The sequence below is a fragment of the Mytilus edulis genome, chromosome 10 (genome assembly GCF_963676685.1).
Source record: "Mytilus edulis chromosome 10, xbMytEdul2.2, whole genome shotgun sequence".
Taxonomy (NCBI): Eukaryota; Metazoa; Mollusca; class Bivalvia; order Mytilida; family Mytilidae; genus Mytilus; species Mytilus edulis.
Genome location: NC_092353.1, coordinates 55474118 through 55762475, shown reverse-complemented (window position 1 = coordinate 55762475; position 288358 = coordinate 55474118). Strand labels below are relative to the sequence as shown.

General features: G+C 32.0%; 5 protein-coding genes across 13 annotated transcripts; 2 read left to right on the top strand and 3 right to left on the bottom strand.

Moving 5' to 3' along the window:
- Positions 1–39043: 39043 nt before the first annotated feature.
- On the bottom strand, positions 39044–39571 carry LOC139492841 (ribonuclease H1-like). The gene has a single exon (XM_071280993.1). The coding sequence runs from the start codon at positions 39569–39571 to the stop codon at positions 39044–39046; it is 528 nt and encodes a 175-aa protein (XP_071137094.1).
- Positions 39572–139173: 99602 nt separating this feature from the next.
- On the bottom strand, positions 139174–140603 carry LOC139491511 (G-protein coupled receptor 22-like). Its single transcript, XM_071279241.1, has one exon. The coding sequence runs from the start codon at positions 140456–140458 to the stop codon at positions 139304–139306; it is 1155 nt and encodes a 384-aa protein (XP_071135342.1). The 5' UTR covers positions 140459–140603; the 3' UTR covers positions 139174–139303.
- A 26694-nt stretch (positions 140604–167297) lies between these two features.
- On the top strand, positions 167298–167918 carry LOC139492840 (zinc finger protein 57-like). The gene has a single exon (XM_071280992.1). It carries the CDS (start codon positions 167298–167300, stop codon positions 167916–167918), a length of 621 nt encoding a protein of 206 aa, XP_071137093.1.
- Positions 167919–169405: 1487 nt separating this feature from the next.
- On the bottom strand, positions 169406–242733 carry LOC139492839 (uncharacterized). Its single transcript, XM_071280991.1, has 4 exons — positions 242707–242733; positions 171367–175805; positions 170612–170734; positions 169406–169598 (listed from the first exon to the last, which is right to left on the bottom strand). The coding sequence occupies exons 1-4, from the start codon at positions 242731–242733 to the stop codon at positions 169406–169408; spliced, it is 4782 nt and encodes a 1593-aa protein (XP_071137092.1).
- Positions 242734–249986: 7253 nt separating this feature from the next.
- Positions 249987–281431, top strand: LOC139492179 (protein Son-like). 9 transcript variants are annotated; one of them, XM_071280347.1, is made up of 15 exons: positions 249987–250130; positions 259934–261061; positions 261647–261920; positions 262949–263161; positions 265034–265249; positions 266588–266685; positions 267840–268006; positions 268660–268977; positions 270581–270694; positions 272427–272549; positions 277108–277209; positions 278691–278838; positions 279695–279769; positions 280069–280184; positions 281168–281431. In XM_071280347.1, exons 2-15 carry the CDS (start codon positions 259969–259971, stop codon positions 281285–281287), a joined length of 3177 nt encoding a protein of 1058 aa, XP_071136448.1. In that variant the 5' UTR covers positions 249987–250130; positions 259934–259968; the 3' UTR covers positions 281288–281431. The 9 variants fall into 9 exon arrangements, 8 of the variants coding, with proteins under 8 accessions (XP_071136448.1, XP_071136451.1, XP_071136452.1 ...); XM_071280350.1 differs by having other exon boundaries at positions 279695–279775; positions 280075–280184; XM_071280348.1 differs by having other exon boundaries at positions 250041–250122.
- Positions 281432–288358: the final 6927 nt, after the last annotated feature.

Below are 288358 nucleotides of genomic sequence, written 5' to 3'. Positions count from 1 at the left end.
AACGTTTGTTGATTCGTTAATGTAACGCAAATTGCAGGGTGGTTTGTAAAATAGTTCAGAGGAAAACATGTCGAAGACGAGGCCAATAATTACATGATGTCTTTTATCCTGACTTCAACTTTGTACTTGTTTGGCTATTTAACTATTTCGACCTGAGCGTTACTGATGAGTCTTATGTAGACGAAACGCGTGTCTGACGTATTAAATTATAATCCTGGAACCTTTGATAACTATTCAAACGCGCGATTCTACGTCAGAGTTATGTAAACTAACCATTCGGTTCTAGTACTTGAAATCTTTTAATCCTTTAGGTGGACTTAGCATACATAGGTAATAAAAAAATAAAAAAACAATGAATTAGGTTTTTGAATTTGATATATGCCTTTTAGTGCTTCGTTGTTAAATATTTGTTGGTTTTTATTGTGATACAGATTATAACACAATGTTTACTGCTGTACCCCTATTTTTGACATTTTTACCTATTATGTCTGTTTGTTTTGTTCACGAATCAATGTCAATATAATGGAATTTGATGCAGCTGACATACAATTGAGAGGTTTAGCTACAAATGTAGCTTATAAAGCCAGGTTAAATCCACCATTTTCTACATTGATTAGGGACCTTTGAATTTTTAAAAGTAAGAGACCTAATTGTCGACTTTTTTTTTTATTGTAGACTATAAAAATTAAGAAATTAATAGCCATTATTCATAAATATTATATATTAACATGCATCAGGATAAAAATATAGATTTGAAAAAATAAAGATTTAAAAAATTTGTTCCTGCAAAAAATAGAAAGCATGATATAAATACTTCATTATTTAATATCTCTTATAGGATTACAATTTATTAAACGGTATTTCACGATCAACTTTAAATTGTATTACATTTATTTACAACATTGCTCATTGTCGTGTTTGCATGCACAAATCATGACATTGCTTTTTTTTTTGGAAAGTTCTCGAAAGTGTTGCCAGAGAGATTATAGTGTAAGGATTTTTGTTTTCCATATAACCGCTTTGGACATACAAAAACATTTGCAATAAATAACACCGGGTCGATACAAGTTTTTGTAAGTTCCAGAGGTTGTCATCAGCTTAGTAGTCTGTACTATGGTTCTGATATGTTTTGTTTTCAATACTTCGTTTTAATTTATGAAGAAACTAATAACGCATTGGAACAACTGTTATGCACAATATTGAAACAACAATGTCTCTTTAGTGATGCTTGAGAAATTATATGAAAATCCAAACTTTAAGGCAAAGTGAATCTTTAATTTTTTTCGATTATTCTGTTATGTCCGATTTTGGTCATAAACTCCTAACTTTTATAAATTTATACACTATAAACCCATACATAGCTTTCAAATATGTTAATTTATTCACTTTGTGAGAAGGTTAATCCAGAAAATCGCATCCTTTATACGAAATATTAAGTGTTATTCTCATTTAGATGTATCAAAATGCTTTAAATAATTCTGAGTAATAATCAAAAACAGCATTTTCTTGGGATTTTTTCTTTTATCAAATAATTGTTCGCGGTTTAAGGAGGAAAGCAGGCCCTTGATGTTATGACTGACTGAAGTCTTTTATATTTAAGTAAGGTTCTTGTGGTTTCTTACACTGTAATGAGTTGGCGTTTATGTCGTATCTTTGGAAGATTATATTTTAATCATTCATAACGTTTATAGACTCCAAACCAATTAAGAACCTGACATATGGTAGACATGTACACATATGTCTATTGAAAAACAGAGAATGTTCAGTCTTAGACCCTTGATATTTTATAAGTTGTCATTGGCTGTTTACTAACTTAAAACCTAAACTTTAAAAGTGTCATTTCGGGACCTTAAATTGAGTACTATACGGTATGGATCTTGCTTATAGTTGAAGGACGTCCGCTGACCTATATGTGTTAAACTATAAGGCATTTGGTCTCTGGTTGAGAGTTGCCTCATTTTCGTTCATATCATATATTCTTATCTGTATACTGCAAATTCAAATGACTTCTTAAATCATTGTGCTAATGATTGGTTATATCATTCTCGTACAACAACATTATAATTTCGATGTTTTTGTGTCAAAGATATAATTCCACTAGATGTTATTCACTTGTTTTCTTTAACCTTATTTGTCATTAATCGTGTTCTTAGTCTATCTTATAATATGCATTTTTTTTACTAACGTTTTGCTTATGGTTTTTATCATCAATTTTGATGCAGGTTGATAAACTCTTCTTATCTCCGTTTCAGACACAAAAGAGAAGTCTTGTAGGTTGCACTTTGTAAATACAGCTGTTTCTCAAAACACGCCTCTTTTGGGGAGTACTTGAATATTTATAGAAAATCAATTTTGTTTACATACTGGTTCCCAGTTATGCTCTCTGTGTTCCATCTCACAGTGACATAACTTGGGAATGTTACCAGTAAATTTACATGTGCCTATTGTTTACATTGAAATCTGTGGTAGCCTTTCATTCGAGGTAGGGGTAGTTAAGAAAATTAGTGTTAGTATAAACTCTGAGATATGCCGCACAGACCTATATTTTGACCTTTGAAAAAACTTGTGGTACATATGAACTTTCAATTCTAGGCTAAGATTTTTTTCAAAACTTCATAGTAAAAGTGGTACAGTTTTAGCCGTAAAAGGAGTTCCTATGGGAAATTGCATTGTCAATATTTACATAATTGCAACCTATAGACAATTATAACTTAAAGTCAAGTTCAAAAAGTATAAACAACTTCAATCAATTAATTTAAAATTTCTAATCAAACAACACACTAATTAACGAAAGCAATATTAAAGCACATAATTACCTTATATAAATTTTCAATCCTAAGTTGTAATAACGATGGTTATATTTTGAAGTTGAATATAGAACATAGAACAATGCAAAGTAAAATGGAGACGCGATCTTTTGCACTGCTTATAGTTAGTATGTCAAAAATTACAATACGAAAAAAAAAAAAGAATCAAGAAGAGCGAAAGATAAAAAAAATAATAATCAGATTTAAAAAAAAATGTTAAACTGACAATACTATGGCAAAATTAGAAAAACGACCAATAGACTTACACAAGATAAGGAACCTATGAAAATCAGTAGAGATGTCAGGTGCTCATTAAATTTATACCTATTTACTTTTCAAGAAGGATTTTTTTAAGATAGCATTACCATTATAAATAGATTGTGTTAAATGTATGTTTCCCTGTCCCTCCAATATCGTTATTACTTTAATCGAAGGGATATATTGTTTTAAAAAAAATATTTATGCAGAACTATGTTACCAATCATTGAAGATGTCGACGAGGAAAGTGTAACGAAAAAACTATATAATATATGATATATAAAAATTTACCAGTGTGGTCTTAGACTGCAACAGTAGGATACCGCTGTTCAAAAATCATTAATCGATTGAGAGAAAAAAAATCAGGTTACAAACTAAAACTGAGGGATACACATCAACTATTAGAGGAAAACAACGAAACAACAGATTACTGAAAAGCAACATAAAACAAACGACAATGCAACTTACATATAAATGAATATAAGTCTTTTTATAGCCTAGTTGAACAAATGCAGACTGATTTATTAAAATGTCATAGAAAAATATACTTTCATATCTTGCTGAATAAATTATTGACAACAAAATTTAATCGGAACTTTTTATTCTTATATTGTTTAGTTAAATATATATATATATATAAAACGTGTACATGTAAACCCATCTTTCAACAATTTCAATACTGATCGATACTAAGTGAACAGTCTTTCGTAGAATATGTATCTGTTATGCAACTTTGTTTTTGGTAAACAACTTAATACCGTACGTTAAAATTAGTGTCAAATATTACCAACTCTTCACTTAGCGAACGTCAGTCTTGGAAAGTTCCAAGGTAAATGAAAGAGATGGATAAAATAGTAAAGTGGAAGTTCGTTGTGGTGTTTTTTATTTATAATGTTTGTATATGTACAGTCCTTGGATGGTGTAAACTTCCCACTAACACCATACACTATTACACCATACACCATACACCATTACACCATACACCTTGTACCATTACACTATACACGTTACACCTTTTCACCATACACCTTACACTTTACACCATACACCATTCCCTATTCTATCTACACGATCCGAAATTACCCATAATGCAATTAAATTTTAAATATTACGATTTTTATTATGTTTATGCTTACAATCCGAAAAAATGAAGTAAAAAAAAATTCATTTGAAACCAATGAAAGGTCGTATGTATTGTCATTCACACCATTCCCGATCGCACGTTACACAATCACACCATTCCTCATACACCATTACACCATTCGCCTTACACCATACACCATAGCACCATACACCTTACACCATTGCACCATATACCATACATCATTACACCATGCACGTTGTTTTGGGAAGTTTACACCATCCAAGGGCTGTACATATTTAATTTTTTTGATTGATTATCATAAGACAAAAAGTGAATATTTAAAGATTTTGAAAAGTCCCAAATTAAATAAAATCCATAGATAAAATAGTAAAAGGAAAAGTCGTTACAGTGCTTTTTATTCATAATATTTGTATATAAACATATGTTATATTTTGTTTCATAATGATAAAAAAAAAGTGGACAGTTCTAGATTTTCTTATTATTCCAATGATGTCAGAGGTATGAATGAAATATACCATCTTACTATAATATTTTTAACTCGAAAGACAAGGCTGACACTTTAAAATAGTAAGTATAAAAATAATTATGTTTGCATTTTATAATGAGTGGCTTTGTAGCCTTCCAAAATTCTCATAAAGAACTAAACAGGAATAGTGTTATCAAACTTCAGTTATAAACAAGCAGAACATACTAAAAAATGGCAATTTTACATTTTGATTTAGTGAAGAAAAATCACGAAAACACAAAACCGTTAAACAAATTATCACATATAAATAATAATTCATTTTTTCTAAATTTTAAAATGAGAAGATCAAAAGGCTGTGTAATTTTCCATCTAAAACTGGATCTTTTCATCTAACTTTTTTCCTTTGTTCTTATCATTGTGATAGTAATAATTATTTTCTCAAACTTTTTAAACCTTGACATGAACAAAACATTGTCATGATTTAAGATTTATAAAACTCGCCTGGACCAAATTGTAGGGTTAAATCAAAGCATGTGTGTTTGATCAGATTATGATGGACAGTTATACATGTTATATGATATGATATGTCGGGACATTGCATCTGCTTTTCAATGCATAGAAGAGAACGCCTATGTAACAAAATTATTTTCTTTTACCGTGTATATTATTCTATTTGGCAGCAAGGTCCTTCTGAAACTATTAAACATCTCACATCAGTATAATACTGTTGTCTTTATTTATTCACCCCTTATTGTAACTGATTTTATATTTACATTGTGTAATAGATTAAATGTATTCGTTCAGTGTATGTTCAAAAGTGTTAATATGTCTTTTAATCGAGCTAAGCTATACCAATTTATAGTTTATATTGTGTGTTAATATAACACTAATGTCTCATGTTAGGGGGAAGGTTAGTGCTTGTTAATACGTGTAAACCTGCTTCATTTTAGTACCTATCCTAAGTTGTGTGTTGGTGTGGTTTATATGTGTTTCTCGTTTCTCGTTTAACCCACCATTTTTTTCCCCTAAAATGTCCTTTCCAAAGTCAGGATTATGGCAGTTGTTTACTAATAGTTCGTGTCTATGTATGTTGCATTGTTGTTTGTTTTTGTTGCACTTCAGTTTTTCTGTTGACTTTTTTTCTCATATATTTAATGTTTTCCTCTCGATCGATTTATGACGATCGTATACAACTGTTGCCTTTATTGGTATATATCACACAAAATGTAAAAACTGAAAATTTAGGTAAATCAAAAGATATGTCAATAAACTCGTCATAGATACCAAGACTACATTTTGTATTAACGCCAGACGCGCGTTTCTTCTAAATAAGACTCACATTGACGCTCGAATCCAAAATAGTTAAAAAGTCCAAATAAAGTACGAAGTTGAAGAGCATTGAGGACGAAAATTCCCAAAAGGTTTGCTAAATACTGCTAGGGTAATCTATTCCTGAGGAAGAAAATGGTTTGTATTTTCAAAAATTCAAAAGTTTGGTAACAGTTAATTTATAATAAATATGACCATATCAATGATAACTTATGTCAGCACAAAAATGCTGAGTTCTTGGTTGTTGATACCCTCGGGAATTATATCTCGTTTACTACTTTTGAGAAATCAAAAATAGAATTTTGTTTAAAATATTTTTATTTGAAAAAATCAGCTAAAAAGTCTTTAGTTTTCTATCTGTGACTTGTGTACTATCATGTGTCTCTTTGTCTTTTTCTTTTTTAGGCCTGGCATTTTCAGTTTATTCTCGATCTACGAGTTTGAATATACCTCTGGTATCTCTTTTCTAAAGAATAACAGATAAACAGTTAGTTTGATTCATTTTCACAATTACATGATTTGCAATCTACAATTTTTGTTCTGTTTGAAGTTAAAAAAAAAAAATTCTACAACTATCATTTTAAATCGAAATTTGGCGAATATGTTAAATCATACGATTTAGACAAAACAAAATTAATGATTTATTAAAACAAGATCGTGTGCAATTTTTAGATGTTTTTGTTTAATACATACATTGTAAAATATTATTTACTAAAAAAATGTTAGAAATATTATTTGAATAATCTAGATAATCCTTGCAAAGGGATAGTATTTGATCTGTTTCGTGCACTTCTGCATTTAATAAATAAAAAGTTAAATTTGAAACGTCGTCCGATAATTCAATCAATACTATTGCGATCAACAAGATCTATTTCTGTTCCAAATTTGTCGTATATCACAGATCCTTTTCAGAAATGTTATATTCATTATTGTTAAATATATAAACCAGCTTGATTGTCCCTTGTCTCCGTGGTGGTATAAACATATTTAATGATTTGTTGATAATGTTCTATTAATATTAAATATGCCGTGCTGGATTATTTTTCAGTACCATTAAGAGGTGACATGTAGAATGACCCTTTTATGACATTGTACCAAAGTGTCCCAATGCAATATAAATCATAAATGAATTAAGTGCATTGACTATAACAATATACTCAATGACAGAGATATATCCTTGCGAGTTTAATAGCGCTTCATAGTGTTTTGAGTTCTAAAGAACAAATAAGTTGTACATATTGTAAGGCTTCAAATGCGTAAAAAAACGCTATATAGTGAATTGAATATTACAATATAATGAAAGTCCGGGATAAATTATTGTAAATATGAAAGCTATTAATAGTACTTTTATTTCTACAGAATCATTGGGTTATAATTATTTCATATATAGCTCTAAAGGCGTAAAATGATATCAATTGATGCTGTTCAATAACTAAGTATTTTTGAAGTTTGTAAATAAAGTTTAATATGTTCTATAGTGTGTATCAATGCTTTTTTTTTAAATAGTCCATACTATAAATAATTGTCCAAGTTATAAGCAATATTCAGTCGATTTTTTAACAAATTGTAATTTGTACAGGAACTTTTTGTACAAATCATAATTTGTACAAAATGATAACTTGTATACAACATGTACAAACTAGAATGAAGTAAGAAATCAAGAATAAAGCAGGCTACTATGACTCAGACAAAGAATTGATAAAAAATGAATTAATATCATAAAGGTCCGGAGATTTTGTAAGAGCGTCTCTCTTGAGTCTTTTGTAAAAGATACGTGTGACTGGCTTACAAGATTTCAACCCTAGTATGTATGATAAGTTTATGTATAATAGATATGATGATACCAAATATTATCAAAGTCATGCCGCATAACGAATGGAATATACTTTTCTTTTCGAAACAACTCGTATCTCTTCTGATATATAAGTATTGATATCTCATTGATTTATCCTGACTTGTGATACAGACACTTTTATTTAAATTAGTTATCTTAATGAAGCCATACATACCTTGTATGACAAACGGATAAGTAAATTAAACAGGAAATCTTTGAAATTAGAAATCAGTATCGATATGATTTATCTATATATGGGCCTAAAGTTATAACTTGTTAGTTGCATTAAAGCATCGCTATATCGATCGATTAACGTGATAAAAATGTTTAACATGCAATAATTACATAAAAATGTTTCCACTGATGTTAAGGGAATCAATTTGTTTATACTTCTTTAATAATGAAGTAAAACGAAAACGTTTAATTAAGGATACATCTCAATCGATGCTGCCTTTTATTGAGGACAAACTGTGTCTGAAGAGAAGTCACGTAAGAAAATTATACAATCATCGGTGTTATCATGGTTATATCAGCAAATATAATGTCGTTACATTCTTGGATTATGACACTGCTGTTGTTGGGTCATGTGTTGCTAAGCTTTTAGTTTGTTATGTTTTGTTCCGTTTATCTTTCTGTCGCTTTTCGTTATTTTGCCATGGTATTGTCAGTTTGTAAGACTGTTTTCGACTTATGAGTTTGAATCCCTTTGGTATCTTCTTTCCCTTTCTTTGTCAAGTTAAATATCTAAATCACTGCTTTCAAATGTTTGATAATGTATTCTGACTAGTATTGTTTAGTGTTAACTATGTCTCTGTCAGATGAACAAAAGTAACAGTCGAATGAATACTAGCCAGAGAAAAAAAAGCAGCTGAAGAAAAACTAGCCAGCCTCAAATTCATGATACTTTATCCACCATTTTCTCGTAAGGAAAAGCCTGTACCAATTGCAAGTCAGATATGACAGTTGTTTTCCTTTTGTTTGATGTTTTTGCGTTTTTGATTTTTTGAAAGGGAATTTCTCTGTTGAATTTTCCTCGGAGCTCGATTTTTAAATATTCTTTGTCGAATAGCCTATTTTTTATGCATCTGTAATAACATAAACGGTACCTTTTTTCTGCACCAAATGCGCATTTGTAAGATATTAGTTACAGTCTTCGAACTAAACAGAATTGGTATGAAAAGATGTCAATTAAAAAACATAAACGTCATAATAATACATAAAGTTGGTCCTAATTATGTGGTTTATATATAAAAAAAAAAAAGGAAGATGCGGTACATGTATTATTGCCAATGAGACAACTCTCCACAAGAGACCAAAACGACACAGAAGTTCTAAGTCCAAACTGTTAACATTTAGACAAACATTGTGTCATAATAATAACTTTTCTTCATCAGAATGCTTTTGGTTTTTTCATCTGGCAATATTTTCAGGAAGCAATAAACCGGATACATATGGCATATATCAGCCAACGACAACTTCTGATCCAAAGATTACTTACATCGGACAAGTTCAAACGCAAGGTGGCGGGATTAAACACATGTTTCATTTACCTCAGCCTTCTTCTTATCGAGGACGGTAGTTTAATTACACATCATATGAATGAACTGCTGAAGTCAGATGGAAAAGGATTGCCTCGTCACTTTGTCACACAGCACATTATACTCAAACTCAAAGTATTGATTATAAATTACTCAGTCATTAAAAACTGGTCAGTGAGAAAGGTTGGTAGTTTAAGATTTGGTTGTAGGTCTTGCTGTCCTTAATTGTATTATTTGTATTACGTGAATGTCTTTTATTCAGAAAAGGTCAAATACTGATCATTATTTTAGATGGTGTCTTAAAAGTGCAATATAATCATGTTGTTTATATTTTCTCGGCATCTGCATAGATATACGCAATTCATTTAAATAGGTGGTAATTGTAATATATTTTCGTTAATTTCACTGTCTATATCGTTAACTTGGATATGTATTAAAACTTGACTCGAAGCTGATACATATTTCCAAAATATGGTTGTGTGACACTTTAATAATTTTGAAACTCAAATTGTGTTTCTATTTGAGCATGCTACATAGAACTGACTCCTGTGATGATCAATAGACTATTCTGTTTGATATTATATGTTTCATATGTTAAAGGTTAGTACATTATATCTGAATGCTACATACCTCGAAAAGTACAACGATAAAAGTCAATTTAGGTCAAATTCCGCTTAGATCAAATCAAAAAAGGAATTTTAGGTAAGCTATACTTGTAGCCAACTTCTACACAGTGTTATGCTATATTAAAGATGAAGATTGAATGTTGAAGTCTGCTATTTCTAGGGAGGAATAAACCTGTAAATAAAACGACCATGAAAGATGCTGTTAGCGGATATTCATGGAAACTTAAAGTCTTAATAAGAACTTTATATCGTTGATAAGTGTTTTATTTCATTTTAAAAAACTTTTAACGCACGTTGCCTTAACCCATTTTTGCTATCACACACTATTATGTTGTTTCAATAAGCGATAGGTGTCCTTCGATATGTACGCTGAATTATGTGCGTGTCAGCATATCTCGTAAACATTCAACGCACAATGAGATTGCAGTTAGAAATAATGTTTTTCAAAATTACACACAATTAAAGATGATACCAATTAACAATCCGCTTAAATGGAATCCATTATCAATTGATGCTGCAAAGATCTATAAACAACGTCCGATTGCGTTACAGTTTAACGCATAAAAGACATTTGCTTAATAGAGAATTCTCGATATCTGACTTTACTAACGTCATACATTAAGACTATATTTGAGATTGAATTGTCTCCCTTTTTCCAAAAAAAAAAAACATATCAAAATGCATTCAGCTATAATTTCGCCATTATCTTCATATTTTTCTTATTAAATTTAATTAGGACATTTGAATTAAGACAACATTGTTGTACATAGGGAAAACGTTTATTTTCAGTTAGGGAATTATGAATACATTGGACAATTAAAACAATCTTGATACTGTACGTGCAAGTCTTTTTGTTTATAAGAAACAAACCGATCAAAAACCAGATACAGCCTAATGCCATTAATGGACTGTTTTATGCTTTATGGTCTAGTGGTCTTTTTTGGAATGTTTTCGTCTTTCATTTTTTCCATACTTCGTCATCCCGGGCTTTAATATCTCAGATCGTTAATCTATGTCCTAGCTTAGACTATTTCTTACAAGTTATTTAGTGTGAATTGTTGCAACTGTCTTTTTAAATTCATTTTTACCGACTGCTGTTGCATCACTTTCTAAACTTAGGAGAGCATTTTGAGTCGGTAAACATGTTTGCCCACCGCCATAATTTATGCTCGGGCATATGCTTCTCAGTGCTTGACTTTGTTGCTCTTTATAATATTTGTGTTTGGTTCGCACATGTTTGCTTTCTCGTTTTAATTCCCTTGCATTTCCCTTTCCAAAATAGAGATTTTGTCAGTGCATGATTAATCAATCTTTAAGCGTGCATGCACGTCTTCAACTTGAAAAAGCAGTTTTGATTTTTTAGTATTTATAGTGATTCTGGTAACTTAAAATTATTGACCATTAAACCTTTAGAAAAATAATCGTAATTAATGGAAGCAAAGGAAGGTATAAAGAGCTGATATCCAGTTTAGGATTCAATAACTGGAGACACTGCTATACATCTGTTATACTTTGTTTAAAATGCCAAGGGTTAATTATTAAGTCAACGCATATTATCATTAAACTATTATAATTGAAATAAAAAATCTCAAAATACAAATATCATCTCACTTTGTTGACCGTCAATCCACGATTTTCAAACCAAAATAGGTTGTATCTCTAATTTAAAGTTGTGTTTGACGTATAGTTATCATAAATAGTATTTTGAAGGGTTTTTTTCCTCCGGAAAAAACTTCAGATATACCTTATAGTCAAGTCAGAATCAACCTATGTGTGAAATTATAAAAAATCAAAAGATAAATGTTTATGGTTGATACAAAACTTCACGCCAACATATAAATGTGTCGCATATCTTGTATCAAGATAGTTCTTGTTTGTTTATTGTCGTCAGTACATAATTAAGGCAATATGAAATTGAGCCCTGGGTCTGGACTAAAGCTAAAAAATGAAGGCCATACGGTTACCAATAGTTGCTTAAAATCAACATTATTTCTCCTGATAGTTAGCTATCTGATTGTTAATACTGTTAGATATCGACGATTCATCTTTTTTGGTTGAACAAAGGTTTTTTTTTTAAGTTTTTTTTTTTTTTTGGATTCATATATACATACTTCATCAAATTGTCTGTACGAAATAAAATGCACCTCCGCACCAAATATTTAAACACATAAAAAGATGGTTCGTTCCTTCTATGATGTTAACATTAGAAAGACAAATAACGGAACATCTGAGTTGCTATCTCCTTGCCATATTCTACCAAACATCTCTTTAAACGAGTATCCACAGTAAGGTTGAACATATAAATAACGAAATTATTTTTGGGAAGAATTTCTTGCAAATACGTTTACGAAATATCGAATAAACCAAGTGTGGACACATACTAGCGTGGTCAGTATCCAGCATAAAAGAGAATTACTCGGTCAAACTCATAAGACCCAAACATATTCGAACTTGATCTGGATTTTATCATGGACATTTGCCAGCCAGACGATACCACCAGATAGACCACCAGAGAGACAGATAAACAGACAGATCATACCACCAGAAAGACAGATATACAGACAGATAAGACCACCAGACCGACCAGATCACCAGACAAGACAACCAGACAGCCAGACAGCCAGACCAGACCACCAGATAGACAGAAAAGACCACCAGACAGACAAAAAAGACCACCATACAGACAGACAGACAGACAGACAAGACCACCAGACAGACAGACATATCAGATAAACAGACAGACAGACAAGAACACCAGATAAACAGACAGACAGACATACAAGACAACCAGACTAGACCACCAAGCAGACAGACAAACAAGACCACCAGACAGATATACAGAGAAGACCACCAGACAGACAGACAAAAATACTACAAGGCAGACAGACAAACAAATATAATAAAGTCTCCTACAGCTCGACTTCACAGGTCAGGGACTTATATATCTAGTTAACACTAGATGATCAACGATCTATATCAATCAACAAAATGTTTTATAGCTAATTAGGCACAGGTACCACACAAATCAATTTAATTTAATTACCAATTAAACTTAACCAAACTTAAACTAAATCAGCATATCTTTGCGTCTTGGGTTTAAAAGCCATATATAAATATGTAACGTAACGTTGCTATGAAATAAAGAGAAGAGCAAATATATTTGCGGGTTTCTACAATGTACATGAAATACTATTGAGACCGAATATATACAGATAAGCCTTTTTCAAATGATTTGTACAGTTCGTTCTTATGTTGCACTATAACACCACTGTTCCAGGTTAGGGAAGTATTGGGACTCCGCTAACATGTTTAACTCCGCCACATTACGTACATATATGCCTGTCCCAAGTCTAGAGCCTGTAATTCAGTGGTTGTCGTTTGGTGCCGTGTTACATATTTGTTTCTCGTTCAATTTTTTTGTACATTAATTAGGACGTTAGTTTTTTCGTTCGAATTGTAAAACGTTTTACATTTGTTATTTCGGGGCCTTCTATAGCTGACTATACGGTATGGGCTTTGCTCATTGATGAAGGCTCTACTGTGACCATTTTTATTAATTTCTGTGTCATTTTGGTCTCCTGTGAAGAGTTGTCTCATTGGCAATCCCACCTCATCTTTTTTTTTTATTATTTTAAACGAGAAACATTTATAAAACATACCAACAAACGACAAGCACTGTTCCTGACTTAAATTCCTGACTTAGGACAGGTGCATATAATATATGCTGCGGGTTTGAACGATTTAACAGGCACCAACCTTCACCCTAAAACTGATACAGCAGTATAACATTACAATTGAAAAGACGCACTATAAAACATTAATTGAAAATGGCTTTACTCTTAGACTATAAAAAAAATGAATGTAACATGAAATCGTGTACCAGTGTTTGACTGAAAGTTCTGCAAATTTACTTTGCATATGTTGTAATAGCTCTTGCTCTTTCTACATGAAAGAGAATAAACTTTCAGAAAGCAAAAAAAAAACTTATAATTTTGCAACCATCAGCTACATTTTTTTTTTATCTGTTTTGACTCCTTATAATTATAAAATCTTGATTTATTTCCTTGCAAAAACTTCTAAGCTTGTTCGATTGCATGTTGTATGTGCTGCAACGCATTTAAAAAGATTGGAATTGATGACAGGGGACTTTACAAAGATCCTTTAGTAACCTAAATAAATGTTCATCAGTTGACAAATGACATTGCACATTAACGACAGAAAAAAAAAGCAGCTGAAGAAAAACTAGCCAGCCTCAAATTCATGATACTTTATCCACCATTTTCTCGTAAGGAAAAGCCTGTACCAATTGCAAGTCAGATATGACAGTTGTTTTCCTTTTGTTTGATGTTTTTGCGTTTTTGATTTTTTGAAAGGGAATTTCTCTGTTGAATTTTCCTCGGAGCTCGATTTTTAAATATTCTTTGTCGAATAGCCTATTTTTTATGCATCTGTAATAACATAAACGGTACCTTTTTTCTGCACCAAATGCGCATTTGTAAGATATTAGTTACAGTCTTCGAACTAAACAGAATTGGTATGAAAAGATGTCAATTAAAAAACATAAACGTCATAATAATACATAAAGTTGGTCCTAATTATGTGGTTTATATATAAAAAAAAAAAGGAAGATGCGGTACATGTATTATTGCCAATGAGACAACTCTCCACAAGAGACCAAAACGACACAGAAGTTCTAAGTCCAAACTGTTAACATTTAGACAAACATTGTGTCATAATAATAACTTTTCTTCATCAGAATGCTTTTGGTTTTTTCATCTGGCAATATTTTCAGGAAGCAATAAACCGGATACATATGGCATATATCAGCCAACGACAACTTCTGATCCAAAGATTACTTACATCGGACAAGTTCAAACGCAAGGTGGCGGGATTAAACACATGTTTCATTTACCTCAGCCTTCTTCTTATCGAGGACAGTAGTTTAATTACACATCATATGAATGAACTGCTGAAGTCAGATGGAAAAGGATTGCCTCGTCACTTTGTCACACAGCACATTATACTCAAACTCAAAGTATTGATTATAAATTACTCAGTCATTAAAAACTGGTCAGTGAGAAAGGTTGGTAGTTTAAGATTTGGTTGTAGGTCTTGCTGTCCTTAATTGTATTATTTGTATTACGTGAATGTCTTTTATTCAGAAAAGGTCAAATACTGATCATTATTTTAGATGGTGTCTTAAAAGTGCAATATAATCATGTTGTTTATATTTTCTCGGCATCTGCATAGATATACGCAATTCATTTAAATAGGTGGTAATTGTAATATATTTTCGTTAATTTCACTGTCTATATCGTTAACTTGGATATGTATTAAAGCTTGACTCGAAGCTGATACATATTTCCAAAATATGGTTGTGTGACACTTTAATAATTTTGAAACTCAAATTGTGTTTCTATTTGAGCATGCTACATAGAACTGACTCCTGTGATGATCAATAAACTATTCTGTTTGATATTATATGTTTCATATGTTAAAGGTTAGTACATTATATCTGAATGCTACATACCTCGAAAAGTACAACGATAAAAGTCAATTTCGGTCAAATTCCGCTTAGATCAAATCAAAAAAGGAATTTTAGGTAAGCTATACTTGTAGCCAACTTCTACACAGTGTTATGCTATATTAAAGATGAAGATTGAATGTTGAAGTCTGCTATTTCTAGGGAGGAATAAACCTGTAAATAAAACGACCATGAAAGATGCTGTTAGCGGATATTCATGGAAACTTAAAGTCTTAATAAGAACTTTATATCGTTGATAAGTGTTTTATTTCATTTTAAAAAACTTTTAACGCACGTTGCCTTAACCCATTTTTGCTATCACACACTATTATGTTGTTTCAATAAGCGATAGGTGTCCTTCGATATGTACGCTGAATTATGTGCGTGTCAGCATATCTCGTAAACATTCAACGCACAATGAGATTGCAGTTAGAAATAATGTTTTTCAAAATTACACACAATTAAAGATGATACCAATTAACAATCCGCTTAAATGGAATCCATTATCAATTGATGCTGCAAAGATCTATAAACAACGTCCGATTGCGTTACAGTTTAACGCATAAAAGACATTTGCTTAATAGAGAATTCTCGATATCTGACTTTACTAACGTCATACATTAAGACTATATTTGAGATTGAATTGTCTCCCTTTTTCCAAAAAAAAAAAACATATCAAAATGCATTCAGCTATAATTTCGCCATTATCTTCATATTTTTCTTATTAAATTTAATTAGGACATTTGAATTAAGACAACATTGTTGTACATAGGGAAAACGTTTATTTTCAGTTAGGGAACTATGAATACATTGGACAATTAAAACAATCTTGATACTGTACGTGCAAGTCTTTTTGTTTATAAGAAACAAACCGATCAAAAACCAGATACAGCCTAATGCCATTAATGGACTGTTTTATGCTTTATGGTCTAGTGGTCTTTTTTGGAATGTTTTCGTCTTTCATTTTTTCCATACTTCGTCATCCCGGGCTTTAATATCTCAGATCGTTAATCTATGTCCTAGCTTAGACTATTTCTTACAAGTTATTTAGTGTGAATTGTTGCAACTGTCTTTTTAAATTCATTTTTACCGACTGCTGTTGCATCACTTTCTAAACTTAGGAGAGCATTTTGAGTCGGTAAACATGTTTGCCCACCGCCATAATTTATGCTCGGGCATATGCTTCTCAGTGCTTGACTTTGTTGCTCTTTATAATATTTGTGTTTGGTTCGCACATGTTTGCTTTCTCGTTTTAATTCCCTTGCATTTCCCTTTCCAAAATAGAGATTTTGTCAGTGCATGATTAATCAATCTTTAAGCGTGCATGCACGTCTTCAACTTGAAAAAGCAGTTTTGATTTTTTAGTATTTATAGTGATTCTGGTAACTTAAAATTATTGACCATTAAACCTTTAGAAAAATAATCGTAATTAATGGAAGCAAAGGAAGGTATAAAGAGCTGATATCCAGTTTAGGATTCAATAACTGGAGACACTGCTATACATCTGTTATACTTTGTTTAAAATGCCAAGGGTTAATTATTAAGTCAACGCATATTATCATTAAACTATTATAATTGAAATAAAAAATCTCAAAATACAAATATCATCTCACTTTGTTGACCGTCAATCCACGATTTTCAAACCAAAATAGGTTGTATCTCTAATTTAAAGTTGTGTTTGACGTATAGTTATCATAAATAGTATTTTGAAGGGTTTTTTCCTCCGGAAAAAACTTCAGATATACCTTATAGTCAAGTCAGAATCAACCTATGTGTGAAATTATAAAAAATCAAAAGATAAATGTTTATGGTTGATACAAAACTTCACGCCAACATATAAATGTGTCGCATATCTTGTATCAAGATAGTTCTTGTTTGTTTATTGTCGTCAGTACATAATTAAGGCAATATGAAATTGAGCCCTGGGTCTGGACTAAAGCTAAAAAATGAAGGCCATACGGTTACCAATAGTTGCTTAAAATCAACATTATTTCTCCTGATAGTTAGCTATCTGATTGTTAATACTGTTAGATATCGACGATTCATCTTTTTTGGTTGAACAAAGGTTTTTTTTTTATGTTTTTTTTTTTTTTTTGATTCATATATACATACTTCATCAAATTGTCTGTACGAAATAAAATGCACCTCCGCACCAAATATTTAAACACATAAAAAGATGGTTCGTTCCTTCTATGATGTTAACATTAGAAAGACAAATAACGGAACATCTGAGTTGCTATCTCCTTGCCATATTCTACCAAACATCTCTTTAAACGAGTATCCACAGTAAGGTTGAACATATAAATAACGAAATTATTTTTGGGAAGAATTTCTTGCAAATACGTTTACGAAATATCGAATAAACCAAGTGTGGACACATACTAGCGTGGTCAGTATCCAGCATAAAAGAGAATTACTCGGTCAAACTCATAAGACCCAAACATATTCGAACTTGATCTGGATTTTATCATGGACATTTGCCAGCCAGACGATACCACCAGATAGACCACCAGAGAGACAGATAAACAGACAGATCAGACCACCAGAAAGACAGATATACAGACAGATAAGACCACCAGACCGACCAGATCACCAGACAAGACAACCAGACAGCCAGACAGCCAGACCAGACCACCAGATAGACAGAAAAGACCACCAGACAGACAAAAAAGACCACCATACAGACAGACAGACAGACAAGACCACCAGACAGACAGACATATCAGATAAACAGACAGACAGACAAGAACACCAGATAAACAGACAGACAGACATACAAGACAACCAGACTAGACCACCAAGCAGACAGACAAACAAGACCACCAGACAGATATACAGAGAAGACCACCAGACAGACAGACAAAAATACTACAAGGCAGACAGACAAACAAATATAATAAAGTCTCCTACAGCTCGACTTCACAGGTCAGGGACTTATATATCTAGTTAACACTAGATGATCAACGATCTATATCAATCAACAAAATGTTTTATAGCTAATTAGGCACAGGTACCACACAAATCAATTTAATTTAATTACCAATTAAACTTAACCAAACTTAAACTAAATCAGCATATCTTTGCGTCTTGGGTTTAAAAGCCATATATAAATATGTAACGTAACGTTGCTATGAAATAAAGAGAAGAGCAAATATATTTGCGGGTTTCTACAATGTACATGAAATACTATTGAGACCGAATATATACAGATAAGCCTTTTTCAAATGATTTGTACAGTTCGTTCTTATGTTGCACTATAACACCACTGTTCCAGGTTAGGGAAGTATTGGGACTCCGCTAACATGTTTAACTCCGCCACATTACGTACATATATGCCTGTCCCAAGTCTAGAGCCTGTAATTCAGTGGTTGTCGTTTGGTGCCGTGTTACATATTTGTTTCTCGTTCAATTTTTTTGTACATTAATTAGGACGTTAGTTTTTTCGTTCGAATTGTAAAACGTTTTACATTTGTTATTTCGGGGCCTTCTATAGCTGACTATACGGTATGGGCTTTGCTCATTGATGAAGGCTCTACTGTGACCATTTTTATTAATTTCTGTGTCATTTTGGTCTCCTGTGAAGAGTTGTCTCATTGGCAATCCCACCTCATCGTTTTTTTTTTATTATTTTAAACGAGAAACATTTATAAAACATACCAACAAACGACAAGCACTGTTCCTGACTTAAATTCCTGACTTAGGACAGGTGCATATAATATATGCTGCGGGTTTGAACGATTTAACAGGCACCAACCTTCACCCTAAAACTGATACAGCAGTATAACATTACAATTGAAAAGACGCACTATAAAACATTAATTGAAAATGGCTTTACTCTTAGACTATAAAAAAAAATGAATGTAACATGAAATCGTGTACCAGTGTTTGACTGAAAGTTCTGCAAATTTACTTTGCATATGTTGTAATAGCTCTTGCTCTTTCTACATGAAAGAGAATAAACTTTCAGAAAGCAAAAAAAAACTTATAATTTTGCAACCATCAGCTACATTTTTTTTTATCTGTTTTGACTCCTTATAATTATAAAATCTTGATTTATTTCCTTGCAAAAACTTCTAAGCTTGTTCGATTGCATGTTGTATGTGCTGCAACGCATTTAAAAAGATTGGAATTGATGACAGGGGACTTTACAAAGATCCTTTAGTAACCTAAATAAATGTTCATCAGTTGACAAATGACATTGCACATTAACGTAACAACTGTAAAAATACAAATTTCGTCTTCACCGAAAACTTAAATAACCAATTTGGAAAAAAATGTATAAAATATGTCAACTTAAATTAAAAGATACTGATAAATTTCATTTTATCTATAAAAATCGTATTTTTTAATCTTACTGTCAAATATATATATATATATCTGTAAAAACAATCACCGACTTACCATCTTACGTATGCACAGTCAGTGATTCAGTTCGTAATTCATAAGTTTTCACCTTTTTAACGGTCTAAAAATGATTTTGGGAAAAGAAAGACAATCCAAATTAATAATTTTCACTTTCATACGTACAATGTATGTTACAATGACGCTTGAACGGTATAAATAGCATGAAGTTGACGCTTCATACGTACAAATACCATTGTTAAGTTTCATTTAATGTATAAAGTAGATACTTATGTCGCTTGTGTTGTTTTCTCTAATAGGGACATTTAATCAAAGTTTTCAGTTTATTATATTATTATATAGAATTTGAATATCATGTTGAAATCCTAGGATAAACTGTCAAATCATAATACCTTATCAAATGGATAGTAATCAGTAACCTTACGTCACGACTGAGACTTTGGATTAATACTAGAACAATATTTACTTGCTCCAATACATAAATAGAGAGTAGAAAGATACCAAAGGGATTTCTAACTCACTAGGCAAAAAACGAAAACGTTCGTTTGAAAAACAACAGTTCACAAAACTTAACATAGAAAACTGAAGACTACGCAACACGACCCCACAGAAAACCGGAAATGATTTTAACACCTTGTTACATTTTAACGTTGTGTTTCTTTTGTGTCGTTTGTTTCCTCTTATATTTGAGTGTAAATTCACATTATTATAAGACGTGTCACGGTACATTTCTATCCCAAATTCATGTATTTAGTTTTGATGTTATATTTGTTATTCTTGCCGGATTGTGTCTTATGCTTAGTTCGTTTCTGTGTGTGTAACATTTTAATGTTGTGTCGATATTCTCCTCTTATATTTAATGCGTTTTATCTCGGTTTTGGTTTGTGACCTTGATTTGTTTTTTCTATCGATTTATGAGTTTTGAACATCGTTATACTACTGTTGCCTTTATTTAATTGCTCTAGAAGGATGGCAAATTCTGCTCCACTTTTGTTACTCGTCGTAGCAATAACATTCGATATGTACGCTATATCATAAAAAACTAAACCTATACCAAATTCTTACTTTAAGGGTTTTTTATTTATAATTTGGCTTTTCGTCTTTTAGGTGCGAACGGACATCTGAACACTTATTTCTTTATTATCATTGCTTTTTTATTCTTATCTCGAAAGCACTAATATCCTTTAAAGATAAAAAGACTGTCACTGGAGAAATAGATTACAAATATAGACGAGTAATGCACAATGAAAAGAAAGATTATCAAAATAAAAATAATATATTAGAGATTGAATGATATCAAGCAAATGACTTTGTACATCTTTACCAATAACAAGATTAAAACTTATACCATTTAAATATAATGTAAGTTTTCTTTCAGGTATTTGTTCATGTCAAACAAGATAGTGGCTTTTTCATAATCTTGAAGATTATACTGTAACAATTTTCATCGTAATGTAACTGTTTTACAGGATTATATTATTGTATGAAAGGTTATTTAAATTGCGTAGGTGCTGTTTCATCTTCATATCAACAAGTCATATGGAGTAGACTATCGTGCTTCTTTTAAAATAGAATATAATAATACTATCGCCTTTTATTATTCCGTATTCTTGTATTGAATGGATCAAATTCGACACCATAACATTTTAAATTAGTACAGTATTTACTCAAACGTATTCATAATATGCAGAAAATAATGTGGGTAATAAATTTCAATGCAAAATATATGCAATGACACTAGTAACATCTAACACTCCTTTTGTATTTTGATTTCATAACTTTTGATAACAAGCCTTTTTAATGAAAGATATTCTCAAAACACGTGTGACATCCTAGATTCATGTTGATGAAATTAACACTTTCATCCATTTCATCCATTTTCCTTTTGATCAAGAAATACAAATCAGAAAACTGTTGAATCAATTGTCATATTGGGTCTTAGATAGATTAGAATTTTAAATCTACATTAAACATTTTCTTTATAAACAAAATTAAAATAGTTTCCAAAACAAATTGCCTGCTCTCGTCACAAAAAAAAGGATTATAAATTAATAATAATAAAAATATCATACAAATAGGATACAATTTTAAAACTCAACTTTATTGTCGAAAAAAATGACACACTAATGAGGCATTAGTTGGTCAGTAGACTATTGTTCTTGTAGATAGTTGGCTCTTTGAAGAATTTGTTGGAAATCGCAATCACTGACTATTACATGTATTCATAATTTGTCTAGATTATGGAATTATGAACTACTTTGACTTCTTGTGTATTGTATTAGTAAGTTCCTATAGTTAAATCCGTTGATTGCCATGTTATGTCTTTCAGGATTTTGTTGTGACCTGAATTGATATCGCATGAGAATATATCATATACTTTTTTTATTCAAAAGACATAGATTATATTACTTAATGTATGGTATCTCGAATGAAATGACATTAAAAATTTTAATCATATCGGAAATTTGTGACAAACTGTAGATTTGAAAATGGAATAAAAAGTAGACAGAAGATTTTACTATATCCTTCTATATTTACCCATAATTGTCACTCAACATATAAAAGAGAATATCGTGTCCAAAAAATAGTTTTCGTCCATGTTCATAGCTGGTTCATCCATGTTTAAATCATTCTTCAAGTATTTAGAGTTTCGACAGAACATTCTAAAAGGATGCATGCTTTAAGATATTCATACTTTTTAACAAACAGTAGGTATCCCAAGGCGAACCATTTTCGCAGACTTTTTTTGTTCTGATATGAAGCAGAGTTCTTGCAAAGCCATATGAAAGACAAAAGAAGAACACATCCTGCAAGGTTAATTAATTTCACTTTCATATGTTTGTCGCATATACTAATTTTTCAATGATCAACCTCCAATTTCCAAGCCGTGACATTAACCTCTGCCCCGTTGCATATAATATATATTTCAAAGTATACTTAACTCCCGTGCATTTTGACACAATACGCACACCACTATCATTGGTAAATTAATAACTCGAAAAGAGTAATGATGAGGAAGAGCAAAGGAACTCTACATGACATTAGTTCTATGATCATCCTCGACAATTTATCTTTGCTTAACTCAGTTGCAACATGCTTTTGCGGTCTAATTTCAATAGATACCAAAATAGCTTAATCTATTAACTTACGGACTATATTTTATTCCGGATTACTTTTGACTTAGTTTAGATTTGCATGGCAAGTGATGTGTGTATAGAAGCAGAGACTTGACCTCTTTTATCACTAGTCTCGTTGCTTTTGGAGACATGGAAATAGCATCAGCTTTTATTTATTACGTTGATTTGTTTCTCCACGTCGATTTGTAGTATTCAAACATTATAAATTACTGTTGTCTTAACTGATAAAGATATTTTTCTACCACAGGCGGAATATGGAACACATATTCGGAAAATTCTGTTTTCAATTCTTTTCGGTTACTTTTTTTTTTTGAAATTTCGATTTTGATTCAAGAAAAACTACAGTTATAAGACGAAACATGCGTTTGACGTATCGGAAACATAGCCTTGTATTCTTTGATGAGCTTCATATATTTAATTTGTTCATTTCACTTGTTTTGTAATTTCAAAGGTTGATTGTATTTGTGTAAAGAGTCATTTGAGTTACTTCTTTTTAATTGGGTTATCTTACGTATATTTTGAAGGATTACAAGAATTTTACACAGTAACTTCCTTTTATATTTAAAGCTAAATGACGTGGATTTGACAAAAATGTTATGTATGTAAATGTATGCCTTATACACGTTATACTGATAATATATCCAGAAAATTGTAAGTTCTACATATTCGCTCTCCTAATTTGTCTTTATGTACTATGTATGTATGCTGCAATATAGTTTGCCATTCGTGTTAAAAAATATTTACTTTTAGTTACAGCTTTATTATTCCGTATACATATCCATAAAGATTATCGTGATGACTTTATTACAGCGCATCTCCGAGTACTTGAACCGTGATTTTACATAATAATGCACTTTGTTAAAATCTTGGAACATTTGGAAATCAATCTAAACAGGAAACTGGCTTGAAACGTACTTGACATTGTATGACAAAAATGCAAATATATTCCAGATCTATTAGGCAAATGTATTCAACATCGATGACAACAGGTTTTCATGGATGCTTGATAATTATATTTACTGTACAGTTATTGCATACTCTTTATCAATCTATCTATCGTATAAGGTTTTAAATCATCTGAACTCTACAATAAATGGTTTTAAACGGAAAATTCTGTTTACCTATTATAAATATCTGTGTTTAAACTTTAACGGTTAAGTGGCTGGAGAAGAAAACAATATACAAATGTGTGTATAGCGTGTTTGTGGTATAAATACTTCACAGTATTTTTTCCTTTAAAGAACTGCTATCAAGAATCAAAGCTTCTCATAGAAAACAGTTATCCGTCACGGAAGGTCTAAAAGACATAACATAAATTACACATCTCTATTAAAGTTCAGTATTCGTTAATAGAACAGGTTGCAGAATGAGGGTTGAATGACGCAGAAATACATTACTGTTTTGTAATGAATAATGTCTGGAAGGGTGTAGTTTGACCGTTAGCAGCCAAATTGAGACATATTGGCTCACTTAATTGAAAACTATAAATGGTGGTGGTAACTGGAGTGTGTTGTTGTGAGGAATCTATCTCTCCATCTTATTGTTAAGCAATTATTTGAAATGGATGGTATCTGGTGCAGAGATCATATCTGTTCCGTTCTAAACTATGCTACAATACGCTCAATTTGACCCGGTTCATATAAAGTGTAAAACATGTATTGCAGAGCACGTTCGGAACGGATATGAACTCTGCGCCGGAGATAAGATAATTAATAATAGAACAGTGTGATGTGTTATATGATGTGTTTTTAATTCGTTTCAATACAGTTATACATATTTTTTATACTTCAATATTAATAAAGAATTCGATGTTATTCGTCCGTAATTTTACACTTTATTTGCGTCATGAGAGATATTTTTCCTATGCCACTGAATCCTTTTATATTCTGCATCTATGAAAAACGGTACCTTGCTTGCAATATAAGAAGTTTACAAATGTAGTGATGATACTTTGAAATAGATAATTACTTATGCATATTAACTGATTTGTGTAGTTCGTTCTATTACACCACTGTTCCAGGTAAGGGGAGGGTTGGGATCCCGCTTATATGTTTAAAATCGACACAGTCTGTATGTATGTGCCTGTCTTAATTCAGGAGCCTGTAATTCATTGGTGTATTCCATATTGGATTTTCGTTCTTTTTTTAGTACATAAATTGGGCCGTTAGTTTTCTTGTTTGAATTTTTTTACATTTTCTTTTCGGAGTTTTTTTTATAGCTGACTATGCTTTCTGGGGTTTGTTCATTGTTGAAGGCCGTACGTTGACCTATGGTTCTTAATTTCTGTGTCATTTAGTCTGAAATTTTTTAACAAATACAGCTGATCATCTTGTTTATTCAAGATCTATGTTGCTATTTCTATAATATTCTGCAGTTTAACTTGATGTCATCAGAGCTTATTCTTTTTCTTTACACAAAACTTCGATTATTTTGATATAAATGAATAATTTTCCTAATAGTTTCGTATCAAATGTCATTGAGTGCAGTCTATTATGTTAATAATTTCTATCTGTCTCTGTGGTATTTAAACAAATTTACTTACGTAATGACAAGTATTGAAATCTAATTTTACACCGTGTATTAAACAAAACTTTCCCCCGATAGGTGATACATTTCTAAGATCGGCTGCAAAAATAGACACAAAGATGAAATACAAATATCATGGCATACAAAACATACAAATACATCCATTTAAAGGTAAATACAACTTAAATAGTAGAAGCGGAACCCAAAGATTAAAAGAAAGCTGAACTAAATGATTCCCTCGACAATAACTTCAGAAGGAAAACTTTAAATAGGGAGATACAATATTATCATCTTCAAAAATCTGGTGTAAAACACAACATACATGTACATGTTAATTGAAGGCTTCAACAACTTAGTTTATGATTAATATTACCGTATAGAGCTAATTGTGACATGCCACGTACAAGTTCTGAAGGTAGAACGTTACTCTGCAAATACAGCACTTTGTTGTTAAATATATATATGAACACAGTTCAACTTGACGTGTGTTGTCTTAATTAAGATTTAATGTTGATGAATTAAAGCTCAAAAAGACAGAAACGGAACATCTTTTTTAGAAGCTTTGACATTTCGGAAATAGCCACGAACATGGATACCTAAGTGTTTTATCAATCTGTTGTCGTTGCTTTCTGCATTAATATTGCTACAAAAGATTAACTATTGATTGATTAGAAAACAAGTTAACATTGGTTTTCATAAAGGACAAGCTTTTGATTTTGATTTTTTACTTATATTGCAAATTAAGTCGTTCTGTCTGATTCATTTAAAATCCTTATTAACCGGATTTTTGTGACAAAAATGTCGGTTATTGATTTGGGGATGTACGGCAGGCGGGCGGGCGTCTGGGCGGCAATCAAATGTTGTCCGTACATTAACTAATGAACCGTTCAACCAAAGCTTTTAAATTTTAATATGTTGTTACTGACAACTAAATGAAGGTCAAGTTCAATAATGGCAATAATGGTTTTTGAAAGATTGAAAAATGGAGTTTCCAGTCGTGTCCGTGCATTTTCTCATGAACTGTTCTACCTAAGCTTCCCAAATTTTAATATGTTATTACTGATGACAAAATGGAGGTCAAGTTCAATAATGGCGATTTTGACTTTTACCGTTCAGGAGTTATGGTTCTTGAAAGATTGAAAAATGGAGTTTCCAGTCGTGTCTGTGCATTTACGCATGAACAGTTCTACCTAAGCTTCCCAAATTTTAATATGTTATTACTGATGACAAAATGGAGGTCAAGTTCAATAATGACGATTTTGACTTTTACCGTTCAGGAGATATGGTTCTTGAAAGATTGAAAAATGGTGTTTCCAGTCGTGTCCGTGCATTTACGCATGAACTGTTTTACCAAAGCTTCCCAAATTTTAATATGTTGTTTCTGATGACAAAATAGAGGTCAAGTTCAATAATGACGATTTTGACTTATACCGTTCAGGAGTTATGGTTCTTGAAAGATTGAAAAATGGTCTTTCCAGTCGTGTCCGTGCATTTTCTCATGAACCATTCAACCAAAGCTTTTGGAATTTTTATATGTTGTTACTGATGGCAAATTAGAGGTCAAGTTCAATAATGACGATTTTGACTTTTACCGTTCAGGAGTTATGGTTCTTGAAAGATTGTGAAATGGCGTTTCCATTCACGTTGTTGCATTTACTCATGAACCATTCAATCTAAGCTTCTCAAATTTTAAGATGTTGATACTGATGACAAAATGGAGGTCAAATTTGATATTGACGGTTTTCACTTTCACCATTCATCAGTAATGGTTCTTGTGATATTGCCAGGACACAAATAAATATTAATAAATCCGGTTTGCTGTCGTTGTGACAGCCTCTTGTTTAGTTATAATGTTATCAGGTTATGCTGTCAACACCAACGATGAAAGTCAATGTATAGTTCAAAATTGTTCATCAAGCATTGCAAAATATATTTTCGTTTTTTCTTTATTATGAATGTTTTAGCTTTATTCTGATATTAAGTGTTGCTTGCCAAGGGTATATCGAAATGTACACACATGGTAACAACTGCCACATTCCTGACTTGATACAGAACATTTAAAAAAAAATGTGTTGAACCTGGTGTAAAAGCTAGCCAAACCATCCGCTGTTATGGCAACTATATATAATGTTGACCCGCAAATGACCGTTGTGATAATTGGACAGTTTATGAACATGTAAGTTCAGTTATAGAGTATTCTATGATGGTCATTTGGTTTCCAATGTTAAATACTACTATCAAATGTAATGTTATCGGCAGACAAGGACATATTGCTGTAAAGGGATTGTAGAAAAATCCGTATAAATAAAAACGAGTTCAAGCAAATTTCACATCAAACATCTCGTCATAATTATCATTAGCATGACAAATTCCCGATTAAATAAAACACAATTATATACATTGAAGGAATAAATTATTCAAAAGTCAAATTCATATGAACTCTTCTTGTCTAAGATGGAAATAATGATTAAATCAAGATATTAACAATCAATATAACATGACCATTATTTTCAAACAGTGGATTACATATATACTTATTCAAAAGGGGGTTATTGTAGGTTAATAACAAACACAATATTAAAGTATTAATACAGATTTGTTTGTAAATACTATTCTAATTTAAAAATATAATTGAGATATATAACTGATCGACTAAATACGAAATTGAAAATCTTGGATTGAAATTTAATCACTGAAACCTGATTCTGTCATTTTAATACATGTATTTGTTTCCATATGTTTGATAGCAGTTTATGATACAATTAAATTTTATCTATTTCAACACCAAAACCGTTAATGTAAATTAAACGTATATCATGTTGCCCTCAAAAACGTTACATTGAACGAAAGACGGACAAAATCTTGACTTAAAGAAAAGCGGAACAAACAAACATCACTTCAGTGTACATATTATTAAAAACAATCTACGGAAATGTCAACCCACACGTGTACGTGATAAGGTATGCATGTCGTTTTCGTCAGCATTATTTCAAAATAAAATTTCATACTGTATATAATTTTGTATGTGATATGGGTTACTTCATTTGTTCTAGATTTTAAACTGTTTTGCAAGGTAATTTTTTCGGGATATTTAATGCTATTACAAAGTATATCGTTTCTAACATTTACTACAAGTATCATCTCATGATATTTATGGACGTAATTGAAATCACGAGTTTGATGCCGGTTATGAAATTAATGGTAGTGATCTCTTGTTGTGTTTCGAATTTTTTATCGTCTATTTTTGCGTACACACATGCTGTATGTTTTGTTTGCATTGATTTGCAAGTGTCATATCCTGATATTTAAAGCTTGCTATGCGCTTTAGGTTTATCTCATTGTCCGTATGTCCTAGCGTTGCTGTGGTTTTTTTTTTGTCATTTAGTCACATAAGTTGTCTTACTGACAATCATACTACATATTCTTATATTTAATTTTAATTTTTAAGATTGAATACCCTAAGGTATCTTTCGTCTTTCTATTATTTATATTTTTTAACTGTGTTCCTTTTGTGAAACTTTAATTGTTTACTGTTTTGCATTTAGATAATCAATATGTACTTTCTACAAATAAACATTCACATATTTTTAGATTCTTTGCTGTTTTTCCGATAAAGCAGAACTGGTTTAAACATATTGATCAATGATGCATTCATTCTTGTTTTCAAGATTTGATTATGGACTGTATGTAAATTGTTTTGCTTTCTTGATAAAATCACATAATATAAGATGTACTTTTAGTTCAATTCGAGAAAAATCTTACGAATTGTAGAACAGACTATTTAAAAAATTATGACAAATTCTAATATTGCTTTTTTTCAGCGTCTCGTTAATACGGTTATATAGTTATATTTAACCAAAAACTTAATGAGATGGACAAGAAAACGAAAACGAAAGCCCAAATGATGGAGAGGAATTAAAAATAGGATAAAATTAAAATATTAGTAAAAAGGCAATTAACCACGAGGAAAATTCAAAACGAAAGTCCATAAGCATTGTAATGGGCTGCTAAAACATAATTAATGAAGAGCAATTTGCAAAAGTCAAAAAAGGATATAATATAACTTGCATTACAAATTACAGCATACAGAGTTGAAGAATCCCCATCGAGGCCCTCGTTAAATTTACATTGTATTTTAGGATGATACCCATAAAAAAAAAATATTTTCAAGATTGATTAAATTAACGACCTTTAATCACATACCATATCCGACTACGCGACAGTTATATACAGAAGTGATCAGAAGTTATATGTTCATTAACGTATATTTTATAATAGTAACATTTAATCAAAGCAGATTATAGAGTATTAATGTTAATACCCAGAACATAAGAGTAATATATTGTCATGGTTTTTACCAACTACTCGGTTAATTATGTAGATCAAAGTTGTATACGGGTTTTCTATAATACAACTAATCACGATCTTAATAGGAATATGGTGATACATTTATTTATATCAATACACCGCGCGTGGGTCAAGTTATTAACTTAAGTGGGGCTCCATTAAAATTTAACTAAAATTTTGAACTGGTTCTTCTGCTGTGTGAATTTTGTCTATTTTGGTTTGAAGTCTGACGAAATGTTGGCTGTCCATGTTCTTAGTTGACCTCAACGGTTTTTTCTTTTTCTCTTTTTGTCAGATGGTAAGTTTGCTTGACCATGTAGACTGTTGTAGAACCTGATTTCAGAGTATTTAAGTCATTTCGCAGGTAATAAGAATAATACAATGTAATGGTGTTTGAAGTTACTGGACTAATTATTCAGATCTGGCAATGAGTCCAGAGTAAAAAGATTGTCTTACGAATACGATTATTAATTTAGTTGTGTATGATCCTGCAATATTCTTTTCTTTGTACTCTCATTTGTGCATATTGTGTAAAAATAATCAGTATAAATACTCGACAAATCAGTCATATTCAGCTGGAATAGGTGACGTTTGGTTCTTGGAAGACCAGACAACTTAGTTGGTAGACCACAATCTTAGACGTAGCAAAAATGCCGTTTGTTAGTTTAGACACAGACACTTCGTATAGACTAACCAATTCGTGATGGTGGCCATTAAATTTACAGGCTGTCATTTTTAATCTTGCATTCTCGATCATAACTCTGTAGCAGTTTTCTTCGTAAGGAGAACACTCCTGTATAATATATCTTATACGATTTGGCAGAGGTTATGTAACTGCTGAGAAATTGATAATTTTAAAAGTAGAAATCGTCCCGTTTATCATAGATTTTAGTGTGAAGTCGTCCAGCTGTAACAATATTGAGGACAAGTATGAAGAAGTCCTTCTAGTATCAGAAGTTTCTTTAATTTCAAGTTCACTGGGATAAATGAGATTTAAGTACTGAATGAAATATGGGTTATTTAGCGATAGTGCATCATAATATATATAAAAGTAAATTTAAAGAATTTCGCAAGGTGCTTTTTCTTTTTTTGTCTTACAGAAGGTTCTGAATGAATTCTGCGTCATAAGAGTTCAAAAACAAATCATCGGCGAGAAGGGTTGCACAATTAGTACCCACAATAATACGACTGTCTGATGAAATATAAATCCTACAAACACATTAAATTTATTGTCGAAGAAAAGGCGTAGATAGATCAAATATTATAAGTTTGTATGTCTTTCCGCTGGTATCTTTCGCCTCTCTTTAGCTGTTGCTGCAAAATTGTACAAAGATTGTGATCTGGGATACTACAAGATGATACATGGCAGGATGTATGGATCGTCAACTTTACATTGAAGTTGTTTAAGCTGTCTGAATATTATGAGGAAATGATTGGATCAGATATCCGAAAGACCGGAGATCTTTAATAACAACATATTGACTTTAATAACTTTCTCAGCCTTTGTCACGAACATGTTATATAATCGAAGCAAACATCACAACATCTACTGGTTGGATCAAATGAAATTCGAATAATTCAAGGATGTTCCCTGCTGCGATTCAAGTAAGGAAACATTCTTTGATGCTGTCTTTTACAATACACATCTTTTTGAAGATCAACTTAAAATAAAAAATGGTGTGACAACAACTTCTAATATTTTTTCCATTCTAACCGAGAAATCCAGTTGTTAATGACCCTTGTATAATGAATATGATAGGAAAAACCAAGAAGGTTCAAAATATTAATTAACAGTTTAAAATTTGAACAATTAACATCCATTAAGTAAATCATTAAAATTGGGAATGTGTCAAAGAGACAACAACCCGACCAAAGAGCAGAAAACACCCGAAGGCCACTAATGGGTATTTAATGCAGATAGAAAATCCAATACCCGGGGGCGTGCTTCAGCTGGCCCCTAAACAAACATGTATATTATTTACAAAAGTTTTATATAAGCCATTATATTGTAAAATATAAATGTCATTGTCATAGAAAATGATTACCGGAAACAATTTACTGTCGACAATGATAACGATTAAAATAAAACACTTAAACACTTAAAAACTGGTTTCTTTTAATATATCAGTTCGATCAGAATTATGTATCTCGACTGTTTCTTGCGGCATGATACAAGGTTATTACATATGGCTGCAACTATCATTTAAAAACTTGTTATTTGTACATGTTGTAAGATCAAACTCTATTCTAATTCTTGGTTATATGTAGTATCCCTAACTCTAATAAAGGTTTCTTTAAACTCCTTGACACACTCCCCATTTCCATTCTCAATTCTATTATTTAGCAATTTAGTTTTTTGAGGTATTTGAATTAGGAAGAAGAACAGACTTAGTTATGAAGGTCACCTCCAGACATTCACCAAATAGACACTCAATACATGTATCATGTAATTAGCTATAAAACATGTAAAATGTATGCGAATGACAACAGGCGAATCAGATAAAAAAAAATAATATGTTGTACGATTGCAAAATTACTTTCAAAATTGAACGTTTTATTTTTAATTTAAAAATCTATTTAATTCTAGATGATATCTTTGATAGTCTACATCAATAGTGTTGTGATTTTCATTTAATGTCATACACAAATATCTGTTCAAAAAACAAAATCGTTAAAACCTTTTTGTTGTAACACAATGAAATTACTTGTTATCCGACATATTTTAACCATGATAATAGCGAATTTATCCAGATAATAATTACATTTATTTCAATAGGAAGTTCGTATATCAAATATGATGAATAGATGAATCATTTATCAATTGTATATCTTACTAATAAATCTACCGTAGCGGCACCTGAAAAGAGGAATCATTAACCAATTGTAACGTTTTGTCTTACTTATGAATCGGTCGTAGTTGCACGTAAGGACGAGAAAAGATCAGGATCTGCTTCTTACAAAAAATAGCAAAAGACTTTCAAAGGTTAGGGAAATGTGCATATTATATGACATCTTTTTGTATTACATTTTCATACTTTAATGACTATCATTGCATATAGATTAATTAAGTATGATTGACATTAAATAACAAAACTAATACAGAGTATAGATGTTGTACAAATGAAAACAAATTTAATCTTGTTTGTCCTTATTAAAACAGGTACGGTAATAAGGGAACCTTATTAGAAATAGGGAACAAAAATTGCCTTGTTAATTGTGGTATAGATTTACGGTGGTGAAAAATATGACCATTGTTGCTTATTTTAGATTTATTCAAAGAAAGCTCGTTTGATTTTTGGTTTTGTTTATGTTTGTTTATGCAATGCCCTTTATTTTGATGGACTAACTTTAAGTATTTCTAATTATTTGAATAGAAACGTTGATCGGCGCGCTAAAATATGAACATGTCACTTATATTTCGGTTCTTTTACATCTTTGGCTGTCAAATATTTGGCATTGAGCTTTTCGGATAAAGGTATTTCCGGAAAGCGCTACGGATGCAGGACATTTGTTTCTGATATTATATAGGTGCTAAACATGATAAACAATTGATTCATATTTCTTCTAATTTTACCCGTATAGATTACAAAGAAATTCTGCAATTGTTGATCAGATGAATAAGTTAGCATCAATTTAAAGTGAATCAAATAATCTTTTAGACTTTTTTTCCTTATCATTGAATATAACAAAACTGTTATTGTCTAGTGGTCATCAGATATAACGAATATTCTTTGATAATTCCGTTTTAACGCGATACGACATAATCATGCAGACATGACATAATATAATAGTGCACTGCTCATTGATATTGTAGTAATACTGTCAATTTGAAGCGGAAAATTTTTATTTATGACGAAAAATTTACATTGCAAACTAATGTGGAATCAATTTATATGCTTTGATAACTAAAAGTCTTTTTGAAGTTGATTATAGAAGAAGAGAGTTTTATTTGTAAAGGCAATGGACTTGTATATTTATGAGATAAGATGCAGATCAAGTCAAACTAACCCAGTCGCTGCGATAATTGTAGCAACAAGATAAGAACGAACTATAAAAAGTCACGGCTTTTTTTAGTAGTGTTTTACTGTTTTCGGATTAATATAATATGGTTTGATTGCAAATGACCTATAGTTGTTAATGTCTGTGTCATTTTGGTCTCTTGTGGACAGTTGTCTCATTGACAATCATACCACATCTTCTTTTTTATATCTACATCAAAAATCAGTTCATGTAGATGTAAGTAGCTTTTGGCCGCCATACGTCTTTCAGCAATGACCACAACCTTCCATTAGAAATCCTATAAAACATGAAAAAGTGTACAACAATAAAGAAAATCAGGAACCTTATTACAGGCCGTACATTTGTCATGTTTATGTGATTATATTTGATGAAAACCCAAATATATATTCAGATCTGGTTCAAAATGAACTTATTCGATTATTTGTTCTACATTGCATCTTGAATACATCCACTTATAAACAATAGCAAAACAAAAAATGAAATAAAAAGAAAAAAGCTATCATTGAAATAAAACAAAAATAAAATAGAATAAATTGAAATCAGGTTTAGCAAAAATAGTGTTGGCTTTTTGAGTCGTTATTGTTTTAAATATCGCATTGTCTAGCAGGACGTTTATGTTTTACTATTCAATATACACTTCTGAACGTTAAATTTACATCTGAATTTGGTTCATTCCATTCATCCTGTTTAAACTCATCAAGAATCATGTAATAGTCTTGCTAAATGTTAAATAACAAAAACTAAAATGATATCTTATGTCACTTCAATACGAAAAGTCCCTTATCGAATGGTAAAATGAAAAACTCAAACAGTAACTCATTTGGATTACACCAATTTTCAATAAGGCTCTCTTAATACAATAATAATTACATTACAAATAAACAATGCATCAATAATAATGGTAAATAAAGATTATGTACAATTTCAAATACAATAAACAATTATGATATGGCATTACATTAAAAATATGATGGTAATGTTAAAAGTACATAGATTTGTATTTATGTTTAAATTCGGATACTGTATATGATTTTTTTTTATTGAATTAGGAAGAGCATTCCACACTTTTGGTCCATTGTACGAGAAACTAGACTTATACAACTCTGTATTTGGTTTTGGAATAATAAAATTATCTGAGGATGAAAATCTCGTATTATATTTTTGGTTTGCAGAAGCTGATACAATAAGACTGGACATATATTCTGGAGCTAAGCCATGTTTTGCCTTATACATTAGTAATGATTTGTGATAAAGTATTCTTTGTGTGATTGGCACAATGTTACATTCGTGAAATAATTCTCTTGAAGGTTTGGTGTAATCATGTTCGTCTAAAATTATTCTTGCTGCCCTTTTTTGCAGTTTTAGTAAACTATCTAATAGAAAGTTATTACAGTTTCCCCATATTGAACAACAATAATCTAAGTGAGGTAAAACGTAAGCGTTATAGTACATTTGTCTAGCTTTATGATTTAGATATTTCTTTATCCTTTTTAGTAAAGCCAAAGAAGAGTTAACTTTTTTGATTATATAATCGATCTGAGAAGACCAAGATAGAGATGCATCAATAAAAACACCTAGAACTTTTTCACATGTACTTTCTATAATTTGTTGTCCATTTAAAGCAAGATTAATGTTTTCATTTGATGTAACGGGAAGCTTTTGTTTAGATCCAATGCATATAGCTTTCGTTTTAGATACATTTACAGCCATTTTATTGTCATCACACCAGCGAAAAATATCTTGTAAAACCGTATTAAGTTTTTGACTGATGCAACTTTTGTTTTGTCCAATGACTGATATGGTGCTATCATCAGCAAATAAATCGGTGTTATGATTAGGATTAGACAAAGGAAGATCATTAATAAAAATTAAAAACAACACCGGTCCTAATACGGATCCTTGAGGTACACCCGTTTTTTGTTTTTGTACGTCTGAAAATGTATTTGAAATAGATACTTTCTGATATCTGTCAGCCAAATATGATGTAAACCAACGTAATGAAGTATAAGCTAATTTGTATTTGTTTAATTTTTGAATAAGCAGTTCATGATTGAGAAGATCAAAGGCTTTTGCTAGATCTAGAAATACTGCTCCAACAAGATCGCCATCATCAATGGCTTTAAGCCATTTATCTATTAAAGCTGTTAAAGCAGTTTGACAAGAATGATTTGCACGAAAGCCTGACTGCATTCTATACAATAACTTGTATTTATTAAGATATTTTACTAAGTGTGTTTTCACATGTTTTTCAAGGATTTTAGAAATGAGTGGTAAAATTGCAATTGGTCTATAATTAAAAACATCCTGTTTTGGGCCTTTGTTCTTATAAACTGGTATGACTTTTGCCAGTTTAAATGAGGATGGAAAAATACATTTTTTGATACTCAAATTAAAAATATGACAAAATGGTAGTGAAATAGCATGAGAAGACATCTTTAAAAATTTTGCACTTATGGTATCAAGGCCTGTTGCTTTTGATTCATCTAGTGCTTTTAGTTGTAAACACACAAAATCATAACTCATAAGTGGTATAGAAAAATACACGTCATCTGGTACATGACCCGATATAAAATCACCAAGTTTGTTAAAACAACTACTAGAATTGTAGATATGGAAGTATGTAGGTGCTTCCATAATTTACTGCTGTTGTTCTTTTTTTGTTCTATGATATTGGTATAATAATTTTGTTTAGAGTTTTCGATGAGATATTTGACTTTATTTCTCCAAAGTCTATAACTATACATATCTTTTTTCTTATGATAAAAATCACGTTTTCTCATGCTATCTAGAATTTCATCATTCATCCACTCATTTTGATACAAACGTTTTACTCTCTTTTTAATGAGTGGAGCATGATGATTTAATACTTTAGTAAAAATATTCAAAAAAGACAACAGTGCTTCTTCGGGGTCATCAATTTCTAATACACAATTAAATGAACACTGTGATATGTCATTGACAAAATCATTTTCATTAAAATGTTTAGTAGATCTGAACGTAATATATTCATGAATTTTCTTTTTCGATTTTAACCCTCTTTTGTGAGAAATGCATACTGGATAATGGTCACTGATAGAATACTTCGGAACAGATATAAAATGAATATTATGTGGTTCATTGCTATAAATATGGTCTACCAAAGAGGAAGATGTTTGTGTGACTCGAGAAGGAACTGAGACTATTTGAGACAAGTTAAAAATGTTTTTTAAATGTGACCATTTAGCTGGAATCTTTCTCGACGACAAATTAATATTAAAGTCACCCAAAATAATCATTTCCTTATCTTCAATATCGACATTTGTTAACATTAATTCAAATTTTGTAACCCACTCTGCATTACTTTTTGGTGGTCTATAAATGTTACCAATTAATATAGGTTTTTGATGAACAAAAATAATTTCGATCCACATTGATTCTATATCATCATTTTCCAAATCATGTCGTCTTATTGTGGTTAACATGTTAGAAATATAAATTAAAAACCCACCGCCAGATTTTCCAATTCTGTCTTTTCTGTTTGTATCATAACCCTTAATATCTATTTCTTTGTTTTGGACAGAATCTGACAAAAATGTTTCACTTAAACACAGCACATCTGTGTTAGATTTTGATAGCAAATATTTAATTTCAGAAAACTTTGGCAATATATGATTGATGTTTAAGTGACATATATTAAGTGACTTGTGTGGAAATATAAAAGGGTTTGTAAATGGAGATGATTTGGAATTAGATGATAGAATATGTGTTGCAGTACATAAATACAAAATAACAATACTGACAATATTTCCTAAAATAGAATTACATGTTCTGGTAGTGGAAAAGTTATTGGTTAAATTTACCTCCAGTACGTTTGACTGGACACACTTTGTTCTTGAGTTGTTGTGTTGTTGAATGGTATAAATCTCCTCCCTGTTGACCTCACCAATTGAAAATTTGATTCAGTTTCTGATGTACAATTTGAGAATTGAAACAGATTGTTGACACAGGAGATAATGTTGTGGCTTAAAACTTTGGCACCAGCAACATTTGTGTGAACATGGTCTGCAAATAAAGTAAGATTGGGCTGGTCTCCATATAGAAAGTCTAAAGTATTGTCCAAAATTTCCACATGTTGTTCCTCTAAAGAGAACAGATGATTATTGACATTGTAAATTGTACGATTAGCTTGAGAATTGGTTGGCCTTGGTAGAATTGAGGAAATTACCAGCTTAGTTCTTGGTAAGCTTTGCCTGACTGTACAAATCAAATTTTTGAAGTCGTCCATAATAGCATGAACAGAGTCTCCATCTGATACATTGTTAGTGCCCACATGAATAACAATAACATCAACACAATCAAGTCTGCCTTCTGATATGTACTGAATTAGGCAATCTTCGGATAGTCTTTACTTTGGTATTGATTTGTTGAGTTGAAATTTTCCTAGGAGACATCTTTTTAAGAGTTGAACTCCCAATAAGAAATAAGTTTTTCTTGTCAAAAGACCGATGAAAATGTGGATAAGTAGAGTTGACTTCACGGTCCGTGTATTTTGTATTTATTGGTGACCTTTGTTTTTCCACATAAGTAGGACTTTGAGCATTATGCTTGTTACCTAGATTTGTTCTATTTAAAGAAACTGGCTTATTAGAGCTGCTTGGTAAACCACTTCTTACAGCGTTGCTGTATGTTCCAGGTGTTGGTTTATTTGAAGCTGAAATTCTTTCCTCTCTTTTGCGATTTGGTGTTTCTGTCACAGTTTTTGTTAAATCGTTGACGTGAGATGATTTTAAATTTACAGATTTAATCTCATTTGAAACGGCATTTAATTTGTCCCACAAACTGTTGGATTTATTTATAAATGCCTTATTGTTTACATCGATATCCGATTTAATGAGCTGTGTTTGTGTAAAAACTTCTTGGACGGAGGTTAAAGCTGAATTTGTTTGAACTTTAACCGTATTTGTTAGTGATGCAAACTTGTCTTTCATATCTTGAAATTGATTGTTTGACGAGTCAATATGACAGTTAAGGGCATCATTTAAATTTAAAACTTCCTCAGAAGTTGACAATAAAAGACTTTCAATTCTCCTGAGTGTTGACATGGTACAGAAAGTCGGAGAGTTTGCCTTATTATTTTTTTTGCGAAATTTATTGGTGGAGATACTTCGACGCGGGGTTGTAACCTTCATCGGTATAGTTTCCTTTCATCGTCGGTCCATTCAATGTTGTTACACACATTCACGATACTATTATTATTTGCTTGAACGGTGTTTCCAGACGTTTTTATATTTAAAGCAAGTTTTGCGAGTATATCGGCTTCAATCTGACCGATTTCAGAATCACGAGCAACGTGCGCCCACGTTACTTTTATATTTGATAACAAATTATCTATCTCTGACCAGAGTTCTTTGTTTTTCACATCATTTCCGGAAGATTTAAGTTTCCAGTTGTTGCTTTTCCAATAAACAATGTCATTTGTTATACCTCTAACTAAATATTCACTGTCGGTTTTAATGATAAATTGGTTTTCGTGTATTTGTTGAAGGCCTTTTACGGCAGCATACAGTTCCCCCGTGTTGTTTGTTTGCTTGTAAGATTCAGGAACTGGACCATTTATATTTTTGATGTTATTTGGTTCCCAAAATATACCATAACTGGCCTTTGCCAATGGCTTGCCGTTATTCTTGCATGCTCCATCAATGTATACTTCCATTATTTAAAAATGTCCTAACAGTTCAGGAAAACGTTAACGTTGTTTTCGCGGGCTTTCTGATATGACGCGATGAACATGGTTTTGATTTATCAATTTTGCTTCATATGTCTTTTGTTACAATAAAAATGTTAATATTGATAACAAATAGTAAAATTTACCATACCGTTATACATTTTGAAGTCTATCAAACAGTAAAATCCATCGTAAATCACGAATCGAGTTTTCCAAAAAAACAACATCCACAACGGACCACTGCAACTCGTCTCAAATGTAGAATACACTATAGGAGTGTCCAGTAATAACAAATAACTTCGAACAATGTTAAACGATGCTTTAGAAAATAATTTCAACACTTTAAAAGTCCTGTGATCAACGGAAATAGACAATAATCCTGCATTGAATGATCGTGAATTTTTTAGGCAGCCATTAGACCTTCGTGACGTCACAATCATCCACACACCTCTCTCTCTCTCTCTATCACACACACACCTCTCTCTCTCTGTCTCTCTCTATCACCTCTCTCTCTCTCTTATACTTTTGGAATTGGAAGAATACTAAAGAGAAAGAACGAACTAGTAGAAAGAAAGATAAAGATCCGTTCCAAAGTAAATTATTTAGGGCAATTGGTAACCCAAAAGAAAATACACCTATTAAAGATGCACGGCTAAAGCAGTAATGGGTTCTTCTCCGTCGGCGCTGTACACGATGACAGTCCATAGGCAAAAACATCACTGCCTACCAGAACTTTGGTAAGGTTGGCGAACTTACCTTCAGTTACCTTCATTAGGTAAGAACGCACCCAATAAAATTAGATGAATCATTATATAAAAATCAAAACAATGCTAGTTGCGGTATTTTTTATTTCTTATTCTTGCAGTTACCCGTTTACAAGAAAGCAACTCTTGATGTGTTACTTTCATTTGTATATACAAATTGTACCACTCTATTGAAATTATAAGTTTAATAGAATAAAAGTGTTTTATTTTTCAAATATTTCAAACTGATTGAAATGAACATTTAAACAGGAGATAACTTCAGTTGTATACTATACATACTACGAATAAAATATAACACGTGTTTTCCAGTCTTTTCAATCAATAAATCATAATTAACAACAAAAACACCAATTGCTCTCACTTCTACTTATCTATAAACAAAAAACTAGAAGATGTGATATGATTGCCATTTAGACAACTATCCGCGAAAGTGCAAATGAAGTGTATGTCTATAGTTAACTATATGTTATGTCAAAGTGATTTGTTATATTTATTTGCTTAGTCGGTTTGTGTTTTGGACTGTTATGAGTTTTTTTCATTTACGCCAAAGCGTTGTCAGTTTGTATTCGACGTATGACTTTCAATTCCCTTTGAGTTTTAAGTAAAAACGGCTAATACACCACATAAAATGCCACGAACGTGTTCGTGTTTACAGTAATAAAAACTTGATATAGGATGCCATTATTTACATTATTTGGGTTGCAAATATACATTATGGTTTACTTTTACAAATCGCATTATATACATAAAATATTAAGTGTTAGATGTATCAAAATGTTTTAAGTAATTCTGAGTATTAATTAAAAACAGCCTTTTCTTAGGATTTTTTTCTTTTATCAAATAAAATATTCGCAATTTAAGAAGGAATACAGGCCCTTGATGTTATGGCTGACTTAAGTCTTTTACGTTGTTTAGTAATGTTCTTGTGGTTTCTTACAATGTAATGAATTGGCGTTTATGTCGTATCTTTGGAAGACTTTTTTCAATCATTCATAACTTGTATAGACTCCAAACCGATTAAAAACCTGACATATGGTAAACTTGTACACATATGTCTATTGTAAAACAAAGAATGTTCAGTCTTAGACCCTTGATATTTTATAAGTTGTCATTAGATATAGGAAGATGTGGTGTGAGTGCCAATGAGACAACTCTCCATACAAATAACAATTTAAAAAGCAAACCATTATAGGTTAAAGTACGGCCTTCAACACGGAGCCTTAGCTCACACCGAACAACAAGCTATAAAGGGCCCCAAAATTACTAGTGTAAAACCATTCAAACGGGAAAACCAACGGTCTAATCTATATAAACAAAACGAGAAACGAGAAACACGTATATATTACATAAACAAACGACAACTACTGTACATCAGATTCCTGACTTAGGACAGGTGCAAACATTTGCAGCGGGATTAAACGTTTTAATGGATCCAAACCTTCTCCCTTTTTCTGAAACAATAGCATAACATCACAACAAAGAAAAACATACGATAAAATATCAATTGGCAGACTTAACTCAATCAAAAAACGTATGATTAAACAATGAACGAATAAATTTGATCTGCGATATCTGAATACAAATGCACAGTTAATTAAATATTAGAGACAAACATTCATGACCAAAAAGCTAACAAACAAATTCAAAAACAGGACATGACTGAGAAATATTTAACCAATCAATGTTCACTTTAGAAAAAAACCGGTTTTTTATAATCTTGAAGTTTATACAAATGTTGTAAGAATAAGTGAAGATATTACAAATAATCAAAGCTGGTGTACAGACAAGATCCGTATAAATAAAAAATGACAAAAAAGCATTATAAACAGTATCAACAGGTCGAATTAACAAGAAAATACGATTTGAGAGTACTCGCAGTTACTGACAGCTAGTTAAAAGCCAAAACCAATTAATAATAAAAAATCATGCATCAGAGACTAAAATCGACTAAAACACATCACAGGGATTTAGTATTTTAACGTCATTAATAGTCAAAGAAGACATGACTTGTGCAATGCCAAAAATAAATGTATCGACAGGTAGTAGTATAGTGAAGAGCGACTTCTATAGAAATAAAAGTTAACGTGTCTGTGTCTCTATACATCTCGCCTCAAAAGATAATGAAATTTAGTTATGTTTTAATTTGCTAATGACAATATCAATATTAGTGCCAATGTGAACTATATTCAGAGATCTTATTACAATATCGGTACGATAACCCTTACTTATAAGTTTGTTTAAAGGTTCGATGAGTTTACAAGGATCACATAGTGATTTCCTCGCTTTAAGTACAATATTACCATAAAATTTAGGATGTGAAATACCATTTTTAATAAGCTTTCTACAGGTATAGCCAAATTTATTAATCAAATCTTTGTATCTATGAAAGAATTTAGTAAAAGTTTTAAGTAATTTATGGTATCGAAATCCCTGACACAACAATTTACCAGTGATGCATTGATTACGTTCGTTAAAATCTATGACATCAGAACACACACGGGCAAACCGAACGAGTTGCGATATATAAACACCGTATGATGGAGCCAAAGGCACATCGCCGTCTAAAAAAGGAAAATTAACAATAGGAAATGAAAAATCGTCTCTTTTGTCGTAAATTTTAGTGTGAAGTTTCCCGTTTGAAATTGAAATGTCTAAATCTAGAAAAGGACAACTGCTGCTGTTTATGTTAGATTTAGTTAAAGTAAGTTCGTTTGGGTAAATTTCTGAAGTATATTTAGAGAACTCTGGATTATTCAACGAAAAAATATCATCCAGATAACGGTAGGTATTTTTGAATGTATCAACCAAATGTAACAATGATGGGTCTTTACTGAGTTTGGTCATAAACTGAGATTCATAGCAATATAGAAATAAATCTGCTATTAAAGGGGCACAGTTGGTGCCCATAGGAATACCTACTACCTGACGATACACTTTATCGCCGAAACGTACATAAATGTTATCAAGCAGAAAGTTTAAAGCTTCAATCATATCCTCACATTTCCAGTAAGTGTATCTAGCATACTTTCCCTTTTCGTTACAGATAAAGGCCTTAAACGAGTTACAGCAAATAAAATTACAATGAGATTTTTCGAAAGACCATTTTATCAAATACAAAAACTTTTTCTTTATAAGATTGTGTGGAAGTGTAGTGTACAGAGTAGAAAAATCATAACTGTCAACAGAATTGTAAGGACCATTGAAAGCATGTATTTTATCTAAAACCTCTAAAGAATTTTTAACACTCCAAAAATAATTAATACCATTATTTTCATAAGCTTTATTACAAAAGTTAATAACCAGTTCTTTGATAGTAGTAAGGGAGGTGGTTAGAAGCACTGATAGATTAGTAGTAGAACACTTACTGGAAGCGGAGATGAAACGGAATTTAAATGTTTTTTTGTGTAATTTCGGTAACCAGTACATGGTAGGGACTTTCAAATGTTCGGAAGATGCTTTAAGCTGGGCAGTGGCAGTGGTGTGCTTGTTAACGATTTGACTCTCTGTGGTGCGCACTGACCTGAATGTAGAGGAATTGATAATTTCGTTTTGAAGAACTTTCGTGTAGTATATGCGTCACACCACCACTACATTATTTGCTGCCTTGTCTGCCGGTACGAACACAAACCGCTCTGCGAGTACCTTGAGTTTGTTTTTTATTCTAGAAATGGGTATATCATGGTTCCTATTATTAATTTCAGAATTGTTTTCTAAATGAGATATTCGAATATCAACCGTATTCATAATTTTATTCAAATAACTGTCTAAAGATTTTTTGTCGGATTTTTCACGTTTGCACCAATTTTTACAATAGGCGGACAGAGCGTCTTTAATGACCTGACGACACTGTTTCCAATCTATTGTAGATGGAGGACGGTATTTCGGTCCTTTCTTTAGAAAAGTTATGACTTCACGGTCATCGACGATGTTGAGGTCTCCTGTGATAACATGACCATAGGGAACATATTTAAAACTAGATGTTTCGCAATCTCAAGTGGAAGGAACATTATTTTCTATATTGACGTCTGTTGTAATTGACGTATAATTGAAAATCAAATTTCTGCTTGGTTTTTTATAAGAATACGAAATAATTGGTTGTTCTATATTATCAAAATATGGAGGTATTAAGCTATAGACAGAAGAGTCATTGAATATGCTAGACAAATTAATAAAATCAATACCTCTATTTATATATTTTAATTTGAGAAAATGTCGTTTATGATTTTCAGGTTTATCAATAATAGGAAAAAGCCTGTGATGACAAAAGGCTGTAATAATACGGGTGTATTCATAAAATGGGCTAAAAAAAGAAATTTTATCACACTCCAGAAAAATAGCATATAATTTACTTATAGGTATCTGACCCAGTTTGCATAATACTTGATGTCTGCCATTATTCTTTATTATAGATAACAGATCAGCAAGTGTATAATTTATACGATGTTTAATACGTTGATTACGGTTCTTGCGTTTACCATGAGACCTATTATTTCTAAGTCGTTTATCAACAATATTAATGACATCGATATGAGTTTTAGATATGTTCCCCTGCCCTAATATTTTATCATTTAGACCGAGAGGATAAGCTGTTTGAAGTCTTTTTATCCAAAACAATTCGCGAACTTCGCGTGATTTTTCAAATTGCTTGTGTGATTCTCCTGGTTGTTTTTGAACGGTTTCGAGCGGTTGGAATTTTATATATTTCAGATTATGATTATGCTTATCTAAATGCTGATATACTAAACTTTTGAATTTTTTGGGTCTACGAAAGCGGTAGAGATGTTCTTGATTTCTTCTGAAATACTCTCGTCCCGTCTGTCCCACATATTGAATACCACACTTAGGTTGGGTTCAAGTTACCACATATATTAGGTTTTGAGTTTTTCAGGTAATATCACAGGAAAAGGAGAGCGAAAAGGTTCTCCCGTTCACTGTTGACCTTATGGTATTTTGAGAAGTTAATCTAAAACAGGTTAGTCATTTTTTGGCATTGCACGGGAAAATTTGTGGATATCCACGTGCATTTTTGTTAAATAATCTGGCTGTAGTGGCATTACCAATACGTTTATTTATGCACGTAGATAACCTAGAAGTTGTGTTGTTGATAATATTTTTTCCATTCCGTAAAATCATGATTATTTAAGAGGGGTATAGGATCAATACAAAAGACCGGAGGTTGTAACATTGAATGAGGATCACAGTTACGGAATAGGGAGTAATTAGGAGTGCAGTAAAGAACTCTTACAAAAACTGTTATAAAAGGCCCGACGTATGGACTTAAATATAACAAAACTGACATGTATAACAAACACAGGGCAAAAACAGTGGTTGTAAGAAATCGAATAAAAACCATAGCAGGGGGCAATAATAAAAAATAGCAGGCGTGGATGAGTATCAATACATCCCAACATCGTAAACAATAAAGATATAAACATGTGAAAGCTCTCTCACAGACAAACAACCAATAACTGAAATATATAAGGGCATACACTACAAGCACGGGGACACATTCTACTGCATCCACACAGCACGAGTAACAAACCCTGCAGTAAATAGATATAGGAAGATGTGGTGTGAGTGCCAATGAGACAACTCTCCATACAAATAACAATTTAAAAAGCAAACCATTATAGGTTAAAGTACGGCCTTCAACACGGAGCCTTAGCTCACACCGAACAACAAGCTATAAAGGGCCCCAAAATTACTAGTGTAAAACCATTCAAACGGGAAAACCAACGGTCTAATCTATATAAACAAAACGAGAAACGAGAAACACGTATATATTACATAAACAAACGACAACTACTGTACATCAGATTCCTGACTTAGGACAGGTGCAAACATTTGCAGCGGGATTAAACGTTTTAATGGATCCAAACCTTCTCCCTTTTTCTGAAACAATAGCATAACATCACAACAAAGAAAAACATACGATAAAATATCAATTGGCAGACTTAACTCAATCAAAAAACGTATGATTAAACAATGAACGAATAAATTTGATCTGCGATATCTGAATACAAATGCACAGTTAATTAAATATTAGAGACAAACATTCATGACCAAAAAGCTAACAAACAAATTCAAAAACAGGACATGACTGAGAAATATTTAACCAATCAATGTTCACTTTAGAAAAAAACCGGTTTTTTATAATCTTGAAGTTTATACAAATGTTGTAAGAATAAGTGAAGATATTACAAATAATCAAAGCTGGTGTACAGACAAGATCCGTATAAATAAAAAATGACAAAAAAGCATTATAAACAGTATCAACAGGTCGAATTAACAAGAAAATACGATTTGAGAGTACTCGCAGTTACTGACAGCTAGTTAAAAGCCAAAACCAATTAATAATAAAAAATCTGTTTACTAACTTAAAACTTAAACTCTTTAAAAGTGTCATTTTGGAACCTTTCTAGCGTACTATGCGGTATGGATCTTGCTTACAGTTGAATGACGTCCGCTGACCTATAGGTATTAACCTATAAGGCCTTTGGTCTCTGGTTGAGAGTTATCTTATTGGCATTCATATCATATATTCTTATCTTTATACTGCAAATTAAATGACTTCTTAAATCATTGTGCTAATGAGTGGACATATCATTCTCGTACAACAACATTATCCTTTCGTTGGTTTTGTGTCAAATATATAAGGCTACTTTGTTTGAAAAACAAAGAGATCGCACATGAAATAACATAATAATGTATAAAACCGCTTTGAATTTATTAATAGAGCTGCATAAAACACAACAAAGTGGTATCTTGTTGGATTTTTTTCACTTGTTTTATGTGAACCATATTTTAGATCTCAAAAAACATGTTTAACCCCGCTGAATTTTTGCGCCTTTTCAAAGTCAGGAGCCTCTGGCCTTTGCTATTCTTGAATGATTTTTGTTTTAGTTTCTTATATAAAAATGAAGATATGGTATGATTGCCAATGAGACAACTGTCCACAAGAAACCAAAATAACACAGACATAATAACTATAGGTCACCGTACGGCTTTCAACAATGAGCAAAGCCCATACCGCATAGTCAGCTATAAAAGGCCCCGACATGACAATGTAAAACAATTCAAACGAGAAAACTAGCGGCCTTATTTGTATAAAAAAAAAATTTAAAATATGTAACACAAAAACAAACGACAACCACTGAATTACAGGCTCCTGACTTTGGACAGGCACTTACGTAAATAATGTGTCGGGGTTAAACATGTTAGCGGGATCCCAACCCTCCCCCTAACCTTGGACAGTGGTATAACAGTACAACATAAGAACGAACTATAAAAATCAGTTGAAAAAGGCTTAACTCATCAGATGGACAAAAAAACAAGTGGACGTGGCCGGGTACTTATACATCCCGACAACAAAAAGACACTAGGAACAGATCTGAGAGTACTTGCAGTTATCTGACAGCTAGTTCAAAGCCACTAACAACTAATAAAAAAATCATGCATCTAAGACTATATGTATATTTCGGAGTTTATCACTGAGTATACATTTTTATTTAGGGGCCATCTGAAGCGCGCATCAGGGTGCGGGAGTTTCTCGATGCATTGAAGACCCATTGGTGACCTTCGGCTGTTTTATGCTCTTTGGTGGGGTGTTATCTCTTTGACACATTCCCCCTTTCCTTTCACAATTTTATTGTCATTAATCGTGTTTTTATAATATGCATTTTTGTACAAACGTTTTGCTTATGGTTTTTACCATCAATCTTTATGCAGGTTGATAAACTCTTCTTTTCTCCGTTTCAGACACAAAAGAGAAGTCTTGAAGATAATTATAACGTTAAGTCAAGTTCAATAAGTTTAAACAAGTTCAATCATTAATTCAAAGTTTAGTATCAAACAACAAAGCAATTATCGAAGGCAACTTTAAATCATTCAATTCGCGATCGCTTATAAAAAATCATGAAATCCTTAATTGTAATATCTACGGTTGTATTTTGAAGTTTATATCGTAGGACATCATTAACTATTGGGAGACGTAATATCTTGCACTGTTCATAGTAGATCTGTCAAAAATTACAGTACAGGAAAAAAACTTAGAATCAAGAGGAGCGATAGAATAATCAAATTGAAACAAAACAGTCAATTCTTAAGCAAACATTTAAAATTACCAAAAGACAAAAGGCAGTATACAAAACATGAGATAAAAAACTAATGAGTGAGCAGGTGCTTTAAAAAAGAATAAACAGAACCTGATCTGCATGCGACACCCGTCGAGTTGTTGGAAAAAAAGTATTATTTGACTGTATGTTCAAAACCTGTCATCAAGTGCAATAAGGACACAAAAGGAAATAAAATATATACAATGTCGAAGACATTACAAACCAGAAAAGCTTTTGTAGAACAGTCAAAAATGTATAATGTCAATTTTTTTATGACATCAAACAACGAAAAATGTCAATAAACCTATCTATACTATTAAACGAGAAGACCTAATGTTGTGTGTCGCTTCTCTTCCTTCCGCAATAAATTGATCATCATGCCTCTGTGTCCTATAGGTACCATGCATAGTCGCATTTGTCATCCATTCTTAAGACTTTTCAGTTTGAGTTATTATGGGAGAAAAACGGGGAAAAAAGGCGTCCGGATAATGTTTCCGTTATCAGACTGACTTTTAGTCATACCAAAGACTTCCAATTTGAAACTTTTAAACATAATTTTCATAATTACTCGGGAACCTGCAAATTATTTTTGCGTTATTCTCCATGTATACTATGATTATAATGCTATAGAGACTCTTTATATAATATAGCAGTCATCGCCGTGGAGAAGAAACTTGGAATTAATAGTTAATAGCAAATACACTTTATTTATAATATGCGTATGTTCATAGTATATACAGAAACGCGAAAACTCATCGAAATTAAAAAGGCAAAAAAACGACAACGGACTTTGGAAAAAAAGGAGAGGGCTTTAAATAATTGTCCTGTCTCCGAGTACCTATTACTTTTGATATCTTTTCTGAAATTCTCCAGACATGGAATCTTTTACAAAGTTTCATCCTGCAACAGTTTACATACTATCAACCAAACTCTAAATGCCCGCGATTTCGCGGGTGGGTTGTAGTACCTATTTATTTTTCAATAAAGATTTGATTTAGATAGTATATAAAAAAAGAAGATGTGGTATGATTGTCAATGAGACAATTGTCCACAAGAGACCAAAATGACACAGACATTAACAACTATAGGTCACCGTACGGCCTTCAACAATGAGCAAAGCCCATACCACATAGTCAGCTATAAAATGCCCCAATTAGACAATGTAAAACAATTCAATAACCATTATATGGACACATGATGAATAGATGAAAAGATGATGTTTAAAAATGTATGTTTCCCTGTCCCTCCAATAATGTTATAATTAAGGGATATATCGTTTTATTTTTATTTTTTTATAGAAATTTGTTTCCAATCATTAAACTAGTTTACCGCGTGGTCTTGGACTGCAACATTGTCTTTAAGAGAGGGACGAAAGATACCGGAGGGACATTGAAACTCGTAGATTGAAAATATAAAATGACAACGCCATGGCTAAAAAATGAAAAACAAACAGATAAATAAGATATAACATAGAAAACTAAAGACTAAGCAACACAAACCCCACTAATAACTGGGGGTTAGCTCAGGTGTTCCGGAAGGGTAAACAGATCCTGCTCAATATGTAAAGCAAGAGATTCATACGGGCTATATCTTGAATTATCATCCTTTCCGGCTGACACAAACAGCCTTTTTTGCAAGGATATTCATCTACATGCACATTATTTAAGTCTTAATCTAGCCTTGTTAGCCAGGTTGTCCAACGCACCAAACAAATGCAGACTGGAGTATATTACAGTTCAAATTAGGGTCAAATATTACCAACTATTCACTTAGCAAACGTCAGTCTTGAAAAGTCCTAAGGTTAGTGAAAGCGATGGATAAAACAGTAAAAAGAAAGTTTGTCATGGTGTTTTTAATTTTTCACTTTTCATATGAAGAAGTAGATAGTTCAATAAAGGCAACATTTTTTCTTATTATTCCCATAATGTTAGAGGTATGAATAAAATACACCATCTTACCTTAATATTTATAACTCGAAAGACAAAATTGAGAAAGGAAATGGTGAATATGTCAAAGCGACAACCACCCGACCATAGAGCAAACAACAGCCGAAGGCAACCAATGGGTCTTCAATGTAGCGAGAATTCCCGCACCCGTAGGTGTCCTGCAGCTGGCCCCTAAAATATGCATAATAGTACAGTGATAATGGAAGACAAGGCTATCACTTTGAAATAGTAAGTAAAAAATATCAATACGTTTGCATTTTATAATGAGTGTTGTCTATGTAGACTTCAAAATTCTCATTAGGAAAGAATCAGGAAACATGTTACAAAATTTCAATAGTTAACAAGCAGAACATACTAAAAAATGACAATTCTACATTCTGATTTAGTGTAGAACAATCACGAAAACACAAAACCGTTAAACAAATAATCACATATAAATAATAAATCATTTTTCTAAATATAAAAGAGAGAAGATCAAAAGTCTGTGAAATTTTCCATCAAAATCTGGATCTTTTTATTTGACTCTTAAATATAGTTTTATTCCTTTGTTCTTATCATTATGGTGGTACTTCTTATTTTCTCACGCTTTTTTTATTCGACATGAACAAAACATTTTCATGATTTAAGATTTATGAGACTCGTTTGGACCAAATTGGAGATCAAAATCAAAGTATGGAGCTTAAATCAGAATTTGATGGACAGTTATCTGATATAATATGTCAGGGCATTGCATCTGGCCCGAGAACACAGTTATTTCGTAGTGCATTTCATTTAGACAATAAATGGGAATTCAGCAATCCCACCTGCGCTTTCTTGATAAGATATTTAAAGCGTTGTGTACTAGTTTTAGGACAAATTATATCAACATTATAGAAAACTTCATCAGCTCTATCTCAAAATATGGACAATTTTATGAAAAGGGGGTCTTGAATTCTTTTGACAGCTACCGAAATGCAAATTTTAAACCTTTTTCAGCTGGACCAAATTACTACTTAACTCTAATATTCATGAACAAAATTGTTTGACAGTGTATTTCCATCCCTCTTCTTGCTATTTGAGGCATACAACATGCAAAATTAAATTTGGAAAGGGTATAAAAAAATGGCAAGTACCATACTGTCCACACTAGGGACTATATTCGTAGACATCAAAAATCGAAGGGACAATGATTGTGTTCCCGAACCATCTGCATTTATGTGTATAATAGAGAACGCTAGTGTTACTGATTATACAGTACCACACATTTGGATAACATTATGAATAAATCTTTATTACTAATCTGTGATATATTAAAAATCACCTTTGATTTGTGTATATATATTCATTTTTCGTATTAACGTCACATCTTTCATTTGACAACTGCAATTTATAATTTATGTCGTTCCCTGGGAAGAATTCACACCAAAGATTTTAGTACGTCAATTACAGATTAAAAACAAAAGGTATGTGTCCTTAGTTAAGAGCGTTGGTTTTCCTGTTTTCATTGTTTTACACTAGTCATTTGGTGCTCTTTTATAGATTACTGCTTGATGTTAGTCAAGGCTCTGTGTTGAAGGTACTTTGATTTAGAATTATTATTTTCAATAAATTAATGCTTGGATGGAGAGTTGTCTCATTGTCACCCATGCACCATCTTCTTATCTAAATTCAATAGTAACCTATCAAATCGATTTTTCAAATTTTGACAGCAAAAATACGTCAATGTTTTATGAACATAAATAACGTAGGTCAAGAAAACCAACAATTTCAATCTATTTCAGAAAACGTCAAAACATATAACTATGATGAGCAATATGAAGTAACAGAATAAAAATGAACACATGCAATAAAAAAATATGCCAATGAGCAGAGAAACGTCACCAGTTAATTAAAACAAAAACCACCAAAAGATCTGCATCTCTACAATAAAAAAGACACTTAGTACTTTTATAGCATACTGAAATAATAACTGACATATAGTTCAAAGCCAGAACAAAAACTAAAAAAATCAAGCATCTAAGACTTAACTTTTCATTTATTACTCCCAAGTATCAATATACCAGCATCACCTACATAGGGGTTATACGTTTTATAACTCATTTGATATCAAATAGCTTGCAGCTGCTACTCAGGCTATATAAAACGTCACCAGCGTCTGAGCAGGAAGTTGATGAACCAGGGTTTTGTCAAAGAACGTCTCGGTCTTTTTCAAAACATAAAGTCGATCTGAAGATACAAAGACCTTATCGATGAATATTTTGTATCAACTTCACAAATAATACCTGATGATGCTATGTATTGTGGGGCTTCCCTTGGTTTTGATCTGAAGTCTTTCTCGCTTTAGATAAGGTGAATCTCTAGATTGCTATAATCAAGGTTAGATAATTGATCAGTGGTCCTTAAGTTATTCCATAAAGAAATAGAAGAAAAATTCTTTATTTTCAGAAGAAACTAAAACATCCAAACCTTAAAACAACCTTAATATAACTAAAGATATTCCAGATACTTATAAGTAACAAAAATTTGGTTCTATTTCATAAGAAAATGCCTGTACATTTTGTACCAAGACAGTAATATGACAGTTTTTATCTATTCGTTTGATGTGTTTGAACTTTCCTTTTTGAATTTTCCCCGGAGTTCTAAGATTTATCGTATGTATACTGATTCATGACTTAAGACCAATCGTAGTCGTAAGGTTTTTTTGTGAAATCGACTTCAGAATTTTGGTGAATTGGCTTTTTCATTTTTCAAAAAAAATACAACACACAACTGATAAACTTTGTCGAAATAAACCAAGAATTTGTTTTCACATGTTTTTGCCATTTCAAAATATTAACCCGCTTTTTATGAATAATTGGATAAACAGTGATATAATTTATGTAAATTATATCATTGACGACAATGGGAAAAAAAGATCAAATAAAAATATTTAAAACACTACTAAAAATCAATAATGGAGTATATCTGAAATAAACTCATCGTAAAACTTTTCTACGGAAGAATGAACTAAAAATCAAATGTTAATGTTTACCTATCTTTTATTCATATATATATACTAGTATATCGCGGAAAATTTGAAAACTGAAAATTTTAGCAAGCTAAAGATTTGTCAATACCTCGTTTATTTTTGGAAATGAAAAATAGAATTTTGTTTTAAATAAAATTTGAATTGAAAAAGTAAGCCAGAAAGAAATTGTAATAGGCTAAAGAATAACAGATAATCAGTAAAGTTCATACAATATGAATCTCACAATTATAGGATTTGCAATCTACAATTGTTGTTCTGTATCAAGCCAAAGAAATAAATATACGCTTATCATTTTTAAATGGGAATTTGATCAATATGTAAAATAAAACGATTAAGACAAAACAAACGTAATGGTTTATTAAAACAAGATCGTGTGCATTTCTTAGTATTTCCTGTGTTTAATACACATATTACAAAATATTATTAACTCGTAAAATGTCAGAAATATTATTTGAATAATACAGATAACCCTTGTCAAGGGAAAATAATTGATCTGTTTCGTGCACTTCTGTATTTAATAAATAAAAAAGTTAGATTTGAAACGTCGTCCGATCGGCATTTAATTTAATCAATAAAATTTTGATCAGCAAGAACTATTTCTGTTTCAAAATTGTCAGATATCACGCATCCTTTTTAGAAATGTTACATTACATTTCTCATTATTAAATTTAATAAACCAGCTTGTATGTCCCTTGTCTCCTAGGCGGCATAAACATATCAAATAAAATGTTAATAATGTTCTATTAATATTAAATATGTCGTGCTAGATCATTTTTCAGTACCATGTTAAAAGATGACGTGTCGAATGACCAAACTCCGAAACAGTGATGACATTGCTTCGCTTAACTATTACTTAAAAGTCAACGTAGCGAAGAAAAGAGGAAGTAACCACTGTTTTTGGAGTTCGCCTTTTATGGCATAGTAACAACGTCTCCGGGTGCTATATATATCATGAATGAATTTAGCGCATTGCATATTTAAAATATACTCAATGACAGAGGTATATCCTTGCTAAATTGTCATATATCATGCATCCTTTTCTGAAATGTTAGACCAGATTGTTTGTTCCTTGTCTCTGTGGTGTCATTAACATATTAAATGATTTGTATATAATGTTCTATTAATATTAAATATGCCGTGCTGGATCATTTTTCAGTACCATTAAAGAATGACGTGAAGAAGAATGACCCTTTTATGACATTGTACCAAAGTCTCACAGTGATTTATAAATCATAAATTAATTGAGTGCATTGAATATAACCACATACTCTATGATAGAAATATATCCTTGATAATATGATAGCGCTGAATGGTATTTTTTTCTATAGAAAATAGGGTTATAAATATGTCATAGCTTTAAATGCGTGAAATGATATTTTCAAAAATATCAATGAAAGCTATGGATTTTCGTGACTTACTGACAATAACAATAGATAGTTAAAATAGATAAAACCGTAAATAAACTTGTCATTTTTTCATATATAGAAACTATTTTAAACTCAGAAATCAAGAAAATAACAGGCTACTATGAAGCAGGCAAAAAAATTAAACATTAGTATATAAAAAAGGTTTATTGATAAATAACTCTGATGTAAATTTTTCAAACGAAGATTTTGTACGAGCTCTGTCTCTTGTGAATCAATCGTAGATGATACGCGTGACTGGCGTACAAAATTTCAATCCTAGTACATATGAAGAGTTTATTCACAGTAGATATGATGATAACCAAATATAATCAAAGTCATGTCGCATAACGAACAGGCTATGCTTTTCTTTTCAGAATAAATCGTATCACTTCTGATATATTAGTACTATTTGTATCTAGAAGTTGTATCACGACTTGTGATATAGAACGTTTTGTTCAAATGAGTTGTCTTAATGAAACCATCCATACTTTATATGACAAAACGGATAATTAAATAAAACAGGAAATCTTTGAAATTTAAAATCAGTAACGATTGGTTTAATCTACATATGGGCCTAAAGTTATAACTTATTAGTTGCATTAAAGTATCGCTATATCGATCGATTAACACGATAACAAGGTTTAACAGGCAATAATTACATAATAAAAATTCCACTGATGTTACGGAATCAATTTGATATAATTCTTTGATAATGAAGCAACTGAATGAACTTTAAATTAATGATACAACTTTATAAATACTGTCCTTTATTAAAGACAAACTGTGTCTGAAGAGAAGTCACGTATGTTCTGTGATGAGCTTCATACATTTGATATTTCCTTTTCGCTTGTTTTGTAATTTCTAAGGAGTATTGTATTTGTGTGAACAATCATTTTAGTTACATACGTTTAATTAGATTATGTTATGTATATTTTGAAAAGGATTACAGAGTAGCTTCCTGCTTCATGTAGAGATAACGGATGTGGATGTGATGATTTTTTTCTATATGTTAAAATATACCTTATACATGATATACTGATAAAATAACAAGACAACCGTGAGTCCTACATATTCATTTTCCTAAATTGTCTTTGTGTACTATGTATTTATTCTGCAATATAGTTATTTAATGTTAATGAATATTTACTTTAATGCTTTACTTTTCAGTATAAATATTTATAGAGATTATCATTAGGACTACATCACAGCGCATCTCTAAGTACTTGAACCGTGATATTACATAATAATGCACTCTGTTTAAATCTTGGAAATCAATTTAAACAGGAACTGCCTTGTAACGTTTCTGACATTTTATATCAAAAATGCAAATGTATTTAAGATCAATGACAACAGGTTTTCATGGATGCTTTTTAATTTTATTAACATTAATTGAATACTCTTTATCAATCTATCTATAAAGGTTTGTTAGTCTTCTGAACTCTACAACGCTAAATTTTCCTTTTATGAATATCTGTGCTAAAACTTTAGCGGTTAAGTGACTGGATAAGAAAACAGCATATAAATGCGTGTATAGCGGGTATGTGGTGTAAATACTTCACAGTAATGTTTCTTTTAGAGAACTGCTATCAAAAATCAGAGCAAGAAAACAATCATCCGTCACGGAAGGCACTTGGTCTAAAAAAAAAACATAACATAAATCACACATCTCTACTAAAGTTCATTATACGTTGTAGACGAAACGCGCGTCTGGCGTACTAAATTATAATCCTGGTACCTTTGATAACTATTCAGCGGATAAAGTTAAATGTCTAGTTACGAAAGCTTGTAAAATATTTTCGATAACAGGAAAGAATATACAAACAAATCTTTCTACTTTGAAATATATAAATTATTTTTAACATTAGTATTAAATATTTCAGGTATATTTTAAAAGCAGGTTCAATCCACCGTTTATGCATTTTCCTTAAAATGTCCTGTTCCGAGTTAGTAACATGACAGTTATTATCAAATAATCCGTTAAATGCGTGTTGGCGTTTGTTTTTTGTAGCAGTTCAGGGTTTCTGTTGTTCCGTTTTTTTCGTCTTATATTTGATGTGTTTCGCACGGTTTTGTTTTGTGACCCGGATTTGTTTCAGTAAAATATATCTATGAACAATGGAATACTACTGTTGCCTTTATCTAATACTCATTCTTAATTGAAGTTTAAGCATTTTCTTATTAGTTGAAATGCATAGAGAAAATAGTTTTCAATAGTAGAAATTTACATGAAAATAACTAATACGTCGTTATGAACACAGAGCCAGCCGGTATGCGTCCTATCGACGTCTAATACTACTTTAGTTTTCAATATGATGACAAATGTAAAAATAAAAATCAAAGGAAAAATAGAAAAGCCTAATTTATGAACAAAAATGAACGAACAACACATATGTAACACAATCGACAACCACTGAATTACAGGCTCTTAATTTGAGACAGGCACATACATACATAATGTGGCGGGGTTAAACATGTTAGCATAAGAACGAACTATACAAATCAGTTGAAAAAGGCTTAACTCATCAGATGGATAGAAATACTACAAAGAGTGGATGTGGTCGGTTACTTGTATATTTCAACAACAAAAAGGCACTAAGTACAGATCCTAGAGTACTCACAGTTACCAACACCTAGTTTTAAGCCATTAACATTAATAAAAAATCATGCAACTAAGACTTAATTATCAATCAGTTCACATCAAACTTCCAGTGGATTAAGTTTAAAGATGTCATAAACAGTAAGAGAAAACATGACATTGTGCAAAGTACGGTCTTCAACATTGAGCATTGGCTCTTTCTGAACAGAAAGCTATAAAAAGCCCCAAAATGACATTGTACAACCATTCAAACAGGAATCTTTAGGATGAGTCATCGTAGAAGAGATTGCAAAAATGACGGTTTTCTGAAATAGAAATAAAGTACGATTATGTGAACACATGTTTTCTTGAATGAATAACGTCTTGGTGTATAGTTTGCTGCTCGGAACCAAATTGAGAACTATCGGCTCACTAACTTTTAAGTATGAATGATGGTTGTTACAAGAGTGAATTGTTGTGAGGAATTTCTCTCTCTTTTCGTCCAGGAAGTATTAGAAAGTGATGGTTATCAACAATTTCTGGCGCATAGATCACAATGGTTTTGTTGCAATTTACGTAACAATACCCTCAATATGACTCAGCGGAGCACGCGAGGAACAGATATGACCTCTGCGCCGGAGATTGGATAATTTTCAAAGAACAATAAGAGGTGTTATGTGACATATACATTGGATGTTAATTCGTTTTATTCAATTTTACAAATTGTTTTAACTAGAATATTTAGTGCGAAGAATTCATAGTTTAATGTTATTTGCCCGTAATTTTACACTTCATTTGAGCCATGAGAGGCATTTCACCTATGTCATTTAATCCTTTAATATTCTGGATCTATTTAAAACGGGAAGGTGCTTGTAATATAAATAGATAACAAATGTATTTATGATCAGTTCAAAAAAAATAATGAGTTATGCATATTAATTTTTATTGAAGCTGAAATATTGTTTATCTATCGTTGGATCATCAATACATTTCTACAGGGATGGAATTTATCTGTTATTCAAGACTAAAAGTGTTAAACAAATGATTGATGTACTAACAGCAGTATTTGTGAATCTGTAACATTCCAAAGTCAAGTTACCAAGGATATAAAAAAAACGTATCGCCTGTGAATATTATCAAATCTGAACGTCTGAATAAAAGTTCAGAAATATATAAATGAAGCTCAACTCTATCTTAAATCTCATATATTAACTAACGTATACTCGTATTTGACATTAAGGACAGTCACAATATTTTCTTGAAAGATGCAGTGGGACTTAATTAGTTATATTTCCCCTGATAAAAACTGAAATTTAATATTTGTTCATGTTAGTGGCCTCGAAAAAGTCATTGACGTGTATGGTAAATGTCACGTACAGCTCTCTCTTTGGTTGAACATATTTGATTCCATAGGGACACAACTGTGCTCCTCTTTTTGGTTTCTTTTATATAGATGATGTCCTTTGACTAAATAATTCATAATCTTGGGAATATTTTGAAAGCATTTACCCTATCAAACTTGCAATAAAGGAGACAACAGATACAGTTAAGTATGACTTATATCTTGGCTTACGTCTTTTAAAAATATTGCAATAATAAAATCAAAAGCTCAAACACATCAATCAAATGGATAACAACTGTTGTATTCCTGACTTTAAAAAGGCGTTATCTATGTAAAACAAATCGTGGATTGAACCTGGTTTAAAATATATTACCACTATTTTTGCATGTGCCAAATATAACACACAGAGCAGCATTTTGTTGTTCATGCGAACATATTATCTCTGTTTCGAATATTTTAAAGACATAAGTAAGTTTATACAAAATTGAAATGGGCCTCATAAATGTTTGCTTTATCTATAGTTTAATCCCGAAATGACGCTAGACCAATTTATTAACGTGTTTTTCGTTTAAAATCAGAATCGTCAATGTCGATTGAAATAGAATAGATAAAAAGGCTATAAATGGTATGAAGTAATAGTTATGAAGACCCAGAATTCCTAAACGTTTTGTAGAATACAGCTTATCGTCTTATTTTTGTAGGTTATATGTTGCTATTTCTATAATTTTGTGTTTTAACTTGATGTCATCAGAGCTTTTTCATTTCCTTTAAACTAAATTTAGATTATTTTGATATAAATAAATAATCTTTCCTAATAGTTTCATATCAAATGTCATTGACTGCAGTCTATGCCGATAATAATGTCTATCTGTCTCTGTGGTAGTAAAACAAATTTACTAACGTAATGACAAGTATTGAAATCTAATTTTACACCGTGTATTCAACAAAACTTTCTCTCGATATTTCTAATGATCAGCTGCCAAAATAAACACAAAGATGAAATACAAATATCATGGCATACGAAACATATAATAACATCCATTTAAAGGTAAATACAACTCAAATATTAGACGCAGAATCCAAAGATTAAAAAAAAGCTGAACTAAATGATTCTCCAGACGATTTCAGAAGAAAGGGTTGGCTTGTATGATAGGAAAATCGATGCTACCAGGCTTATAATTTGATACGTCAGACGCGCGTTTCGTTTCCATTAGACTTATCAGTCACGCTCAGATAAAAAAAAAGTTAGAAAGCCAAACAAGTATAAAGTTGAGATCATTGAGGACCCATAATTCATAAAAAGTGTTAAACTTGGCTACGGTAATCTATGTCTGGGATAAGAAAATTCTTATATTTCGAATGATACATTCGACAGTAAATTTAAAAAACAAAAATGACAATATAGTCACTCGTTAAGAAACGCTTCAAATTTTTAAATAGGGGGATAGATTATCATCATCTCAAAATTTCTACATCTGGCGCAAAACACAAATTACAAGAACATGTTAGCTGTGCTTCTGTGTTAAGGTATTTACAAAGAAGTGCTATCAGTTATCAGCAATAAATTAAAATTTTGCAAAAATTAGACTAAAAAATGGCAAAATTGTACAGCGATTCATATATATTGCAATACAAAAGTAGTGATAAGGTATGAGCTTGATGACTAAAAAATAGACGCAATTAAAATTTCTTTTGAAATCAATTAATATATAACATATATATAACATGTATAACTGACAGTGTTGCTGATTCTGATTAAGTTACATAAATGCCACTCTTCGTGTTTTATATAAACGTAATGCACTGTCTAGAACTGATAAAATATTTATCAATAACGTATAAGTCAATTAACGGTAATGGGATGACCACCTCAGATATGAAAGGATTACATCAAATATAAAATTTTAAAAAATAATTTGTTTTAGAACATCCATACATTTATAGCCAAACTGGTTAATTGTAGTGTAAAATGAGAGCGTAGTGATACGCCCAAAGTTCTTAAACATAGATGAAAAATCATATCTTGATGGCTGTTATGTTATATTACATGTAAAACTATAAAATAAAATGTAGGAAGATACGATGTTGGACACTGTCAAGAACAATTTTTATAAAATGTCAATGCGAAAATAAAAGATATATTTAGTCACCCTAATAACTTCAATTTAACGAAGCGAAGTCCATCCAAAAAAATTACCAAACATGATGATTGAACCACAATAAAAGTGTAACCTTTATCAAAACATTAATTATGCGGCAATATAAAACCTTTAACATATAATTCATCAACAACTTAGTTTATGATTAATATAACCATAAAGAGCTAGTTGTGACCTGACACGTAGAAGTTCTGAAGGCAGAACGTTACTCTAGCAATACATCACTGTGTTTAAAAGAAAAATCTGAACTGTTTTAAGTTGTCGTGTAATGTCGTTATTAAGATTCAATGTTGATGTATTAAGGCTCAAAAAGACAAAAAACGGAACAACTTTATATTAAGAAGCTTTGACATTTCGGAAATAGCCGCGACCAGGCATACCTAAGTGTTTTATCAAGCTGTTGTCGTTGATGTATCAATTAATATTGCTACAAACTATCTATTGATTAGAAAACAAGTTAACATTGGTTTTCATAAAGGACAAGCTTCAGATTTTGCTTTAACTTATATTGCAAATTAAGTCGTTCCGCAGATTCATTTTAACTCTAAGTTAGTTATTATGTTAAGCTGTCAACACCCACGATGCAGATCAATGTATAGTTCAAAATGTTCACCTAACGTTGCAAAATATTCTGAATTTGCATGTTTTAACTTCGTTCTTATACATTATCAATTGTTGATTGGCAATGATATTTCTGGATCTAGACACATTATAATGTACAAGGAACTATGTAGACCCACACACTGTCCTTTTGATTCATGTCGTTTAGTAAATCTGTCTATTTCTTCCTATTTTAGGCCCATTTTGCAAGAAGAAAAACACCACAAATAGTAGCTACCTTCGTTAACTGCTTTCGTTGATCTATAATGATCTAGTAGCTACAACACTGGTATATTTTCTCCATGCAATGAATGTGCTATATTTTTATACATTAAATATACAATATAAAAATGATGATTAATTTCGTTTTCGTTGTCCCCAACAAATTTACGCCAAAACCAAGGATCGTCTTGGTGTTTGTTTTCCCTTCCATGTTTGCTTTTGCTTTTTGTTGATTCGGTTACCAAAAGTTTTGAATATTTTTGAAATCTGTACATGCATGTATAGTACAAATGTGTATACATATGTGTTAACAATAAATATTAATCATTTACACACATTTACATATTAAATGTTAAAAACGAAAATCGCGATATTATAACAAATTTTTATTTGTGTTTAAGACTAGAATAATTCAGTCGTTGCACTTTTACTCATTCACGTATCGTTGTAAATATTATGAAGTTTGATGCGACTGTTAAACAAGGGAGATGTTTAGCGCTATAAAATCAGGTTCAATCCACAGTTTTATACATTTGAAAATGCCTGCACCAATTCAGGAATATAACAGTTTTTGTCATTTCGTTTTCTTTGTCCCTAACAAATTTACGCAAATACCAAGTATCGTATGCGTGTTTGTGTTCCCTTTCATCTTTGCTTTTGTTTTTATGTTTATTCGGTTACCCAAAGTGTTGAATATATTTGAAAATCTGTAAATGTATAGTTCAAATGTGTATACATATGTATTGACAATAAATATTAATCATTCACACATATTTACACATAATATGTTTTAAAGAACACACGCGATATTATATCAAATTTAACTTGTGTTTAAGACGACTAGAATAATTCAGTCTTTTGCACTTTTACTCATTCACGTATCGTTGTAAATATAATGAAGTTTGATGCAACTGTCATACAAGTGAAAGTTTTAGCGCTATAAAACCAGGTTCAATCCACCATTTTCTACATTTGAAAATGCCTGTAACAAGTCAGGAATATAACAGTTGTTGTCCATTTGTTTGATGTGTTTTAACATTTGATTTTGCCATTTCATTAAGGACTTTCTGTTTTGAATTTTCCTCGGAGTTGAGTATTTTTGTGATTTTACTTTTTTTGCAATTTTACTCATAAACGTAGACGTGAAATCAAACAGATATTTGCAGTAAAAATAGATCTAGGCTACTTTTTTTACTAGACAACATCCCATTTTATACATGATGGGACCTTTTCAGTTTTCCGATATTAAACATTATTCAAGGTGTTGACCTTTATTTAATTAGTTGCCAGCATCGACATGATTTGAAATCTGGTGAATAATTCTATCATTTGTAATTATACCACACCTTTTTTTAAAATACATGACAAGTATATCTTTGAAAGTGACAAAACCAGAATAATGGCCGATTGATTATAATTAAGACAAAGAAAGTGTTTGAATGACCTAACTTAAGTAAGACATACTGGAAGTTTCTTTTTCCGCCATTTTAGAGGTCTACATACACAAAAATTATTTATTGAATCCTAATTTGATCAGTAGTATAATGAATATGTCAGTTTGCCTTCGCACTTTGCGACAAAGGGACATAATTCCAACTTAAAGACGTAAAGGTAAACAATCGATTGCATCTGCACGTATGATCGAGTTAAAAAAAAACCTCATGCAACGTACCTATTAACTAGTTCTTAAGCTAATGTCACCCTTGCTGTTCATAATTAGATTAAAGGAAACAGCAGTTAACCGATTTGCACATTTCATTATTCCTTGAGAGGATTTATTGTCTTAAAAGATTATTTAAAATGTATGCTTTTGCACAAATTATGATAAAGAGAAACTTTTAAAGGCAAACATGTTTTGCAACTAGAAAAGGATACAAAGGGATCAAAATATTGATGTTAAAAATACAAATATAATCGTTTAAAGAAGACAAGAATAAAGTTGAAGTTTAAAGCAATTGGACAATTTTGTTTTTAACTGTAGTATTTAATGTGACATGTGCACTTTGGTGGATCCTTTGTTAAGCCGCCATTCGGAGACATGTATATATATGACGATGACCCGCAAATGACCGTTGTAATGATATGACCTTAGATTTAAGTTTATTTACAGACTTAATATTTGAAAATTGTCCATGTTATACCATAATTTCGTCGTTGTCAATTGTGAAATGCCTGTAAGCCGATAATGCTAGGATGGTCATTTGGTTTCCATTGTTAAGTACATCTATCTAAGATAATGTCATCGGCAGACAAGGACATATTGCTGTAAAGGGATTGTAGAAAAATGAAAACGAGTTCAAGCAAATTTCATATATCAAATCTCTCGTTTTAATGATTGTTAGCATGACAAATTCCCGATTAAATACTAGTAAATCAAAATTCCCTACATCGAAGGAATTAATTATTCAAAAGTCAAAATATTGTCTGAAATGAAAAAAATAATTGAATCAAGATATTAACAAGCTATAACAGGACCATTACTTTCAAACAGTGGATTACATATATACATATTCACAAGGTGGTTTGTGTTAGTTAATTACAACCAATTATCAGAGTATTAATGCAGATTTGTTGGTAAATAATATTCTAATTAAAAAGTATAATAGAAATATATTACTTTTCGACTAAATACAAATTCATAATCTTTGATTACAATTTAATCACTGAGATCTGGTAGTGTTATTTTCATAAATGTATTAGTTTCCGTACGTTTTTAGCAGATTATAATCTATTCTATGAAAGTAAAGAAGAATAATTGTGGTCTGAGGCCAGAAACACCAAAATAATTCAGAGATGCCTCCGGTTGAGAAGGATTGGTCTACCCTCTGGAGCTAATGATATATTACTTCTTGTTTTGTTTAAACGTGGTGCATAGTTGCTTTTCTTTTGCTTTCTAATTATTGCTCTTTGGTTTTTTATTTTTTATTTTGCAATATTTGTCTCTTCTTTTCTCGTAAAAAAATCTAATTATTTCAAAATATAACGGTGATATTATGTTTTTCAGTTTTTCAGTTTTTAGTTTTATAGATTTAGAGATTCTTTTATTAATTTTCTATCTTTCTATTTATGTAATCAGATTGTCTTCGACTTATAACTTCAACACCACATTCTGTATGAGTCAGACCGAAGTCATGATCTTTTAAATCAATGGTTGTGATTCCTTGCTGTATATCATATTTGGTTATCGTTTATTGTTGCGTTCAGTCAGGCTGTTTGTTTTCATCTTTGCATTGATTTGCATTTGTTATAACCTTTTTTTATAGCTTGCTATGCATTTTGGGTTTCACTTATTGTTGAAGGCCGTGAGATTACCTAGTTTTGTTGATTTCTTTGTCATTTAGTCACTAACTTTGTCTTACTGACAATCATCCTACATATTCTTATATTTAATTTTACTTTGAGATTGAATACCCTAAGGTACAAATGTAACTCTAGGCTCTCTTTTATTTATATTTTTTTAACTGTGTTCCTTTTCTGACACTTGAATTGTTTCCTGTTTTGCGTTTAGATTATCAATATGTACTTTCTACAAATAAACTTTCACATATAATTTTTATTTAGATTTATACTGTTTTTCCTGATAAAACAGAATTGGTCTAAACACATTGATCAATGATGCGCTCATTCGTGTTTTCAAGATATTTCTGATGAGTTGCTTATAAATTGTTTGCTTTATTGATAAAATCACATACTTTTATTAAAAGATGTACTTTTGGTTAAATTTGAGAAAACAAATACGTACTTTAGAATAGACTATTTAAAAAATCATGACAAATTTTAATATTGCTTATTTTTTCAGCATTTGGATAATGCAGTTATACAGTTATCAATAAAAAAAACTTTATGAGATGGACAAGAAAACGAAAACAAAAGACCAAATGATGGAGAGGAATTAAAAATAGGATAAGATTAAAATATTAGTAAAAAGGCAATTAACAAAAATACCGAACCACGAGAAAAATTCAAAATGAAAGTCCAAAATCAATGTAATGGGCTGCTAAAATATAGTTAATGAAGAGCAATAAGTCAAATAATATAACTTGCATTACAAATTACAGCATACAGAGTTGAAGAATCCCAATCGATGCCCTCATTCAATTTACATTTTATTTTAGGATGATACCCATAAAAAAAAATATTTCTAAGATTAAATAAATTAACGACCTTTAATCATATCCGACTAAGCGACATTTATATGCAGAAGTGATCAGAAGTTATATGTTCATTAACGTATATTTGTGGATAGTAACATTTGATCAAAGCTGATTTCAGAGTATTAATGTTAATACACAATCATAAGAGTTATATATTGAAATGGTTTTTACCAACTACTCGGTTATTTATGTAAATCTTGTAGGGAGAGTGTTTAAGAATTTAAAAGTAGTTTACAGATTCTCTACAAAAGTAACAACGTATCAACCCTGATTTCAGAGTATTTAAGTTATACTCGGTTAGTTATTTAGATTTGGTAGGGAAAGTGTTTAAAAATTTCAAAGTTGTATACAGATTCTCTATAATAGTAACATCTAATCAAGCCTGTAGTTTTCAATATAATAAAGAATATGTGGTATGATCATGATGATTGCAAATGAGACAACTCTCCATAAAAGACCACGAAGAACAAATATGTAACACATCAACAAACGACAACCCCCGAATTACAGGATCCTACAGTAATGTGTCTTTCACCATTTAAGAATAATAGCATATAATGGTGTTTGCGGTTACTGGATTAATTATGTATCTCTAGTAATGAGTCAAAAGTATAGTAATCACGGTGGGTATGGCTGTCCTGCGAGAGAACGTTCTGTGCTGGTGATTCGGTCCTGACTGGTGCTGGTGGGTCCTGATTCTGTGCTGGTGGGATTGTTTACATTGTATCAGAATGGCAATAAAACAACCGTTCTGTTGCTTAATTTTTCTCTGATACGTCATAAGTACCATAAAAAGCATATTACAACAATATTTTATTGCAAAAGTCGTGCAAGTTCGCTAAACGAAATTGTCCTGACTCTGTGCTGGTGATTTAAAAAACGGTCCTGGTTCTGTGCTCTTATGTCCTGGTTCTGTGCCTTTATATTTAAGTCAAAAGCGGCAAATATTCCAGATCATTGATGCTAAACTGTAATTGACTATATCTAGCTGTCATCTGTTTTCTTAAAATAGACATTATTGTGACTATGTTTCCTGTTATTATGAAAAAAATAACCCATAAATTTTATAATTTATTGTTTTCTGTTTTCTCATTTAAAATGATTAAAAAAGCTGTTATCGGTTATCAATATTTCAATGAACTGAAATTTAAATAAAAACATGTACAAGACTTACAAAGCCAAAAGTCCTGACTTGGGCCGGGCGCTAAAATGCTTGAGGATTTAACATGTTTCGTATACGAATCAGACACAATCAAAGTTGATCAAGGCAAACAATCGGATTCAGGTGAGCCTGAACACCTCTTAGATGAGTTTAAATAATAAATTCAGTGTAATCTAAGCATCCTGAATAATGTTTCTCTGACAAATTTGTACGATACTGTAGATACTTTTCTTTTTATTCAACCAAATGAATCTCAGCCTTGTTTCTGTTCGTTTGAATCATGTGTCTTCAGCAGCTTAAATCAGATTTCTTTGTAAGCAATTTAGCGCTGATTAAAAGGATGACTATAGTTTTGCGTTTTTTTTTACCTTTTCTATTGGGGTGGGGGTGATGGGGTAGGAAGAGGGAGGGAACAGTGGCTTTGGGTAGTTTTGAAATTCTAAAATTTTTTCTAAACAGTTATTTTCGAAAGTTCGATAGAACACTTAAAAAAAATATAGGACTATTCTATGGAAGGCCAGACTAGAATTTGTCGGAGAATGAAGATGAGATAACCTAAATTACACATACAGAAATAAAGTTTTGCATTTTATAATTCCAAAAGAAAGTTTGTTGTCAAAGATTTTTGATAAAGAATTAAGAGGGGAGTGAATGATATTTATATATTTAAATATTTTTCTTGAATGAAAATAAAAATATGCCATAATTTTAATTGAAAATGAGTGAAAAATGAGTGAACGGAAAAAATACCAGACTCAGAAATACACCTTTAATATTGGTAATATCACGAGGCTTTTTGTGTGCCAAACACACCTTTGCTGTAGTAATGACTCGTTACTGAGGTATTTCACTTCACGCATTTATTTCATTTTTTGATACAGTGAATTCTTTGTATTATTACATTAACATGTAGCCTTTGTATATATATATATTTGTAAAAAATCGAATCTAAAGCTAGATATATCAAACATTTTTTTTCCCATTTCATACGTGTTTTCAGGACTCAAAAAACTAAAAAAACCGCCTTGGAAGTAAAATGCGATAAAATGATTGCCCCCCCCCCCCCCATTCAACACTTAGCTGCTATCTCTATAGAACATGAATATAATTATGAAGGACAGCAGAGTCACCAGGGTGTGAAGTCCTTATCATCTGAAGTTAATACTAAGCAAAGCTCTAGAAATAGACAGACAATCATGACATTTAAAAAAAAGTCTCTCGAAGTTTTTCTAGTTTTGTTTTACCTAAACAAACGGACACAATAGATTAAGTATTGTTGAATTTTTATAACTTATGTTCAATATATACATTGGTAACACCGGTTACTAGGGTAATTATATCCTGTCACGTATGAATTGGGTAAACTAATTCAGAAAAAAAGATGGTAATATGACAACTTACATGTACATGCGCTGGGTGCAACAACATACCGACGATTAACATGGCTCACCAGGGTTGAAACTAAAAAGTAGATCAAACTCCATGAAAAATTGATTAAAATATAAAAAAAGAAGATGTGCTTATGATTGCATATGATACAGCTTTCCGCAAGAGACCAACATAACGAAGAAATTAAGATTTACATGTCACCTTTGTTCTGTTCGTTCCAACAAAGTTATTGAGATTTTGTTGAACATTTAAACATTTACCGTTACGACAAGAAGAAAACTGTTTAGAATTTAATGCAAAGAAGTTTGAAAGTCCTTCGCGCCAAAACAAACTATCAATTTCTTCTTATCCTATGTAAAATTCCATGCAATGTCCATCCTCTCATGATCATTAACTGTAAAAGACTTCTTGGTATCTTCCAAATGCCTTTATAATGTCTGATTTATACATAGTTGTGGAACATGTGGTGAACACAAGATTCACTGCACACTTTTAAAGTTCTAAATTATCAAACATTAAAATATGAACTTTATGATCGGTGCGATTGAGATTTTTATCTGAGAGAATTTGGTTTATCTACCGGTATTAGTTGAAAATGCGTCTTTGAACTAGCTTTCAGTAGCTGCGAGTATGCGTTGTTCAATAATTTGTGTCTTTATGTTATTAATTCATGTGATAAATTGTTGTGTTGTTACACCACTGTACCAATGAAGGAGGAGAGAATGAGGGGTTGGTTGGATGAGGTGTGTGAAACGCATATTTAACTGAAATAAACCAGTCAAACCTTAATGTCAATATAAGACCCCCTCTTATAAATGTCGCTTTATTTTAAGCACCTTTTAAAACTGTTTAAGGGCATTTAATATCTTAAATAAAACTATTCTAATTAGATATATTTTCATCTGATATTGGACGGAAGATGTTGCCCATTTATGTAATATAATTACGATTTATCATATAAAACAGCCAAATGGATGCACAAAAGTAAAAATAGGAGTCACAGATCCGATTGAATACAATTATCAGCTAAATTTTATTGATTTTGAAACATTTGTTTCAAATATGACAAACTTTTACCCAAAATCACCAGCACCGTATCAGGACCCACCAGCACAATGACAGGACCCACCAGCACAGTATCAGGACACGATTAAACTGAGAAAATGCAAAATTTTACTAAATTGCACTGTTTTTTCACAAAATAATTTTGTCATTTGGATTTGGATATAGAAAGCGGACTCCATGAGCATTTTTGTTTTAGTTTTTCAGTTCTAGATTTTCTGAAAATTAGCACTTTTGTGTTACGCTTACTGAAACAGTTTAGAGGATCAACTTTTTAATGGTTTGCCTATGAACCCATAAGAAACAAAATTAAAAAATTTCAACTGTTTCCTTCCATTTTTATGAGAGAAAACGTCAAAAATCATCATTTTCGTCTTTGTTTACATTTTTTCCTTGATCACCAGCACCCGTCAGGACCGAATCACCAGCACAGCACGTTCTCTCCCAGGACAACCATACCCACTGTGAGTAATTGTCTTTCGAATACGATTATTGATTTAGCGGTGTCTGAACCTGCAAGCATTTTTAAAAAAAATCGTATTTATGCATAATGAGAAAAAATTGTATAAATAAAAAAATGTTAAAATTTTAGCAGCCAATTGTATAAGAATGTTAAAATTTTGTAAAGCATAGCGCAAACGGTATGACAAACACTAAACTTGGCCAATTTTAACAAAATGTTCATTCTATGTTCATCTGTCTTATTTAGTATATATAAATATACTTCCCGTAGCATCATCACAGTAAACAAATGTTTAACAAATCTTCAAATATGTCATGCATATATATATTTATGATTCTTTCATCTCATTGAAGCATTAATGATTATTTTAAGAAACAGTCGTATCAAATTTTGAACTTTTTAGATTTTTTTTACCGAGGATGTACTTTTTAAAACATAATAATAACATATCTTCATGGTCTTTTCGAATATATATTCGTAATTTTATTAATGATAGTAATGCGTTAATGTTAATATTGATTCTTTGAAACAGTTACTACGTTCTGCATTACATGTTTAATTGTAAGAGTCTTCGCAATGTGCGTGTTTTAGATAACATCTATATCAAGTAAAAAATGGGCGACAGATACCAGAGGGACATTCAAATTCATAGATTGAAAATAAGCTAACAACGTCATGTAAAAATAGAAAAAATACAAACGGGCAAATAATAGTACAGTAAATGATATACATTGTTACCTTTTGATGGCTATTATTCGTTTGTTTCTCTGTCCTGTATTATCTCCCATGTATCTGTGTATTTATTGTAACCCTGTCGTGTAATGTTGTCATTTTAATGTTTGTTATAATTAACACTGACATTAAAGCGGGAGGTTTGGCATGCCACAAAACCAGGTCCAACCCCCCATTTTTCTATAAATGCCCTGTACCAAGTTAGGAAAATGGCCATTGTTACATAATAGTTCGTTTCTGTGTGTGTTACATTTCGGTGCTGTGTCGTAGTTCTCTTATATTTGATACGTTTCCCTCAGTTTTAGTTTGAAATCCGGATTTGTTTTTTCTCTATCGATTTATGAATTTTGAACAGAGGTATACTACTGTTGCCTTTATTTATATTCATCTCTAACAATAAAGTTATATTAAATATTATAAATGCATTCTTACGAACAACCATAGAAATAATTTAACCAATGATTCATAACGCAATAAAGAAAATAAAACTCTACAAATACGTTATACATGTCCAAATCAAAACAGTTGGATAAACGGATGAATTGCGAAGTATACAAGATAAAAACAAAACTAAATATAAGTCTACAGTTTGTGTAACTCATGCAATTGAATAAAATGCTCGTAGAAAAGATATAATTATAAACAAATATATAATTTGAAATAATGGATAATGTTCATGCTTGTGGTTGTTTTACATTAACTTACTTACCTAACAATCAATCGACAAAAGCCAAAAGTTGCCAAAAAAATATTAGTTTAGACATTGCAATGCATGTGTCTATTCCCAATAGTGAACAGTACTGAAATTAATCTGTCTGTTGCCCATGTGCAATTATATTCTGAAAAACAAGATATAGACTCTATGAATATATGAGATGTAAGTGTTGAATGAAAGATGGGTTATTCAGTGATTGGACATAATAAATTATATAAATGTAAATTTCAAGAACCTCGTCAGGTGCTTTTTCATTTTGTCTTTCGGAAGGTTCTGGATGAATTCTGCGTCAGAGGAGTTCAAATCAACTCATCGGCAATTAGTCAACAATAAGTTCCCACTGTAGTACGACTGTCTGGTGAAATATAAGTCCTACGAACTCAACAAATATATTGTCTAGGAAAAAGCATAGTTATGTTATAAATTTGCAAGTCTTTCAGCGGGTATCATTCGCCTCTCTTTTAATGTTGCTGGAAAACTGCACATAGATTGTGATCTGGGATAATACAAAATGATACATGGCAGGATGTATGGATTGTCAACTTTACATGGCAGCGTTTTTAGCTGTATGAATATTTCGAGTAAATGATGGGACCAGATATCCTAAAGACGGGAGTTATTTTATAACAATATTGACTTTAATAACTTTATCTGCCTTTGTCATGTACATGTTATATAATCAACGCACAAATCACAACATCTACTGGTTGGATCAAATGAAATTCGAATAATTCAACGATGTTCCTTGCTGCCATTCAAATAATGAAATAATCTTTGATGCTGTCTTTTACAATACATACTTTTTTAAAGATCAACTTAAAATGAAAAATGGTGTGATTACAACTTATAATATTTTGTCAGAGGTGTTATGGAATTTTTTATTTTTTTTTCTAACCGAGAAATCTAGTTTTGCTTGACATTTTTTTTTTTTAAATTGCAAAGGAAAACCCAAGAAGGTTCAAAATATTAATTATCAGTTTATATTAAACAACGAACATACATTGAGTAAATCATTAAAATTGAGAATGAAAATGGGGAATGCCTCAAAGAGACAACAACTCGACCAAAGACCAGAAAACAGCCGAAGTCCACTAATGAGTATTCAATGTAGCGAGAAAATCCCGTACCCGGAAGCATGCTTCAGCTGGCCCCTAAACAAAAATCTATACTATTTACAAAGGTTTCATACAAGCCATTCCATTGTAAAATATAAATGTCATTGTCATATAAAATAATTACCAGAATGTATTTACAGTCGTCAATGATAACGATTAAACTAAAACACTAACACACTAGTATACCTGTTTTCTTTTAATAACTCATTTCAGATTAATGTCTTTCGACTGTTTCTTGTGGCATGATACAAGGTTTTCACATATGGCTGCAAATATCATTTTAAAACTTGTTATTTGATCAAACTCTATTTCAAATCGCGGTCATACGTAGTACCCTAACTCAAAAAACGGTTTTCTTTAAATTTTTTGACATATTCTCAATTTCCATTCTCAGTTTTATCATTAAGCAATTACGTTTTTTTAGGTTTTTTAAATAATGATGAAGAACAGATGTATTTATTAAAGTCACCTTAAGACCTTCACTAATAAGAAAATCAATATCATAAAGTAACCTATAAAATGTAAGATAGTGACAACAGGCGAATCAGATAAAAACACGGATATGATGTATAATTGCAAAATTATTTTAAAACTGAAACATTAATTCTTGATAATATCTTTATTAGTCTAAATCAATGGTGTTGTGATTTTCATACAGTGTCATAAAAATATTTGTAAGAAAAACAAAAAAACGTTAAAAACTTTTTGTTGTAACATAATGTAATTACTTGTTATCCTACAGATTATAATATCTAATGTAAGCAAATAATAATTATATATGACAACGCTTATCATCTCAGGTTATTTCAAAAGGAAGTTTGTATATCTAATATCTTGTATAGATGAATCATTTATCATTTGTAACGTAATATCTAACTTGTAGATATGTCGTGGTGGCACGTAAAGGCGAGAAGAGTACAGATACTCGACTTCCTATATACAAAAGAATTTCCAAGGTTTCATTAAAGTGCATAATTTAGACATCTTTTCTTTTATTTTATTTTCAATAATTTAATTTCTATTATTTATACGTTGATATATATATTATATTTATAAGTATGATTGAAATTAAAAAATAAAGAATATAGATTTTTTTCAATTTTATTAGATATTATGAATTTTTATTACAATAGATTAATATGCTACAACTATAGACAACACATTAAAGGAAAATATTGTGGACAACCACTGGTCACTATTTGATCTTCAACCATGAGCAAAATAATTTCGTATAGTAATTATAAGCTGTAAAATGCCGCTAAGGGACAACAGACGAATCAGATGGAATACGGATTTGTTGCACATTTGCTTTCAGAAAACTATCCATAAAAACCAATTGACAAATAATGTGACAAGTTACCAGTCACTGTAGGACCAGCAACAATGACAAAAACATGTATAGTGCAATGCAAAAATTAGACACCTTCACAGAAAAAGCAGCATAAGTGTTAAACTTGAGAGATCGGTATTGATGACAACTGTTACTAATTTAAATTAATTTAAAGAAAGTTCGTTTCTGTATTGTTGTTTGTTGGATTTTTAATGTGATGCCCTGTATTTTGATGGACTATCTTTATGTATTTTTAATTATTCCAAGAAGACACGTTCATCGGCGTGCACACAATAGAACACGTCACTTATATTTCGGTACTTATACCTCTTTGGGTTTCAAATATTTAGCATTGAGCGTTCCTGATTAAATTAAATCTAGAAAAACGCTTCGTATGCAGGACATTTATAGAGTGTTGTTTTCATTTCTTTTTTATGTTATTAAGGTAGATAGGGTGTCTTCCTCCATCTTGGATTTGAAAATACCAGAAAACAAGTTCTAAATCTTTAATAGAATGTGCAAATTTTTAGAGTAGTAGGTAATTCATGTGTAAGAACTTCCACTTCGATATAGAAGATGACATGTTTTATCATATTTATGGTTGTATTTTACAACAAAACAGAAAAAAATTGTTTAATCATTGTTTTCCAACTTGGCAACATAAGGGGAGACAACTCAAATACGTATGCAGGACATTTATAGAGTGTTGTTTTCATATCTTTTTGATGGTATAAAGGTACTAAACATGATTAATAATTTGATTCGTTTTTCTTTTCATTGTACCCATATAGATTTTAAGAAATTTTGCCATTGTTTAATCAGATGAATTAGTAAGCATCACTTTATTGTCAGTCAAATAATCTATTAGACTTTTCCCCTTATCATTGAATATAACAAAAGCGTTATTGTCTACGTGTCATCAGATATAACGAAATATCCATTGATAATTTTGTTTTAACGCGATAGGACATAATCATGCAGATATAACATTATATAATAGTGCAATGTTTATTGATGTTGAAGTAATAGTGTCCACTTGAAGCGGAAAATTGTTCGTAATGACGGAAAATTTACACTGCAAATTTATTTGGAATCAATTTATATGCTTTGATAACTGAAAATTTGTCTTTTTGAAGTTTATCATAAAATTATAAAATAAGATAGTTTTATTTTTTTAAGGCAATAAGCTTTTATTTTTATGAGATACTATGCAGATTAAGTCAAACTAACCCAGTTGCAGCGAAAATTGCAGTAAAAAGATAAGAACGAACTTTAAAAAGTCACGACTTTTTTTTGTAGTATTTTACAGTTTTGGATTAATATAATATGGTTTGATTGCAAATGAAACAACTCTACATCAAAAATCAGTTCAGGTAGATGTTAGTAAATTTTGACCCCTATACGTCAACCAATTTCACCAATGAGCACAACTTTCCATTAGGAAACCTATAAACCATGACTAAAATGTACAACAATAAAGAAAGCCAGGATCCTAATTACAGGCCGTACATTTATGTGAATATATTTGATGAAAAACATAATATATTCAGGTCTGGTTGATAACGTACTAATTTGGTTAATTGTAATACATTGCATCTAAAAATGTTCATTTCTAACCAATAGTTAAACAAATGAAATGAAAAACAAAACTGTCATCAAACTCAAATAAAAATTTAATCAAATAAATTGAAATGAGATACGCTTCGATTTAAACTTGTCCTGTAGTTTAACAGAAATAATGTTGCCTATTTGGGTTTTTATTGTTTTTTACGTCACATTGTCTAGTTTGAAGTTATGTTGTACAATAGGAGTAGGGGCATTTAGGCCTGGTTTTGGCCAAAGAAAATAAAATGTTCGATACTTATTTCAAATTGGCATTTAATGTTTAGAAATGCATAGGGTCAGGAAATATGAATGAAAAACATCAAGGTTTTTATCTGATGACGTCACAATTACGTCATAATATGAAATGTTTTCAGAAAGACAATAAAAAAAATACAGAATTTATGCAGTTTCTATTTATATTTCCTTTTTGGAAACATCGTGCGCAGCCAAGATACAACAACATAATTTAACAGAAGCTTTATTATAACTATTGGCATAATCGCACCAAATATGAAGTTAATTTTTGGGTGCGCACATATATTTTCAATTTAAAATGTACTTAAAATTTGATGAAAAACAAGGAAAATCATGAAGTACTACAAAATATGCAAATTAAGTCATGATTTGTTGACATTTTAACTTGTTCAATGTCAAATTTGTTTTGTTTTTCTGGATACCTTATACCGTAGTCAAGTTTTCAGTAATTTAATAATATGTATGATAACTTTTAAATTTGCAATAATGTTTGGGCCAAATAAAGGCCTTATTGCCCCAACTACTTTATATCTGAATCTTGTTCTTTTCATTCACCCTGTTTCAACTCTACAAGAGCCATGTAATTGTCGTGTTAAAGGTAAAATAACAAAAATACCGATCTATTATGTCAATTCAAAACAGAAAGTCCCTTAGCAAATGGTTTAATAAAAATCTCAAACACAACTTACTAATTGAAAACAACTGTCATATTCCTGACTAGGTACAGTAATTTCCGTATATTTTGAAAATGGTAGATTAAACCTGATTGTTAAGATAGTTTAACCCCTCACGTGTTTAATAGTCGCATATGATTCCATTAAATTGGCAACGATGTGTGTGCAAAACAATAGTTAATATGTCAAAAATTGGTGTACTGCAGTCAACGATGTGTGAGCAAAACAATAGTTAATATGTCAAAAATTGGTGTACTGCAGTCAACGATGTGTGAGCAAAACAATAGTTAATATGTCAAAAATTGGTGTACTGCAGTCAACGATGTGTGAGCAAAACAATAGTTAATATGTCAAAAATTGGTGTACTGCAGTCAACGATGTGTGAGCAAAACAATAGTTAATATGTCAAAAATTGGTGTACTGCAGTCAACGATGTGTGAGCAAAACAATAGTTAATATGTCAAAAATTGGGGTACCGCAGTCAACACTCTGATACAAACTTAATCTATATAAAACGAACAGCTATAAATCAAAAATCTAAAATCAAGGAAATCAAAATTGCATATAGATAGACACTATATAGATAATTCACGTAAGCAAAAATGAAACACAAGAATACAAAAAAATAGCTTATTGTTCAGCAGTTCTGGGGGATATATTAATGAAACCCAATCAGAACAATTCTGGCTATTTTGATCTTCTTGTTTCTGACATAGAGGGGCCTGGAAAAAACTCGGACTCGGAAATAAGAAAAGGTCGGTAAGGAAAGGTGTACAGATCGTTCCTATAATAGTTATCAAAGGTACCAGGATTATAATTTAGTACGCAAGACGCGCGTTTCGTCTACATAAGACTCATCAGTGACGCTCATATCAAAATATTTGTAAAGCCAAACAAGTACAAAGTTGAAGAACATTGAGTATCCAAAATGCCAAAAAGTTGTGCCAAATACGGCTACGGTAATCTATGCCTGGGGTAAGAAAATCCTAAGTTTTACGAAAAATTCAAAGTTTTGAAAACAGGAAATTTATAAAAATTACCACATTATTGATATTCATGTCAACACCGAAGTGTTGACTACTGGGAATGCCGATAATTTGTTGAAAAAATCCACAAATCAAGCAAACACTTTTAAAAAGAAAAAAAACGTTGCCCGCCAAAACGCTTTGTTATATCAAAGATCTTTTGTAATGAGCAATCCTTTGTTTATCAGTATGAAATTATGTTGTATCATATCTACATGTTTTCAGTATTTCTACCTTGCCAAAAATGCAAATAATTTTTTTTCAGATTTTGAATTTGAATATAAATAAAAACTTTAAACACCAAACGTTAACAGAAATTGTCTTGTCAGGCGAAACACTACAATTCTACTGGAACATCAATAATATACAATGAAGATGAAGATGAAATTTGCATATATTGAATATTTCCATCTGAAAATACAAAGCTTTTAAAGGGTTTCCCCTCCTTCTTTTGTTGGATACGGGTTCATCATTCTTGATATTTCTCTGTCGTGTTTGTAGACTGTTTTCATTCTTTTTAGTGGACTTATGATTTTTGATTATCTCTTTGTTATATTTTTTGTTTTTTTTTGTTTAATGGTTATTCCAAAGCATCCAAGAAGTGATGGCACGAGGACATCTGTAATCCATGATAATGATACAAAAAAATATTACATTTTTAATACTTTAAATGTAATGTATGTATACCTTCGGAACATCATATATATTTTTTTCCTAGACAATATCATATGTATTCTCTTTATTTTGTCAGTTGAATATTCTTTGGTATTAAATTTGATGACGTAGGTGTGTGTACAGTTTTGCAGAAATCCATGAGACAAACATAAAAGAAAAGACACAGGAAATATACAAACTGATGATGGATGCTAAGTAGTAGGTGTTAACTCTGTAGCAGTTTCAGAGATAAATACAGCTGTTTAGTGGACTGCTATTGTAAAATTAATAGTTTTATGTGAAATTCTATCTTTCTGATGATTTAGCTATCTCTATTTTTCCTCAAGTTACCATGGTATTTTTAGTCTTTCTTCGGATATAATTATATCACCATAGTTAAATCTATTAGCAGATGTTTTCAAAGAAGACTAAATTAAATCAGTGCATATAGTACCTGGTAAATTTGTGTACTTGTTCTTACGCGCTGTTCTTTTAAGAAAGATTGAAGAAACAGCAAATATTAATTGAAAATCTTTCTGGTCATTTCCTTCTTTCTGAAATGAAAATCCGGATTTATGTCATAAAAAGCAATAAAGGTACTCACTTAATTGTAGTTTCAATATAAGAGAAACAAAATTACAGGAATTTAAAAGAAGAAAAGCATACCAATCTACCCAAAATAATTTTGTTGTATTTTACACGCCGTCTTACCCAAAATAATTTTTTTTGTATTTTATACGCGGTCTCACCTTTTCTTTCACTATGTGGCCCTCTTTAACTCTGTCTCGCCCTCTTTCCCTCTGTCTTGCCCTCTTTCCCTCTATCTTGTCTTCTATCACCCTCTCACAACCTCATCTCTCTCACCCCGTCTCTCCCTAATCCTGTCTTCCTCCTCTCTCTCATCCTGTCTTTTACCTATCTCTCACCCTCTTTCTCGGTTTCATTCATCCCAACTCCCATACTTTCACAATCGTCACAGTCTCTCACATTCTTTCATTTTCTCACACTCTCTCTCACACACACTCTCCTTCACACCTCTCACACACACTCTCTCTCACACACACTCTCTCTCACACACACTCTCTCTCACTCTCTCTCTCAAACACTCTCTCTCTCAAACACTCTCTCTCAAACACTCTCTCTCTCCCTCACATCTCTCTCTCAAACACTCTCTTTCTCTCTCTCTCTCTCTCTCTCTCTCTCTCTCTCTCTCTCTCTCTCTCTCTCATCTCTCTCTCTCACACTCTCTCTCACACACACTCTCTCTCACACACACTCTCTCTCTCTCACATCTCTCTCTCTCACACTCTCTCTCACACACACTCTCTCACACACTCTCTCTCAAACACTCTCTCTCTCACATCTATCTCTCTCTCTCTCACTCTCTCACACACACTCTCTCTCTCTCACACACGGTCTCTCTCTCTCAAACACACTCTCTCTCTCTCAAACACTCTCTCTCTCTCTCTCACATCTCTCTCTCTCAATCACTCTCTCTCACACACTCTCTCTCTCTCAAACACACTCTCTCTCTCTCTCTCATCTCTCTCTCTCACACTCTCTCTCACACACTCTCTCTCACACACTCTCTCTCACACACACTCTCTCTCACACACACTCTCTCTCTCTCACTCTCTCTCACACACACTCTCTCACACACACTCTCTCTCTCTCAAACACTCTCTCTCTCTCACATCTCTCTCTCACACTCTCTCTTACACACACACACTCTCTCTCTAACAACACTCTCTCTCTCTCACTCTCTCTCTCACACATCTCTCTCTCTCACACATCTCTCTCTCTCTCACATCTCTCTCTCTCACACTCTCTCTCACACACACTCTCTCTCACACCTCTCACATACACTCTCACACACACTCTCTCTCACACCTTTCATACACACTCTCTCTCACACACACTCTCTCTCTCTCTCTCTCTCTCTCTCTCTCTCTCTCTCTCTCTCTCTCTCTCTCTCTCTCTCTCTCTCTCTCTCTCTCTCTCTCAAACACACTCTGTGTCTCTCTCACATCTCTCTCTCTCTTTCTCACACACTCTCTCTTTCTCTCTCTTTCTCTCACATTCTCTCTTTCTCACACTCTCACACACTCTCTCTCTCTCTCTTTCACACTGTCACACACACTCTCTCTTCCTCACACTGTCACACACTTCCTCTCTCACACTCTCACACACTCTCTCTCTCTCTCTTTCACACTGTCACACACACTCTCTCTTCCTCACACTGTCACACACTTCCTCTCTCACACTGTCACACACACTCTCTCTCACATTATCACACGGTTTCTTTCAAGCAGTCTCCTCACACACTCTCCTCACTGTCTAACTCGTACTCTCACTCTCTAACTCGTACTCTCTCTCTCACACACTTTCATACAGCAGTAATGGCATCTCCTCCGTCGGCGCTGTACATTATGACAGTCCATAGGCGAGAACACCACTGCCTACCAGAACTTTGGAAAGGTTGGCGCACTTACCTTCAGCTACCTTCATTAGGTAAGAGCGCACCCAATAAATTGAAATGAATCATTTTATTAAAATCAAAATAAAGCTAGTGCGGTATTTTTATTTCTAATTCTTGCAGTTTAATTTTTGAAAGAGAGCAAAAATCTTGATATGTTACGTTCATTAGTACATACAAATTGTATCACTCTTTTGAATTTACAAGTTTAATAAAGTAAAAATGTTTTTTTTTCTTCAAATATTTCAAAATAATTGAAATGAACATTTTCACGGGAGGTAACTTCAGTTGTTTACTATACATGCTACGAATAAAACATAACACGTGTTTTTCGGTCTTTTCACGTGAAGTAATTGCATAATTAACAACAACAAAAAACACAAATTAATCTCACTTTCACGTATCTATAAACAAAACGTCAGAAGATGTGATATGATTGCCAATTATATGTCTTTTCATTTTACGCCAAAGCGTTGTCAGTTTGTTTTCGACCAATGAGTTTAAATTCCTTTTGAGTTTTTTTTTTAAAGTAACAACGGCAAATATAACATATAAAATGCCACGAAAATGTTCGTGTTTACAGTAATAAAAACTTAATACAAGATGCCATTGTTTACATTATTTGGATTGCAAATGTACATTATGGTTTACTTTTACAAACTGTGACTTGGATTGAGAGTTGTATCATTGGCACTCATACCATATCTCTTATATCTTTTGATAAGAAAAGTTGTCAAAACAATTTATTTCAACGGATATCGTGTTTGTTAACTTTGAATGTTTGAAACTTCTACATGTTCTACTAAATATCATAAATGGTTCGAAGAAAACATTTGTTGGATCGTTAATGTAACGCAAATTTGCCAGGTCATGTGTTAAATAGTTCAGAGGTAAACATGTCGAAAATGAGATCAATAATTACATGATGTCTTCTGTCTTGACTTCAAACGCGCGTTTCTATGTCAGAGTTATGTTAATCTAAACATTCGGTTCTAGTTCTTAAAGTTTTTCAATCCTTTATGGGTGGATTTATGATGTTATGACTGACTTAAGTCTTTAACATGTTTAACGTTGTTTGTTAATTTTCTTGTGGTTTCTTACACTGTAATGATTTGGCGATTATATCGTATCTTTGGAAGACTATATGTAATCATTCATAACGTTTATAGACTCCAAACCGATTAAGAACCTGACATATGGTAAACATGTACACATATGTCTGTTGTAAAACAGAGATGTTCAGTCTTAGACCCTTGATATTTTATAAGTTGTCATTGGCCGTTTACTAACTTAAAACTTAAACTTTAAAAGTGTCATTTCGGAACCTTTTATAGCGTACTACGCGGTATGGATCTTGCTTATAGTTGAAGAACGTCCGATGACCTATAGGTTTTAACCTATAAGGCATTTGGTCTCTGGTTGAGATTTGTCTCATTGACATTCATATCGTATATTCTAATCTTTTTACTGCAAATTCGATTGACTTCTCAAATCATTGTGTTAATGAGCGATTATATCATTCTCGTACAACAACATTATCTTTTCGTTGGATTTGTGTCAAAGATATAAGGCTTCTTTGTTTTGAAAACAAAGGGATATCACATGAAATAACATTTTAACATAAAAACAACGTTTTGAATTTATTTCTAAAAAGTCATAACGTTGTGTTATCACACAAGAAAATGCAAGCTGCATAAAACAAATAAAGTGGTATCTTGTTGAATTTTATTCACTTGTTTTCTGTGAACCATGTTTTAGATCTCAAAAAACATACTTAACCCCTCCGAATGTTTTCGCCTGTCAGGAGCCTCTGGCCGTCGTTAGTCTTGAATGATTTTTAGTTTAATTTCTTACGTATATTTCTGAGTTGAATATGATGGCCATAATCACCAAACTAGGATACATTTTTATTGAGGGGCCACCTGAAGCACGCCTCCTAGTGCGGGAGTTTCTCGCTGCAATGATGACAAATTGGTGACCTTCGGCTGTTTTCTGCTCTTTGATCGGGTTATTGTCTATTTGACACATTCCCTCTTTCCATTCTCAATTTTATTGTCATTACTCGTGTTCGTAGTCTTTCTTATGATATGTATTTTTGTACAAACGTTTTGCTCAGGGTTTTTATCATCAATCTTGATGCAGGTTAATAAAATCCACTCTTTTCTCAGTTTCAGACATTAAAGAGTAGTCTTGTAGATAATCATAACGTAAAGTCAAGTTAAAAATGTTTAAACAAGTTCAATTATTATTTCAAAATTACGTATCAAACAACAGAGCAATTATCGAATGCAACATTAAAGCACTCAACTCGCTTATATAAAATCTTGAAATCCTTAATTGTAAAATCTACAGTTGTAGTTTGAAGTTGATATCGTAGAACAACGTTAATTTTTGGGAGACGTGATCTCTTGCACTGTTCATAGTGAATCTGCCAAACATTACAGTACGTCGTGGTGTTGGAAAAAAGTATTATTTGACTGTATGTACAAAACGTGTTTCTGCAAAACATGTCATCAAGTGCAATAAGGACACAAAAGGAAATAAAATATATACAATGTTGAAGAAATTACAAACCAAAAAAGCCTTTGTAGAACAGTCAAAAAAGTAAAATGTCAATTTTTTTAACGAAAAATGTACATGTTCTGAATACATGACGAATGATTTACTAGTTTGATAATAACTCTCCTCAATAAACTTATATCTACTTATTTTTCAATAAGGATTTGATTTAGATAGTATTACCATTATATGAATGAACGAAATCTATAATAACAAGTTTATCGTGTTGTCTTGGACTGCAACGTTAACAATGCCTATAAAAGAGGGGCGAACATTCAAACTCATAGATTGAAAATATAAAATGACACCGCCATGGCTACAAAATTAAAGACAAACCGATAAATAAGATATAACATAAAATAATAAAGACTAAGCAACACGAACCCCACTTACACTGGGGGTGACCTCATGTGCTCCAGAAGGGTAATCAGATCCTGCTCCATATGTACAGGTAGAGATTCATGAGGGCTACAATGTATATCTTGAATTATCATCCTTCCCGGCTGACACAAACAGCCTTTTTTGCAAGGATATTCATCTACATGCACATTATATCATGAACACTGTTATTTGAGTCTTAATCTAGCCTTGTTGACCAGGTTGTCCAAGGCACCAAGCAAATGCAGACTGGAGTATATTGCAGTTCAAATTAGGGTCAAATATTACCAACTATTCACTTAGCAAACGTCAGTCTTGAAAAGTTCCAAAATAATGAAAACGATGAATAAAATAGTAAAAGAAAGTTTGCTAAGGTATTTTTCATTTATAATGTTATATTTATATGTATATCATTTTGGAATTGATTGTAATAAGACAAAACATGGATAGTTCAAGGTTTTCTTCCTATTCCCGTGATTTCAGAGGTATGAATAAAATACACCATTTTACTATAATATATATAACTCGAAAGACAAGGCTAACAATTTGAAATAGTAAGTAAAAAATATAATTATGTTTGAATTATATAATAAGTGTCTCTGGAGCCTACACAATTCTCATTAAGAAGGAAACAGGAAAATTGTTACAAAAATACAATTAATAACAAGCAAAATAAACTAAGAAATGACAATTTTAAAGGTTGATTTCGTGACGAAAAAGCACAACACAAAACCGTTAAACAAATAATCACATATAAGTAATAAATCATTTTTTTAAATCTTAAAAGAGAACATCAAATGGCTGTGAAATTTTTCATCATAAAATTGAATCTTTTTATCTAACTCTTAATATAGTATTATTCCTTTGTTCTCATCATTGTGATTGTAATCATTCTCATACTTTTTTAATTCTTTTTTACTTTGAAATGCACAAAACATTGTCATGATTAAGATTTATAAGACTCGCTCATACCAAATTGGAGGGCAAAATGAAAGCATCGGTCTTTAATCAGATTATGAACACAGTTTATCTGATATGATATTTCAGGGCATTACTTCTTTCCCGAGAACACAGTTATTTCGTAGTGCATTTCTTTAAGACAATAAGTGAACGTTAAAAAAATCCCACCCGGGCTTTCTTAATAATAATATTACAGTGTGGTGTACTACTTTTAGGACAAATTATATCAACATTATAGAAAATTCATCGGCTCTAACTCAAAATATGGCCAAATTTTTGTTAAGAGGGTCTTGAATTCTTTTGACAGCTTCAGAATACTAATTTTTAACCTTTTTCAGCTGGATCAAATCCCTACTTTACTTTATGATTCATGAACCAAATAGTTTTACAGTGTAGTTTTATACCTCTTCTTTGGGGTATAACACATGAAGAATTAAATTTGGAAAGGGTATAAAAAAATGGCAAGTACCACACTGTCCACCCTAGGGACTATATTCGTAGACAACAAAAATCAAGGGACGATAATTGTGTTCCCGGACCATCTGCGTTTCAATGTATTGTAGAGAACGCCAATGTAACTGATAAGACAGTTCCATAAATTTTGATGAAATTATGAATAAATCTTATTGCTAATCTGTGATATGTTAATAAATATAAAAAAAAAATGTGGTATGATTGCCAATGAGACAACTCTCAACAAGAGACCAAAATGACACAGAAAGTAACAACTAGAGGTCACCGTACGGCCTTCGCCATTGAGCAAAGCCCATACCGAATAGTCAGCTGTAAAAGACCTCGAAATGACAATGTAAAACAATTTAAACGAGAAAACTAAACACCTTTGATAAGTATATATATATATACTCTTTTTTTTCGTATTAATGTCACAGCTTTCATTTGACAACTGCAATTTTAAATGTATGTCGTTCCCTGGGAAGGATTCATACAAAGATTTTGGTACGTAAATTACAGAGTAAAAACAAAAGTAATGTGTCCCTAAGTAGAGGCCTGTTGTTCAGTAGTTGTTGTTTGTTGGTGTGGTTCATATTAGTTTATCGTTTTTTATGTAGATTAGACCGTTGGTTTTCCTGTTTTCATTGTTTTACACTAGTCATTTGGTGCTCTTTTATAGCTTGCTGCTTGGTGTGAGCCAAGGCTCTGTGTTGATGGTACTTTGATTAAGACTTATTGAATTTTTATACATTGATCCTTGGAAGGAGTGTTGTCTCATTGGCACCCTTGCAACATCTTCTTATCTAATTTCAATAATAACCTATCAAATCGATTTTTCAAATTTTGTTTTGACTGCAAAAATACGTTTTGTGTAAAAGCCCGCACGTTTTTTATTTTAGCTCGATAGTTAATGGGGTTTTTTTTCAGTCCATACCTTAAACTGAGGATTTTGTTGCCAATATAATGAATGTTTAATGAACAAAAATAACGCTGGTCAAGAAAGCCAACAATTTCAATCTCTTTCAGAAAACAAACGTATAACCGTGATGAACACTATGAACGAACAGAAGAGAAAACGAACACACGCAATCACAAAATATGCCAATGAGCAGAGAAACGTCATCCGTTTAACCAAAAAAAAAACCACCAACAGATCTGCAAAAAAGAAGGAAAGGAAGAAAAAAGAAAACGACAACTATAAACAACAGACATAAAAAATTGGGTTAAACTAATGTGTGGGCCCTTATCCATCCCCCTTTAGCTTACTTGGGATAGTGGTGTAAAAGAACATTATAAGATCAAATGTTTATTTTAGTTGAGTCGAGCTTACAGTACTTGTAACCTTAGGCGTTACTGTTTGACGTGAACTTGACTGATCAGTGAATAATCGGTGACGGATGTTTGACTGATCGATGAGAGATCGGTGATCGGTGACCCATAGGATCCGTCAGATAAGTCAAATAACCATGTAAGAGTTACCCTGACAACTGTCACCGATCGATCAGTAAATTAAATTTATGCACGGATCGGACGGATACGTATATATTTAAAATTCTTATGTAAACCGAACTCGACAGTATTTACAATCGATGAACGCGGACCTCTACGAAGACACCTTAATTTACACGTTAATTTGTAATAAAATAAGTTACAATAAAAAGTGAAAATAGTATAACAGAATAAGATGCTTAGAGCGTTAAATAGTTTGTGTTGATAAATAGTTTTGTATTAAAGATTGTAAACATCAGAGACATATAATACGTAATTATATTATATGACTTTGTTAACATAAACTTCTTCCTACGAAAATCGTTATTATTGCCGCCATTGGATTTTTGAACTTTTTATAGTTTCGAATAGGTTGTTTTTTTAATGAAATTAAAAGAATGTCAAAGGAATAATATTAAAATTTTGTTCACATTGTTTAGAATTACCAAAATTAATCTTCTTTTTATAAAAAAAATGAGACTATTTTATTTGAAATCAGTTATTTTTACCATCTTGAGACAAGTCTGCTAATTAAAATTGAGACATAATGAGATTTAAAATACTTACTTTTTTGTGGAATAAAAATGCAGTTATTGATTTATTTTGATACAAATTATTAACCGTCAGTTGATTTCAGTACTTTTTGTACATCAGGATTGGCTGTTCTTCATAAAATATGCTTACTTAAAGGAAAAAGATATTAGTTTTTTGTACGTGTTGCCTAAAATGCAAATATTTCTTCATTTTACTGAATTTTTTTTACCACCATTGGATTTTTGTACTTTTTATAGTTTAGAATAGCTTTTCAATTGCAATCAGTTGTTATAAATGATTTCCATAATTATGTTGTTTTTTTTTTGTAGAAAATGTGAATTATTCAAGAATTAATTTCCTAAAAATTATTTCTTTCTTTTTAAGGAATATATTTATGTTTACCACTATTGGCTTTTTGTACTTTTTATTGTTTAGGAGTAGTAATTTTTTATTGAGGTAGAAAAAGAGTATCAGAAAAATATAATGTAATGTTGTTTGCATTGTTTAAAATTATTCATATTTCTTGCTAAAAAAACAGCTTTCATTTTTGTTATTTCTTATTTTTTAGGCTTCGATTGTGACAGGAATGTAGAAAGTCCGTGATTATGATAAGTTTTTGTTAAAGAATTTAATGATGATAAGGTTACAAAAATTTAAAATATTGAAAAAAATAGACTACATCTTTCAATAACTGATCCTTTCATTTTATTTTTATCGAGTAAGTTTGGAAAATAATAAAATCAAAATCGCGATGTAGACACCGTTTTAGAACTCGCCGAGTTTGAAAATATATAACCTAAATAAAACAACGTTCTTTAATTATGATTTTTTAATTTAGGTTTTATCTGTACATTTCTATTCATTTCAATTCATAAAACTTTGCTAAATAATTAATAAACGAAATGTATCATTGAACGTTCGATTTTCACAAGTCGCCATTTTAATTAAATTAAACGAAACTAAAATTCCGTAATTTGTATTAGTTTATCATGTGACGTATTACAGTTCAATCCATCATCAAGGTCGATCGGTACTATCCGTCCGATCAGTCCGATCAGTCAATTACTTTTACTATAAGTCTGACGGATTGCTGACGTGAGTTTGACGCAAACTTGACTGATCGGTGACTGATCGATGACCGATGATTGATCGCTGAAATAGTAACGCCTAAGGTTGCAAATACTGTAACTCATCAGGTTGAAATAAAGCAGAAAAAAACTCTTACAAATAGACTGCAGGTTGCAGGTTATTTATACATATTTCTACAACAAAAAAGACACTAAGTACTTTTTTAGCATACTGAAAGAGTAAATGACATATAGTTCAAAGCCAGACCAATTACTAAATAAACAAGCATCTAAGACTCAACCATTCATTTACTACTCCCCAGTATCAATATACCAGCATCACCTACATAGGGGTTATACCATTCACAACTCACTCAGATTATATAAAACGTCACCAGCGTCTGAGCAGAAAGTTGATGTACCTGGATTTTGTCAAAGAACGTCTCGGCCCTTTTCTAAACATAAAGTCGATCTGAAGATACTAAGACCTTATCGATTACTCTGTTGTATCAACTTCACAAAAAATACCTGATGATACTATATATTTTGGCGTTTGCTTTTGTTGCAGCTCTGTTGGTTTTTTTTATTGTATAGTTCTTGTGCTTCCCTTGGTTTTGATCTGCAGTCTTTCTCGCTTTAGATAAGGTGAATCTCTAGATTACTATAAGCAAGGTTAGATAATTGGTCAGTGGTACTTTAGTTATTCCATAAAAAATTAGAAGAAAAATTCTTTATTTTCAGAAGAAACTAAAACATCCAAACCTTAAAACAACCTTAATATAACTAAATATATTCATGATTCTTGTAAGTAACAAAAATTTGATTCTATTTCATCAGAAGATATCTGTACATTTTGTATCAAGTCAGTAATATGACAGTTATTATCTACTGTTTGATGTGTTTGAGCTTTCCTTTTTGAATTTTCCTCGGAATTCAGAATTTTTGTGAATTTGCTTTTTCATTTTTCATGACAAAAACACATAATTGATAAACTTTGTCGAAATAAAGCAAGAATTTGTTTTCACATGTTTTTACCAAGTCAAATTAATAAGCCGCATACTATGCATAATTGGATACCCAGTGATATAATTTATATGAATGATATCATTGACGACAATGGGAAAAAAAGGCTAAATTAAAAATATTTAGAACACTGTTAAATTCAATAAAAGGAATATATCTGAAATAAACTCATCGTTAAAACTTTGCTACGAAAGAATGCACTAAAAATCTAATGTTAATTTTTACCTATCTTTTATTCATATATATGTATATATATCGCGGAAAATTTGAAAACTGAAAATTTGAGCAATCTAAAGATTTGTCAATACCTCGTTCTACACATTTAGGAAATCAAAAATAGAATTTTGTTTTGAATTAAATTTGATTTGAAAAGTCAGCCAAAAAGACATTGTAATAGGCTAAAAAATAACAGATAAACAGTAAAGTTTGATTCAATATGATTCTCACAATTATAGGATTTGCAATCTACAATTTTTGTTCTGTGTCAAGCCAAAGAAATAGATATGCACCTATCATTTTAAATGGGAATTTTGTCAATATGTAAAATCAAACGATTTAGACATAAATAAAAAAAAAAAAGTTTTATTAAAACAAGGTCGTGTGCCATTGTTTTGTTTTGCTGTGTTATACACACATTAAAAAACAATTATTAACTCGAAAAATGTTAGAAGTATTATTTGAGAAATCCAAATAACCCTTGACACGGGAAAATACTTGATCTGTTTCACGCACTTCAGCATTAAAAAAATAAGTAAAAATTTATTTATAATTAAAAAGTTGCCTAATCAAGGTTTAATTTCAACAATAAAAGTTTAATCAACAAGATCTATTTCTGTTCCAAAAATGTCAAATATCACGCATCCTTTTCTGAAATGTTACAATTTTTATTATTAAATATATAAACCAGCTTGTTTGTCCCTAGTCTCTGTGGTGGCTTATATAAACCAGCGTGTTTGTCCCTTGTCTTCTAGGTGGCATAAACATATCAAATAAATTGTTAATAATGTTCTATTAATATTAAATATTCCGTGCTAGATCATTTTTCAGTACCATGTTAAAGGATGACGTTTAGAATGACCAAACTCCGAAACAGTGATGACATTGCTTCTCTAAAGTCAGCGTAGCGTAACAAAGAGGACGTAACCGCTGTTTCGGAGTTCGCCTTTTATGACATGGTAACGACGTCTCCAAGTGCTATATATATCATGAATGGATTTATTGCATTGCATATTACAATATACTCAATGACAGAGGTATATTCTTGATAAATTGTCATATATCATGCATCTTTTTCAGAAATGTTATATTTTTTATTATTAAATATATAGACCAGATTGTTTGTCCCTTGTCTCTGTGGTGTCATTAACATATTAAACTATTTGTTAATAATGTTCTATTAATATTAAATATGCCGTGCTGGATCATTTTTCAGTACGTGACGTGAAGAATGACGTACAGAATGACCCTTTTATGACATTGTACCAAAGTCTCCCAGTTATTTAGTGCATTGTATATAACATATACTCTATGACAGAAATATATCCTTGATAATATGATAGCGCTGAATGGTATTTTTTTCTACAGAAAATAGGGTTATAAATATTTCATAGCTTGAAATGCGTAAAATGATAATATTTTCAAAAATATCAATGAAAGCTATGGGTTCTCGTGACTAAATGACAATAACAATAGATAGTTAAAATAGATAAAACCGTAGATAAACATGTCATTTTGTCATATATAGAAACTATTATAAATTCAGAAATCAGGAAATAACAGGCTACTATGAAGCAGGCAAAGAATTAAACATTAATATATATGTAGGATTCTAAAGTGCAATGGGGACGCTAAAGTACGATGGTTACGCTAAAGTGCGATGGTATACGCTAAAGTGCGATTCTTACATACGCTAAAGTCCGATGGTCTGGGAAAGTATAGATGTAAGAAACGTAGTTGGATTATGACGTTAACAGACGTTTATACAAACTAAAAATGAACACGCCGGAAGACAAATTACACTATTTGGTCAAAAACCTTTCAACCAAATGTCAATGACTTAATTAATTTTAACCTTACCGTGCTTTGTCGGCTAAAGCAAAGGAGAAGAAGTATTCGCAAAGTATCTTCTATTCTGCTTTTATTGGAATCGAGAGGATACATTTAAATCATTGTTTATGTTGCAGTTAATTTTGCGGTCCCCGTTAAAATGTTGTCGCTTTTATTGAAAAGTAACGTCGGCAAAATAAAGGTTCTTGTATTCATGCGTAAATTATAAATTGTCGGTTAAACATTAGTTTGTACATTGCGGGAAAATATAACATGGATGTGTATATAGTCGCTACAAAAAAAGGAAAAATAAGGCTCGGCGAACATCGCCTTTCTCTCTCATTTAAATTAAAACAAAGAAATGTTACATATTCCGACAATAATCGAAGTTTGTATTTGTAATTTACAAGGATGGTTGTAAGTGATAGACTACAACGTGTGAACGGCAAGCTACACCATTAATCATCATATCAAATACGACCAAATTATTAAAAAATCCGTTACAAGAAATATAGTATTTTGTGACACCTAAATTACCTTTAAAGCAATCATTACGTGGTCGGTCTTTTAGAATCAATATCTTAAGACTTCTGTTAAATTATAATGCCTCTCACATTTGGTATACTTAAAACATTGATTCTGCAAACGGACTATTTTACATTGAATGTTTTTTAAAGCCCTCGAACTTTACTCTATTGGTCCATCGCACTTTAGCGTGACATACCATCGTACTTTAGCAAACAAACAACCATCGCACTTTAGCGTGAGACACCATCGTACTTAGCGTAGACCATCCCACTTTAGCGTGACCATCACACTTTACAGTATCATCGCACTTTAGAGGCCTACATATAAAATAAAGGTTTATTGATAAAAAGCTCTATAGTAAAATTTTAAAACAGAGATTTTGTACGAGCTCTGTCTCTGCTGAGTCAATCGTAGAAGATACATGTGACTGGCGCACAAAATTTCAATCCTTGTTCATATGAAGAATTTATTCACAGATGATAACCTAATATTATCAAAGTCATGCCGCATAACGAACAGAATATGCTTTTCTTTTCGGAACACATCGTATCACTTCTGATATATAAGTATGTGTATCTAGTAGTTGTATCACGACTTGTGATATAGAAAGTTTTATTCAAATGAGTTGTCTTAATGAAGCCATCCATACTTTATATGACAAACGGATAATTAAATAAACCAGGAAATCTTTGAAATTTAAAATCAGAAACGATCGGTTCTATCTACATATGGGTTATAACTTATAAGTTGCATTAAAGCATCACTATATCGATCGATTAACACGATAAAAAGGTTTCACAGGCAATAATTACATAAAAATGTTTCCACTGATCAATTTGTTTATACTTCTTTAATAATGAAGCAAAACGAAAACGTTTAATTAAGGATACATCTCAATCGGTGCTGTCTTTTATTGAGAACAAACTGTGTCTAAAGAGAAGTCACGCAAGAAAATTATGCAATCATCCGGGTTATCATGGTTATATCAGCAAATATAATGTCGTTACATTCTTGGATTATGACACTGCTGCTGTTGGGTCATGTGTTGCTAAGCTTTTTGTTTGATATGTTTTGTTTCGTTTACACTTGTTTATCTTTCTGTCGCTTTTCGTTTTTTTGCCATGTCATTGTCAATTTGTCAGTTTGTTTTTCGACTTAGGAGTTTGAATCCCTTTGATATCTTCTTACTCTTTCTTGGTCAAGTGAAATATCGAAATCACTGCTTTCAAATGTTTGATAATGTATTTTGACTAATAGTGTGTAGTGTTAACGATGTTCTTGTCAGGTGAATAAAGTTAGCCGTTGAAGAAGTACTAGCCAGAGAAGTTTGCAAACAGAAGGAATAAATGGCAAACACATAGACCATATTTCAGCTAACGACAATTTCTGACCCTAAAGTTACTGAAATCAGACAAGCACATACACAAGGTGGCGGGATTAAACACACGTTTGTGTAACGTCAGCCCTTTCCTTACCCAGCACAGTGGTTAAACATATCATATGAACAAACTGCTGAAATCAGTTGGAAAAGGATTGACTCGTCAAAGTGTCACACAGCACATTATAAAACAGCAATCAAAAAAGGTATAAATCATAAATTACTCAAAGTCATTTAAAACTGTTTGCTAGTGAGAAAGGATGGAAGTAATATATTTAGTTGCAAGCCTTGCTATCCTCTGTTGTATCATTTTCTTTAAGTGAATGTCTTTAATTGAGATAAGGTCAAATATTGATCATTATTTATTTTAGATAGTGTTCTAAAATGCAATATTATCATGTTGTGTATGTTTTCTCGGTATCTGCGTAGATATACCCAATCCATTTGAATAGGTGGTAATTGTAATATATTTTCGTTAATTTCATTGTCTATATCGTTAACTTGGATATGTTTGAAATTTGACTCGAAGCTGATTGATAGTTACAAAATACGGTTTTGTGACTCTCTAATTAATTTGAAACTGACATGATGTTTCTATTTGAGCGTGCTGCTTAGAACTGACCTATGTGTTTATGATACCATCGGGAACTAACAGACTATCTGAAGCAGTTTCTACCAAATGCTATAAAAACTATGCGTCTACAGTTCTTCTTTTTATTGAACCTTAATCAGGAAACCTCAAAGCCACATATATTAAAGCCAAGGATTTATAAAGTACCAAAACACGTGCAGTGGTATCGGACCAAAAGAGACCTGAAAATAACCAAATCAAACAAGAATGTTTTTATTTACAAATTCCAATTACAGAAACGTTTACGATATTTGATATTTGAATTTTGTTATAGATTAATTGGTGTTTTGTAGAACATAGCTTTTCTGCAGTATATGATTTTTTTTTGTAGCACAACTTTCTAAATCATAAACACTTTTATTAGATATGTTTGTGTTGAGTGTATCGAAGACTAATATGCAATAGCAAATTATTTATTTGCTGGTAAACTATCTGTAGGACGAGCCACGTGTAGAGCTGATACCACTCCCGTTAGGACTAGAAACGTGTGGAGCTGATACCACTCCCGGTTTTGGTTAGGTTCTTGTTGCTCAGTTTTTGATTTTCTATAGTATGTTCTGTGTCCGATTGTTTGTTTTACGCCTTACTCTATAATCTTCCGATATAGTCACAGACAAAAAAAAGTCAATGGCTGTTTTTGTTTTAAGTTATCTCTGTTGAATTAATTCACAACTTTCCATTCCGAGCTAGGCAACAAATAAATAAAAACAAAGCAAAAGCTCTTGGTAAAACGAATTGTTAGCAATGTCCAGTTTGATATTATCTAGCACAATGATAAAATTCAATGTAGGTCAAATTTTGCTAAGATCAAACCAAAAAATATAAGCAATAATTGTAACCAACTAATACACTATGTTATACTATATCAAAGATGAAGTTAAACATTGAAGTCTGCTATTTCTAGGGAAGACAGAAATTGTAAAAAAAAAAAAGACATTGAAAGATGCTGTTATTGGATATTCCAGGAAACCATTCATAAGATCACCAAAACGTTGTTCGGCTATTCATCTTATTTTAAAAACATTTAACACACGTTGCTTTAACACATTTTTGCTATCACACACCATTTTGTTGTTTCAATAAGTGATAAGCGTCCTTCTGGAAATTCGCTGTATTATGTGCGTGTCAGCCCATCTCATAAACATTCAACCCACAATTAGATTGCAGTCAGAAATAATGTTTAGCACACATACACACAATTTAAGAAAATACCAATAAACAATCCGTTTAAATGGAGTCCGATATTAATGGAGGCTTCAAAGATCTACAAACAACGTCCGATTACGTGACAGTTTAACGCATAACAGCCATTGATTTATTGACTCTTAGTAGCAACGTTTAGTGAAAAGCTGGTTTTTCAGCCTAGTACCTGAATATATAGAATTTGAATATCATATTCAAATCATGTGAAGGACTGTCAATTCATAATACTTATCAAATACAAGGCCGTAACTACCCTTGAGGCAAGTGAGGCAATTGCCTCACTAAAATTTCGACACTGATTTTTTTTATACATGTATATAAATATAATAGTCATTTGTTGTTCTGTCTCAACCTTTATTTCTATAACTTGTCATCATTCCTTTTAAACTATTCTTCCTGGATATAACTCAGCATCTCAACGGGTGATGTTTCTCGATTACATTAACCTAGTAACGATAATCATCATGGATCTTTAGTTAAAAACAGGCTCTTGCAGAAAAAGGAAAAGCGACACTGAAGGTAAAGAAGGAATAATTCTAGTAAAGTAGTTTTTTTTTTTGTGAACAGAGTCTGAGTATTGCATATAACTTCATTAGGATAAGTAGACTGACAAATCAGGTACTGGTCTTCGGAAGGGGGCAGTCCTGTATGCGTATTCATTTCACGAACTTTTACAGATAAATAAAATATAAATAATATGAAACATGAATGCATGCATGGATTAGCTTTTATCCATGTTTCTTTAACCTTAAAATTGAGAGAATATTCCATATCCCAGTTTGATATTATTGAGGAATGGTAGAACCTTTAACACAGGATTTTGTCTTTACTTATTCGGGACTACGGAATTTCGTTTCTTTATATTCGGGGTTTCGAATACGGACACCCCTAACCCCTAAATTTATAGATTCTGGAACTCAAATACCACCAACTATTTCCAGAAATAATTTGAAATTACGGAACTACATGTAAACGTCAAAAACTCCAATCCAATTCCCCTGTACCCATATCATATATACTTACTCTATAGATATAATCATAAACATGTATCTTATCTCATTCTATCCCTAGTTTGTCTACTCTTTGTCAGCATAAAAGCGAGTTTAATATTTTTTAACTGCGACTGTATGATGGTGCTCACAGGAAAGCTTAATTCCCTTTTGCAAACAAAACTGTTACTACCGATCCTGCTACCGAATTGCTGATGGAGAAGGAATTGGAAGAAGACATTGATCATTGTGTTGATGATAATGTGCTACCTTTAGAAACACAGACTGCCCTGAAACGACTGAAAACTTGGAAAGGAGCATGCATGAGTGGCGAGAGATTGTGCGGTCTTGCCATGCTCCATGTTCATCGCGATAAGGATATCAGCAGACCAAATTATGATTCTGAAACGATTTGACTAAACCGGCCATAGAAAAATTTGGCAAACTCTACTGAATCGATATTTGATCTATGTTCTGGCAGCAGACTCAAATCAGTGATATTTGGATGATTATCTTACATAAGATAAGATAAGATAAGATAACTTTATTAGCACTAACACATTGACAATAAATGGTTATGGCAACAAATTAAAGACTAACTACAATAACATATATATACAATGAAGGAGTGACAGTGGATAATTATGAGAGAAATATATAAAAAATAAATGAGAAGCATATACATTATTACAAAAATCAAGTACCTTTTAATAATGAGTTTCTCACCAACAAGCATTCATTCAAATAGTTGACAACAATTTTTAATATTGTTTGGGAATTACTATTTAGAATTGATATAAGTAAGTTATATGATAAGGAAGAAAATTTGTTGTTCAATAGAACATTATTTAATTTTTTAATAAGGTTATCTCTCACATATTTATAGGAGGAACATTTTAAAAGAAAGTGAAGTTCATCTTCAATGTCTCCATTGTTACAGCAAAGACATACCCTATTCTGCTTTGGTATTTTTAGATATCGCCCTCTTTCAATAGATAAAGTATGAGCACTTAACCTCAATTTACATAATATTGATCTATCACTTTTGGATTTGCATTGATCAACATACGAGGGTCTTTTATTTGGTTTATAAAGTATATTAAAAAAGTTCATTTTATTATTTTGATTGATGTCAGTCTCTTGCTTTTGGAAGGCTATATCATTGATTCTCTCTTGAATGTGTTTTAAATACATCTTAATATCAATAGGATTTAGATTAATAAAATGAAAACCAAGTCTTGAAATGAGATTTTTCATATTTATTATCCAAGAGTTATTTTTTTCAGTTGCTTTATATATTTTTAGGGCAAGTGAATTATTTGATTCAAGTATATGAAGCCAATATTTTATTGCTGAAAATTCTATTCTGGTATATAAAGGCAATCTATTTAGCTCGGCTAAACATGCAGCATTTGATGCTTTACAATGTATTCCTAGAATTTCTTTAATAAATTTATACTGCAAGTGTTCAAAGGGATCTGAATCCCTGTGTTGTTTGCCTATTCCCCATACTTCACTACCGTATAGAGCAATAGGCACAACTAGGGAGTCAAATAATTTTTCTAATAGCTTGCATTGGTTATTTAGTCCAATTGTTTTTTTTTATTTTAAAAAGTGCTTTTCTACCCTTTTCAACAAGCAATGAGCTGCACAGATTTAAATTTCCTGTGTGCTGCAGTGTCATGCCAAGGTAGCAGTATGATTTGACAGTTTCCAGGAATTCGTTATTATATTTAAAAAAATTATTATGGGTTTTTCCATTTGAGTTAAATATAATGACTTTTGATTTGTTTATGTTGACTTCTAGTTTCCAGCATTTACAAAAATCACTAAGAACATTTAAAGCTGTTTGTAGTCCCTTTTCAGAATTTGATAATAAAACTATATCATCTGCAAATAAAAGGGAATTTATTGTTGTATCTCCAATTACAATGGGATCTGTATTAGCATCTTGGAGACTTTTTACTAAATTATTTATGTAAAGATTAAATAATAAAGGACTGAGAACATCTCCCTGTTTAACGCCACGGTTGGAGATAAATTCTTCACTGAGACCATTTTGGAATTTAATTCTACATGTAGTATCGTCATACATAGAATGAATTATATTAAAAAGTTTACAGGGTAATTTAAGTTCTAAAAGGATATAAAATAATCCATTTCTCCAAACTGTGTCAAAGGCCTTTCTGAGATCAACAGAGGCAGCAAACACCTTCTGTTTCTTATTTTTCTTTTGTTCTATAATAGATTTCAAGGTGAATATGTGATCTGAGGTACGGGATTTTTTTTAAATCCAATTTGGTTTTCACTAATAATGTTGTGTTCATTCATGAATTTTGTAATTCTCATATATATAATTTTATTGAATAATTTTCCAAGATTGGAGGTTATAGAAATACCTCTGTAATTTGAAGGGTCTAGCTTATTGCCCTTTTTGTGTATTAATGAAATGAAACTTTCATTCCATACCTTAGGAAATGTTCCTTTTTTGAAAATTAGGTTAAATAATTTAGTTAAAGGGTCAACTAGTACAGGTATACCATATTTAATCATTTCATTTGAAATCAAGTCCTTCGCACTGGATTTGCCATTTTTTAAGGTTTTAGAGGCTTTGATTATTTCATCTGATGTTATTGGCTGGTTATATGACATATTTATATTATTGTTTTTTAGTGCATTTATTAGCTCATCTAATTTTTTAAGGATAGTTTTGTGAAATTTATTGTCCTTTGGTTGAGCCTCACAAGAATTTAAATTTTTGAAGAAGTTATAGAATGTTTGCTCGTCCAGTTTTTCAGTAGTATTATTTTCTGATGCTCGTTTCAATTTATTAAGTAAGTCCCAGAAGGATTTTGGGTCACTTTTGATATTATTGGACAGATCAGAACATATTTTATTCTTGTATAATTTTTCTTCTTGTTTACATTTTCGCCTCAATTTTGAGCGATACGAGTAGTATTCTTTTCTGTAAGCTCCATTAAATGGAAATTTATTTATAAGAAAGGCATAGTGCTTAACAGTTTTATATAAGTCATCACATGAACCTGAAAACCAGGGTTTTCTTTTTGGTTTATTTGTTTGCTTTTTAAGGCGCCCTTTGATAAATTTGGCCGAAGCCAAAGCTGTTTCTTGAAGAATTGTGTTTAAGTCATTAACAGCCTCATTACAATTTAAGTATTTTGTACTGAGAAATTTCCTGATTTTGGTACTTGTATTTTTATCCTGTATTAGTGTAGAGTAACGATTTATAGCTTCTGAATCCCATAAAAATTTACCTGGGAGTGGTTTTAAATATGCTTGTTGGGTTTTAGTATTGTCATAAAAAGATGTTAACAAGCTACAGCTTATTGCACAATGATCTGATAATGTTGTAAAGTCATGCACAGTAAAACTATTTATGGCATAAACATGTAATAAGTTTGCAGATGCAACTGCATAGTCAACAACACTAGAACCATTATATTTTATACAAGTATATTTACCAAGTAGATCGCCAATTGTTCTACCATTCAAAATTCGTAGCCCAGCTTCTTTACAAAGCTCGATATAAATTTAAATAAAGTTGTTAAAAATTTGGAGTAAGTAATTAAGTCTTAAAATATGAAAAATTTATATAAAAAGTGTCCAAATTCAAATCATTATCAAACTCTCTAAAAATGCCTAGAATGCAGGATTTTGCACCATTCATTTCATACCCTCCCAAAAAAAATTTCGCCTCGCTTTGCTCGGCTCAATTATTTTGCCTCACTAAAATAAGATGCCTAGTTACGGCCTTGAAATAAATAGATATCAGTAACCTTACGACTTACTGAGACTTGGTATCAAAACTAGAATTATAATTATCTGCTGCAAAACATTTACTAGAACGGAGAAAGAGATATTTTAACTCAATAGTTGAAAACATACCGACAATGCCATAGCAAAAAATGAAAAACTTTCGAAAGACAAGCAACAATACACAAAAACACAAGATAGAAAAACTGAAAACTACATAACTCGAATCCCACGAAAAACGGGGAATGATTATAATTGCTACAAAAGGGCACCAAATCCTGCTCCGCATGTGGTACTCGTCGCTTCTTCACTAGCCCAATTAGAATGGCGAACAAGCATTTATCATTAGTTGAGTAAACATCTTGTCTTTATAATTGTATAAATATTATTAACCCAAGTTGGGTTTTTTTGGTTAAATTCGTGTTGCTGTTTTCGTTATCTTCGGAATTGTATTTTTTTTTTTTTTTATGATTTGTGGTATTTGATCGTCGTTGTGGTATCTACTCCGTTTTTTAACTGGATATATTGTTCCTTTTTCATTTCATTTTTGTGTTGTTTCTGTTTGTTATGGTCTAATATATAACTTTGTTTTGTAAATATGACATTGTTTAATTCTAACTTATACCTGCAGTGATGTATAAGGACAAGGTATAATGACATTTACAGATTTTAAATAAATAAAGGTTATGTCATACCAATTGTTATCTGAAGTGCGGCACATGTCGGACAGAAAGAAAAACTGGAAAACCACTATTCATTTCGTAAGACTTCAGTTCCCCCATTGTCTTAGTTTTGGCAACTTTACCCTTTTTTTTTTTTTTATTGTCCACATGGTTTTTTGTTCTAATTTCAAATGAATTTCAACTATGTTTGGAATATGTAATTAAACTTTATTAATTATTATCATGCATGACTTGTCAACTATGGAAACAATACTTTATAAATTTTATGTGTTGAATAATTATAGTGATCAAAAACATCTCTTCCATGCAGATCTGTTCAATGATTGTCATGTTCGCCGCAGGGACGCTAGTGAATACATATATTCTTTACGGAAATATATACAATTGATAACAGTGATAATAATTCCAGGTCATATGATAACATAGGATGAAACTTTTTAATCGACTACAGTAGCAGTATGTTTCAAACCAAAAAAAATAAAAAGACAAATAGACAAACAATGCATCTAGGTAAGAAAATGATAAACAAACACACAGCAATAATGTATTTTTTATCATATTATAAGGTAGCTGCCTCATTTGAAAACAAATCTTTCAGTAGAAAACGGTATCACAAATTTCAAATGTCAATGCGTAAAGGAAAATACTAGTACCTAAATTACTTCAAATAACAAATAAAGCAAAAACAAAATATTGCTGCTTGTTTCCAGATACATTGTACATAAGTGCAGGACTAATCAGGTATTTTATTTGCCAAGTCAGGAATATGGTCATTGTTATATTATAGTTCGTTTCTGTGTGTATTACATTATAACGTTGTGTCGTTAGTTTTCTCTTATTTTTGAGTGTAAATTCACATTGCGATAAGACGTGTCACGGTACTTGTCTATCCCAAATTCATGTATTTGGTTTTGATGTTATATATATTATTCTCGTGGGATTTTGTCTATGTGTGTTACATTTTAGTGTTATGTCGTTGTTCTCCTCTTATATTTAATGCGTTTCCATCGGTTTTAGTTTGTTATCCCGATTTTGTTTTTTGTCCATAGATTTATGAGTTTTGAACAGCGGTATACTACTGTTGCCTTATTTATTTCAATATTTGTGGGTTTTTTTTATTGAGGACACAAGAATATTCATGATGAGAAATTAATAATAATAACAATATGATACAAATAACAGTTGGATACAACATTGAAACTCAACTTTATTGTCGAATAAAATGACATATGAAAGAGGATTTTGTCAGAAGACTATTGTTCTTGTAGACATGTTTGTTGCTCTCTGAAAAATTTGTTGGAAATTTTTTTCAACTGACTATTAGTATTCAAATTACATGTATTCACAATTTGTCTAGATTCTGGACTACTTTGACTTCGGTGTATTGTAAAGATAATTTTCTATGGTTAAACTCGTTGATTATCATTATACATGTATGTTTTTTAGGGTTTTTTGGTGGTCTTAGATGATATCTCATGACAATATATCATATCTTTTTTTACTCAAAAACAATAGAATATATTACCCACTGTGAAGTTATTCGAATGAAAATGAAAGTTTTAATCCTATCAGAAACGTGAGATTGGAAAATGGAAAAAATGTAGGCAAATGATGTTAAATTTTCTAATGTAGTAAATGGTGGATTAAACCTGGTTTTATAGTATGCTAAACCTAACTGCATGTTACAATTAATGAGAAATGACGTGGATTTGATAAAAAAAAAATGTATATATCACTTGGTAAATAATTCCTTTTACATGCAATATCGACAATCTACCCAGACAACTGTAAGTTCTACATTTTCTATTGACTAATTTGTCTTTGTGTACTATGTATTTATACTGCAATGTAATGTTAATGAATATTTAACGCTTAATTTATCCTTTTACATTTTTATAGAGATTATCATAATGACTACATCACAGCGCATCTCCAAGAACTTGATCCGTAATATTACATAATAATGCACTCTGTTTAAATCTTGGAAATGTTTGAAAATCAATATAAACAGGAAACTGGCTTGTAACGCTTTTCATATTGTCTATCAAAAATGCAAATGTATTCAAGCTTAATGACAACAGGTTTTTATGGATGCTTGGCAATTTTCTTTACAGTGATTGCATACTCTTCATCAATATGTCTATCGTAAAGGCTTGTTAGACATCTGAAGCCTACAAGGCTAAATGGTTTTAAATGGAAATTTCTGATTGCCATTTATGAATATCTGTGTTAAAACTTTAACGGTCAAGTGACTGGAGAAGAAAACAATATATAAATGCGTGTATAGCATGTTTGTGGTGTAAATACTTCACAGTAATGGTTCTTTTAAAAAAAACTGCTACAAAAAATCAAAGCTTCGTTTAGAAAACTGTTATCTGTCACGGAAAGCATTAGGTCTTAAAGGACACAGCACACACATCACTATTAAAATTCATTATACGTTTCAGCGGGTAAAATACTACGTTTAGTTACTAAAAGTCCGTAAAACATTTTTGATAACAGAAATAATATAAATATAAACTTTACTACTTTAAATTATTTGAATTATTTATTATCATATTTGAAAGGTAATGTTATTTAAATAATATACTTATTATAAAAATTGAAGCATTGACATTTTCTTATTAGCTGAAATGCATAGAGAAAGAAATAACTATTAAAATCCCGTTTGAAGATTAAAAAAAAATAATAATTGATAGAGCAATAATATGGCTTTTCTCACCAAAAAAGCAGGAATTGCTATCCAGAGCACATTTCACTGGGGTTTTTTTTTCGTTGTGTTTTTCTTTCTGATTATGCATTAGATATTTGGAAAGAAATGGATGTTTAGCATTTAATAGTCAATCAATCATATGATTTGTCTGTTTCCGTCTTTTTAGCCATATATTGACTACCTTTTTATCAATATTCATTTTAATCATGGCATGTCTGTATTAATGTATGCTCGTATATTACAAATTCTGAATTAATTTCTTTTTAGAAAAGTATGGAAATCAAACTTTAACACACTGCTACCCACTTTTTGAAGATGTTCTCTTCATGATGTATCCTCTTTGGGTAGAATTGCTTGCAGAATGAATGTTTATGAATGCAGAAATAAATTACGGTTATGTTAAAAATGTGTTCTTACAAACATGAAAAACCCCTGGAGGGGTGTAGTTTGACCGTTCAGAGCCAAATTGAGAACAATTGACTCACTAACATGAAAATGATCAATGGTGGTGGTTACTGGAGTGTGTTGTTGTGATGAATCTCCACCTCTTATTGTCCAGCCATTATTTCCAAGGGATGGTAGTTCTCAATCTTTGATCAGAGATCATATATGTTCCAAACTACGTATCATCACTACTCCCAATAAGACCCACGTCATATAGAGTGTAGTGTTGCGGAGTACGTAGAACAGATATGGACTCTGCACCAAAGATCGGATAGTTTTCAATTTAATAATGTGAGTTTTCATTTAACATTAACTGACTATGCGGACTGGGCTTTGATAATCGTTGAAGGTCGTACGGTGACCAAAGGTTCTTTCTTTCTGCTTCATTAAGTCTGAAACGTTTTTTTGTTAATTTACTAATTTACTAATTATATTGCTATATCTATATTTCTGCTTTTCAACTTGATGTTATAAGAGCCTTTGTTTTTTTTACACTAACATGACTAAACTTCGATTATTTAGATATAAATAAATAATCTTTCATAATAGTTGCGTATCAAATGTCATTGACAACAGTCTATTATAAGAATTTCTATCTGTCTCTGTGGTATTTAAACAAATTTACCCACGTCATGACAAGTATTGAAATCTAATTTGACACCATGTATTAAATAAAACTTTCTCCCGATAGGTTATAAAATTCTAATGATCGGCTGCAAAAATATACATAAAGATGAAATACAAATACCATGGCATACAAAACATATAATCCCATCCAATACAAGTACAAAAATGTTAATTCAACTTAAATATTATAAATGGAACCCAAAGATTAAAAGAAAGCTGAACTTAATGATTCTCCCGACAATAATTTCAAAAGGAAAACTCTACATAGGGAGACAGATTATTATCTTCAAAAATCTGGTGTAAAATACAAAATACATGAACATGTTAATTGTGCTTCGTTTAAAAGGTAATTACAAAGAAGTATTATCATTTATCAGCAAAAAAAAATACATTTTTTGGAATTTAATCAGAAAAAGACAAAATAGTACAGCGATTCACTCTGCAATACAGAAGCAGTGATGAGGTATTAGTTTGATGACCAAATAAAAAAAGACGCAATAAAAATATCTATTTATAACTTTTATGAAAATCAGATGAAAACCTTTCATTTTTCGGGGCTTAACCTCTTCATATATGAGAGGCTAACATATCAAAGAAAACTTTAAAATAAACATCCGTTTGCAACATCGATTCGTTTACTTCAAAACAGGTGATCTTAAACTTAAATATAAAATCATGCTTTCATTCCCTTTTATGTCGATGGCTGTTATTCTCATTGCAAGGTATTCAGAAAAAAAAAGATACAATGTTATGCATTATATCCAGAACTAAACCTTACAGAATTCCAATAAAGAAAAAGACACATTTAATTTTTCTTATAACCATTGTTATTTAACAAATTTATTTTCACCCAAAAAAGAAATACCAAACATATTGATTGAACGACAATATAAATGTAACCTTTTTCAAACCTTCAATTAAGCGACAATACTAAACCTTGAATATAATTCATCAACAACTTAGTTTATGATTAATATGACTGTGACGAGCTAATTGCCACGTAGAAGTTTTGAAGGTAAAACGTTACTCTAGCAATAAATCACTTTGTTAAAAAGAAATATCTGAACACTTTTAACTTGTCGTGTGTTGTCGTAATTAAGATTCAATGTCGATGAATTAGGGCTAAAAAAGACAAAAACGGAACAACTTTATATTTAGAAGCTTTGACAATTCGGAAATAGCCGCGACTATCAATCTGTGATTATCGTTGCTTTCTCCGTCAATATTGCTACAAAAGACGATCTATCCATTGATTAAAAAACCAGTTAACATTGGTTTTCATAAAGGACAAGCTCCCGATTTTGCTTTTAATTGCTGTCGGCACCCACGATGAAGGTCAATGGAAAGTTCTTAGATGCATGATTTGTTTATTAGTTGTCAGTGGTTTTGAACTTGTTTTGATCAGTAGCTGTAAGTACTCTCAGATCAGTACTTAGTGTTTTTTTGTTGTTGGGATATACGATTGCAAGTACCCGACCACGTCCTCTCTATGTAGTATTTCTTTTTGTATCCATCTAATGATTTAAGACTTTTTCTACTGATTTATAGTTTGTTCTTATGTTGTACTGTTGCACCATTGGCCCAGGTCAGGGTAGGGTTTGGATCTCGCTTACATGTTTAACCTCTCCACATTGTGAATGTATGTATTATGTGCCTGTCTCAAGTCAGGACCCTGCAATTCAGTGATTGTCGTTTGTTGATGTGTTACATATTTGTTTTTGTTCATGTTTTGTACATAATTTATGCCTTGTTTTACATTTGTTATTTCGGTGCCTTTTATATCTAACTATACGATATGGACCTTGCTCATTGTTGAAGGCCGTACGGTGACCTATAGTTGATAATGTCTGTTTCAATTGGGCTTTTGTAGAGAGGTGTCTCATTGGCAATCATACCACATCTTTTTTTTATATTTGTATACTGTTGAAATAAAGTAAGTGTTTGATGGAGATAATATAACGAATAAACTCATCATAAATACCAGGACTAAATTTTGTACAAAAGACTCATCAGTGACGCTCGAATCCAAAAAAGTTTAAAAGGCCAAAATAAAGTACGAAGTTGAAGAGCATTGAGGACCAAAATTCCTAAAAGTTTTGTTACATACAGCTAAGGTAATCTATGCCTGAGGTAGAAAAGCCTTAGTATTTCAAAAATTCAAAATTTTGTAAACAGATAATTTATAAATATAACCATATCAATGATAATTCATGTCAGCACAAAAGTGCTGACTACTGGGCTGGTGATACCCTCGGGGACATAAATTTCCACCAGCAGTGGCATCGGAAGATATACTGTATATCAATGGCACCATGCAGAAGATATTCCTTATATCAATGGCACCAGAAGATATACTTTATATCAATATTAGAGGTGAACATACACACATTATTTGTTATATCAACAAAACTCAACTTTTAATCCCATATTCTGAATTGTTCAGTCACATTAGACAATAAGTCAGTTTGCCTTCGAACATGAACACCAAGGGACATAACTCAAATTCAAAGACGTCAAAGGAAAACTATCGGTTGCATCTACACGTATGATTGAGTTAAAAAAAAAAAAAAAGAACTCATGCAACGTGCCTATCATCTAATTTTTAAGTCATTATCCTTCTTGCTGTGAAAAAGAAGAAGAAAGAGCATTTAACCGATGTGCACATTTCATTGTTTAATTAAAGGATTTATTGCTTTGAAGATAATTTCTAATATTTGTTTTTGCAGGAATTATGATGAAGATAAACTTTATAGGTCAAAATGTTTTGCAATAATAAGATACAATGAAAATATTGAGGTTCAAGAATATCAATCGTTTAAAGGAGACAAGGATAAAGTTGAAGTTTATGTGATGATTTTGTTTAATCATCAGCTATAGTATAAAATGTGACAAATCCACTTTGGTGAATTCTTTGTTCTACCGCTATTCAGGGACAACTATATATATATATATATATATATATATATATATATATATATATGATGACCCGCTAATGACCGTTGTGATAATAGGACCTTTTATGTAAAGTACGTTACAGAGTTAATATTTAAAAATTGTCGATGTAATACAATAATTTCGTCTCTGTCAATTGTGACATATCAGTAAGCTCATAATGCTACAATGGTCATTTGATTTCCATTGTTAAATACTTCTATTACAAGTAATGTCATCGACAGACAAGGACATTTTGATGAAAAAAGGATTGTAAAAAAGTCCGTATGTATGAAAACGAGTTCAAGCAAATTTCACATATCAAATATCTCGTCTTAATTATTGTTAGGAAGACAATTTTCCGATTAAATAAAACAAAATTACATACATTGAAGGAATAAAATATTCAAATTTCAAATTCATATGATCCCTTTTGTATAAGATGAAAATTAAAATAAAAGATGGAATCAAGATATTAACAAGCAACATAACATGACCATTATTTTCCAACAGTCGATTACATATATACATATTCACAAGAGGGGTATTGTAAGTTAATTACATATACAATATCAAAGTATTAATGCAGATTTGTTGGTAAATAATACTCTAAATAAACATTATAATTGAAATCTATTACTGTTGGACTTAAAACAAAAAACTAAATTCAAAATTTTGGTTTACAATTTATTCACTGAAATCTGATTGTGTCATGTTAATAAATTTATTTGTTTCGATAAGTTTAATAGCAGATTATAAAATATATATCTATTTCAAAACCAAATACCGTTAATATAACTTAAACGTATATACAAATGTATTGATGCCCTCAAAAATTTACATTGAACGCACAATTGATAAAAGTTTTACTTAAAGAAAAACAGAATAGACAAACAGCACTTCAAAATAAATATTAGGCAAATTCAAAGAAATAACAACCCACAAGTGTACTTGATAAGGTATACATGATGTTTTCGTCAGTGTTATTTCAAAATAATAGTTCGTGCAAATGTATTCAATATAGTAAGTTATTTGGGTTAGTTCTAAGCAATACATGTGGTTTTAAATTTGATAGATGCTCTTCGTGCTTTAATTTTGATATTTGTTTGTTTTATGATTGTGACATAGTGATGACTGCTGTACCCATATTTTGACTATTTACCTATTATATCTGTTTTGTTCACGCATCGTTGTAAATAAAATGGAATTTGATGCGACTGTCATACAAGTGAGAGGTTTAGCTTTATAAAACCAGGTTCAATCCACCATTTTCTACATAAGAAAATGCATGTACCAAGTTAGGAACATGCCAGTTGTTACCACTCGTTTGATGTGTTTGAGCTTTTGAATTTGCCACATAATCTGGACTTATATCTAGAAGTTGACTATGAGGTTTGGTTGAAAGAAAAAAACAACTTTACGACAAAATAGATGATTTCAGATTGTGAACTTTTCATTTTTAAATTAAGAGGTGAAGTTGATATCATCACTTCGTACATTTTATGGACGCCATCACGAGTTGGTTGACCGTTATGGAATATCCGTTAAACATATGATATCGGATATGTCCTTTGTGTCGTAACTACAATCCCGTTCCCTTTTAACGTACGTGACCTACCGAATTATACTATTTACCGACTTTATAATAACATAAGCAACACGACAGATCCTACATGTGGAGCAGGATCTGATTACCCTTCCGGACCACCGGAAATCACCTCAAGTTCTCGATTCGGTTCGTGTTGTTGATGTACCCCTATTAATGACATTTTGTTCACGCATCATTGTCAAGATTATTGAATGTTATGCGTTTTACGTACGAGTGAGAGATTTAGCGCTATAAAATCAGGTACAAATCACCATTTTCTATATTTGAAAATGCCTGCACCAAGTCAGGAATATGACAGTTGTTGTCCATTCGTCTGATGTGTTTTATCATTTGATTTTAAACTACAATACCGTCCTTTTTTCTCCATATATGACATCACTAAATCAGACTGATGTCAAAATGTGTTCTTACATGAGAAACTCGATGGGTGCCCCTTGTTAAGTAGGATTTGTCTATCCTCCTGAGCTAATATTATTACTTCTAGTTTTGTTTAAAGGGAGTTGCTTTTGCTTATTTTAAATTCTAGTTCTTTGTTTTTTGTTTCTTTGTTTATTTTGCAATTTGTGTGTTGTCCTTCCCGTTGAAATCTTTCTCATGAAAAATTGTAATAAAATAATTTCAAAATGTTACAATCAGTCTGTATGGTTAATAACATATGGATGGTTTACGTATTTGATGATGACTTAGGGTAAGAAAATGACTAATGTGTGCTGCCGAATCACTTGCTATTGTGTATCAAGTAATATTACAAGAGTTACAAGACGGGCGTAAGATGTGCTTCTGGATTTACTTGCCCTTCAAAAGCAAATGAGATATTAACAGGATTATGGTAAAATTATGTTGTTCAATTTTAAGTTTTATAGATTAATTTATTTTTTTTTTTATTATTTTTTTCATCTTTCTGATGACGTTAACAGTTTGTCTTTCACTATATTCTCAACACCACATTCTGTATCTGCCAATCCGAAGTCATGATCCTTCAAATTAAAGGTTGTGGTTTCTTGCTGTTTATCATATGTGTTTATCGTTAATTTTTGCATACAAGCAGACTGTAGGAAACTCGTTGCCCGAGTGGTCTAGGTACTCCAATGGTAATTGACTAGGGCTGTAAGCTTTCCTATGAAGGTAGGTGGTTTTCTCCGGGCACCCCCTCTTCCTCCAACAATACAAACTGGCCGCGACAAAACAGTCCAATAGCGATGCTTCAAAGTGGCGTTAAAACAAAAAAATCAAGTCAAATCAAATGAAACAGACCGTTTGATTCTTCTTTGCATTGATTTGCATTTGTCATATATTGATTTTTAGAGCTTGTTTTGTGCTTTGGGTTTTGCTCATTGTCGAAAGCCTTGCAATGATCTAGCGTTGCTGATATCTGTGATGGTCACTAAGGTTGTCTCACTGACAATCTTTTTGAAGTGGGACTTTACTAAAAGAAGCGATATGTATGGAATATGGAACGCCAAAACTGTCTTGTTATGACAATTTTTCATTATACGATGTGCATTTACATTTATCTGATGTGCACTTGTCATTATATGATGTGCACTTACCTATATATGATGTGCACTTGTCATTATATGATGTGCAAACAACTTTATATGACGTGCAAATATGCTTATATTATATGTAAGTATCTTTATATGATGTCCAAACATCTTTATATGATGTGCAACTACACTTGTATGATGTGCATACATACTTATATGATATGCATACATACTTATATGATGTGCATACATACTTATATGGTGTGCAAATGTACTTATATGATGTGCAACTGTACTTATATGATGTGCAAATGTACTTATATGATGTGCAAATGTCCTTATATGATGTGCAAATTTTCTTATATGCTGTGCAAGCATCCTTATATGATGTGCATTTTCCTTTATATTATGGGCAAACATCTTTATATGATGTGGTTGTGTCATTATATTATGTGCTTGTAATTTTATATCAGGTGGTTCGGTTAACTTCATTATATGATGTCGAAACGTTATTCTATGATGTGCTTTCATCGTCGTTATGGTCAATGGAAATGATTACGATTAGAATGATTACTGTCTACGTCATAACTGATTCCGATCTGCTTCTGCAGAATTTAGTCTGTAGCTATCGTTTGGAAAATGGTTGAGATGCAAAAAGAAAAAAACCTTGACATGTTTGTTCCTCGATTTAAGATGAAAAAATCACACCAGATATTATTGGAAAATTGTGAATTGCAAAGTTTAGTCAATGGGTCCACATTAATGAACATACCAGGTCTGCAATAATGGGCATACAGTTAAAGTTATTAAATTAAAGAAATGATTCTTTTATGCCATGCTCTATGTTCATTGTACTAGGCTTATATTTGGCAATATCGTTATATCTTGCGTTAGCGGTTTTTTTTTAAAGAAATAAGTACATGAATTTCCAGTATGTTCATTGTTTTGTAAAGTTTGCTTTGCTAATGATTTTAGCTGTGGAAGTCTGTCTTTATATATCACTTTTCTGAAGGAAGACGCAAAACTCGGTAATGACCAATATAATGGACAGATCATTTGCAAACCCCAGAAAGAGGGGATAGGAAGAAATTAAGGGGGCCTTTAATTTTTATTTTATTTTTAATAAAATGGTGGTATTCAATTGTTTATATTTATAGATTTGACGCAATATAATGTTTTTGCGATGTGTTCGTTGTCCGCAAATACTTTGTTGCCAGACAAAAACTTTTTAGAAATGAGAGGCCAAAACGGCACTTCTTAGGATTCTTTGATATGTTGAATCTAGCAATATATATATTTAGATTTCGGGTATTGGACAATATAATAGGTAATGTGTAACAAACCTATGATGTGTCAGATATTGAATAATGAATTAATTCAAATTCAGACCTGTATAAAGCTGGAATGGTTATGTCCATACATGCCTTAACTGTGTAGGGTTCGACCCTCATCGTACCCCCCCCCCCCCCCCCCCCCCCAGTAAGAATTAATAGTTTTGACTCGAAAGACGTCAATTTTACACCTAGCTCCGCTAGTCTCATCTGTTAAAATCTAAATCCTTATTTTTTCAACAAATAATTTTCAGCTAGCAGAGTATGTTTAATATGAAGCTTGTAATATTGAATGAAGGTGTGATAAATATCAATGAGACCATAACCGGCATATCCAAATGAAATTCGAAGTCGCAAACAAATTCCACACTTGAAGTTCTAGATCCACTATTGACGTGCTATTTTAAACTTATATAATGCAAAAGGAATTTAATACTGTAAATTCAGAAATTATTGCGAGGTTTTTATTATTGCGAATAATGCGACTGAGTTGTAAACGCAATAATTAAAACTCGCATTTTGTAATATTTGAACTGACTTAAGCATGACTTTTCTCAAAATCGTAAAAATTAAAATCGCATTCAAGTGTAAAATGACAAAATCGCAATAATAAATGCACGCAATAATTTCTGAATTTACATTACGTTTTTTTTTTTTTTGTTATTACGAACAAATGTATTGAGAAAAGTGTGTGTAATTGTTCTCTGGTGGGTTTTAGGGGTGTTTGTAAAGTTTATGTCTTTGGAATGATTGTGGTTTTTTTTCCCTATTTCACGGTAAAAAAATAGAGGAATTCCCATCTTTTCTACCCCGTCCCCACCACCAATGATGAAAATTGAAAATGACAATAATTATAATTTCCTTATTTTTAAATCTATTCTTATAATATAAAAAAGAAGAAGATGTGATATGATTGCCAATGAGACAACTCTCCACAAGACACCAAAATGACATAGAAATAAACAACTATAGGTAACCGTGAGTCCTTCAACAATGAGCAAAGTCCATACCGCATAGTCAGTATAAAGGCCCCATGATGACAATGTAAACAATTCAAACGAGAAAACTATTTTGCTAAGACAAGGTTTCTCTATAAATAAGTATCAAGATAATAGGCAATTAAACAACAAAACTCATAATAGCCAAAATTGCCCAAAAAGGGACCTTAACATTTACCATAGAATATATTCAGACACATTGCATTATTATTTTTTTTCAATCTATTGTAGTTTTAAAGATAAACGCAAAATATTAAAAAGTCACCGCCGTAAATCTTTACCTAGAAAAATAGAAAACACAACTCTCTATCTGTCAGAGACCACCAGGCCTCAGTAAACAAAAAATAAATACAGTGTTTTTATGTTCATTCTGACACAAATCTAATTAAATTACAGATATTGTGTGTCCAAGGTATGCTTACGCGGATCTGAAAACGCTCCATTCGATTTTCTGTTTAAAGACCATTGGGATTCTCGGTTTTGTCGGATTTATATACACCTTCAAAAATGTGAAGGCTGAATTTCATTAACTGATGTAATATTTACTAGAACAAACAGTATCAAAGGACTGAAGTACTGAAGTACTGAACATCGGATAAACGGAAGTTCTCGTGGATTGTCACACGCACTTGTCTAAAAGAAAATCACATCTCAATACCTGAAAGTGAGGTTAACTTACAGAGATATATTTTTTTCTAGACAAGTTCGTGCTTGGATGATGAATAAATGACAGGGAATTCAACCTCACGGTAATCACAATTATATTGTAGTGATACAAATCAGTACACTCTGGTTTGTTGTTATATATTAAATTGATATTTGTATATAACAGCTACATGTATACATAATCTTGATCCAAATGCTATAGCATTCTATTCTACTTTTCTAATAATAGTGCAGTGCAAGTGCATGGTGAAAACTCTTCTGTAATAATTCGGATTTTCTAATAGTTGGATTTATGTAGGCATTCATTTTCCCCGCATAAACGTTCTTGAGATATTATTTCCGCATGCGATAACACAATTGTTCTGTAGGTGTGCATATATATTACTTACAAATGTATAGATATATTTCTAACGACGCAACATTTTCATATTATTAATTTAATATGTTCTAAAAATAATTTTTAATAAGTATTACTTGAAGCGACAAATAATGTTATTTTGCACTCGATTATGTCTGCGTTTTTATACGATCGGTTACATGTACCAGTCAAAATCGAAAGTCAAATCTCTGTTGCGACAATACATCGGAATGCCCTCACGGTCATCGTGATGTAAAGATGAAGTGTGGGCATGAGGATGTGTTCCTTGTTCCAGGACAAACATATTTTTCGACTTTAATGAATAAACTCTTTTTTTTTAAATAAAATAGTTTTTTTTTTTATTCCATTATTGTTTTATTTTTTCTCTCATTTTCAATGGAAACAATTATTTTTCTCCCCTTCTGAAAAAGATAAAATATCTTTCAAGAAACTTGGAATCAAACATTTACAAAAAAAACATGCCCCCATTTCTCCCGCAATCACCCCCCAAAAAAAACAATGGTCAGTATGTTAGCCCTGTTTACGCAGTTGTATATCGTAACAGCTTTCCTTTTATATTACGGGTAACTGTCTAGTGGCGGTGCTTTCATGGTAGGATGTTCGTAGGTTCACATTCCGGCCAGTTCAATTCCAAAGAATTTAAGATTGGTATTTGCTGCTTCCCTGCTAAATCAAGGAGTAAAATCAAAGACTTGTTCGGCTCGGAATCAGAATAATCTGTCCGGGTAACATCGTAAGGTGAAATGGATTTCTGCGAAGTAGCATGTTAAAAATCCGACTCAGGGTTTCGGTATATTACAAAACATTAATATTCATTTCACATTAATATGTTCCCGTACGAATATGCACCTGTTCCAAGTCAGGAGCCTATAATTCAGTGGTGGTTGTCTGTTGGTGTGTTACATACCGGTATTTGTTTTTCGTTCATTTTTTGTACATAAATTATGCCGTTAGTTTTTTTCTCGTTTGAATTGTTTAACATTTGTCATTTCGGGGCCTTTTATAGCTTATTATGCGGTATGGGCTTTGCTCATTGTTGAAGGTCATACGGTGACCTATAGTTGTTAATTTCTGTGTCATTTTGGTGTCTTGTGGAGAGTTGTCTCATTGGCAATCATACCACATGGTCTTTTATACATAAATTTTCCGCTGGACGTCAAGCATAAATTCATAATCATGTATGATTGCAATAAATGCATGAAAACATAATAAAAAGATGCAAGCAAATGTCATGCACCGAGTTGAAGGTCATCTTATTTCTCCTTTCATTCCTTTTTTTGGGGGGGGGGGGGGGGGGGCTCGTTGGCCGAGTGGTCCAAGTATCTAGCCTGTCAACACGTACATGTAGGTTGTGAGTTCGAATCCCACACGTGGCAGGTAAGCTCGACTCCAATCTTAATTGAATAGAATTATTAGTTTTTCGTACCGAAAGTCGGTGTTTCTTTCCGGGAACTTCGGCTTCGTCCATCAATATAAACTCACCACCACGAATTAGCAATCAAAAAATTAATCAACCAATCATCCATACCGGTATACATTATACATGCAAGAGAGGATAATTTTGTAGCTATCGTTATAAAATATTTCATATATTTCATACAATTATATGTCTACGTCATAACTGATTCCGATCTGCTTTTGTAAGCTATAAACCCGGCTAAAATATGTGTCTATCGCTAGCGAGAGTGCAATTACTAGGAAAAATGAGACAAAATAAATGCAATTTAACAAGAGCTAATTGGAGAAATTTGCGGCTGTGGCGAAAATATAATAAAACAAATTGTGAGGCTCTTTATAGGTTGCTAATTGGGTTAAGCAAAGACTTCGTGTTGAAGGTCGTACTTTGACCTATGAGTGTTTACTCTTACAAATTATGACTTGGATGGAGAGTTTTCTCATTGTCTCTCATACCACATCTTCTTATTTCTATTCATTGCAAAATACATCATTGAACTGTACGATGAAAGCACATCATATAATGACGTTTCGACATCATATAATGAAGTAAACCAAACTACATAATATAAGATCACAAGCACATAATATAATGACACAACCACATCATATAAAGATATTTGCACATAATATAATGGTAAGTGCACATCATATAATGATACGTACACATCATATAAGTATATTTGCACATAATATAAGTATATTTGCACATGATATAAGGATATTTGCACATAATAAAAATACATTTGCACATCATATAAGAATGTTTGTACATCATACAAGAATGTTTGCACATCATATAAGTACATTCGCACATCATATAAGTACATATACACATCGTATAAGTATATTTGCACTTCATATAAGTATATAAGCACAATCATATAAGTACATATACACATCGTATAAGTATATTTGCACTTCATATAAGTATATAAGCACAATCATATAAGTATATATGCACATCATATAAGAATGTTTGCACATCATATAAGTATGTTTGCACATCATATAATGATGTTTGCACATCATATAAGGATATTTGCACATCATATAAAGGTGTTTGCACATCATATAATGGCAATTGCACATCATATAAAGGTAAATGCACATCATATAATGAAAATGGTCATAACAAGACAGTGTTGGCGTTCCATATGTCATGTTGGTCTCTTGTGGGCATTGTCTCATTGGCAAGAATTCTACATCTTCTTTTATATATTCACTACAACTTCTTATATTGAATTTTTACCTTATGTATCTTTCGTCTCTTTACTAGTAACCCTACATATTCTTTTACATCATTTACCCAGGACGAAATTTTACAAAATCATAAATCTGTCCTTCTTTCTATCAACACCAAAAAAACGAAGAAAACTTACTTTCATTATCCTGGATACCTTTATTTCACAAAACTTCATATAAAGAACGATACATAGCTGGGTCTTCAAAATGTTCTACTAAACATCTTTTTAAAGTACTGACTACTATTCTTTCTACAGTTAAAGATGGGCTTCAAAAATATTGTTATGAGATATATTCTACCAGTGGTGTTAACCAGATGTGGATTCTCAAAAATTCGAAAGATCTACTGCTTAATCTTCGATCACAATCTTTGCAATTTTGCAGAAACATAAAAACTTTTGATTTTTCTACGCTATATACTACTATTCCCCATGCTCAGTTGAAAGATCGACTTCACCATCTCATAAAACAGAGCTTTTTCTATATAAATGGCAATCTTAGATACAATTTTTTTGTTTTGGGTTACAATAATTCATATTTTATGAAGAATCACACTGATTCTTCCAGAAAATATACTGAAGATGATATAATCAAAATGCTGGACTTTTTTATCGACAATATATTTTTTGAGTTTGAAGGATTTATATTTCAACAGACAGTCTGTATTCCAATGGGTACTAATTGTGCAACCCTGCTGGCCGATTTCTTTTTGTACTCGTATGAAGCAGAACTCATTCAGAACCTTCTACAAGACAGGAAGAAAAGGAACCTTGCGAAATTCTTTAATTTTACTTTCCGATATATTGATGATGTTCTATCATTGAATAACCCATATTTCAGCCAATACTTGCATCTCATATATCCGAGTGAACTTGAAATTAAGGATACTATTGATACTAGAAGGGCTGCTTCATACCTTGATCTTTTCCTCAATATTGACGCAGATGGACGACTTCACACGAAAATCGATGATAAACGGGACGATTTCAACTTCCCAATTATCAATTTCCCATTTCTCAGCAGTAACATACCCTCTGCTCCTTCCGGTGTTTACATATCACAATTGAGGCGTTATTCTCGTGTTTGTTCACACTATACGGACTTCATATACAGGAGTGTACTCCTTACGCAGAAACTGCTCCAACAAAGTTATTAGGCGGACGGATTAAAATTGACACTCTGTAAATTTTATTGACACCATCACGAATTGGTGGATCCATACGGTGTGTCTTTGACAAAACTAGCTTAGGACATTTTTACCACAAGGTAGATTGTGGTTTGTCATTATGTCGTCTAATGTTTTAATTATCAAAGGTGACATATTCCCGATTGTGACTGTTTTGCTGAGTGAATTCGCATTACTATAAGACGTGTTACGGTACTTATCTATCCCAAATCCATGTATTTAGTTTAAATGTTTACTGTTATATTTGTAATTCTCTTCGGATTTTGTCAAATGTGTTGACGTCTTTTCTATTATAGTCATGTGTTATGGTTAAGAAAATTAATCACCGCCTTCATTTATTAGATTTCATTTTGTTCAACGTAATCTGTACGATGTTTTACGTTTGAAGTGTTAGATTCAAAACAAAGCGGACATAGCTATATAATATAGTTAATTGCTACCTTAGTTTTCTATTAATAAGTATTGAAGTGTGCATTCTTCTTAAATGTTATTTCAGTATATTTAGTTCAAATATAATCTTTTGTATAGTCAGTTTATAAAATTTACTGTTTGCAAACGTATAAATTATTCTAAATAATTGGGATTTTCTGGTACATAACAGAAAATCCTGGCCGTTTTTTGGCACAACTTTTTTGAACTTTTGGTCCTCGATGCGTTCAACTTTGTACTTGTTTTGCCTTTCAAACTTTTGTATCTAGGCTTCACTAGTAAGTCTTGTGTGGACACAATGCACTTCTGGTGTATTAAAATTTTAAACTTGTTGCCTTTTGTTAGCTATTATTCGTGTGTTTCTTTGTCAATTGTGTTCTCCTTTTTATTCATATTGTAGTCCTTGTAATGTTGTGTTGTCATTTTAATATTATATTTCACATGGCCATAAAAGAGGGAGGTTTAGCATGCCACAACACCAGGTTCAACCCACCATTTGTTCCTTTAAAAAATGGCCTGTACCAAGTCAGGAACATAGCCATTGTTATATTATAGTTCGTTTCTCTGTGCGTTACATTTTAACGTTGTGTTTCCGTTGTGTCGTTTGTTTACTCTTATTTTTAAGTGTGAATTCACATTACTATAAGACGTGTCACGGTACTTATCTATCCCTAATTCATGTATTTGGTTTTGATGTTATATTTGTTATTCTGATAGAATTTTGTCTAATGCTTAGTCCGTTTCTGTGTGTGTTACATTTTAATGTTGTGTCGTTGTTCTCTTATATTTAATGCGTTTCTCTCAGTTTTAGTTTGTAATTTTTGAAATTTTGGGTCCTTAATGCTCTTCAACTTTGTATTTGTTTAGCTTTTTAACTATTTTGATCTGAGCGTCACTGATGAGTCTTATGTAGACGAAACGCGTGTCTGGCGTATAAAATTATAATCCTGGTACTGTTGATAATTATTTACAGCACTGGGTCGATGCCACTTTTGGTGGACGTGTTGTCCCCGAGTGTATCACCATCCCAATAGTCAGCACTTCGGTGTTGACATGAATATCAAATATGGTAATTTTTTTATAAATTTTCTGTTTACAAAACTTTTTTCGAAAAACTAAGGATTTTCTTACCCCAGGAGTAGATTACCTTTTTTAACTTTTTGGAACTTTGAGTCCTCAATGCTCTTCAACTTTGTATTTGTTTGGCTTTTAAACTATTTTGATCTGAGCGTCACTGGTGAGTCTTATGTAGACGAAACTCGCGTCTGGCGTATAAAATCATAATCCTGGTACTATATACTCCGATTTTGTTTTTGGTCCAAGGATTTATGAGTTTTGAATAGCGGTATACTACTGTTGCCTTTATTTGATTTTGTATTACTTTGTTTCTTTTGTGACACTTGAATTGTTTCCTGATTTGCATTTAGATAATCAATATGTATTTTCTAGGAATAAGCGTTCACATATTATTTTTAGTTTCTTTACTGTTTTTCCTGATAAAGCAGAATTAGTCTTGACATATTGATCAATGATGCACTCATTCGTGTGTTTAGGATATTTCTTAAAGGGCTGGTTGTAAATTGTTTTGATTTATAGATAAAATCACACAATAAAAGATGTACTTTTAGTTCAATTTGAAGAAAAAAAATCTTACATACTTTTGAATGGACTATTTAAAGAAATCGAAACAATTTCTAATAATGATAATGGTTTAGCCTCAAGACAATGCAATTATGCTGTTTGTTTTTCAACGAGTAAGTGACTAACAAAATGATATGATTCTTTTTTACAGTACAAGTAGTTAATTAAAAATTTATTTTCGATATAATGAAAGTTTTGACAGAAGGAATTTGCAAATTGATAAAAAAATAAATAAGAAAAAAACACATACTTATATACTAGTCAACAAAAGAAACGATACAAGACTTTTTTCAAATTAAAGATAAAGTTTTCCGTTCATTGGACCAATATTGAAGGAAGTAATACTTAATCATGATGGAAATATAAATCCGTTTTAAAAATAAGTATATTTTTTTCTTTTGTGACGTTTTTCGCGATTTTTTTTTTTTTTACAAAATTTACATAAAACGACAATTTTAAAAACAGAAATTCCAACTAATGATGCCAACCTCTCATTTAAAAGTAAAGACTGTGTTTGCCATAAAAAAAAAAAATCATACAGTTTCTTCGTTTATTAGTTAAGCAAAGTTCGGCCCCACGAGAAATCGTTAAAATGCATACATTATCAACTGATTTGCCATAGACAGTATGTGTAAAGTGATATTCAAAAAGCGGTAACAATCTTAAAACTAATCCGAAAGGTTCCAATTTTACTGTGTATTGTTTTCATATCTAAATCCTTGATTTGAGACGAAAATAAAAAAAAAATTCTTCTACCTCAGAAATAGATTACTTAAGCTGTATTCGGCAAAACTTTTATGAATTTTCGGTCCTCAATTCTCTTCAACTTCGTACTTTATGTGGCTTTTTTAACATTTTTTTATTCGAGCGTCACTGATGAGTCTTTTGTAGACGAAACACGCGTCTGGCGTAAATATAAAATTTCAATCCTGGTATCTATAATGAGTTTATTAAATTTCCATACTCAATGTAGTCGGCTGTTATGTTATATTTAATGAAGAGCAATAAGTCAAAAAAGGAATTGATATACATGTAACTTGCAATATTACAAATTACAGCATATAAAAATCCAATAATCTCCTTTTCCAGACCCTCATTCAATTTACATTTTATTTTAGGATGATACCCATAAAAAATTATGCCCAAGATTCAATAAATTAATCACCTTTGATAACATATCATACCGACTACGCGACAGTTATGTACAGAAGTTATATGTTCATTAACGTAGATTTGATAATAGTAACATTTGATAACGTAAAAGTAAAATCACAAAAATACTGAACTTAGAGGAAAATCTAATCGGAAAGTCCATAATCACATGGCAAAATAAAATTAAAAAAAGCACATCAAAACGAATGGACAAGAATATACAAGCAATTTCAAAATTTCACATAGGTAATGTTAGCATACAGGGTTAAACAATCAAAAGTATGTAAGAATTAATTTAAGAAATAGACCTAGATTTAAAATAGTCAAAAAGTTATATAGAATCCACACATAGTTCATTCCACTACGTGATTGAATAATTTTGACGTTTGTGGTTCAACGTATTTTGTAATTCATAATAGAAAAATATCATAAAGACATAACATAGAACAATATCATACTGTCGGGATCTTTTAAAGTACAGAGTCGCGTTATAAGAACCAAAGAAATATAAAAAGACGCATATACAAAACATACAAGCAAAAAATGAAAGACAATACAAACACATTGACGGGATGTTAAGTACTGAGCCACGTCAAATAGATATCACATTAAACAATCCAACAGTAAAAGTATTATTAATAGTAGGACAAAGACAAATGAAACAATAAAACACGTTGTTAAGATGATAAACAACATCAGTAAGCAAAATCTATACATCAAGACCATCATGTATTATTTGTGAAGTTGGTACGAAATATCTATCAACCAGGTCTCGGTACCTTCCGATGATTTTTTTTTTAAAAAGTCTCTAACCAAATGGCAAAATTAAAAGCTCAAGCACATCACACTGATAAATCTTGATTTCTGTATTCAGGTTCTACGCAGATGAAAATGATAATCAAATGTAATGTGTTGGGGGTGGGGTGGGGTGGGGGGTGGCAATTATTTGGTTAAGTAGATCTGCTTATGAGTATGCAGACAGTATTTTGAATACAAATATTGGTGTACCGGTATCTGATCCAGCATGCAGTTTTCCTAAGCACTCTTTTTTATATAGAATAAACAAATAACCCATTCGCATCTCTTCAGATTGAAAAATACAATCTGTTTGAATTCTAACAGTATATTGTATAAGAATTTTCTAAATAAAAATCTCTCAGAGCGTAGCACGAATGGTTTGACAAAAACTACAATTAGCCAATTATAACAAATTGTTCTCTCAATGTCCAACTATTTTATTTAGTATATATAGATGAACATCCCGTGTCATTATGAAAGTAAATGAGTGTTTAACCAATCTTCAAATATTGCATGCCTGTATACGTATCTTTTATCTTATTGAATCACTTATTATAATATAATAACGCAGTCACATTTGGCCACGATCGCAATACGATACCTGAAAAAAGCAAATTTGACGATAGGAGTGCGATCGTGTAGATCGCAGTAAGGTCGTGATACGGTCGTTGATTACCAGATATATTTACAGTCGACTATGATATATCATATGATAACAATTTATCTAACAGACTAACACACTCATAAAACTGGTTTCTTTTAATATATGTGTTCATAACTATGTCTTACTACTGTTCATAAGTAGCATGTTACAAGGTTAATGCATTAAGAGTTAAAAAAAAATCATGCATAAGGTAATACGTAGTATCCCTAAATTTAAAAAAATGTTTTTTTTAAACTCTTTGACGCATTCCTCATCTCCAATCTCCATTTCATCCATTGCCAATTACATTTTTGCGGTTTTTGAATTAAGGATGAAGAACAAACCTAGTTGTGAAAGTCAGCACCCGACCTTCAACAATGAGAAAACCAATATCGTATAGTAAGCTATAGAATATCTGTGAATGACAACAGGCGAATCAAATCAACATATTGATATGATGTACGATTTCAAAACTAATTTCAAAATTGAAACGTTTTATTGTTAATTTTAAAATATATTTAATTCTTGATAACATCTTCAATAGTCTACATCAACAAGTTTGGATTTTCATTAAGCGTCATAAACAGTATCTGTTCGACAAACAAAGTACGTTAAAACCTTTTTGTTGTAACACAATGAAATTGCTTGTGATCCTTTATTTTATAATAGCGAAGTTAAACAGATAACTATTATATATGACAAGTCTTTTTATTTCAGTTTATTTCAATAGGAAGTCCGTATATCAAATATAAACTTTCTAAGGTTAGGTAAATGTGCAAAATGTTATCATCTATTTGTTTACCTTTTCATACTTTAATTACTATCATTGGACATAAATAAATTAATTGTTTTAGCTATTAAAACTAATACAGAGTATAAATGTTGTACAAATGGAATCAAAATTAACCTTGTTTGCAGTTATTTAAAAGGTACGAAGGTAGTAAAAGAAAATAGGAAAAAGGGAATAAAAATCGTCCTTGTTGTTCATTGTTGTATAGGTTTACGCGTGTTTTTTTTTTTTATTTGAAGCCGTTTATTTTGATGGAAAATGTATTTTAATTATTTGTCATATAAACGTTGATCGTCGCGCTCAAAACTAAACACGTCATTGATATTTTGGTTCCTATACCTCTTTGGCTTTCGAATATTTAGCATTGAGCGTTCCTGATCAAGTTAAATCTAGAAAAGCGGTACGTATGCAGGACATTTAGTGTGTTGTTTTCATTTCTTTCTAATAGAGTAAAGGTACTTAACATGATTAATAATTGATTGATATTTTCTGTTAACATCAATTTAGTGTCAATCAAATAATCTATTAGACTTTTTTCCTTATCTTTAAATATAACAAAACTATTATTGTCTAGTTGTCATCAGATATAACGAAATTTCCTTTCATAGCTCTGTTTTAACACGATAAGAAAAATAATCATGCAGATAAGCATTATATAATAGTGCACAGTTCATCGATATTCAAGTAATAATGTCAACTTGAAGCGGAAAATTGTTAGTAATGACGGAAAATTTACATTGCATATTTATGTGGCATCAATTTACATGCTTTGATAACTGAAAATTTGTCTTTTTGAAATTGATTATAAAATAAGATAGCTTTATTTTTTCAAAGGCAATGAACTTTTATATTTATGAGATAAGATGCAGCTTAAGAAAAAACTAACTCAGCCGATGCGATAATTGATCTCGGTTGCATAAAAAGATAGAATTAGCGATGAAAAGCCACGACTTTTCTTAGTAGTTTGAATGAGATGTGATTTGATTGCAAATGAAACAACTCTCTACCAAAAAAAAAACAGATGACACAGATGTTAGCAATGATGAGTCGTTCTATGTCCTTCAACAATGGGTAAAACATATCATATAGATACTCGCATAACTCATGCAAACAACATACAATAAAGTAGCAAATTTACATCTGAGAAATCTTAATCTAAAATAACCTTCCATTTCTCTTACAGATGGCATTATATCCACAGACGTATATATGCTAAGTCTACTGATAATTAACATGCCTGTCCTCTAAATTGTCATCCTGCTTCTTTTACTAAGAATATATCGTACTGTCAGGCGCTCAGGGTCAAGCGAATATGTTCCAACACAGAACCAACTAATAACAACTGAGTCAGCTCAAACCCGCTTGACGGTAAGGACTATCAACATAGAACTATTCAAAATGAATTTCATAATGCAAACACTATTACAAGGCGTGAGCAGTTAGAATACTAAGATAAATAAGAGAAGAAGGGCACCGTCTCTGAAAAAACTCTGTCATTCGTGAGTATTTGAAAACAATTGAAAATAAATCTTAACTATCCAAGAATTTTTCTCTCGATGCCCCATGATAGCTTTTAGGAAACCCAAAATTCTGCAGAACATGCTGGTGTGAGCTTAATTGTTTGATCAGAAGAGTATTTCTACAGAATGTCGTTCGGGTGATGAAAAATGCTGCAAATGCTACCTACAGTTGCTTATTCATCCAATTTTCACAGTAAGGTAATCAAAAATAACTATATGATATTTTTTCAATATAACCAATAAAAGTATGAATGTTTTTTACATTCTAGAATGTGCGGCTTGTTGGCTCCAATATGTTGGTGCTGTCAAATCAGCCTTTCCACAAACGCGTCAATGGCTATTAGAGTGAGATCTTTACATTAGAAAAACGTAAAATCACAAAAATACCGAGGAAAAGTCTAAACGGATAGTCCTGAATGAAATGTCCAAATTAAAAGCTCAAACACATCAAACGGATATGTAACAACTGTCATATTCCTGACATTATACAGCATTTTGTAGAAAAGGGTGGATAAAGGAACTCAAGAAACATCAGCCAAACATCAAAGAACTTTCATATACATAATCTTTTGTGTATCAGTATTCAGACCGTGTATGAAATGCAACTTTGTTTTGTGATAGTTGAATTTGTAAAAAAGATTTAAACAAGACACAAAACATCATGAAAATTTGTCTTGTCAGGCGAAAGTAGTATTTTTCACCTTGAAAATCAATAATACATCCTGAAACTGAAACTTGCACATATTGAAAATTTCCATCTAAAAATACTTAGAACGTAAAGTGTATCCTCTTCTGCTTTGGTTAGAAACGTGTTGATCATTCTTGATTTTTCTCTATAGTGTTTTGTAGACTGATTTCATTCTTATTTGTTGACAAATGATTTGTATGTCCTATTGATGGGCATAATGTTTTATGGTCTGTCTGTATGTTCGTTAGTCCGTCCGTTCGTCCGTGTGTACCGCTTCAGGTTAAAGTTATTGGTTAAAGTTTTTGGTCAAGGTATCAACTTGAAACTTAGTATACATGTTCCTTATGATATGATCTTTTTGATTTTAATGCCAAATTAGTGTTTTGACCACAATTTCAAGGTCCACTGAACAAAAAAAGTGAAAGTGTAATTTGGGCATACGTGTACTATGGACATATTCTTGTTTATCATCCCTCTGTAATCTTTTTTTTATACATATAGGACAGCTTTAATGAATAATTCTGATACAAAATTATATTACATATCTAAATATTTTTAATTTTAAATATGCATATTTTGTTTTTCAATGTTGACAGTTGCTTTGAATATTCTTTGAGCTTAATTTTCTTGGTGTAGGTCTTGGTGAATTAATCTTTGCGAGACTGCTGTTTTGCAGAAATCGATTAGACAAACATAATAGAAAATACACAGGATATATGACAACTGATGATGGATGTTGAGTAGCAGGTGTTAACTCTGCAGCAGTTCCAGAGACAAATACAGCTGTTGAGTTGACTGCTATAGTAAAATTAATAGTTTTATGTGAAATTTTATCTTTCTTATGGTTAAGCCATCTCTATTTTTCTTCATGTGACCATGGTATTTTTAGTCTTTCTTTGGATGTAATTATATCACCATAGTTACATTTTAATATTTTACTATTAGCATTTGTTTTCAAAGAAGACTAAATTAAAGTAGTGCATAGTACCTGGTTAATTTACACCAACACTTTATTGACAAGTAAATTTGTGTACTTGTGTACTTGTTCTTACGCGTTGTTTTTCTGGAAAGATTGACGAAACAGCAAATATAAATTGAAAATCTGTCTGGTCATTTCCTTCTTTCTGAAATGAAAATCCGGATTTATGTCATAAAAAGCAATAGAAAGTATTTTCTTAATTGTAGTTTCAATATAAAAGAAACAAAACTAATTATATAATTTAAAAGAACAAAAGCATACCAATCTACACAAAAATAATTTTGCTATATTTTACACACGGTCTCACATTTTCGTCCTCTCTCACTGTCCTGCACTCTCTCAATGTCCTGCCCTCTTTTACCTTCTCACACCCCTCATCTCTCACACCCCGTTTCACCCACATCTGTCTTTCACCCTTTCTCTCATCCTGTATTTTACCCTCTCTCTCACCTTTTCTCTCAGTCTCTTTCTCGGTTTCATTTCACCCCACTCTCATGCTCTCACACTTTCTCTCACATTGTCTCTCTCTCTCAAAAAGTCTCTCACATAGTCTCTCTCTCTCTCTCTCACTAACTCTACCACTCACTCACTCTCCTCACACTCTCTCTCTCTTGCTCACTCTCTCCCACTAATTCTCTCACTAATTCTCTCTCTCTCTCACTCACTCACTCATTCATCACTCACTCACCCTCTCTTACTCACTATCTCTCTCTCACCCTGTCTCTCTCTCTCATCCCGTCTCTCTCTCTCTCTCATCCCATCTCTCTCTCACTCACCCCGTCTCTCTCTCACACACTCACCCTTTCTCTCTCTCTCACTCACTCATTCTTTCTCTCTCTCACTTACTCTTTCTCTCTCTCTCTCTCTCTCACTTACTCTCTCTCTCTCTCTCACTTACTCTTTCTCTCTCTCTCTCACTCACTCACTCACTGTTTCTCTCTCACTCACTCACTGTTTCTCTCTCACTCACTCACTGTTTCTCTCTCAATCAATGCCTGTTTCTCTCTTATTCACTCACTCACTTACTCACTCTTTCTTTCACAGTCTCAAAAAAATAGAGAGAGAGAGAGATAGTGATAGAAAATGATAAAGATTAAAAGGAAGATTGAAGAATAATAAAGAGAGAGAGAGAGAGAGAGAGAGAGATACAGTGATACAAAATGATAGAGATTGAAAGGAAGATTGGAAGAATAATAAAAAGAAAGAACGAAAAAGTAGAAAGATAGATAAAGATCCGTTCCAAAGTAAATTCTTTAAGGCCATTGCTAACCCATAAGAAAATACACCTTGTAAAGGTGCACGGCTAAAGCAGTAATGGGTTCTCCTCCGTCGGCGCTGTACACGATGACAGTCCATAGGCGAGAACACCACTGCCTACCAGAACTTTGGTAAGGTTGGCGCACTCACCTTCAGTTACCTTCATTAGGTAAGAGCGCACCCAATAAAATGAAATAAATCATTTTATAAAAATCAAACTAATGCTAGTTGCGGTATTTTTTATTTCTTATTCTTGCAGTTAAAAGTATACAAGAAAGAAACTCTTGATGTGTTACTTTCATTTGTATATACAAATTGTATCACTCTATTGAAATTATAAGTTTAATAGAGTAAAAATGTTTAATTTTCCAAATATTTTAAATTAATTGAAATGAACATTTTAACGGGAGATAACTTCAGTTGTTTACTATACATACTACGAATAAAACATAACACGTGTTTTTCAGTCTTTACACGTGAAGTAAGTGCATATATAATTAACAACAAAAAACACAAATTACTCTCACTTTTACGTATCTATAAACAAAAAATAAAAGATGTGATATGATTTCCAATTAGACAACTATCCGCGAAAGTGCAAATGAAGTAGATGTATATAGTTAACTATATTGAATGTCAAAGAGAAAAGTTATTTTTATTTGCTTAGTTGTTTTTTGTTTTTGACTGTTATGAGTCTTTTCATTTATGCTAAAGCGTTGTCAGTTTGTGTTCGACTTATGACTTTAAATTCCCTTTGAGTTTTAAGTAACAACGGTATACCACATAAAATGCAACGAACGTGTTCGTGTTTACAGTAATAAAAACTTGATACAGGATGCCATTATTTACATTATTTGGGTTGCAAATGTACATTATGGTTTACTTTTCCAAATTGTGATTTGGATTGAGAAGTTTCTCATTGACACTCATACCACATCTTCTTATATCTTTTTTAAGAAAAAATTGTCAAAACAAATGATTTTAACGGATATTGTATTTGTTAACTTTAAATGATTGAAACTTCTGCCAAACATCATAAATGGTTAGAACAAAACATTTGTTGATTCGATAATGTAACGCAAACTTCCGACGTATTAGGTGTAACAAAATCTATATAAACTAGTTTACCGCGTTGTCTAAACTGCAACAATGTCTATATAAGAGGGGCGAAATATACCAAAGGGACATTCAAACTCATAGATTGAAAATATAAAATGACAACACCATGGCTAAAAAATGAAAGACAAACAGATAAATACGATGTACCATAGAAAACTAAAGACTAAGCACACATACCCCACTAAAAACTAGGGGTGATCTCAGGTGATCCCGAAGGATAAGCAGATCCTGCTCCATATGTAAAGTAAAATATAGGTTATATCTTGTACTATCATCATTTCCGGCTGACGCAAACAGCCTTTCTGCAAGGATATTCATCTACATGCACATTATATCATGAACACTGTTAATTAAGATTTGTTGACCAGGTAGTCCACGGCACCGAACAAATGCAGACTAGAGTATTACAATGTCGCAAAAAAATTTTCATATCTCGCTAATAGATGACAACAAAATTTCACTGGAAACTTGTTATTCTTATATTGTTAGATAGGCTAAATATATATAAAAACGTGTACAGGTCAAACCATCTTGCCAACAATGTCAATACTGACCGATACTAAGTGAAAGTCGTTAAAGAAACATGTTTCTGTTACATAACTTTGTGTTTGGACAGCAACTATATTACAGTAAAAATAAGTGACAAATATTACCAACTCTTCACTTAGCGAACATCAGTCTGCTAAAGTCCCAAGGTAATGAAAACGATGGATAAAATAGAAGGAAAATTTGTTATGTTGTTTTCATTAATAATGTTATATTTATACATATTTCATTTTTGAATTGATTATAATAAGACAAAAATTGGATAGTTCAAGATGTCCTTCCTATTCCCATGATTTCAGAGGTATGAATGAAAAACACCGTCTTACTTTAATATGTATAACTCGCAAGACAATGTTATCACTTGGCAATAGTAAGTAAAAAATATAATGATGTTTGATTATTATAATGAGTGTCTATAGAGCCTTCAAAATTCTCATCGAGAGGAAACAGGAAAAGTGGTACAAAACTTCAATTATAAACTAGCAGAACATAATAAAAATTAAAACTCTACATTTTGATTTAGTGAAGAAAACGCACGAAAACACAAAATCCTTCAACAAATAATCACATATAAATAATAATTCTTTTTTTTTCAAATTAAAAATAGTAGATCAAAAGGCTGTGAAATTTTCCATCAAAAACTTGATCATTTTATCTGACTCTTAAATATAGTTTTATTCCTTTGTTCTTATCATTATGGTGGTACTCATTATTTTTTCACGCTCTTTATTCGACATGAACAAAACATTGTCAAGATTTATAAGACTCGTTTGGACCAAATGGGAGGGCAAAATCAAAGTATGGAGCTTTAATAAGAATATGATGGACAGTTATCTGATATGATGTGTCAGGGCATTGCATCTGGCCCAATGGCACAGTTATTTCGTAGTACTTTCTTAATAACAATAAAAGAAAATTTTTAAATTACCACCTGCGGTTTCTCAATAATTGTTTAACAGTGTTGTGTACTACTTTTAGGACAATTTATATCAAAATTATAGAAAACTTCATCAGCTCTAACTCATAATATGTACAGCTTTATCATGTTTATAAATGTTAAGGGGATCATGAATTCTTTGGACAGCTTTCGATATGCCAAATTTTAACCTTTTTCAGCTGGACCAAATTACTACTTTACAATTAATTCTTTTTCAGTGTAGTTTAACATACTGTATACACTTGGGACTATATTTGTTAAATCAAGGTCAGATAACTGTGTTCTCGGATTATCTGCATGTCAATGTATATAATTTATTACTACCCTAAGATATATTAATATACTCCATTGATTACTAGTAGTATGAATATTATTTTCGTATTAACTTTCACAATTGAAATTTTAAAACGACAAAACGTATAATCGAGATGAACAATGTAAACTAACAGAAGAAAAACAAACATAAACAAACACAACATATGCCAATAAACAGGGAAATGTCACCAGCTTAAATCCAAAAGAGCTGTCAAAAAAAGATGAAAAGAAAAGGGAAAACGACAACTTAAAGGAGAAACATCAAAACTTGAAGAAACGAAAATAGGTACTTCGTCTATACAATCAGATATTATTTTTTTTTAATCCTGAAAATAAAACAAATGCAGATAAGGAAAAACCACCATCTACTTCAAAACGATAAGATGAGAACAAGTTGTGAACAAAAGTACTGAATAACTAATTGTACTATTCATAGTACATCTAAAAATTAAGAAGTTTTATGAAAAAACAAAATATCAAATAAAAATAAAAACAGAAACTGAAAAACAAATTTGTTTACAACATCAACCGAAAACCATTGAATTACAAGTTCATGACTCGGGCCAGGCACATACTTAATTTATTGAACTAGTTTGTTGGCCCTGAACCCTTACTTGGAATTGTGGTGTAACAGTACAACATCAGAACAAACTGTTTATTAAAGTTGAAAGGGGCTTAACTCATCAGATAAAAATGAACGAGATTTTTATTCTATCTTACTTTTGAGATATAGTTTTTTATATGTGACGTACTTTTTCTGCTGTTTCAGAAATTTCATATGTTCAAATTTTTAATGCCTTTTCACCATCGTATGTGACGTAATTTTTAATGCCTTTTCACCGTCGTATGTGACGTCATTTTCATAATTTACTGCGTTGAGGCCTGGACTGAGTCGGGTGTGTCTATTCTGTGTTGGTCATTCATTATGTATTCGTGTTTGTTTTATGTAATGAGTTAATACTTCAGTTTCATTATGTATATCTGTTATATTCATTTGATAAAATTTACTGTTTGCAATAGCATTAATTGTTCTAAATAATTAGGATGTTCTTATCCCAAGCATACAAACTTAGCCGTATTTGACACAACCTTTTTCAACTTTTGATCTTCAGTGCTGTACAACTTTGTACTTTTTTTAGCTTTCGATCTTTTATATCTGGGCGTCACTGGTGAGTCTTGTGTGGACGAGGAGCGTTTTTGGCGTATTAGATTTTAAACCTAATGCTTTTTGTTATTCATTAATCATGTGTTTCTTTGTCTAATACGTTTTCCTATTTATTTGTATTGTAGTCCTGTAATATTATGTTGTCATTTATATGTTATATTTAACATTGCCATTAAAGTGCGAGGTTTGGCATGCCACAAAACCAGGTTCAACCCACCATTTTTTCCTTTAAAAATGTCCTGTACCAAGTCAGGAATATGGCCATTGTTATATTATAGTTCGTTTCTGTGTGTGTTACAATTTAACGTTGCGTCGTTTGTTTTCTCTTATTTTTGAGTGTAAATTGACATTGCGATAAGACGTGTCACGGTACTTGTCTATCCCAAATTCATGTATTTGGTTTTGATGTTATATTTGTTATTCTCGTGGGATTTTGTCTGATGCTTGGTCCGTTTCTGTGTGTGTTAGTTACATTGTAGTGTTGTGTCGTTGTTCTCCTCTTATATTTATGCGTTTCCGTCAGTTTTAGTTCGTTACCCCGATTTTGTTTTTTGTCCATGGATTTATGAGTTTGAACAGCGGTATACTACTGTTGCCTTTATTTATTGATATACATCACGGAAAAATTGAAAACTGGAAATTTAAGCAATCAAAATATGTCAATACATTGTTCAAAACTTTTGGGAAATCAAAAATACAATTTTTTTAAGGAAATTTTGATTTAAAAAATTAGCTAAAAAGAAATGGTCATAGTCTAAATAATAGTAGACAAACAGTAAGTTTGTTCAATATGATTCTCACAATTATAGTTTTTGCAATCTACAATGATCTATATCAAGTCAAATTAATCAATCTGCATAAATCATTTGAAATCACAGTTCGGTGAATATGTAAAATCATACGATTTAGACCAAAAAAAAAGTTTTATTAAAGCAAAGTCTTGTGCCATTTCTTAGTATTTTCTGTGTTTAATACACACATTAGAACATATTAACTCCAAAAATGTTAGAAATATTATTTGAATAATACAGGTAATCCTTGTCAAGGGGAAATAATTGATCTGTTTCGTGCACTTCTGCAGAATTAAAATATTAAAAGTTCTATGTTAAAATTGAAATGTTGTCTGACCAGCGATTATTTAAAAAAAACAAGATCTATTTCAGTTGCAAAATTGTCATACATCCTTTTCAGAAATGTTATATATATTTTAATATAAATTATAAAAACCAGCTTGTCCCTTGTCTCCGTGGTGGTATAACGATTTAACGATTTGTTAGTAATGTTCTATTAATATTAAATATGCCGTGCTAGATCATTTTTCAGTACCATTAAAAGATGACGTGTAGAATGACCCTTGTATGACATGGTACCAAAGTCTCCTAGTGCAATATAAATCATAAATGAATTGAGTGCATTGAATATAACAATTTACTCTATGACAGAGATATATCCTTGCGAATTTTATAGCGCTTAATAGGGTTTTTATTTCTATAGAACAAAAAGATTGTACATATTTTATGGCTTCAAATGCGTAAAATAACGTTTTTAGTGAGTTGAATATTACAAGATAATGAACTTCAGAGATAAATCCTTGTAAATATGATAGCCGTTAATAGTATTTTTATTTTCAAAAATATCAATTGATGCTATGGGTTTTCGTTCACAAACTGACAATAGCAATATCTAAATAAAATTGATAAAACTGAAGATTAATTTGTCACTTTGTCATATAAAGAAACAACAACGTAATCAGAAATCAAGAAAATGGCAGGCCACTGTAGCAAATATTATAAAAAGTCATGTCACATAACGAACAGAGTTTGCTTTTCTATTAGGAACAACTCTTTTAACTTCTGATATATTAATATTCGTATCTCATAGTTGTATCATGATTTGTGATGTAGAAAGTTATATTCAAAGAAGTTGTCTTGATGAAACCATCTATACTTTATGTGACAAACGGAGAATGAAATAAAACAGGAAATATTTAAATTTAAAATCAGTAACGATCGGTTTTATCTACATATTAGCCTAAAGTTATAACTTAATAGTTGCATTAAAACATCACTATATCGATCGATAAACACGATGAAAAGGTTTAACAGGCAATAATTACATAAACATGTGTACAATGATGTTAAGCGAATCAATTTGTTTATACTTCTTTGATTATGAAGCAAAACGGTAACGTTCAATTAAGTCTATAACCCAATAAATACTGTCTTTCATTGAAGACAAACTGTGTCTGAAGAGCTGTCATGTATGAAAATCATTTATTAATCCATGTTATATCAGCAAATATAATGTCGTCACAATCTTGGATAATAACACTGCTGTTGTTGGGTTTCGTGTTGCTTAGCTTTTTATTTGTTTTTTTTTAGTTCCGTTTACTATCTTTCTGTCGTTTTATTTTTTTTTACCCTTGCATTGTCGGTTTGTCCGTTCGTTTTTGACTTAGGAGTTTGAATCCCTTTGATTAATTTCGCCTCTTTCTTTGTCAAGTTAAATATCTAAATAACTGATTTCAAATGTTTGATAATGTATTCTGACTTGTATTTTGTAGTGTTAATGATTTTCTTGTCAGGTGAATAAAGTGCACCGTTGAAGAAGTACTAGCCAGAGAAGAATAAAAATACCAGCTGAAAAACAAGCCGACCTAAAATTCATGATATTTTATCCAACATGTTGGTCATAAGGAAAGGCATGTACCAAGTCGGGAATATCACAGTTGTTTTCCATTCGTTTGATGGGTTTGAGTTTTTTATTTGTTAAGAAAACTATTTGGTTAAACAATGTGTCAAAAATATATATTTTCCCTTGATTTGAGCTTTTGCAACTGGCAAGTTTTGCAAACAGAAGCAATAAATGGCAAACACATATATCATTTTGCAGCCAACGACAATGTCTGATCCGAAAGGTACTGAAATCAGACAAGCACATACACAAGGTGGCGGGATTAAACACAAGTTTGTGTAACGTCAGCCCTTTCCTTACCCAGCACAGTGGTTAAACATATCATATGAACAAACTGCTGAAATCAGTTGGAAAAGGATTGATTCGTCAAACTGTCACACAGCACATTATAAAACAGCAATCAAAAAGGTATTGATCATAAATTAATCAAAGTCATTAAAAAAACTGTTTGCCAGTGAGAAACGTTGGAAGTAAAGATTTAGTTGCAGGCCTTGCTGTCCTCTGTTGTATCATTTTCTTTTAGTGAATGTCTCTAATTCAGATGAGGTCAAATACTGATCATTATTTACTTTAGATGGGTCCTAAACGTGCGATATAAGCATGTTGTGTATGTTTTCTCGGTATCTGCGTAGATATACGCAATTCATTTAAATAGGTGGTAATTGTAATATATTTTCGTTATTTTCACTGTCTATATTAAAAACTTGGATATGTTTTAAAGCTCGACTCGAAGCTGCTTTATAGTTACAAAATACGGTTTTGTGACTCTCTAATTAATTTGAAACTGACATGATGTTTCTATTTGAGCGTGCTGCTTATAACTAACCTATGTGTTGATGATACCATCGGGAACTAACAGACTATCTGCAGCGGTTTCCATCTAATGCTATAAAAACTATGCGTCTACAGTTCATCTTTTTATTGAACCTTAGTCAGGAAACCTCAAAGCCAAATATATAAAAGCCAAGGATTTGTGGATTTGTAAGTACCGAAACACGTGCAGTGGTATCGGACCAAAAAAGACCTAAAAATAACCCAATCAATCTAAGGTTAACTTTGCCTGAAACCTTTTTTTTTTGTAAGAATGTTTTTATTTACAAATTCCAATCACAGAAACGTTTACGATATTTGCTATTTGAATTTCGTTATAGGTTGATTGGTGTTTTGTAGAATATAGCTTTTCTGCAGTATATGATTTTTTTTGTTGCACTACTTTCTAAATCATAAACACTTTTATTAGATATGTTTGTGTTGAGTGTATCGAAGACTAATATGCAATAGCAAATTATTCATTTGCTGGTCAACTATCTGTAGGACGAGCCACGTGTGGAGCTGATATCACTTCCGGTTTTGGTTAGGTTCTTGTTGGTCAGTTTTTGATTTTCTATATTATGTTCTGTGTCCGATTGGTTGTTTTACGCCCTAGTCTATAACCTTACGATATGGTCAAAGACCAAAATAAACGTCAATGGCTATTTCAAACCAAAAAAGGTAACTAATCATTGTAGCCAACTTATACACTGTGTTATGCTATATTAAAGATGAATTTTAATGATGAAGTCTGCTATTTCGAGTGGAGAATGAAATTTAAAAAAAAAAACACTGAGAGATGCTGTTATTCGATCCTTCATAAGATCACCGAAACGTTGTTAGGCTATTTGTCTAATTTTGAAAACATTTAACGCACGTTGACTTAACCCAATTTTGATATCACACACCATTATATTGTTTCAATAAGCGATATTTTTCCTTCGGTATATACGCTGAATTATGTGCGTGTCAGCCTATCTCGTAAACATTCAACGCACAATTAAATTACAGTTAGAAATAATGTTTTACAAAATTACACACAATTAAAGATGATACCAATAAACAATCCGTTTAAATGGAATCCAATTATAATGGAAGCTTCAAAGATCTATAAGCAACGTCCGTTTACGTGACAGTTTAACGCATAAAAGCCATTGATTTGTTGGATCTTAATAGCAATAATTAGTCAAAGCTGATACAGATTTTTCAGCCTAATACCTTAGTATATAGAATTTTAATATCATATTTAAATCCTGTGATATACTGTCAATTCATAATACGTATCACATGCATAGATATCAGTAATCTTACGACTTACTGAGACTTGAGATCAAAACTTGAATTATAATTACCTGATGCAATACATTTACTAGAGCGGAGAAAGATATCAAAGAGATATTTTTACTCAATAGTTGAAAACATACCAACAATGTCATAGCAAAAAACGAAAAACAATCGAAAGACAAGCAACAATACACAAAACACAAGATAGAAAACTAAAGACTACATAACTCGAATCCCACGAAAAACCGGGAATGATTTCAATTGCTCTAAAATGGCACCAAAACCTGCTCCGCGTGTGGTATCCGTCGCTACTTCACCATTCCAATTACCATGGTGAACAAGCGTTTACCATTAGTTTAGTAAACGTCTTGTCTTTAGATTTGTATAAATATTATTAACCCCAGTTTTTTTGTTTGAATTCGTGTTGGAATTTTGGTTGTATTCGGTCTTCTTTTGTTTTTTTGTGGTATTATCAGTATTTAATTGATTTGTGGTTTTTGGTCGTCGTTTCGGTATCTTCTCCGTTTTTTAACTGGATATATTGTTCCTTTTTCGTTTCTTTTTTGTGTTGTTTCTGTTTGTTACAGTCTAAAATATAACTTTGTTTTGTAAATATGATATTATTTAATTCTAACTTATACCTGCAGTGAGGTATTAGGGCAAGATATTTTGACATTTACTGAGTTTAAATAAACAAGGTTTAGTTAGTTTTAGTTTAAACAATATTTTATTCAAATAAATTGAATTGGATGGGGCAACAGGCATAGCCTATGTAAGCCCTCTCCACAATAAACAAGGTTATGACATACCAATAGTTATCCGAGGTGCGGCACATGTCAGGCAAGAAGAAAAACTGGAAAACAACAATTAATTTCGAAAGACTTCAGTTCCCCCATGGTCTTAATTTTGGCAAATATAAGTTATGTAAATTGTTTGAAGACTGTTGTTTTACATTTACTATTTTTTCTTTATCAAGGTGTGTTCCGACTGTATACATTTATTTTACTGTCCCCAATGGGGTTTTTTTTCTAATTTCAAATGACTTTTAACAATGTATGACATATGTAATTAAACTTTATTTGTTATTAACATGCATGTCTGTTTATCTTTTTGAGTTAATTTGTGTTTTCCATACCTCTTCAAAACACATCAAGTGCAAGTTATACTTTCATCTTATGACAATTATAATCAATTAATCAAGGAGTGAACGCTTTGGTATTCTTAACCACGTTCTGCATTATCATAGCAATATGTAAGCATCAGGAGGTTCTCAAAATGAAAGCAATACTTTATAAATGTCATGTGTTCGAAGCTGTTAAGACTATTCAAAACATAACATCAGTTGAATAATTATAGTAATCAAAAACATCTCTTCCATGCAGATGTCTTCAATGATTGCCATGTTCACCTCAGGACGCTAGTTAATACATGTATTCTTTATGGTAAAATATACAATTGAAAACAGTGATAATAATTCCAGGTCATAACTTAATGTGAAACTTATTGATCGACAACATTAAACTTACGTAAATTCATAGGCCGAAAACACCTAAAAACAGACCATTTTCATATTAACGACCATTGACTCCAGTTTTCTATAATTTTTCAACAGGTTACCCACTCTGTGATAGGACATACTCGTATCCGGTCAATTACTACCAAAATCTAAATATATGATCGGTGCAACTTGGGAGTAAAGTTTACTGTTTTCCGATGTATTTTTCATATATAATACGCATTTAACAGTAAACTTTCTCTCACAATTGATTAAAATCTTAAATTTACTTATTTAAGTTGCTTTTGCTTGACCAAGTACCAAGATGTTCTACGACAGAGAAGGTAACCTGTCGAAAAAAATTATCAATTCCGGAGTCAAGTCGGTTATTTGAAAATTAACTAGTGACTTAAGACGAAAGTCCATGTATATGTCTTATATTCGTGCCGATATAGATTATGACTTGATAAAAAAAATAGAGTCAAATGTATTAAGGATAACAATTTTGTATATATATTTTCTAAACAAACATTATTTTTATTCATTCTTATATACAAGAAAGTCGAAGGATACAAAGGTGACATTCAAACTTATAAATAGAAAATAAACTGACAACGCCATGACAAAAAAGAAAAAGACAAACAGACAAACAACAGTACACAAAACAAAATAGCAAACCTAATGAGAAGTGGAAACTGGGACTGTGCCTTAAGGGGGTAGACCTTGGTTCAGGGAGATAACTCTGTAAATCAGTTAAGCGTTTGTTAAAGACAAGTTCATCAATTTTAAGCATTTACCTGAAACAGATTGAAAATAATCTATGTAACCTAGAAGCTTAGAATATATTTTTAAAAATTGTTGACACAAACGTACTGATGATTTTAAGAGTTATTTCCCTTAACCTAGGTCTACCTCCTTAAGAGACCAAGGAGATGAAAACAGCTCATGGCTACCAATGAGTCTTCAACACAGCGAGAAAATCCCGCACCCGATAACTGACGTAGGCTGGTCATGAGACTAACAAAGGTCAAAGGCTCTTGACTTTTGACAGGCGCAAATATGCTGCGGGATTGGATATGTTTTGTGAAACCTCAACCTCTCCCTATACATCTATAAGAATCTACAAGAAGTATAAACAAACACACAGATATAATGTATTTTTCATTTTATTTTAAGGTAGCTTCCCCATTGAGGACTACCTCACGTCTCATTTTAATCATATTTGACTTTGATATCGATTCAATTCGAATATATTTTATTCAGTAGAAAACAGTACCACAAATTTCAATTTGCAATATGTAAAACGAAAGTACTAGTGCATTAATATTAAATAAATCAAAAACAAAACTTTCTAATTATTTCTAAATACATAAGTGCAAATATAATTAAGTGTTTCATTTCAATATCTGTATTTATTCTTTTTAGTGAGGAAACAGGAAGTCGTATTGAACTTATATTTTCTTTAATATTATTCCTGATTCAAAGTTTTTACTCAGTGATTGGGAAATTGAGTATGTTGATTTTTTTCCCTTCTTATCGGTGTTTTATTTGAAAGAGTAAAAATTTGATAAATCTCTTAGTTAAAATGTATTATTTCACTTTGAATAATTCAACCAACACCAATTTTAAAACAAAACAACGCATCAGCGGGTTAATTCGGAGATAAAGTAAAAATCATTTACCAAAGACGATCATAAAGCTGTAGAATGTTATAAAGAATATTACATTGAACTAATCACAGTTAAAACTATGCTGAGCTGATAAATATTGTGTCTTTTTCACCAATATTGGTTATTTGTGACCGCAATGACGGAATGTGTTCTGTTGGTACTTGCAAATTGTTTTCAAATGTTGTTCGTGGCTTATCTGTGTGATAAGTTGTCGTCGGATTACTTATCATAGAATCAGGTTCTATAGATTCAACCAAAGTCTTCTGTGTTGTAGTAGTTGGACCCACAGCATTGCTTTTAGTAAATGATAGTGAATTTTCTGTAGTATCTCCCCTCCTTTTAAAAATTCGTTTGATATCTCCATGAATAAACCTATAAAGTATAGGATGAATCACGGTGGATAAAAACACGACTGTGAGTGAGACGAGGTGCGCACCATTCACTGCTGTACTGGGCGGGACAAGCATCTCTACCAAACTAACTGTTACAAATAACGACCAACAGAACAAAAAACATCCAACGATGGATACGGTAACTTTGAACGCCCTCTTTTCTTGGTTCTGTTTCGAAACTGATTGCAGCTTTGAAGTGCCTCCATTGTCTCCCTTTAATTTTAAACGCTTTTTAGCAATTCTATAAATGCCAACATAACAAAACACGATACCTGTAAAAGATACACCGAATATTCCAAGTGCATAAATTTCGTAAATGTTATATTCATTATATGATGTTATTAAGTGTTCACAGTCAATGAGACTTTTGTTTTCTTCCGCTTTTATAACAGCTTTGATATCGGAAGTTTTAAAACCAAGATTGATCCACGGTAGAACAAATCCAACAGTGGCCACAATCCAAATAATCGTGACAAATGCTTTCGGATTTTTTCCTGGTTGAAACACTAATGTTGCTACCGAGCCATATCGTTCTAAACTAATAAATAGTACATTCACACACAATCCACTAGCAGAGAAAGCAATAAGTGATTCATGGAAAAAACACAATATTTCATTGACGTGAGGCGAATGCATTAATACGGCAAACGTTATCGGCATTAAAAATACACAAATTGACAAATCAAAAATATGGAGATTTCTGATCAAGTTGTTGCCGGTTGTCATGTTTTTCGACCATTTTGGAGCCGGCAGAAGAAGAACAGCTATGTTAAAAAAGACTCCTGTGAGAAACTCAATCACAAGAACCAGTCCTACGATTATTTTGAATTCCATTAACATTTTTTTGCTAACAAATTATTCCAATGAAGATTAAATTTAAAATTAGTATACATTGACTATGTTGAAGTTTTTAAACGGTGACGTGATTTGTTCTTTTGAAAAGTTCTGTAAATTATCCACTGCTTTGAATTTCCTCCGAAATGTGTATCCTAGCAAATTCGATGTTTAACAGTGAAATATCTGAAAAAAAATGCAATACCACTTTAAATATATTTAACGTGAATGATTATCTATATCAATTACTAATGGTATACTACTATAATGGGGTTAAACAAATAATTTTCCATCCTTCCGTTATTTTGCTTGTACTACGTTATAAGTAAAATCACATGCATTAATTTTCGAAATTATATGGAAGTTGTACTTTTATTATGAAAAGACTTTAATAATTCATGTTTGACAGCTTGGTTATTGTAATAAAAATACAAATTCAACTGCACTAAATGCGTTTTCTGACAATTCAAGACATGTTCAGTGATTCTCAGTGCTAAATTGTTTGACATAAGTTATGAACGAATAGCGATGCAGCTTATTCAGATATTCTATAGTACAAAATATAGAACATACGTCTAATTGAACAAGACTTTATGTAGTCTCTTCTCTTGTTTTACATCGCATTATAAAAAAAATACTATAGCGACTACCTTTTTCTGTAGTCTTTTCAAACAAAACCAGTCAATGTTATTTGTTAATCGATCACCATCTAATAGCAAGTATTTTATATTGCGTGTATGTTCAGAACTGTACTCCTGATATTCCGACATTGTGGGTCCTCAATGTTTAACAACTTCAATATGGCATAATGAAATTTTGTGCGACCGTAACAAGTGATATTTTCTGCATAAGAAATTGCCCGTACCAAGTCAGGAATATCGCAGTTGTTATCCATTCATTTGATGTGTAAGAGCTATTGTTTTTGCCATTTAGTTACGGACTTTCCGTCTTGAATTTTCCTCGGAGTTCAGTTATTTTTTTTATTTTACTGTTTTCATATTTTTTTTGGTTAATTTGACTTGTGAATCGAGTTCCACTAATTAGTCTTTTGTAGACGCACCCGCACGCCAGGCGTACAAAATTTTAATCTTCGTATCTTTGATTGCATTTTATTTTCATGTGCTTAGCAAAACCTATCAGTATCGTCGTTATAAAAATTGAAAACAACACGTTTAATAATTTCTTGCGTCCGACGCGCTTTTCTGGATTTACCTTCATCAGGAACTCTCAAAGCCAAACATTTGAAATCCGAAGATGTATAAGTACCAAAACCGTTGAAGAGCTATATTTCAAAAATACCTTAAAAGATAGCCAAATTCATCTAAAGCCAACTTTGCCTCAGAGAGTTGAAACCTTAGTTTCTTAATAATTTTTAAATTTATAAACGGACAATTTTAGTAACGTTTGTTAAATCATGTCAGTACCGAAATACTGACTACTGAGCTGATGATACCCTCGGGGACTGATAGTCCACCAGCAATAATTTGTAGGTAATTCATTGTATGTATTATTTATATAAAATCTAATATTTTTGAACAATTAATAATCTTGTACGGTAATTGGTTATAAACACTTCCGGTACAGATTAATGATATGTAAACGTGATGTGAATCACTTACTAACGAATAAGGAATGCAAACTTCTATATATTTTGCAATGAATAATATTTGGAACCCAAACGAATTGATCTGTATCTTAAAAACATGGGCTGATCTCGGGTACTTCGGTGAGGTAAGCATATCCTGTTCCACTTGAGGCAAATATATGAACATGTTTACTACCGGCAGAATTTTAGATGCATAAAATAGTAAAACCTTACAAATTTTAGGGAAACAAAAAGCTACATTGTTATTGCCTTTTTCAGATTGAAAATATTTTCAAAATGATCCTTACCTGAAAGTGCATACATAAAACTATGATTTGAATTGTATCTCTTAGAAAGCTACACAATATAAAAATCAATTTTTATGAGTAGAACTTTAAATTTTAAAAAACACTACTATAATCTTGTCAGACCTTTTTCTTAAAATAATGCTACCATTGTGGTAAAATTATATCAGTGTTTGAATATGTTTAAAGTAAAGCTGACCAGGAGATTGCGATAACAAATTAAACAAATTTCCTTTAAAACCTCAGATCCTGAAAAAAAAATTATTTTAAACTTTTTATCATATTTTTTTCGGTTATTCTTTTATAAATAAAACACGCCGTGTGTTCACTTGTTTTGCTTGTTTTACATTTTTGATTCCGCGAGCATTCATAATCTGCCGTGCGGTTTGTGTTTTGCTCAATGTTTGAAAGCCATACAGCGACCTACATTTGCTAACCTTTTACGTCATTTGGTTTCCAAAGGAGGATAATCTAATGGGTAATCATATCACATCATCATGGTTTCATATCTATACAAATACATTTGCCTCTAACAAGTCTTTGAAACTTAATAGAGAAACAATGTATAAAGAAGATGTATTTGTGAACATATTAAATTCATATATAGTTATCAAAAGTGCAAGGATTATAATTTAATACGCTAGACGCGCGTTTCGTCTACATAAGACTCATCAGTGACGCTCATATCAAAATAGTTAAAAAGCCAAACAAATATAGTTATATGATGTTGATCATGAATCAAAAGTTGATAATAAGACAAGAAAACTAAGATTGAATATGATACAGTCTTTCAAAATTGTTTAACGTATAAAAGGGCAATGACTTTTTAGTATACAAACACCTTTGTATTAACTATACGATCAAATAATCAGGTAGTTTATGCTTTTATTGGTAAATATCACTTAAATCCGTCAAACGAAAGATTTTTCTTCATGAGATATGTGCATCCGTTGTGGATAAAACTGACAAAATAATGAATATTAATACGTTAACAGTAAAATAAGTACAATACGGAAACGAGAGATATAACCATCATTGTCAAGGCAAATGCTACAATCTAAAAGCAGAAGAAATCAATTAACTCGTAAATTGCATTTTTGCACTAAGATGTCTATATTGTTGATATTTGTAGTTATCTTATTGTAATGTATAGTATTCAGAACGTCAACAAAATATATCATATACAATGTATTAATATAGTATATTGCACTACTTCAAACAAACTGATCTTCAATAACAAAAATAACAAGCTCAGAGGACACTTAAAAACGTAAAGTCCATATCAAATGACAAACTCTGAGGTCAAATAAAATCAAAACCTCTCACTAGTATGACAATCGCAACAAATGCCATTACATGACAACAATGTGTGAACGAAACAAACAGACATAAAAGGTAGCAATGTCAAAAATAGGGGCACTGTGATATAATCTTAACCACTATAAAACAAACAAATATGTCAATAAAGTAAAACAACAAGGCATCTAGACAAAACACATCAGCAAAAACAAAAGACAAAAATAAAAAAAAATAGTGAAGTCATCAATTTGAAAAATATGTTTTGCAAACAGTTGTTCACACCTTGCTGTACCATAATGCGATAATTGCATGAATGCTGATGAATGTTGTCTCTTGTAGGATATATATTTCTATTTGAAGCTCGTTTTACTTTCACCAATATTCATTCAAATGACCCATGCCAAAAGCAACGAATGTGTGTGCTAATTTTGTTGTATAGAAAAAATAATAAGTACGTTGAAAAAAAACTTACATCTGATTCTAATGTTCAGTATCCTCCAGTAAAAATACCTCAGAAAAATACACAAACACACGTGTAGCAAAATATATGTTAGAGGCAGAAATTTATAAAAATTTACATCTACTCCTTATGTTTAGTATCCTCCAGCAAAATTTGACATGAACACGTGTAGCAAAATATGTAAGAGGCAGAATTCTATAAAAAAAGAATTACATCAATTCCTTATGTTCAGTATCCTGCAGTAAAAACCCACATTCACAAGTTTTAAAAGACAAATACACCATAATTCACCATATCAAATGTTCATTTTGTTTGTTTTAGCTCTGTACTGATGTAATGGTGTATCGAGATTTGCAACCTTTACGAACGGAACTATACACCATACATCATCTTTTAGGAAAAAACACTTTTTGTTGTCCTATAAATTATAATCTTGTAAAATCATACCTTTTCAATAAATCTCGTCACCGACTTATGACACCTACAGTCTATAAGCATCATCGTGGTGTAACATCACACACATATTCGTACAAATAGAGTAAGGCTATAATAATTTTTAAAAAAACCGGCCATTTGAGGAATTTTCACCTCTCTCTCTCTCAATTTTTATTAACTACGTATGAAATTTATATATCTCAACTAATACTTTATAAGATAGATGAGGAGTCTTATGAAGGCTACAAGCGCAAAATTATAAGTCCAGTGTTTTACATTCCTTTGTTTAAAAGATATAGAATCCGACAAATCTTGGAAAATAATGAGCATGATAGGTGTTGAAAATTATGCATGTCTACTTTGCCTGTACCAAGTCAGGAATATGACAGTTCTTGTCCATTCGTTTTTTACGTGTTTTGTCATTTGAATTTGCCATGTGATTAGGGACTTTCCGATTTGATTTTCCTCTGAGTTCAGTATTTTTGTGATTTTACTTTTCATTACCAAAATTTATAGTAAAAAATATTTATATCGGGATCCTAGTCCAAACTACACACGAAATGTTGAAACTTTTAAATGATACAATGCATTGTTTATTTTATAATATTGTTTTCAGTAAAAGGTTGACGTTTAGTTTTAAGTCATTAAAATTCAGATCTAAGATATGGAGTCAATTTGGTGTTTATGAGTTTGTAGCTTATGCCCCTATAATGGGGTTTCATTTTCGTTGATTTAAAACCGCAAAAAAAAACCCAGAAAAACGTTAAGGAGAAATAAGTCTGATGTTTTCTTCCAAAGTTTTGTTTTACTTGCTAGATCAAACTTTTTACCAATAGGTGTTTTAAATACCTTGACTGGCTGTAAAGCCCTCGCGCGGTAATTTACTGCGATCGTTCATATTAATTACTAAGACGGGGTTTCAGAATCTATTCAGTATTCAATATTGACAAATAATTATCGTGGCTGATATAAGAGTTGCTCAAATATTTTTTTCCTATAACTACATAAGTTAAGTTGAAAAACGTATCATTATTAGATAACGGTGTTATGAACTAGCTTTATCTGAATTAACAGTAGTGAAGAGACGAGATCAGGCGTGTTGTCGTTTGACTACTCGTATTTTTCTTATGAAATGAACATGTTTATTTCAAATCAGTTTTAGAGCTGCTGATCATTTGCAAGTACCTTCTCATTGACTTAGGACATACAATGACAGATACATTTATAATTTGTGGTCACGTGTTGATTTGAGAATTTTTATTAGAATATTTTATATTTTAGCTTCTGTCTTATAATTAAAAACATTAAATGTTCATATTTTTTGTTATGGTCTCTTAATTCTCATCTCATATTCTGTAATATTCACTACCTAAGAACATTAATTGTTAGAAATTTAATATTTATGAGATTTTTAAGAATGAAGCTACATTTTGTTAATATTTCAAATCAGCAAAATGTTGAGTCAGAAGTCCTAACGTAAGATTAAGTATGACCATTGTTAAACTTAATTTATTTCTTAAAAACGTTTTACAAAATTCATCATGACCGGTTGACCGTCATGAAAGGAGTCCGTCTTTTATTCTCCTTTATAGAATCAACGAATGCCACTTATCAGAGCATATTTACTTGTAATGACCAACGTATTGTTTACCAATAGTTGATGAGGAAATGCTGAACTCACTTTCATGGACAACTCAAATGACACGTATGGAAACGTGCATTTGAATAAAAGTCTATCGTAAATTCGTTTTGTTTATATTCCTTAAACCTTCAACTATACAAAAACGTCTTCTGCTAATTTTCAACTTAATGCGAGATAAAACTGTTGTTACCAGATATAATTATAAAGGAACGGTTTTTATTTATAATTTCATAATTAACATCAAACACACAAAATACTGTTTATCACCCTATTGACCCTCATTAAAGATACACTGAAACAAAATAATAATCGTTTATGCAGAGGGCATTGATATTAGTGCAATGTAACGGCTTCCGATATCGTGACTTTATGGTATTTAATTATCAACTTGTAATTTTATTCACGAGTGTACCTGATGCATGTTTTTCTTAAAACACATGTGAACAAATATATTATATCAAATGTTTAAACTACTTTGGTGGTCTCGCAGAAATTATACTTATAGTTCACAGAAAAATAAACGTCCGCCCAATATCGAGTGTTTCAACTTTAGCCTTGTATCAATTTTTGCCGCAAAATGATTAAACTATTTCATTTCCCGTAGGTGTCCGGACCCGAAAGTCGTTGACACTGATCATGATATCAATCTTTATGTTGATAAAATGTATATTTTTATCGAAACTCATTCATGAATCTAGTTTATTATCTTTCCGTACATTGCCAAGAAAATAAATAGTAGAGTTAGACAAACATAATATGCAGATTTTTTTTTATAGTTTGGCATGCGTTTATTTTTAATAACTACCTGTCTATATAAATGAATTCCTTAAAGCTTACATTTAAGTGCTCTGTATTTGTAATCGTCATCAATTAACCTTTTCGGAATCTAAATGCATTGTAAAATATTTTTTAAAGCGTTAACAAAATCGTTTTGATTGGCCAAAAGCGTCTCGGGGATAGGAAATTTAACTAATGACGTTTTTCTAGTTAGAGTTTGGCGTATGAACAATTGAATAACCATATATATAGCAAATACAGTGCAACTGTCATTGCAAAAACTTATAAAACATTACATGATTACATATTGTTATAAGTTATTCCAAATTCATATATCTGTAAATACGGATCTTGATGCTTTTCGGTCACGACATTATCCTTCTGGACAATCTGTATTATAAATTCCTAGTTTTTATATAGGAAATGAAAACTATAACGTAAATCCAACAAGAAAAAAATATATTACATAAATAGATGTTGTAAAATTTGTTTTTATGGAAAATTTATTGTTTCAAATCAGATTAAATGTGAAGTTTACTACTTTAATGTCAATTGCCTTGTTGATAATGTGTCTCAATTGTCATTAAAGAAATGCATAAACACAAATTTTAAGATATTATCGACATTTTTGTTCTGCTTGTGATAACAGTCTCCCATGCGATGTAATACCTGTAATAGTCCGGTTAATATAACTTAGAGGTTTAAATCAATTTACAGGAACTGAAGCGATAGCGTAATTTTGATATAGTACATCTGCACAAAAAGGTTTCAAACATCTTGCATATCCTAAGCTATTAAGTTATATAAATCATAAAATAATCAATTATGTACAGTTTGTTTATCCTTTAATAACCTAGAGACCTAGATTTTTTATACAAATTGCATGCATCATGTTTGTTTATCATCATAATTGTGAGAAGTTGACTTTGAAATTACAGATAAAATGTCTTATTGATAAAGTTAGTATGTGTTGAAAAGCCGATATTGCTAAACATTATGCATCTGTGTGAACAAGACTATACTGTTAACGAACAAATAAGATAAGGCATTTATCACGGTCTGTGGAATTCAAAAGCCACAAAGGTATGTATTACAAATCTATTTTAATAACATCATAAAGTTTACAAGACATTAGTCAAACTGGTATAGAAAATGATGTATTTGAATTGTGTCCTACTTATTAACTAATTGTTTTGGCATTTTAGAAACACAATAAAAAGAAACAATTAAGACTTTATTAAAAAGAAATATTTGATAAGAACACCCTAATTAAAAACGATATATTCTTGCACAAAATAGATAACACAAAATTATCGATGTTCGTCATTACTTTAAGTTTTTTCTCTGGCTCATATATAAATTGGCAAATCAAAATCATTCAAAATATGTTAAAAGTTATCAAAGGTACCAGGATTATAATTTAATACGCCAAATGCGCGTTTCGTCTACATAAGAGTCATCAGTGACGCTCATATCAAAATAGTTTAAAAGCCAAACAAGTTCAAAGTTGAAGAGCATTGAGGATCCAAAATTTCAAAAAGTTTTGCCAAATACGGCTAAGGTAATCTATTCCTGGGATAAGAAATCCTATGTTTTTTCGAAAAATTCATCAAAGTTTTGTAAGCAGGAAATTTATAAAGAGAGACAAAAGATACCAGAGGGACATTCAAACTCATAAATTGAAAATAAACAAACAACCCCATGGCTAAAAAAATAAAAAAAGCAAACAGACAAATAATAGTACACAAGACACAAAATAGAAAACTAAAGACTCAGCAACACGAACCCTACCAGAAACTTTGGGCTATCTCATATGCAAGTTATATGATAAATCGTTAGTGACAATTGGAACGACATTTCTGCTCAAAATAGATCATACTGTTCCGTCTTACTTGTTCATACATTTAAAATATCATTTTGAATGGGTTGAATAACTAAACTATCATAACCGTTTCAAAAGCCCAGGGATGACTTTCAACACTTTTTCTCCATTATAGAAGAGAAGTTAAAGATACCAGAGGAAAATTTAAAATCAAAGATTATTATAGGGTTTGAAGAAGTCCCTGAATTCAGGTATATCTTCATTTTATCTATTTTTACTAATTTTTGGCCTATTTTTCTTGATAGATTTTTCATATTTTCTATATTCTTTTTTGTTTGTTTGTGTTTGTCCCTCTAATTTAGCACCTATCATTTATTATCTATTCTGTAAACCTCATTCAGTCCTCTTTTCTGTTTCACAAGATAGATGGTTTCTTGTACTATTTATCAACTACATCACTTTTGCATCATCTATTCTTTTTTTCATTCACCATTACAATTTAACTAAGTGTTTTTTATATCCGTGTCATCGATACTCAACACAGTAGTATTTCCGTTTGTTACAGTTTCAAAATCCTTGCTTATAGGTTACGTATCACAAGATTGAAGAAGTGCACTAAGGTTAACTACCTCGTATTTATTTTGTGTAGTTTATGTTGCTTTGTATCATTATATCTCACCTTAATTTCCATTGTTATCCCCTTCATGTATATTTACATTTACTAAGTGGCGGATTCAGGGGGTCCGGGGCTTGGACCTCCCCCCCCCCCCTTTTGACGATCAATGCATTTGAATTCATCCTATGTTGAGAACCCTCCTTTTTTTAAATGCCTGATCCGCCCATGATTTACTACCATTACACGGAAGTTATATACCAGGTTACTCTCAATAGCATACTATATTAAAAGTGTGTTATCATATAAATATTAATAATTTTACAAATCCCGGACTTACTTATCCTTCTATTTCTAAACTTTAGATGACTAAAACTTGTCAAAATCGATGTCAATTTTAAGTGTTCTTTTCAAGTTAAGTTTTGCAAAATCACCTAATTACTTGCAATAACGATCTAGAAAAAAAAGTCGTAAGATACAAAGAGGATTTTCACGCAACAAACTTTCAAGCCATAGCTTTAAGGGCATACGATACAGTTTTGATCCCGTATTTAAATTTTTATGAAAATTTGCATGTAGGCTATTTTTTACATGATTAAATCAAATATGTAATAAAAAAAATATATACCTTTTTGAGCAAATTTGAGGTTTAAATTTCAGATATTTCCTCAAAATACGGATTTGTGGACGTATTTTTCCTTTCAATAGAAATATATAACTTTTTTGTTTTAAAACAGAAACACGAGCTGATTTTTGTTAAATTATTTGTAATTTATTTGTTATATAAATATTGCATAAATTTGTACATTTTATTTTTACAAATAGCTAAAATTTATCAAATTTTCATGAATGTAGAAAAAAACCGTCATTTTTTGCTGTATATTAATCAAATTTAAAAACTTTACGTTTTCATGAAAATTGGTACACATAATCTTCTCACGTAATCAAACCAAATGTCATTTTAAAAAAGAGGTGTCCATGAACTCGTTTACAAGTTAGATGAGTTTGAATGATAAAAATCAGCCGAAAATGCATCTTTTCCCGATCAGTCACTGTTTAACGTCGCGAAAATAACAATTTACGTTAGCAACGTCATTACCTCTCCTGTAACTGTATCGTATGCCCTTAAAAGGAAAGTCGACGAAAAGACAAACAAGTTTTCAAAGCAGTATAGAGAAAATTAAAACTGAGCAAAACACATTCCTTCAAAAACGGGGATGATCTGTAGAGCTGCAGACGCACGTGTGTGATAAGTTTTGTAAGTATTGTCATTAATTGTCCATTACAAAATTAGATCAGGATCGTAAAAAACAGATCGTTAAATTTAGGCAATATCAGTTTCAACAAGCTCAATTTTTTTAAATCGATTAAGATGATACAAAATTGGGGAAAAATACGAAACTGAGTGAGTCACATCAACATCATAGGAGCGAGACATAGTACGCCGACAGGTAAAGCTTCATCGGCCACGCGAATCAACACTGTCAAAAAAACTCATCATAGATACAAGGATTATAACTTTATATATGCGCCAGACGCGCGTTTCATCGAGACTCATCAGTGACGCACGAAACTAAAACAGTTAAAAAGGCCAAATAAAGTACGAAGTTAAAGACCACTGAGGATCAAATTCTTAAAAAAATTGTCAAATACAGCTAAGGTAATATATTCCTGAGATAGAAAAGCCTTAGTATTTCAAAAATTCAAAATGACACAAATCGGTAAAATTACTGATGATACCACTGCTGTTGTATTTAAACATTTATGACTGCGAAACAAGTCACAAATGAGTTTAGACACAAATATATATTTTAGGTCAACAATTTGTAATAATGACCTTTACATATTAACCAGATGACACTGGTGCAAAATTAGCATCTGTAAACTGTTATTCTCCCTCGCGTCATATTTTTTAACCATATAACTCATTCCAATTTATTTTAAAATAACTGTTTGCACCTTTTTTGTCGTTTTTTTTAAAGTAATCTTGATAAATAATTTCATTAATGACTTTCGATATCACTTTTTAAAGTTATCTTGACGGCATGCAGACGTTTTATGTTTCAAATTACTCTTCAACCTAACGTGTTGATTTATATTTGCATGTCTCTAGATATCGTCTATCATGTTTATTGCATGAAACGCCTGTATTAATTTCCATCATATTTGATTCACGTTTTCTTTTCTTTTTTATAAAAACAACGAAAGCGTTTGGTTTTCGAAAGTATTCTTAGGCCATTCCGTTCCTTTTGAAATATTCTTCAATGAATGTAGCTTTTAAATAGATAATATCATTAAGAACGTATCAATTAGTTTGCAACCAACACATAACTATGAAGGAACCGATGCGATGAATTAATCAAAATATTTATAAGCACAAGTCTTGATTGACATAGTCTGATTTACCATAAGACATTCAAAAAGAAATATTTAAAGTGACATCACTGTAATTGATATTTGCAAAATTGCTGATATTTTGTCGTACTATCTGCTTAAAATTGTTTTCTAAAATTGTAGAAAGTTTATCTCTTTAATTGAGGAATAAAATTGAGAAAGGAAATGGGGAATGTGTCAAAGTGACAACAACCTGACCATAGAGTAGACAACAGCCGAAGGCCACCAATGGGTCTTCAATGTATCGAGAAACTCCCGCACCCAGAGGCGTCCTTTAGTGATAATGGACCTCATACTAAACTACGAATTATACACAAGAAACTAAAATTAAAAATCATACAAGACTAATAAAAAACCAGAGGCTCCTGACTTGGGAAAGGCGCAAAATTGCGGCGGGGTTAAACATGTTTATGAGATCTCAACCCACCCCCTATACCTCTAGCTAATGTAGAAAAGTAAACGCATAACAATACGAACATTGAAATTCAGTTCAAGAGAAGTCCGAGTCCGATGTCAGAAGATGTAACAAAAGAAAATAAATAAAATGACAATAATACATAAATAACAACAGACTACTAGCAGTTAACTGACATGCCAGCTCCAGACCTCAATTAAACTGATTGAAAGATTATGTCTTCATCATATGAATATCAGGCACAATCCCTCCCGTTAGGGGTTTAGTATCATACTATCATAAAATAGATGAGAAGAACATAACCCATGTCATGTCAACAACTGTTTTTTTAAAATAGGATATAGTTTTTAAATAGTATATTATTAATCAGATACAGGTTTTCAACGTTATCAATTAATTTATTTTTTCAAAATGCAGCACCATGAAAAATTGTGAAAATCTGGATTCAGAATATTTTTTTTTTGTATTCTGTTTGACCACAATATTTTTTCATGAAATTGGGGGTCAGAATTTTTTCTATGAAAAATCCATACCACCTCCTTTTTGGATTAGTAGGGTCGTTCCCTTCGATCTATTTGTACAAATGGTCATCTTCATACATAAACTCAGCATAGATACCAGGATTGAAATTATATGTTTGCGTAAGACGCGAGTTTAGTCTACAAAAGACTCACACATCGCACTTTCTTTATGTTTATAACAACATATTAACGTTATCAAAACGAAAATTTCTGCTGTGATGTGTCGATATATAGAATCCTTATCAATTTTCCAATGTCATTTCTTATATAATCTAGTAATTGCTTCTACTCTTAATTTAAACGATTTTGAACAAAAAATTAACAAAAAGACAGGATTCAACACAATATCTAATTGAAATAAGTTTGATTTTTCCTTTAAAAAAAAGATATACTAAAGTATACTTACTTTAAATTAGTAGAGTTTTTCCCAAATGAACTATTAAACTAGTTGAACCTAATGTATTTGAAGTGTCGATGTAAACGGAGACAGTGGTATGATGTTAGTTCAAATTGAAGTACCAAAACAGTTATTAAATGTAAAATTTGATTTCTTTTTATATAGTGTAAAAACTATTTTTAGATTTTCACGTCAAGATAACATGAATAGTTATAAGATCGTCTCAAGATTTTCATGACAGATTTAAGCACTCATTTTGAAAACACTTTTGTCAATATAGGATCCAGGATTTACTCTTGATTTTTCTATTTTTATAAAGTCACTTCATCAGTTCTAAAATGACAAACACAAACACACTTGTACTATTATTTGACTATATGTCCTTTGTTTTTAGCCATGACGTTGTTAGTTTATTTTCGGTATATGAGTTTGAATGTCCCTCAAGTATCTTTCGCCCCTCTTTTGTATTATACAAGCATTAATTGCATGTATTTCAAAAAACATGTTTCTCGTTAGTAGTTTTAACAACACATACCTGATATACTACAACAGCATATATCTAGCAAAATTCTAAAACTTATCTCAAATGTGACAACACAATTTCTTGAGAATCACTATAGCGAGAAGGGCAATAAACCAGATCCCTTACAGCTGATGCGTTTTTCTCGGTTTTAGTTTGTAACCCAGATTTATTCTCTCAATCGATTTCATGAATTTGAACATCGGTATACTATTGTGCCTTTATTTTTCTCCTTTTTATAGTAAAAGTATAAAAATGTTAGGTCATTACATAAAGTTCACGTTATCTTTTTTACAATTAAATATAAATGTTGTCATCTGCATTCAATCATCCATAAAGACATACAAATGAATAAGGTAATTAAAAGTTTTAACGTTCAATAGAGTGCATCAGTTTTATTTTCGTTTGTTTCAAATGAACTTCCATATGGAATCGTATTAAATCATTATTTGCTAAATTCAATTGATATTTGCTTTGTTTTGTACATAATACGAATAGACGATTTCCGTCGAATTCTCTTTTTTATGTGTCAAAATAGATTATCTTTTAACCTATATTAAGAATTGTAAATATGACATGACAACTGAGTTTTACAGATACCTACATCTCATTGTTTCATCAATGAAAAGCTTTAATGAAAGTCGAGATGCTAATCTAAAAATAAAGGGATATATACATTGATTTCCGTTTTTGAACGTCATGAACATTTAGTTAAATGTGTTTAGAAGTCTGTCCTTAAAACCTGTTAATTGGTTCATTCAAACTCTTTTAGCGTTGCGTATTCTTGATTGGTTCAACTCTTGAATTATGCTCTTATAATAAACACTATACCAACATTTTCATTCTCGATGAGGGCATCAATCACCAATTTATCGGTTCGCATACTCAACAACTTGTTTGGATCGCAATTTCCACAAATGGATTGATAGTATTTGTCCAAAATGGAATATTTTTAGATTCTATAATGCTATTTTAAAATACTCAGATTTTGGGAAACATCTTTTACTGAGTAGCTTGAATATGAATGATTTCTGTTTTACATCTCGCTTTTAGAAATAAGGATTACTGAAATAGTAAGTACCACAGGCTGATCAATTCCAAAAAGACAATAATCTTTACCAAACGAGTAAATGTATAATTTAGGATGGGGAGCCTTTCATTTTACCCTTCATTTAAGCTTTTATCCATTCGTTTGATGTGTTTGAGCTTTTGAATTTGCCATTTAATGACGGACTTTCCGTTTTGAATTCCCCTCGGAGTTCGGTATTTTTTTCTCACGGTTATAAGAAATATAATTATTGATAAGATTGGAGACGTATCGAATGGAAAGCAATTTTGATTTTGAGTCTAGACGTAAATATATACATTCGGTTGAAAAATTATAGTACAAAACAGTTATGAAGGCCGTACTTAGGTGAAGTTTTGGAGTGTTTGTCAGATGTTTGGACTTCTAGGTGTTTTTCCTACGATACAAGGTACAATACTTTGCCCCGGCCCATAACATCCACTTATCTTTTCTTATTAGACTAAATATATCATAAAAGCTCATTTGCCAAAATGTATGCAGATTCTTGTATGAGACCCAATTATACCAATGCATTATTTAAGAGTCACCCTTTTTTCCGCCATTTTTTTAAAAACTGAAATATCTCGAAAAAAAGCTCCATTACCTAACAATCTTTTTAGCTTATTTTCATCCTTCACTAAATCTATTTGACTTATAGTATCAATTTAAATTCTTAATTTATTTCTTCTAAGTATATTCTTAAGAAGGAACAGTAATTTACCAGTGTTCAAATCTCATAAATGCATTAAAAAGATACAAATCTAAATAAAAAAAATGAGGGAACAGAATTAAAGAATGAGACCACGTTCTCAATCAAACACTGAAGTTGAACACTGTGGCTGTTCAACTTGCTATTGACTAGTAAAACTCCGGTTATGAATTTTAAGTGCAATCTCTTTATTTATAATTATACTGCACTCGTTGTATTTGAGCAGTCAAAATGCGTTGACTGTATATTTCTATGTCATATACAGTCACTGACCCGATATTACTTTTCCTCATGAATATTTAAATAGAAGTTGCCGAAATAATAATTAATTATTCATACGACCTCTTCAACCTGTTTTTGTTTCCAATGCATACAACGATGCGTGGAACGACTTGACCTTGTTTATTTTGAATTTATTGGAAAAACATTTCATTGGTTAATTTTTTAATTTTTTTTGCGACCTATAAATCATTATGTTTTATTCTTATGGTTGATATTTTAGTCCATACTTAAACGCTTTCGTTCACCATCGAGTGTGGGTATCAACAGGTAAATGTACATTTCAATGTGTTGTATATTTCTCCGCGAGCATGATGTGAGGCCTTTTTAAAGGGGATTTCCCCCAGTATTTAAATCAAATAAATAACCTTAACGCATTAGACAACAATTGAAAATGTTTTTTTTAGATTGCAGTATAAAGACAATAAAAGTGCATTGACTTGACATATCAACGATATAAGGATTCGGCCCGAAACGGGGAAATAGCCTCGCATTTCCCCGTTTTTAAGCCTCATCCTTATATCGTTGATATGTCAAGTCAATGCACTATTACTGTATATTTATTATACTGTTTTAGACCATTACAGGATAACAGGATAGCCATATGATTACTGTAAGAAGTATAATATCGTATTTTTATGACACTTAAAAGACTCCTTAGCAGAACGGGAAGTGGAATTTTCGCTTACACAATGTGGTTTTTTTTATAGTCAAATCATCATGTTTACCGTATTAGTTTTGTACTTTACTTACTTTTAGGTATTCGTTGTTATTCTGTGGTTAACTGTAATATGAACTATTATATTATTTATTTATGAATTTCTCTGTCCTTAGTGTTCTTATTTTGAACTGTATTCCTGTCATGTATTGATGTAATTTTAGCAGTATATTTAACCGTAATAGGTCACTAGCACACTATGTAACAAATTTATCCTACCGGCTATCTTGAGGTGTGAAATTTAGACCTATCAAAATGAGCAAGTCTTCAATACTGTTAGCATTAAGAAACAACATAATTGATCCTACAAAAACAGATACCAACAATAACAACTTGTTAGGTTTAAAAGTGTTTTATGAATTTATTTCAATCTTAATCATCAATTTCTTCGTCTGTTGAAACCTTTACGATTTTTTCTCAGTACCGTTTTGTTTTTATAGAGGGACGTACCACCACTACTAACCTATATGAAATAAGCCCCGCCTCCCTACTTCCTTATATGGAATACAAAGGGACGTAACACCACTACTAACCATGTATGAGATATGCCCCCCTCCCTACTAACCTAATATGAAATATACAAGTCTCCACAAGGGCGCTTTCAACCAATCACATTCCTAGAAATGTATAGGAGGTAAGATAATACATCATATTTCATATGGTTTTATTTTTTTAGTTTCTCATTGGTTTTATTAGGTCACGTGTTTCTCATAAAATATTTTGTATTTTTTCACTATTTCGACATATTGACTCGACGATAATATTTTTGAAAATAGTAACATCGAGTAAATCACATTTCCAAAAATCATAAAATCGAGTCACTGTCATATTTCAAAATTTCAAACACTATTTACATATAAGGATCTTCATTTGGTCAAAACGTTTATATTATATTGAAACTCAGACTTCAACCTCGGTCAATATAATATAAACAGCTCTACATATAACGAATTGACCTCCTTAAAAGTCCATAATTGAAAAATATATATAAATCTATATAGATATTGAAAAAAAATTAAATGTATGTGAAATAATTTCAGATACCTTTCTATATTAATACGTGATAATGCAAATGTACTTACTTTATCACAACGAACTTTTTTCCCTTGAACAGTTAACCATTATTTTAAAATGTGAGGTTGCACATAATTTTATAACCTGAATTTGTATATTTCATTTTTACTTTGATCAGCTAAAAATAGCATACTTGCATCCTGTATAATTGAAACCGTATTGTACGTCATAAGATTAAATATGATAATCCTGTATTAGTAATTGAATGTAAACAAAACAGATATAATTAGTATATACGATGAGTCTATTTTCTACTTTATGATGATGTGGTTGGGCTTTTATTAAAGATCAATTGATTTTTTTTAACTTCTACTGTTCGATCGCAACATGAATTGTTTTAAAATTAAAAGATAAAGCATTAATCGTGATAAAATAGTGGAAATAGTTCTAAAAATAGAGGGCTGTCTGTCTTTCATACTTTAAATGAAATATCTCTTTTTGTGCATCCGAGGCGGTTTTCTAGATTAAAGAGTGAACTTTGAAACGAGTTTCAAGTAATGATATTTTTAGTCGTTTTTTTTTTTTTTTTGCTTCAGCAAAATATCTTCTTCTGCTTCATTGTTATCTTTATTATAATTATATAAGATTTTTTTTTTTGAAGAGTACTATTTAAAAGATAGGGACTACGTAATAATCAGTCATGTTGTCGCAAATGTTAAGGATGGAATTCGTACAATTTCAAACATTTTTCTTTTAATTTTCACTGACGGTTGCAAATCACCATGGCCGAGGCGTTAGTTTTGTTAGTTAAGAATGTATAATTGTAAAATGCAGTTATATTTGTTCTAATTGGTGACTTTTGTTCTTATATTTGTGCCTTTCACATATAACAATCTTTGTTAAACAAATTCTGAACAGTCGTTGATGTATAAAAAGAAACAACACCCAATATACATAGGTTTGGTGCAACGTAAATAAGCAATGTGCATTCACAAAGTCAGTGAAGCAATACGCTGGTTAACTTTATGATTACATTTGGAATATATCTTTTAATATCATTCTTATAGTTTTTGAGTTTCTTTTATATAGATATCAACAACCTTCGAATAAAGTTTATAGTGTTAATCTATATAATCGTAATACTTGTCTATAAAAAATATACTTTTTTCTCAACATTTTGGCTAACATGCATAAAACTACTTTAGTTAAGACTTGTTCCGAACAGAAGGATTTTTTTAAATGTTCTACGAAAATTAAAAATACGATTGGATATTTCAACTTAAGTGGTTTTATGCACATTAGCCCTCACCTCACAAGCATCTTATGTACGACTGATCAACAAGCAGGAAAACAGCTTTCAGTAAAGCGGTACAAGGTATTAAACAATGTCAACGTAACCGGAAATAGTAATCCACTTATGCAATGGCTTAATAAGTAGTTAAAGGAAATAATGGCTTAGATCGCATTATGGTCATTATTTACGAGAAAAGTTATGAATATTATTCTTTTCTTAAATTGTTTTTCTTATTTTTCATATCTGAAGGGTTGGTGGTTTTATATCAAAAAGTGTGCCCACCTTCGACGATATCGACTTGACAACATAAAGATAAAGATGTGGTATGATTGTCAATCCGACAACACTCCACAAAGGACCAAATGACACAGAAATTATCAACTATAGGTCGCCATATGGCCTCCAACAATGAGCAAAGCCCATACCGCTCCCTTGCACATTTTACCTTTGATTTTACGATAAAGGGTAAATTTGTTGTATGGGATTATTTATAGCCTGCATAATGGTAGTACACTGACTTGCAGTTATTTTGATGAAGTGAATGGATTTAACAGAAGAGAAAGAAATGGGCAAAAAATATAAAGAACAAAGAAAATTTATCCCCCCAAAAATAGAAAAGAAAATGATGAAGTGCTCAAATGTAAACAGTAGAGCAAACAGTATAAAGAAAGAGAAAAATGCCGGAAAAATAAAGAATACAGAAATGACAGACCTCCACCCATACCCTCATGTGTTATTCTTTGGTTTCTGGTGGATAATTGAATAATTGAAAACTACTGCTACTCTTAGTTTTAAATATCTGTCAACATGCACTGATGTATAATTTACATATATTTTTTTTCCTTTCCTGCAAAAAAAAAGGAAACATGAAATACAACGGCGATAAAACAATAAACATTGAATTCTTAGTTCACTTATATAATGATCTATTTTCTATAAGATTATGTGAGACGAGTGCAAAACACATCTACTTCCGCCGTATTAGTTTATGACGTAACATAATCAATTTTTCTTTGACAGGTTACAAGGAGTTCTATAAACAAGGTGTAAATATTTTTTCTGAATCTAAAAATGTTCAAACTAGGCAAGACGATCTTAAACAGAATGAATGTCTGAATAAAACTGGGAAGCAGACGATCATTAATTCAAAAGATACATTCTAACTCTTACGTATTCAAATCACATCGAAAAATAAAGTTTACCCGATTTTATAGAACTATATTTCAAAGTATACCTGTTTCATATTTGTTAGTGAAATAAACTCATCATAGATACCAGGACTAAATTTTATATATACGCCAGACGCGCGTTACGTCTACAAAAGACTCATCAGTGACGCTCGAATACAAAAATGTTTTTAAAAAAAAGCCAAATAAAGTACGAAGTTGAAGAGCATTGAGATCCAAAATTCCTAAAAGTGTTGCCAAATACAGCTAAGGTATCTGAGATATTCATGACTTGTTCCAGACATTTTCAGAAGAAAATGGTGGTTGACACTTGGTTATATACTAGCTTTACCCCCCGTTGTATGACAGATGTTAATATTATAAAGTGTAACTAGTTTACGATACTCTTTGTCGAATATGCAGCATTCTAAACATCACCTGGATGTGGCGAGCTAAACTGTCCACGCTATTCATACACACTCTATTCCAGATAATGCAAAATTTAAATTTGACTTCCCACACTTTTAAAATATGAATCTTTATATAAAAAGAATACTCGCGTAAACGTAAGGTTTACTTAGTGGAATATATCTTAAAATACATGTTATAACTGTGTTTTATCAATTAGTGATGTAGTACTTGAAAACCCTTTTTAAATGTAATTAAGGAGAAATGCCTTGAACTTCAATTTAATCATTAGCCTTTAAAAATAGATCATTTCATTGAGAATTTGGATTTTTTTTCACAATCATAGAAGACGTGATGCTGTTCTATGAATCGATACGAACGATTACTTAATTTCTTCACAGCGCCTTAAAAAACGTGTTTCATTCAAAGGGTTGGTTTATAAATAGTTAATCAAGGAGTAAATTCACATCAGGTTCTTGTATGTTTCTTATTTCTAATAACTAAAGATCGTATTGTGTTTGTTATATCTTTTCAAATTGAATACTAAGATGCATGTCTTCGCATTCTTTTGACGCAAACGTGACCTGGTAATGGTGAGCAAACTATTATGTTCATAACAAAGATACTTATTATAACAATAAGTGCGTCATGGATTATCGTAGATCGCAAATCAAAAGTATTTAAATACATAGACATGTTATCACTAATGAATTGAAAGTGTAGATTCTGATGGTTTAGTTATTAAAAATGACATTTAATAAAGAGATTTGTTTCTTCCTTGCAGTCAAAGGGATGTATTATCAATTTTTAATAACAATCAAGCTAAAAATTTGAAATTGAAACTCAGATGATCAAGAACGGAGTAATTACAAGCTTAAATTATTTTGTTTATTATTTGAGACTGATTAATTGTAGCTTTGTAGCTTGCGTATTGTCTAGAAGTAAATGTTTACTGCTGCTTCAGGGTGATACCTAACACTGGAGATAATGATCAGTATAAAGCACAATAAAATAAACATTTCATCAAATGATAGAAACATACGACAATCATGATTAATTTTATGATTTGTTTTTCTTTCCGGGAGATTACTTTTTCAAAAATAATTTCAATTCAGACAGATACTTATATTGATATAACTTCAACAGTTCAAAAAAACAATCGGTTGCTATTTGTAATATAGTAGATATAATATATGCTCTGAATAATGTGCCAAAAATGTTATGAATTCTAATAGGTATCATTATGTCTAATTTGTCGCAAAAGATTCCAATCTATATGATATATTTACTGACTGACTTTTAAAACACAACACTCATTTTGTTGATTCTTTTTTACCAAATCATGTTTGATTCTCATACAACTTTTTTGCGTTTGTTACAGGCAGTCTTTACTTTTAACGGTGACACATTCATTCAAAAATTTGAAAAGAATAATCTAGAAGTGCGTTCCTAAAGTCGGTCAGTATATATGAAACTCTTAAATCGTGTACTTCCTGATTGTGACCTGCTGTTTTTCATTAAATGTTTAGATGTACATACCTTTTCCTTTCTATCAGAAAATATTAATAATAAATTTTAATCTTTATCCTTCTTTAATCACTTTTCAATTTGAATTTTCCACATAGTTTTTTTAATGTGTACAAAAAGGCTGTTGTGCTTTTATCAAATGGTATATATCTAAAGGTGTGTCGTATAATTTAATACTATAACCTTTTCTTGAGAATTAAATTGTTAAAGATTAGTTACATGCTTATATGAGACATATCATCAAGCAGATCACGATTTTTTCTCAAAATTCAATATGTAGGAACTGTGCTTTAAAATTGCAGATGACACGTTTTTAATGAAATACGATCTCACGCGTTAAATTAAAAATGCAATAAAACTTGCATCTGTGATGTGAAGATATGTATGCGCAATGCATCAAGATAAGTATGCCTAGTTAGTGAAATTTATTAATTTTATCTAAAACCTTTGATTCATGATACTCACATCATTTACTCCTATTTATTTTCTTATAAATTGTGCATTCAATAAAATTTAACTATAGTGCAATGTTTGTTCGTTCCTATGTCCTCAAATATTTAACAACTAATATAACTTAAGTTGATTTATTCTAATTTTCCAATTCTTTCAGTTACGACGTTATGTTTCACTATGAAAAAAAGCATAAGATGCAAAAAAAGACAATGAAAAAAATGAAGTGTAATAGGAACCGGCTCTACAAGTTTTACCGTCGTGCCCGATGTTTCTGAAACCTGCTATTTTTGGTACACTGGTGTAATATTATTGCAATGTCGTAATATCAAGAATTATGTGCAATTTAATTTTTTTTTTCAAATGTTACTAAGAACTCTTATCAACTCGAATGGCATTGAAATAAAGATATAACAAAGGAAAACATTGAAAATAAAGTCACGAAGAATACCAGGCTTATATTTTTGTACACCAGTCGCGAATTTCGTTTACAAAAGCTTTATCAGGAACGCTTATATAGAAGGGGTTAAAGAACAAAATAAAGTGCGAATTTTAAGATATTTAGGACCTGTGCTGTGATTTTGGAGATACTGCCTTTTCAATGATAAAAATGTCGTGCGTTTAAGAATGAGAGCGTGGTATTTTACGCGTTTCGTACTTTGTTATAATAGAGCTTTTATATATGTATAATATAGTAAATAAAGCCACTATTCCCAATGTGTTAATATTACAGTAGACTAAATGTGATTATAAGTGTTAATAGAACCGATGCTTTGATTGTTATCAACATTTATTCATTATTACAGAGCTGTAATTTACTTAATACAAAGAAATGGTTAGCATTGTCCTTTTAATAAACTTTGACCTACAATCAAGTGCCTTGACCTCAATATGTATATTCTTCATCAAATGGCATCAGATATTAAATTTCAGGATTTGTAAGGTTCGACTTTTATGAAATGGTTTTAAAATATCTCTTTGTTTATCATAACGTGTTAAAGTATTAAATTTCTCTGAAAATTGTTGCATTTATTTCAAACTTGTCTTGAACATGAAAATTCGAAAATCAGGTTTTTTATGATTAAAATTGAGAATAGAAAAGGGGAATGTGTCAAAAAAACAACAACCCGACCATAGAACAGACAACATCAGAAGGTCACCAACAGGTCTTCAATGCAGCGAGAATTCCTGCACCCGGAGGCGTCCTTCAGTTGGCCCCTAAACAGATATATATACTAGTTCAGTGATGATGAACGCCATACTAAACTCAAAATTGTACAAGAGAAACTAAAATTCAAAATAATACAAGACTAACAAAGGCCAGAGGCTCCTGACCTGGGACAGGAGCAAAAATGCGGCGGGGTCAAACATGTTTATGAGATCTCAACCCTCACCCTATACCTCTATCCAATGTAGAAAAGGAAACGCATAACAATACACACATTCAGTTCAAGAGAAGTCCGAGTGTGATGTCAGAAGATGTAACCAAAGAAAATAAACAAAATTACAATAATACATAAATAACAACAGACTACTAGCAGTTAACTGACATGCCAGCTCCAGACCTCAATTAAACTGATTGAAAGATTATGTCTCCATCATATGAATATATGACACAATCCTTCCCGTGAGGGGTTTAATATCATAACATCATAACATATATGAGAAGAACATAACCCGTGTTATGCCAACAACTGTTTTTTTAAATAAATGTGTTTAGTTTTGGTTTTTTTTTAGAATTTTTTTATAAAATATACGAAGCTTATAATTGTGTACGTAACACGCGTGTTTTGTGCACAAAATACTTATCAATGACGCTCAACAAAAATGTCAAAACGCCAAATGAAATACGAATCTGAAGAGCATTGAAAATTTGTGCCTAGAGATTACAAGTACAATTTTGAAAGTAAAGTATGGTATCGGTCACTTAAGAAAGATGCAATGGCATTTTCCTTGTTCTTATGCAGATTCAGGGGGGCTGCCCACCACTTTTTTTTGTGGGAATAATTGTGTTGTTTGTATACGGTATATCTGATGCATGACTGAAGCAGACATTCCCCCTTTTAGGGCAGTCAGTGATCTTTCTTAAGAAAATTTCATGATCCGCCACGACAGTGTGTCAGTACTTTGACTTTTTATCGTTTTTTAATTGATCATTTAACCATGTAACCAATAAAACAATTATTCTCAATGTGTTAATATAACAGTAGACTAAATAGGATTATAAGTGTTCATAGAACCGATGTTTATGTAGTTATCAACATTAGTTTATTATTCACAGTGTAGATACTATTCTGTACGCTATCCGGAAGTCGCGATTTTCGAAGCGAGAACTTTTTGGATAGCATGTGAAATTTGATGGATATACTGAATTAAACGGTAAGTGGATCATCTGTACATTGCTGAATGATTAATTCAGCTGACAACGATATTCTCAAATGGTTTAGAATTAAATTTAGCACATTCATTATTCGTATCTCCGTCTTAATCAATAGATTTTCAAGTGCATCACTAAGGACAATCAGTCTGTGAACCTAAAAATAATCTTTTTACCCTCTTAGTGTACAAATTAACGTAAATACCAGACTTAATTAACTAAATGAAATATATTTCAAGTGGTGGTAAAAGTTTCAACCAGATCTTTGAAGCCAGAAATAAGAAAATAACACTTGTTTGAATTTCTCACTGTACGATCAGTCTCGCTTGTATATTTTGAAACTGTATGATCAGTCGTTATTTCACTGTATTCTAGTAGTGATTTCAAAGTTATTTACGATACATTTAGAAGGCGTCATTTGTCTAAATAACACAAATATATTTCAATAAATTCACATCCTGAAAACTTATATGAAACATGTTTAGCTTAATAGGGTGTACTCGACTTACTACATTCAGTATAAGGATGTTAAATGTTGTTAAAATCTTTATTTCACTGTATTCTAGTTAGTGATTTCAAAGTTATTTACGATACATTTAGAAGGTGTCATTTTTCGAAATAACACAAATATATTTCAATTAATTAACATCCTGAAAACTTATATGAAACATGTTTAGCTTATAGGGTGTACTCGACTTACTACATTCAGTATAAGGATGTTTAAATGTTGTTAAAACAAGAGGAAGGTTTGTTGTATGTATAAGTTTCAGAATTGTCCTCCGTTGTACTTAAAATTGTACAAACGCACAGATTTAATTGTAATACCAAAATGCATGTATTTACACACATTCGAGGCTGTACTATAGCCTATAATTGATCACAAGTACTTTACTTTGTTTTGGGAGTAGACCTATTTCTGTGACCAGTGGCGGATCCAGGATTTTTCATAAGTGGGGGCCCACTGACTGACCTAAGAGGGGACCCGCTCCAGTCACGCTTCAGTGATTCCGTATATAAGCAAACACATTTTTTCCCAAAAAGGGGCCGGGCCCCCTGCCCCCCCCCCCCTTAATCCGCCCCTGGTGACACCCAATTGTACAACACTTTGCGGGGGTTTATAATGATAATGAAGGCCGTCTTTCCGTTCGTTCGTTGGACAGTTATACTATGTTTGGCCGGTTTTGTAAGTGCATCTCCTCATTTACCACTTAATATACAATGGGGTTTCCAGTCATTTTTAAATTGAGAGAGGGTCCAATCCAGGAGAAAAGGGGATTCCAAATATATGTTCCCATACAAATGCATTGATAGTTAAAAAGGGTTTCAATCCGCCGGATCTCCTTTTTTTATCCGTCACTTATATGACTTAATTAATCTCTCCAGATTCCTTATCATACATTACAATGACTGTATTGTGCACCGTCTATTTCGAATTTAAGTAAAACATCTTTTATGGGGGTTCTTTGTATAAGATACGGACTATGCATTATATGGGGCACCTATCAGGTATTTCCAACACCACCTCCTAAACCAATTATTAAAGTTCTGAAATTGCTCCATTTTTAATCAATTAATGCAAATATGCACCTTCTACTTCTATTTTTTGGTGAAAATATTTTTCATGTTTTTATATCTCAAATACGGACTTTGCCATAGCTTTATATTGGGCGTATCTATTTTATATCCACAAATTCCTTCAGACACTTAACTTTATGAATCTTTTTTAGATTCTTTATCATTTAATTAAATTGTGCACCTCTTATTTTCATTTTTTAGAAAACTCACTGTTTTCTCCTTCCGTGATAAGGGCTTTTCCGCTACCTTATTGGGTGGTACCCATTCACTATACGCAACTTTCCTAAACTTACCGTATATTAATAAAACTAGGGGAAGGGGGGGGGGGGGGGGGCTAGGATGAAAAATTGAGTCCTGGTTTTTTTTTATTTGTAATCTCTATCCTGCCTTTTTATTTTTCAGTCTATTCGGTCCTGCCTTTTTTTCTTAGCTAATCCTGACTTTTTTTTACAACAAATGTCATCCTGCCTATTTTTTTGGCCAAGTTACTCATCCTGCCTTTTTTTTTTTTAACTCAAAATCCTGTTCTGCCTTTTTTTGCAAATCTCTTCTTAGCTCCCCCATAAAAATCAAATGGTATCTCCCTTATAGCAAAATACATAACGGGAGATAAACCTCTAGATGAGAGACATGCATTTTTGATTTATAAATAATAAGAAATATGTGAAATGAAAAACCGTAAACTTAGATGTGGGTCTTCCATTGAATTCGTCGAGAAATAGCTATCCACGAAACTACAATTTTCAACAATACATGAATGAGCCCGACTATAAAATTGCTACACAATGTTGTAAAGCTTTGAACCATTAAACCAAATATCCAAATTATGTCCAACGTTTTTAGGACGATTTTTTTTAACACGACGAGACATACGACGGAAAGTGATCCCTAAATGTCGCATCTGCTTGCGCAGTCGACGTAATAACGCTACAAAGTCCGCATGTACATGCCGGTTCATACGTATATCCAAAGTATAGAAAAAAATTGATTAGAGAAAATGTTTTTAGTGTATGCGAACCAATTAAATCGATGACTTGTGTTCTCTTTTTTAATCAAAACTGTCTTTCTTGTAGGAAAATGGTTGACTCTTTTATTGTAAACGCGTTAGATGAAAGCTTGGAAGTAGAAGAAGAAGAAGTGGAAACAGAACCATCTTTCATGCATTGTTGCACTTTTTGTAGCTATTCCAGTAAATACAAACAAAATGTGAAAAGACACACGCAAAATGCCCATGCTCCAAATAATGCAGAAACTAAACATTTTACAATGTACTTGTGTGATCAATGTGGCATGGTTTTTAAGACAGCTAGTGGACTAAATTTTCATTATAAGGGTAAACATACTCAAGAGTTTAGGTTTAAGTGTAAAGTGTGTGACAGAGGCTTTAACACGCTCTGGAACTATAGAGGGCATATAACAACACATGAGCCAGTGCTTAGACACCGATGTGATGTGTGTGACAAGACTTTTGCGTACAAAGAAACATTGAAACAACATATCACATCCGTTCACACTAATGAGACAAGTATCATCATATGTAGCAAAGAAGCATGCGGAGCTTCATGCAATTCACAGAAATCTTTAAAGGAACATTTCCTTGCAGTACATGGTGGAAGAGAACTCAAGTGTGATTTATGTGGAAAATCGTATAAGTGGAGATCAAGTTTAAGATACCACAAAGAACATGTGCATTGTTAGATTGATTTTTTACACTTCGTTCTTGTTTATTTATCACATTGAGGTCCTTTACTGACCATGGCTATTTGTTATTTTTTATTTACAATTGTACACATTATATGGCAGCATTTAAATTTGTTTACATTTGTTGTGTTTGATGTTTTGGAATAAACTTTTGGAATAAGAACGCTAGTGTTTCTTTACACTCACCTAAATAATTTACCACAAAGAACATGTGCTTTGTTAAAATCATTTTTTATACTTTGTTCTTGTTTATTTATCACATTGAGGTCCTTTACTGACCATGGCTATTTGTTATTTTTTATTTACAATTGTAAACATTATATGGCAGCATTTAAATTTGTCTACATTTGTTGTATTTGATGTTTTGGAATAAACTTTTGGAATAAGAACGCTAGTGTTTCTTTACACTCACCTAAATAATTTACCACAAAGAACATGTGCTTTGTTAAAATCATTTTTTATACTTTGTTCTTGTTTATTTATCACATTGAGGTCCTTTACTGACCATGGCTATTTGTTATTTTTTATTTACATTACAATTGTAAACATTATATGGCAGCATTTAAATTTGTCTACATTTGTTGTGTTTGATGTTTTGGAATAAACTTTTGGAATAACAACGCTAGTGTTTCTTTACACTCACGAAACTGATAACATACCATCGCATGATAAACTTATTTTTTTTATTAGAAGTTTAGAGCTTCTGTTCAACTGGGAAAATGATGTGTTATTAAGAGTTCATTCAAGATTATGATTATCACACCTGGTTGAAAGGGGGGACAACATATATTCTAGTAATACAAATTATTTTCAGTGGCATATTTCAAAATTCTATGAAATAGATATATTCTGCAAATATTGCTTTAACACTATGTGATCATGAGGGTGGCATATATTTGCCCCTTCTTTTCACTTAGTTTAGTCGTCCTAATGACATGTAAAACATACTTATATATATAACAAGTACACTAAAGTAAGTGACAAGTAGACCTAATTCAGTGACAAGTAGACTTAACTAAGTGATAAGTAGACCATATAAAGTTACAAGCAGAATTTGTTAATTGACAAATAAACTTGTAGATACACAAATCGACTTGTCAGGTAACACTTGTCTTCTTGTAACTTAATTAAGTCTACTTGACGCTTAATTAAGTCTACTTGCCACTTTATTAAGTGCACTTGTCAGATATATAAAAGTCGTCATAATTGTACAAAAACACTAAAGAAATTTTGATTTTCGACAAAATAGTTTCATTTTATTATTTGACAAATTACTTAATTAACTGGCAAGTCGACTTATTTTAGCTTATTAAGACGACGCAACTAAGTGACAAGTAGCAGCAGATATATGCCACCATAAACAACACCATCAAAAACAATAAAAAAAAAAAACCACAAAGGTATGCATTGTAATTCACATAATTATTAGGCGCTTAGCTTTACATTCAATCGTCTAAATAGTCATATAAGCATTTGATAGTGCTTCAAGTTGTGATTTCATTTTCAGTTATGTCCAATCCCATTCTTACATGAGGTAATATTTTGGACTCATCACAACGATGATGCTGTCTTATTGGTCTTGCACCTCTACTTGACATGGACGGGTCACTTATTTCTCCCCTTTTCCGCTTTCCATAGGATCTTTTTGCCCTTTCCGGTGAATCAAATGTGTGATTTCTGTAATTGATAAAACAAAACAAAATTATAAAACAGATGATTGGTGAATATCTTAGCTGTTCATTACAGATCTTTTATGATCTATTTTTATATCAAAGTGACTGCGTGTTCGTACCAGCTATTTATACGTCGATACTTAGTGGGAAATTTTGAACTTAACCAAACTTGTCTAATTCCTTCCTATTTTAGTTTGTCCCAGTCAGGTTAGAAAATTGGTTCAGGCATGTGGTTGTCTCTTTTTGAATATGAATAAGAAGATGTGGAATGAGTGCCAATCAGACTTCTCTCCATCCAAGACATAATGGAAATAAAGTTAACAATTATAGGCTTCTATACGGCCTTCAAAACGGCATTTGCTGACATCGAAATCTGTACTCACACAACCATGTTGAATATTTAGATAAAGTTTTAAATGTGTTTTATTTTTGATCAACTGGATTATTTTGTCGTGGCCATTTATTAGGCTTGTTGCATAGATTGGTTACCCTTCTGTATTCAAGATGATTAAGGGCTTGTATATATCGTTAAATCTCTATCTTTCCACATAGTCTGTAAAGTACAAATCCATAGTTATGACATCATAACAAAAACTCATAGTTTATTAATAATGAGATAAAAAAAAGTCATATTACTCAGATGATATCTCATAAAGTTAAATATTATCTCATATAGTGAGATAGTCACAACTCTTAATTATATAATGCACTCTTTTAATCATGAAAAAAAAATCATGATAATTTACAACCATGCAAATACATCTAGTATTTATATGAGATACCATATTAAAGTTATGGTATATGTATATCATCTAATACTTAATAGATATGAGATATCATCACATAGTAATGAGATAAAACTATGAGGTTTCAATTCGTTATTATGAACTCTTTCAAATCTGTGACTTGTTATCTCACAATAAACAGAGGAGATAACTCATTATTGTGAGATAGTCATGTTATTAAAAGAAAGTTGTTGCAACAATATGTTTCTGTATAAAGGTTTAAATAACTTGCCTTGGAACGATTGATTCTACGTATGTTGGTGTTATGTAAGGTATATTCAAACTTGTGATTTGCTGCTTTTCTAACTCATGTACAGGGTAAACCTTGGCTCGACTGGTGTGCATGGCAAATTTCCTAAAATTGATTTTTAAATTACATATATTAGACAAAAGCAAGTACTTTGTTTTAATGTTATTTGTGCAAATATATGACCGTTAGTATTCTCGTTTGAATGGTTTTACACTAGTAATTTTGGTGCCCTTTTAGCTTTTTGTTCGGTGTGAGCCAAGGCTCCGTGTTGAAGGCCGTACAATGACCTATAATGGTTTACTTTTATAAATTGTTATTTGGATGGAGAGTTCGTCTCATTGGCACTCACACCACATCTTCCTATATAAAAAAAACCAAAATAATCAGTTTGACTCAAGTTCACATCCCTTTTATACGTTTCAAATCGTTTTTTGTTTTGTAAAAATGTGAGACTGTTAGTTTTTCCTGTTTCAATTGTGTTTAACTGGTCATTTTGGGGGCCTTTATAGCTTGATGTTCGATGTGAGGTAAGATTCCGTGTTGAAGGAAGTACTATGACCTATATTTTTAACTTTAAATACATTGTGACTTGTATGGAGAGTTGTCTGATTGGCACTCATACCACATCTTCCTATTTATATGAAGTTAAAATTTGAAAATAAATAAACCTATAAATATATCCCTTCCATTTTTGAAAGGTTGAAAATATGTTTTTTTTTGTGTCTAAACACACTTACCTATTGGGATCAAGTCTTGTACCAATCAGGTCACATGCTGTTCTTATTGCTGCTGGTACATCATCTGGTCTAATAATACCACTACCTTTAGGGTCTAAGTCTTGGAACGCCCCAAAAAAGTTCTCAGCTTCTAAACTACCCAATGCTCGTGAGTTATAACTTCCCGACTTAACAAATGGAATGATCTGAATTCGGCGTTCTATATTTGTTAATAAACCCTCAAACATTATATGTGGTATTCCTTTCACATGCAATCCAGGGGGTGGAAACTGCATGAAGTTAATGTCCTTCAAAAGCCAATCTCTAAAGCGGAGTCTGCGTTTAATTCTATCTATAACATCAATTCCTGGGTCATCTTCAGCCGCATACCACTCTCTTATCAGCCGACAGAAAAGGGCTTCATTAAAATCCCCATTTGAATGCAAAGCTTTTTCTACGTCTTCAGAAAAAGTTTTTTGTGCGAATCCATTGCTCTGTTTGTCAACTAAATCCTCGACTAATGCTAGGCTAAGGCCACAACCATTGACATTGCTATTTTTCGCAACTTTGATCCAAGCTTCTTTTTTTATCCCACACGCGTCTATTCCAGTACTACAGCACTTCACTCTCGCATTCACAAACAAGTGATGACAGTCAAGAAGATTGAACTGATACATGTATCGTTCTGGAATGTATTCAGGCATTGAATACCATGTCACGGCTTGTTCAATTCCTGAAATAAGAGTTTTCTTGGCAAATGGAGAGTGTTGTTGCCAGTCAGTAAATCTACCAGGAAAATTATGTTCGGCATAAATAATGTTTAGAATATGCTTTGGAAATTTGTCGATTTCTATTATACACATCTTCTTTAGTGAAAGCATCTTTTTTTCTTTTTTCTTTCCTAACAACTTTTTTTTGAGAGACAATGGAGAAGAAACACATTTAAAAAGCAATTCTATCAATTTAGCTTTCGGCCATGACAAGGTAAATTGGATACTTTCAGTCTTCAGTTTTTGTGATATGGTTCTCACACAAATTTGTAACTCATGCCTCGTGAATTTCTTGCCTATTCCATCGTGCAATTCAAAATAGTTTGCAAAGTCTTCAACCTTCAAACTTTGCCACTTTATAGCACTCACTTTTTTATCTAAGACTATAGCTGACAACATTCTTTCAAAGTCAGAAGCTGTTAGAAAACTCATAGGACTGTCGTTCAGCTCTGTAGATGTAGCAGACGTATCTATCGGATCAGAAACATCAACTTCCATTGATTCTGTTATTTTTTCTGATAAATTATCTTCAAATATATCATTTAACGAGTCTGTCATATCTAATGAAATGTGAGTACAAGTGTCTAGTTTTGAATTTGTACAAACACTGTCTATTTCAGATATCATGTTTTCATCAACTGTTTCCGCAATCTGTGGTGGCAGCGCATCTAGTACAGTTTTAGAAGTAGCTTCTTCCTCTTCTACTTCAGTTGATTCTTCATTTAATGAGATTTTCGATCTAAGAAATTTCAAAACGTTTGGAGATGTTTTGTATAACCTTGAGTCTTGTCGGTTGTTCTGTGAAACTATGAGAGAATAAAAATTATTATGTTCCTCGTTCTTTCGGAATTTTTGTTCAACTAAGGTCTGTTCTATCAGTTCATTTAAAGATTTGGCTTTGACTATGTTAGTGTTTTTTATGCTGCGAACAATTTCTGATTTACTCATTTTTTTCGATTCTCTAAAAACGTCTTTCTGTAACTGAAGAATGGTGAGTGGGTGTCCATTACTCGATCTAACTGCCAACTGGGACCACTGTCCATCAAACGAGACAACAGGTGTATATAAGCCATTAAGGTAACATCTTTGCAAAGTATCATCGATCATCTTTCGCATTACAGATGAGGTTAAACTGTAACCCTTCATGCTGAAACCGACCGGGGTTGAGTGTTGCTTCTCTCTCTCGTGAATTCGATCTAAATCTGAAATAAGAAATATAAGTACTTCGCTAGCAAGGTGCCTTTCAAGCGAGTACGCTTGGTCTAAACAACTGTTGATTTCAATCGTTGTCATCTGTAAAGTTGTAACATCATGTTTGGTATGAGGTTTTACTGAATCTAAACAACTTGTATGACAATTCCGACCTATCTTCTCACTTTCCACTGATGAATGTTCGTGTTTACATTCTCTATTTACTTGACAAGATGGGATTTCAGCCAGAAACTGTACTTTATTGTCACAGTAGGTTTTGATTTTTTCTTTTATTGTCTTTAGTTCATCTGGTAGTTTTTTTGGCATTACTGGCTTCTCAGTACCGTATATTGTTTTTAGTTTTGCCAGTATTTCATTCCACAGCTCTTCGTCAAAGTTTGCAACACAGACGGTTGTACTATCGGTACTGTAGCATAGGAATAGCAAGCTACTTGCATTCAATACATACATTTCAGATAAAACCTGTATCACGTAATACCAAGGCATCTTGTAATAAACTGGAGTTGTATACAGTTTATTTGGATAGGGACACTTGATTTCTATAGCAAGAGCAACTGCATCAGATGGCTTGTTGTTTTCTGAATTAAAGTATCTAGCACTACCATCTGGACTGACAATGAGAAATGTTTCATCTTTGTCACATACTACCTCACAACCCTCCTCCACAAATGAGAAGTTCGGATAAAAGATTGGCAATATCTTAGAAACAAGAGTTCCTATGGCATTAATTTCATTGTCGGTTCCATATTTCATTCTCTTTTGGGCATCCTCCGAAAAATCTGGTCGGTCTTTTTGATGAAAGACGTATTCAAAATGTTCTTGTAATTTCTTAAGTCCTGACAATCCTAGTGCTTGGTGAGCGGTACTTCCGGTTACTTTAGCGGTTTTCCTAATAGAATGCCATTCATCTGATCTTTGTTTAATGAGTGACGTGTTTAAGTTTTGGATATCCCCTTCGACTTTCAAGCCAGTCAAACAGACGTAATTCTGCTGAATTGATAAATCACAAGCGTCTCCTTTGTTATAAAATGTTTGAACACCATTACAGACGGAAGTTGCGTGGCCTACCGAATCAATTACTCTCAATAGTCTACTTATGCATAAGTCTAGCTTAAATATGAAAGTTTTTATTGCACTTAGAGCATAGGAATATTTTGCTTTCATAGCATCATTGATACACGTAACCTTCAGCTTTTCTAGAGCAATTACCTTCGACTGTTTCACTGTTCGCAATTTTCGCAGTCTTTGACTTAAATTACAGATCATTTGTTTTGCTACTCTTGAAATATCATTTTTCAGGTGTTCTGGTGTATGATACAAATCATAAATATCTCTTTTTTCAATCTTGTTTAATATTTCAATGAAGTCTTCTACAAGCTTCTTGTCTATGCTGAGTTTGTCTTTACAATCCTGAAGAGTTGGTGGACCTTCGTATCCCCAAAGATTAACATCGCCGTATACTTGATTTTGTGCGCCATGGTTTATTTTCTTTCCATCTACGCATAGTTTAAATGTCTTAGAAAGACAGCAGCTATCATCATAAATCAACTCGATCATTTCGTCCAATATTCCAGGCTGTATGTTTTTTAGTTTATGTGATAACTCGGTGCTGTCTAGATATTTTCTATCTGGAACTGCGAAGTTGATAACCGATTCTTCTGGCTTTGTATCACCTTTGGCTTCCTGACCTTGGTTTTTCCATCCTGCCATAAAACGGAGAAATTTTCCTTTAAAAAGTTCATGTCCAACTTTCCAGAACTGTTTAACATCTTGTGAATATCTCATTGCATGTGTGTTACTTTTTGAGAACCATTCAACGACGTCTGAGAAAAGCAGGAAAGCAATGTTATTCATAGGAAGCTTGTTCTCGTTTATCAATGTATGGAACTTCACATACATATCTTGTTTATTGCAACTTTTCAAATTTTCAAGTACTGTAGGAACTAACTGTAAAATTTCTTTTAATAACACTTGATCATTTGTGTTTGTCTCATTTAGATTTATGACAGCCGAATCTTCAGTCTGTGTATGCCTTGTTGACATTTCCGAACTCGTAGCCATACTTTCATGATCATTGGCGGAATCGTTACTGCTATTTACGAGAATATGGCTGTTATCTTTAATTGAAACAGAACTAAGTTTTTGTGTTAATGATATGCTTTCAGTATCATTCTGTTCAGATTCTGTTCCACATTTCTTCTTTACAGGTGACAACAGTTCCGAAGAAATGTTACATATATTAAGTGTGTATGATTCACATTGGGGAATTATGAATTTATTGTCCTTCTTAATTTCAGCAGGTATTATCTTGAAGTTTTTAGTTTGGACATTTGTAGTAGATGATGAAACGCGTGTTGCCACTTTCAACTTTAATTCTTCTGAATCATGACGAATTATGCAATGATCTACCAGTTCTGCAAAATCTCTTGACCGTACATTTGTACAATAAAAACACCGAAACTCTGTCATTGGATTATCCTGAAAAAGAAATATATCTTTCGTATATTTGAATGCATTACAGCATTTAGAATCATATTCAAAACAGTGTGGTCCTGGCCATTGATTCACGACCTAAATTATCCCATTGACTGGGACAGATTTGGTGAACGTTTGTCGGTAACAATCACTGCTCACTATGTACTTGTTAAAGACACTGAATCTGTGGGGTCACATAAGGTTCTCAACACCTAAATAAAGTAATAAATCAAAACATAAAGGTTATTCGTGAATAATTTTTCGAATTATTTTATTATTAAAGGCGTTAAGAACCTATGGTGACCACACAGTTTAAATTCTATAATAAGTAAGAAGTGAGCAAAGGTCGTTACCGTCAAAGGTTCACTTAATCTGTCCCAGTCAATGGGATAATTTAGGTCGTCAATCAATGGCCAGGACCACACTGTTTTGAATATGATTCTATATTGATTTGAATTTAACATGTTCATTTCATTACCAATTTTCAAATAACAAAGTCAGTAGATATTAATAATGTGCCTCCTTTTCACCCCATCCCAAAGTTTTTCTCAGGGTCGACTAATATCAACGTTTAACCTGAATGTTTCGGCGGACGGTGTAAATAGTCTTTTAAAATGTTATAGCTAAAAAGATAACTGCAACTATACACTATTACAAAGTCCACAAGTAAATCAAGTATTGCTTTTTAGGCGTTTGATTTTAAACAAGACTGACGGAACAAAAATACAATTATTTTGCAGTCTACAAAAATCATCATATCTATATTTATATTGTCTGATGAACGATATTACACTGTAAAGTTCCCTGGACAGTTCATAATATCATATAAATACGTAGATACCTTCAAATTGCCTTTGTTTTTTTCTTCAAAATCACGACTGGTCATACAGTAAAAATATTTGAAATCGCTACTAGAATACAGTCAGTTATGGACTGATCGTACAGTAATTTATTTTGGGATCCTCAAGGGAAACATATTTTTTATGGGAAATACGAATGTTCTACTTAAATACGAAACGAATATTGAAACAGTATATATTGAACTTTAAACTGATGCAAATATTTGCAATAAAATGTTATTTGTTTTGTACTACAAGAGCAAAATTGGCCATCGGTTTCACTTTTTTCTCTGAAGTTGGTATGATGCACACGTATATTTTATATTCTACTGCATGTTTTTGTTAAAGTTACACATATTTATGATGCTTTACATACCTTGAAGATGTTCAAAGCTCTTTATAGGTATAGGTGTAAACAAATGACGAGAAAAGTCACCGTAGGCAAAACCGTCCTGTTAGCCAGTTGGTAGTCATCGCTTCGAAAATCGCGACTTCCGGATAGCGTACAGAATAGTATCTACACTGTGATTATTACACAGCTTTAATGTCCTTAATACAAACAAATGATTGGAATTGTCCTTTTCATAAACTTTAACATACAATCAATTATGTGATGATTCAATATGCATCTATATGTTTTCCAGCGTGCAAACAAATAGCGTCAGATAATAAGTTACTGGATTCTTAAGGTTGGTCTTTTATGAAATGGGTCTAAAATATCCCCCAGTTTATCGTAACGTGTAAAAGTATCAAAATTCTCTTTGAAAACTGTTGCATTTTATGACAAACTTATCTTGAATTTAAAAAGACGAAATCAGTTTGTTTGTTATTATTCCTTTTGATGGGATTTTTTCTATCAAACATACTATATTATGAAAGTGTACGCTACATGCGTGTTTTGTCTACAAAATTCTCATCAGTGACGCTCGAATAAAAATGTGAAAACGCCAAATAAGGTACTAAAATGAAGAGCATGAATGACCTGTGCTTGGAATTGCAGATACCGCGTTTTAAAACAAGAGAATAATACCGTTCATTTTAGATAGAGAAAAATAAAAATTTTCCTGTTTTTAAACTCTTCCTTATCATCGTTTGAATATTTATCACGTAGCCAATAAAACAATTATTTCTAATGTGTTTTATTACAGTCAGATTAAATGTGATTATAAGTGTTAATAGAACCGATGTTTTTGTAATGAACATTCATTAATTATTGCATAACTGCAATGTCCTTGTTGCAAACAAATGGATGGTATTGTCCTTTTCGTCAACTTCTTACTACAATCAATAACATCACGTGATGACCTCAATATACACCACATTCTTAAATGTCCGTATTACAAACAAATGGTTGATATTGTACTTTTCATCAGCTTCTTACTACATTCGATTACATCACGACCTTAATATACATATCTATTGTTCATGCGTACTTTTTTACTACTGTAGAAAAAAATGTGTCAGATAAAAAAAATCTGGACTCTTATGGTTGTACTAGTACTTTAATATACTGATTAAATTTCTCCTGGTATATTGTACCGTTTAAGACTATATCATTATTACTTAATTGTTGCATTTTGTTACAAGCTTATCTTGAAAATATATTACGGAAATCAAGTTTTTTTTATTCTTCCTTTTTGTCGGATTTTTTACCAAATGTCCAAGGCTTATGATTGGGTACTGCAGACACATTCTGTATACAGAAGAAGTACTTTAATACTTTAATAAAAGGATTAGTATCTCCCGGTAGATTATATCTCTGTACGAAGTAAGGAATATGACAGTTATTGTCCATTCGTTTGATGTGTTTAGGCCATTTAATTAGGGACTTTCCGTTTTGAATTTTCCTCGGAGTTCAGTATTTTTGCGATTTTTCTTTTTATAATATAGAATGTTATCGAGAACGAACTTGTTGCATTTTTACCTGCTTATCTTAGACATATACATATAGAACTTTCATATTTCCTTATGTGGGAAAACATCAAATATACCAGGTTGATAATTGTGAGTACCACATACTCACCACTGAGACTTGAATAACAAAATTAAAAGGCCAAAATACATCTGAACTTAAAGAGATTTTGGGAAAAGTAATTGGAAATAACATGTATGCTTTACTTTCTCTGTACCAACAAAATTTGCGTCTGAGCAAACTTTTCAAGATACTTATTTTTAAAAAAAGAATATGTGGTACGATTGCCAATGAGACAACTCTCCACAAGAGACCAAAATGACACAGAAATTAACAACTTCAGGTCACCTTACGGCCTTTAACAATGAAGAAAGCCCATACCGCAAAGATATTTATTTCAGCATGCAAAGCATTGAAATCTTTCACCCCATATCTTATATTTGTTATATCACGCCCAGTTAAAAATTTAAAAAAAACATTAATCAAGTTTAAACATTTCTCATTAATAAAGTTATTATAGATCCAGCCCTTATTCCGTTTCACGATATGATAAAAGAAATCTGATACTTAGTTTTAAGCTTTATCTGGGCATATTAATGGAACATAAATCCGCTTGCTCGCTGCAAAGGTGAAAGTGTTATTAAATAAAATAGGAAGTTTTAATTAAAATATTCAAATTTTCTCAAACACATATTTTCTCAAGACATTAATACAAGGATATGTGTAATAATGTAATTCCGAAGGGAGCATAAATCAGTTGGAACTATATACTATATCCTTGAAATTTCATTCCTTTTTTTGCGATTCCTCCTAAAATGTCATACAGTATAATACGATTTCTCTTAAATGTATACCTGATTAAACCAAAAAGGAGTATAAGATTTCCCAACACATTGTAAATCTGTTTACCGAAAGGTATGATTTACAAAATATCGTCTCTTTCAAATTTTTTTAATATACGGTTTTTAAATTATAAATATCAGGAAACCTTAATGCTCTTCAACTTTGTTCTTGTTTGGCTTAAGTTTATAAATATTTTGATATGAGCGTCACTGATGAGTCTTATGTAGACGAAACGCGCGTCTGGCGTACTAAATTATAATCCTGGTACCTTTGATAACCATTATCTTAAATCATTTCATTTGTGTCTGAGATGTTGTTATAAGTCCATTAACAAATCAATCAAAAGTCATTTAAACATGAATATAAGAATATTTTAATGCACTCCCACAATAGCATAAATCGATTTGGGTCAATATACTAAGGCCTTGGATTGTTTTACTCTGTTTTATAGCGATTGTTTGTTACAAGTCACATATTATGATACGATTTCCCATAAATCTTATTAAACAAAAAAAACAGGTTTACGGTGAACCAATCAGTAGTGCATCTGATTACCAAAAGGATGACAAGTAAAACAAATTGGCATAATCCACTTAATAATAACATAGCTTACCAAAATTATCTTATACATTTAAACTTAGAAGATCATATGAGTTCAAAATAATGCGGGCAAACTATGGTTAACAGGACTAGCAAACATTTGTAAAATGTTCCACAAACGAAACTTATGTATCGTCATTCATTTTTAACCTATACATATATGTTTATACACTAAGAAGTATAATTTTTGGGTAACATTTCTTAAATGTGAATGCCTCTTTATTGAATTATAAACCTTTCAACTTTTGAGTAGGGTCATTTCTAAAAGTTGAAATCCGGATGTTTTATACAAAAATAGACCTATAAAATCGTAATGTTCTATTGGCATTCGATAGTTTAATAGTATTATGATAAATCAATTAATGTGTAAAAGTTAACCTTAATTGGTTGATTTGAGACATAGACTAGACTAATGGCACTTCAAATTTTGAAACGGGAAAGTTTTATAGTGTCATGTTTCAATTATCTCTACGTTAATTACTAAACCATAGCAAGGACAGCTATTTTCTGAGTTCGTATCACGAGACTTGAATTACTATCAAATTAAAACGACGAAAAACATCATTTTGTTTATCGAGCAAGGAACAAGATGTAATCTTATTAAAAGACGTATAAAGAACAAAAAATCTTTGGACGAGGATAGTGATTTTTTAATGTCCGCAAATTAAAGCGAATCCTTTGAAGCTAACAAATTTGATGAGACTGTTGTACAAGTGAGAGGTTTAGCGCTATAAAACCAGGTTCAATCAACCATTTTCTACATTTAAAAATACCTGTACCAAGTCAGGAATATGACAGTTGTCCATTCGTTTGATGTGTTTTGTCATTATTTTTGCGATGTGATTAGGGACTTTCCGATTGAATTTTCCTCGGAGTTCAGTATTTTTGTTATTTTAGTTTTGTATATATACAAACTCATCAAAGACACCCAGCTAATGATTTCGTTCGCCACATGCCTTCAGTCTTCTTAGCGCTCAAATCAAATTAGGTTGAAGGTCAAATAGTACAAAAGAGGGACGAAAGACACCAGCGGGACAGTCATACTCATAAATAGAAATAAACTGACAACGACATGGCTAAAAATGAAAACGACAAACAGACAAACAATAGTACACATGACACAACATAGAAAACTAAAGAATAAGCAACACGAATCCTATCAAAAACTAGGGGTGAACACAGGTGCTCCAGAAGAGTAAGCAGATCCTATTCCACATGTGGCACACGTCGTGTTTCTCATGTTATAACAAATCCGGTAAAAAGTCGAATTCGGTAGGTCACATTCATGAAAGGGAAGGGGATTGTAGTTACGACGTAAGGAACATATCCGATATCATTTGTGAAACGGTACAATAGAGGGTCTGCTTTATTCAAAAGTACAAGTTTGTCATGAAATTTAAATTTTCAATACACTGAGTACAACAGTTGAGGCAGTAAAGCACATTCTATTTGATTGTATGCTTAAAGTCGAGAATTCATTATTCTCAGAATGTTTTCTTACTTTTACGTTTTATTGCAGTGCCTTTAATCAATGGTAAAAATTATAATGTATTAATATTGTGACAGTTCTGTTTTTTTAATTGAGCTTTCTTTTTTTTTTTTTTTTTTTTTTTTTTGCTTATTCAAGTTCTTGTAAATAGACTTTGTTTTAATTTATATTTTATTGTGTTGAACTTTTCCGACAAAAAAACTTATCTTGCAAAGGGAAACGGTTGTGCGTATGCACAACTTATTTAATCTTACCACATGTTGTGGCTTTCTTTTTTAAGCGGATGAATCAAATGTACCATTTTCACTATTAAATGTCAAACAGAATTATATCCTAGAATGAAAAGCTCATTTGCACTACTACTATTTGTTACAAAGGTCAAATTATAGGGCTGTGCGGCATATTTTCAACAATATACCCCAAATATTAAAGAGTTTAAATTAATTATACTAAAATTCTGTAATATCCCTACCTTCCTTTTGTGGTCTCCCTAAGAATGCAAGCAACCGTTAGTTGTGTTTATTTATACATTCCCACGTTATGTCTCTCGAAGGTGAAACATAGATATCATATCAGGGAACCGGCACGTTAACAAAAAGAAATATCTCAGTATGAATATTATATATCTCCCCAAAAGAGGCGTGGTTTGTGAAACAGTGGTACTAACAAAGTGCAACCTATTGATATAAAAAATATATGTCAGCGTGTCATATTCATATTTCAATGTATCAAAATATTGGAAACTAAGGTGATTAAAACATTTTCTCTGGATTTGAAGTGCTAGAACTTTTCATTATCGTGTATTAATTTTTTTTTAAATTGCCAAATCATGTTCATGCGATTGTATAGTCTGTCAATCTTAGAATAACGTCTTCTACTTGTCCACTCTTCAAAATTCTACTTGAAATTTATTTCCCACTCATATTTTCAAATATTCACATTTTTTTTTTTATTTTAAAAGTACTTGGCCTCATTGAAAGTCACCGATCAACTTACTCTTATTATTAGCTGCATGTTTATAAAACACTTTAGATATTACAAAATATATAAATAGTTCTATACGCAACCAATATTACATAACATATAACCAATATAACTTAAGTTTTACATAATTTTCAATGAACATTTATATATAAAATACTTGAATTTATTTCAGACTCAAGGTATTATATAACTCAACACGCTATCTTGTATAATTAAAACAATATGCTATTTCAATGTGAAATGATAAAGAGGTCAAACCCAAAATGAGGCATGAGAAACGAATAAGATAATATTTTTAATGATAAATATGATAAATAATTACATTTTTTAACTATCCAATTAATAGTCAAAAAATAATAATCAAGTTGATAGCTAATTTATGTTCAAGATAAGTGAAACGTCGGCAGAAATGGAAAAAAAACAAAAGATACGCTTTTGATATTGCTAAATTTTTCTAAACTACACTGCTATTTTTCTTACATTCATTAAACTTTACTTTTCGTTAATTTTATCTTATTTTGATTTTGTTTTTCCGTGTTTTATGGACTTTACTCCTTTTGAATGTACCTTGGAGCTCGGTATTTTTAATACTTTTTATACAACAAAGTCTTAAACATATGCAAAGAACAATAATAATGTTTTTGCTTGCTTGCCTTTACCAAGTCAGAAATATGGCAGTTGTTATCCAATCTTTTAGTTTAAACATATTTATTTACAGTGGATTGGGAAACAAGTTATTGCAACTTATATTAACCCCTTTCCACTTTGCAGGGGCGAGTATTGCCTTGTATCCGCATTAGCCTGTTCTTTTTCTAAATCTACAAGGGTGTCTTTTACGTGCAAGAAATGTGGCTCTCTCTTAACACGGGTCAGCCATGTATCGTCCCTCATCCGACGGACCATCATCGTCTCTCAAGACCATATTTGCAAATGGTTGTATGTGTTGAAGAATTTTATCCTACCATTTGATTAGGGACTTTCCTTTTTGAATATTCCTCGGAATTGAGTATTTTTGTGATTTTACTTTTTTTTGGCAATGTGAACCATACAATATACATTTCCTTATTTTCAGGCTTTTGATAGAATAGCAATCACATCATAGGACATGTAAGTAAAAGACGAGTTAAAATCATATTTGATCACTTTGCTTCAATATTAGAATACAATGAAGTTAATGGGAAAGTAATGGTTAATTCAGAAAAACAAACAAAATTGAAGTTTTAAACACGGATAACAAATATCATTAGTTCAGCAATATATATATTATGATCAATGATTTGTATTGCTTGTCCAGAGATATGCACTGGAAATCACATATGTAAACATATATCTTTATAGATATTAAAAGATGTGGGATGAGTGCCAATGAGACAATACTCCATCCAAGTCACAATTTATAAAAATAAACCATTATAAGTCAAAGTACGGTCTTCAACACGTAGCCTTTGCTCCCACCAAACAGCAAGTTATAAAGGGCCTCCAAAAATTACTAGTGTAAAACCGTTCAAACGGGAAAACGAGAAACGAGAAACACTTATGAACCAAATCAACAAACGACAACTACTGAACATCAGATTCCTAACATAGGACAGGTGCAAACAATTGCAGCGGGTTTAGACGTTTTAATAGGTACCAACCTTCACCCTTATCTTAAATAATAGTGTAATATCACAACATAGAAAGACACGCTATAAATATTATTTGAAATGGCTGATTTCAATAAAAAGACACATTAACACATATGCACATTAATGGTTTTTTTTTCTTCATAACATCTCCTTGCGAACATTGGGACATTCATCAAATGTTTTTTTTTATTAAATTAAAGCGATGATCTAATTATAAGATATTAGCATAACGTTAATTTCCCTATGTTAAAACTGTTGCAATACTTTCTTATTTATCATAAAACGTATAAATGTATTCACGTTAAATTTGTTCTTAGAAATTGAATTCAGATATAAGATTTAGTTTGAGTCTTTTTTTTTTTTTTTAATTTTCCTTCTGCTACTAATATATACCTCTGTTCGTCATTTAAAAATGTTCTCCCTTAAAGGGGCACTAGCTACGAGATATATAAAAAATCTAAAGTTTGATTTTTTTTTATCAATCAATAATGAAAGTAAAATAGTAAAATAACAATTCGCTTTTTGCAGCCAAAAAGTTTCAATTTTGTCAAATTACGCTAAGAAAAATTGATAATTAGTTTTTCACTTGCAAGTGAATGAGTCGACCTCTTTTAATCCGTATTCATGTGAACTTCAATTTAACCCCTAGCTAGAGATAGACAACGCATGCATTGTACGTGTACTGGTTATTTATGGTGACTTGAGTAACACCGGTATCACTCAGATTACAATGCTACCTTGACAGGTAAGTTTGTATTTAGCCTATGAAATACTTATTTAGCCTTGAAAATTGAAAGGTCAGTTTATCCCATTCATACAATATAGGTTTACCTATAAGGGTCAGAATGGGGTTTACAGAATAAAGTTCACATGTAATAGCAACAAAAAATAGAGAATAGAGAAAATGAACAACATATAAGGAATAGAGAATAATTTAATGCGGTGCAAAAGTATACAGAATAACTGTGCAAAATAAAAAGGTAACTTAGGTAACTGTAATGCAATACTGATAAAATAATGATCAATGTACAGAATTGATAAATAACCTTGTACATGTAACAGAAAGACTAAATAGTAAAATCATTTTCATGAGAATTTTACAGAATGAGAGTTATTTTTAAGGCTATTAAAAGAAAAGTGCCCTAAAAATTTAAAGAATACAGATAATAAAAAACCCATGCAGGTCCTCATGTCATTTACATTGTCAAAATATAGGACACATCTAGTCAAACTGGTTTTAAACTAGAGATCTAGTCAAACTGGTTTGGAATTACTGACTGTTTCTTGTCCTAGATGTCTATTTCAAAGTGACCTTATGTGTTTGTGCTAAGATTACAGTGTACTGTCATATTTATTGATTTTCTGTTGGGACATGACCTATATTGTTAACATGCAAAACAGTGGCTTGTGATTTCAACTGATATTAGTATAATAAATTAATATTTGGAATGTTATATCCTGGTTGATGATGTTTTTTAGGGACCAAGATGTTTTCTTCATTCTTGTTCACATTATGATTATTTTAACCATTAATGCACATTCAAAGATAGAAAAAATTTCAGCTCTCATTTAAAATATTTTTCAACTAAATAATAATCTGTCAGATTTGGTGTAAATAAAAAAACAAGACAGTGTAATATATAACCTGCAAGCATAGTCTATTTCTATAAAGTCAAGCAGATAATTTTTTTTATATCTGAAAAAAAAACTACCGTGTAAAGAAATATGCAATTAAAAGGCCGAAATAACCCCAAAAATTCAACATTAACAGATGTTTAACAATTAAACCAAGATGCACAAAGTTTGAAGTATTGGTCAGAATATAGGGTTCTTTTGTACTTTAACAATATCACAATAACAATAAAGTGACCTTAATTTTGGATAAGGTAAATGGCTTGAAGCCAAATTTATCAACTTCTATTGTATGAATGGGATAAACTGACCTTTCAATTCTCAAGGCTAAATAAGTATTTTATAGGCTAAATACAAACTTACCTGTCAAGGTAGAATTGTATTCTGAGTGATACCGGTGTTACTCAAGTCACCATAAAGAAAAAGAATGTCAACAATGAAAGTGAAACTACGGTAAATCATATTATTACTAATTCGATGCACATAAAATCATTCTTATGCGGTTAAAAGCAATGAGAAACATCTATTTTTAATCTATAAAATAAAATCAAACAGACCTTTAAAAATCCAACTGCACGTGTTGGTTTAATCTATTCATATCTTTATTTATGTTTACATCGCTTATATGGTCATCTGAGGTCAAATCTATATTTAATTAGATGGCGTCTGTACTAAAATACACACGAAACGAACCTATATATTATCTACCCCATGCTCTGTAAACTGTTTATTTTAGACTTTTGATAGTTTGGATAAATGTTTTACATTGTTATAAATCAAATATGAGAATTTGATTCAAATCGGAGACCATGAATTTGACAGCTAGTACCCCTTTAATGCATCATTTGCTTTTTATCAACTTTCTAAATAGTAATCAGATAAGTTATCAGCAATACTTTAGTTTAAGGGAGTTACACAGTTAGCTATATAACTAATCTTCCCTGAGGCCCTCCTCATAGAAAAAGTATAAACAAAATGCAAACATTTATATGGCATACATCTATATAAAATTAAAGTATCAGGTGGAAAACAAATTAAACTGGCTATAGTTGCAAAGTGTTTAAGGGGCACTAGCTACGAGATATATAAAAATCTAAAGTTTGATTTTTTTCTGTTCAATCAATAATGAAAGTGAAGTAGTGAAATAACAATTCGCTTTTTGCAGCCAAGAAGGTTCAATTTTGTCAAATTACGCTAAAAAACATTAATAATTAGTAATTCACATGCAGGTGAATGAGTCGACCTCTTTAAATCTGTATTCATGTGAACTTCAATTTAACCCCTAGCTAGAGATTGACAACGCATGCATTGTACGTGTACTGGTTATTTAAAGAAAAAGAATGTCAACAATGAAAGTGAAACTACGGTAAATCATTTGATTACTAATTCGATGCACATAAAATCATTCTTATACGGTTAAAAAGCAATGAGAAACATCTATTTTTAATCTATAAAATAAAATCAAACAGACCTATAAAAATCCAATTGCACGTGTTGGTTTAATCTATTCATATCTTTATTTATGTTTACATCGCTTATATGGTCATCTGAGGTCAAATCGATAGTTAATTAGATGGCGTCTGGACTAAAATACACACGAAACGAACCTATACATTATCTACCCCATGCTCTGTAAACTGTTTATTTTAGATTTTTCATAGTTTGGATAAATGTTTTACATTGTTATAAATCAAATATGAGAATTTGAGTTAAATTGGTGACCATTAATTTGACAGCTAAAGCCCCTTTAAGTTCTTCTGTCTCTGATAGAAAGTTGTTTCATTGGTAATCATAGTTTACCACATCTTTTTGTTTTTATATTGAGTATAAAAGTGCTTGGGAAGGATGAGATTACTGATAGAACTGGAAAGAAACAGTTTTTTTTTATAGTGATTAAGATTATAACACATTGTTGACTGCTGTATCGCTATTTTTGACATTTTTATCTATCATGTATGTTTGTTTTTTGTTCACACGTCGTTGTCAATATAATGGAATTGTATGCCACTGTCATACAAGTGAGAGGTTTAGTTAGATATAAAACCAGGTTTAATCCATCATTTTCTACATAAGCTAATGTCTGTACCAATTCAGAAATATGACAGTTGATATCCATTCGTTTGATGTTTTTGAGCTTTTGAACTTTCTATTTGATTGGCGACTTTCCATTTTGAATTTTCCTCGGCGTTCGGGTTTTTTTTTTTTGTTTGTTTCCTGATTATTTTGCAATTAAGCCATTGTGACCTACGCAATTGTCATCCATTTGTCTGTTTGTGATCCTGGGGAACGCAAATGCAGAATAGCGATTAGTACGCACGAAATTAATAAACTTCTATTTACAATCTTTAATTATGTGAAATTGAAATTTAAATGAAAATTAGATTAAAATGACGTGTTCTTATTTGAAGTGTTCTTATAAGAGTTTTAATTAAGGAGGTTTGCAAAAACTTTTCAGAAGCATGCAAAATCAATTCATTATCAAATAGAAAGTATATTGCAATGTTTGTCATACAAATAAATTTGAATGCAATACTTATAACTACATCTATTAAATATTTAGTGAGATAATAACAGGTGAATAAATAGACAATAACTGTTTAGTCACGGTCTTTAAATATCAGCTGTATTTGTACGAGGATATGAAACACGGTGTATGCGAGCTTTTAGCCGAGTACAAACAAACAAAATAATTAAATAACAACTAATATGTTGTTATTGTCAAGGAGACAATATGATGTATAAAATTCAAACATAATCAAATGACGATTTTGATACAAATATACATAATGGTCTGAAATTAATAATATAACAAATATAGCCTTTGTATGAGGTCAATACAGGATATATCGACCCAAAGAAGTATGTCGACCTCGGACTTCGTCCTCAGTCAATATACTTCTTTTAGGTCAATATATCCTTGTATCGACCTCATACAAAGGCTATATTTGTATAATAGTAGGACAACCAATTGCAGGATAAAAGACAATATCCATTTATTACAGTATACAATTATTAGTCAATTGAAATGAAAATTAAATTTAAATGACGTATTCTAAAAGGACACTTTTATAAGAATTCAAATTCAAATTTGGACTGATATTTTAATAAGAATTTTAATTAAGGAAGTTTGCAATTACGGTTCAGAAACATGCAAATCAATTCATTATCAAATAGAAAGTATATTGCAATTTGTGTCTTACAAACAAATTGAATGCAGTACAAATAACTATCGGTTATTAAATATTTAGTTATATAACAACAGGTGAATAAAAGACAATATCCATTTATCATAGTATAAAATTATTAGTCAATACCTAGACATGTACTACTGTTTCCTTTCATTTTGTATAATATCTTCAATGCTTGATATAATGCAGTATATTGGCTCAATATCAACTTAATGAATGTTTTACAAGAAAGAAGCGGGTAAAAACAACAAACTGAGTGTGATAACATTCCTTGGAAGTAAACAAATATATCACAATGGTTAAAAGTGTCCAATATCCATTTAGTATCATTTTCATAGATTATCTAAAATGTGTGAAAATAGTTCTGTTTTTTATTGAAACAACATTACACTATCATACTTATTTTCTAAATTTGCAGAATAGCAATTGACTATGATTTGGGACAGATCTATCGAGAGTACTTATATTTTTTATTATATTTTCCTAAAAAAAAACAATTTCCAATCAAATAAAATAGTTCACGTTTCCGGTATATTATACAGTTCTTTACGCATGTTTTTCAATCAAGTTCCTTATTATGAATTCAATGTTTCCGCAATTTTTTTTCTTTACCATATACAGTCGGGAGAACCCCTGTCAAAATATAAAAAAGTTCCCCAAAATACTTTTTTATATAGAGAAGACAGGGAAAATTATTAATATAATACAAGCAATATATTCTCTAAAAAAAATCAACACGTTATTAATGTCATGCCTCTAAAGCTCTTATCTGGAAATACCTTCATCAGTAATGCTCAAAGCCGAACATTTGAAAACCAATAATTTGTAAGAACCAAAGATCGACTGCTGTTGAAGATCGACATGACCAAAAGAACTTGAAAATAACCAAAACCATTTCGAGTCAACTTTGCCTGAGGGAGTATGGGAGTTGAGTTATTGTAATTCGTGAAACATAGTTTGACCTCGTCCATTTTTTTAGTTTAGTTGTCTACGTTTTCTGAAGTTCAATTTTAATTTGGTTTCAATACTCTCTGATATGTTTCATGAAACGTATAGCAGTAACATTTGCAGTGGGTCGGGTTACATATCCTTCATGTCTGTGCATGGTCTATTGTTTCAATGTTTAATAATGATAATAAGTTGACCTTTGACGAATTTAGATATTTCATTTGTTCTTTTGGTTTCAATATTCTCTAATGTGTTTCAGGAAACGTATTCCAGTAACATTTGCAGTGGGTCGGGTTAAATATCCTTCATTTCTATTTAAGTTCTATTGTTTCAATGTTTAATAATGATAATAAATACTAGTACTTGAAGGCATACAATTTGATTAAGACCGGTCTTTATATAGAGTGAACACTTATAAGTGACATTGAAATTGATTGAAGAAAATTTTCTAAACATGGTAAAATTTAATGCATACATTTATGAAAATTTAGTTTCAACCTCAAATTTAGCTCTTTATAATTTGGTTCCTTTTTTAATTTTGTATTTTGAACCTTCTTGATTCAAGCGTTACTGGTGTGTATATAGTAAACGAAACACGCGGCTGGAGCTCAAAACTATAATCAAGGTACCTATGCTGAGTTTATATAGAAGGAACTTGCGTGATTTTTAATAAAGTTATCAGCTTATAAATGAACTTGAAAGAATAAATCAATTGCTTATTTTCTTAAAAGGAAAGTAGTTGCAATAATTTTATATTTAGCGATATAATAACAGGTTGAATAAGGGCAATATCCTTTTGACTTAATAATAGACGTATAAAATTAATAATTCATATTGCCCGCAATATGTAAGCATGTAATAACGTTTCGCTTGTTTGATTTGATATGTTTAACAGTCTGCATGATACACCATACACAGCTACTTTTGCATAGGTACTATTTTTGTACTAAAAAAATGCAGTACTGGAAATTTATTTTTAATATTTAGTACTATTTTTTTTACTTTAAAGCTATTGTAATATTTAGGTACTTGTATTTTACAGTACTTGATTTGTACTTCATATTTTGGTACAGAAATAATACAATATTCTATGTTTGATAATCATGACTTTAAGAGATCTGAAATAGAAAAACTTTCAAAATGCTGAAAATGTAACGGTAGTAACCAAAAATATATAGTACCTAAATTTCAAGTACAAATAAAGTACTGTAAAAAACAGGTACCGAAATATTACAATAATTTTAGAGTAACAAAATAGTACTGAATATTAAAAGTAGATTTCCAGTACTACAATTTTTTAGTACAGAAATAGTATCTATGAAAAAGTAGCTGTGTATATGCTAAATAATGCTTGATGAATGATGAATGAGTAAAAAAAACGGAAAAGGAGAGGCGAGGTTAACTGACAAATGGTGTGCTCCTGGAAGGTAAACTGACAAATGGATTACGAAAAGTGACTGGGAAGTTAACATACTGACAACAATGATAAGGAGCGTCCAATTTTAAAGTCTGATTCTTTTAAAATACCCAAATTGCATTAAAACAATTTAACAGTTTTATTATAAATTATATCAAATGGTTCCGTTCATTTATTTTAACGCAAAATCAGAATTATCAGAATTGACTCTTGTTTGGTACTGAGTATACTTAGTTGTTGTTTATCTTAAGATTATAATCCAATTGTGAAAAGATGTATATAAAATCAAAAACAATGTAAAATGAAACGAAAGAGTTTGTGAATGTCTTCCGATGTATTTTTTGTTTAAAGTACTTAAAATAAAAAAAAATTATTGTATATATATCATTAAAAAATCAAAAAATGTCGTACAGTAAATTTACCTACCTGTTATTTAGAACTATTCCCGCTAAATATTCTTGAAATCAGTTCGTAGCAGACGACATAACACAATTAATGAGATATACCTGTAAAAAGTCGATAACAGAGCAAGAAAGTGTCATCTCTATCTTCGAATAGAGGCGTTATCAATGCAACCCATGGAATAATGTTTTTTTCTCTCAAATAAACTCTCTTTATATGTATGTTTATGTATATCACCAAAAAATCATGGATTTCAGAGCTGTAATATTATTGGACGTGACTATGTACATAGTTAAGCTAAGTTGTGACACTATAGCATTACCATGGACGTTATCAATTTTCAAGGATTTTAATAAATTAAGGATGTAGCCTATACATTAGTATTCATTGTTTCTGAAAATTGCTAATATCAAATTTTTAAGATAATTTGTTTTTTAACATCACCATAAGAATAACTATTTTTTTAATTAAACCCATCGCTTGAGCATAATTTCTGTTTTATATATATATAGACAAAATTCGATCAATGTTAAACATCTAAACTTTAAAATATCTTACTGTTAGCTAGGAAACAATTATGTAAAACAAGATCAGCTTAAATAGTTTGTATCGGGGTTCTTAGAAAACAAACTTGTGCGAATACCTAAAACTTTATGAAAATAACAAACCCTTAGTTTGGTGAATTAGACGAGAGAAGAAAAAAAAACAGACTGACGTTAGGTAAACGAACGTAAGATTTGACGAAAAAAACTATATTATTAAAACAAAATCAACTTTAAAGTATTTGACTTTGTATTTCGGTGCTCTTATTTCAAATTTGTTTGTTTGTTGCTTAAACGTCCAGTGGCAAATATTTGAGAAATATGTATTCTTGGTCTATTACTGGTGATTAATATAGTGAACTATTATTATACACACAAAACAACTGCTCAAGTGATGCATAAAAAGTCTTTTGCAAAGATATGCGTCTAGATCGAAATAAGCTTGATAACAGAAAAAAAAATGGAATAATTCCTAGCATTTACGTCATCTGGTCTCTTGTGCATATTAACCTCTTTGACAATCATATCATATCTTCTTATTTTTATAAAAAGTCATTACTGAAATTTTCCTCATGATACATCATAGCATACAGAAACAAACAAAACACAATGAAAAGAATCAAGATATCATTTCCTATTCATAATAATGCATAGAATCTGAATATCGATGATGACTTTATCGATATTGCTACTATCTTAGCTTTGTTTGATGTGTTCTGTATATTTGCAAGGTATTAGATACTATATATGTATATAATTTCTCTAAATATTAGAAAAACAATGTTAAATCTGAAAATAATACTATATATGTATATAATTTCTCTAAATATTAGAAAAACAATGTTAAATCTGGAAATAATACTATATATGTATATAATTTCTCTAAATATTAGCAAAACAATGTTAAATCTGAAAATAAGTCAACGCTCTTTTTTACGAAGGCTTTGGATGTTACGAGTAACGATACATGTATGACAAAAAATAAATTATATAAATACCTAAAACTGTACAAACAACACAAATATTGAAAACAAGGAAACAAAATGTGTTTATCTATAAATATATTGGATAACAGATGTAGTTCAGATCAGATATATATGTATATGCCTTAAGACAAATTGTCTTAAAGATAACCAAATCAACGTTTTAAACGTGACAAATAATAGTTTGCAGGGAAAGAATGATGAAAAATGAGATGAAATTGGGGAACTGATACATCGATAACCAATAAATTCTGGGATTGATTTCAAGTGCTCAGAAAAATTAGCATACTGTTAGTCTCTAGCGGTAAGTCGAGGTTAGCAATGTAGTACATTTCAATATTCCTTCGTCTATCATCTACGGACACTTTTACCTTGCCACGGTAATAATGGTCTATGATATTTTTTCTGAAATTTTAGTTTTCAGATACCAAACATCTTAGTAACTACCTATATGAATGGGTCTTTGTCAAAACTTACATCGAGTTGAATTGAATTGCGACTCTGATAACAATGTTTTAATTTAGGCAGTGGCTATTCGTCCAGCTAGCCGGACAAATAGTCAAAAATGTCTATTCATCCGGCAAGCCGGACAAATAGTATTTTTACGTAATTTTGCTACTAGTATTTGTCCGGCCAAAAATATAATGGTGAAGACCTCCAATTCCCCAGTTTTGAAATGCTGTAACTTTCTTTATAATGCTTGAAAATTTATAAAAGTGGTATTTCTGGATAGCGTAAACAGATCACTCTATCAAATTAATGCAATGTTAGTATTATACAACAATTATGTAATCAATTATAATGCTAACTGTGTCTACAAAATTTTACAAGAAATTTCCACATTCAATTGAAATTAGCATCTTCATTGATACCCCGAGAGTGTTGATTTTATTGTATGTTGTTCCTAAAGCCATTATCTACAAAAGGGTGTCTCAGATTTCAGACATAATGTATAGATCAAATTTTACACCTTTAGTCAAACATTAGCTACTTTTATGTGGTAAGGATGTTAACACTTATTACAGATTTATGAGAGAATGGAATACGATAGCATATTTGATTTAGTCATTATCCGAATGCGTTTTGCCTCCATGGGGGTAAATCGGCAATTTCAATTCAATGTCAGGCTTTATTCCTCTCAGTTTACATGTGTACTATATACGCTTTTGTTCTTGAGTCACTAGTATATAAAAATTTGTTTTAAAGCAATCACATTCTCTCTAGGTTTCTTTATGACATCTTTAAATATAAATCACGATCTCCAATTCTCAAAACGTCCATTGCATATAAACTCATCATAGAAACCAGGACTAAATTTAGTATATACGCCAGACGCGCGTTTCGTCTACAAAAGACTCACCAGTGACGCTCGAATCCAAAAAAGTTTTTAAAAAAGGCCAAATTAAGTAAGCGCGTTTGTTATCTGACAACTCATCCGGAACACTTTCAGCGCCACATGACACTTTTATTGATATTAAAGATTTGCGCATCCGCAAACGGAAGGCCGGACAAATAGAGACTTTCAACTATTCGTCCGGACGAATAGCCACTCCGTTTAATTTAAAGCCATGACATATAGCATAAGCTGTTATCCAATTATTAAAACTATAAATAATTTATCAGCACAGGGGCTACCAAATATACTTCAGAATAGAATTGAAAACACGACAGGTTTCGAATTGTTAAGAATTAATGTGAAGAAAACAAAGAAAACTTATTCAGATTTTTTTTTAAAACTTCAATTTTCTAACAGATTTCAAATTATTATGAATTAATGGGAAGAAAAAAAAAAAGTTGTCAGTAAATTTTTTTCAAACTTCAGATTATTAACAGTTATTACCTTTCAAGGTAAACAAACATGTTTATGAGATCTCAAACCTCACCCTATACCTCTAGCCAATGTAGAAAAGTAAACGCACAACAATACGCACATTAAAATTCAGTTCAAGAGAAGTCCGAGTCTGATGTCAGAAGCTGTAACCAAAGAAAATAAACAAAATGACAATAATACATATGCATTGATTTTCCCATTTTCGCTGAATTCTACACTATCAATTATTGTAATGACGTGTGATTATTTTCTAGCGTACTAAACACTTTCACCACCGGGTGTTTATTTTTCACTCATTAAGTTGATGATGTTTACATTATCATTATGATTATAGGTAATGTTACCGATTATATCCAAATGGCCAGATAGTTCTTGTATAATTGTTTAATTTAGTCTAAGGCTTATATTAAATAATTGTTCAATAAACATTTTATAATAATTATTTGCATTTTATTTTTTAAATTATTGGCATTTTTAAAACAATTAACAAGTAGGTTCAACACAACCTAATTTTGTTATGGGCAATAGTTTGGCTCATAAAAATAGCTTTAGATTGATCTATCTGTAATTATATATATTAAACATAGTACTGTACAATAAGCAGTTGATATCGATTTTCAAAATTTTAATTGCATCGAAGAAGTGCGTTAAATACCACGGGGAGTAACCCTTTAAGTCCTGCAATAGTTTGAATGCTTCTTTTTGTAATTTATTCGAGCGGGTGTAAGCGTTGGCCAAAAAAAATATAAGAAAAAAAGAAGAATTAAATCCATAAAATTATATTTATATGCTTCAACCACGAAATTATAAGCTATACTTAGCCTACTGTGCACAATCGTTATTTTGGGAGTAAGTACAGCCAGTGGCGTAGCTAGGTCATTTTTACGTGTACGCCCGAACCTCGGTAAGGGGTCTGAATGCCCAAGCGGTTCTAGGCCCAAAAAATGCTGGAAGTTGATTAGCAGGGACGGAAGTTTTAGAGTAATAGAGAATGTCATAAAATTCCTGTCAAAACTCATCAATAACAACATTTTTTAGATTCAATATAATTTATTATTTATGTTTAATCTATTTTTGTGTTTAAAATCTATTTAGAATGAATCTAATGGCGGTCACTGGTTTAATTTCGAGTAAACGTCCAAACCAGTTACCTTAAACTATGATTAAAGGGGGCCGTGGATAACCTTCAATCATGACCGAAGCAGTATGCGTGGTCTTTCATTTAGGATTATTTTACTTTATGAAAACAAGATGGATCAATCGCAGAAAAGTGTTCTCGACTTCTTTCGTATAATGTTTTCATCTGAAATTGAACCTAGCAGAGCGATGGCTTCTGCATTTGTCGATCTGATGTAGCAACGTAGCTAGATCTTACAAGTATTTGAAAGCTTGCAATATGTTACTAAACGGTGACCATATCGTCTGACTTAAATCGCGCAAAAACTAAAAAAGGAACGGAAAAAAATGGTTTCTGAAATTAATCATGAAAAAAAAACACGTCAAGGAAGTTTAAGTGAATTCGACGAAGGTTTAACAAAGTCATTGATATGTAATAAATTTAACGTTAGACTGTAAATGCAAAAAAAAATAAAAAGAATATAAAATACGGGAAAACTCATCATATATAATTTCGTCATTTGCTCTGGATACTCGTTTGAGCATAAACAGTTACCGTAAAATTTCACAAATGTTTGGCAAAGTTATTTGTATCTTAAAACTAAAACAACGTAATGAACCTGCATGTACATAGTTATAACATTGGCACTGCCGACGAAATTTACGATCAAAATACATTGTAGCTCGCTTTCGCGACATAAATGTCAATGGCTCGACAAAAACTGAAAACCACATATCGAATCTTAGCTCATAATGAATTGCTTTAAAAAAATAAAGGAGAGAGAGTATAGAATTAATTTGACAGAAATAATATGAAACTAATTTTCGTCAATTTTATTCGCAATTACAAGTCATTGAAGAAAGAATTAAAAGGTTGATGTACTGTTAACCAATTCTTTTATTTTTATTTATATGAAAATATTTTTTTTTTACCAAATTCAAGTGTACGCCCGGGCGTTTTGACGTACGCGCATGACAGCTTGAATCTTTGTGTTAATTTGAATGAAAAGTACATTTTTATTTTGGAACGCCTCGCGATTACTTTTATTAAATTTGAAGTAGGTATTCTTATGAAACATACATGTGAACTTTTATGGATAGTTGTCTCATTTCCAATGATACCACATCTTCTTATTTTCATGTAATGTAGTTATCATAAGACCATTATCCGGAGCTCTGGTATATGGTATTTGAATTTTGAAATAACAATAAGAATCGCTAAAAACACGAAACTTGTGAAGCCTGTTATTGGAAGATACGCGTTTTATCATGAGGTCCAGAGCACCTTAGTTTGTCTTGCATGCTTTGTCTTTGATTTTCTATGTTGTGTTCATAGATATAAGAAGATGTGTTATGAGTGCCAATGAGACAACATCCAAGTCACAATTAATAATAAACTTCTTATAAAGTAACAATTATAGGTCAAACTTCTTATAAATATAAATTATAGGTCAAAGTACGGTCATCAACACGGAGCCTTGGCTCACACCGAACAGTAAGCTATAAAAAGACACAACAATGTATGAAGTTGTTGTTTATCTTTGGGTTTTTTTGGGTTTGTTTGGGTTTTTTTTGGAATGACGTTTTCCGTTTGGTTTCTTTTACATGCAATGATTGATTTGATTTCCTTAAGAAAATGATTGTTTTATATAGATTTGCGGAAATTTACACTCAAGGGGAAATCCTTGAAGTTTAAATTGTAATTTATTTTTGCTTTAAATTGGTGAAACTTATCATTACTATAGTACAACAGAGTGTTGTTACTGGGTGACTTTTTATGAGATGGATCATACCTTTTGCAACAACAAAAATCGTAAAGCTGTCAAGTTATACTATTTTGTTAATTAGTAATTGACATCTTGTACGTTTCCATTTATCTTCAAGTTGTCGAAATCTTAGTATAATACGACAAAAAATATAAAAATGAAATTTTATGTTTTTATTTCTTATCTTCGTAGCCGTCATTCGTTTTGCAAATACACCTGGACTGTTTATTACTTAGATGAATTCTCACTTGACTTAGACAAGAGACATTTGTCTGTGTGCATGAATAACATATAATCGATACCACGATAGGGGCTAGTAGAATAGGTACTGCTGACATCCCCCTTTTCCCCCTTCTTGAAGTACAAGGGTTGTTTGACTGTTAACAGAAACGCTTTGCCTTCGAGTTTGTTTTTGGAAGATATATTTGTTTTGTATTGTAAGCATTCTGGAGGTTTGAAATTCTCTCAACAGCAATACAATTTTCCTTTTTAAATCTTCGATAAAAGAAATATTCGCTTAGAGCATTGAGGTCAGCTTGACGATATAGACTCTGTGGGCCTCTAATTTAAAACATATCTTAATTTTTCATTCCGTGACGTGATTGTATGCTTCCACTTGAGATGATGTCTCGTAAAGGTTATTTATTAACAAAATTTATAATTCAATATTTACAATATGTAATGAATTTCTAAACAACATCTGTAATAATGCTTTCTTTATTTTGACAATGCCTTTAATCTTCCCAGAGTATGTGTACAATTCATAATTCGCAACAAAAGTATATCGTAAGATGTCCATCTAAAAATTGATTTCAAATGCAATTACAATTGTTTTACATTAAAGTACGAGGAATGCGTTGGTACTTACGTCACATCCTTATAAAAGACAACTTTTATTTAATTTAATTATTATGACAGTATTGGCCGGTCTGTGTCCTTATAATCAATTAAGATCGATCTCCAAACATTAATGTCGATTTCGACAAACCAGATGTTCTCGTCACATAGAAGTTTGAAGTAAAAATTATATAGTTTATAATATTGATACAAGATAATTTCAATTAAATGAAATAATTAATGATATTTCTCTACCATGCAGGTGTATTTTTTTTTTAGGAATAATGCTCTGTAAAAGTACGAATCGAGGTATCAATCGTCACAACTCGGCCGATTCCGTTACTCATCTAAGGATAGAAGGAGAGAAGCGGAGTCACCCGAGGATTGCCGATTGATGAGTGTATCATTCGTCACAACTCGGCCGATTCCGTACCCTCATCTAACGGATAGAAGGAGAGTAGCGGACTCACCCGGGGATTGCCGATTGATGAGTGTATCATTCGTCACAACTCGGCCGATTCCGTACCTCATCTAAGGATGGAACGAGAAAAGCGGAGTCACCCGAGGATTGCCGATTGTCAAGGTATATGAGAGAGAGTAGGAGTACTTATGTTCTAATTCATAACTTCAAGCGAACATAAATTATTTACAAAAATAAACTCAACACCATTGCATGGGATCAGCTCGTCTGACAGTGTGCAGCAAAACTTTAATTTTATTAAAGACAAATGCAAATATACGAAATGTTCAACTGTTACTGTCTGGATAGGCCGCTGCAGGTAACGAACACAAAAACCAATCTTCAAAAATAAAAGCAATTTTCATTATGTACTCAAAGACATATTATGAATCAATTTAAAGATTCTGTTCTTAAACACATTATTATTCACAATAATCAAAAATAACACGAGAAAAATACATCAAGTCGGGTGGGAGGGTGGAAAACTTGACTGCACCAAAAGCGAACCTCGAATGACACTATCTTAAATTTGCACAACTGCCAAAAGTATAGCACGAAATATTTGAAATGACCTTATTTAAATATTATGGTCAGTTCTAACTCCACCAACGAAAAACATTTAACCTATTATATACTTTCAACACGTGTATAGTTATAAACAAATACACGTGGTAATGTTTACATTCCGATGTACATAACTTAAATATATATTTTTTTACCTTTGCAACCAACGAAGAAAACCAGAAATTAAACGGATTTTTTCCTCACGAAATCACATTGAAGAATTGCCCTTTTCGTGATTGAAACATATGTGCTTCACTACCCTATTCAAATGAAACTAACCGTTGCATTTTGAAATTTTATGCATCCAAAGTCCTTTTTTCTGGATTAACCATCATCAGGAATAAAACGAGGATGTACAAGTACACGAATAAGCGAAGAGTCATATGACCAGAAGGTACATAATAAAATATCCAAATCAATTTTAGCCTGAGTAAGTTGACCCTTAGCTTATTAATAACATATTAATCTATAAATGGATTCCTATCTTTTCATGACTTAAGTATAGTCAGCTGTAGTGAGCAACACGACGGGTGCCACATGTGGAGCAGGATCTGCTTACCCTTCCGGAGCACCTGATATCACCCCTAGTTTTTTGGTGGATTCTTAAGTTTTTCCATGTTGTATCATGTGTTCTATTGTTTGTCTGTTTTTTTTTTTCATTTTTAGCCATGGTGTTGTCAGTTTATTTTCGATTTGTGAGTTTGACTGTCCCTCTGGTATCTTTCGTCCATCTTTTAAGATATACTTAGAGTTTATCGCCAAGAGCATAAAACATGCTTCAAATTGTTTACTTGCTAATCATGTTGCCCCTTGGTAGAGCATAGTCCACTAACTTTATTTCTCAACCTTGTTCTGCTTTTTCCTCTTTTTTTACTTCAAATCCTTGTCTGATATTTGAAAACAGTTGAAAATAAGTTAATTTAGAATACTAGTATTCACGATTTATAAGGTATTTAGAATTAAAATAAATCCAGTTATTTACCGTAGCAGGACTTCAAATGTGAAATCTAAAAAACATCATTGGTCATAAAAGATAAAAGACTTAATTACAATGTACAAACAAAACAGATTGAGAATCACATATATATATTGGGTAATAACAAAAACACTGCAGAAAATAAAGCAAAGATTACACCATAAAAAGGTGTGAACTCGTATGCTGTTACAGCCGATTTCAATGAGTGTGTAGCTAAGGGTAATTCTTTGGTTAGCTTGCTTGCTAGCTGAATAGTGAATTCATTATTAGGTAATGTTAACGGCCCTTCTTTCGAAGTAGCCTAGTACTACAGACATATAGATTGATAATCTGTGGAACTAGTCTATTCTTAAAGGAGGTTAATTTGCCTAACCTAACAATGACTTAACGGTTCAGCTACCAAGCAAGCTAACCAAAGATATTACCTTTGCTTACACACTCATTGAAATCGGCTTTAAATGTTAAACATTTATTGATAGACTTGTTGCACTCGTAAGCTGCTCATGATTTTAAATATATTCATTGATCAAGATCCAAGGTAAGCACTAGAACTGTAGAAGTCCTGTGCTTCAAGTTATATGGATCAGTCAGAAACACCCCTTCCCTGTAAAATCAAGGAGCAGCCGATACCATATTTACTTTCGTAATAGCTGTTCGTACATTTTAGTTTTTACAGCGCGTAAACCTTTCCCGTTGATTTTGATTTGTTTCGTTCTTGAACGTCCCTTCGATATTTTATTTTATTTACCCCCGTAATTTTCAAATTGTAGCTGTAATTTTGAATTAGTAATTTCATAAAAACTAAGATGCTTTTCCAATAGGCAAAGTCAATAACAGTGATTGTATTTGGTTTCTTGCAACAATGCGAAAGATGTATAAATTATATATAAAAAAGAAGATGTGGTATGATTTCCAATGAGACAACTATCCACAAAAGACCAAAATGACACAGACATTAACAACTATACCGCATAGTCAGCTATAATAGGCCCCGATAAGACAATGTAAAACAATTCAAACGAGAAAACTAACGGCCTTACTTATGTAAAAAAAATGAACGAAAAACAAATATGTAACACATAATCAAACGACAACCACTGAATTACAGACTCCTGACTTGGAACAGGCACATACATAAATAATGTGGCGGGGTTAAACATGTTAGCGGGATCCCAACCCTCCCCCTAACCTGGGACAATGGTATAACAGTACAACATAAGAACGAACTATAAAATTCAGTTGAAAAAGGCTTAACTCATCAGATGGACAAAAATACAAGTGGACGTGGCCGGGTACTTATACATCCCGACACAAAAAGACACAATGAACAGATCTGAGAGTACTCGTAGTTATCTGACAGCTAGTTCAAAGCCACTAACAACTAATAAAAAAATCATGAATATATGACTTTTAAGTATTTTGATCTTGAACTAACTAGAATTTCGTCAACACGAACATAAGCATCTTTCCTTTATTTAGATATTGTTTGTTCTGTTTCTTCTTGTTATCTTTGATTGATAGCGATTGCTGGTGTTTGTTATTATATCGTGGCGGCCTGTTTTGATTGGTGGGAAAAGCCAGAATGCACAACCATGGCATTCGTCTCAACTCGGTCGATCCGTACCCTCAAAGGGAGTAGCGGATTCTACCGAGGATTGCCGAATGCCGACCATGGGTAGGAAAACTAGTCGTTTAAGATCGGTGTTTAACCTTACCACGTACAAGGTTGAAACTCACAACATCAGGCTAGTAATACACTATACTTACACTACCAAGAATTTACTCACGTTTTGTTGGTACATTCCTACCCTTGTATATATCAGTACTGTTCGGAAAGACAGAAAACTTGTAATGTTATACTTTCTGTTTATTCAGTACTGTTTTTGACAGTACTGTTTCAGTACTGATTTTGACAGTACTGTTTCAGTACTGATTTTGACAGATCTGTTTTAGTACTTATTTTAACAGTATTTGTTCAGTACTGAATTCGTCAGTACTGTTTCAGTACTGATTTTGTCAGTACTATTTCAGTACTGATTTTGACAGTACTGTGTCAGTGCTGATTTTGTCAGTACTGATTCAGTTCTGATTTCGTCAGTACTGTTGCAGTACTGATTTCGTCAGTAATGTTTCAGTACTGATTTTGTCAGTAGTGTTTCAGTACTGATTTTGTACTGTAAGAATACCGATTTTTTTTTTATTCTATTATTGAGTTGATATTTTCATTCACTGTTTTTGTAATAAACTTACTTTTTACTGCGCACCTTATCCATATGAAAATGTTTCTTTATGTATAGTTGCAGCAGCCGATTTGGTGTGGTTAATCTTTTCAATTTGAATGTGTATTGTATATTCTCTCACATGTGAATAAAGTAGCTCAGTGCATTATTGTTCTAGTTCTGTACACAATAGGTTAATTACATTGTTTTTATATCTGAGTATTATGTCCTCTTTCTGCACTTAACTTGCCACTGAATCACATAACATCCATCCAACCATCCATCTCCTCAAAAGTAATATATCGAGTTCCAATGTTCAATTTTTATTTAATATGTTCTGATTTTACTACAGCAAGATACAAATACATGTAATATGGTATTGTCAAATAGAAATATTAATAAGATCTTACTAAAAACATAAACCTTATAAAATAACCACACAAGATGCAATTCTGACAATAGATATGACATAAAGCCAGAATATTAAAAAAAAAAGCTAAAGTAACTGTCGAAGAGCTTGAACTTAGGCAAAATCAAATCAGGACACAAAAAAAATCAGAGAAATAAAAAACAACATAACGAAAACATCAACATGTCACAATACAGAAAATGAATGGAAATGGGGTAAATGTCCAAAGAGAACAATAAATTAACTCACCCCAAATATACAAAACAATCTAAGACCTTTTATATAGGCATCACTGTATGCATTCAAATGTAAACATTGTAACTAATTTTAAGGTAAATAAACTAAATTTTACCTGAAATAGAAACAAATAAAAATCTTAAAAAAGATGCACATTTACGTACTTAAAGCGAGGACATCTTTTTTAATGAACACAGTGATCAATTAATAAATGCACTGAAAATAGCAGGTACACGTTTATACTTAAAACAGTTATGAAAAATTCCCTACAGATACAGTACTGATTTAATTAGTGTTATAATGAAACAGTACTGACGAAACCAGCACTAAAACAGTACTGTCAAAATCAGAACTGAAACAGTACTGTCAAAATCAGTACTGAAACAGTACTGGCGAAATCAGTACTGAAACAGTACTGTTAATATCAGTACTGAAACAGTACTGAAACAGTACTGTCAAAATCAGTACTGAAACAGTACTGTCAAAATCAGTACTGAATCAGTACTGTCAAAAACAGTACTGAAACAGTACTGTTAAAAACAGTACTGAATAAACAAAAAGTATAACATTACAAGTTTTCTGTCTTGCCGAACAGTACTGATATATACGAGGGTAGAAATGTACCGAAAAAACGTGAGTAAATTCTTGGTAGTGTACACAATTCAGAGACCAAGGCCTCCATTTTAATTTATAGAACTTTACAATGTTTTATTTTATTTTGTAAGCAGCAAAATTTGACATGTATTGTTTGACATAGATAAGTGAAAGGACTTATCTTCAAAATCGTGTTTGAAGAGAATAACTCATTGTTTATTTATAGGATATTTATGGGTTTTGTTTGGCTTTCTAATTTTATTATTTATTTTTTTTGCATTTTTATATTAAATCTATACATTATAGTCAATTTCATGGATAAGGATGTTTTCTTATATATAAGTGGCAATTAATCGCTAGAAGAAAAAAAGAATAATTCTTTTGAACTTTGGTCTAGTGTATCAATCAACTGTCCAATTTTATTTCCTTAAACAAATAAAAAAAAACAATTATACATAAAACCATTTGTGACCTATGTTTAACAGGACAGCGTGAAGTCCAATAATTCGGTTAGTTTATTTTGTTTTTCGAAGTACAAAGATTTACACCAAAGTACAGTATTGATATGCGTTCTAGTTTTTTATGAATACTTTTAAGAAAGATCAACTTCTGTGAATGAAACATGTAGGTTGAACGAACCCACGATTGTGACGATACAACAACTACCAAATAGTTTAGAACAAATTACAAATAACAAAATTGTTGGTTGTATATTTCATGTATGTTCAGGACGAGAAAAAATTAACAATAAATACAATAGTTAGGTCCTGCAATAGAGGTCGTCCCGGATGAAGGTTGGGGAAATTTGGACGGCCACTGGAAAATGACGGTTTATTAGTTAGGGACAGAAAACCATATACCTACAGACCAATTGAAGGGTTGTTGCATGGGTTCTTAACGTGCAGAGAGCGTGGTACTCTCATGTTCGCGTCGACATTTTAACCAGACGTGGCTGCGACCTTGTACATTCAGGACAGTCAAACAGACGTCCCATTTTGGCAATGGTTTTACTGCCGGTCAGAAAAAAGACCAAGAGTACCCATATTTATTTTTATCCAGCCACGCTTGGGGTGAAAAGAAGGTTATCAACAATAGATTATTGTCAGTACAAATAATTCAACATATAAATTGCTCGAATTCATTCTTGAGGGGAACGACACGCTTTAGAGTGTGAAATAAGGGGGTAAAATTAATACGATATGTGGGATATATAGCTGTCAAAAAAGTTGGGATATGGGAAGAAAAGCAAAAAAGGTTAGAATTGACAAAAAATACAAAAAAATGGGATTTGGCAATTAAGCACTTCTATGTCAACCTCGTCATTATTAACATGACAAATGAAAACAGACAAACATACAATTAGCAATCCCTAAAAATAACTACACGGAAAACTAAAGATTGAGAAGGAAACGCGAATCCAAAGAAAAGGGTGATGTTCCTGAATGTAAATTCGACTGATTTGTACTATAGACTCTAAAAGAAATCATATAATTGCCAACTACTTATTTAATTCTACATATAGTTGTGTAACGCAATAATGATTTAGATTTAGTTGATCTTCTTATGATCAAATTATGTTTAATCATACTGATCTGAGTCATTCTCATGATGATGTTTTTTTCTTATCTGTTTTCTCTTTCATTTTATAAATTGTGCAGTTAATCTTTGGTATAACTTATAAAAAGTAATTACGGATCCTATATTAGTTTAATTCAAACAGAATTTACTTTGCCCATAAACGGTATTTGTTGTATAATGATTAAATTTCAAAGTGGTATTAAGTCAAACCCCACCTTAAACTAACCAGCTTACGATCGTAACAGGAAATGGAGAAATGGAACAACGCACACCGACAACTGCGTATATTAATTTGTTACTGCTATCAACAGTTACTGATAAATCATAGCAATTATATGATGACTGGATGAGGCCATTTCGACTTTTCGCGTTTTCGCGTTTCTCCTTTCACTTTCACGCGAAATCGAGAAATCGAAAAATTGGAAAATCGAGAAAATGGAGAATCAGGAAATCGAGAAATCGAGAAAGCAAGAAAGCAAAATCGCATAAAACGAGAAATCGGAAAATTGATAAATCGAAAAAGGAAAAACGCAAAAACGAGAAATTAGTAAATCAAGAAGTAGGGAAAGCGAATTTGCGTTTTCACGTTTTGTCTTTCTTGATTTCTCGATTTCGCGTTTTAGCTTTCTGGTTTCTCAATTTCTCAATTTCTCAATTTCCCGATTTCTCGATTTCTCGTTTTTGCGTTTTTGCTTTCTCGATTGTCCGATTTTTCGATTTTCCGATTTCCCGATTACTCGATTTCTCGAATTCGCGTTTGCAAAGTATTCAAATGTATTTTCAATTTAGCAGGTCGACGGGTCCCCTACTGTGGCAGACCCTGCATGCATACCATTCCAAGGAGCTGATTTCACTCCAAAGTTTTTTGTGGGGTTCAAATTGTCGAATCATAAGCTTCTTATGTATTTTTGTAGATTGTTTGTTATTTTTATTCTTTTGTTCAATGTGTTGTTCGATTTTCTTCGACTTTTGAGTTGTTATTCTCCCTTTTGTCTATTCTTCCGAACATTGTTCTTTGATTTCTTCCAATTTAAGGAGGTAGACCTAGGTTAAGGGAAATAACTCTTAAAATCATCAGTATGTTTGTGTCAACCATTTTCAAAAATATATTCTAAGCTTCTAGGTTACGTAGATTATTTTCAATCTGTTTCAGGTAAATGCTTAAAATACATTGATGAATTTGACTTTTACAAACGCTTAACTGATTTAAAGAGTTATCTCCCTGAACCAAGGTCTACCCCCTTAAATGAAAGTAAATGTTAACTAGCCTATTTATACTTCCTAGATGTGTTTAAAGTTTGCCCTTTTTTTATACGTTAACTTTGTTTATTTCTATATTGATAGAACTTTAGTAGGTTTTCCTATATGAATAAATAAGCATATTCACCTGCGTAAAAAGTATATTCACCGCGCAAAACGTCGAGTGCTTTTACGTTTATAATAACTATACAATGTTTGACGTTTCTATATAAAAAAAAAAGAAGATGTGGTATGATTGTCAATTAGACAACTCTACACAAGAGATCAAAATGACAGAGACATTAAAACAACTATAGGTCACCGTACGGCCTTCAACAATGAGCAAACCCCATACCGCATAGTCAGCTATAAAAGGCCCCGAAGTGTTTTGGTAAATAACTTTTTCTTTTATACATATTTTTCTCTCTTGGAATATGGAATAAAACAATAACTGTCTTTTGTTTCGGTAAATATGTAGTTTTATCATATGTTTAGTAGTAAATACAGTAGTTTTACATATGTGATAAATAGCCTGCTGTTTAATCCATATCGCGCAACTTTGATGCGCACCCTTTATCGCATACCCTTTATCACACCCCTACCCTTTATCGCATACCCTTTATCACACCCCTACCCTTTATCGCATACCCTTTATCACACCCCTACCCTTTATCACACCCTACTTTTTTTCTTTTTTTTTACATAAAGCCAGTTTTGGTTTTTTTTTTGCTTAAGAAAAATTTTCCTCAAAATAGGTAAATTTTTTGAATGACGTCATTGTTTGGTATGTGACATCACGAACGTCGAGTTTTCATATTGTATGTGACGTCACGAACGTCAAGTTTTCATATTTTTTGGCACACTAAATGCAACTATGAAAAATACAAAACACACAAATTAATACAATAATAAACAAAATATTTTTAAAACAACAGCACACAAATTGTAAGGTAACCCAGGTGCTTCGGATAAGTAATTGAGCAGTTCTTTTACGGCCTTTGAAACAAGACAAAAGTAGAACTGAAGGTAACCCAGTGCTATGGATCAGAAAACAGTTCATATAATATAATACTCTTCTGTTGAAATATATGATAAAGTGTATAATGCATGGCAAAATCCGTATCACATGCCGTATCACCCTCGACCAATATCATCCCTTGGGCTGATATTGATGTCTCGGGATGATACGATTTTGCCATGTATTATTCTCTATTGATTGACTTTTGAAATTCACTTCGGACGTTAGCCTCAGTGAATATCAGTTTTTCACAAGTCTATGACACCGCATATACCTCACCAAAAGACAGTAGGTGATAAACACTAGTTTTCTTATTACATTTTTCAAGATCAACCAACATATCGTTTATAAAAACTATAAATAACTTTAGTATGTTTTTTCTATATTGTTTCATCCATGATGTACTAGTAATTGCAACATGACTGTTCAAACAAGGCGAGTACTATATTTATAATCCCATTATAACTAACATGGATAAGCATATTGATATGATTAAAATCAATTTTACGGCACTTTGATACATTTAAGAAACAATATACTATCTTATTCCCAGATGCAGGTTGACAGATTTGTAATTAACGGATAGGTTATGTATTCTTAAGCCACACAAGCTTCCAAACAAATAAGTCAAGGCTGTATTGTAGAATTCAATGTTATACAATTACTGTCTTTTGGTGAGGTAAATATGTGGTTTAATTGACTATTGAAAAAAAATGATATTCACTGAGGCCAACGGCCAAAGTGAATGTCATTAGGTTTTTCAAAATTCAATTAAACCACATATTTACCGAAACAAAAGACAGTATTTGTTTTATTCCATGATGTTCCGAGAGAGAAAAATATATATTAAAAAACTTATTTTTACGTAATCTAACTCAACGTCAAACATTGTATCGTTATTATACACGAAAAAGCTCGAGACGTTTTGTGCGGTAAATATACTTTTTTCCGCAGGTGAATATGCTTATTCATTCAAAATCCCATTCATATAGAAAAAACATACTAAAGTTATTTATAGTTTTTATAAACGATATGTTGGTTGATCTTGAAAAATGTAATAAGAAAACTAGTGTTTATCACATAGCTAGCTGCTCTCCTGCTCTCGCTGACGATATTTCATGTATTGGCACAACTCCGTTGTGTCTCCAACGTATGTTAGATATATGTGCTTACTATGCACATAGATGGAGGTTCTGTTTCCATGCGAAAAAATGTGTTATGCAATTTTACTTATATAAACCCACGAAAAGTTCGAGTATTATACGACTGGCATATTGCGAACAGTGTTCTTCCGGTAGCTGAAGATTACACTCACTTAGGTATTGTGCTAAATTCTAAATTCAGATCGACAGAAAGTACATCAAATGCATTTAAAAGAGGCAAGAACTCTTATTTTGCGCTCAACGGTGTTTGCGACAAGTCAACACATCCATGTGTTCTACTTAAACTGTTTAAATATATTGTTTTACCTACTGTTCTGTATGGTTGTGAAATGTGGACTGGTTTAAAGTCAAACGACATTACTGCGTTGAATTGTTTTCAGCACTTTATAGTCACTTGAAAACGTCTACGAGATCAGATATGTGCAAAAGTATACTTGGACTTCATACTATTACCTCGTCTGTAGAGATTAAGAAGTTGTATTTCTTGCCAAAACTGTGTAGTCTTGGCGACAACTTCCTAACGAAGAAAACATTGCTTGTGCGTCTGTATACTTATTTTATTGACAATGAACCATGGGTTCATTCCAGATATTATGAACATTTTGTATAAATATAGCCTTCAATTCCTATATGCTTGACTTTTTGCGAGAGGGAGTTTTTCCAACGAAGCAATCTTGGAAATCTATAGTGAAAACAACAGTAGATAAAGTGCAAACTGACGAATGGACTCGTCGTTTACATAATGATTATAATTTTTCTCGCTTTAGAAGTATCAAGTCACCTATCGGTTAGAGTTCCAGAATTCTGGAAAAGTTCTAAATAATCCAGAGAAATCTTAAACGCCTATTATATAACAAAACTGCTAATCGACACTCCAAATTCCACTGGAGGTACGTGCGAGTTATGTAACATTCAGTTTTTAGATGTATGTACATGCATGTTGTAGCTGTAGCGGAACTCATTCAATCAGAGATATGTGGTGTGAGTTCATAATTGAAAAAAAAATCCATTACATTTATTTGTGGAACTTTATTCATACGACGATGATGAGTTATATTGCATTCTTTTGGGCAAGCACGTGACAACAAACAATATAGACACCGACAGTTTTCGTAAGCTTTGCCACGTGCACGTTGCACACTGTGTCGCTGCATATATTAGACTAAGGAGAACAGAACGATGATTCGTTAATATGCCAGTGCATGAACAGTCGTTAGTGAGAGCAATTTTTGTCATTTTCTTTAGTTATTTATATGTATATATGTAGGACTCTAAAGTGCGATGGGGACGCTAAAGTGCGATGGGGACGCTAAAGTACGATGGTCACGCTAAAGTGCGATGGTCTACGCTAAAGAACGTGGTTCCATACGCTAAAGTGCGATGGTCCGGGAAAATATAGACGTAAAAACGTAGTTCGATAATGACGTTAACAGTTGTTTATACAAACTAAAAATGAGCATACCGGTAAATATATTAGGAATATTTGATTAACCATTTTTTAACACCACATGTCTATGACTTACGAGTGATTGATTGAATTTTACATGAAATATAATATTAGCAAAACATAAATAACCTTTATAGCAATTATTACTTGGTCGGACTTGTTAATTTAGAAACAATTACTTACGCCTACCGGTAAATTGTAAAGCCTATCACATATGTTATATCTTATCATAATAGCTTTTGCAAAAAGACTTTTTAAACCTCTATGTTTTAATACGTCGAATCTTACCCTTTGAACCATCACACTTTAGCGTGACCATCGCACTTTAGAGTACCATCGCACTTTAGAGTCCTACATAGCAGAACTTTAGTCATTGTACATATTGTAATATTATATTGTGTTATGTTTTGAAAACTTTTGTAATTTGATCTGTTTACATATATAATTGTTAATTGAATCTCTTATTAGAGGAAATAAACATATGAATGAATGAATAAATATCAATATGGAATAATTTGTTTTATTATTAAAGTCTCATCTCTCAACAAGTACAATCAATCTTTATACATTGTAAAATAACACTAAATAAAATGTGAGCTATTCTATACAGAATAACAAGAAACTATTAAAATGCATTGATATAATAAAAACACTAAACAATATGAAATAAAATACTATCTACAATATATAAAATTGCTACGCCTTTTGAAAAACAAATGCAATATAAGCTTTTCAGTAATTCGTCAGATCATGCTCGGATATATAAAAAAAATCTCTGCATATTCACAGAAAAGTAAACATTTTGCCAGTTACAAATATTACAGAACAAAATACAGAGACTTTTTTTTATAAACATGATTAAACTTTTTTAACTATCTACAATATATAAAATTGCTACGCTTTTTTAATGCAATATTAGCTCATGCAATATTAGCTTTTCGGTAATTCGTCAGATCATGCTCGGATATATAAAAAAAATCTCTGCATATTCACAGAATAGTAAACATTTTGCCAGTTACAAATATTACAGAACAAAATACAGAGACTTTTTTTTTATAAACATGGTTAAACTTTTTAAACTCCGGGTGCGGGAATTTCTCGTTGTATTGAAGACCTGTTGGTGACCTTCTGCTGTTGTATGCTCTATGGTCGGGTTGTTGTCTCTTTGGCAATTTCCCCATTTCCATTCTCAATTTTATTAAAAAAATAATCATAGCTCGCTTATAATTTTGCAAGCGATGCAAACAAACATAACATACAATTTATAATGTCGCCTTCAAGTTTTGATATGATAGCGACTCATGGTCATGATGTGGTATGCGTCATCAATCATTATATGTAATTTAAGAATACTGTAAACCAACTTATTTTCGCGAGCGATTTATTTTCGCGAATACAAAAATAGCGCGAATATAAATCGTCGCGAATATGTAAATCTTAGAAAAAAAATTAAGTATAACTACATCAAGTATATTTAAAAATCGCGAAATAAAATCGACGCGAAGTGGGCTTGCAAGGGCATAACGCGAAATGAAGTATTCGAGAAAATAAGCTGGTTTACAGTATCTCTAGCTTACAACAATTTGATTTACGATTTATACATGAAAGAATGTCTGTGACCTCCATAAGGACCTTGAGTGAAAGTAATTGTATGTACAGTTTTAACCTTAATATCAGATGAAAAAATAAGTCACATTTGTGGAGACTGATAATAGGCATCTGTTTGTTGGTCAAAAGCATTACGACGGGTGTCTGGTAATTATAATGTTCAGGAACTTTTTTTAACCATTCGATGCATAACTGTTTCACTTATTCATCTGCACAAGTTTTATACATTATTTACGAATCCACACAGTAAAATTTGATTCTTTGACTGTGAAGCGAAAACTCTACCTACATGCAAACTAACTTCCGGGTTTTGGTGCCAAGTTAACCAATGATACAATCAACACAGAATCGCTGAACACACGAAAAAAATTAGTGAGATGATTGAGCGATATATTTTTGTTTTCTTTTATGTTTTCATGCGCGTAGCTACGTTTACGTCAAAACGCCCGGGCGTACACTTGAATTTGGCAAAAAAAAAAAAAAATCCCAGTGAAATTAAAAGAATTAAATAATAGTACATCAACCTTCTATGTCTTTCTTCAATGGCTTGTAATTGCGAATAAAAGAGACAAACATTTTTATCATATGATATTTTTGTTCATTTTCTGTCAAAGTCTTAATATACCGTGAATTCTATACTCACTTTCCTTTTCTTTTTTTAAAGCAATTCATTATGTGCTAAGATTCGATATGCGGTTTTCATTTTTTTTCGAGCCATTGCCATTTATGTCGCAAAAGCGAGACATTTCGATCCTAAATTTCGCCAGCGGTGCCAATATTATAACTATGTACATTTAGGTTCAGTATGTTGTTAAAGTTTTAAGAATATCTTTAATTGTCAAACCTTCGTAAAATTTTACGGTAGCTGGACAAAAACTGTTGATGGTCAATAGAGTATCCAGAGTATAATGACGAAATTATATATGATGAGTTTTCCCGTAATTTATGGATAAAAGGAATTTCATTTTGCATTTATAGTCTGAGATTAAAATGTGTTACATGTCAATTACTTTGTTAAACATTCGTCGAATTTAATAAAACTTTATTGAAGTTTTTTTTATGGTTAATTTCAGAAGCAAACTTTTTTTCGTTCAATTTTCCGTGTAACTGTTATAATGACAGACAGACTTTAATATCTTTACGCAATTTAAATCAGACGATCTGGAATTTTTGTCACGTTTGTTTCGAGCGACATTGATGTGTCCTTTGTAGACGATACGAGCGTCTGGCGCAAGTACAAAATTTCAAAGCTGGTATCTATGATGAGTTAATTTTCGTGAAAAATTTATAAACCTCCGTAGTTTGTCATGAAACTTGTGCAGAAATTAATATTCCTGACCAAGACAAAATATCTAATGAAAATATTTGAGTTGTTTAAATCCTGTAATGGACTGATAAATTATTTTTCGCTTGGAGAAATCCCAGGCGAGAACCAGGGTTCCATAGAGAACCCTTTACAAATTTTAATATTTCACCTGAACAACTCATTTACGACATTTGCACATGAAAATGTGTTTTCGTTGATTGAGTGCTTTACCCCCACGGCCCCCTAAGGCTTTAATCATATTTGAAAGTAACTGGTATAAGCCAATGACCGTCATTAAACTCTAAGTAAACACAATAAATAGATAAAACATCAAAAAGAAACAATTTGTAATCTAAAGAATGTTGTTATTGATGAGTTTTCATTGACAGGAATGGTAATATGTCATTCTCGATAACGCATAAACTTCCGGAGGCTTCACCCCCGCTAATCTACTACCAACAGGTTCTTTGGCCTGGATCCGCTTGGGCCTTCAGGCCCCTCAACAAGGTTCGGGCGTACACGTAAAAATGACCTAGCTACGCCACTGGTTTTGTGCATGCTTCTCGTTGCTATTCAATGTTAATGTAACAAACTTTACAGCAATTTGACAATAAAGTATTTGAACTGAGTTGAACCGAAATGCTTTGATAACAAATCAATTTAAAAACAATTGGTTGCAAGTGATGTAAAGACATATTGCATACAATTGGTAATGCCGTCATTATGCTTTGATATAAGAGGCGACCCATGGTTATATGCGTCATCAATCATTTTGATAAGGAAATCTCCAGCTAACAACAATTGGATTTACAATTTATACATGAGAGAATGTCTGTAACATCTATAAGGACCTTGAGTTTAACCCTAATTTTAAATTTTTTATAAAGGAGACATTTTAAAGGAAGCGACGACCTCCCTGGTCTTGATTATGACTTCAGCGAATGCGACAGATAATTGTGTATAATGGTAAGAACATTTTTGACCAAATGCATAGATAAAAGAGGGACTAAATATTCAAACTCATAGATAAAAAATAAACTGAAAACGCCATGACTTACATAGAAAAAGACAAACAGACAAAAAAAAGTACACAAGACACAACATAGAAAACTAAAGACTAAGCAACACGAACCCCACCAAAAACTGGGGGTGATCTCAGATCCTGCTTCACATGTAGCACCCGTCGTGTTGCTCATGTTAGTACAAACCCGGTAAGTATTATAATACGGAAGGTCACATTCGTGAAAAGGGAAGGGGATTGTAGTTACAACATAAGGAACATATCCGATATCTTCGGTGAAACGGTTATTTCATAACGGTCAACCCAACTCGTGATGGCGTCCGTAAAATTTACGAAGGGACGATTTCAAATTCACCATTTGGAACTCTTGGTTAAATAGCTTCTTTGTTTGCAGAAAGCCTTTAATCAAGGAAATCATGATGGGAAGTACAAGCCCGCTAATATCGTATAAATTGGAAAACATATACTCCTTATGCAGGCGCTGCTGGAGGCCAGAGGGTGATCTAACACTGACACACCAAGTCCGAATGGGATAACTATTTTGCATCCCAGCTGTTTTAGATTAGACGAAAAACCGTCTACAGTTCATAAAATCGAGTTTAGAACGCCACACATGATGTATACCCTTTATGACCCCGAACACGATGATTAGATATCAAACAATGTAAACTCGCCCGACTTGCCAATCAGCCCACACTTTATCGCCACTTTATAAAAAAACGCCCCACTCTTGTTTACCAACTCTTCCCACTTTTGAAAAAGTGTAAAATCAAATTGAACAATTAGTCTGACAACTCACTTATTAACGAAAAAGGTTTAAACCCCACTGAATATAGGTCTGTCAACTCGCCCCACTTATAAAAAGATCTTGCTTACTTTAAGTATGTTAAATTACATTTAGTTCGTATCCAGTCGTCCTGGTGTTGTGGTATGTGTCGTGGCTTGATATGCTAAAGGTCTTGAGTTCGAATCCCTGTATATATGTCGTGTACAAAGTTGCGATTTTGTACAGGTCATAACATGTACGAAAATATTGTACATGTTATAACTTGTATAATGCAAAAATACAAGTTATAACATGTACAAAAATACCTCGTACATGTTATAACCTGTACAAAATATTGCTTAAAAATGGTTTTAACTTGTACAAATTTGAAAACTAAAAATATGCTTCCATTATTGCAACAGATGTTATTAACCTCAATATGTGTAAATGTTTGCACCTGTCCTAAGTCAGGAATCTAATGTACAGTAGTTGTCGTTTGTTTTGTTTCTTGTTTCTCGTTTTTTTATATAGATTAGACCGTTGGTTTTCCCGTTTGAATGGTTTTACACTAGTAATTTTGGGGCCCTTTATAACTTGTTGTTCGGTGTGAGCCAAGGCTCCGTGTTGAATGCTGTACATTGACCTATAATGATTTACTTTTTTAAATTGTTGTTTGGTTGGAGAGTTGTCTCATTGGCACTAACACCGCATCTTCCTATATCTATTGAAGGTGTCACTGTATCGGTTATGATAAAGTTCAAGGTTGAAATGGTGCACCATTGCTTAAAATCAATATATACATTGCAGGGTTAGTCTTGACAACTCATAATAATCCGGCAACCTACAAAGATTTAGCAGGAAAATGAAAGTTGATAAGATAAAAAATGAGAATAAATTTTTGACTATCCTAAGACCCTCATTAAACACCTCTCCTGTATTCCTTACTTTGTGATCATTTTAAGAGGGGCAGGACCTTTTTGGGACGTCGGGATCAGGTATTTTTAAGCTGATAGCCAGGATAGATTTCTCTACAAATAAAATTGAGAATGGCAATAGGTAATGCGTGAAAGAGACAACAATCCGACCATAGAGCTGACAACAGCCGAGGGCCATCAATACCTGCTTTCAAAGCAGAGGATATGTATATCTAAAACATCAGAATGACATTCGCCTCATGCAATGATAGCTTGCAATTTATCAAAGAAATAATAATTTGAGGTATAAATTTACACAAGTCAAACTGAAGGTAAAAAATGTTGAAAGTAGATTCAAAGATATTTATAATGAAGCGTGGTCCAATGAAAACAATTTCAGCTCTCGCTTGCTTTTACAGATTAATCATATGAAACATTACTTTAGTTTTTGCATGCTATAAAACGAGGAGTATTACGCAAAATGTTAAGCAATAGTTCTTAAAAATTTCAGATGAATTTAGTTACTAGAATCTAGTGTATTGTCATCTAGGAATTTCAAAGATAATTCATGCTTAAAGTAAATAAAAGAGAAAAGAAATGAATGCTTTAAGTGTCACACTGATTTAAGCCATGACGGACTGCATAAAACATGCAATTACATGAAAACACATTATTCCAACAAAAGTCATGAAGAATACATTTCTGAAACTTTGTATGTTTATTTTTCTGTAAAGAAAAAACACGTTCTGGCCTATTGATTGTTGTTCTTTATTCATGAATAAATTTTAATGTCTATTTTACTTCCTTTATATTTATTTTAATTTTTGTACAAGTTAACACCGTTTTTAAGCAATATTTTGTACATGTTATAACATGTATGGGGTACTTTTGTACATGTTATAACTTGTATTTTTGCATTATACAAGTTATAACATGTACAATATTTTTGTACATGTTATAACCTGTACAAAATCGCAACATGTACACGACATATTATACACTGTATTTTTTCTACGTGAATTTTGATAGATGGTCTTTTCCGTACAATTAATTATAGTGGATTTGACATTCCCGCCAAAATGTTACAAAACAAAGGAAAGCATGCATAACAAAGAAACTCAAACTGGAGTGATCTGGTAGGGGTGATCCGGCTCAGGTCACCCCTGTTAGAACAAAGGAGCTTGGATGTAATTTGTAAATTCCTTTTATGACACTGATAGGTGATTAGAAATCAGTAATAATTATTACGGTTATCATCCTAATCACACACATCTTGCAATAGACTGTCTTGCAAATTAAAACGTAAGCTCCGCCCGATCAGTTGAAATAACATTGGTAATACTATACAGTATAATCGTCAAAATAATTTACTCAGTGATCGAAAACTTTTATCGAAAACCTGCAAATTAACTTTCGGGTTTTGGTGCCAAAGTTTACCGATCGTTTCCTATTGATAAACAATCAACACATTATCATGGAACGCGTGAAAAAAAAACCAGTGAGATGATTGAGCGATATATATTTGTTTTTTTTATATTATTTCCACGAGTTCTCATTTGTTGACAAAAATTGTCACAGCAGATCATAACAATGGTTTAATGGTGTATTAGAATATTTATTCAGAATCGGATAAAAAAAAAGAAGACCTTTTTTCCAAGTTTGTTTATCTTTTTCTCTTATCGCGGTTTTCCCTCGCAACTTGTGCTATATGAAAGGTGTCATGATTATTAAAGTCACTGAATACGGAAAAGCTGCCGGCGAAGTAGAGTACTGGGAGACAATAATTTAATACAGTACATTTCTGAAGATTTTGATAAATTACAATTTCATTGAGTGTGTAGCTAAAGGTAATATCTTTGGTTAGCTTGCTTGCTACCTGAACCATGCAGTCATTATTAGGCTAGGTATACTACCCTCCTGTAATAAAAGAGTAGTCTGACTGATAACCAATCTGTCTGTGGGACTAGCCTACTTCGACAGGAGGGTAGTATACCTTTATAATGACTGCACGGTTCAGCTAGTAAGCAAGCTAACCAAAGATATTATCTTAAGCTACATACTCAATGAAATTGAAAAGGCTGTAAAGGATTTCATGAATATGAAAGTCTATGTTCATGTTTTATAGTACAACATAGTAATTCAACTTTGTTAAACTTATTCAAATTTGCTGATTAATTTGAAGCATCACCTACCTGGTTTTAGGTAATTCATTTTTACAAGAATGATTGGTTTAATATTATGGTTAAAAGTGAGGCTTCCAAAATCAGCATAATTGTTAAAAATGCCCATCAGTTTGCTTTTAAATTGGGGAAAAAATGTCACATGAAGTAATTTTCCTCAATATGCATCTGATAGTTAAGTTATTAGAAAATTGTAAAAATACAGCTCAATTAAAAATGGTGCTATATAAAACCATTCAAGAATCTTTAAAAAAGAGAAAGTCCCAGAAAAAGAGACACATTGAAACGGTATCAACAAATGGAACGACGGTCAATCGGCAATCATCGGGTGACTCCGCAACTCTACGGAATCGGCCGAGTTGTGACTAATGGAACGACGGTAAAACAACTGTTATGTTCCTGGCTTGGTTCTTAATCAATACAACAGCATGGGGACAAAGGAAACCAAGATCAAAGAATTTGAAGGATTTAAACTTTTTTTTTTAAATAACAAATAATATAGGTCAAGAGATCATATATGTAAGGGCTAATTGTGTATAATGATATCTATTATATATTGATGACGTAAATGTATTCCACCATCGGGGATGTTCACATGATTAAGTATTTGTCAACACAAAATCCAAATATTAATATTCAAAATAAAATATTTGCTTGAATTTTGTTTTAATTGAGAATTACCGGGCTATGTAAATTTTCAACAATACACCGATAGATGGTATACTTTATTTATATTATAATAGATGTAATTATACCAATTACCAATATAAATTATACTATTTTGCAATAATAGATTGAAAATAATTATGTCTATGACCATTTAATTTGCTCGTGAGGATTTGATAAAATATATTAATAAACATTTGAATAGATTCATATAATTGTCCTTTTTGGGTGCCATCAGAAATTAGATTGACAGATTGATCATTTTATTGTTCTTCTCATCTTTTTTTTCTAAAAGTAAATATATTTAACGTAAACCACGTGACATTTTACAATATATTCTTGTTTTATCAGATGTTGTACGACATAGTGGTCCCAGTTAATTACGGGAGATATATAATTGCACTTTTAAATTGGTCAATTGAATTTATAGAATTTAAACTTATTGTGGTATAAATGTAATTCATAGCAAGGTGACAAAAAGAATGCAGTATATGCATGCTCTATTGGTATTGGTGGATGGTTGTTTGCTGAATGTCCAGTGGCAAATGTTTCATGCATGTTCAGGCGGAGAATTGGGATCCCGAAAATTAAATACCTCTATTACACCGAACCTTCAAGGGTTATACATCAGTTGCACATGCGCGAGCTTACCACTCGAAGATTATCTTTTTGGGTGGAAATGAAAGAAGAGAGGTCAAATAAATTTTTGGAGGTTGTATTTTAACTGATTTTGATATGGAATGAGTGATTAGGTCAAGTGCAAAAAGGTGATATTTACAGTTTTCGGAACATCTCTTGACTTGTCAATAGGGGTATGGATGTGTATTGGCTAAATTTGTAAAAGTGATTGCTTCAATCTTTCTGAATTTTGGATATATATTTGGACTAGGACAATACATTACACACACAAAAAATTGGACAAAAGTGCATGGTGCAATTTTTTTAATGATGCAAAAGGTTATAAAGAACTGATAGAGGAATTAATTGTGGTCTGTGGCCTAAGAGGTGCATTTCAGCAAATTTAGAATTTTTACTTTGGCATCTTTTCTGAATGATCTATTGGTATTGATTTGTCAAACTATATGAGAAGAAATGATTTTCACTTTCATTTGATAGAAATTTTGTGAAAAAGTCACTTTTCAGGTTAAATGCCTAAAATGTAGCTTTTTCACTTTTTTCACTATTTTTTCAAAAACAGCATGCTTAATTTCTCTCTGACAGTTTTTTTCTGATATCTGTTTGTGTTTGTGGTATTTATTTCAGTTGTTTAACTTATTTGTGAACTCTGAACACAAAAAAAAGTAGATAAAAACATAAAAAGAGTGCAAACTGTGCTGTTTTAATAGTCTAAGTCTAACGGTCAGTATACGCAGCAGGTGAAATGTGAAGTTCCATGCACTTAAAAGTTGTATTCCAAAACAGATTGCACTGAACCTACATCAAAAACACTTATTACTGGTTGCTTAACCATTTCTGTTTCACAGACTACCTTTACTTTCTTCTGTTGGATAGCTAGTGGTTTAAATATTGGCCTTTTGAGGCTGACATTTCATTCAGTTTTTAAACAGTAAAGTTAATAAACTTTGCATCAGACCATACTGTCTGCATATATAGTTGAAAGTGACAGTCTTGTTACATCCAGGCTCCATGTTTTATCATATCTGAGCACAGATTTTAGCAAAAAGAAGTATATCTCCATCTCCCATATCATTTATATGCTTTTAAATATGCAAATGTGGGGAACGGCCTAAACTGGCAATCTGTTTTTTTAAGCATAACATTGCTAAAGACCATTTTATCCACATGCGTTATGCTATTTGAAACTTATATTTCCATCAAAAGTACATTTATAACCTGTTAAAGTTTGTTTGATAACTTAACAACTTCAGAAAATTGTGGTAAGTGAAAAATATTACATTTGATATAAGGCCTCACCCTAATTGAAAACCTCTATTTTTTGGCACAGGCTCATATAAAATTAACTTCTGGCCATTTTGCATAAGTCTGATACATGAAATATGCTTTCTGTTGCTTTAAATAGATGTTAACTTATACATAGAGACATTAAAAAGTGTTAGTTTTGGTATCTTTTGGTTTTTAGAAGCTCAAATTTGATAGTTTTAATTGTTCTAATTCAACGCCACAATTCAGCACCCAAAATTCAGATATAAAAAATGCCACATTTTTTTTATTTGGTATCATATGGCTTTGAAACTTTGTAACCTGTTTTATAATATACTAAGCTTGAATCATGCCAAGTTTTATTAGAATTGGTCAAGTTTTAGGCCCCTAATAGGCCCAAGACCACAATTAATGACCCCGCTTTTCGTTGTCCACGAATATAGTTCCTTTTAATTAGAGTGTATTTTTCCTTAATTTTTTTTCTTTCCTTTCCTCACTCATTCCTTAAATCTTTTTGGGTGGAAATGAAAGAAGAGAGGTCAAATAAATTTTTGGAGGTTGTATTTTAACTGATTTTGATATGGAATGAGTGATTAGGTCAAGTGCAAAAAGGTGATATTTACAGTTTTCGGAACATCTCTTGACTTGTCAATAGGGGTATGGATGTGTATTGGCTAAATTTGTAAAAGTGATTGCTTCAATCTTTCTGAATTTTGGATATATATTTGGACTAGGACAATACATTACACACACAAAAAATTGGACAAAAGTGCATGGTGCAATTTTTTTAATGATGCAAAAGGTTATAAAGAACTGATAGAGGAATTAATTGTGGTCTGTGGCCCGTGGTGTTCGTGCTACACAATCTTTAGTTTATCTGCAGACATTTTTAACGCGTTTATTTCTGATTTATTCCTCCTTTTTTAAACGGTGTTGCGTTCAATATCGTAGCGGCTACGTAGTGCTACGTAGATTTCTACTTTTGAACGTGTAGCTATAGACTAGTTGTTACATAGATATTGATAGCGGCTACGTAGCTGCTATGTACGATATTGAACTCAACTCTGGTCAAACTAATCCACCTTATCAAAATAACTTGGGTTGCGTTCAAAAGATGTTTAAAGTTTATGTACATATTATCGCCAAAAGCATATTTCAGTTTGCAAAAAGACAAAAAAAAAGGCGTTTGTTCTTTTTGTTCTTTTTTACAGTCTTTGTGTTAAGAATTGAATGCTTCTATAAATTTATTGGTATTTAAAAGCGACGCTGACCGAGCACATTTTGTGTGAAGAGCAAGTTCAACGCGTTTAAAACTCTATCAAATTTCTAAAAGAAGCATTCAATACATATAATTACATTTTTTTGCTAGGATCTGGAAAAAACTATTATTTAAAAAGTTTTTCAATTCTAATCTGTGCACTTTATTGTGGAAGCTCGTGTCATCATGAATTTTACATTTCATTTTGAAAGTAGGTTAATTTCAGTATTATAATGAAACATACATGCAATGTGATAATTTCAACTTGAACGAATATCGTAACATATTATTATCATAAGCGTTCAAAAGTCTATAAATATTTGGTACTTACACATATTTGCCATTTATCAATTCAAAAAACGAGCAGTTCTAAAGTTAGAAACTCTCGTGCTTATAGTTCAAATATTTTCATTACTTTCATCGTTTAGTTGATTAAAATTGTTATCATTACCATATTATCCATGCGATTAGCCTTACAAAAAAATGAGCAATCGAGATTTTCTATGAACATGGATTCAAGTTATTGGGTACATACATGCGTTTGCCATTTATAAATCGAACAACGGCAACTTCTGTTATTTCAAGCGTTTAAATAGATTCTATAATCTCTGGTATTTAAAGAATTTTCAATTATTCTGCATCTGAACTTGTAAAAGATAATAAACTAAGCATAAAGGTTGGTTACAAACATTCATCCGTCCAATCGGAAACTTTTAAACATCTTTTTCTTCTCTTAAGCAATAGTATAACTAGTTAAATAAAAATGTTAAACCTCTTTCCGTAGTCAATTTATAATTACCATAATTGTTTTGTCCTTGTTGATCAGTTCAGAGAAATTATGCGCAGACGACATCTAATATTCAGTGATCTTCAGTGCATACATTGCATTTGACATTTATCTATCGAACAACGATATATCGTGTTATTTTAGCATTCAAGCAAAATATGTAAATCATTGCGTCTTTTGATTATTCAGCATACAGTAATAAAAAAAAAGATCAAACAGATTAAATATTTATTTATCGACCATATTAAACAATGTCGCTAAATATAGATATAAAATTGCAACGTTAACTACGTCACAGGTAATATACATAAAAAGAAGATGTGGTATGATTATCGATGCGTCCCTTTCCTCGAGGGACCAAATGACGCAGAACTCAGCAACTGCATATAGCAAATAAATATAAATATATATATATAGTTGACATTAGACGGTTTGGCTGCTCTGTTTTAAGTCTCTTGGTTTTCGTGCTCTATATTTGTTTTTTTATGGTTTTGTTTTTTCCGATCTTTTGGTATTGATTTAGCATCTCGAGTATCATTTCAGTTATGCATACGATAGTCTAAGCAAACGAGTCGATGCAAAAGAAAGGAGGTACATTTTGCTCCGTTGTTCTTCAATTCTCGTACGAGTAATATCACTGAGAACTCATATGATGCTTGATCACTTTGTATAGCGTGTAGCAGGATCTACTTACCCTTCCAGAGCATCTGCGATCCCCCGGTTTTGGTAGGGGTTCGTGTTGCCCAGTCTTTTGTTTTCTATGATTTTATTTACACTGCTGTTTGTCTATTGGTCGTTTTTAGTTTTTAAAACTTTACATCTCTGTCGTCAAATCCTACCAGTATACTGTTGAACGTTTGTGTGCCGACCCGAGACAGGGTTATATCGTCAAAATCTATTTATTTGATTCTATATTATGCGCATGATACGGTGCTTTTTGTCCGCAATTCGCTTTTTGTCCGCTTTTGCTTTTTGTCCGATAATTTTGCTTTTTGTCCGTTTTGCCTTTTGTCCGATTATTTTGCTTTTTGTCCGAATCTTTTGCTTTTTGTCCGTTGCTTTTTGTCCGTTTTGCCTTTTGTCCGATTATTTTGCTTTTTGTCCGAAACTTTTGCTTTTTGTCCGTTGCTTTTTGTCCGTTTTGCTTTTTGTCCGATAATTTTGCTTTATGTCCGATATAAAATGTGTATATTTTTGGCAGGTTTCATTTTGAACTTCAAAATACCATGTCCTTTTAGGAGTTAAATACAGACCATACTCACATTATAAATGATTTGTACATGAAATTTCATGTCTTTTACAATATATCGCATTACCTCTAAAATGGCTCGAAGCACTAATATCCTAGACCCGTAGGTGTTGGTCAACAGAGGGCAAGGGAAATACTCTTGTATATCCCTAAGTCTAAAAAACAACTATTGAAAGCTGGCTAAACTAAGACATACTCCAGGTAGGCCATTATACCAGAAGAAGAGGTAGTCAAACCCTTATAAATGGCTTATAGCACTTATGTCCTGGTTCTACACGAGTTTATCAGCAACGAATTAAAAAGGGGCATGAGTTTCGCCGGTATATCACGAAGTAAAAATAAACCTCATTATTGCCAGCTCTTCAAACTAAGATATTCTCCGCGTTGGCCATTATACCAGAGGTATAGGTAGGCAGTGCCTCTTAAATGGTCCATGGGCCATGGCACTTATGTCCTCGATCCGTACGAGTTGGTCAGAAGAGGGTAAGGGGAATACTGTAGTATATCACACAGTCAACCAAAAATAGTGACGGCTGCCCAAACTAAGACATTTTTAGGTGCGCCCTTATACTAGTTGTTGGAGTAGTCATTCTCTTGAAAATGGCTCATAGCACTTATGCTATAGACCCGAACGAGTTTGTCAACAATGAGTTAAAAGGGGGATGAATTAGCCCGGTATATAACGAAGTTGAAATAAACTGTTGCCCGCTGGCTAAACTAAGAAATTATCCACGCGGGCCATAATATGAGAGGTAGAGGAAGGGATTGCCTCTATAAAATGACCATGAGCACGTATGACCTAGACCCGTACGAGTTAGTCAGCAAAGTGTAAGGTTGGTACCCTAGTATATAATAAAGTCGAACTAAACTATTGCTGGATGGCTAAGAGATTCTCCGCGTGGGCCATGATACCAGAGGTAGAGGTTGTCATTGCCTCTAAAATGGCCTAAATCACTTATTCCCTAGAGAAGTACGCGGTATCATCAAAGGGTTTAAAAGGGAGTTGGAACCTCTGTTTACAAAGAAGTCGAAATAAATTATTGCCGGCTTGCTTAAGTACGAGATTCTCCAAGTTGGCCATTAATCCTAGGTTAAATGTGTGCATTGCCTTTTAAATGGCTGATAAAACTAACGCCCTAGACCTGTACGAGTTTGTCAGCAAAAGGTTAAAGGGGGGATGCGATGCCTCTTTTTACAACGAAAATATAAATTAAGCCGACTGGCCTAACTAAGAGATTCTATACGCGGGGTATTATATCAGAGGATGAGGTAGGCATTACCTCTAATATAGCCATAACACGTATGTCCCAGACCCGTGTAAGTTAATCAGCAAAGGGTAAGGGGAGTACCTAAGTATATCACAAATTCGAAATAAACTATTGCTGGCTGGCTAAACGAAGAGATTCTCCACATGGGCCATGATACCAGAGGTAGAAGTGGCCATAGCCTCAAAAATGGCCACTTATGCCGTAGACCCGTACCATGCAGTGCTTCAGCAAAGTGTTAAAAGGGGGAGGTGGTATCTATGTTTACAACGAAGTCGAAATGAATTAAATGAATTATTGCCGGCTAGCCAAACAAAGAAATTCTCAACATAGGCCATTATAACAAAGGTAGTGGTGGACATTGCATCTAAAATGGCCCATACTTCTTATTCCATTGATCTGTACGAGTTTGTCAGCAAAGGGTAAGGAGGGTACCCTGGTATATAACAAAGTCGAAATAAACTATTGCCGGATGGCCAAAAATAAAAGATGATCCACGTTTATCATGATACCAGAGGTAGAGGTGGGCCTTGCCTTTAAAATGGATTATAGCACTTATGCCAGCAAAAGGAAAGGAGGGTATTCTAGTATATCGCAAAGTCGTTATGAAATATTGCCGGCTGTTCAAACTACGAGATTCACCACATGGGCCATGCTACCAGAGGTATAGGTGGTCATTGCCTTTAAAATAGCCTATAGCACTTATATGGCACATACCCGTACGAGTTTGTCAGTAAAGAGGTAAAATGAGGAGGTGGTACCTCTGTTCACATTAAAGTCAAAATAACTGTAGCCGGTAGGCCAAACTCCGGGATTCTCTACGTGGATCATTATACCAGAGGTAGAGGTTTATTTCGACTTCGTTGTAAACAAAGGTAACACCTTTTATTTTTAACCCCTTGCAGGCAAAATCGTACAGGTCTTTGGAATTAGTGTTATATGCCATTTTAAAGGCAATTACCATATCTATCTCTGGTAAAATGGCCTACGTGGAGAACCTCCTAGTTTGGCCAGCCGGCAATACTTTATTTCGACTTTGTTGTAAACAGAGGTACCATCTCCCCCTTTTGATTCATTATTGTCAAACTCGTACGGGTCTAGGGCATAAGTGCTATAAGAAATTTGTATGGCAATGCCCTCCTCTATCTCTGGTAAAATGGCCTACGTGGAGAATCTTTTAGTTTGGCCAGCCGGCAATTATTAAAGTGTATTTCGACTTCGTTGCAAACAGAGGTACCACCTTACCCTTTTAATTCATTGTTGTCAAACTCGTACGGGTCTTGGGCCTAAGTGATCTGTGCCTTTTTAAAGGCAATGCCTACTTCTACCTCTGGCATCATACCCCACGTGGAGAATCTCTTGGCCAGCCGGCAATTGTTTATTTCGACTTTTTTATATACCAAGGTACTTCCCTAACCCTTTGCTGACTTACTCGCTGGCTTATCCCTTATTGTAAGTAAGTAAGTTCAATAAATATAAGACTATATGCCAGGTCTTTCTGACAACCAATTACAAACAAATTGGGGTTTATCTAATGAGGCTTTTCCCAGGATGCAATTGCTCGTAGACTGTATACAGTTGACCAAATAATCCACAAATTCCGCAAAAGGATCTTTTAATTATAGGCCATGTCCATTTAGACATTAAGCAACAAAAGCCCAGCATGACAGATGCATTTGTCTTTAACATCTCCGATATTGATTCCGCGTGGCTTTCCAATTAACATGAGTGTCCATTGGTGTTCATTGTTAAACCTTTGGAGCTATATCAGTTTGTGTGGAAATTAAGAGCACGATGACCTTCCCTTGGTGATAACAACATGACCAACAACCATATCGTGTGTTACCAAAAGCCGTCAGCGATAGTCACACCGACAATTTGCTACCTTCGTGGACAAAAGCCTGGCTTTTCGCTGGATCCTAATTAACATCTAGTGTTGTCACTACCATTTGCTGTAGAGATTTAGTTGCACAACATAACAGAAACATTCTTTGTATATACTCTATGTTGATATTTTGACATTTGGATGGTTCATATACCAATTGTAGCCGAAAAATGATAATGAAACATTTCTGTTTAATATCGATCTATTGTTGGAATTGTAAATTTTCATATTCAATTTTTGTTTGTTTAAAGATGACCATTTTAAATAAAGATTTTAATTTTTTAAAAAGCAAGTGTTAGACTTGTGCTTTTATTGCCACTCAGTTCATATAACCTGTCATTTTAGTCGAGCCTGTAACTTTTGTTGCAGAAAGCTCGACATATGAATAGTGATCTGGCGGCGGCGGCGGCGGCGGCGTAAGTTAACTTCTGAAAAGCTTAATATTTTAGAAGGTAGAAGAATTGGATGCTTCATACTCTGTATATAGATGCCTCATGTTACGAAGTTTCTGTCAGTCACATGTCCAATGTCCTTGACCTCATTTTCATGGTTCAGTGATCACTTGAAAAAAAAGTTCAGAATTTTTGTAATGTTGAATTCTCTCTTATTATAAGTAATAGGATAACTATATTTGGTATGTGCGTACCTTGCAAGGTACTCATGCCCGTCAGACAGTTTTCACTTGACATCGACTTCATTTTGTGGATCAGTGAACAAAGGTTAGAATAAGTTTTGGTGGTCAAGTCCACATCTCAGATACTATAAGCAACAGGCCTAGTATATTCGGTGTATGGAAGGACTGTAAGGTGTACATGTCCAACTGGCAGGTGTCATCTGACCTTGACCTCATTTTCACGGTTCAGTGGTTATAGTTAAATTTTTCTGTCTTGGTCTGTTTTTCTCATACTTTATGCAATGAGTCTACAATATTTGTTGTATGGAATGATTGTAAGGTGTACATGTCTAGCGGGAAGATATCATCTGACCTTGACCTCATTTTCATGGTTCAGTGGTCAAAGTTCAGTTTTTGAGTTTTGGTCTTTTTATCTAATATTATATGCCAAAGGTCACTATATTTGGTGCATGAAAATATCTTATGATCTATATATAAGTCTCCCAGGTTTTATTTGACCATGACCTCAATTTCACGGTTCATTGCACAGTGTTAAGCTTTTGTGTTTTGGTCTGTTTTTCTTAAACTATAAGTAATAGGTCAAGTATATTTGTTGTATCGAAGAATTGTTAGCTGTTCATGTCTGCCTGGTATGGTTCGTCTGACCTTTACCTCATTTTCATAATTCATTTGGTCTTTGTTTAGCTATCTTGGTTAATGTTAAGTTTATGTGGCAGTTGGAATAAATATTTATACTTAGGGCTATCAACATAATATTAATGATGAGTAAAGTAGGCGAGACATTTCAGTGTGTGCACTCTTGTTTAAATGTGCTTATTTATCCGAGTCCTGGACTGCATTCCACTGGCTTTCATTCGTTTACTTTTGTGTAATTTTTATACAGATCAGTATTTTTTCAAATGTTTTACCAATATTTTAGCTGCATGTAACATCTTGAACACTCTGAACAGCAAAACAAAATTTAGATTTCAGAAATAAATAGCCTTTAGTCATCGACGAATAGCCGATGATTTCAAGAGTTGTTTCCGTTAAAGGATGATTCCTTTTTTTTGTGCAATACTTGCTCTTTCGGAGGCTCGAGGGTAATTTCAGCAAAATTTGTATCATTTTTGTTTTCATTACAAGTTTTATTTATTACACTATTAGTTATAACTTTATGAATTGGCTCAAAAATCAACCCAAAAAATCGAATGATTTTGGCCTCAGATTTATTTTTCAAATGTTTATATCACTGTAAAAGCTCCAAATTGTCTTCCTTTAGTGCAATGATGACATTTTGTTTTGGCATTAGAATTAAAATGTCTTTTTCAACTCATCGGTGACCTATAGATATTTTTCAAATATGCTTTACGTAAACTAAACAGTTGTAAAATTAAATCGATTTCTGTAATTTAGTTCTTTTTTTATTTCGATATATATATCTCTCTATTTCTCCTATTAGTTCAACTTAAAAAAAAGTACCTTAACAAAAATGGTTGCTTCTTTCGAGGGCAGATTGTGAGCTTAAGTGAACGATAACCCCATGTTTTTATTTGATTTTTCTATTTAGTATATGATAAAAGTTCATCTATAGAAAAACAAGCAAAATCCTACATGTATATTTAAAAAATAATGGATTAATACCCTCCAGTCCCTTAACGACAAAAAAAAATAAATAGAACATTACGTTTAAGTATCACCTACAGTATTTTACAACCTCCATTGGTGATACATTATATGTATTTCTGCTGTTGTTTTATATAAGTTATTGTCCTGAATAAACATCTTTATGCGTTTTTGCGTTTTTGCGTTTCAGTTTTTATTGTGAAATTTCTTCAATCAGCCAAGACAAACTTTAAATTTCGCCTTAACGATGTTTTCGCGAGAAATCCATGTTTTATTATCGAATTACTACATTTAATCATTGTCTAGTGCCCTAAAATGAGATTTTCCGAGACGCTGGGTTTGAAATGGGATACCCTATTTAATTTAAGCAATATTTGCAATCTTTTCAAAAAGATGCAGATGGGAATTTTCGTTCCTTATGAAAGTGTTCGCAAGGAGTTAAATTATAAACTCCTTATAGGATTATCAAAAAGCAACTATTAAGGACCCCCTTGGAATAAAGATCTTCCAAGACAACGTGTTCGAGAGTTTGAGTTTAATACATGACTTTTTAAAACTTAATGGACGGAGCAGGATTATCTTACTCTTCCAGTTAACCATACATCATCACAGTTGCATTGGTTCTTGTTGCTCAGATTTTAAATTTCAATGATTTCGTCCGAGACCACAATTGTCGTCCCTTGATTTTCGTTATTAGTCCCTAGTGATAACAGTGGGTTACTTGCCAATAATTTTTATACCCCTTCCAAATTTATTTCTCCTTGTTTAATGCCTCACATTGTAAGTAGGGGGGGGGGGGGGGGGGTGAAATTACACTGTAAAAAAATTTGGGTCCAGAATTTTACAGGAAAGTAGTGATTTGGTCCAGCTGAAAAAGGTTAAAAATTAGCACTTCGGAAGCTGTCAAAAGATTTCAAGACACCCTAAACACAAAATTGTCCATAGTTTGAGTTAGACGCGATGAAGGTTTCTATAATTTTGATATAATTTGTCCCAAAATTAGTACAACACACTGTAAAAGTTTCATTGAGAAAGCGCAGGTGGGATTTTTAAAATTTTCATTTATGTTCTAAAAGAAATGCACTACGAATTAATTGTGTTCTCGGACCATTTGTTTTGTGGACTGTTGTGTATCTTGTTGTTTTTCATTCAGCTGCGGCTTTGTTGGTTTGTTTCAACCCTTTTTAGTGTGATTATCCTTTGGTACACTTTGCCTCTCTCTTATATATGATATCGCAATAATTATATATATGTAAGCGTTCATATACATTTATATGGATACAATATTGAATTAAAATAGATATAATAATTAGATGAGTGAAAAAAAGAAAATGAAGTAATAATTGTACGTGTGAGGAGTTGGCATTCTTATAAAAAAGAAGATGTGGTATTATTGCAAATGAGACAACTATCAACAAAAGACCAAAATGACACAGACATTAACAGCATTAGGTCACCGTACGGCCTTCAACAATGAGAAAAGCCCATACAGCATAGTCAGCTATAAAAGGCCCCGATAAGACAATGTAAAACAATTCAAACGAGAAAACTAATGGCCTTATTTATGTCAAAAAAATAAATGAAAAAACAAATATGTAACACATAAACAAACGACAACCACTGAATATACAGGCTCCTGACTTGGTACAGGCACATACATAAATAATGTGGCGAGGTTAAAGTCTTTTACACTAGAAATATTTTAGATCTTGTTATATAGACTAATTCTTATTCATTCTGGTCGTAAGTTAGTCTGTCATCCTCAAACGTGTGAGCAATGGTGTACGTACACCAATTTGTAGAATACATGGGATATTCAAAGACTTAAACGAACGTTAAGTCTCAGAGGCATGACTTTTTATTAGTTGTTAGTGGCTTTGAAATAGCTGTCAGATAACTGCGAGTACTCTCAGATCTGTTCATTGTGACTTTTTGTGTCGGGATGTATAAGTACCCGGCCACGTCCACTTGTATTTGTGTCTATCTGATGAGTTAAGCCTTTTTCAACTGATTTTTATAGTTCGTTCTTATGTTGTACTGTTATACCACTGTCCCAGGTTAAGGGGAGGGTTGGGATCCCGCTAATATGTTTAACTCCGGCACATTATTTAAATCTGTGCCTGTCCCAAGTCAGGAGCCTGTAATTCAGTGGTTGTCGTTTGTTTATGTGTTACATATTTGTTTTTCGTTCATTTTTTTACTTAAATAAGGCCGTTAGTTTTCTCGTTTGAATTGTTTTACATTGTCTTATCGGGGCCTTTATAGCTGACTATGCGGTATGGGCTTTGATCATTGTTGAAGGTCGTACGGTGACCTATAGTTGTTAATGTTTGTGTCATTTTGGTCTTTTGTGGATAGTTGTCTCATTGGCAATCATACCACATCTTCTTTTTTATATGCTCGAAACTTTAGAATAGTTTAGAAATTTATCAAATCAAATAATCCTTGACTGATGATTTCGTTATTGAAATTCTAAATTGATGTTTAACCGCGCTAAATATTATATATGATAATCATACGAATAAGTCAGGAACGGAGTTTCAATCTGTAATTCAATAGTTGTTGTTTGTTTCTGTATTTGTTTGTCGTATAGTGTTTTGTAAATCAATGGTTTTCTCGTTTGAATAGTTTTATCATTATGTTAAATGGTGTCGGCGTTTGGTACATGTGGAAGTGCACACATTTACGACATGTTATTGCTTAAACGCACAGTTTCTTCTTCCCGCTAATAATATATAGTCACCATTTGCACTTATATGCGAATGGCCGATTGACAGTCGCTCCAAAATATTTTGCAACATTTCAGTTAAAAAAAAACTTTTTTAAGTCTGGTAATATTTTCGTCATATTTCCAACAACTTTATTTTTCTTAAACATTACAAATATTACAAATATAACAAACAAACAAACTTCATTTTTGGAACACTATCACAAAGTTTACGTAATACATGTGTAGCTATTTATTTAGATAAACTGTATTAATCCATACATTTCGGAATTATTTAGCAACTATATCCAAATGACGAGGAAGTTCGAGGTTATTCAAGTAATAAGATTAAGGAAACTTTGGTTAACACAACAGCATTTTCAACAAAGTAGTTTATTTTTGTTTGACAAACTCGAAAAGAGGGGGAAAAGTAAAAAATGGTTACTTAAGCATTTACTTAATTTCTATCACGAAATAAATGCGTTTAATATTTTAGATACAGATACAATATGAGTGCATTCGTAAATGTAAAACACTTTTTAATAGAAAATTTAAAAGAGATACATCAACAGTGTTTATTTTAGAATTGCTCAAGTCTGTAGTGCTTATTCCTGATTGTCCCACTTTTTTTTAAATTAAGAGCTCATATTGTCCCACATGAAAAGTTCTGACTGGTCCACATTATTTTATGAGGCGAAATGTTCTTATCCCTTGTTAGATTGTCTCTATGGTTTTGTTTCAGATATATAAGCCAAAATCTACATTTTATGCGATGCTCTTCTTTTAGACATTGCGGCCATCTTAATTATTGGGCGGGGTCATCGTATACTTTTTTGAAACTTAATACCCTAAGGATGATTTTGGCCATGTTTGCTTTAATTTTGCCAGTAGTTTCAGAAGAGAAGATTTTTGTAAAAATTAATGACGACGAAGAATAATGAGAAAATGAGAAAAGCTCACTTAGTCCTATGGTCCAGGTGAGCTAAAAAGCAAAAGTGTCGGACAAAAAGCAAAATTATCGGACAAAAAGCAAAACGGACAAAAAGCAACGGACAAAAAGCAAAAGTATCGGACAAAAAGCAAAATTATCGGACAAAAAGCAAAACGGACAAAAAGCAACGGACAAAAAGCAAAATAATCGGACAAAAAGCAAAAGCGGACAAAAAGCAAATCGCGGACACAAAGCACCGTATCATGCGCACAACACATGCTCATCAGAAACGCGATAGTCTAGTGGTTTGTAAAGCAAAAATGCTTAGTCTTTAGATCGACGTTGCCTAGGGAGTTATAACCTTCATTCAAGCACGTAGATGCGTTTTTTCACATATTTGCATTTGAAAAAATCACTTTGTTAGTAAAATTTCAAGATTTCGTAAAAATAGACTCAGTTTGAAATACATCTAGGTGAAACAGGAACTATCTCTTTCTAAGAGAAATCCAAAGAAAAGGTATTTAATGATGATTTCATTAGTCCTAAGGGGTTGACTGAGGCGTAGTAATCGGAATCATTAATTCGGTAAAAACCCATAACAAGAAACAAGAAAGACGATCATTTGGCTATTTGGAATGTTTTAATACGTTACCATATATAATACACTTTAAAGGATTCGTGCAATTTTTGTTTCCAGGCATGCTATTCAGCATAACCTCATTTTCAAATGACAGTCTAAATTTCCAATCAATCATGTTTTGACCCACTTTTCAGTATAGGCCTTTTATCTTTGTTTTTAATTTTTCTAGTCCTTAATAGACATGAAGTGTTTGCCACTGGAAATAAACCTTACAGAAATCAATCACTAATAAAACCAAACATTAATTGAAATAAAATTTAAAAAAGAGTCAAATATACCAATCGCAGTTACTGAAAATAGTATGTGATGATATACAGTGAAACCCGTTTAAACCGAACCTTTTCGGGACTTAATATTTCGTTTGGTTTTGGTCGATGTTCGGTTTTATCAGGTTCACAACGCATACAATATTATATGACGGTGCTTAAGAACAAGTTTGGTTTATACAGGTTTTCGGTTTATGTAGGATTCGGTTTAGCCAGGTTTCACTGTATATGGAACGTGATTCAAATGACATTACGCAGAAAACACCAATTAACCGATTTGAGTATAAAAGCCCAGTTGGGAATCCTTCTTAAGTTTAAAGTACGACATTGTTTTCATAATTGTTTATGAAAACTAATCTTTAAGAAAAATTCTGTTGTAAATATATTTTACATTCACATTCATCGTTAAAGAAACCTAACCTTTCCGAGAAAAAAGATTAAGAAATTAATTAAAGAATATATTTCATTCATTTTTTTCTAACCAAATTGAGATACGTGACTTTTCTAGGATAGGGATTAATTTCAAGCAAAATACTTTCGGAATAGCAGTCCTTCGGTTTATCGAGTACATATACGATTTATCTCATTAATATAAGGTTACATTGACATCGAGTCCGAGTAGAGTATTTGTTTTAACATACATTAACACATGACATGGGTAAACTCTCTTTGTTCTTACTGTGCTATAATCTGGATAATGCACAGCAAAGGTGTGCATTAACTACCTCAGATATATATACTGCACAGTTCAAAAGAACTCTGACCTTTAGGGGCGGCATAACATAAAATATTTAATAATATCAATGTACATAATAAATCAGTGTTTCAGTAAAATCGGATAAAAAATGTACCTTATACCATAAAAAAGGATGTATTTTAGAATAATTTAATTTTGGATGTAACGCGTCTTCTGATTGGCTGACGTTATTTTGTTATCAGCCTATAGACATAATTTAGTCATGTGACCGTGACGTCATCGACTTTTTTTCATGGTTTTCTACGGTTTAAGGATGTCTGCTGGTCATGTTTTTGAATTCTTGTCATATTTTCGATTTTCTCAGGTTTTATCCATCCAAATGTTTTAAATTTTTTTTTACACGACACCCCACTTTTGTCTTCATAAATCTGTTCAATAGATCATTTCAGATTTAGTGATCCGGCGGCATGAAATCCTTGTTATTTTTTCTTGGTTTAAAGGGTAAAAAACAATTCCAATGTTAACAAATAGTAAAGTCTGAAGAAAACCCTTTTCCCGCCATTTTCTAAATGTCTCGTATTTTGAAAACTACACACGAGACTAATGATTTTATTACTTTATTTTGTTTAAATATCAAAGTTGTTTTCATTTTAAGTAACCACATGAAATCCTTGTTATTTTAAATTAGAGCAGCAGACATCCTTAAAATGGAATTTAGAATTAAATTATAAGAAATGACTGTAATATTTTTTCTGTCTATTCGAAATAACATAAAAAATGTGGTGCACACTGCTTAATAACCCGCTACGCGCGTTATTCAGTGTGCAAAATGTTACAGTCATTCCTTAAAAAAACCAATAAATAAAGTCTGATTTGGATTAGTTTTGTGCTCACTGATAGAATTTATTACGACTGATTAGATAAGTATGCCTTTTTAGTAACTTGGATCGAATTTGATGAGAATCATATTTAAGGGAGGATAAGCAGCAGATCAATCAGACTTATCTTCAAAAAAAATAATACAGTAGATAACAAAACTTGGAGGGTGAGGGGGTTATCAAAGACTGAACACAAAAACATTGTTTTCTTCAGTTTACTTAATATTTTAGATTTAGGTTAATCACTCCTAAGTTCATCTTCCTCTAAGCATATTATTGAGGGAGAAAAAGGAAAGCAATTTATACTCAATAACCCTTTTAGTTTTGATTTTTCTTACACATTTAAAAAATACACCAAACGAAACTAAAACTGTAAAGGATGTAGATTATGTGTTAATAAAACAGCAATCAAAGGACAAACACAAATAATGGACATCTAGAGGGCACAATATAGTATAGTTTTCAACAATAGATATACGTCTGTCACTAATTTATATAAAATTGAGAGTAAATTTAAGAGGAACAAATAAATCTGCCATTAAATCGCAATCCTCCAAATAATATATCAAGTTTGGAAGAAGCCTAACTATAAAAATGTTAATATTTTAACACTTACGAATCTGTAACTCATAAAAGCGTATTTCCCCATTTCTTTACCCTACAATAAACTTCCATATAGGATCCAAGGATTGCGGAATATCGTTTGCATATTTCCAAAATGTTCGCGTAAGTTGATGGGGTCATGTGTTAAAACATTTATTAGCCAATCAAATCGGTATATATATATATATATATAGGATTTAATCTGCACGCTCTAGATGACCCTTAACCCGAACTTCTACGTTGTTCGGGTTAATAAGGGTCACCAGAGCCGTGCAGATTAAATCTTATATACTGACTTGCTTGGTCAATAACCATAACTTAATTTTACGTTCGGTCTGAAAAACCAAATATGTTTTTGACAAAATTGCGATTATCGCTACTGCGTTAACGAACGTTGGTCTTTTACTGTAGAATGCATACTAAACATTAATCATCAACATTAGAATACCACAAATATCTTCGATGTTTTAACTTCATGCCTATAGTGATTTTGCTAAAACAAAATACAAAGTCAAAGTCAAAACATGTATTTGTGTCCATCTGATGAGTTAAGCCTTTTTCAACTAATTTTTATAGTTCGTTCTTATGTTGTACTGTTATACCACTGTCCCGGGTTAGGGGAGGGTTGGGATTCCGCTTACATGTTTAACCCCGCCACATTATTTATGTATGTGCTTGTCCCAAGTCAGGAGCCTGTAATTTAGTGGTTATCGTATATTTACCCAGGTTAGGGTAGGGTTGGGATTCCGCTAACATGTTTAACCCTGCCGCATTATTTATGTATGTGCCTTTCCCAAGTCAGGAGCCTGTAATTTAGTGGTTATCGTTTGGTTATGTGTAACATATTTATTTTTCGTTCATTTTTTTTTTTAAATTGTAAATAAGGCTGTTAGTTTCCTCTTTTGAATTGTTTTACACTGTCATTTTGGGGCCTTTTATAGCTGACTATGCGGTATGGTCTTTGCTCATTAATGAAGGCCGTACGGTGACCTATAGTTGTTATTTTCTGTGTCATTTTGGTCTCTTGTGGACAGTTGTCTCATTGGCAATCATACCACATTTTCTTTTTTATATGAATAACAGAAAAAGCAAAAGTAACGGACAATATATACGCAACTGACAAAAAAGAAAAGAGTCGGATTAAAAGCAAAACGGACAGAAAGCACCAGAAAAAAAGCAAAAGTATCGGTCTAAAAGCAAAATAATCGGACAAAAAGCAAAACGGACCGAAAGCAAAAGTGTCGGACGGAAAACAAAATTATAGGACAAAAATCAAAACCGGCTGAAAGCAACGGACAAAGAGCAAAAGTGTAGGACAAAAAGCATTGTAATGGAATGACGGGCGGGAAACTACCGAGAAATTTTCAGCGTTGTATGTTTTGCTTTTGATTGAATGTCTTGTTGTTGTTCTTGTTGTTGCCGAGAACCAATAATCTCATGTTGGTTTTTTTTTTTAATGTCTTGGTGCTTTATTCAGCATTCCATTTTTTGATTATGATATTATTTTATTAGTTTTTCATTTCTTTATATGTTGTTTGCTCTCAAAATAATAGACTTCATAAAATTCATAAGAATTCTTAATTATAGAATGATATAGTCAGACAGATCCGATTTGTAAACGTTTGTTAGAATATTGATTTTAATTAAAATCCAGTTAATTGGTATAGGAAAATAATATTATAAATATGATGAGTACTTTGATATCTCGGGGTTTTATTGTTTATATAGCTGACAAAAACATTTTAATTAGGATCTAAAATGATATATAATTTAAGAGGGGAACCGAGTGCTTTGGATTGAAACAAGTTTGAATTTGTTAACATAGACGAAAACTTCATTAGCAGTACTAATTCCTTCCAATTTGATATTTAAGTGTTATCCGGAAAAATACAGTTTCTAGTCATATAACAATATATGTAATTATGTTTCTGGAGATTCAATATTGATACACAGTATAAATTATTAAAATAACTATTTTTGTAAATTTATTTTGTATCAAAGTGCTCATTTCGGATCATCAGGAAGTTTACCAAGATTCGTTTATTGCAATTTTTAAATTAATTTTGAGCTGTGTGCACTTGAAAAAAACTTCTATCTTTTTGGAAAAATAATGTCAGTTTTATTTTCAGAGCTCAGCAACCTAGGCTTTCGATCAATAACATTAGTCAGGAGTCGGAATTCAAAATGTTTGCTCGAAACACCAAATCTCGAATTTTGATTGGTTGAATTCTGAGTCTGAGTACGGTAATCTTCTTATGTATTAGTATACACCAAGGACGTATATTAGTTAGTTAAAAATACGTCCTTGTATACACCTACTTTCCCAGTAAAGCGAATGGTATCTCGTAAGGAAGGAGTCATTTCGTCCGTTCGTTTGTTGTTCCGTTATTCCGATAGTCCATCCGTCTCTATTTTCACAGAATCGTAATGAATAAGAAAATGTGGTATTTTTACCAATGAGACAACTCTCCACCAAAAGACCAAATGAAATAGAAACTAACAGCTATAGGTCACCGAAATACTTTTAAAATGAACAAAACAATGGTGGCCGTTTAAGTTCATTTCCCCTTTTCGTCTTTCATATTATAACTATACAGGGCAAAAACGCGAAAATGCGTTAGTAAAGTCTTTACACTAAATCCATGTTGGATATGTATTGATTGATATTTTTGTCTTATAGCTGCGTGATTTGTTTTATTTCAATTGCTATTGGCTTTGAACTAGTTGTCAGTAGCTTCGAGTACTCTAAGATCTGTACTCTGTTGGTTGTTTTATTGTTGTGGCGAGGTATAATTACCCTGTCACGTCCAAATTCTCTTTTTGTTAAATATATTCCTGCTTTGTTTCGATCTGATGATTTAAACCCTTTTCATTTGATTTTGATATTTTGTTCTTATATTATACTGTTACGCCACTACCTCAGGTTAGAGGAGGGTTGGTGCGCCTTCGAACATGTTAACCCCGCCTCATTCTCTATGTGCCTGTCCCAGGTCAAGTTCCTGGTGTGGTTGTCGTTTGTTGCTGTATATCTTTTGTTTTCATTCATTATTAAATTTTGTAGAATAAATCATTACTTTTTCTTGTTTCAATCATAGCACATCTTATTTTTATATTAATAAATTATTGTTACTTTTGTCTCTTAAAATACAACTGGCAAGTAAGGATTGTAATATTGCTTTATGGGTAAATTTATTGCTTGGTTTTCAAGAGCTTAATTAACAGCGCGTCACCCATTTTCACTGTAAAAAAAACCAGGTGGAGTAATTGGGAGAACATTTTGACAAAGTCGAATCTTGCTGTCTCTTTCTAATTGGTTTACGAGATCCGAAAATCGGTAAACTACTGCAGCATGTGTAGCTTTAATTTACTTCAAGTCCCCGTTGACGCGTTAACCTACTTTTGAGCCACATAACAATTAGTAAAACCGATCTTAACAAAGAGTTAAATTAAAACTATTAACAGAAGAATCTTTGGAGAATAATTAAACATGATGAATTTGCAGGAAGAAATTACGATATAGGTCATTTAAATTACCGTAAAATAATTAGATGCTGCATGTTATTAATAAAACACAAGTTTGAACATACGTCAGATACGATAATCATACAATCAATAAGTTTAGACTTTACAGCAGATTTCATTGAGTGTGTATCCAAAGGTAATATCGTTGGTTAGCTTGCTTGTTAGCTGAACCGTGAAGTCATTGTTAGGTCAGGTAAACTACCCTCCTTTAAGAGTAGACTAGTCCGGCAGATAACCAATCTATCTGTCTGTTGGACTAGGTTACTTCGAATGAAGGGTAGTATACCTGACCTGATAATGAATTCACGGTTCAGCTAACAAGCAAGCTAACCAAAGATACTACCTTTGGCTACATACTCAATGAAATCTGCTGTAATAGGTTAAACAAAAATCTTATTATGAATTCACTTTCTATCATCATTCGAACAATATCTTTTTAAACTTTGACGGCTTTCCAGTTCAAAAGAAATGTTACAGACCATCATTCATTTTTATTTAAAAAAAAAACTGTTAATCGGGTACAAACACCACAACGCCCCTAAAAAAAATGACAGTCAAGAGCCTACGATACACTTTGCATATATATATAAATAGCTAAAAAAAAAATAAGCAAAATAATACCGAAGTGTTTATAGGAAAAGTAATCTGTTACTGTTTCCCTTGTGGTTACCATCGTATTTTTCATGAGAAGTAAACACAAAGTTAGAATTGTTATCTCTATCTGCACACAATAGCGAAAGAGCTTCGTACTCATATATTTGCTAGACTTTGTCTTTTTATACTTTTTGTTTTTTTTGTTGTTTTTTTTTGGGGGGGGGAGGGATTATAATGGATCAATATTGCTCCTCTCAATTTCATGATATTTGATTATGTCTTTCAACTTGTTTGCTTCGAGTGTCATTGCTAAGTCCAATGTTGTAGTCGAAACGCGCGGCTTGTGTATTAAAATACCATTAGCCTTGTATCTGGGTCAAAGCCACTGCTGGTGGACGGTTCCTTCCCGAGGTAATACGTGTTCAGAAGTCATCACTTTTGTTTTGACATAAAACATCATTGAAAATTTATTTTCTGTAATTTTTCTGATACATACTGTTGAATTGAATGATGTAGACGAAGCGGCGGCTCTTCTGGAATACCAAATCGAAGCCAGGTATCGTGGGTAATTGTGTTTCCTTTCCAAAATTTGTTTTAATCTTTTGTCATGCAGGTTTTTAACTTTCAAATGGGTGTCTGCTTACTTTTTCATAACAAAACAATAATTTAGGATTAATACACATCATCTTTGAATACAACAAACTTCTTAACCTCGCCAGATCGCCACATCGCATGCTCTTGTTCCACACCCAGAACTTCGTCCGTGGTTCTCTAGATTATGTATTCCAATGGGAACAAATTGTGTCCCTCTTCTTGCCGACTTGTTTCTATATCATTATGAGGCTGACTTCATACAGGAACTTCTTAGGAAGAAAGTACTTTCCGCTATATAGATGATGTTCTTTCACTAAATAATTCAAAATTTGGTGACTATGTTGAACGCATCTATTCCATCGAACAAGAGATAAATGATACAACAGATACAGTTAAGTCGGCCTCATATCTTGACTTACATCTAGAAATTGACAATGAAGGTCGTTTGAAAACAAAACTTTACGACAAAAGAGAAGATTTTAGCTTTCCAATTGTGAACTTTCCATTTCTAAGTAGCAACATTCCAGCAGCACCTGGATACGGTGTATATATCTCCCAATTGATACAATATTCCCGTGCTTGCATTTCCTATCATTATTTTCTTGATAGAGAGCTGCTGCTCACAAGGAAGCTATTAAACCAAGAGTTCCAAATGGTGAAGTTGAAATTTTACGGACGCCATCACGATTTGGTTGACCGTTACGCCCTGGTCACAACGACCCTACGGCACATTTATACAGCGCCACGACATGAAATTTGGTCAAATCGCGGATCATCTGTGGTCGTCGTAAGACAATCGTAAGACAATCGCACGACAATCGCACGATATTTTGAGCATCGTGGCGCTGTCGTGTGTCGTGGAACGAAAATTGGACATGCACCTTTTTTGCTCTACGATTTTTTATCGTGTCACTGTCTTGTGGCTGTCGTGAAGATGTCTTACACTCGTCGTGCGACTGTCGTGCGATAAACACATTGTCTTGGGTATCAATATAATGCATTTCAATCAAACAATCGTCGCACGGCTGTCGTACAACAATCTCTCGACTGTCGCAAGACACTCGTGATACAGTCGCACGATTGTCTCACGAATAACAAATTTCGTACGATGATCGCACAATATTGATTGTCTGTCGTACGACAATGGTACGTTCGTCGTGCAACATATTTTCGTTGTATTTAGAAGAGCACAATTCGGTGGGAAAGACTCATCAGTGACGCTCGAATCCAAAAAAGTTAAAAAGGCCAAATAAAGTACGAAGTTGAAGAATAAATGTTTGGAAAATCATACCGTATACCATTTAAACAAGACGACGATTATACATGGCCCTGCTGAATAGGCGCCTTGGCGGACTACAAAAAGAGAAAAATATGGACCTGTTAGAGTTGATTTGAGTCCGTGAACAGTATAGGAACCAGCGAAACGCCCGACGTTGGTGGGTTAGGCCACGCATCTCATGACATAAAAACCTGAAAAATAGCCCAAATCAACTCACGATTGTCGTATGATTATCGCACGACTGTCACACGACCGACTTGGAACACACACACGACAGTACACTTACATTTGTTTTGTTCTGTCTTGTACCCATCGTGGAACCATCGTGGACATGTCGTTGCTGATGTGACCACTCGAAATATGTTTTTGGACATTTTGCCTGACATCGCCACAACTATTTTATAGATCTTCCACGACAAAAACTCGCACGATCTGTTGTGACCGGGGCTTCATGGAATAACCGTTTCACAAATGATATCGGATAAGTTCCTTACGTCGTAACTACAATCCCCTTTCCTTTCATGAATGTGACCTACCGAATTAGACTGTTTACCGGATTTGTAATCACATAAGCAACGCGACGGGTATGACATGTAGAGCAGGATATGCTTACCCTTCCGGAGCACCTGAGATCACCCCTAGTTTTTGGTGGGGTTGTGTTGTTTATTCTTTAGTTTTCTATGATGTGTCATGTATGCTATTGTTTGTCTGTTTGTCTTTTTTCATTTTTAGCCATGGTCAGTTTATTTTCGATTTACGAGTTTGACTGTCCCTCTGGTATCTTTCGTCCCTCTTTTATGTCATTTGAGTTTTTCTATTAGAATAATGATGATGGCAGATATTGTCTAACTCTATTTTAAGTTTATTTCATCGCGGTATAATTCAGAGCTTTAAATGTCGGATAGGCATTGATATATTGTTGAAGACTACATTTTTCTCTATATATCTTTTTTGGTTTTTGTTCGTATCAAGATTGTTTTCTCATTGGCGTATTGATATTTATTCATATCTTTTAAAAACATAAAATAATCTAGACTGCGTAATAACCTTTATTGACAGGAACATTTGAGATCAATTCTATTACCCCATTTATTCATTTTATGTCCCTCTTGTGGTGTTAACCTTTTTCTTACACGTGTATTAATTAACCAAAATAACTTCACTAGGAAAAATCTGTACTGACTTTAGAGTTAACTTATCTATGTCGAGCAAACAATCTTAGGAGAATAATAAAACTATATATGAAATAAATGGCTAATGCATAGAAATCCCTGCAGTTTTAACATGGCTTAGTTTCTATATAATCCACAATATAAAAAAGATTAACACACTCTTAAAAATAGAAAATAGAATACTATTGTGGAAATAATGATTCAAATCATAAGCCATTATTTTATGCTTCTTGACAATATGTATGTGGTTATAAAAGGTCATCCAAACAAACAAATCTTCCTTATGTCAAACACAAGGTCTCTATAAGTAAGTCTGATGGTTTACACCCAAGCTTCAGAAGAATAAAAGTGGATTCCTTTACATACGTTGGAAGCGTAGTGGATAATCTTGGCGGCTCAGATAAAGATGTATAAATCAGAATTAATAAACATAGCTAGAACTGCATTTAATATGATAGGATTAATTTGTAAAGCAAGACGCATTACTCTAATGACAAAAATACGCTTGTTTAGTTTAAATGTAAAAATAAACTCCTATCAATAAAGCTGAGACTTGGGCGGGGTAGGGGGAGGATGACTGCTTCAAAAATGTCAAGTCTTCATCAACAACTGTCTCAGGCGTTTCCTTACCATCAGATTGCCTGAGAAGATACCAAAACAAGATCTGTGGGAAAAGAACATCCAATACGCATTTCATGAAGAGTTGAAAAAGAGAAAGTGGCGATGAATAGGGCACACACTGAAGAACAGCAGTACAAGGCAAGCGTGGCATGGGCAGACCAAGATACACCTGCAGGAAAGGAACGTTGCCATCGAGATGGAGAAACAAGGGTACAAGTGGCATGATCTGGAGAGGCTAGCAAAAAACAAAACAAGGTGGAGAAAAATCGTTATTAAGTGGCCTATGGTCCATCAAGGGGCAACAGGATTAAGCAAGCAATCAAGACTGGGTAATAACCTTTATTGACAGGAAAATTTGTGATCAATTTATTTCCCATTTTATTCATTTATGCCCCTTCTGTGTTCTTACACGTGTATAGATTAACATAACTCAACGAGGTAATATATATATCCAAAGAGTTGACTCATCTATGTCGTGTGAACAATCTTAAGAGAATAATAAAAAAATGTATACTGCACTCGTTCTATTTGAGCAGTCAAAATGCGTTGACTGTATATTTCTATGCCATATACAGTCACTGACCTGATATCACTTTCCCTCATGAATATTTAAATAGAAATTGTCGAAATTATATTTTATTATTCATACGACCTTTTCAACCTGTTCTTGTTTCCAATGTAAACAACGATGCGTTTAACGACTTAAACTTGTTTCTTTTGCAATTTTTGGGAAAACATATTTCACTTATTAATATTTTTTTGTTTGCAACCCATAAATCATTATGTTTTATGTTTATTGTTGATATTTTAGTCTGCAACTAATTCGTTCACCATTGATTGCGGTAATGATGTACATTTCATCGTGTTTTATATTTCTCAGTCTGTGTGATATGAGGCCTTTTTAAAGGGGGATTTTTCCCAATATTTAAATCAAATAAATAACATTAACACAATAAACAACAATTGAAAATGTTTTTTTTAAGATTGCAGTATAAAGACAATAATAGTGCATTGACTTGACATATCAACGATATAAGGATTCGGCCCGAAACGGGGGAAATGCTCGGATCAGCCTCGCATTTCCCCGTTTCTAAGCCTCATCCTTATATCGTTGATATGTCAAGTCAATGCACTATTATTGTCTATATATATATTGAAGTCCCTGCAGTCTTAATATAGCTTAATTTTATATAATCCTCATGATCAATATAGAAAAGATAAAAACACTCTTAAATGAAGAAAATAGCATACTATACGGCTGTTGTGGAAATAATGATTCTAACCATAAGTATTTTGTTTATGTTTCTTGACGTTATGTCTTCGGTGATAAAAGGTCATCCAAACAAAATTTTCCGTATGTCTATCTGCATGAACGGATGGACCACAAAATCACCTACTACAAATTAGAACATACTTAGGAAGAAAAAGTAGTCCTATATTGTGTCAGTCATAAATCAAATGTATTCGTTCAATATATGTAAACTTACGTGTTTTGTGAAGTGTTTTTGATTGAGTTAAGCCATTTCAATTGATATTTTATAGCGTGTCTTTCTATATTGTTATGAAACACCACTACTTCATGTTAGGTGAAGTTTGGCGCCTGTTAAAACGTTTAAACCCGCTAGTTTTGTTTGAAACTGATTTCTATATAAAATAGAAGATGTGGTATGATTGCCAATGATACAACTCTCCACAAGAGACCAAAATGACACAGAAATTAACAACTACAGGTTACCGTACGGCCTTCAACAATGAACAAAGCCCATACCACATAGTCAGCTATAATAGGCCCCGAAATGACAAATGTAAATCAATTCAAAAGAGAAAACTAACGGCATAATTACTAGTAATCGGGATTTTTTTGTTCAATGATTGTCGTATATTGATGTAGTGCATACGTGTTTCTCGTTTTTATTATAAAGAATAGACCGTTGGTTTTCCTGTTTGAATTGTTTTGCACTAGTCATTTTAGGTCCCTTTATAGCTTGCTCTTCGTTGTGAGCCAAGGCTCTGTGTTGAAGGCCTTACTGTGACATATAATGGTCCCCGAGGGTATCACCAGCCCAGTAGTCAACACTTCGGTGTTGACATGAATATCAATAATGTGGTCATTTTAATAAATTTCCTGTTACAAAACTTTGAATTTTTCGAAAAACTAAGGATTTTCTTATCCCAGGCATAGATTACCTTAGCCGTATCTGGCACAACTTTTTGGAATTTTGGATCCTCAATGCTCTTCAACTTTGTACTTGTTTGGCTTTATAAATATTTTGATATGGGCGTCACTGATGAGTCTTATGTAGACGAAATGCGCGTCTGGCGTACTAAATTATAATCCTGGTACCTTTGATAACTATTTACTTTCAACTAATTGTGACTTGGATGGAGAGTTGTCTCTCAAGTGAGCGACTGTCATACAAGTGAGAGGTTTAGCGCTATAAAACCAGGTTCAATCCACCATTTTTTACATTTGAAAATGCCTGTACCAAGTCAGGAATATGACAGTTGTTGTCAATTCGTTTGATGTGTTTTATTATTTAATTTTGCTATTTTATTAGGGACTTTCCGTTTAGAATTTTCCTCGGAGTTCAGTATTTTTTAAAATTTTACTTCGCACTCATACCACATCGTCTTATACTAGTATCTATTTAGATTGATTGATTGATTGTTGGTTGCTTAACGTCCAGTGGCAAATATTTCATGTATATTCAGGACGAGAACAAGTTCACAATAAATACAATAGGTAGGTTGTTGTAATAGAGGCCATCTAGGATGATGGTCGGGGAAATTTGGACTGCCAATGGAAAATGAGGATGTATTGGATATGGACAGAAATTTTGCCTTGTAACAGGCCACCTACGGACCCCTCAAAGAGTTGTTGCAAGGGTTCTTAACGTACAAAGAGCGTGGCACTCTCTTTACACGAGGCATCGGATTTAACGTCCCCTTCTGACGGACGTGACTGCGAACTTGATACATCCCGCACAGCCAAACGGACGCCCCACTTCAGCAAGCGTTTTACTACCGGTCGGGAGAAGACCAAGTGACCATATTTCTATACTCCAGTCACCCTTATTTAGAAAGTTGATACTTGTTTAATTCATGATATACATGGTTCTTTTGAAATTTAAAAAAAATATTTAGATGGATGTAAAATGTTTTTCTTAGGTTTTTTGGTGTTACTTGATCATTGGTTTACTTTGTGGGTTAACTTTTATTTTAATTGTTGTTTGTCATTTCGTCGTTTCTGTCGGAAAAAAATATTGATGTATTTGTACGAGCTTTAGAAACAGGAAAATGGATGAGTAGTTGTTGAGCTCGGTTTCGTATCGAGTACCAGGAACTGTATTTTAGTTTCCCCGACAATGGTCGTATACTGTGCGTATACTGCAACTGCATTGGCTTTTCTTTTTCAAAATGTATTGTTTTTACTGAAAAATACTGTATTGATTTCCGCGGACCACGATGGTTTCATCTCAAAATGTACTGGTTCCGAAACGTGCCACTGAACGCACACAACACAACAAGTAACCTGATCCTCAAACTTAAATGAAATGGTTCTTCGTTGTATAACTATCAACGTAAACTTGTACCGCTTCACAAATATTCCCCTGGAAACTTTGTTATGAACAATTGGAACACACATTCTGCATGTGTATCTTTATTCCGTTATGAACAAATACTGTAAATGATATTACTGAATAGTTTTTCCATTTGATACCTATATTAAATTATGAAGGGAATTCTATATTTCATGACATCAGAACCCCACATCGAAAGACATTTATACTGATTGAGTATAAAAACTCGACGAACAGTTGAAATATTGAGAACTAGTTTATCTCCACCACATTTGCATGTGCTTGTCCATGGTCAGAAACTTCGTAAGTGCATGGCTGTGTTATGTCATCTCTAATGTTTTTATATCCTGGGCTATTAGGAGCTTGAATTATTGCATGTATAGGTACTGGCACTTGTTGAAGGCCGTTTGCTTATCTGAAGTAATTTCGTAGAATCTTTGTAAGAATTACAGATACACCTCAACTCTATCTCAATAAATCAAACATTAGTAGTGACTGGTGTCCATTTAGATTTGGCGCTCTATATTAGAAATGTATGATTTTCGGGCACTCACAGTTCCATTGTAGTATATCCGAGAGAGTTGAGATGAACAAGGTATGTCTTTTGTTAAATGACTTTCTGCGAATTTAAAATTAAATATTTGTTTGCTGATTTATCTTGTTCCGCATTCAACTGGTGGTCATGATTTTTGCTAAACGATTATGTTCGCTGATTTCAATATTGAATTTTCTTCTTATTGACATGTTAACTATCCGTAGCAGCACAATGTTATACCTCATCTGGGACTATTATACAAACATAATAGTCCCACACATCATGCTTCTTAAACTTCCTTGTCCCAAGGGTTTGGCTGTGCGGGATGTACAAAATATGCAACAAACGGTCAGGTCTGAAATGGATTAGATCCGGCCTCGTGTAGGGAGAGTGCTACACTTGTTGTTTATTGAAAATCCTTACAAGATCTAACTGGAGAGTCTTTATGTAAACTGTTGCAAGGCAAAATTATTATACAAATCAGACATCATTTTCTAGTGGAAATCAAATTATCCACTCTTCATCTCAGTCAATTCACTTGGCAGAACCTATCATGGCTTTTGGATTTATTCTTAAATTGTTCTCGTCCTGGATATACATAACATATGCATATGTGGATGTTTAGAAACCAATAAGCAACCAATCAATCAAATAATCATGCTTGTACATCTGCATTAAAGAAAAGATTCCGCCGAAAATGCTTTATGTGTCAAGTTCTCTTTGATGTATTTTTTCGAATACGCATGTCTTTCAGTATAGATACAAGCAGGAGCAGATATACTGTACCCAGATCATGATAAGTGATGGTGCTTCTGCGTTTTTTTGTTTTTTTATATGGTTCAGGTAATGTTTTAATGATTTTTTTTAACCTCAAATTCATAGTATATGGGTTTTTTTCATGGTTATTATGACTATTCTAATGACGTGCCATTACTAAGAAATCGTAAATCAAATATTGAAATTTGTTCCTACTCATGCTATAAAACCAAATATATATATTTTAGGAGGAATTCAGAGTTATATCTTAAAAAGTATAGTTCGTCACCAGTATTTCAAAATTGTTGCTAGAAACCACAGATATTCGCTCCTCTCATGTTCAATTGAATTTTGGCAATATATTCGGAATCCTCTGTTTTTCAACTTCCATGTAGTGCCATTAAAAACTTTTCCCCACAAACCCCTACTTTTCTTTTTTTTTAATTTTTCACAAACAGTTAAAAAAGCCATATTTGAAAATGCTGTGAAATCTTTGTTACCTTTTCATATTTTTTTAAGAAAAGGGTGCCGAATGTAAAATATGTATGAGAAGTCTAAAGATAATTATTTCCCGCCAAATTTTCAATGGTTTCTAGTTATATATTGAAAGCAAACACACGGGCCCTTATTTTTTTCTGCTTTTTTGTTCCTTAATCAATATACTATCAATTTATAAAAGTCTTTCAAAAAGCTAACTATCCTTGATTAACGGTAAAAGGAAACACTTCATTTAATATACACAAGAAATAACCGTGGGATTTGTTTATGTGTTTTCATATGAAGGCGTGAAAGTTTTTTTTTTTAAAACTATTATACTTGTGAAATAGTTCAAACAGTATTATTTAAAAGTACGTTGTAGTATTTAATTCATTATATCGAAGAGCGGGAGTAAGACATATCCATATTTATTATCTCCCCTTAGAATCGGCCATGCAAAAAAGAAAAAAAAACAATTATATTTTCAAAGACTTTTTATTAACTGTTTAAATGATTTTTAGTACCACATTGAGCACAATATTCCTTAACATATAACCCAGGTAAAGCTGTAAGTATCTATACACAAGGTGAAGCCGAAAAACAATATTAGAGCGAAGGAGAAAGCCAAACGGCAAACGACAAATTATGCGAGTGAACTTTTAATTTTTTAATAAACAAAGCTTGTTTAATACTTTTGCAACCGTATTAAAATTAGTTTCGTACATTTGCAAGTCATGGTCGTTCATTTTTCATTAATCTCTTCATTTATGTAAGTTTCATCATTTGACATAAATCTGTCATCCTTTATTTTCTCGTATAAAATTTCATGATATTTGGACAGTTTTCACAGTAACCAATCCATTCCAGTAGCCCTTTTCACAAAAAAATCGTAAGAGAAATCTTAAGTCATTTTCACGAAGGCGGTCGTAAGATTATTTTTTATCTTAAGAGTATTCTTAAGTTTTTATCTTAAGTAAAAACTTACGACTAATCGTAAGATAAACAATTGCATAGCAACCTTGTTTCACTTTCGTTTCACATGCGCAATGACGACTTCCGATCATCACTTATAGTCACCCCTTTGCCAATTTTCTCAAATTACAATGTTGTCAAAACCTACGAAAAAGAAAACAATACGTATTTTATGTATTACACGCTGCATCAATATATAGTACACCACCGGCAAATTCCGGTGTACGATTATATATGTAATGAGTGAGTAAATCGGAAAACAATATTATAAATGTCACGTTAGCTTGTCACTCGCAAGTAAAACAGTAAAAGGTGTATCGGAAAATGTTCGTGAACAGACAAGACGTGCAAATGCAAGAAAGCTATGGTACCGTGTGGAAGTAAATGTCATTTTAAGCATACATGCAAGAATACAATTAGCGATGCATACTAAGATCAACATCTATATTTTGTTTCTGTAGCCCTGTAAATTGTAAAATTAATACATTTTTTATACGTACCCATCATTTTTTTAAGATACAGTTTATTGTATTATTGAACGTTTTTATTGCATATTTGAAAAAAAAAATACCTATATGGTCGAAATACCCATATGGTCCGGCCCGTTAATAACCAAACGAGTATAATACTCATATGGTCTGACCATACGCGTATGGTCCAAATACTCATATGGTCCGGAACATATACACTGAAGAAGTGACAGTGGATAATTATGAGAGAAATATATAAAAATAAAAGAGAAGCATATACATTATTACAGAAATCAAGTATATTATAAAGAAGGTAATTTGTTGTTCAATAGATTATTATTTAATTTTTTGATGAGGTTATCTCTCATATAGTTATAGGATGAACATTTTAAAAGAAAGTGTAGTTCATCTTCAATGTCTCCATTGTTGCAGCAAAGACATACCCTACTCTGCTTTGGTATTTTTATATATCGCCCTCTTTCAATAGATAAAGTATGAGCACTTAACCTTAATCTACATAATGTCGATCTATCACATTTGGATTTGCATTGATCAACATACGAGGGTCTTTTACCAGGTTTATATAGTATATTAAAAAAGTTTAATTTATTTAGTTTGATTAGTGTCAGTCTCTTGCTTCTGGACGGCTATATCGTTGATTCTTTCTTGAATGGTTTTAAATACATTTTAATATCAATAGGATTTAGAGTTATTTTTTTCTGTTGCTTTATATATTTTTAGGGCAAGTGAATTATGAGTTTCAGTCTGCAGTGTCTGCAGCGGCAGCACCTTTCTGGTGCTAGACTCAAATGAAAATCACAAAAAAGCAAGGCACTGGTTTTGTAACGCTCGTCAAGGCGTTACTATAATAGTCTTCCTATCAAAGAAAAAAGTACTACATGTAGTATCAATTTTAATGTTTATGCTTTGACGTTACGCGCGATGTTCGTACACGTAAGCGTAATACAATGTCGCGAATAATTCGTAACGTTCAAACCAAAACTTCGACTGAAACGTTGATTTTGAGCATGGGCGACATTCTTGTAAGACTCCACAAAATCAACGGTGCTTTTTAACTACTTTTTGAAAATTGATGTATTTTAGATTTTTGAAAAATTAAGAAAAATAACATTTTAAAAAATCATAAAATTCTACCATTAACAGAGCACTGATAAACAAACAATTTACGTAAATTTCAGTTGAGTTCGTTTTTACGTCAAAAAATGACGGTGCGACAACCTTGTAAGCCTTTGATAAATTGCTCATACATGTAAATTACCATATATGATTTATCAGGATATTTGTTTTTAAATTCATAAAATTAAGCAAATTAACATTGATGTAGAAAATACAAATACTAAACTTTTTCCATTTTAGATAAAAGTTTTTTGATTCTCAAATCTGGAATCCCAATTTTTTTTCCCGCGGGACAGATTTGCACTTGTAGTATGGAACACTTTTTTTTCTAATATCATCATAATGTCATAGAAAAATGCATAAAAGACAGAAGGAACCTTTCTGTTAAATAATTGAAAAAAACGTTACGCGGGATAGCCGTTTTTTTAAATGAAGCTTGTCGCATGCAGCATAAAACATAGTTTCAACAATTATTTTTTTCGTTTTTATTTTAAAAAAACATTATTTTTTTAAAATACGTACAATAGCAATGAATATTTTTTTTATTCTTAATGTCTCATACTTCTATTAAAATCTCAATTGAGACCGGCAAAATATCAAAACTCTATGTAAATCACTATTTTGCCGGAGCCAGCAAAATAGCGCCAAAGAGGCTGTTTTACTGGAACCGGCAAAATAGCCACTGCCTATTCAGAACATAACTGTCGCAGAAATTACGCACTGCAACTTGCAAGATTTTTCAAAGATTTTGTCAACTTGGGATATATATGCTTGGACGGATTGAACATCTGTATGACTGTATGTGATTAACAATTTGTACACTGGATATTGCAAGTAGTGTATTCAGCACTGGGAATTGTGAGAGCTAAAGTGAATGGAAACATTGATTTAAACGGATGAATCATATATATATCTGCGCCGTTAATGATGGGACACTGGACAAAATCCATATATTTTCAAAAAAAAATGTGTTGATTTAGCGTGAATTTTGATAAAACAACTATACATACTAAAAAAGTAAATTGAGAATGGAAATAGGGAATGTGTGAAAGAGACAACAACTCGACCATAGAAACGTTGTGCACGATGTTCCTACAACACGACGTTACACTAAAAATGCGGCGTCAAAGAGGGTTTTTGACTTTGATTAATTTTGGCAAGTTTTATTCGGTTTTTTTTTATGTTGTTGGTTGATTCTGGTTCTGTTCTTTTTGTGATATCATTTTATCATAAATTACCTCAAGTTGTGAAAAATCGATTTAATAATGTTTACCTTTTAAGTTATTTCACCTAAAAATGCAGTGCTTACTGTCGCAAGTAATGTAGGAAGGAAAAATTGGACGGAAGTACATGTATACGGTTTCCATAAATAATGTGCAAAACTTTTATCATAGTATGTTTAACTTTCTTGGTGCATATCATCTGTTATTGTAAAATTTCTATATCTTAATTCAACCCCAATACAAATATATCTGACACTCTGCAAGTAAATCGAAACATTTTAACCTTGATTGATTTGAATAGAATTGTATTTGTCTTGGCACATAATTTGTCGAAATACAACCCTTCAATTTCTTGAATCTTGGCTTGAGAATTATTTTCCAAGTCTTCTAAAGTTGCTTGCGTAAATTGGTTAACTTCTGATATACATTTTAAAATATAATAATCTACTCCTGAATTGTCCGTAAAAACGGCTAATATAATCACGGGTTTTATTAATTCAATGAAACGGTTTTCGTCGCTGTTTTGGATTTGTCTTTCAATTACTTCAATTTCATGCACAAGTTAATATTGGCGAAAAATTCCGGCTTCGCTAGTACATGTAGTACAGGAATAACTATCAGTTATAACATGAATAGCAGGACAAATTGCGTAACGTTGGAAATTAGCGTTTTTTTTCGGATTTTTCGACGTTTTTAGACGTTTGGACAAAATGGCTACCGTTTTGTAATCTGTTGAAAAAATTTATTCCTTTAAGACCCAAATATGTAGTTAATAAAAAAGAAGTTTGGCATGTTGTACTCTTCGTGTATCTAACTTTTGTTTGATCAATTATAAATAACTTATTGAAATATCAGTTAAAAATACGCGTTAACTGCTTTGAAAAATGAAATATCAACTTGGACAAAATGGCTACCGCTTGATAAACGACTGTGTAGAGAAGATTTTATAAAATCTGTAATATTTGAACTCACGAACAATGAGGCAAATATTTGTACTTTTGGTAGATGTTATTATTGTCATACTCTTTTTAATCGTTTTCCGCTATATCTACTTATAAAATTCACTTTCAGTCGTTAAGTTACCGAAAAACGTCGTTGGACATTTTTCTTATTCCAGCTTAATATGCGGCCACCGAGTCAAATGAAATTTGGCAAACTAACGGCTTTAACGCCACAAAGAACCGACACATGCCGTTGTTCCTGCCAAGTTTCCGGAAGATCAGAGAATAAGAAATATGATTACTATACATAAGAGTCAAAACAGTTTTTCATAAATGTAACGTTGGACATCCGTTTTTTTCACATAGCTTTGTTATTTTAATCCTCAAATATACTAGATATTACTTAGTATATGATCAAGAGCTATAAAAACATAATTTAAAACATATATTGAATTTGTTTTAATAGTGGTTCGTGTTTGCTAACATTTTTATTTTGTTTTGCGGAGGAAATTTCGAAGATTGTGTTACACATCCTAGGGGTTGTAGGAACAGCGTGCGTAACGTTACAACAGACAACAGCAGAAGGTCAACAATAGGTCTTCAATGCATGCAGTATAATGAAAGCCATCATTGCTTATAAACAAGCACCTGAGATCACCCTAGTTTGTTTTTTTTTGGGGGGGGGGGGGAGGGGTGTTGCTGATTAGTTTTTAAGTTTTTTTTATGTTGGGGTAAGTGGAGACCTGTGTGGTTTTTTTTTTATTACTCGTCATAGTATTATTGTTTTATTTTCGACCTTTGAGCTTAATTGACCTGTGTGTATCTTTTGCCTTTTTTTTTAATCTGTTCCTATTATGAATAGTATTATATATATATCGTTCTATAATAATATTTATTGAAAAGAAGACACTTTAGTCAGTGGAGGCTTTGTTAAATTTTAGATGACAACATTCCCAGATTTATTAGTTAATGGTCATAGGTTTTCTATCTGTTTTTTTTTTAATGTCGTCGATTATTATTGTGATTTTCACTCGTTATCAATATGTCTGACCCTATTTTTGAGAAGTTATTCTGCAGCTCTAAGCAAGGACATGGGACGTACATATATAATGTACCTTGTATAAGTTGTATATGGAAATTAATGTCAAATATGCAGAATACCAAGTGTTTTCATGAAACCCATCATGTGTTTTAATTGTAAACAAACATTTAAGAAGCAATGTATTACCTTTTTAAACATGACTGAAACAGTAACATTGAATTAAATTTGTAATAATAAATTATATGTCCGGCAAGCAACTACTACATTTCTAAATCGGATAAGCATGCACTGTTGTTGTTCTAATTAATAAAACCCGAATATGAAATCATTTGTACGCAGATGTGCAGTTGAAATGGATTGAATAAAGGTCGTTTGAAAAACAGGTCATCGGACAATTCCCCCTTTTTCCGAGTACCCTCATATCTCATCCCAAATGTGACCATTTCTGAAACTGTGTGTACAATAATCAGACTGACAAATTTAAGGCTTTGGAAAATAGGTTTATTGATCTTAAACGTTCTTAATATATGTACAACCTTTAGTCTTGCTTGTGTGTAAGTGTTCGGGATTGGGGTAACATAATTTGCAATGTTTCACTCCATAGCGGACGTGATAGAGAACACCAAATTTGCACATTTAACAACAAGACGGAAGATAAGTTTGATTTGTGTTGTTAGTCTTGTTATACATCTTGAATATGGGAAGGGATTGCATTTGATTTGTTGGGAGTTCTTTTAATGGCATCTCTAAATCATCCAAATAGACTGCTTTTGGAAAGGATACTGTGCAATTGAATGGCCATTATTTAACAAATCAAGGTCGTCGGTCCGGTCCCGAAAAACGTGATCTCTTCTTAAAGCATTCGATCTGTTTATAATATTAAAAAGAAATATATAGCAGCCATTTTAAATTCTTATATTTCTCTTAAGATTTTTCTTAAGTGTAAAATATATACTTAAGAGTGGGTAATAGCACTCTTAAAGTTACGATAGTTTTTACTCTTAAGATTTATTTAAGATTTTTTGTGAGAAACCTAAAAATCTTAAGATTACTCTTAAGAGTAAAATATATCTTAAGATTTTTTGTGAAAAGGGCTACAGCATCTTATCTTTTACATCAAGTAACTAGAGAATTTGCGGCCTCAAGACTGAGGTATGCCAGTGTTTTTGGGGCTCTTCACGGTTAGTTCGGCCATATTGGATAGGGGGCAATTTTTTTAGAAAGAAGTGGAAATAGTATGAAAGTATGGGAAATCCTATGTGTGTTTCCATGCAACTGCTCTGTTTTAATGATTTTTTTCGTATTTTTCACACCATTTTTACCTCCATTATGAAAATCTGCTCCCTATCCAATATGGCCGAACTAACCGTGAAGAGCCCTTTTATAAATGCTTATTTAGTTATTTCAGTATTAAACACTAACAAAAGTACAGTCAGGGGACTTACTGAAATAAGGGATTTTTAAATCACTTATTTGAGTAGCAAATTCCAAGTTTTGTCACAAATTGTGATTTTGTAGTTTTACCAAAATTTTAAACATAACGTGACGGTACCCAAATTGCACCTATTTTGACAGTTTTTTCAACTAAGTTTTTTTATGATCAAGACAAAAATTTCCATTTTGTGTTTATTTTGTAGCCGTATCCTTCTTTATTATAAAGGTACACCAATTTGATTTTCAATCCATAAGGAATCATAGAAAAATTGGTCTGAACTTACCTCCAAACCATCCCAGATTCTGTAATGAGGAGTACCCAAATTGCATCCATGCTTAAATTCGCATCGTCAAAAGTCGAATAACAGAGCTTTTGTTTATTTTTTTCAAATATTTTGAACAATTGGATATTTGTCCATGCTTACTCTTCATTTTTTTAAGAAATGGATACTTGAATTGTATTGTATTTGTTAATTTTAAAAAGATGACGTTTTGATGACGTCGCATGGCGACGTTTCAGTACATTTTGCTTTTTCAGTAAACACTTCATCTGTTGATAAATATTGTGAACGTTTTGTGTATATCTAAATATTTTTACCTATGTTGAAAGACGTGCATAGTATCAAATCATAAAAATACCATTTTTTTAGTCTCTAGGAAATCTTGTTAGATTTTCGCTGCTATTTTTGATAAATAGGTGCAATTTGGGTACTCGGTGCAATTTGGATACCGTTACGTTATATGTTTGAAAAATATCTTTTCATTAGAAAAATTGAAAAAAATGAATTTTTTGCTTCTTTTAAGTATCAAGGTTTATGCCTTTGATGCTATCATTTAGCTGCAAATTCTATTTTAGTGGAAAAAAAATACTATAATAATGGCTTTACATAATGAACTGATACTTGCTTAACAGATTTTTCCCAGCAGTGGGAGTATTTTTCCTGTAAAGTTCAAGGTTTCATCTTTCAGATTCTGTAATAAAATTCTACTGTTTGCGATAAAAATTTCACTGTTCGGGGGTGTTGAAATAAGTGGGGGATATTAAAATAATGAAACTTAAAGAAGTGATTTTTGGGAAGGAAATTGAGGTATGATACTTAAAGAAGTGATTTTTATGTCATTATCCTAGATTCAGTACAAGGTACGGTCATCACCTGAAATGACCTGGTCATCCTAGACAACACAGATGTTGGTTCTTATAAGTTGAGAAACATAATTAGTCCCTGGATCATTAGTATTCTATATTTAAAGCTACAGTAAAATTAAATCACTTCTTCTAGTGATTATTTTGTACTACTTAAATAGGTGATCATTAAAGAAAGACAACTTTACTTTCAACCTTTATGGAAATAATGTTACTTGAATCAGTGATTTAGAAAATCACTCATTTAAGTAAGTCCCCTGACTGATGTAGTACCCAACCACGAGAATGATTCGATCCAGTGGCTGGCAAAAAGAAGTTCTGGATATGCCAGAGATCACACTTGAATATTCAGCTTATTTGCATCATAACTGAACAGGTGTCAAAGTATTCATATTGACCAGGAACATATATATCAACAGGACTTATCACTACTTTAGTACCTAATTGTAGAGCTCTGGTTTCATCATCGGTTCATAGTAAACAAAGATAAGATTCAGAAACACACATGTTTAAATGTACTCACTATTACAGTACCTCAGATGACCAAATAACACTGTTATTATCCAAATAACACTTGAAATTTTAATATTAGCACATATTAGTGACTTTTAAACATTGATTATTAAATAATAGTACATGTATCATATGTTTAATATAAAGGATTTTATAACTTAAAAATGATATAAAATGCAGGTAAATTCATAAAAATCGTTATAAATTTTATTTAGCGTTTACATCCAACATGGCAACCAAGGATAATGCATATACTATGTGACATAGCCGCCATCTTTGGATTTTTAAATCGTATTCATTTCATTACAGAAGGTTACTGAATGTAAATTTGGTAATAAAAAAACTGAGCCTATGGCATTCCCAAACCATTATAAAACACTTCACATCAGATATTTTGGTTATTTTACAAAATATGTCTCTGACAGTCAGTGTCAATGACAATGTATGGCAGTATTATAATTTATTCTCCTTTTTCTAAGAGTGCCATCAGGAGTAAGCATGTATAAATGGAAGACATTTAACACAGATTTAGTGTTTGAATTCACAGTTTCCATGCCTGGCAGTGACAGAACTTTTTACCAAAAAAATACAGACAAAAAAGTTACAGAATTTTTTACCAAAAAGTTAACCTTCCCCATAACATTTCAATAAATACAATGCAATAAAACATACAAAAAAAACCACTCATCCTCAAAATTTATATATACATATAATAAAAGACAGTATTTCTTATACAGCAAAAATCCTGCAATCTGGTTGGTTGATTACCCAAATGCCAATAGCACCCAAGTCTTGTTCACCCTGGGAGAAATGAAATTTTGCCCAAAATTCTAATAGATAATATATTGCCTACATATAGAAAAAAAAACAAAGAATGAATGAATAAATTTGAGGACAATATTTTTTTTTTTAAATTATTTTTTTTTCCTTAAAGTATCAAAAGAACAGAAAAAAGTTTGGACTCTTTGAAAAATGATAAAATGACCGCCTATAATTGCATGTATGACAATTTTAAATCAATGAAATAATGAAGACAAGTCTGACAGTATTTTAAGACTACCTTGATAAGGCTTACATTGTACTGCTAGTAGTTACATATTTTCCAGTTCTAAATTATACAATTTTTTCATGATGTCTCAAAGCAGGTTTAAATGTTTTTCGAAGAAACATGTTTAAAACTTCTAAAACACAAGGAATTATTCAATTCTGGAATAATTTTGAATTCTGGTAAACTGTTAAAAAAGTTTATGATGGAAAACATATGTCTAATCCAATATTTAGGGAGGGTGGGGGTTAGTAAGTTCATACTAAAATATAAATGAAAGTAAATCTAGGTTAGTCTTCAGTACACATTTATCATCAATTTTCCAAAATTCAGTTTTAAATTATGCAGGATTCAATTGATTATTTGTTTTAAAAGAAAGCATTTTTCTGACTTTAATTTGTCTTTTAAAAATTGTTACTTAAGCTATATAGCTATCAATTTCATTTTCAGATTACAATGTGGTGGTGATATATTTAAAAGAAAAAATGGATAATTTGAACTCTATTCCTTTACCACCTACAAGTACCATTCCCCTGCCTTTAGATAGTGAACCAAAGCTAGTCATTACATCTTCTACAAGTGGAGAGAGGTTTGTCAGTACTGTTTCTGCTGATGCGGAAGCTGTTTCTGGTGATGCAGAAGAAAATGGTGCCAAAAGTTCACACAAAGAGAAGAAAAAGCACAAGAAAGAAAAGCATAAACACAAACATAAACACAAAGAAAAATCAAAAGATAAAAAGAAAAGCCATCAATTGATAACTCCTGAAGTTCTTTCCCAGCATGCATCTGCCATAAAGGCAGCCATGTTGAAAGAAGTTCAGAGTGATTCTAAAGATGGTGACCTGTCACAGACCATTGTTGACGATTTATTTAAAGATTTCTTAGCAACAAAAATGAACGAAATTGAATCTGCATATAAACAAGCAGCAGAGAAAAAAGACAGTGAAAATGAAGTTATAAATTCAGTTGATGAAATGAATAGACTGTTAGATGATGAATTATACAGTATCAACCAAAATACTCCATCACCCGTTAAAAAAAGTGCTCATTCTAAAAGATCTCATGATAAAAAGTCTGTCAAATCTGACAGTCTAGCTTGTGAAGTAAAATCATCTATTACATCAGTTCAGGCAAATTTGCCCGACAAATTGCCTTATACAGAATCGAGTAAAACATTGGACAAAACAATCTCGCACCAAAAGAAATTGTCAATTTTAGAATCAAGTGAACCTTCCGATGATTCACTTTCATCTGCCATCAAACAAGTTAAATCTGTGGATGTTACTATAACTGAGAATCAAATCAAGGGAAAAGTTCAGGATCATGTTATAAAACTACCTGCTAAAGATCTATCGCAGGAAAAGAATCCAGTTTTTGATCAGGTAGATTGTTCTGTGATGAAAGAGACTTCGGAAAGAAAAGAAGAGGGTCCTTCGTTGGAACCTGGTAAAGTTGTTCCAAAGCCAGGCAAATTTCAGCTTGCATTTAAAATTAGCCAAACTAGTGCTGATTTGATATCTGCAGGAGCTAAAAAAGATGAAACACAGCTGGCTTCACTGAAGAAAAATCTGGAAGAAGGTAAAATTCAAAATCGTTCATACGATATAAGTAGAATTTCCATTTTGAATAAGATTTAAACAGGCTGGATTAATTTTGATGAACCAAAAGATGATTAAATTGTTGTCTGTGTTTGTTTATGCTCCCATCCAGTAATTGGATAAGTCTTTATTCAACACCAGTAACTCACATGTATCTTTAATGACTTATGGAAGGGAATATTTCAAGTTATAATACCAGGATAACTGTTTGTATTTACTAGTATTACTGATAAGAATACTTTTTAATGGACTATTAAAGTCTATTAGTCATGATATTTTAAACATGTATGATGTTCTTGTCAATTAATTTAAAGGAAAAATAGGAATATGGTGTATCAATGTATGACAAGAAATCCCAACATGAATAAAAATGTGGTAAGAACTTTTCATCCAAGTCGCAATAAACTTAAGTATTGCAAGTCCATTGGTATACATAGAAATCTTGCATTTCAACTTTTGTTAAACTAAAAGATGCATTATATATTTATTATGTCATTAATTATGATATTGTTACAGGGGAGGTAATATTTATCAAAACATTTTTGTACTTATGAAATTGTTTCAGGGGAGGTAATATCCTCTGGTCATGGTTCTTCATCCGATTCAGACAGTGATGAAAAGGAAGACGTAGAAGATGCAGAAGATGATGATGCTGATATTTCTGAAACAGGATCGCTCAGTGATTCAGATAAGGAAACAAAAGACAAATCTAAGAAGAAGAAAAAGAAAAAGAAACACAAAAAGAAGAAGAAGAAACACAAAATTGCCAAAGAGAAAGACAAAGATCTCACTGAAAATAAAAGTAAACGGAAACATTCCTCGCAAAGATCTACATCAAGGTATGCCTTTGTGAATAAATTCAACAGAGGCCACTTATCATGAGATACCAATAATGAAAGGCTTGTAATAGTAGCTCATGAAGAATTTTACCTGTCTAGCAAATTTTTTATGTAAATTTTTAACCAACACTTTATATGAATTTGTTTTGGCAAACATTTGAACAACAACAATAGTGACACATATCTACTGACCATGTGGTCTTCAAACTTTTTAGTTCTATTATATTTCCTCAATCAGAAATTAACCAATCAAAATACTGGATTTGTAGTCTGGCACACAATTTTGTACTCCAAGTTCTTAGCAAAGTTTTATGACTCCAAGCCCTGGCCTTGAAGTCATAAAACTTTTCATGTTTCGAGCATGACTCAAAGCCCTGGCCATGAAGTCATAAAACTTTTCATGTTTCGAGCATGACTCAAAGCCCTGGCCTTGAAGTCATAAAACTTTTCATGTTTTGAGCATGACTCAAAGCCCTGGCCTTGAAGTCAAAACTTTTCATGTTTTGAGCATGACTCAAAGCCCTGGCCTTGAAGTCATAAAACTTTTCATGTTTCGAGCATGACTCAAAGCCCTGGCCTTGAAGTCATAAAACTTTTCATGTTTTGAGCATGACTCAAAGCCCTGGCCTTGAAGTCATAAAACTTTTCATGTTTCGAGCATGACTCAAAGCCCTGGCCTTGAAGTCATAAAACTTTTCATGTTTCGAGCATGACTCAAAGCCCTGGCCTTGAAGTCATAAAACTTTTCATGTTTAGAGCATGACTCAAAGCCCTGGCCTTGAAGTCATAAAACCTTTCATGTTTAGAGCATGATTTTTGTGCTCCGAGCACTGAACAAAGTTTTATGGTCTCAAAAATTTTTTTCAGAAAAGGCTAGCTTGCTGCAGATTAAGAAATGACATATTTAACCCTCCCTTTCTTACAATATACATGCATGTAGGAAAAGACTGATGAATATCATTGACAAATATTTATAATTAGCATTTAAAAATGCTTATGATTTTTTTTTTCTTTCATTTTTTTATAAGATCAAAGTCACCAAAAAAACACAAAAAGTCACAAAGTCCATCAAAGGACACAGGGAAAAGATCAAGAAGCAGGTCCTTCTCACCAAGACATGGAGTTTGGCGAGATAGGAGTCGATCTAAAGACAGGAAAAAGAAAGAAAGAAGCAGATCATTTTCTCCAAGTCATGGAGTATGGCGAACCAATAAACATAGACATGAAAGGGATAGATCGAGGTAAAGTTGAATTATTTTGCAGAAAAAGATCAGCCTTCATGTAACGACTGTGAAAAATTTAATGGGGGGGAAGGTTTGGACTACACATATCTTTTTATGTGGATGAAAGAGATGGTTAAGGATATATAATTAAAGTAGATCTTGGTAAAAGAGAAACGTTACACTCATAGATTTGGTTAAAAAAATAAACTTTACCCTTATAGATCTTGGTAAAAGATCAAAATGACCATTATAGGTGTCAGACCACCAATTACTCCCTCCAATTTAGAACGTATGTGAAATTAGGCCTACTTAGACAAAAAATAGTGCATTTGATGTCATTGTTTACTTAAACTAACCAACAAATTGGCAGAAATGAATCTTTTGGTGATAGAGAAATATATAAAGACCATTTTGAGCCAAAATTTACTTAATTATGAGTTTGCATTCAACATTTAGGATTAATGCACTCCGTAGTATACTAATATTTCCAAGAAAATCAGGGGTTATTTTTAGTGGTACCTCTATTCTGGAAACCTCTTCTTTCTTATATAATTTTAAAAGTATGTTGAAAATTGGCATGTAGAAAGCTGATACATGTACAATTCAGGATATACAAGGTTTCTATGAAGTTTAACTTACATGTAAGGTAAAATATTTAGAAAGCTGTGTTTTTTTTTAGGTTGAACAGATAGGACTTTTAATTGGTGATCTAACACCTATATATCTTAGTTGAAGATAAACTCTTGGCTAGTGATAAAAATTACACTTAGTTGCTAGTATTTAAAAAATATGATAAACATGACACTGATAAATCCTTGTAAAAGTATTTTCAGAAAACATTGCAAGGTATTTTAAAATAGGATTAATGCAAGTGCATGTGTATCACAATGAAAAGACCACACATTTTGATATCTGATACATATATCTGTATGCAGCATAATTAATCTCAGCTTTTGTCCGTTTCTTTAAAATTAGACAATATACGTATAGTGTCTTGAAATATGAAATTTATTTGTATGAGGCTTAGAAACGGGGAAAATGCGAGGTTCTACCAAGCATTTTCCTGTTTCGTGCCGAATACACTATACGTATATTGTTTTTATACTGAAATCGATAAAAAAAAAAAAAAAAAAAAAAAATATGTAACAAATATTGTTAAAAAAAAGTGTTTTGGAATTTCCCTCTTGTGGTACCATTTTAGGGTATTTCCCTATGAGCGTAGTCAAGGCGGTAAGACATTGAAATTTTAAGGAATTAGAAAGGGAAAATGAACTTAATTAATAACATTTGATACACATGGTATATAAATTACCAATTTGAAGACATAACAAGTTTAAATACATAAAAGTTTGACCATTGTTACTACATGTTGTCATGGTTGTGGCGTGACGTTGTTGATGAAATACAGTAGTCCGGTAAGTAGGCGGGGCTTATAGGTTAGTTGAGGTCATTGACGTATAAAACTTACGTTTATACGTATAGCTTCATCTGTATAGTTAAATAGGTGATTGCAGTATAAATCGCAATAATAAATGCTTGCAATGGCGAGTATGGTGTTCATTATCACTGGACTAGTATATATTTGTTTAGGGGCCAGCTGAAGGACGCCTCCGGGTGCGGGAATTTCTCGCTACATTGAAGACCTGTTGGTGACCCTCTGCTGTTGTTTTTTATTTGGTCGGGTTGTTGTCTCTTTGACACATTCCCCATTTCCATTCTCAATTTTATTGCAATAACTTTACCGTGAACATGAATCATTGCATTGTACATATACATCACACTCAGAGGTCTTTGAAAGATCAACATGCTCCTGATTTTAAGCCTATTGAAATGTTTATTCCTTTGTTAAAAATTTACAAAATTGAAATGGTTATTTTCATCGTTTTGTAGGGAACGAGAAACCGATAGAAAACATGATCATCATCATGAAAGGGATAGAGAAAGGCACAGAAGTCGAGATCGAGAAAATGAGAAACGGGATTCTGAAAGACGTTATGGAAAATGGAGATCTAGAAGTCGATCAAAAGAAAGAAAGGGAGACAAATCCAAAAATAATGATGATCTACGGTTGAAGATTGATAAAGCCAAACTTAGGGAAATTGCAATGTAAGTCAATATTCATATTTTGCTGATCACATGCTATGAGTTTGTTCCAAACAATATGAATATTTAGAGCTATTTTGATATTCCATATGAAAAAGGAGATGTGGTATGATTGTCAATGAGACAACTCTCCATATGATTCCAAAATGACACAGAAATTAACAACTATAGGTCACCTTACGGTCTTCAACAATGAAGAAAGCCCATACCGCATAGTCAGCTATTAAAGGCGCCGAAATGACAATGTAAAACAATTAAAACTAGAAAACTAATTTCTTATTTTCTTATTTACATGTATGTAAAAATTGAACGAAAAACAAATATGTATCACATAAGCAAACGACAACCACTGAATTACAGGCTCCTGACTTGGGACAGGCACATATATAGATAATGTGGCAGGGTTAAACATGTTACATGTAGCGGGATCCCAACCCTCCCCCTAACCTGGGACAGTGGTATAACAGTTGATCAATGTTGATCAAAAGTTAAAATACCTTGCTTGCAAGCTTTGTTTGGTTATTTTCTGAAAAACTGTTATTAAGATTGGCGCCTAATGGGAGTGTGATACGAAAATCTGTGTTAATTTGATTGCCTTATCCAGTATCACAAGACGATATAATAGCGTTTCAATTGGCTATTCATTATAGTCATTGAAGTCCAGTGCACCCGCACAAACGCTGAGGGGTTCAAACCCATAACCTCCGTGTTGACTGGCTAGTGATTAAAGTAGTAACTACTTAGACCACTCGGCCACCGAGGCCCCCTGATTGGCATGGAATATTACAATGTAAGGTGGTGGTTTTTTTACCCCTGTACAATTATTTTTGTCCCCTCCAAGGATACTTAAAGTTTTCTGGTTGTAAAATCATAACATTTAATCAAACTTAAGCAAGTAAATTATGAAAAGATTCTTATCTTCTTTAAAATATAATATCCATAAAATTTAGAATGGAAATGGGGAATGTGTCAAAGAGACAACAACCCTATCAAAGAAAACACCCACAGTTTACTTTTATAATACAGCAAGCTGAGAGTGTTCAATTACGTTTTGGTAAGGCCAAATAAAAAAGTATGTGTGGTTCCAGTTACATCTGAAAAAAAGTTAGGGTAGATAGGTAGGGATTTTTTTTTATTTTATGTTTTTTTTTTACATTGAGTCTATGGGAGCAACATTCTGACTTTAACAGTGCTTAATGAAAAATGACAATAAAATCTTTAGGGTAGGCTATTTTTAAGCCGAAAAAGTAGGGACGGTAGGGTTACTGGAACCACACATATATTTTTATTTGGCCTAAGACTGTTTATTTTTATGTGTTTATCTTTTTTTGGCTTTTCCAGGAAAAATGCTTTAGCAATGGCCAAAGCTGGGTCAACGGTAGCTGGTGTAGATTTTGCTTCAATTAAGGCAGGTGGCAAATCTATTAATGAGCTGACAGGTTAGATTTATATTATTAGTTGAGGCCCCAATTATTTTTGGTTATTTTACACTAAACTGACAAGCTAAATATCATGATTATTTAATGTTTGGGGTCATAATTTAATGAGCTGACAGGTTAGATTTATATTATTAGTTGAGGCCCCAATTATTTTTGGTTATTTTACACTAAACTGACAAGCTAAATATCATGATTATTTAATGTTTGGGGTCATAATTTCTGGTTGTATCAGGTGGTTAAGAAATAACTGTATTATATTGTACCCCCACTTGAAAAGTAAGGGCTATATTGTAATCACTTTTTCTGTCAATTGTCTTTTTATTCAACCAAAAAATATTTTCACTACACATTTATTTCCAATAAACCAATGAATAGAACTGCTTCCGTCTGTCTGTCTGTTCCACATCAGGTTAAAAATTTTGGTCGAGGTAGTTTTTTACAAATATGTTGCATACAAATTATATATAGAATAGAATTAATTATATAAATGATAGTCAAGCAAGTGATTCCAAATCTTTTAGCAAACTTATCCAGATGGAATCAAATGGAATATATTTTTGATAGGTTGCTTGTATCAGGTTAAAAATTTTGGTCGAGGTAGTTTTTATGCCCCACCTACGATAGTAGAGGGGCATTATGTTTTCTGGTCTGTGCGTCCGTCCGTCTGTCCGTTCGTTCGTCCGTCCGTCTGTCCCGCTTCAGGTTAAAGTTTTTGGTCAAGGTAGTTTTTGATGAAGTTTAAGTCCAATCGACTTCAAACTTAATACACATGTCCCCTATGATATGATCTTTCTAATTTTAATGCCAAATTAGAGTTTTTACCCCAATTTCACGGTCCACTGAACATGGAAAATGATAGTGGGAGTGGGGCATTCGTGTACTGAGGACACATTCTTGTTTACAAATATGTTGCATACAAATTATATATAGAATAGAATTAATTATATAAATGATAGTCAAGCAAGTGATTCCAAATCTTTTAGCAAACTTATCCAGATGGAATTAAATGGAATATATTTTTGATAGGTTGCTTGTATTGTCCAACAGGAATTTTGATTAAACATCTACTAATTCTTTACCTATAAGTAAATTTGTGTTCAATATTCAATTTTGTACCATTGAAGCATTGATATATAATATGTTTTAATTTGCAGAGTTTTGTGCAAGAATTGCATCTAAGGAAAAATTGAAACACCGACCAGCTGGGTTGACTAGTTCCTCATCATCTGATGAGGGAGGGAAGAAAAGTGATGATGATGAGGACTCCCTGATTCATCATCCATTTAAAGTCAATGAAAAATCTATTACATTAAATATCAGGGTAATTATTAAAGTTATGAGAAAAACACATACTGTATAATCCGCTATAAAAGGCCTCAACATGCAAAATGTGAAACAATTAAAACCAGAAAACTGATTACTTTATAAGAAAACAATTTACGAAAAAACTTATATATGACAAACATAAATCAACAATAATCACTGAATGACAGGCTCACATTAAGGTGGTATCCAAAACTTTCACTGAAATTAATTTGGCTCGTTTAATTTTCATAAAACTTTGACAAATTATTTACTTTGACCCTTTTACAAAAATATCAAAAAATCAAAAAATTTGAACCAAGCGTTTTATTAGAAAAATTACACTGGTTATATAGCAGTTTGACAAACACTATTTTTGATCATTGTGAAGCTTTATATTGCCTTCATAAGGCAACGTAATTAAAACGTTTAGCTGATATTACAGAGTTATCTCCCTGTAGTGTTAGGTACCACCTTAAGAGTGTGGCAGGGTAAAGCATGTTTGTGTGCACTCAATTCTCCAATTTCACCTGGGACAGTGTTGAAACAGCACAACATAAGAATAGCATTGTTTATAAAATTAAGCGAAAATAAACTCTTCAGGATATTTGAAAACTATTTATTCATTTACTTAAAAATGTTCACATGTATATTTTCTATGTTTCTTACCAGAATGCTGTTCCTTTACCAATCCTTAATGCTCAAGAGAAGATAACTCAACAAGCAACATTACGCCTGCAGTTCCCTGTTGATAGTGGTAATGTGCACAGAACAAAGGAGTTAGAGTGGGTACCAGTTCAGAAAACAGAAACAGTGAAAACCTCTGTGGTTGCTGTTACTACAAATGCTGTTGCCTTGCCATCAACAACTCCTTCAGGGGGAACAACTACCACAACAGTTACGGCTGTTGTACCAACGGTGTCAACAGAGGTCAAGTTGATGCCTGTGAAAGACGAGGATAGAGTTTTTGTTGAGACACAAGTACAAGAGGTGATTTTTGTGCCCCATTATTTATTTTTTTGCGTTGATTGTTCGTTGGTTCCTCCCTCTGTCTGTCCCGCTTCAGGTTAAAGTTTTTGGTCAAGGTAGTTTTTGATGAAGTTGAAGTCCAATCAACTTAACTTAGTATACATGTTCTCTATGATATGATCTTTTTAATTTTAATGCCAAATTAGAGTTTGGACCCCAATTTTAAACATAGAAAAGGAAAGTGTGATTGGGGCATCTGTGTACTATGGACACATTCTTGTTAACATGTGATCCAGATAAAATTTATACATAAGTTCTGTCTTTTGTGAAAATATTGAGGACTCAGAAATATTTGTATCCAGTTGGAACTAGATTTGTCTGAACTATATATCATAAGATTCCTATTTACAAAAATTTGTCTGATGGTGTTACTAATAAACTGGCCATGAATTTTCCATCTATCAATGATATTTAAGGGTAGAAATTCAGTAGTTGTCTTCTCTACACAAACACAAGATCTGTTGAGACTAAAGCATATTTTTTTGTAAACATTTACATAATAAAAACCTCTAATAATCAAGATTAGAGTGGGTTCTTTAATTGTTAAAAATTCACAGCTCCAGTTTCATATATATCTATCGTAAATCCAGAAATTATTGTGTTCATTTATCATTTTCATTTTTAAAGAATGAACAAAATGTGTGATTCATTATTGCGATTTTAGCAAAATCTGCATACAGATATATGTATTGTATATAAAAATGTGAGTTCTTATTATTGCCACACTCTCCAAATGGCATTATTTGCATTATTAAAAACATTGAATTTAAAAAAATAATGTTTTATTTCAGACAAGGAGACAACTTTTCTCTAGCTTTATCAAAATTCAAATGTAATAAGTGAAGCTGATCATTATTTCATAGAAAATCTTACCTATGTTTGTTGGAGGTATTGTAGTCTTTGCTCATTTTTGAAGGCATTACAGTGGCCTATAGTTGTTAACTCGTGTGTCATTTGATGTCTGGTGGAGATTTGTCTCATTAGCAATTATACCACATCTTTTTATTATGCCCCATTTAAGGGCATTATGTTTTCTGGTCTGTGCGCCCATCCGTTCGTCTGTCCCGCATCAGGTTAAAATTTTTGGTCGAGGTAGTTTTTGATGAAGTTGAAGTCTAATCAACTTCAAACTTAGTACACATGTTTCCTATGATATGTATTGTGTTTCTTGTGGTTAGTACTTCCCTTTAGGGTTAGTAATGAAAGGCGTTGTGTTCATATCAAATTGTATTCAAGTTATGAGACGTTGCGCACAAGGCAACGTTACGTAAACAATAGGCAACGTAAACAATAGGCAAAGTAAACAATAGGTTACGTTAGTGACGTTAGTTACTTAGTAAATGTACAGCGGCTAATACTTGACAATATGATCTTTCTAATTTTAATGCCAAATTAGAGATTTTCCGCCATTTTCACGGTCCACTGAACATAGAAAATGATAGTGCGGATGGGGCATCCGTGTACTGGGGACACATTCTTGCTTTTATACTGTTCTGTTTATGTATGTTTCTTGATATGATTGACACACAATTTATGGTTATTAATATTTTGTTTGCATTTTCAGAAACCTGTTGACATAAGATCCATTATATCAGAAAGAATCAAGGCTGCCAGACAGTTAGCAGAAAATCCAAAAGATTTGGCTGCAATGTCAGCAATGCAGAAAGCACAACATAATGTATGTCATCATGAAGTCTGAAATATGGTCATTCAGAATACTATGGATTCATTTATTTTCGTGGGTACCAATTTTCGTGGATTACGGCAAACTTTATTTTTGAAAATTTAATTTCATGGTTTTGCATATATTCTTTACAAAAAATAATAATTTCTTGAATATTTGAATTTGCGGTTCCTCTGTACCCAGGAAATCCATGAAAATTGGTATCCAACGAATATTATTGAATTGAATTCTGATTACTTTTATAAACCTAAGACTAGATTCATTATAATTAGTTCCAATTTTTCATGGTTTTCATTTGATACAGGTGAACTATGAGTTTAAAAGTTTCAATATATTACAAATTTTCTATTATGTTGTATGCAGACTTTATCAAAACCAAGAAATCAAATATCCATGAAAGACAAGTTTTCTGCAATCCACAAAAATTTGTACCCATGAAAATAAATGAATCCACTGTAAAATGCCCCGGAAGCTTTAAAATGCCTTCTTGCGATAGTTTTAAAGTTTGAATAACAAAAATTTCATTCAGCATTAAAATGTTTGCCGGCTGACATAGAAGTCGTGTTCTCCCTAGAATTTTCAAAAAGCACCATGGAAATTAACATACCATTGGTTTTCCTAAAAATATAGCACCATGGCCAATATTCATTAAAATCATCCAATATAGCTCTGTGGTAGTAAATATAGTACCATGGTGCTTTAAGGCCTTGGGGAGAACACTGATAGACAGTGTCATAAATAATGAGGAAGGTCTAGACATATCTTTTCATGATTTTTTTTGGTGGGGAAACAAGAAAACATCTGAAAATATAAACATTTTTTTTTTGCAGTAATTTCAATGTATGCATATTTAAATTTTCACCAAATTTTTAAAGTTGATACTTTACCAATTATCTTAAATGAAATACAAAAGTATTTACTGGAAAAATGTGTGAAGCAGAAACACAAACAAAACTTTGTCCTAGCTGCAGGGGAGGATCCAGCCATTTTCAAAAGGAAGTTCCCAACCAAGAATAAAGTGGGGGCACCAACCATATGTCCCCATTCAAATGCATTGAGCGCCCAAAAAAGGGGTTCCAACTCCCAGAACCACCACCCCTGGATCGTCCACTGCTAGCCTGTTCTGCAGAATGTAAGCGATAGGTGGAATGGAGCAATTATAAGACTTATTTAACAATTTAATTGATAAATAGGCTTCTTGACAATTACTGTACATATCGCTTTTTCAGGAGAAACATTTTGCTATGATTTAGACATTATAACAAAAGGAACTGGTGTTTTATAAAAAATCTACTGTAAATTCAGAAATTATTGCGTGCATTTATTATTGGGATTTTGTCATTTTTTACTTAAAGGCGATTTTAATTTTTAGGATTTTGAGGATAATCCTGTTTAATTTGTATAGATTCTTTCAAAATGCAAGTTAAAATTATTGCGTTTACACCTCTGTCGCATTTTTCGCAATAATAAAAACCTTGTAATAATTTCTGAATTTACAGTATTTGTAACTGTAGTAAGGGTATTATACCTTTAGTTTAAGATTTGTTTGGGGTTCTAGTGTTACCTGATACCAAGATATAAAGGAATATAAAAATTGGTCACGATTCAGTTCTAAAATTCATAATTGCTCCAAAAATAACCAAATTCTTCATTTTATTGCATTGATGTATTTAAGGTTTATAAAATGATATGAACAGTTCTTATCAGTTACATTCTTTGATTTTAGGCAAGTTTATGGGCAAGTTCAAAGAATTTACCTGGAAAATTTATCGGCAGTACTGGTGCACAGATTTTATCTCAGGAAGAATTAATGGGTCCTGATAAAAAACGTCAGGCTTGGGCAAAAAAGGTAGGTTTTATCATTAATGGTACACAACATACAAGTGTTCAGATATGGTTGTTTTATTCTCATAAATGTCATCATAAAATTTTTAGAAAGTAATTCTGTCCAAATTTTATTGGTAGATATGTTTAAAGTCTAGTATTTTGATAGCCTTTCCCTAGAAGAATACAATTTTTTCCGACTTAATAATTGCTGAGGGTTTTTTTTCATATTTAAACAAATTTACTTAAAAAGGGTAAGTTATTTTACATGTTTCAAAGAAATTGAATAAACTGAAGTGCTCCAGTATTTGATTTAAAGAAATAAACGAAGTGAAGAACGGAGGAATATTTGAAAGATATAAATATGTAAAAGTTATAAAACAAGTGTAATCTTTTCTTTAATTGTTATAAATTTGTCATATTTTATATGTGTGGAAAACAGATATATAATTATTATTTTAAAATATCAAAACAAAACAGAAAAGTGTTCGATTTTGTAAGTAATTTAAGATGGGTAAACCATGAATGTTTTGCTAAGCATGGTTAATAGAAAATAGCTTGTCAAATAAGTTCTAAGTCCATCCTTTTGTTTCACATTCCATGACTTGATCAGTTGGCTGTGACATGTGTATCACAAAAAAATAAGTTATACACTTAAAGGTTTAGCTGAGTTCATGGTCCACCTTACTAACAAGGAAACTTGATTCATTTTACTTCGTACATCAGGGCTCACGCTACCAGGCGACTTGGGCGAAGAAGTCGCCTTCCCGACCGTCACTTCGCTTTCCCCGACCCCCAAAAGCGAAAACAAGTCGCCCTGTTCTTGACGACAGTCGCTTTCAGTCGCTTCCGTCATCGGACATTTTCAATTTTTACCAAGTTGATGAAACAACAAATTTTTATTGATAATTAAAGAAATTCAGACATAAACGATTCATTATCTTTTGAAAAGAGGTTGAAGCATTGTCTTCGCAGTGTGTAGCAGGTTTTTTGATAAAAATACAACTTTTTATCACTTCGTGCATTTCCGCAAGACCGGTGCTTGTTACTCGAAAACGTACATCAACCTCAATTTCGGCGGCAAAATAAGTTTGTTACTTCATTTAAACGTGATAAAAGTTGCCTCCGGTAAATTTTAATCCATTTATTGCATTAAAAACGTCACGTTCCTTTCCAAATAACTTGTCAAACATCGTTTATTTTTGTAAATTTTCTTGCATTCGTCCGCCATTGACCGATTTCTAATCTCCGGATCTGAAGCGGACCAGCTATGACCGAAATCCGTACTTTTACAATAATTACTACAGACGCACGGATGGAACAGCTGACAGAAGAATATTGATCCCAAAGGGGAAAATTACGCATTCCACACGCATTAAGAGACTTTTGGTTACATCTAATTGATTGGTGTATATAATTCCTTATATTTTTTATGGATTGTTTCAAACTATTGATTAAAGTTGCTTAACTCTGAGACTATTATACTAATATCAATATATTATGGCCCAGCTTAATAACTTTTATATTTTTTTATGAGAAACACTGAATGTCATACACAAGATAATTTTTAATTAAATTGTAATTGATATATAATAATTTTTTTACATTTTTTTAAATATTTTTTTATTTTTTTAGTGCTAGATATTTAGTTGGTAGTTTCTCACAAGCTTAAACAACTTTTAATTTCAAATGTTACTTTAATTGTAATTGTTTTACTCAGATATGAATTGAACAGTATAAAAAGAACATTATTTACATATGACCCTTTATACTATTGTAAAATCCAAACATTGTATCGCACCGCGCGAATGAGCACTTCTCTTTCAAATCTCACCACTTCTCCCTATCAGTTTCAAAAAGAGAAGTCACTTCTCCCTATAATTCTGAAGTAGTGTGAGCCCTGCGTACATGCTAATGCTCTGTTGTAAATTTTAATGGAAAGCATATTTAATACAAATCTTGTATAAATTAACTAATTTGATGGTACATGTATAATAATGCAGTAAAACTTTTGTTGACATTTGGAATTTAAAGCTAAGTAAAACAAAATTTCAATGAACAGTAAAATAAAATTAGGTAATATGACTAAAATTGTATAAATTAATTATTAAAATCCCTATTTCATCAATGATAAAGGCAGGATTTAAGATTTAGAAGTTATAGTCCATAGAGAAAAAGACATTTGAGAAAAACAACCATTCCTGAATTCTAATTGTTAGTCTATTTGCAGGTACTAGAAATGCAGCTAATATTGGGTATGGCCAATCTAGTGCTTTACAGCATACCAAAGCTGGTAGATCAACAACTAAGCACTTTTTTGGCCATACCTCATCAAACAAAAAAAACCTTACCTTTTCATATGTTCTTAGTTTTCTTCATCAAAGCTTTCCATAATTTTGCTCAATTTTATTCCAATCTTTGAACATATCTCAAGGTTTGAAGCAATATAAGTCTAAACTGACTCAGCTGAATATTAATACATTGATGCAATTTAGACTTATAGCTTTTATGCAAAAAAAAAGTGAATGAAACAGTTATACAGCTTTATATCTTGATTTCAAGTTTATTGTTAATAAGTTAGTTTGCTTTGTTTTATTGTTTTGTAATTTTTTATGGTCCAAATAAGGGCTCTTATACATCTTGCTTAAGAAATTTGGAAATGGGTGTTTTTTCTTTGCCAAAGAAAGTTTTTGTAGAGGGATAGGCTTCTTTTTTTTTTTACCCCACCTACAATGCCCCTCCTACGATGCCCACCTATAAGAGTAGAGGGGCTTTATGTTTTCTGGTCTGTGCGTCCATTGGTCCGTCCATCCGTCCGTCCATCTGTCCTGCTTCAGGTGAAAGTTTTTGGTCAAGGTAGTTTTTGAAGACCAATCAACTTGAAACTTAGTATGCATGTTCCTTATGATATGATCTTTTTAATTTTATAGCCAAATTAGTCTTTTGACCCCAATTTCACGGTCCACTGAACATAGAAAATGAAAGTGCAAGTTTCAGGTTAAAATTTTTGGTCAAGGTGGTTTTTGATGAAGCTGAAGTCCAATCAACTTAAAACTTAGTACACATGTTCCCTATGGTAGGATCTTTCTAATTTTAATGCCAAATTAGAAATAATAGAATTTTTACCCAATTTCACGGTGCATTGAACATGCAAAATGATAGTGCGAGTGGGGCATCTGTGTACTTTGGACACATTCTTGTTCCTTCATATTTTAAGGTACCAAAATTATTTATTTTTATTTTTGTTTCTTCAAATTTGTACAATGTCTTTCAATTAAATATTAAACAAGCCATTTAATTCGTTTTGGATAGTAACCATATGGCCATTTCCCTTGACAATTTGTTTTAATGTATTAAAAATTCATTATGATGAAAGAACTTGAAACCAAGAACAAGCTGTGCTTCTGTTTCATTACACATGTCACTATAGATAAATTTTACAACAGCTACTGTTTACTTGTGGTGTAACCATGGAAACCAGATTGATGACACATGAGCCTTGATCAGTTGTTGACATGTGTCAACTAAATGTTGGTGAGTATGTAAAATATGGATGCAGAATGAAGATTACAAGTGTATGTTGGTATTAATGTGTATGACATTTTAGAATTTAATGTTTAACAAACAAAATAACAAGAACAAACAAACAAACAAACAAATGAAACAATAGATATTTATATACTAAAGGTCATCAGTAATAATTTTCAGATTTGTGTATTCTGAAAAATGCATAATACTGTGGATTCATTAATATTCGTTGAATACCAATTTTCATGGATTTCGTGGGTACAGGAGAACCAAGAATTTAAATGTTCAAGGAATTACAAATTTTGCATTTCTATAGGAATAAGTCCAGACTTTGCCAAAAACCACTAAATCAAATATCCACGAATATGTAAGTTTTCCTCAAACCACGAAAATTGATACCCACGGTATAAATGAATCTACAGTAGTTTGTTTTTATTTGTATTTTACAAAATAATGTTACCAAATTCATTTTGAAATATAGTTGTAATTATTTACAATTACAAATCAGTTCAGGTAAGAAGTGGAAGTTTTTACAAGTGTTGAATAATTTAATGTAATATTACATGCTCATTGTTCTTCTTCAGCCATTTTACATCGAGGTAAATTCACCTTTTCAGCTCCCCTGAGCTGTAGGGTCAAGTGAGCAAGTCTCATCGCTTGGCATAAATATGCATTGAAATTTAACTTTTTACAAAAATCTTCTCCTCTGAAATTACTGGGCCAGTCAGAAACAAGTTTGACACACTTATCATTGGGGTATTGAGTTTTAAAAAATGGGCCTAATGTTCTAACCAACATGGCTGATATAACTAAACATAGAACATAGGAGTAAGTTTTTCTAATATCTTGAAAACTACTATTATAGACAACAAACAGACATTAATACAATCAAACGGTACAAACAGTATTTTTGTTTGGATGAACACTGAAATTAATCAACATACTTTGGCAAGCAACTTTTATGTAGTAGTAACATCTTAAAAATAAAGGTGTTTTACTAAAAAGGAAGATTTGCCAGAGTTTGGCAAAAATGTCAGAAACGAGATTTATTACAGGCCATAGCAGATGTAACAAGATATAGGAGGTATCGGAAGAAATTTGCAACCCATGTTGTCAAAAAGCTGATCTTAAAGAGTTTATCTATTATAGAGATGAAGGTATGAAGTCAAGCACAACTAAGGAATTCTAATGGCTTTCTAAAAGTGTTTAACCTATTGGAATTAGTGAAAGATTTAAACATGTTTTCTTGAAAATTTCAAGAGATTGATTTGGAGGAAAATACTGATGCCTTTGTCAGGCTTAAATGAGAAATATTCAAACATGATAGGTTAAGAAGATAATAAGACACTTTAACTAGTCAACAAATTTTTCAGTGTTCTCATTTACCAGTTTTATTTTCATGTGGTATTAATTTAATAAAAGGTTCCAATAACATTTTATAAAGAAAATGAAAAAGCCATTGTAATTCCTTCAGTGCTTGATATTCATTCCTTGAGCTATATTGTGGTTTATTTTCAGGTTCAAAGATTGCTGACTTGAGATTTTCCTTTTGATTTGTGTCTGTAAATGTCTATTACATGTATTAATAATGTACATATATTATATGACCAATAAACTTTTTTCTCTCGTTTCTTGGACCACAAAGGGGGTGCGCACTATACACAAATGCGCACTATACATACCAAAAGACGGTATATCGATATGTTTTCAATGCTTAAACTAGAAATACTTACATTAGATAAAACAAGTTAGAAATGTTTATAAAATTTTATATTTGAATTGCTATTTAAAAAACTCAGAATAAAGATATAGTAGAACAAACACCTCACTCCTCCCACAAAAACAAATCTAAAATATTCTTTCAGCACTTTGATTGAGTCTATTGCTATCAATTCAGACCAACTCTGAAGTAATAAAAAGGAACTGATGACCCAGTCAGAGCCATTATGTACTGTAAATTCAGAAATTATTGCATGCAATTATTAATGTGATTTTTGATGAATGGACAAAAATGCGAGAATAATTATTGCAATTTCATGAAAAGCTTCATACAGATATGTGTATCAGATAACCGAATGCAAGTTCTTATTATAACGATACTGACCCAGTCGCATTATTCACATTAAAAAAACCTCACAATGATTTCTGAATTGACAGTACTATAGAATAAAAAAAAAGTGTGATGTTTTTATTATTGCAACAATTGTGGCAGGATAAGTTTTGCAAAAACAAAAATCTGCTATCTTTATTGTACTTATACGCATCATTTTCTAAAAAATGCAATTTTTTAAACTCACATTTTTGTAAATTGTTCAACATTCACACGATTATTTCTGATTTTACAGTATATAAGCAAAAATTAAATGTTATGGTTTTGAATGTAGGGTCAAAACTAAACTTCAGATTTTAAAACTGAAAATGACACCCGACTTGTAGTTAGATGGACTTTTAGTCAAGTATCAAAGGTATTTGATGAAAATAATATCGGAGGTTCATTGACTTTCCCAAATTAGAGAATATTCTGACCTGTTTTAGGATAAATAAGTTATATCAATATTTAGTGTTTTAGAATATTCGCACCTATGCTGTTAATACCTTTATAGTTGATATATGGTGGTAAACTGTTATGTTCTTGCAGGACCAGTTCCACAGGGCTGCTCCAGTAAAAGGAGGTATTGGCATGGCTCTGCTTCAAAAGATGGGATGGCAACAAGGCACAGGACTGGGCAAAAATAATGAGGGTGGTCTGGAACCTCTAGCTCTGGATTTTAAGATGGATCGTAAAGGTAAGAAATCAACCTGTAATCAGAGAGAGCTGTCATGTAGTGGTTAGCGCATCAGACCACTAACACAAAGGTTCCTTGTTTGATTCCCGTTCGGTGAAAAAATTTAAGAGACTTAATTTTCCACTCTTCCTTGATACCATTTTCGAGTATGGTCTTGAAAAGCGATGATATTCCGTTGGAAGGGGATGATAAATGGCTGACCTGTGTTAAGAGAGAGCAATATCTCTTGCACATAAAAGACACCCTTGTAGATTTTGAAAAAGAGCAGGCTAATGCCGCTACAAGGCAGTGCCTGCTCCTGCAAAGTGGAAAGGGATTGATATAAGTTGTAATAACTTGTTTCCCAGTCGACTCTAAAATAAATATGTTTATACTAAACTAACCTGTAGTCAAATCATTGTTAAACGGAACAAAAAGTAGGGCAAAAGATACCTGAGGGACATACAAACTCAAATGTCGAAAATTAACAGGCAACACCATGGCTAAAAAAGAAAAAGACCAATGGACAAACAATAGTACACAAAACTCAACATTAAAAATTAAAGACTAAGCAACAAGAACCCCACCAAAAACAGGGGATACCAGCGGGGAATCCAGCTAACTACACGTTTCCTTCTAAAGAGAACGTTGTTTTTATGCCCCAATTAGAACCCTCCCAAAAATAAGAAAATCAATGATTTACCTATATATCGTGCATGGAATAATTAGCAGTATTCATTAAGGAAGCATATACAATCCAGTACAAAAACTTTGATTTGAATGAAACTTCATATCTAAGAAGAACAACTTCTGAATCTAATAATTTCGTAATATATTTTGTGATTTACATCAAAACCATATCATGTTTTTGTTGTAGGTTTGCAATCGCAAGATGAATACCGCCCAAGTAAAAAGGTTTATCTGAATGCTCCTGTCAAGAAGGACTTATCAGGTAAGTCTCATAAAAACATAATCAATAAAGATTGAATAGATAAGATAGATGATCACTATTTTATGATATTTTCCTTTCTCAGCACAGTAGAGTGATTTGAAAAATTATCGCTAGAAACTTAAGGTGCATGTGCTGTTGTCAATGAAATTAGTGTCATCATATGTTAAATAGCGATGAACAGATTATCATTAGTCATCTCAAATCAATTTTTTTTCTCACTTACGCTGTCCCGGCAACCAGTTGAATAGTGCAACTGAATAGTTATTTCAGGTTATAGTGCAATTGAATTATTTTTACAGGTAAACATCCAGTATCAGCCCTTGTTGAATTGTGTAACAAGAGAAGATGGGGATCCCCAGACTTTCAAATGGTACATGAAGGTGGACCTGATCATAAAAAGAACTTTCTGTTTAAGGTAAGCCCCATAAAGTATACCATTAAAAAGTTTATGCATAGGTGTAATACCACCAAATCATGCATGGTATGTAGCATCCGGTTGAATAAGAAAGTAGGTCTAAAAAAAATATTCCCTTGAATTTGACAGTTGTAGGTAATTAATCCTACATTTTATTGCAATAAAACATTTCTGTGTCATAAACATATCTCTTGGGTATTTATTTGGGATTTCTATAGAATATTTTGTAAACTTTAAGATACATAGTTACTAAAACTTGTACACAGGTTAAATAAGGGGAGAAATTTGATTGGTTAACTTCCAGTGATGGTTATTTTCTTATATGCAATGAAATGTTATGTGCATTTTTTTCTTTAGTACTGAACAGGATAAAACTTTACTCATGCAAAGTATTTCTTCATTTGAAACAAAAATAAATTCTGCACAATTTTTTGAAAAGTGCAAATTTAACAAAGACTAATAGGGGAAAATAAATGGTGGTATTACACCTATAATCTGTATTCAAAACATCATTCATACACCCTTTTTCACTGCAGGAATTCAGGGATAAAATCGTTTTTGTCAGTCATACTTGTGAAATTTCAAGTCATATGTTAGTGTTTGTGATATTTCATAAAAAATATTTGTAAATGATTTTAGAATACTTCAATAGTGTTGCAATAAGCAAAAATCATCAAAAAAAATACCTGGAAAAACAGGGAGAAATTTGAAATAATTCATTGTGTTTGTAATTTGGATCTGGTAAATTATAAGTGTAAAAAGAAATAAGGGCGCTTTGTTCAATGTCAAGAAAGAGCAAAGCTGAATGTAAACAAAAAAATCCTGAAATCAAGGTTTTATCTTATTTCTTGCTTGCAGTACTCTTTCCTAAACCTCTGTTAAGCAATTTGAATTTTGAAGTAAATAAAACAGATTATGCATGGCAGAGTATAGTAGAAATAATATCATGGTTAGTTTTTATAGTCTACATTTTTTTTTCTCAGGTTATTGTGAATGGAACAGAATATCAACCTTCTGTTGCCAGTCAAAATAAAAAGTTTGCCAAAGCTGCAGCTGCCACAGCAGTTCTACAGGAAATGGGACTGGTACCCAGGGACTCATAATTCATTTAATTTTCCAGTTCGAAGAAATACCAAGCTGCAGCTGCTACAGCTGTTCTACAGTAAATGGGACTGGTTCCCAGGGACTCTTAATTCATATTGTTTACCAGTTCAAAGAAATACCAAGCTGCAGCTGCTACAGGAAACATGACTGGTACCAAGGGACACATTATTCATATCATTCACCAGTTTATATATATATATACTCCATCCATTTGTTTGGATTTATATCATTATGAAATGCAAAATAGGGCATTTTGTTATTTGAATATGTACAACAACTATCATTATTTTTGTGCTTCTTGTTAATAATGTGAATGTAAAAATCTTGGTTTATTTTACCATGTAAAGTAAAACAACATGGTGTAAATTTGAAAAAAAAACATGGTTCATTTTTACCATGTAAAGTAAAAAAAAAAAAGGTTTATTTTAACCATGTAGTTGGTAAAAAAAACATGGTTTACTTTTATGATGTTTAAGTAACAACTGCTGTGATTGAAAGTTCTTGACAGAGTGTTTGAATAAATCATGACCTGTTATATATAAACTTATATTACTATTGATAGTTTTTAACTTTTGGCCTTCAGCTTCTGTTACTAGGTAAAATCTCAATGGTAACTTTTCCAATCAAGAAAAATTGTACTGCATTCTTTAATTTTTTTATGTTACATTTACTTCAGCATTGATATTTGTTACATAATTGGATACCAGTGAAAGACTACTCATTTACAAAATTTAGAGATTTTCTTTTCTAAGTTAAAAAATTATAAATTTTTGTTTTTAAGAAAAGTTTTGAACCACAAAAATATCCCAACTCATTAAAAAATAAATTTAGTTGGAATACATCATCATTCGCAATTTATAGTTTAAAATTATTTCCGATGATTTTTTAGAAAGCAGTTGTGAATATTGCTTACAGAAATCAATTATTTTTAAATCCAATTTGACCTTATTGAACACTTATCACTTTGTAAAATTTTTAACCAATCACAACGTTTTGGTGTACACTTTTGAAAATATTACCCAGGATGCATTAGATTCTGAGAATTTGACCTTATTGAACAGTTGTCAGTGAGGCCAAAGCATAGATATGTATGACCATCAAAATGGTGCATTAATTGATAATGTAGTATGTTGTTATTGATTCAATTAAGGTATTGAAATTCTCATATTTGAATATGTTACTACATTTAAGTCTGCATAAACCTAGTCTATCATTTAACATTTATTCAGATATCTGTTGTTTATTTTTATCATATAGACGACTTAGGTATATCAAGGATTTTTTACACACTGTTAAGATTTGAAGAAGTAAGCTACCTTTTTAGATCAATATTTTTCACTTCAGCCATTATTGATCTAGCTCCATATTTCCTCGATGATTGAAGTTTCTTTAATTTGTATACTGTGTAAGGTATCATTAGTGAAAGTTAGCACTGTTTGAATGTTTGATTTTCTTGCTTGTTCATTCTATAAAATGTGAAACTTTGTGTAAAAGGTGAGACAATTTTTTGGATGTCGTCTGCGGTCGTATCAGGCTGTGCTCAGCGAAGCATTTTATTTAAGATTTCTTGTTTGCTTTTACAGTAAAATGTGAAATCATAAATTTTTTTCTGTGTACCAATTTTTGTTGATTTAGGAAAAATTGTCTTTTCATGGATATTTGATTCTGTGGTTTTACAAAAGTGTACATACATAAGCCGATATAAAACGTGTACATTTAAATTCATGGTTCACCTCTACCCAAGAAAGCCACAAAATTTGGTATCCAACTTAAATTAATGAAACCTAAGTCTTTCGGAAATTATCATTCTATAAAGATTTGATAAAAAATAAAATTTTCTTTAAGTAAAATGTTTTTGTCACAGTTGCTGCAGAAAGACATGTTTCAGGCTCATGCAGTAGCTGTTTATTGATATTTGTTAAATTGATTTATTTTTTACATCATTAAATATCACTGCCATTATGTTGTTTTTATAGAAAAATACTATTTTGTTATAGAATACATGTTTGTTTCAAGCAATCAAATGAAAATTAAGGGCTTTTCCAGAATAAATTGAAAAAGGGGGGTCGGATTTAATAATAATTGAAAAAGGGCCTTCCAACCCCCCATGTACATTTATATCTGGAATAGCCCTAATCGAAATGTATGGATTGTGGAATTTTTTTTTCTACATTTGTCTCTGATGTGTTTGTTCATTTTTATTGAGAACTTGTAAAGTACTTTGATAAAGACTTCAGACAATAAAAATGTTAAATATATGTATTTTTTGTGAATTTACATTGACAGGTTTTAAGATAATGTTGGTAGTTGTGTTATGAACTGAAAACTTTGCTTCTTTGTTTGTTTGTTATTTTGTTGGTTTTTAACACCACTTTCACCATCCTTGGATATATAAGGCTGCCATTTTAGGTAGGAAGACCATTAGAACCCTTTGAAGGGAAATTCTTTTGTGTGCTGTTGTTTGTTTGTCTGTTGGTCTTTTTCTTTTTTAGCCATGGCGTTGTCAGTTTTTTTATGTCCCTTTGGTATTTTTTGCCTCTCCTTGACAGTTCTTGTCAATTAAGATCTAAATTCTTAACACCCCTTGCAACAAGCAATGATCCTACTTCAAATTCACAACCTCAGAGTTGTAGGGCTAGGTTAACTGTAGATGGAGATCTGACCACAGGACAATGAAACAAGGCTTCTAAAACATATGTTCTGTCTGAAGAAGTCCTTGAAATTATATTCTTGTCCAGTTGTTCCTAGCTTGAACTTTTTAAATAAAACATGTAACATGGGTTTGTTGTTTTAACATATTTCGGAGTGAAAAATTCATGCCATCTTTTTGACCTGACAATTTACGAAGGCGCTTTTCTTTGAGTAGGATCATCTGTTGAATATGAATAGAAAGATATGAAGAATATATTTCAGTGATATTTTAAAAAAATATGTGGAGTTACTGCCAATGAAATAGCAACTGAACTAACAAAAATCCGAACTATATCTAGATTTCAACATAAAGTAAGTGTCTAGATAGAAAATGTAACCATAAAAATTGTTGAGAGTACACAATATTTTGAAAATTTAACATAGTCTAGTGAAATTCTTTTTTCCCCTTAAATGACAAAATTAACTCTAACTAGTCTACAGACAATCTCTGTCTTCTAACTTTGGAAAGACAGACGAACTGTATCTTGACCCTTCATGCGCAGATCAAGGACAACAGTTTTCAGCATTTATAGATGCAAAAAGATTGCTTTTGGTCCTTAACAATTAGTGGGAAATATTTCATAGATATAAGAAGATGTGGTATGAGTGTTAATGAGACAACTCTCCATCCAAGTCACAATTGGTAAAAAAATGGAAACTATCATAGGTCAAAATACGGTTTGTTACGGCCAGAAATTACCTTTAAATTGTAGCCAACAAAAGACACAAATCAATAATAAAATTTAACAATATTTATTATACAAAAGTTTACAAGAAGTATTACACAAATATTACTGTCAACTTAACTGTCAAAATGTGAGTCCAATCTTTTATCTTTATCTGTATCGGGGAATCCGATCTGAATATTACGTTCACTACTACGGTCACAATCCAGTATGATGTTGTTTGTAGAATAAAAGTGTCAATCCAAATGCTATGAATATTAATGTCTATCAATGTCTAAGTGTGTGAGTTTAACTTGAGTGTCTATATATATATAGTTGTCACGGAAAATTCTAGAACACTCTAGAATGGAACATCCTAGAAAGTTACAACGGAAGTTTCTAGTAAAATGTAGAAGTTTATATAACACATCTTTTATTAGGATCATTCTGGAATCATTATGTAAGTCAAATGGAAGGTTCCAATCATTCTGTGATTGTTCCAGTTATTTCTTAACTGCACAGTTCTAAGATTATTCTGTAAACAACTATCAGGCCAACATAAATAAATACAATAATAACAATATCATAGCAGGTCTTAAAACTAGCCTCAGCTCACACTGAACAGCAAGCTTTAAAGGGCCCAAAAAATTACAAGTGTAAAACCATTGAAACAGGAAAACCAACAGTAATCTATATATATCAAGCATTTTCAGGAGTCAGGACTAGAACACTTCAATTATAACTACATACAAGTCTACTCATGATTTCCATTTTCAGATCTTGTGTGTCAAGTCGTTTTCTCTCTATATTTTATTTTTGCACAATTAATTTCTAACTCACTTGCAGAAAGTCCTTCCATATGGAAAATCCAGATTTGTGGAACTTTTTTTTTTATGAAATATTGTTAAATTTTTCAATTCTTATTACTGGTATTTTGCGTTTATAAGTAAAATGATTCATCAGCTTTGTAGTTTCTATAAAAATTCTAAGTAGAAAAATCAACAGGTGTGAATCAAGCCATTTTTAAAAAAGGGGGAGAGTCCAACTATATGTCTCCATTTCAATGCATTGATCATCCCCCAAAAAAAGGGTGGGGGATAAATTTTTAATGAAGTGAAGTAAGATATTTAGTAGAAGAGTGAAATATTGCAAATACAAAAAGGAGCAACACCAGGGGAAAAACAGAAATATAAAAAAAACAGATAACACAATAACAAAAAGAAAAAATATGCAAAATGGTCAACCAATTATCAAAAAAATTACACAAAACAATTATTCAGCAACACAAACCACACCAAAAAACTGGGGCTCAAGCAAATCGATGTATTGGTAGCTAGGGTAGGCAGTTTGTGCTCCACTGGTGGAACCCATCTTGCTCAAGGTAATAACAGAATTAAAATATGGTAATAAGGATAATTTGTTTCTGCTGAAAAATCGGAAAAGAAGACTGGATTGTGGATATTTAAACATTCTAGGGAACAAAAAAAAAGGGAAAGCATTACCGGTAGTAAAACACAACTTCAAACAAGGAATTATTTGATCCTGGAATCATTTTGTATTCTGTAAAATCGACGAGAAATGTATGATGAAAACTAACCTTCTATTAAGGAAGGTTAGCTATGAATGGGGGTAAGTCACAGGCACTTGTCTCAGAAAAAAATTTCCTATATAACTTATTATAACAGCCCAGAAAGCGACATAACGGAATTTCGTTACCGCCCGACATTTTTCTAAATTGCAAGTTAAGTACCTTGTGTTATAATAAGGTATATAGGAAATTTTTTTCTGAGACAAGTGCCTGTGGGGTAAGTTAATAGTTCATACTGAAATATTGGTGAAAGTAAAATGAACCTTATAGCCATGTGCATGGCTAACCATATTAAATTGGATTATTTTCATCATTAATTTCTAAGTAATTTTCCAGAATTTAAAAGTATTCCAGATTTAAATAATTTTTTGTTTTTACAATTATTTTAATAACCCTTGTTTGATTAGAGTGATTAAAAGTATGTTTAAACAAAAACATGTAAACACATTTTAACAAATAATATATAAACAATGTAATTAACAAAACATTAAGTCTTTTGGAAGCAACTTTGACCAGAAGAAAACATGCTTCCTTTTATATCAATTTATTGAAAGGCCTATGGGAGACAACTCCTGATGGATTATTTATTTTTAAATTTTTTTTTAGACAAGATTGATATTTTCTGGCAGTTTTTTTGTTCTTTCTTTAAAAGTGGGGTACACTTACTTATATAAGTTGAAGAATTTATTTGAAGTTTGACTGGTTAACAAATAGATAGTCCAAATATAAGAATTTCCTAGCCAACATTTCTGGTTTAATAGCTTGTTCATAAACTGGAAAAGATTTACTACCTAGCTTCCATAGGATAACATTTAAAGGTTCAATTTTTTTCATAAGACGAATCAAATATTTTATCATATTCGTAATAAGTTATATGATAAAAAGAATAGTGTAGGAGTGAACCTAGTTTCCCTATACATCCCATATTTAAAGTTTTCATGTTAACTCCAAATAAAAATTTACAACAGTTTAGTGTATATTTTATCTAGTACAAGATAATCAGATTAGTTTGAAATAAAGTTAGGAAGTTATTCCAAGGATTTGTATAGTCAAATCTTTGCATATATCATAATATAAACCCAAATTTAAGATCCATAAAAAAGATTGTTGGATTATATATAATAAATTAGTAGGTTTTGGGCATTCCAGTAAAAAAGGTTCATACACATCTTCCTATTGTGCTACATGTTTATATACTGATATGAACACTTGCTTTATATGTTTAACTTATGTGTGCAGGACTAGATATGCAGGGGCGGATGCAGGAATTTTCGAAAGGGGGGGGTGCTAACCCAGGGCACCCAGGACAAAGGGGGGGTGCAAAACATATGTCCCGATACAAATGCATTGATCGGCAAAAATAAAGGGGGGGTGCGCACCCCCGGAACCCCCCCCCCTGGATCCGCCACTGATATGTATGTTTTGTTTTATTTGTTGCTCTGTTGGTTTTTAAAGTTCTTCAGAGCTTATGTTATATTGCATTTACAGACTCTAAACAGTGGCGGATCCTGGGCCCCCTGCCCCCCCCCCCCCTAAATCCGCCTCTGCTAAATAAAGCTTTATGTTGTATGTCTTATGTTCTTAAGATGAAATAAGCTTTCCTTCCTTTATTGTAAAATTCTTTGTATGTCTTTTGGAAGCTCTCAGATACTGTAAAATTTATTCCAAATTAAGTGTAGTTCTTGTGCAGTGGAGTATTAATAACTTTTCATAAGCATGGCCCACTGACTGATCTAAGAGGGTGTGGGCACTGACTAACCTTAATAGGGGGCCAGCTCCAGTCATGCTTCAGTTTTTCCCTAAATAATCAACCAAAGTTTCCCCACAAAAGGGGGGGGACTGGCCCCACAGAACCACCTGGATCTGCCTATGCTGTTTCCTCCTTATATTTTAATATTTGCATGCCGTCCTGAAATGTAAAAAAATGGAATACAATACAATTTTATTTCAGTGATTTGTCAGGCCTCAAACAGTCATTTTCATCTTCCGTTATCTTCAAATTGTATTAAATTTTACCATGATTAGTCAAAATACCCTTATCAAAATTCGTCAGAGGTCTCAAATAATTATCGTGTTATTTTTGGAAAAAAATTAAAGTGATGCATCAAAATCAGTTGATTTTCTTA

Bases quoted from the DNA above. Each gene is read 5' to 3' on its own strand.
- LOC139492841 (XM_071280993.1), bottom strand. From the start codon at position 39,571: ATGGAAGTATACATTGATGGAGCATGCAAGAATAACGGCAAGCCATTG.
- LOC139492839 (XM_071280991.1), bottom strand. From the start codon at position 242,733: ATGGGTACAAGACAGAACAAAACAAAT. The intron at 175,806-242,706 runs GTAAGTGTACTG...TTTCTTTTTCAG, and splicing joins CAAGACAGAACAAAACAAAT to GATAATCCAATGACAGAGTT. The intron at 169,599-170,611 runs GCAAGTTATTTA...TATCAATTACAG, and splicing joins GTAGAATCAATCGTTCCAAG to AAATCACACATTTGATTCAC.
- LOC139492840 (XM_071280992.1), top strand. From the start codon at position 167,298: ATGGTTGACTCTTTTATTGTAAACGCGTTAGATGAAAGCTTGGAAGTA.
- LOC139492179 (XM_071280347.1), top strand. From the start codon at position 259,969: ATGGATAATTTGAACTCTATTCCTTTACCACCTACAAGTACCATTCCC. The intron at 277,210-278,690 runs GTATGAAGTCAA...ATGTTCTTGCAG, and splicing joins TATCTATTATAGAGATGAAG to GACCAGTTCCACAGGGCTGC. The intron at 280,185-281,167 runs GTAAGCCCCATA...TTTTTTTCTCAG, and splicing joins AAAAGAACTTTCTGTTTAAG to GTTATTGTGAATGGAACAGA.
- LOC139491511 (XM_071279241.1), bottom strand. From the start codon at position 140,458: ATGTTAATGGAATTCAAAATAATCGTAGGACTGGTTCTTGTGATTGAG.